Source organism: Schistocerca serialis, chromosome 3 (assembly GCF_023864345.2).
Source record: "Schistocerca serialis cubense isolate TAMUIC-IGC-003099 chromosome 3, iqSchSeri2.2, whole genome shotgun sequence".
In the NCBI taxonomy this organism is placed as follows: Eukaryota; Metazoa; Arthropoda; class Insecta; order Orthoptera; family Acrididae; genus Schistocerca; species Schistocerca serialis.
In genome coordinates, this window is record NC_064640.1 from 917,461,646 (window position 1) to 917,705,438 (window position 243,793).

A 243,793-nucleotide genomic window follows, 5' to 3' on the forward strand; every position below is an offset into this window, starting at 1 on the left:
ATCACCTGCGCAGCTGGTTGGCATACAAACTTGTACCACTGTGGTATGTGCTGGCTTCGTGTCCATCTTGGATACGATTATGCGTTTACTATGCTACTCGTGGCTGCTTACCCACATTCCTATTTTCTTATTCATTATTAGAAAATGCCTTGAGCACTATGGGACTTAACATCTAAGGTCATCAGTCCTCTAGAACTTAGAACTACTTAAACCTAACTAACCTAAGGACATCACACACATCCATGCCCGAGGCAGGATTCGAACCTGCGACCGTAGCGGTCGCGCCTAGAACCGCTACGGCACACCGGCCGGCTCATTATTGGACCTATTCCTGAATTATCCCTATATGTGTTTGTATTTGTAACCCCTACTCACCTGATAACAAGTCCTCTTCTTCATGCCACCTTACTTTAATAATTCCTACTACATCTAACTTCAACCTAACAGTTTCCTTTTTTTTAAATTCGCTAACCTTCTAACCCAATTAACAGATGTAACATTCCACACTCCGATTTGTAGAAGGCCACTTTTGTTTTTTATGACGACAGTATTAACGTTATAGGTATGATATCATTCTTCTTTCCCTCTTTTCGACACTTACATCACCTGTCATTCAGCAAGCTACTTTCTTCTTCTCAGAAAAGAAATGCCTTCAAAAAACTACGGTGACTTTGCATTTGGAATGAGACTGGAATATTTTCTGAGGTGGATTTAAATTTGTCAGCAGTCATAAATGTTATTTTTGCAAACAATTTAAAACTTGAGCTTTGAACTATGATTATTCTTCCACACAAAAATTATTGAAAGACATAGTCATGGGTTTGTGGATGCTATTTTTCGTTCCAATTTCAGTGCCATGTATGACACTCACAACGAAAGGAACTAGTTGTTTGTTCTGAGACACAATTAGGTTTCTTCAGTGCAGCAAACCTGCATTTCTTTCTTCTCGATATCCTTTACCGAGGTCTAATAATGGATGGTGTGCCGCACCTCCAACTGACAAGGTAACCTCCCCATCGCACCCCCCTCAGATTTAGTTATAAGTTGGCACAGTGGATAGGCCCTGAAAAACTGAACACAGATCAATCGAGAAAACAGGAAGAAGTTGTGTCGAACTATGAAAAAAATAAGCAAAATATACAAACTGTGTAGTCCATGGCAAGATAGGCAACATCAAGGATAGTGGGAGCTCAGGAGCATAAGATATTGTCAGATAATAATTGTCTGAAAATAAAAGATTAAACTATTCACTCGAGGGAAGACCTGAACCAAGCACCTCTCGCTCCGCAGCTGCTCACGCTAACCACGGGACCACGGCGCTCCTGAGCTCCCACTATCCTTGATGTTGCCTATCTTGCCATGGACTACTCAGTTTGTATATTTTGCTTATTTTTTTCGTAGTTCCACACAACTTCTTCCTGTTTTCTCGATTGATCTGTGTTTAGTTTTTCAAGGCCTATCCACTGTACCAACTTATAACTAAATCTGAGGGGGGGGGGGGGGTGCGGGGGTGCGATGGGGAGGTTCCCTTGAGAGAGTCGTGCATGATCGTGATAAGTTCTTGATGCAGAATAGTGTTTGTGTTCTTAGACACGAGCACGGAGTAAAAGAAAGGGGGAAGGCGAAGCTCTTCTCGAAATAAGCCGACTGCCCCCCCCCCCCCCCCCCCCCAGCTTGTAAGTCCTCACACGGCATGTGACGAGGCTCGCCCGCCCGCAACATTCTTCTTGTCGCCACAAACACTAACGGCAGAAGGTCGTACTCCGAACCTGCTTGAGAACGGTGCCAAGCCTTTTATACTTACAAATGTATTTTTCAACTATTTGTGAGTTCTGTTTCTCAAGCAGAAATGCATCACCTGCCAAGTGTTTGTTTACAATGAGAGCCCAGACCCAATTGCCAACCGATTTCGAGCTTCGACATATTATTAACTCATGTGAAAGGGTTTAGGTCGGTCCGCTTCTGTTTCAGAAATAATCGAAGTCAAATATCGTGGCGCAGGAACCTTTCGCAAACCACGTTGAATCGTTACCACACTCAAAATGAGGAAATTTTATTTTTACGAGTCAGGCCTGCATCCTGATAGTTTCCAAGAAATTGAAGAAGTAGAGATTTCTATCCGCTGCAGATATACTTGCTAACTGAGGCGGTGACTAAGTGGTATTGGGCTTGCGTTCTGGTCATAGTACAATAACATGCCCCCGGAGTCGAATCACACTTCTGGCAATATTTTTTACTACTTGACAACAGAATAAAAGTTATCACAAAATATATATGTTGCTATTTAGAACAAAATAAATTTATTGTGAACAAAATAAAAAAGTGATTAGTGTAAGTGCCTACCAACTTTGACAACATTTGTTTGATCCTCCGCGTGCATTGTATGATTTTCCGTGTTACATCAGAGTCTTTTTTCACAAATTATATTATTCTTTTATAGGGAAAATGAAAACGATCGTTAACTGTGATCAGAAGTATTGAACAATCGTTGCTTGAATCTCCCACCCGCTCTCTCCCCCTCCCCCTTCCCCTCCTCTCTCTCTCTCTCTCTCTCTCTCTCTCTCTCTCTCTCTCTCTCCCCTCTCTCTCTCTCTCCCCTCTTTCTCTGTTTCTGCTTCTCAGTATCCTCTTCACTCTTCACCACGCTTGCACGCTGAATGGAAACCAATTTTAGTTCGTACACGTATTTCCCTCCCAACATACGATGAAAAGCAAAGTTCAAAAATGGTTCAAATGGCTCTGAGCACTACGGGACTCAACTTCTGAGGTCATCAGTCCCCTAGAACGTAGAACTACTTAAACCTAACTAACCGAAGGACATCACACACATCCATGCCCGAGGCAGGATTCGAACCTGCGACCGTAGCGGTCGCGCTGTTCCAGACCGTAGCGCCTAGAACCGCTCGGCCACTCCGGCCGGCAGGCAAACTTCGTATTTGTTTATGAAGGCGGGTAGGTTCGATACGTGCCATCCACACTATAACAACGTGTGAAATATTGGGGCTGACAAGTGATTATGTACAAGATTACAGATATTTGTGCCGGCCGCTGTGATCGAGTGCTTCTAGACGCTTCAGTCCGGAAAAGCGCTGCTGCTACGGTGGCAGGTTCGAATCCTGCCTCGGGCATGGATGTGTGTGATATCCTTAGGTTGGTTAGGTTTAAGTAGTTCTAAGTTCTAGGGGACTGATGACCTCAGGTGTTAAGTCCCATAGTGCTTGGAACCATTTTTGAACAGATTTTTCTGCAAAAGCTATTGAAGAAAGTACGAGACGACCCACACGCAAGAATTTATTTGTGGTCCTGCTGTTTATCGTGGAGTCAAATTTGATTTTACCTTATTCCTTTACGTGTCCATAATTTAGGTAATTCAAAATAAGAAACATAATAACAAAATTCTACCAAGCACTACTGATTTTCTGGCTAGATGGTCCGTAATCTCCAGAATTCCGCTGTCTTGATGGCCCTATCACTTGCACATAGATCTTCTGTAGTACAATAATCGGGCAAGTTTCTGCAGACCAGAAGACGTTGTCCTGCTAGTCACCACTCTCATAGGACTCATCTTCAGTCATGAAACCCCACTTCCTGAGGTTGCGTCCTCTGTCGGTCCATGTCACACACGGCAGATGAAAGCCGCAGCAAGTTCATCTTTGGTGTGCTTCCCTACCTTTTCGGTTCATGAATTCCGCCACAGCTCTGTTCGGCGAGTTCCAGGTGCCGGTGGAACAGCTAATGTTGTACCTATGAAGCTCCTCCTTGACCTCAACCTAGATTTTTGTGGTTCATATCCAAACAAGGGGCGTCTGGGATCGATTTCCTGCTTCTTTTTCTCCATTTCTGCGACTGGTTCTTCTGCGGATGTCACGTGGCGCTAGACCCATAATCTGATACATTTTTAACTAACATTAATTTTCATATTAGAATTATATTAATACCTTCAGCTGCTGACGGGCGTTGATATATATCAACAGAGACCGGTGAAAATGTGTGCCCCGACCGGGACTCGAACCCGGGATCTTCTGCTTACATGGCAGACACTCCACCCATCTGAACCACCGAGGGTACTGAAGATAGTGCTACTGCAGGGACTATCTCGCGCACGCCTCCCGCGAGACGTACATTCTCACCTTGTATGCCCAAACACTACATTCGTAGTGTCCCACCCTAACACACTCATTACTCGTGGTAGACATTCTTACCAAGTCCCGTAAGAGTTCGGGTAATATGTGTGCATCCGCACAGAAGAAGAAGGTCATGGCCGGTATTGCCAGAACTATATACTTATATGGACATGGTGTCTGTTCTTTCGGATATGTCCGAAAGAACAACAACATCACGCGGAGGAAAGTTTTTCACAGCAGTAATTCCTTCAGTACTATTCTGATCTATTCGTACAATAGTTATGGTAACAAAATTTTGGCCACCATGAACATTAATATACTTATATCGATATGGTGTCTGTTCTTTCGGGCATATCCGAAAGAACAGACACCATGTCGATATAAGTATATCAATGTTCATGGTGGCCAAAATTTTGTGTCTGTTCTTTCGGGCATATCCGAAAGAACAGACACCATGTCGATATAAGTATATCAATGTTCATGGTGGCCAAAATTTTGTTACCATAACTATTGTACGAATAGATCAGAATAGTACTGAAGAAATTACTGCTGTGAAAAACTTTCCTCCGCGTAATGTTGTTTGAAGGACTTGATTGTTATCTGAGATTGTGTGGTCATATTCTGTTACTGCAAGTGCATCTGCTGCTGTTGATCAGCCACTGTGTGTTCGTACAAGACGTAGCTGCAAATCTGAGATCTGAATGCAAGCTTTTACCACTTGTTCATTGCCCCAGCTGGCATGCGCAAGCGTATCTACAGCAGATCGAAACCACTAATTCTTCCATTTCTCGGAAATTATTCCCATACGGGCCTGAAACGTAAAATTAAAATTTTCTTATTTTCGAGTATGCTAATGGTTCAGCATGGCCCAAAACAGATCTTATGTCATACAATTTGGCTCCCATTATTCCAGAAACGATAGTTGTTACCTGCACCCTTTCATTCGACTAGTATGCAGAAGGACGTCGAGATCGGTGGGTGACAGAGTCTGACCTGTCAATGTTAGGCAGGTATTCAGAACCCCTTAAAAAGGAACCACTTTCAGACTGGCCAAGCGCATTCCTTTCCAAAGAGCGTTAAGATATATGAGCACTTCTCCCCAAAAATAGAATTTGTACCCTGGAAACAAAGCTATTTTGTAAGACGCGACCGTCCGTAAGTGCAAGATTTTCTCGGAATACGGCTGCAGGCGCTGTAGTATATTTGCTGCAGGACACATTCCTAACGCCTACGAATACTTCTCGGAAGCTGAGACGTCCTATTACATGCGGCGCCCGGTGAACTGTGTCGCTCCTTTCTTAGAATCGGAGACACCGGCGGGATGCCTGTCTTCCCAGAAACTGGAGCGTGGCTGAGGCTATTTTCATTACTTCTCACGTTTCGTTCGACTGCTGAATTAGAAACTGTCCCGGCTGGAAATACTCATTTCATGTTGTTGTTATGTCTTCAGTGCGAAGACTGATTTGAAGTAACTCTCCACCGCTAGTTTATCCTGTACAATCCTCTTCATTTCTGCATAACTGCTGCAACCTCCAATCATTTTTATGAAGGAAACTTGCGTATTGTAGCCAAGCTTTCAACCCAATATTCACCCCTCCCTCCCCCCGCCCACACATACACGCTTCCCCCTCCATTAGCAAACCGACAAATCCTCAACGCCCCATGACGCGTCCTATCAACCAATCCCTTCTTTTAATCAAGTTGTATACCTACATAATTACTCTGCAGTTCACAGTCAAGTGAACCACTTTCCAGCTGTTTCTCTACCATTTCACTCTCGAACACTTAAATCTTTCCGTGCAAGCTCCCATTTCTCTTATTTTATTACGATGATCATTTCTCCGTATGTAGGTGAGCGCCAGTAAAATATTTTTGCATTCAGAGGAGAAAGTTGGTGATTGAAATTTGTGAGAACATCGTGCATCAACGACAAACACCTTTGTCTTAATGACTGCCACCCCACTTCGTGACACGCTTTCCCCTATTTCGCGGTAATACAAAATGCTGTTCTTTGAAGTTTTTCGATGTCCTCCGTCAACCCTATCCGATGCGGATTCCATACCATGTAGCAATACCGTGCATGGCAAAATGGTGCTATCCAAAACCGGCGACGAGGGAACTGTGGTGCACCACCGGCCATAGATGAAAGGGGTGGTATCATCAAGACAAGAAAACCTAAAATATGATTCACGAGGTGTGCGTGCTTTCAAGATGGATTGTGACATCTTTTATGAGAACGCGGTCGGGAGAGAGGCCGAAGTGCCATCACCTCTGCTCGCCAAACCACGCGGCTGCTACGGTCGCAGATTCGAATCCTGCCCCGGGCATGGATGTGTGTGATGTCCTTAGGTTAGTTAGGTTTAAGTAGTTCTAAGTCTAGGGGACTGATGACCTCAGATATTAAGTCCCATAGTGCTTAGAGCCATTAGAACTATTTGCTTGCCAAGGTGGTAAGTCCTGAGGCAGTTTCTTGTAGGCCCTTTCGACCTCACACACATTTCTTGATCAAGTTATTAAACTAGCCGCAAATACACAGTCCAGTCTAATTTAAGTAACCATCGCCAATATTCAACGTCAGCTTGCTGTAACCACTCGGAAATAGAAGGTGGCAGTACTATCAGTGGAGCGTATATGAAGCATGCCGGAAGGGGGGGGGGGGCGGTTCCGGACTGAAGTGCCTAGAACCGCTCGGCCACAGCGGCCGGCGAGCGTTATGGTCTGGGGAATTTTTCGGTGGCATTCCCTGGGTTATCTCGTCATATGAATCTATCCTTGGGGTCCATGACCACTCCTACATGCAGCTTGTTTTCCCTCGACACGATGGCATCTACCAGCAGGACAATGCAACAGGTCACACAGCTCGCAGTTCACGCGTGTGGCGCGAAGAGCACCAGGATGAATTTAACGTACGCCCCTGGCCACCAAAATCCCAGGATATAAACTCAGTTGAGAATCTGTGGGACCACCTCGGTCGAGCTGTTGGCGCCATTGACCCTCAACCGAGAAACCTAGTGTAGCTGGCCTCGGCCCTGGAGACGGCATGCTCCATATTCCTGTCAGTACTTTCCACACTGTCTTCCTGCACGTCTCGCAGGGGTCCGCGCTGCGAAAGGTGGCCTTTCATAGGTGATTACATTACTGTGTCTGAACAGTGTAATATGAATATACTATACAATTTACAGCTACCTGATGTTCATTTATTGGGTCTCTAATTTTTACACGATATTGCTGTGATGACAATGGATATTTTTGTATAGCTTAATGCGCTGCACGTTAGCTTACGGGACAGAGAGGTGAACTAGACCCCGATCGAATGCGCGCGACATATTAGCGGCCCGGTTCCGGTCACACGGAACGTGATTTTTAGGTGGTTTTCTTGGCATTGCGACTTCTCTGCACGGGTGGCTGCCGGGATATTCTCGTATAGCTTAATGCGCTGCACGTTAGCTTACGGGACAGAGAGGTGAACTAGGCCCGGATCGAATGCGCGCGACATATTAGCGGTCCGGTTCCGGTCACACGGAACGTGGTTTTTAGGTGGTTTTCTTGGCATTGCGACTTCTCTGTTACATCTGCACAGGTGGCTGCCGGGGTCCCCGGACTGAATCCAGCTTGTGATCTTCTTCATTCGGCTCACGGTACAAATTTCTGGGATAGACAGAGAGAGAGAGAGAGAGAGAGAGAGAGAGAGAGAGAGAGAGAGAGAGAGGGAGGGAGAAATATTCGCTCTGTGCTCCACTCGGCACATATTTTCGGATATTTCGATATTAACATCAGTATAGTAATTCTTCTCAGGTCTGAACGCTTTAGAGCACTGCAAGTGTTGAAATTCAAGGTGTTTAATAATGAATTAACTTGCAACCATTTATTTTTATAGGCGTTTGTTTTTATGATGACATTTGAAGAAGCCTCGCATCCCATCTCCAAATGTTTATATTTATTTGTCATGAACTCTGTTTCTTTATTAACAGCGTTGTAGAATTTTGCAACGGGTATTGTACGAGGGTGAGTCAAATGAAAACCTTAAATTTGTAATAACAAATCGAAATTTCGCGCCGTTATCCTGTAAGTTGGTAAGTGTGCTACAAACAGCGTGCAGAATGGCCTGTAGGTGGCAGCATAGTGCAGATGTACACATACCGTCGCAGTATCAGTATAAAGATGGCCGCCCCACTTGCGACTTGCACCACGGAAGAACAGCGTTCTGTTATTCGGTTTTTGCGTAGTGAAGGAGTGAAACCTATTGAAATTCATCGACGAATGAAGGTTCAGTACGGTGATGCATGTTTTTCACAGCAGCAAGTCTACGAATGGAGTAGGAAGTTCGCAAATGGTGTGACTTCAGTGGAAGATGCTCCTCGTCCAGGTCAGGCAAACCAATTGTGACTCCACAGAACATTGTAGCAGTTGAAGCCATAGTGAAGCAAAACCGTCTAGTGACATTGAATGACATTGCAGCACGTTTGCAGATTAGTCATGGGTCAGCACACCACATTGTGCATGATGTGCTCCAGTTTCACAAAGTGTCTGCAAGATGGGTGCCACGGCAGCTTTCTACTGAAATGAGAGAACGACGTGTTGATGCTTGTGAAGAACTTCTTGGGTGCTTTGGACGGGAAGGTGATGGCTTCCTTGCCTTTGTATTGACCCTCTATAGACTCCTTCCATCTTTCTGCTTTCCCTTCATTTTCCTGTAGACAGTATCTATCTTACCCCTAGTGAGATAAGCCTCTACGTTCTTACATTTGTCCTCTAGCCATGCCTGCTTAGCCATTTTGCACTTCCTGTCGATCTCATTTTCGAGACGTTTGTATTCCTTTTTGCCTGCTTCATTTACTGCATTTTTATATTTTCTCCTTTCATCAATTAAATTCAATATTTCTTCTGTAACCCAAGGATTTCTACTAGCCCTCGTCTTTTTACCTACTTGATCCTCTGCTGCCTTCACTACTTCATCCCTCAAAGCTACCCATTCTTCTTCTACTGATTTCTTTCCCCCATTCTTGTCAATTGTTCCCTTATGCTCTCCCTGAAACTCTGTACAACCTCTGGTTTAGTCAGTTTATCCACGTCCCATCTCCTTAGATTCCCACCTTTTTGCAGTTTCTTCAGTTTTAATCTGCAGTTCATAACCAATAGATTGTGGTCAGAGTCCACATCTGCCACTAGAAATATCTTACAATTTAAAACCTGGTTCCTAAATCTCTGTCTTACCATTATATAATCTATCTGAAACCTGTCAGTATCTCCAGGCTTCTTCCATGTATACAACCTTCTTTTATGATTCTTCAATCAAGTGTTAGCTATGTTTAAGTTGTGCTCTGTGCAAAATTGCACCAGGCGGCTTCCTCTTTCATTTCTTAACCCCAATCCATATTCACCTACTATGTTTCCTTCTCTTCCTTTTCCTACTCTCGAATTCCAGTCACCCATGACTGTTAAATTTTCGTCTCTCTTCACTATCTGAATAATTTCTTTTACCTCATCATACATTTCTTCAATTTCTTCGTCATCTGCAGAGCTAGTTGGCATATAAACTTGTACTACTGTGGTAGGCGTGGGCTTCGTATCTATCTTGGCCAAAATAATGCGTTCACTATGCTGTTTGTAGTAGCTTACCCACATTCCTATTTTCCTATTCATTATTAAACCTACTTCTGCATTACCCCTATTTGATTTTGTGTTTATAACCCTGTAGTCACCTGACCAGAAGTCTTGTTCCTCCTGCCACCGAACTTCACTAATTCCCACTATATCTAACTTTAACCTATCCATTTCCCTTTTTAAATTTTCTAACCTACCTGCCCGATTAAGGGATCTGACATTCCACGCTCCGATCCGTAGAACGCCAGTTTTCTTTCTCCTGATAACGACATCCTCTTGAGTAGTCCCCGCCCGGAGATCGAAATGGGGGTCTATTTTACCTCCGGAGTATTTTACCCAAGAGGACGCCATCATCATTTAACCATACAGTAATGCTGCATGTCCTCGGGAAAAAATTACGGCCGTAGTTTCCCCTTGCTTTCAGCCGTTCGCAGTACCAGCACAGCAAGGCCGTTTTGGTTAGTGTTACAAGGCCAGATCAGTCAATCATCCAGACTGTTGCCCTGCAACTACTGAAAAGGCTGCTGCTCTCTTCAGGAACCACACGTTTGTCTGGCCTCTCAACAGATACCCCTCCGTTGTCGTTGCACCTACGGTACCGCTATCTGTATTGCTGGGGCACGCAAGCCTCCCCACCAACGGCAAGGTCTATGGTTCATGGGGGGAGGGGAAGAAGGTGTAATGGACTGTAAAAAAAAAAAAAAAAAAAAAAAGCAAAATAAAAAGAGTGAACGGTCCAAGAACAAGAAATTCAATATAGACAGGCTGAAACAACTACAGTGTTGTGGTTACAAGATCACCGCGTTGGAGTACCAAGCGGGCCAGCCGTGTTTTTTTTTCAGCTGTTCGCTGTACTCAAATTTGTGTCTGTGTCGTGACGTAACTTCCGTGTGCAACAGCGAGGTGTGGGGTAGGGACCTGTAATGAGAGTTGACTCTGCACAACTACTCTGTTAGCAGCCGAAAGGAAGTAAGGAAGTGGCTTTCGAATGAGAACCGCAAACGTTTGATGACAAGGCGACAAGCCAACCGAATCCTCCACCGGGAAACACGTCCGGTGTGTCATACGCGGCATTAGTGACAGTACATGTGTCATATGATAAGAATCTCTTATCGACGCACCTAGTTTGTACGCCTGGTAAGTGAGTGAGATATGCCTCCCTGCCTGATTTAGGTGTTCGATTGAATGTGAATGTGATCACTCCGAAATGATGAAAACATAATAGTTTGTAACATAAGCTCCAACAAATGAACGCAACAGTTTCACAATCACACAGTTTCTCTGTGCTTCGTAAAAGCATATGTTTTTAAAGTTTTTCAGTTGCGTTCCGTTTTAGAAGATTTGACTCTTGGAAGCCTTTGTTGCAACATAGTTCACATTCGTTTATTCGTTGTTTTCATTTCTGTGAGACGTATTACGTGGTATCTCGCCTGCTCGCACTATTCATCAGAATTACTTGCGACGGTAACGTATTCTTACCGCATCACACATATTCTATAACCAACGTATAGTACGAAAACAGAAAGAGTACAATTTCAATGACTGGCCGGACAGTTCATAATGTTGTAAAAAAATAAGTAAAAATAAACAACACGAGGGAGTTTTGAACACAGCACATCCGGTTTAGAACCCAACACCGCGAACACTTACCTACGACGCCGCGACTGGTCTATTTTTCTTGATATTGCGCTTGTTTCTATTTCGCTTTTTTTCACAGCTCAGTATAGCTTGTTCCTGTTTTCATGCTTCATCTGTGTTCAGTTTGTGACGGGCTGTCCACTGGGTCATCTTAGCATTAAATCTGAGGGGGGTTCCAATGGGGCGTTTCCCTTGTAAGTTTGTGAATCAGTCCCGCGGGTCACAAAAAGGTGCCCCTGCCTATACAGCAGCATCACCTTCCTATACTAAAGAGCCAAAGAAACTGATACACCTGCCTATTATTGTCCATGGCCACCGCGAGCACCCGGAAGTGTCGCAACACGACGTCGCATGGACTCGACTAATCCTGTAGGGTTTTCCATAAATCCGTAAGAGTACGTCGGGGTGGAGATCTCTTCTGAACAGCACGTTGCAAGGCATCCCAGATATACTCAATAATGTTATGTATGGGGAGTTTGGTAGCCAGTGGAAGTGTTTAAACTCAGAAGAGTGTTCCTGGAGCCACTGTGTAGCAATTCTGGACAGGTGGGGTGTCGCATTGTCCTGCCGGAGTTGCCCAAGTCCGTAGGAATTCCACAATGGATATGAATGGATGTAGGTGATCAGACAGGATGCTTACGTACGTGTCGCCTGTCAGAATCGTATCTAGACGTATCACAGGTCCCATATCACTCCAATTGCACACGCCCCACACCATTACACAGCCTTCACCAGCTTGAACAGTCCACTGCTGACATATAAGGTCCATGGATTCATGAGATTGTCTCTATACCTGTACACGTCCATCCGCTCGATACAATTTGAAACGAGACTCGTCCGATCGGGCAACAGGTCTGCAGTCACCAACAGCCCAGTGTCGGCGTTGACAGGCCCAGGCGAGGCGCGCGGGGTAGCCGCGCTGTCTTAGGCGCCTTGTCACGGATCGAGCGGCTCTCCCCTTCGGAGGTTCGAGTCCCCCCTCGGGCATGGGTGTGTGTGATGTCCTCAGTGAAATTAGTTTAAGTTAGATTAAGTACTGTGTAAGCTTAGGGACCGATGGTCCCATAGGACTTCCACAAATTTCCATTTTCCCAGGCGAGGCGTCTTGCAGTCACCAAGGGTACACGAGTGGGCCTTCGGCTCCGAAAGCCCATATCGATGATGTTTCGTTGAATGGTTCGCACGCTGACACTTGTTGATGGCCCAGCATTGAAATCTACAGCAATTTGCGGAAGGATTGCACTTCTCTCACATTCAACGATTCTCTTCAGTCGTCGCTGGTCCCATTCCTGCAGGATCTTTTTCCGCCACAGCGATGTCGGAGATCTGATGTTTTACCGGATTCCTGATATTCGCGGTACACTCGTGAAATGGTCGTACGGGAAAATCCCCACTTCACCGCTACCTCGGAGATGCTGTGTCCCATCGCTCGTGCGCCGACTATAACACCACGTTCAAACGCGCTTAAATCTTTACAACCTGCCATTGCAGCAGCAGTAACCGATCTAACAACTGCGCCAGACACTTGTTGTCTTATATAGGCGTTGTCGACCCCAGCGCCGTATTGTACCTGTTTACATATCTCTGTATTTGAATATGCATGCCTATACCAGTTTCTTTGGCGCTTCAGTGTACAACCTCATCTCGCTTTAGATTACGATACCAACGATGTCTTCGTCGAGCCCACTTGGTGCGTCGCCGTCTCATCTGCACAAGAGAAACAAATACGAGGGGCGTTTGAAAAATCTGTGCAAAAATAAAAGCTACTAATGCGTTTGGGGTAAACCATTTTTATTTTTCGACATAGTCTCCTTTTAGCCTTACACAGTTCGTCCAACACTGTTCTAATTTGTTGATCCCTTCCGAATAATAGTAATTGTCCAAGTCTGCAAAATAGCTATTAGTTGCTGCAATCACCTCCTCGTTTGAATAAAATCTTTGTCCTGCCAGCCATTTCTTCAAATTGGGGAACAAATTGTAGTCCGAGGGAACCAAGTCTGAAGAATAGGAGGGATGTGAAACGAGTTGGCATGCTGTTTCCATTAATTATGCTACCACAACTACTGAGGTGTGTGCTGGTGCATTGTCGTGATGGAAAAGGACGTTTTTGGCGCCCAATCGCCGGCGTTTTTCTTGCAGCTCGGTTTTCAAACGGTCCAATAACGATGAATAATATTCACCTGCAATAGTTTTACCCTTTTCCAGATAGTCGATGAGGATTGTCCCTTGCAAATCCCAAAAGACAGTCGCCATAACCTTTCTGGCTGAAGGAATGGTCTTCGCTTTCTTTGGTGCTGATTCTCCCTTCGTAATCCATTGTTTAGATTGTTGTTTGGTCTCAGGAGTATAGAATGTATCCATGTTTCATGAACAGTGACGAAACGATGCTTGAAGTCCTGCGGATTCTTCCTGAACAGTTGCAAACCATTCTTGAACACTTTACACGATTCCGTTTTTGGTCAAGCGTGAGCAATCGTGGAAGCCATCTTGCCGATAGCTTTCTCATGTCCAAATGTTTATGCAAAATATTATGTACCTGTTCATTCGAGATGCCCACAGCACGAGCAATCTCATGCACATTAACTCTTCTGTCATCGATCACCATATCACGGATTTTATCAATGATTTCTGGAGTCGTAACCTACACAGGGCGTCCAGAACGTTCAGCATCACTTGTGCCCAAATGGCCACTTCGAAAATTTTGAAACCACTTATAAACCGTTCTAATCGAAGGTGCAGAGTCACCGTAATGTTTATCAAGCTTCTCTTTAGTCTCCTGAGGCGTTTTGCCTTTCATAAAGTAATGTTTAATCACCACACGAAATTCTTTTTCGTCCATATTTTGACAATCACTCGACTTCCTTGATTAACACGAATGCGAAGCACAAAGAAATAGACCAATATGGCTGAAACTTGGTGTGCATTCTTTCCAAAGATGCTACTAACTAAACATGATCTCGATACGCGCCGGTGGTGCCATCTCCTGGAATTTGCACGGACTTTTCAAACGCCCCTCGTATGTCGCCGTGAGTCGCTGCTAGAGAGGGCTCGCCAGACGCCTCCTTGTAGCGCTGCATACACCAGAGGACGCAAAATTCGCATCACCTCACTGCTTGCAATTGCGACTGATCCGCGTGTCTTTTTAGGCCGCCGTACTCTGAGCCCCGCTACAGACTGTCCTCAGATCACCTTCACATTTATCATCAGACTTCTCTCCTATCACACCGAGCGCTCGGACTACAGTGCAGTGAGATCTTAACAAACGTAGCACAAAGTCAGTGACAAGCTGATGATACTTAGACTGCTAGTGAATGCTGATAACCGGTACTACTGGAACAGAGAGGGAGAGAGAGAGAGAGAGAGAGAGAGAGAGAGAGAGAGAGAGAGAGAGACTACGGGATACAAAGTTATGTATGCTTTATGTTTATAACCCTGGGTTCGGTGTGTGGCGGCGGTGGGGTGGGTGGACTGCTGTAGCCTGTTGTGGGGTTGTGAATCACTGACGGCTACGGAGGAACGAAGCCTCTCTGTTGTTTCTAGGTCCCCAGTTTAATACACAATACACACGCAATGCTTTATGTCGAATATATTACAAATAAATACATTTATGTTTTAATCATTTTATAGTGTTTGATGAGTTCTAAATTGTTCATCCACCACGTTACGCCGAGGACAAAACAGACGTGTTACACGCTAGATCATGTACATTACGAACAACAGTGGTCCTAAAACACTCCCTCGGAATATGCTCAAAGCTACTTTTACATGTGATGATTTTCCCTCCTTAAGAACGACATGCTGTGTTTTCTTCAGTTAAATCACAGTCGTTCAGTGCATTGGCACCGAAACGGAAGATGTCAGAGAGATCCGAAACACTGAATTCGGTCTTGGAAACAATTTCACTGCGGAGGACCTTAATGCTTCCTCCTTTCAGTTGCCTCACTAACGCCGAAATGTCAGAAATTGGGATAAGTGATCACGGAATAGGAAAACAACTGTAATCGTTTAATAGTAGAAAGGCATCTGGACCTGATGAGATACCTGTGAGATTCTACAGAGATTATGAGAAAGACTTGTTCCTCTTTTAGAATCGGAAAGTGGACGTATCATTGGGGCACCCCGTTAACTGTAAGCCCAAACATACAGACCTGTATTTGCAGGAGTCTAACTGCCATCGGCAGCGGCCTTCGAACGTTGGTACACCGGTCACATACACAATGTGATCAAAAGTATCCGGACACTTGGCTGAAAATAACTTACAAGTTCGTGGCGCCCTCCATCGGTAATGCTCGAATTTAATATGGTGTTGGCCACCCTTAACCTTGATGACAGCTTCCACTCTCGCAGGCATACGTTCAATCAGGTGCTGGAACGTTTCTTTGGGAATGGCAGCCCATTCTTCACGGAGTGCTGCACTCAGGAGAGGTATCTATGTTGGTCGGTGAGGCCTGGCACGAAGTCGGCTTTCCAAAACGTTCCAAAGGTGTTCTATAGGATTCATACCAGGACTCTGTGCAGGTCAGTTCATTACAGGGATGTTACTGTCGTATAACCACTGCGCCACAGGCCGTGCATTATGAACAGGAGCTCGATCGTGTTGGAAGATCCAGTCGCCATCCCCGAATTGCTCTTCAACAGCAAGAAGATGTTTATAACATCTATATAGGCCTGTGCTGTGATAGCGCCTCGCAAAACAACAAAGGGTGCAAGCCCCCTCCATGAAAAACACGACCACACCATAACACCACCGCCTCCGAATTTTACTGTTGGCACTACACACGCTGGCGGATGACGTTCACCTGGCATTCGCCATACCCAGACCCTGCCATCGGATCGCCACCTTGTGTACCGTGACTCATCACTCCACACAACGTTTCTCCACTGTTCAATCGTCCAATGTTTACGTTCCGTACACCAAGCGAGGCGTCGTTTGGCTTTTACCGGCGTGATGCGTGGCTTATGAGCAGCCGCTCGACCATGAAATCCAAGTTTTATCACCTCCCGCCTAACTGTCATAGTATTTGCAGTGGATCCTGATGCAGTTTGGAATTCCTGTGTGAGGGTCTAGATAGATGTCTGCCTATTACACATTACGACCCTCTTCAACTGTCGGCGGTCTCTGTCAGTCAACAGACGAGGTCGGCCTATACGCTTTTGTGCTGTACTGTGTCCACATTTCCACTTCGCTATCACATCGGAAACAGTGGATTTAGGGATGTTTAGGAGTGTGGAAATCTCGCGTACAGACGTATGACACAAGTGACACCCAACCACCTGTCCACGCTCGAAGTCCGTGAGTTCTGCGGAACGCCCCATTCTGCTGCCCCACGATGTCTAATGTCTACTGAGGTCGCTGATATGGAGTACCTGGCAGTAGGTAGCAGCACAACGCACCTAATATGAAAAACTTAAGTGTTTTGGGGTGTCCGGATACTTTTGATCGCATAGTGATTGTGTCTGAAGAAGCAGGAACACCTGCAGTCTGTGTTCAAAGGTCATGGATATTTCTCACATCAGATCAGCACAGTCTTAAGAAAGAAGAAACGTCCCGGTCGTTCCTCCCATTCTCAGCAGAAATTAGGCAGAGTCTTTACCAGACGTTATGTCAAACTAATCTTTCTCCCACCTACAAAGACTTGTGCTCTTCTCTGTTCGGCAACGGACGATCTGGGATTGCAGAGAGCTTGAATTTACAGAATACCTTGCCAGTGTGGCAAAGCCCACATTGATGAGTCAACGCGCACAGTGCGTGAAAGGTGTGCTGAAAATGATCGCCAAACTCGCCTTTCGGAGCCTAGTAAGTGAGCCACAGCCGAGCATTATACCTCCACAGGACATTCCGTGGATTATTCTGCCACGGAACTCTTGGCCTCGACGAGATCCTTCTAGGATTCAATTATTAAGGAATCGCTGAAAATACGTTTGGCGGAAGACCTTATTAAACAAGATGGCGGCTTTCAACTGGATAAGACGTGGGTCTAGGTGATTTCTGTAACATATTCAGAAAGAAAACGTATTATGACTAATGACACGTCTAGCGACAGTTAATTTTATTAATTTGTCACGTAATTTTTATTCCGCGAGCCTGTACTCCGACAGACAGCGCGTATGTAAGATCACCACCACTCATACCCCTGCGCGCCATAGGTGGAGCAATATTCGAAGAGGGCGTGAAACCCTACAGAGGTCGCTCATGTAGCAACTGCCTTTGCGCATGCCAAGTTTTGGTATGAAATTAGCAACGTAACCTAGCAATCTGCAGTGTAAAACAGTTACCTGAAGGTGGCTGAATGGCTGTCAACCGAAACACAGTGGCAAGAAGTTGACGTAATCCGGCTGCAATCCCGAAGCTTCATGAAACACATTTTAGGCTGGTGAAATTTCAAGAATCGCAGTTACAAGACTTTTTTTACATTTGAATCTGCAGATAATCTGTTAAACAAATCCTAGGTCTCAGGCATTAATGTGTAATTTCTTCACTAGGACTTAGTAAATATGCTAATATATGAGCACTATCAACATAAAATGGAAAACTCGTTATTAGTTCACAATTTAGTCATATTTAATCATTATGAATAATGTAACATTTCAGATGATTTTTTTTACTTTCAGAATATTTCTTTTTAAAAAAACTGCAGAATAATCCGATGTAGCTGTTAACTGTAGAATTAGTATTTCGAAAGATCGTAGTACGACTTCCGGTCTCTCGAACTGAATCACTGTTATTAAAAGCAAAGACAGAGCACTATCGGATCTATTCTTGCTAAACTATGTTAATTTCTATAATATAAACACGTTATTTGAGTAACATTTAGGTAACGCATAGCATTAAAAAAGGACAAATGAAAACATCGATGATCCAGGTGTTGAAAACTGGAAACTTCTGGTAGGTGCCAAACAGTGAGTTTTACAGGGCTATTACAAATGATTGAAGCGATTTCGTAAATTCACTGTAGCTCCATTCATTGACATATGGTCACGACACGTTACAGATACGTAGAAAAACACATAAAGTTTTGTTCGGCTGAAGCCGCACTTCAGGTTTCTGCCGCCAGAGCGCTCGAGAGCGCAGTGAGACAAAATGGCGACAGGAGCCGAGAAAGCGTATGTCGTGCTTGAAATGCACTCACATCAGTCAGTCATAACAGTGCAACGACACTTCAGGACGAAGTTCAACAAAGATCCACCAACTGCTAACTCCATTCGGCGATGGTATGCGCAGTTTAAAGCTTCTGGATGCCTCTGTAAGGGGAAATCAACGGGTCGGCGTGCAGTGAGCGAAGAAACGGTTGAACGCGTGCGGGCAAGTTTCACGCATAGTGATGTGAAAGATTCAGTGTTTAAACCTCCTCTACCAAGAAACGTGCCAGAACTGCGAGCTCGCATCAACAATGCTTTCGAACTCATTGATGGGGACATGCTGCGCCGAGTGTGGGAGGAACTTGATTATCGGCTTGGTGTCTGCCGAATCACTAAAGGAGCACATATCGAACATTTGTGAATGCCTAAAAAAACTTTTTGAGTTTTTGTATGTGTGTGCAAAGCATTGTGAAAATATCTCAAATAATAAAGTTATTGTAGAGCTGTGAAATCGCTTCAATCATTTGTAATAACCCTGTACACTCGCCTCTTTTTCGTATAGGAAAGATGGCATGTAACAGTTGAGACTGTAGCCTTCATTTAATACTGTGAGCCCATTTGTACCCCATTCAGTTTCTACGATTAATTGTTGAATTTGGAACGTCTCGCCCCAGTGAATGGGCAGCTTTCACAGAGATTTGTGTCCCTTCATTGCGGGTGGTGGACCGGAGTCGAGTCGCTGCCGGTGGTTGTAGGTAGCGGGAGAAGATTCCCAGATTGTTGCCGCTATGTTTTGTGGCGTGTATCTTACAACGTGCGTATGCTGTAAGGAGGGAATAATTGTACAAATGTTGTCATGGCGCAGTGGTGACATAATGCACTCTTATTTGGGAGGACAGTGGTTCAAATCCTGGCCTGACCATCCAAAATTCAGTTTTGCCTGATGTCAATGAATCGCTAACGCCAAGTTTCAGGACGATTTCTTTGAAAATAACAAGGCCAATTTCCTTTCACATTCCGAGCTTGTAATTCGTCTCCAGTGGCATCCTCATGAATGGGGTCTTAAACTCTGATACTCCTTCCTTCCTTCCGAATGTGTATCTTTCGAAATGTTTCTAGTAGCATTTCTCAACATACATTTCATCTTCCTTGCATTATTTCTAGTGTAAAGTTAATCTCGTTCACCATAATCGGTGTTTTTAAAAAGCCTGCAATTGTGTCATTAATTGACGATTAAAATTCTTATGAGTGTGGTACCGCGTCATTATATAAAACACTTTAATTATAAACTGTGAAACCAACGTTTCGATCTATTACAACGGCCTTCTTCATGGAAAGACTGGATTTGGTGGAGGAAACGTGCCTCCTCCACCAAAACCAGTCTTTCCTAGAGGGCAGCCGTTGTAATGCGGTCGAAATGTTGGTTTTACGGTTGATGTCATTCAATCTGTATATTGAGCAAGCAGTAAAGGAAACAAAAGAAAAATTCGGAGTAGGTATTAAAATCCATGGAGAAGAAATAAAAACTTTAAGGTTCGCCGATGACATTGTAATTCTGTCAGAGACAGCAAAGGACTTGAAAAAACAGTTGAACGGAATGGACAGTATCTTGAAAGGAGGATATAAGATGAACATCAACAGAAGCAAACGAGGATAATGGAATGTAGTCGAATTAAGTCGGGTGATGCTGAGGGAATTAGATTAGGAAATGAGACACTTAAAGCAGTAAAGGAGTTTTGCTGTTTGGGGAGCAAAATAACTGATGGTGGTCGAACTAGAGAGCACATAAAATGTAGACTGGCAATGGCAAGGAAAGCGTTTCTGAAGAAGCGAAATTTGTTAACATCGAGTATAGATCTAAGTGGCAGGAAGTCGTTTCTGAAAATATGTGTATGGAGTGTAGCCATATATGGAAGTGAAACATGGACGATAACTAGTTTGGACAAGAAGAGAATAGAAGCTTTCGAAATGTGGTGCTACAGAAGAATGCTGAAGATAAGGTGGGTAGATCACATAACTAATGAGGACGTATTGAATAGGATTGGGGAGAAGAGAAGTTTGTGGCACAACTTGACTAGAAGAAGGGATCGGTTGGTAGGACATGTTTTGAGGCATCAAGGGATCACAAATTTAGCATTGGAGGGCACCGTGGAGGGTAAAAATCGTAGAGGGAGACCAAGAGATGAATACACTAAGCAGATTCAGAAGACTGTAGGCTGCAGTAGGTACTGGGAGATGAAGAAGCTTGCACAAGATAGAGTAGCATGGAGAGCTGCATCAAACCAGTCTCAGGACTGAAGACCACAACAACAACAACGCGTAGATTGTATTCAAGAATGTTTCGTAAGCGAGTTTTGTAAACACCGATTGAGTAGTGAGTTCGAACGTCCTCGTACGAGGATACGGAGGTAATTTCTCGGTTGGCCAGGGAAGTTTTTTTTTGTGATAAAACATGCTCATAGTCGACGACGAAGTCTCTTTCCAGGTTAATTCACTTTTCCCAAGATATTTCCTGTAAGGAGATTCCATCACAAGTTGTGATTTTGGAAAGTCTACGGAACACCACTTTTGGCTGCCGTGATCTCTTCGTTAGATACAAAACGTTTCCCAGTCGTAATTTGCTTAGATATGGTAGTAAGTGGAAGTTAAGCAGCGTCATAACTAGTGAACAATGCGGATTTTTCAACCATTCTTATTTCAAACTGAAATCCCACAGCTTTCCTTTTGCCAAAGGATCCTTTTGGGCAAGGGCATTATTATCATTAAATATGTTCATGTAGGCAATTAACTGCTTGAACAAGTTGATAAATTTACTTATCTGGGCAGTAATATTACCAGGGATGGAAGGAGCAAGGCAGAAGTGAGAAGTAGAATTGCTCAAGCAAAGGCTGCTTTTAACAAGAAGAAAAACATCTTAACATCTAAGAGCATCAGCCTTGAAATCAGGAAAAGATTTTTGAAATCATATGTGTGGAATGTGGAGTGCTATGGGTGTGAAACATGGACTCTCGGGACAGAGGAAGACCAGAAGCTAAATTCTTTTGAAATGTGGTGCTATAGACGCATGCTCAAAATAAAGTGTATCGACAAGGTCGCAAACGAAGTGGTTCTGGAAACAGCAGGTGAGAAGAGAAGCTTTTGGAGTTTCATCGTTAAAAGAAGAATGCAATTTACAGGCCATCTATTAAGCCATAAAGGACTCCTGAACACAATCATAGAGGGATATGTCGAAGGAAAAAGACCAAGAGGAAGACCACGACTGAGGTACATGGATCAAATCGTGAAAGATGTGGGATGTAACACCTATAAAGAAATGAAGAGAAAAGCTGAAAGACGCACAGAATGGAGACAAGCTGCCATTGTAGCTGTTGCAAACCAATCCTTGGATTGACCACTACATAAGAAGATTTTCACTTTCTTTCGCAATTCAGGTTCCCTCTCGCCTATTTTTTTAATCCAGTTGGCCTGAAAGACTTGTGTAGTTATGGCCAGTTTTTTGTCCTTGACAAGGCGATCAACGTTTTGTATCAGATGGAACACCGGTCGTAATATTTCCCGACAAATTAATTCGAATCAGCTATATCTTGTGCAGGGAACTGGCTTGCACACTTTAATTTGGTAGCTGTTTCACTTCTGTTGTGAAATGGCAGGCGGACCCACATTTCAACTTCAATAAACATAAAATCTGCGCAGAGCGTCAATTGGATGCTTGTTAATGGTGTCCGAACATTGGTGTGAAATTCGTTTACGTATTTGCTTTTGGTCAGAATTCAACAAATGCAGCACCCATCTAACACAAAAGTTTCTCGCAGTGTAAGTGTACCTCTCTTTCTTCTAAGCCGAGCGGTGTGCTGACCCCATCCACTGACCGCATCCACCTGACACCGTTGACAGAGGACGACACGGTTGTTGTCGGTCGCGATTGGCAAGTCTGTGCCGGAACACGGCGCTTTCTTTTTTGCTCTTTTTCTTCTGATATGCCTATAGAGGAAGCTGTTCCACGTACCTTTCATCGCCGAAGATTCTTTACTATATTGTTTTCATTCTTGGTTGCAGTTTTAAGGCATCATTCACGTGGCTCACTTTCAAAAAATTATCGCCACGTCTGAATGCAATCATCCATTTATTAGGCGTCGAAAATAAAAAGCGGGCTCTTTTGTGCCCTCACCAACGTTAGATGAATTTACGCTCACGAAAAAGTGACCAAACAAAGAATTTTAGGAGGGAGGGGAGTTCGAGATTATCGATTTGGACGAAACACTGACGACTACTCTAAGCAACCTTGTGGTAATCACTTCTCCGCAAGCCGGCCGCTGTGGTCGAGCGGTTCTAGGCGCTTCAGTGCGGAACCGCGCTGCTGCTACGGTCGCAAGTTCGAATCCTGCCTCGGGCATGGATGTGTGTGATGTCCTTAGGTTAGTTAGGTTTAAGTAGTTCTAAGTTCTAGGGGACTGATGACCTCAGAAGTTAAGTCCCATAGTGCTCAGAGCAATGTGTACCATTTGTACTACTCCGCAGGTGTAAACATTTTTCGTACTTTAATGCATAACATGTGCCAAACACAAATAAAAGATTTTTGATATCGACTTCATTGCTCTGCTCCGTGTTTTTGTAACGTATCAGAGAATCGCACTTTTAATTTTTGGAACTGCGTCGCCAAATTGTTTCCAGGACAGCGTGATGAAAGAAATAAAAATACGATTGTCTTAGAACCTCGCTGGCCAGGATATCGGATTTGCCTTGGCGCAGTTTGGTAGCCCGCGTTGGAAGTTGCAGACGGTAGCAAACGCTGTCCCTCTAGGGCGAATTGCCACCCAAATAAACGCCGTCGAGCGGCCAACTGAATCTTTTTGAAGTGGCTGCAGTTTGTGCATCAATGGCTGCCGCCACGGGCACAATATAAGGAGAGGAGAGCCACAAGATGGGACAAACAGTGTATCTCTTGATATGTCATGCAACCCTGTTAATTGACGAGGGTAAAATGTCGAGTTATTACATCGCAAAAACTTTCATCGGAACAACAAGCATTTTCTTTACTACTTGTTTGGAGCTGGTTTCATTGGCTGCCACCTCCACTTACTGGTGCATGAAAGTTCAAAAATGGCTCTAGGCACTATGGGACTTAACATCTCAGGTCATCAGTCCCCTAGAACTTGTTGTTGTTGTTGTGGTCTTCAGTCCTGAGACTGGTTTGATGCAGCTCTCCATGCTACCCTATCCTGTGCAAGCTCGTTCATCTCCCAGTATCTACTGCAACCTACATCCTTCTGAATCCACTCTCCGATCCGTAGAAAGCCAGTTTTCTTTCTCCTGATAACGACGTCCTCTTGAGTAGTCCCCGCCCGGCGATCCGAATGGGGGACTATTTTACCTCCTGAACTTAGAACTACTTAAACCTAACTAACCTAAGGACATCACACACATCCATGCCCGAGGCAGGATTCGAACCTGTGACCGTAGCTGTCGCACGGTTCCAGACTGAAGCGCCTAGAACCGCTCGGCCACCATCGGCCGGCTGCATGCAAGTGGTACAACATTAATGTTATATTGAAATATGTGTAACTGTAATATATCGCTGCTAGAATGACCGAGGGGGGCGACACAGAGGTTGGACACTGGACTTTCAATCGGGAGGAAGGTTCAAATGGGACTTAACATCTGAGGTCATCAGTCCCCTAGACTTAGAACTACTTAAACCTAACTAACCTAACGACATCACACACATCCATGCCCGAGGCAGGATTCGAACCTTCGACCGTAGCAGCAGCGCGGTTCCGGACTGACGTTCCTAGAACCGCTCGGCCACAGAGGCCGTCGAAGGTTCAAATACACGCCCCGCCGATCGGGTATGTGTTTCCCATGATTTCCCTAACTCGCCTACGAAACCTGGGATGGTTCCTCTAAAAGAACACAGCTAATGTCCTTCCCTGTCATGCCTAGACGTGTTAGCCCTCCGTCATTAACGATCTCGCCGTCGACGGAACGTTAAAAATTCCGAATCTTCCTTTGTGTTTCTTCTAGAATGATGATGATGATGATGACGTTTGGTTTGTGGGGCGCTGAACTGCGCGGTTATCAGTGCCCGGACACAATCCAATCTTGCCACTTTCACGAATGATGATGAAATGATGAGGACAACACAAACATCGAGTCCCCAGGCGGAGAAAATCCCCAACCCTTCCAGGAATCGAACTCGGGACGCAGTGATCTAATTCTAGAATGATGTTCTCAAATACTGCAACACGTTAGGGGCATTCAATAAAAAAAATGCAATTTACTTTTTCTCGGCCAATTTCGGTTGAAAAAATGTGTAATTTGTTGTAGGACATCGTGGAATATTTCCGCTTCAGCCACTATAGTGTCACAAAGTTCCGATAGGTGGCGGTGCTATACGCACCTTTCAAACTGGCGTCTGCCAACGGAGGTGCATTCGAAGCAGGGAGCTGTCATTAAGTTTCTTTTGGAGGAAAAGAAGAGCACTGCAGTTACTCATAGGCTCTTGCAGTAAGCCTACAGAGACCTTGCTGTGAACAAAAGCACAGTGAGTCGTTGGGCGAGGCGTCCGTCTGTCATAATCGTAACAAGGTCAATATGACGTTGCATCCGCTCTGGTCTGTATTCACACACTCATTCATTTGGGAAGTGTGTCAGAAAGGCGTTGCATCATCTCCTGAGGTAAGATGGCTCACTACTGTTGTATCCCGGACACTGGCACTGGGACAGAGTTGACATCTGATTTGATCCCATGGATGTTGTATAGCGGATAGGTTTGGGGATCTTGCTGGCCACGGGAGTACCTCAACATCACACACACACACACACACACACACACACACACACACACACACACACACACACACAATCCACAGACGCACATGCCGTGTGCAGATGAGCATTGTCATGATGAAAATGTCACCAAGATGCTGTTACATTAGGGATAATACGTGAGGACCAGGATGTCTGTGACGTACTGTTGTGCTGCCAGATTGCCTCAGTCACCACCAGCCGTTACCAGATGCTATTCCCGATGGCTTCCCACACCACGACGCCATTCATCAGCAGTCTGTGCTTTCCGGTCGTGGCACCACTCCACTCCAAACACAGCCATTTGTGTGTGGCGTTAATAGCAGCCTACACGTGGAACTGCAGTCCTCCCGTCCAGCTCTTCCTAGTCTCCGACCAATGGTAATGTATGACACAAAATGTTGCACAGCGTCCGTCACTTGTTCTCGATTGACAGTCGCAGATGTGAATCGATTACAATGTGCTTGCTTCACAATAAGGCGATCCTCCCTTGTGGTTGTCCGACGTGGTCGACCAGAACCAATGGAGTCCATGATAGGGCCACTGTCACATCTGAGTGCCTCACAAATCTGGATAGTGTATCACTCTACATCTGTAACTGTTCACAGCTCTTATATACCGGGTGATCAAAAAGTCAGTATAAATTTGAAAACTTAATAAACCACGGAATAATGTAGATAGAGATGTAAAAATTGACACACATGCTTGGAATGACATGGGGTTTTATTAGAACCACCCAATATTGCTAGACGCGTGAAAGATCTCTTGCGCACGTCGTTTGGTGATGATCGTGTGCTCAGCTGCCACTTTCGTCATGCTTGGCCTCCCAGGTCCCCAGACCTCAGTCCGTGCGATTATTGGCTTTGGGGTTACCTGAAGTCGCAAGTGTATCGTGATCGACCGACATCTCTAGGATTGCTGAAAGACAACATCCGACGCCAGTGCCTCACCATAACTCCGGACACGCTTTACAGTGCTGTTGACAACATTATTCCCTGACTACAGCTATTGTTGAGGAATGATGGTGAACATATTGAGCCTTCCCTGTAGAGAACATCGTCTTTGCTTTGTCTTACTTTGTTATGCTAATTATTGCTATTCTGATCAGATGAAGCACCATCTGTCGGAAATTTTTTGAACTTTTGTATTTTTTTGGTTCTAATAAAACCCCATGTCATTCCAAGCATGTGTGTCAATTTGTACCTCTCTATCTACATTATCCCGTGATTTATTCCGTTTTCAAATTTATACTGACTTTTTGATCACCTAGTATGTTACCAGGCCACTGACTTAGTTGGCTGGCTATTTCGATAGCATTATTAAGTTATTAAGGGTAATGAAAGAAAAAAAAACTTTTGTAAATGTTATGAAAAAACTAATTACGTTTACAGTTAGATCTAAACTTAACGCATACAAGCACAGTAGTTTCGTGCTGTTAAAATCCACAATATTTTTAAGGAAAATTTACACAAACGTCAATTTCACAGTTTGTAAGTGCAAGAGCCAGGAGTTTTCAAACGGTTCAAATGGCTCTAAACTCTATGGGACTTAACATCTGAGGTCATCAGTCCCCTAGACTTAGAACTACTTAAACCCAACTAAGGACATCACACACATCCATGTCCGAGGCAGCATTCGAACCTGCGACCATAGCAGCACGCGCTTCCGGACTGAAGCGCCTGGAACCGCTCGGCCACAGCGGCCGGCTCAGGAGTTTTCAGCATCCAGGACAATTTTAGACAAAATTTCGCTCGGCATGTATGCGCTGTACCATAGGCTGCTTTCGTACGCCTATCTAATGTTTGATAGGTCACAAACGTTTTTTATCAATTCGTTCATCTCGAGTTCACCTACATCAGTGTGGAACACTGTAAACAGTTACCATTTACACCATGTATTTATATTTGCTATCTCTCCTAAGAGTCGTCGTATGCATTTTCTCTGGTGTTTCGGCAAGTATGGTATTTGCAATTTTGTTTTGAAAGGGTCAGGGATTTTCTCTGCCTCGTGATGACTGGGTGTTGTGTGATGTCCTTAGGTTAGTTAGGTTTAATTAGTTCTAACAAGGGAACCTCCCCATCGCACCCCCCTCAGATTTAGTTATAAGTTGGCACAGTGGATAGACCTTGAAAAACTGAACACAGATCAATCGAGAAAACGGGAAGAAGTTGTGTGAAACAATGAAAAAAAATAGTAAAATATACAAACTGAGTAGTCCATGTGCAACATAAGCAACATCAAGGTAATTGTGATCTAAGGAGTGCCGTGGTCCCGTGGTTAGCGTGAGTAGCTGCGGATCTAGAGGTCCTACAAGTCTTCCCACGACTGAAAATTTTAATTTCTTTATTTTCGCAAAGTTATGATCTGTCCGTTCGTTCATTGACGTCTCTGTTTACTGTAATAAGTTTAGTGTCTGTGTTTTGCGACCGCACCGCAAAACCGTGCGATTAGTAGACGAAAGGACGTGCCTCTCCAATGGGAACCGAAAACATTTGATCGCAAAGTCATATGTCAACAGATTCCTCCACAGAAAAACACATCTGATATATTCTATACGACACTGGTGACGGCATGTGCGTCACATGACAGGAATATGTTGTCGACCCACCTAACTTGTACACTTAGCGAATGGGTAAAAAGATTCTTCTACCTTGCCCGATTTAGGTTTTCTTGTGGATGTGATAATCACTCCCAAAAAAGTGATGAAAACATAAGAGTTTGTCACATAAACTGAAAATAAAAAATTAAACTTTTCACTCGAGGAAGACTTGAACCTAGGACCTCTCGTTCCGTAGCTGCTCTCGCTAACCACGGGACCACGGCGCTCCTTGACCTCCATTGTCCTTGATGTTGCCTATCATCGCACGGGCTACTCAGTTTGTATATTTTACTAATTTTTTTCATAGTTCCACACAACTTCTTCCTGTTTTCTCGATTGATCTGTGTTCAGTTTTTCAAGGCCTATCCACTGTGCCAACTTATAACTAAATCTGAGTGGGGTGCGATGGGGAGGTTCCCTTGTAAGTTCCAGGGGACTGATGACCCTAGATGTTAAGTCCCATAGTGCTCAGAGCCATTTTTTTTTGTTTTGAAATGTATAGCTCAAATCAGCCGAAAACACTGTTCATCACACTTTTCATGCGACACCCAATGTCAACGGAAAACGTCGGTTTGTTTCTCGTTAGAAACAAAATCTTTAGGTCGTCTGACCATGCTGGGCTTCTTATTAGCACGGAAGGTACGGAATACAGTTAATTTTGGCCCGCTGCATACGATTGTGTTCATTGCACATGCTAGCAACTGTGGATGGCAGATTAGGTTTGGGGCCTCCAGATGACACTATTTGGTGTCGAATCTGTAGCATGTATAAAGAACAATAAACGGCGTTGGATTCAAATACAGCCACTGGTTTTGTTATCATTATTCAAGTACTTCATGACCAGATGCAGTCCCACTTTCCCTGTTGGATTACCAGAGATGGTGATTTAATTTGTTTTCGTGAAACACACACTGTGCCATCTACAAGCACGCGCCAACCCATTTGATTTCTCACGCCCTCTATATATTCATCTCATAGTGCTTAGTATTTTACTCAAGTTCAGAAAGCTTCTCACTAGAAGGCAGCACTAGACAAATATATGTTATAGACGTCCCATCGCTCAAAACTTCGTATACCTTTAGTGAGACTTACAGTTTCTGATGAAAAGTTCCCAGGCACCCTATGCAATAAAGTGATCACTAGATGTTACGAGAAGTGGATCCACTAGTGTAAAAGGAGGTGCGGAGTATTGTGTTGTCTGGGTTGTCTGCAGAGAGGCGGTAAGAGCAGAGGGGATCGGCCGGGAGATTCCTATATGGATTAGTCATTGGATGTCATATGAGTACCAAAGCCATTAGGGAAATATCAACCTGTCTAAAGCTGCCCAAGTCGACTGTTGGTGATCTGATTGTAAATTGGAAACGTGAATAAACACGACAGCTAACTCAAGACCAGGCAGCTGAAAGAATCATCTGTGAGTTCCAGAGTGCTACCAGCACAATGACTGTGCGTAGGGAGTTAAAAAGGAAGGGATACAGTGGTCAACACCTCTTCATAAGCCGCATATTTCTGTAGTCAACGCTAAGCGGTGCTTGCAGTGCTGTAAAGAGCGGCGCCACTGGCGGTGGATGATTGAAAACGTGTGGTTTGGACCGATGAATCACCCTACACCTTGTAGCAATCCTATGGAAGGGCTTCAGTTTGCCGAATGTTACCTGCCATCGTGTGTAATGTCATCAGTGAAGTACGGAGGACGTGGTGGTTTCGTGTTTAGGGTATGGTCCCCTTATTGCGCTTAAGAAAACGCTAAATTCGGAAGGATGTGACCATTTTACAGCGTTGCGTACTGCATACTTGGAGACGATCATTGTTTCATGTTTGTATCAGCATGACAAAGCACTATTTCATAGGGCGGCATCTGTGAGTCCATCGTTTGTGGACAAACAAATCCCTAGAATGGACTGGCCTGCCGAGAGTCCCAACCTGAACCCAATGGAATATCTTTGAGTTGGGACATCGACTTCACTCCAGATTACAGTGTTGAACATCTCTACCTTCTTTGGTATTGGCTCTTGACGAAGAATGGACTGCATTTCTCCACAAACATTCAGAAATCTCGTTGAAAGTGTCCCCAGCAGAGTTCGAGCCGTCATAAAGGCAAATGTGGGCACACTTCATATTTGTCCACTAATACGCTTCCAAACATTTCTGATCAGATATTGTATGTGTCCATCAATCAAAAGACAGTCAGCAATGATAAAACTGATGGGTATGCAGGACAAATTATTGGATGGTTCAAATGGTTCTAAGCACTATGGGACTTAACATCTGAGGTCATCAGTCCCCTAGACTTAGAACTACTTAAACCCAACTTACCTAAGGACAACACATACATCCATGCTCGAGGCAGGATTCGAACCCCTCTGCCGCAGCAGCAGCGCGGTTCCGGACTGAAGCGCCTAGAACCGCTCGGCCACAGCGGCCGACAATTATTGGAACATCCACCGTTTTCACCAGCTATGGCACCTTCTGATCGCCGATTAGTTGCGAATTTTGAGCAATTTGTCGCTGAAATATTTGGAGCGAGGGGGCACGTTGACTCGCACACTGACCCCCTATTAAAGAGGAGTGGTGTTCAAATCCCCGTCATATCATCCAGATTTAAATTTTTCGTAGCTTCTCTAGATCATTTTCAGTGTATGCCAGTATGGTATCTTTGAAAAGAACACCGCCAGTTTCGAACATATCCTTGTCCATCCAAAGCATTTGTTCTGTCCCTAACTTTCTCGCCGGCTTTGGGACTTTATAACTTAATCTTCATTGCGGCCTAAAAATGATTTGAAGCTAAGGACAGCTGTTGGCTGTAGTTTGGATAGTTTCTAGATCTTCCAGACGCCCACTTGAGGGATGGAATCTACTCACTGAAGGACGGTAGACAATATGTATTGGCCTAAAAGAGGATTATGTCGAAAAATAAATGCAATTTAGAAATAAATACACCTCTTTTCATTGCCAGGATGGGAAAGCATCAACTTGCTCTTTTACAGGTAATTATCTTTGGAATTTTAAACCGTTCCTTCCAGTTGCATATCACAACGATGAAATCGTAGCTTACAGGTGTTCCCGTACAATGTCCCCTACCTTTTTTTTTATTGAAATCGTTGTGGGTGAACTGTCGAGTCATTATACATACATAAAATATTAAAATAACGCACGTTTCGGTTGAGTTGCTGCAGTGTACCTCAGAACGTAAAATGATTTTTCTGGTGTTGGGTCCTTCAACAAACCGTGTTGCTACAGGTATCAGAAGAGCGATGACGTCATCATTATTGCCCCTAAAATACACACATCAAAAAAAGTTTTGCATCATCCCGATTCCCAGAACACCTGAAGATAGACGTTGACTATGGATATTGCATCATAGACACAGTCCCTTTGACTCTTCAGAGATGTCACTAAACCCGCCCAAAGATGTAAATAAACCATGCATGCGCTGCGCCTATTAGACGGAGGGGGTCCGACAGCCGATCACTTCCAGTCATTCCACCAGGAAGGAGGTGCACGGCTCGTGTTGTCTGTAGTTCAAACATGCCTAGACGGTCAATACCGTGGTTCGATCGCGTCCGCATTGTTACTTTGTGCCAGGAAGGGCTCATAACAAGAGAAGTGTCCAGGCGTCTCGGAGTGAACCAAAGCGATGTTGTTCGGACATGGAGGAGATACAGAGAGACAGGAACTGTCGCTGACATGCCTCGCTCTGGCCACCCAATGGCTACTACTGCAATGGATGACCGCTATCTACAGATTATGGCTCGGAGGGACCCTGACAGCAATGCCACCATGTTGAATAATGCTTTTCGTGCAGCCATAGGACGTCGTGTTACGACTCAAACTGTGCGCAATAGGCTGCATAATGCGCAACTTCACTCCCGACGTCCATGGTGAGTCCCATCTTTGAAACCACGACACCATGCACCGCGGTACAGATGGGCCCAAAAATATACCGAACGGACCGCTCAGGATTGGCATCACGTTCTCTTCACCAATGACTGTAGCATATGCCTTCAACCAGACAATCGTCGAAGACATGTTTGGAGCCAACCTGGTCAGGCTGAACTCCTTAGCCACACTGTCCAGCGCGTGCAGCAAGGTGGAGGTTCTCTGACGTTTTGGAGTGGCGTTATGTAGGGCCGACGTACGCCACTGGTGGTCATGGAAGGCGCCTAACGGCTGTACGGTACGTGAATTCCATCCTCCGACCGATAGTGCAACCATATCGGCAGCATATTTTCGAGGTATTCGTCTTCATAGACGACAATTCGCGCCCCCATCGTGCACATCTTGTGAGTGACTTCTTTCAGGATAACAACATCTCTCGACTAGAGTGGCCAGCATGTTCTCCACACATGAACCCTACGGAACATACCTGGGATAGATTGAAAAGGGCTGTTTATGGGCGATGTGATCCACGAACCATTCCGAGGGATCTACGCCGAACCGCCGTTGAGGAGACCAACAGTGTTTTGATGAACTTGTGAATAGTATGCCACAACGAATACAGGAATTCATCAGTGCAAGAGGACGTGCTACTGGGTATTAGAGGTACTGGTGTGTACAGCAATCTGGACCACCACCGCTGAAGGCCTCGCTGTATGGTGGTACAACATGCAATGTGTGGTTTTCATAAGCAATAAAAAGGGCTGAAATGATGTTTATGTTGATCTCTATTCTAATTGTCTGTACAGGTTCCGGAACTCTCGGAGCCGAGGTGATGCAAAACATTTGGTGTGTGTATAACTTGTCTGTCGTACAACAGAATATTATTTGTGGGAGACCAGTCATAGGTTTCAAAACTTGTTGATAACTGGTATCCTACTGTCAGAATCGTCATTGGAAAAAAGTAATAACACGTTGATTACATGTAACAAGTTTAAATTGTGTACCGCAATGGGACTCGAACCCAGACACCAGACTTCCGTGCAGTACTCTACTATTGCACTAGTCGAGATCGCCTCATGGCCGACATACAGCTACAATCTGCTTCTAGCTGCTCTTGATTCCTTCCAAATTCCTGCAGTTCTATAGCACTAGAGAACTGATATAACCGAGAGTTTTATAGCCTTTGGGCTGTAGCTGACATGGAATTCTTTTTCTCTTTGGGAGTACGTGGAATAGCCAGTTGAAGCTTCAGACGGTTCCTGATTCAACTCCACAAGATTCTATTATGGTACATAACGTGCAGTGAAACTAATCAAGTAACAATAAAGTGCGTCAGCCTTTCTCAGATTAAAACGGAAGAGAATGCAAGTGTAATGGAACTAGCCAATGCTTTACTCAGCTGTACTTTCAAGGTCAGTGCCCAAACACGTATCAGTATCAAAAAGGATACTAATTGGATATTAGCATTAGCACCCGCAGAAATTTATTTGTGTGTGTGTGTGGGGGGGGGGGGGGGGGGACTAGAATTGCCATTGTTAAAGAAATGATTTGCTCAATTTCAAGGCGTGTCTTGCTTCAAGAAATAAATTTTATTGGTGCAACAAAAAAACTTATTATCTTCCAGAGAATTGATGATCAGATTCCAGGGAGCGTTCAAGTGCCCCTCCCCCCTTGCTCCTCCGTACGGACCCCCATGGGTAGAAGTAGCAGTATGGTATTGGTATTAGTAGCATAATTATCAATAGTAGTTGTTAGTGATGTCATTAGTTCTGTGACCCACTAATATTAGTATCAGCTAGCGTAGCAGTAAAATCAAGGAAGTGGAAATGGTTATGGGACCTACTAATATATGTAGTAGTTGCTGCAGTATTGATGTAGGAGCCTAGTCGTTGGTTGATTTTTTTTTTTGGCGGTGGGGAGGGGGGGCGAGGGGGCCAAACAGCGAGGACATCGGTTCCCATCCGGTTAGAGAAGGATGGGGAAGGACGTCTGCCGTGCCCTTTCAAAGGAACCACAGCGGCATTTGCCTGAAGCGATTTAGGGAAATCACGAAAAACCTGAATCAGGATGGCCTGACGCGGATTTCAACCGTTGCCCTGCCGAAAGCAAGTGCAATGTGTTAACCACTGAGCCATCTCGCTCGGTGAGTCTAGTTGTCGTTGTGACAACTATTGAAAATAGTGGCTATTTCCCAAGTGGTCTCTATTTAAGACACATTATATTTATGACCTAGTCACCAAGCGTATTTATATTTCCCTAAGGAATGTATTCTTTCGATACTGATACACTGTATGTGCAGATGTATACGATGCCTGATTATTTTTTTCTAACCCTGTGTATAGCGAGCTCTAGGCTGTTAAGCTTTAACAGCAACTACAAATATACCAACAGCTCAGTATTCTGCTTCATCTTCTTCCTATTTCACATATTTTCAGCACTAGTACTAAGTTCATTCTGCACGCAAGGCAAAATCGCTCCGATCTCTGATGCTGCGACTCATGTGCGGCAGTGAAATCTGACGGCAGCGCGTGGAAACACTGCTGGTGCTAGTTGTGCAGGCGCGTGTACGTGTGGCGCCAACAGCGATCGTATATTGATAAGTGACTTTCGTTAAAACGAAAGTGTTGCTGATTACAGTTCACTGCATCACGTCTCTATATAGTTATTTTGCTAACAAAATGTCGTTTATACGTTAACTGGCTGCAGATACAAAATTATGGATGGTAAATCGCTACTAGATTTAAGTTTTACAATAGTTGCTTCAGGCTTTTGCCTGGCGTCAATTCACAAAAGATTGGTGTAGTAGCAGAGCCAACAGCACACATAATGACAACAGATACCCTCAGTCTAATATGTTATGCTGTGAGATTCCAATCCCGTGTGTGTGTCTGCAAAAAGAAGACAACAATGTGTCGCTCTCTGTCATTCAGCAGTGAAGTGATATCTCTGTACGCCATACTCTTTGCTTTGCAGACTAGGGAGCGAGAATTATTTCAACAGCTGTCCGTATTCGGTAGCAGTTGGGAGCGTGGTGCGGTTGTGGTTGCGGTTATGTGTTGTCAAAGTGTTAAGTGAATACAATGTGGATGCAGTTAGCAAATATATCTGTGAACGCTGTTGCTCGTATTGACGCCGTGCTATAAGTATGCAGTTCTAAAGAAAACAGGAAAACAGTAAGGAAGTTTAGCTGTATTGAATTACATACTAGTGATTGCTTGACCATTAGAAGAAATAAAGGACGGAGGGATGAAAAGTGATAGAATTTAAAATATTTCCGTGTACAATCGGCGCAGCATTCACACCAAAAAAATACGAGACTTGCATTGTGCACCAAATATAACGAAAACCACTGAGGTTGAACATGTGCTCGGGCAGCGAAACTTTTGTATTATGGCATTATTACAACTAGGAACACAGTCTGCTTCTGTTTGTGCTGATTGTTACCACCTTGCGACGTATACGTGTTGTACGGCAATTGAAAAATATAATTTTCCGACCAAATTCGGTAACCGTGGTGTACACTGTCGCATTCTTTTGTGTAATACCGCACGTCTGCTATATTCCTTGTAACGCATAGTTTAGTAAAAACCGTTGGTGTATCATTACCCGGTTCCATGTAGTGCCCCTAGGTGTTCTGTTAGAATCTTGTAATGTAAATATTTTCTGGGAAATACAGAATTCTATTTTTGTCGCGTGTACTCAGTGAAACATGCCGTTCCTTGTGCGAGAGTAATTTTGTATAATTTTTTTTTTTTCCCCACCATGATATTACCGGTGATGTGTAGAACATGCACAGATATGTGTAACTAATGCATGACAACACATGCTGTTGGAGTCTCTTTTTTCGTCCCTGGCTTTTTACTGTGTTGGTGATAGTATCTGTATATTCAGGTTTTCACTATTCGGCAATATAAGGCATGGAAATTGAGGAGGGATATCCGTTCTTTATTGTTTTGTAACATGAAGTTCCATATTCAGCTGGACAGCAAAAATTATCTGACCCATTTCTTGTTAATCTATAATTTCTGAAGACTAATCTGTTAGGCCTACTTAGAAATTGATTGAAATTTTATAATGTTACTGTTATTCTCACCACGTGTTACAAATGCACCTGCAACCAGATGTAATTCTTTCACTTTGTATGTTTGCTTCTGAATATTAGACTGATATAACTTTTCATTTAGTGGTGCTGTCTGTCAACTAAATCAGCACACTTTATGAGCTGGTATTCTATGTATTTTTGTCCATTTCATAACAGCTGACCATGATTACTATTACACCTGCATTTGTACCAAGACAAGGCTGAAATTTGTGTTCTTTCAGGGAAGTGTAATGCAAAAAATTCTTGCAGACAGATACTCAAAGAAATAAGTGTTTATATTAATAGAACATTTTCTCTATAACAAATTTATATTTGTATTACTACCAATCTTGTTTACAAATTGTGTTGTAATCCCACATCTTGAAATTCATGTCACTCATAATAGAAACAAATGACATAGCATGCTTAGAATGTTACAATTTTTAGTAGGCTAACATTTATGTTGAAAATCATTTACATTGTGTTTTCTTTTTTTCCAGAGTACTCGGAATGTGTCGGATTTCATACATCTGTCATTTTAATGGGATGATTTCCTACAGTGAAAAGAAAAACTTGTATATTGGATGGAGGAAATCTGATCCTGGAGACTGACACCGGCATCTCTGATGAACTTATGTGAACAGCTGAACGCTTTATTGATTCAGCGGATGTGATTTCAGTGATTTTACAGTGACAATTTTTTGACATAAAGTTTATTTCCTTAAGTTTTTTGCTTAAGGAGCTATATAATTTTTTTGTCGTGTGACAGTATTTTATATTGAGTGTATTGTTTATAAACTGTTAAAATGTCATCTGCTCCGAGCCACAAACATTTCTCACGGACCACTAACCATCGTGGCATTCGAGGAAGTGGTCTGCGTGAATTAAACACAGGGCTACTAGAAGGTTTGTTTTCTGTTCTTTGACATTAAACATTTGTGATATGCATGACTGCTGCAAAATAATGAAACCATTTTGATAAGTCACCTAATCATAACTATTGCATTTGAGTATAAAATTTGGGCCATCGTCAGAGAATCGTAATGAATTTCAGGAATTATTGTTAGAAAACATCCAGTAACCTAACACATGATCAAACTAAATAGTTCCTGCAAGACTGTTATTGTAACTGCTATTCAGTGTATGTGTGCATCTTTTGTATTACTTAACTGTGTATACAGGGTGTTTAACGATACACGTTATACACTTCTAGAGCTTTTAGAGGGGACTTAGTAGATCAAGTATTACGTAGGGACCCGTGCCGGGAAACATCATCCAACGACGCTGCAGGGTGTCAGTCATAGACACCGGCACATGTAAATGTATGTATATACAGGGTGATTCCTGATGACAAGACAAATTTTCTAGGATTATGGAGAAGGAGAAATGTATCAATGTGAGGCTGTACTTGTTTCAAGTGTTTCAAAATTATAAATGAAAAGGTTCTGATATCATACCACTGACAGTGGAATATGTGTAAAAGTAGTGTTGTTGCTAAGACTGTAGCGTAGACAACTTTCAGAGGTGGTAGTATGGACGACAAGTAGGAAAAAATGTCCAGCAAACATGCGCCCTAAAATGTGTAGCTGCAAATGCATAGCTGAGGAGCTATGAGAACTTGTTCATTTTCGCTACTGTGAAACACATCTCCTCTGTTGAACAAGTGCTCATAGCTCTTTAAGTATGCTTTTTAGAGCCCCTGTTTACTGGGCATTTCTTCTTGTTTTCGTCCATATTACCACCTCTAAAAATTGCCTGCCCTACAATCTTAGCAACAACAGTACCAGTGCAAGTGTTCCCTGTGAGAGGTAGCACAACGGTTTTCACTTATAACTTAAGACCTGTTCGTTTCAAGACAGGGTTTCCTATATAATACGTGATATGCTAAGCCACCTCTACAACCTCTAGAAGTGTTTCACGTGAAATGTGAAACGCACTGTATATACCCAGAATGAGATTTTCTTTTTGCAGCGGAGTGTGCGCTGATATGAAACTTCCTGGCAGATTAAAATTGTGTGCCGGACCGAGACTCGAACTCAGGACCTTTGCCTTTCGCGGGCAAGTGCTCTACCAACTGAGCTACCCAAGCACGACTCGTTCTCCGTCCTCACAGCTTTACTGGCAGAAGTAAAGCTGTGAGGACGGGGCGTGAGTTGTGCTTGGGTAGCTCAGTTGGTAGAGCACTTGGCTGCGAAAGGCAAAGGTCCCGAGTTCGAGTCTCAGTCCGGCACACAGTTTTAATCTGCCAGGAAGTTTCACACTGTATATACGTTCTTCCCTAGTTTTCTGTTGTTATGAACCAGGACTCCACCATCTATGCAGTGTTGTCAATCTGGATAGGAGCTATCTAGCATTATAAACTGAAGAGCCAAAGAAGTTTGTACACCTGCTTAATATCGTGTAGGGCCTCCGCCAGCATGCAGAAGTGCCCCAACACAACGTGGCATGGGCTCGTCTGATGTCTGAAGTAGTGCTGGAGAAAATTGACACCATGAATCCTGCAGGACTGTCCATAAATCCATAAGAGTACGAAGCCTGCAGGACTGCGTAAATCCGTATGAGGGGATGGAGATCTCCTGTGAACAGCACATTGTAAGGCATCCCAAATATGCCCAGTAATGTTCATTTCGTGGGAGTTTGGTGGCCAGCGGAAGTGTTTAAACTCAGAAGAGTGTTCTGGGAGTGGCTCTGTAACAATTATGTACATGTGTGGTGTTGCACTGTCGTGCTATAATTGGCGAAGTCCTTCAGATTGCGCAATGAACGTGCAAGGATGCAGCTGATCAGACAGTATGCTTATGTACGTGTCAACTATCAGTCATATGTAGACGTATCAGGGGTCCCATATCACTCCAACTGCATATGCGCCACACCATTACAGAACCTCCACCAGCTTGAACAGTCCCCTGCTGACATGCAGGGTGAAAGGATTTGTGAGGTTGTCTCCATACGCTCAATACAATTTGAAGCAAGACTTGTCCGACTAGGCAACATGTTTCTAGTCATCAATAGTCCGATGTTGGTGTTGATGGGCCCAGGCAAGCTGTAAAGCTTTGTGTCATGCAGTCATCAAGGGTACACGAGTGGACCTTCGGTTCTGAAAGCCCATATTGATGTTTAGTTGAATGGTTCACATGCTGAGACTTGTTGATAGCCCAGCATTTAAATCTGCAGCAATTTGTGGAAGGGTTGCACATCTGTCACACTGAACGTTTCTCTTCAGTCATTGGTGGTCCCAACATTGGCAGGTTCTTTTTCTGGCCACAGTGATGTTGGAGATATGATGCTTTACTGGATTCCTGATATTCACAGTACACTCATGAAATGGTCGTATGGGAAAATCCCCACTTAATCGCTACCTTGGCGATGCTGTGTCCCATCGTTTGTCCGCTGACTATAGCAATACATTCAAATTCACTTAACTCTTGATAACCTGCCATTGTAGCAGCAGTAACCAATGTAAAAATTGTGCCATACATTTGTTGTCTTATATAGGCGTTGCCGACCACAGTGCCGTATTCTTCCTGTTTGCATATCTTTGTATTTGAATACTCGTGCCTCTGTTTCAGCTGCTAGCAGTATTGTGAACCACAGTTGCCAAGAACTAATCAATGTCCTCCTCATGTAATAATCTAAAATATTTCCATTGCATTTGGGCTGCTCAAGTCAGTGTTTGGAAAAATGTGCAAAACTGCTTCACAAGACTGCCTTCCACCTGTATTATCTGCAATGAATCCACAGTCATTCTAGTCTATACTCAGTAGGTCAGTGTTGCCTCCAATTAATACTGCATAATCTAGGTAATTCCACACTACTATGTATAGACATGCTTTGAACGGTTCTAAAACTTACTCAGTTTTGACCTCAATTGACAAAATATTTTTGTCGATTGCAGTGAACTCTGCAGTTCGTACGGCATCAGATGTCTCTCCAATATACATTCCATGGCTCGTTAAATATTTTGGATCTTTCTACTTCGTTTCAGTCAGCTTTCAGTTCCGAAAGTAATTTGAGTGCGATATTTTTCATTGTGGGCAATAAATTCAGGAACTTTGGTATAAATACTTTGACAATTCACTTTTAAAATTTTGATAGTAAAAATGTCTTTACTTCCTATGATTTTGCTCTCTGCATACTGACTGGTAAAGTTCATCAGAGGACCTCAAACTACTGCCTAGCCTAAAAAGACCCCTCATGCTCCTCACATCTATCTGTTATACAAATAGCTGCTTTGTGTAGGGTATCCCTGAACACCGCAATGCAGGTCCAAAAGTCTGCAGCCAAGAGCATCACAGAGTCAACAGAGAGTTTGGTTGAGACCTCCCACTCAGTTCCAAACCATACCCCAATCAACACTGAGCATGGTACTGCAAATCACGAGCTATGACTGCACACCGTAGTCACCATTTCCACCCATCACCTGTAGGAACTGAAGATCGCCTCACAAGCCAAACGACATTGTCATTGGTGCTGACGTGAGCCACAACATGCAAGCAACTGAACCCTGCACTAGTCACAGGCAAGCCCACCTCCACACCTTGGATAAGGCCCTCCTGTGGACCTACTGAGCATATATTGGACATCTTTCCGCCGCTGGGTGCTGTTTCCATAAAAGGCTCAATAATGCACCTAACTTTGGAGCTCGTGATAATTGGCAATCCCTGTCCTTATGCGCCTGTTCTCACCCTGCTGAAGGAGCATCCACTGTGAATGGGTGAAGAGACAGGCAGCCTCCACATTGACTCTCCCCCTCAAGACATGCGAGCACCTTACAACCCATCATTCACCATGTGGTGAAGGCTGACCCCTACATTGGGCAGTGTGCCTCGGCAGCTGAGCCCTTGGACAAAATAAGTGACTCCAGAGGGGTCCCAATGTGTACAGCACGTTCTTCGCTGCCACTATGCTCTGAGGCAGCAGCCTGAAGATGGCTGACCATGGCCAGAAGTGTCTTCATCTGTTCATGAGCTGCCCCTGCATCCCCACACATCAATACCATCCTAGTATTACTAACTTAGAAATTGACTGTGAAAATGCATGGGAGAAGCTAAATATGTAATTTGCTACTCTACTGGTATGTCACCAAAAGGCAGCTGGAGCTTTGTGGTGCCAGGATTAATGTCTACATATGCATTTTGCAAGCCACCATAGAGTGTGGCAGAGGAGACATTGGTTGTCACGTGTTGTTTAGGCACTTCCATTGTTACATTTGTGTGCTCATTATGGGTGATGTACTATATTCTGTTTAAATTGTCTAATTGCATACCTGGCCAGATATTCCATGAACATATAATCATCGTGATGATGTAGCTCTTTTGTCTGTGTTTGCTTTAACAATAACATATGTTTTGAGTGGATCCACCTTTAGCAAACTTGTTATTTATCAATCGGTGATGCAGGGCCATACTAGCCGATGGGAACAGGGTGGTGTTTTGGTAGTGTTTTATAATTATATTAGAATTTTAAGAGTCTCTCACCAGGTCTTATAGTTCTTTCATTTATAGAGCAACTTAACTTAGTTTTCAGTTCTTTAGTCTCTTTTCCCCCTTTAATGTAATTTGTGTCTGTACAACACTTGAATGTGGAACTGCCATGTAATGTTCTTCAGCAAAGCTAGTTCAAGGAGATAATATGATATTTTAATCTTCGCTTTATGATCTCGCCTATTGGTGCCAGTGCAATGAAATGTCTGAATGGAGGATTTTGATTCACTGGTGCATTTTGCATAGCAACCAAACTGCTTGCTTGGTCACAAATCTTATATGTTCTGTAGTATTTACATTTAAACTGTTCTACATTTATGACACTGGACTCTTTCTTAATGAGGGTGGGGCTCAAATTTCATACTAACCCTCTTCATATTTGCACGAGGTGATTTGCCCAAATTATGTAGGGTAGAAACCACAGTGATTCCTGTAAGACATCTACAGATTCCCCCCCCCCCCCCCCCCCTCCATCCTTGTCCTATTTTAGCTAGTGCTGCTGGTTGTCAATAGCATGTTGAACATTCTTAACAAAGCCTCATCTTGGAAGAGTATGGTATTCCACTTATATACAGGAATTTTTATGTTGGCATGTCATCAGTAAGTACTTACTCTTATTCCGAATGGTGACCACGACATACATTACAGGTCAACGAGCATATCAAACTCTGCACATAGTACTTGCTGATAGCACATTTCCGAAGGTTGTGGCAAGTGCAAACAGTAATTGGAATTGCCTCATAGTCCTACCCCTTAGGGCACATAACCACAAGTTCTGTTCACCACATATCATATCCCTTGGCTGTCCTTAAGTATATTTCTGCTGCTTGCCAGACCTGCCATTAGAAATTGTTGACACAATCAATTCATAATAGAATAACTAATATTTGACCACATGGCCACACCTGCCTTCATTTGGCCAGCCACTGATCTGCCAATAGTTGTCCTGCTGCAGGTATTTGCAAGGCATTCGTGTGCCAACAACACTCAGCTAATTTATAGGAACCAGAGTAAATTCAGTTCATGAAGAGGTATTAAGCTTTTTTGCTAATAATTAATTTACAGATGTGTGTATTCTTTGTACCTAATACACATGGCACTACTATATCAGTTGCTAAATATCTCAATTTTATTATTTTCATGTAAGTACAGCTACAGTTCCACAGACAAAATTATAATTCATTTAAAGTGCTAGTGAAGTTTAATTTTCAGTTGTTTGTTTCAAATTCTGTTACCTCTCATTGCATTGCTATGAAAACAAAATTGCTGACTTGGTCTGACTGAGCACATCACCTTGACAATGAAAAACAACTTATTTCTACATCTAAATTTACTTTAATAAAGTCAATTGGACAAAATATGATAAACATTTAAAAGTTACTGAAAGTGGAAAAACTGGAAAACAGTGCTAGAAATGTGAAGTTATAACGCAAACGTGCCTTGAGGTTTCATAAACAGTAGTCCTTTCATTGGAAGCTACATGTAGACAATGGCTGTTGTGAGTAAAGGAAACATAAAACAAACAAATTACTAAAAAGTTAAATCAAAGTAGCTGCCGAGACAAAAGTGAGGTCCACTTGAAACATTCAGATTGTTTGGAGCTGAGAGGGAGAATCCAAATAAAGTGATGCAAGAAGTTATTATGCTGCCACTGTTTTCTTCAGCTGCAGTTACTTGTTACCATTGTAAATCTTATTGAACATTTAATTTTCACCAAATTTTTAGGGTGGTCATGTCATTATGAAACAGAAGTTGTATGGGCACTGTCAGACTGTGTGATTTATACATTGATGACTTTCACTTTACCAAGTGAGGTGGTGCAGTGGTTAGCACACAAGGCTTGCATTTGGGAGGATGACAGTTCAAACCTGTGTCCAGCCATCCTGATTCAGGTTTTCCGTGATTTCCGTAAATCACTTCAGGCACCTGCCGAGATGGTTCCTTTGAAAGGGCATGGCAGATTTCCTTCATCATCCTTCCCTAATCCAATGGGACTGATTACCTGGCTGTTTGGTCCCCTCCCCCAAACCAACCCTTGCTTAAAATGTTTGGTCATACAGTGATTTGATCCTTGCTCCTACCAAAAGATATTCCAGTGCCTTAGCTATATCTCTTGGTGGTGCATTCTTCAGTGTGAGGGATGGAGGGGAGGTTTTTTTTTTTTTTAGATATAAAGTATGTTGTAGAAGTGTTGTTTTATGAGTTTCGTAACTTCTGTGATAGTGTAGTGATGCTACAGTATTTGAGCAGGAGGACATTGAGGGGGCACATAGTTGCAACCAAAAAAATTCTGGCCAGTACACAACTTAGGATAATTACAGCCTTTTCCTTAGAAGTGCTCCAAAGGAGCTCACGGTTCTTATGTGAGTTAATGTTTGACGCCCACAGGGCCATGAGCTATTGCATCCCATTTTTCTTTCCTGGCTGGCATTTTCTTCCTCGTGTACCTCTCTCTACTTATTCACTCCTTTCTTGCTGCCCCCCCCCCCCCTCCTTCCCCTTTCTCAGTCTTCTTACTTATGTTGACCTGGCTATCCAACTGGTTTCCTATATTACTTGTAGTAGTGTTCCCTTTACCTTTTCTTTTTCATCCTTTATTTTTGGTCCCCCTTTGGGGTTGAACCACAACTTCTTAATTTTCTCTCTGTAGTGTGAGCCATTTGGGGAAGAACTCTCTCCCTAACATCTCCCCACTTCCTTCCCCGTCATAGATCTCCACCCCCCCCCCCCCCAATCTGCCCTGCTTGGCCACCAGCACATGTAGCCAGTCTATGTGGCAGGGCTGTTTATGTACCCATTTGGCTGAGCCCCCTGACAACTCAGGGATCATGCTTATGATACCTGAGCTGTTGCCTCCCCATGTAGGCCTAAGAGTGGTCACTTGTCATTCTGCAGCAATGAAACTCCCGGCAATGGCCACCATGCTAGATGGCTCGTTCTATATTTTGGCGGTGCCCATGGGGGCAGCCACTAATTGGCTCCAAAAATGAAACACTTTCTTTACTACATCATATGTAGTAGGATGGATGAGGGACACTTTCACTGCCACCAAGCCATTACTTTTTGCAAAAAATAGTGAAAACACATTTGACAAAGTGGAGTCTCTCTGCAAGATGCAGTCAGGTTCCATGTTGACCAGAACTACTCCTGCCACCCAATCTGCAGCCCTTCATGCTTTTCATCATCTTGGTAACATCCTGGTGTCCATTACACATCACCAGTCTTCGAATATTGTTCAGGGAGTAATTTTTCATGGGGGCCCCAGCCTTCAAACTGATGAACTCTAGAGCAATCTGGAAAGATGGGGCGTTCATTTTGTTTGGTATCTGCAGAAAGGTCATAAAGACAGTAGCACCAATACTGGCACTTTTATTATGGCTTTTTAGGGAGTCTGCCTCCTGGAGAAAATCACAGTTGTGTGTTATCAGTGTGATGTGAAGCCGTACACCTTGCCACCCTTGAGGTGCTTTCTTTGCTTGCGTTTCGGGCACGTCTTCGTGATGTATGGCTGACCCTCTACATCGTGAATGTAAGACACCCACTCCACGAGGGGAGCCCCTTTTTTTCCACCGCCAGTGTGTACTAATTGTCACGAGTGTCATTCTCGTTGCTCATTAGATTGTCCAGCTTTTAAGAAAGAAAATAAGATACAGGAGTATAAGTCTGTTGATTATTTAACTTACTCTGAGGCTCATCAACAATATGACTGACTTCACTCTGTGTTGATGACTTCCACTTTTTCCTCTGTTATGTCCTTTCCCCTTCTTCATTAGCCCAGTCCCATCTCCCTCTTCTCTACCCTCCCCTCCCCATACTGCTCACCTTCCCTGGCTGAAGAAGTGTCCCAATTATTCAGCACTCGCCAGTGATGAGGCTAGCTCCAGGGACCTGTCTTCCCTGTGTTTCTAAGGCCTGCTACCACAACACGGGCGTGGGACACACAGTCTGTGCACTGCAAAGTTGCCCTGTCTTTTGGTTCCAGATCTTGCAGAAGCTCGCTCCCCTTCTGTGCCCTGCCTGTCCCTTGATAGTTACCGGCCAAGCAGCCTGAGCAGTGTCCCCTGCAAATTGCTAGAACAGATGTTGGTTCATCAGCTCAATTGGGTCCTTGAATCTCGGGACCTTTCATCTCCTTATCAGTTTAGATTTCACGAGGAACAGTCTCCAGTCATGTACTTAGATTGGAAACTGCAGATAAACAGCCCTTTTCTCAGTGCTGCCATCTAGTTGCAGTTTTATTCAATCTTCGTAAGGCCCACAACACAGCTTGGTGCCATCACATCATCCTTACACTCCACGAGTGCGGTCTTCGGGACCCCTCCAGATTTTTTATTTGCCAGTTCCTGTCTCACCAGTCATTAAGAGTCCATTCACACTGTTCTCAGCTCTTTGCAGACCCAGGAGAATTGTGTTCCACAGGGCATCATATTAAGTGTCCTCTTTCTAATCACTATTAGTGGACCTATGGCCTCTGCCAGACCGTTGGTCACCCATACTCTATATGTGGATGAGTTCTGTATTTAGTCTATCTTCCATTCAGTGGCCTCTGCGGAATGACAGCAGCAGGGTGCCATCCAGTGTGCTTCCACAAGAACACACTTGCATGGTATTAAATTCTCTCCCTGTAAGCAGAGAGTGGTGCATTTCTGTTGCCTTACTACGATCAATCCTTATCCAGAGATCTACCTCGACATGCAACACCTGAAAGTGGTCCCCCAGTTTCGTTTCTAGGCTCTTCTTTTTGACAACAAGCTTACTTGGTTGCCCCATATCTGTCATCTGAAAAAAATTAGTTGTTTTCGTTAACTCAGTGTCCTTCACTTCCTTGCCACAGCTCTTGGGGTGCAGATCGTTCAACCTTTCTCTGCCTTTACTGGGCACTAGTTCTGCCTTGTCTGTACCAGGGTTATCAAGTTTATTAATTGGACCTGGTTCACCATCATGGTATTCGTTTAGCCACCAGTGCATTTCACACTAGCCTTGTTGATAGCAGTCTGGTTGACACTGGGACCCTCCCCTTTTGATTAAGCAGTCCCAGCTCATAGTTTCCTATGCAATCAATATCTGCTCTTCCCCTGTGAAAATGCAGATTTGGTCCATTGCCCACCCACTGTCTGCCCTCAGGTGGGTTTACCGGTTGGACTCCACATTGCTTCTCTCTGCCGTGACTGCCATCTCACCTTCTTGTCTTCTTCCCCACGTTCTCTCCTGCCCCCCCCCCCCCCCCCTCCATCCCCACCGAGCGAGGTGGCGCAGTGGTTAGCACACTGGACTCGCATTCGGGAGGATGGCGGTTCAATCCCGTCTCCGGCCATCCTGATTTAGGTTTTCCGTGATTTCCCTAAATCGTTTCAGGCAAATGCCGGGATGGTTCCTTTGAAAGTGCACGGCCGATTTCCTTCCCAATCCTTCCCTAACCCGAGCTTGCGCTCCGTCTCTAATGACCTCGTTGTCGACGGGACGTTAAACACTAACCACCCTCCATCCCCCACCACCCCCTTGGTTAGTTCCTTTGCCCGCGATTCAGATGGATCTCTTCCAGTGTCTGAAAGCCTTTGTAGACTCCAGTGGTGTGCCATTGTTTTTTATGCTGATGGCTCTAAATCTGCTAATCATGTGGAATATGCCTTCATGTCTTCTGTTGGCATGGAACACCATCTCATGGCTGTCATGTGTGGGGTATTTACTGTGAAACTGATGGCCATATATCAGGTCCTCTGCTTTCTTAAATGGTCCTCGCTCACCAGAGTTTTGTTACGTACAAACTTAACGAGTGCCCTTCAGGCTAGCACTCGGAGTCTTTCCCGCCATCCCTTGGTCTCTGCCATGTTTGGTTGATTTCCTGTGGGTTCCTGGTCATGTAGGTTGTCCCCTTTTGTAGTTGCGAGACTCCCCTCACAGTGATCCGTATTTTGCTGGACTGCTGCTGCCTTTTGGCCCTTCTCACTAAATATTCTCTCCCACCTTCCTTGGCTTGGGTATTAGCATGGTAAAGTCTGTCCTCGGTTTTCATCATGAAAGTGGTTTGTCGTATTAGGTTTAAGCTCTGGTATTTGAGTCCCTTAGTTAATGTAGGTGTTGGTTATGGAGGACTTGACCTTGCCTCCACACCGCCCAGGTTCTCCCTGCCTTTTCTGTACATTTTGTCTCGTCTGTTGTGCAGCTTTGTTTCCCTTTTCTTACCCTATTATTGTCCTCATAGTATCGTGATAATGGTATGTTGTGCATTTCAGGATGGATCAGTCGCAGTGCTGTTGACCCACTGCGTGTAGCATTTCTGGGACACTCCTCTTCTCACTGTTTTCACCCACTGGCGTACTATTCTTTCCTCTTTCTGCTGTCCTTATGCCCCTTTTCCTTCTTCGTTTGTCCTTTATCCCTTCCTCCAACTTGACTGTGCTGTTTGTGTTGCTCTTCCCTTGCTTTCTGCAATCTTTGATCATGGGCCGATTACCTCGCTGTTTGGTCCCCTATCCCCTGGCCCCCACTCCACCCCCCCCCCCCCCCCCCACACACACACACACACACACACACACACAAAAAGAAAAATCAACCAACCAGATTCACTTGGAAGTAATTTTAATGCAATAAAAAATTATATTGCATTGCAATAGATACTCATTGCTTTTAGGTGGCCAAACATTGTTGGAAATATAGTATATGCCCCTAGAGCTCTGAAAGGTGACTAGAAGTAGTGTTACGAAAATTCTTGCATATAATTCTCAGGTCACTAGTTTTGATAATCTAAGGACGGGTGCCTTTCCAGTGAACTACAGGAACCACTTAAAATGGGAGGTGTGGAAACTGATTAAATGAAGGCATATTGTTCACTGGTGTGTTTAATGTGAATAGTACTTCGTTAGAGATCACTAGAAGGGGCAATTACACCATCAACAAAATTGCACTTTACATGAATGAAATTGATTTATGACAAAACGAGATTGTTACAGAAAATTTGAATGCTGATTACCCCTGCTGTAATATTGTCCATTTGTGAGAGAAACAGAACGTGAATATCAAATGCTAATACACAGTTTAGTATAGTGTGTGTGTTGGGGGGGGGGGGGGGGGGGGGGGGATGATGAATGGAGATGGTGTAATGGTAAAGACCCTGGACATGTATCCAAGAGTCTTTGGGTTAATTCTGAAATGATTCTCTCAAAGAGCCAGTGTGCATACATAACCCTATCCACTTGAACCAGTACTTGGTTTTCAATTTGGCAACCAGTGGGCTGCTGCTGTTAGAGACCAGAACTTAGGTTTGTCCTGGTATTGGCTGCTGCACAAATGTTTGGATTTCTCACCTGGTTATATGAGAGGAGAAGATAAGAATAATACAGACATGGGCTGCTAGATTATGAACAGACCAACATCTTCAGTACTAGTGTTTTTGAACATGCAAAAGTGTCTTACATGGAAACATTTGGGATAAAGATGGTATTCATTGTGTAAATGATGTGGATAAAATTTAAAGCGCTAATATTTGAAATACTATAAAGTGAATTTGTGTCTGTTGTTGATGTTTACTAAGAATCATAAGAACAAGTAGCTTGTGCACGAGTGGTAAGTTATTCATTTTCCTCACACAGTGTGCAAGAGAAACCCAATGCGAAGGACAAACACTGGTACATAATACAATGTGTCTTGCTCTACATTGTGGATTGTGGACTGTTTATGCAGATTAGTGTTTCATACATCTTCAGCAACTGTATTCATATTTATTGAATCAGCAACCAGTGGAACTAAAGAAATTTTATTTCCTGTATTAGTTTCAGGCACTTAGTGTCCTTCATCAGAAGGTTATAACTAATGCAATTTTTGTATTTTGTGCCCTTTTTCAGAAAGTTATAGCTACTGCAATAGTTATAACCTTCTGAAGAAGTGGACCAAGTGATTGAAACTGATAAATGAAATGAAATTTCTTTTGTGCAACTGACTGCTGATAATTTGAATAAATTTATGCAGATGTAAGTACAGTAACCCTGATTCTTCGGGTTAATGCAGATGTGAGATGAATGAAACAAAAACATGCATTACACAGGTTAGAAAAGTCTTTTTTCAATTAGAATAACTATACACTGTATCTTAGAGATGACCTGCCCGTAAACCAGGTCTAATTTCAAAGCTTCTGTACCAAGTTATTTTCATGTAATACTTACAGTGGTGTATGCACTATATGTATCTGGCAAAATGACACCCTTGCAATGAGACTTCCAAAAGCAAACAGTAAAAAACATCTATCAGTACACAAAGGAATTAAAGAAATAAGTAACCCAAGAGAAGGAAGACTCATACCTATTGGTTGCATGCTGTACTTTGCCTCATGAGTATCTCTGCATAAGGACCAGCAGCACTCAGACAAAATTGAGTTATTCCATTTGCTTGATGACACTTTCCCATTTGAGAAATGTTCAGGTAGAACTGTTTTCAATGTTTATCAATAATGGTGCAAAGGCCAACTGGGAATCAGGCCAAATGATCATACAATAAGCATACAAGTAGTTTAAGTGTTATGTTACATCCCATAAGGTGGTATAATCTCAATAGTTTTTTCATAATATTGCAGTAGGTCTCTGACCTGTGGTTGCCTAAAAAGTTCTTGAAGACAGCCATACAGTTCTTTCAACATTAGTCAACAAATGTAGGAAATGTTCTTCAGGCATTAATTCCCTTATGTGTGCTTCACTAAGCCTTGAAAACTTCTCTAGCAAATTCAAGAATCCATGACCATGGCTTTCAGAGTTTTTGATTAGACCCTATTTAAGGCGCAGTAGAGGGAGGTACTCATTTTTGGGCTCAACAAGACAAGTGTTCACTGCATTCTTCTGTTTAGGCAATAGCTCATTCTGGGCAGGCAATTTTTACCACAGTTGTTTTTCAGTCTTCCAATTCCACTGACATAGACAGCAGCATTTTTTCGTGTACCCCAGCTGCATGGCGAGAACAAATGCAATTACCTTGAGATCTCCACATGTATATACCATTTGTATTCCTTAAAGCAGTGTAAAGATCTCTTATGTGTCCTTCATATAAACTGCACGAGAAATCTGAACAGAAGGAAGTTTGTTCCCATTGTGCAGGTGCACTGCTTTCATACGAACTTTGCTGGAGTTCTATGAACAAGCAGTAGTCCATAATGGACTCGATATTATTTCAGAAAAACCATGTCACCTTCCTTGAAGAAAAACTACATAGCGATCACGATAAACACTTTCGAATCACAAAGAAGATTCCATCCTTTTAGTACCGCAACTAGATCAATCTGTCGCTTCGACAAATTTAAATCGCGGACAAAGTCGTTGCAATCCCTTTGAGGTAGGAAATGTGGCTCCTTTGATTCTCAGTTATCTTGAAATGTTGTCAGCATTTGTATCTTCATCGCTTTCTTTTGAGCCTTCGTATTGTTTTCATGCTGATTCCATCTATTTTTGTAAGACAAAAATAAGTCGGGTGTTGTCGGTCGGTTGGTTCCTTCCAAATCATGGGAACAGTAAAGGGTATGTGACGCGATCCTTTTAACTAGCGTGTCAAGGCTATAGCTCATGTGAACAGCATGGAGGTGGGATCCAATTGTTGTCCTACTCCCCAATCTTACACCCAAAAACACGTATTTAGAAAAGGATTGTTTATGATTTTTGCAGCTTCAGAATTACCTCTCATTACATATAACAAGAAGAATTTGCCCCATTTACAAATGTACAAGGCATTTCTTCAAACCTTCACGAACATAAAACGACAAGCAGTCCACTTTCAACAGTTATCAGAACTCCTTATGCAAGTGGCGACAAACACAATGTTCTGCGTATTCAACAATGACTCGTTGGCAGTACTGCGAAGCCTTCTTTCCTAGAGGTAGATTTCTGAACTGAGGGCCGTGTGTAGTAATTCCCTTTACATATTTCGATCGTTTTGCAACAGCTAAATCTTCAGGATGTATTTAATTTAAATCAATATACAGTGTGTTGAAGGAATTCGAAAGATGCAGGGAAACAATGATTTCCTGATCGAATTCAGCACCCACGACTTACAAGGGGAGACCACGACGTACGAATGATATGGATTTACTGCAGACGTTGTACACTTTTAGTAGTCAATAAGCAGTGCAAGTAGTAAGGCATGTTACGTAGGAGGTTTCGAGTAAATTGCAAGAGTTTTACGCATCAGTGATGTAATGGTGCATTGCGACTCGGAGCACGAGCTAGTGGCGTTCATGTGGTTGGCGTTAGAGCTCCGTAATCGGTGGATCGCCGGATCGAGTCCCGTTCATTTTTTATTTTATATTTTTCAACGGTAGTCATATTATTTAACACACATTACATTCGAAAGGTAATATGATGAAAAGACAGTGTCTGCATGAACTTTTATTGCATTTCCAATGTTATTTTGCTGATTGTTTATTATTATTACGACACATATTATCCGACTTTTATTTCTCTAGGCAAGTTAAACACTTGATCGAGCACCTTCAAACTACTTAACATTTGATTGCTTCTCGTGAAGATGATGTTAAAATACATTCAATGCTACACGCCAATTTTCAGCGCCAGTATTAACAAAAAATGTTGCGTTGGACATGGTTTGCATCCAAATTTTCTGAAGAAAATAGGTTTTCAAAATGTCAACGAGCTCTGTTTTCCCTTAGACACTCTGAAGATGCCTTGTGCAGCCGGGAAAATTGCATTCATTCGCTGTGGTAGATGCCGTTTTGTTTTTTTCTGTGCCTGAATGGAAAAATCATCCTGCAGCTTGTAATGTCGAAAGCACATCGGGTGATTAATCGTACATAACCCTCACATTCTGGCATATTGTAACTCATTGTATTATTGAGTACAGCTATTTTCACCCTTATTTGACTCGGGCCTTCCAAGCCTGTACCTTGTCCTTGAAATCTGTGCCTGCAGATCGAAGTGAACAGGTACAAAGCAGTTCTCGATAACTTACCAGATTGCAGGTATAAGGGATTTCGGAACTCGCGACATACATACATTTACAGGAAAACTTCATGCGTTTGGTCGTTTACTTGTCGAGAATTAGAAATATACTAGGATAAGTCAATTATTATCCGCAATTTAGTTATATTTTTTATATAGTACTGTCGTTTTACGTTGATGACGCATGCTTTGTTTATTTGTTATATCTTTGTAATTTTCAAGCTGTTAGGTTAGTTTGGTTATCGCTGCCATGCTGTTAATCATGGCTGCTCCGCTATTTGCACAAAAGAAGAGCAACGCTCAGTGATCCGTTTCTTGTGGCCGGAAGGCGTATCAGGGGCCGAAATTCATCGAAGAATTTCGCTACAATTACGGGAACAGTGTTTTGCCACAACGGAGTGTCTACGAATGGATTGAAAAATTCCGAAATGGTCGCACAATGAAGGAGCCGGACGACGGTTTACCGCCACAAAAGCGAAACCATTTAGCGTTCACGTGAAATGATTCTCGTAGACGATTAACTATTGACGAAGTGGCACATCGTCTGCAAATTAGTCACTGTTCTGCCTACGAATTCATCCACAACAGATTTGGGTTTCATAAAGTTTGTGCAAGATGGGTCCCAAAACAACTCACACTGTTGCATAAACAAACGCGCTTGGATATCTGAAAAAAAGTTGCTATGGTAACGAAGGAGACAACTTCTTAGACAGGATCATTACTGGTGATGAAACATGGATGCATCATTACGAGCCGGAGAGTAAACGGCAGAGTATGGAATACAAACATCCAAATTCGCCGTGCAAGAAAAAGTTCAAGACCCAACCGTCCGCAAGAAAACTGATGCTTATGGTTTTTTGGGACGCACAAGGTCCAGTACTGGAACATTATTTGGAAAGGGGCTCAACAATAAACAGTGCACGTTACAGTGAGATGCTTACTGCCAGGCTAAAGCCTGTAATTCGAAGCAAACGTCGAGGATTGCTGTCCAACGATGTTTTGTTGCACGACAGTGCCCGTCCGCATACTGCTGCCCGCACTGCTGAAACGCTCCAGAAACTCAAATTTGAAGTACTGGATCAGCCTCCATATAGTCCCAATCTTGCCCCTTCTCACTATCACCCGTTTGGTCCACTCAAACAGTCTTAAAGGGGCCGCAGATTTGCCTCGGACGAAGCAGTGAAAGAAGCCGTGCATTTCTGCCCCGCAGCTCAACCGAGAACCTTCTTTTATGAGGGCGCCAGGAAGCTTGTACACCGATGGACCAAATGCGTTGAAACGCAAGGAGACTGTCGAAAAATGATGTTCTTGTAAGTTTCCTATTTGATTACAATAAAATTGTATAGCTACTTTGCGGGCAATAATTGACTTACCCTCGTATTTGTTGTAGTGATAAAAATTAGCAAACAGCCAGATAATATTGGAAATTCAATAAAAGGTCGTACAGATACGTCTTTTCATCATATTACCTTTCATACGTAATATTAACGAAGCTTGAACGCTAATAAAATGACTGCCGCCATCTCGTGCTCAGGGTCGCAACGATCCGGTACATTATCGACGCGTAAAGCTGTCGAAATCACCGAAGTAATACGCCTTACTACTCGCACATTGTATTGTCCTAATGGACTAAAAGAAGTGTACAAAATTGAAGTAAATCCGTGATCCGAACGTTGTGGCCTCCCCTTGTTAATAAAGAACACCATTCGTTCTTCTTAACACAGCGCTTGTTAATTGTAATCGAAAATAAATATTTTTCACCGAAAACTGCCATTTGCTGTATTTACGAAACACGCTAACTACCCGGATAGCCGCGCGCTTTGGCAGGCAGCTTGCTTCCGGGATTCCAGAAGTGCGCCGGCCGCGTATTGGTTTGCTGACTGACGAGAGCGCGGCTGTGCTGTGAGCCTGGGTATGATTTTTAGGCGGATTCTCACATCCAACTAGGTGAATATCGGGCTAGTACCCACGTCCCGCCTCAGTTACGCGATTTGCAAATATATAGAGACCTTTCGCACACTTTCACATGGAATAACACTATACGCTGACAGTTCGGGTACACATATTCCTCCCCAGTGGAGAGGGAGGGGAGAGAACGGGTGGCGGTATGAACAGAATCCAGCCACCTTCTACCACTGATATTGCTGTATCTAATAACTAGCATGCGGACCCCGTGAAGATACGAGGTAAAGGTTAGGAAGAAGAAGAAGAAACATGCTACATGTTACATTTGAAAGCCCACGCAGGGAATCGGCCGAGAACCTGTTAAAAGGGTAGAGTCCCCGCATTTACTTGAAGTGGAATACAATAGAAAAATATTTCCGATGTGATTAGCCCTGCATCATCTCCAGACGGAGAAATATACTCACATACGTAACACTTATTCTAAACGGAAATATTCGTTCTGATTGTGACAGAACACTGCAGGTTTAGTTTTTCATGTTTTCAAAAATCGCCAGATAACGAGGTGTGTGAGAAAAGTAATGAGACTGACAAAAATTCGAGCGATCTGGCAGCACTGTGTTGTCCAACGTGTGTAGACCGCAGTGTTCACCCCTTCCAGGTGTTCAGCCAGTTTGTCCCGTAAAGCCATCACGTGATTTTTTAGAGCGCCATCAGTGAGGTAGCGTTTTTGTTGTGGTTTACGAAAATGCAACAGCGGAATTTAGGGAAACGTTATGCCGTCAAGTGTTGTAAGAACTTTAGGGGAATCCGCGAATGTCATCTGCGCAAAGTAGAAGCATTCCTATGGAGAACATTTATTATCAAGAGCACAAGTTTTTCGCTGGCACAAATCATTATTGGAAGACCGAGGACACGTCGAAGCAGAGACCTTAAACTTCAAAAACCGATGAAAACGTCAAAAGTGTACGTGCTCTTGTGAGATTAGCCAACGTTTAACAATAAGGATGATCGGCGACCTTTTAAACACGTTCACCGTACATCAAATTTTTACTGAAGTTTTGCACATGCGAAAGATTTGTCCCAAAATGGTGCCAAAAAACCTCATAACTGAGCAAAACAACCATTGAAAAAACATGTGCGTTGGTCTTGAGAGGACTGCCAATGACTATAAATGGTTCATATACTTCATATGGATATGGTGTCTGTTATTTCGGACATTGATGACCTGCAGCCGCCTAGAATTGAAATTAGAGCTATATTAATACCTCCAGCTGCTCACGGGCGTTGATATATATCAACGGGGACAGGTGAAAATGTGTGCCTCGACCGGGACTCGAACCCGGGATCTCCTGCTTACATGGCAGACGCCCCATCCATCTTATTTTTCGGTATTGTTCGTTGCGTTTGGTCTGGGCGGACGTCATAAGACTTCCGTTCAAGTTGATCGTTGATTCCTTTACTCAGCTGAGCTAGCGTGCCGGCATCCATCTGAGCCACCGAGGGCACAGAGGACAGCGCGACTGCAGGGACTATCACGCGCACGCCTCCCGGGAGACCCACATTCTCACCTTGATGTCCACACACTACATTCGTAGTGTCCAACCCCAACGCACTCATTACTCGTGCAAGACATTCTTACAAAGTCCCGTAAGAGTTCGGGGAATGTGTGTGCATCCGCACAGGAGGAGGAGGTTATGGCCGGTATTGCCAGAACTATATACTTTATATGGATATGGTGTCTGTTCTTTCGGGCTTCCTTAGTGTTGGTTTGCTGCTTACAGGGTTGGCGTATGCTACGCTCAGTTCTGGGGTGACATTCAAAGCAGCTGTCATACTCTTCATTTTTCGTCACAATCCTCTTGAATGACCGGCCGTCACGATCATTCAGCACACAGTTTCGTCTGCGTTGTGACTGAGATGATGTTTCTCCACTTTCCCTGAATTCTGTATAAATCTTTGATGCGGTGCCTCCCGAAACACCAAACACTTCGGCCTCCTTGATTATTGAAGCAACCACCACACGTGCACCAACAAATTCACACATGCGCTGAACTTACGCGTTATGCACTCACAACTAGACAGAACACTGTTCTGACACTTGCAACGAACTGAGGACATAGCGTAGGTGACGTTCGTGGTCAAATGAAACAGTGCAACGTGCAGGCTTGGCTAGCTTCGGCATGTATGTTCAAGTATGCATTTCTCGTGGTATTGCCATATTTTTATCCGCCCCCTGTGTGTATTAAACATCGCTTGCAGAAGCCCAGCGTAGAGTATTCTCTTGTTAGTAAATTTTAAATCCATAATGCCACATGAGCCGTGAAAGGCGTCGCATCGTGCGTGAACTTTTCGTGTAACTTTCACTGTTCACTCTGATCGCTTGTGAACGACAGATAGCTTTCCTTCCTGTCAGGTCGCTGTGTTTCGTCATTCCACGAACTGCTGTTTGTAGTGATGTGTTTGTACAGCGGAACATGTTTGCTTGTACCATACCGCAGTTGGCTTGCAACATTCTCGTCCCAGGTTGTGTGTTTTATTGTCGCTCTCGGCCGTCAGAACCTATGTAAGAAGAGTGTAAAAATTTCAGCATAACATTTTGTGCTCGTAACAGAAACTTACGCGACACAGCCCTTCTGTGTTTGAGTTTACTGGATTTTTTAAAGATTATAAGCAATACTTGGTAAATATGAAACTTGTCGAAGTGTTAACTATAACTGAAAAGATGCTAATACAGCTGCGTTTAGTGGGTCTGAAACTTTCCAGCTCATCGTGACGTTTTGTGGTAAGACCTCAAGAATTAGTTACATTACAATATAAGTAGTAGCTTTCCTTCCATTCCATTTATTAACTCCTCGACTCTAACGCTATGCGGTAACACTGTTTGTATACAACCATAATCATTTGAAGTTACATGATTTGGTAATTGTTCCATAATAACAGAAAATTCTAAGCTATAATCGTATGTTCGTCTTTTGCTGGACAACATTGCTCTCCCCCCCAAACATTTTGTTATTAGAAAAAAAAAGCCGTAATTTAGATTGTACGTCAAATTACGGGTGTGTTATTCACAAACGTGCACACGTGATAGGACACTGACATGTTTAAACCAATATTTCGCTACTGAGTGCTTTACTTTGTCCGCATTTCTCACCTTTCTTTAATGTTTGATCAGCCAGACACGTGAACACTCTACTCAAAAGAGAAGAAAATGTGACAAGTGAAAGTATCTGGTACTAATAGTGGAAGACAGTTTTTTAATGTAAAAATGCACTTATTTATTAACGTAGTCCTCGTTTTAGGTTAATTTTCTTTGTACAACGTCTCTACAGTATGCAGATTACATCTCTGAAATACGAATGTGGTAGATCTGTAAAACACGCTACTAAGTCTCGCACATATTTTCACTGGACTCAAAAACATTTCAGGTCACAAATATCTCTAGATACAGGGCTGTGTGCAATTCTTAAGAATGTATATAATCAGGTGAATAGTATGGGTTTTCCAACCGTTCGTAACTCCAAATTCAGGTTACTCATTGCCAATGCGCATTGTGAGTAGGTTCATTGCCTTCTGAAAGCTTTTTCCTTTTCCCGTAGTATTTTCAGTTGGTGAGTACGTGACAAATGTGGTACAGATCTTGAACGAACGTTTCTCACAGTTTTCATATAAAATGTTCATTTTCTTCTAATATACGTCAGGCATACCCGTGTCTGCAGTTTTGGGATGTGCTTAAAGTGAATCATCTTAGATGGGTTCGCCACGACTGAATTTAGAAACCCATTTTTAACAATTAAAAATTTCCTTTGCTAACAAAATATAAAATTTTGAGATGGCGCGATATTCCAGCTTGTATATACGACTTCCTTAAAACGCCAAGAACCGAAACAATTTACGTAAGAAGTCGCGAACATGTATATGTGAGTGAGGTGGAACACTACCCTATTGTATTTTCACACTGCCGATTGCTAGCTGCAGGGTGAGCCACTTTCGCGGCATCTGTGTGTGTTATCTATAATAGTCTGTTCCGTAAAGACAAAGGGACCATAAAGTGTGAGATGGAACAGGAGACACTAACTTTTGGTGTGTCACGAACGTGCTGCACAGTAGAGAGGATTTTCTCTGCCCCAGATTCACACGCTCTTTTCCTCGGTACCATTCACAAAAAAATTCTTGCTTCACAATTAAAGGTAAGTTCTTCAAAGAAACCACCTTATTCTGTATGCAACAGAGCTTATGTGAAGTTTGGGATGCGGGAGTGGTATTGCCGGAAGTGAAGCTGTAAGAGCGGGTCGTGAGTGGCATAACGATAAGTCGCTGAAAGACAATGGTCTGGGCTCGAGTCCCAATCGGGCACACACTTTGACATATTAAAAGTTTCAAATGAGCGCTTACTGCGCTGCAGTGTGAGAATTCATTCTGGAATCAAAGCTGCTTTTTCCTCAGGTGTAGCTCGTAGCAGCTGCGAGCGGTTAAGTTTCTGCTTCAGTTGTTTTCACAAGAGCTCCCAAACGGTCGTTTGTAGAATGTTTGCTCTCTTGGCTGCTCATAACCGCTCACGGCTTGCGCATGGTGCTTTCCTGTGCGCGCTCAACTATTTCATAAGCCACTGGCACCTGAAAGGTGTATTACATAGTACAGACTTCCAGTGGCTGTAAACTGTGCATACAATCCCCGAATGGAGTTGGAAGTATGTGTGCCTTTGTGAATCCACGTCCTGAAGTGTCGCTACATTTGTGAAATATACGAATTAAAATCCCAACACTTTCTCAGCGCCTGTAACCATATGTACTTGATTCGCTGAGATGTAAGAAAGCGGAAGCTGTGGCAGACTTTCGCAGTATTATCAAGTAATTTTTAATGCAGCGACTATACGAACAGAAAAAATCAATCCGTACCTTTGTGTTAAAATTTTGTGCGCATGAAGTAAAACTTTAAAGCATTAATGGAGTTATTTTCTGGTAAGCGTTTTTCTCTGGTAAAAATGAGAATAACTGGTTTTGCGCATTGTTTTTGTCATTACGTAATCTTCATCGAACAACGTTAAGGGGGCTATCCGATTAACAAATTTTAGTATTTAACGCGTCAGTCATAAATCGATGCATGATAATGAACTACTTTCAGAGTTTTCCTCTCTCTCTTTGAAACTAAGTAACCCATCGTTCGTACCCCGAGGAGTTTGCAATGAAAATGTGGTAGGAACGTGATTTGCGATTGGTGTAGTTATTCTCGAATAAACTTCCAGTACCTATTACTGTTCACGAAGTGCAAACACAAATTTAAAAAAACGAACAAGTGAAGGTTTATTAAATAAACATCTTAACATGTACTGTTTAAGTTTTAATAAAGATACGGTCAAGTAACATTTCCTTTGTGTTATTACTATTGAAAGCCAGAAATGTGTAGAAATTTTGTTCTGTTATTGACGTCATTTACCCGAAAACAACATTCGACAGAATGACTGAATAGAAATTAGAGAGAACTGGAAACAAATGCACTATCGCATCTGACAAAAAATATATTCTGTCCTGGTGGCTTCATTCTCGCCGGTCTTACGTCGTATTGCCCGCAGCTGGTAGTCTGGTGCCTATTGTCTCTGCCTGTAGAATCCGTGGTCCTGGTTTCTATTCCCGGTTTTCTTCGCTCGGGGACTGGGTGTTTGCACTGTCATCTTCATCGAAGCACAAGTCGAAGGGTTTCGGTCAGTAATGCCATACTATCATTTCGTTTGATTAGTCGTATTTGTTGCGCACGTTTTAGAGTAAAACAAATTAATAAAATACGTATTTATTTTTATGCGAACTATGGATATCTTCGTAAGATTTTGACTTGCCCTTAGTTCTTGTTTACTAATATACTGGATTAGCTGATTCCTTCTGAAGTTTTGCTACTTGATTGCTCTATTTCTATGAATCTGTTGTTGTGGCAAAAAAAAGTAATATCTAATATGCGAACAATTGCGGGAATGTTGGCGTATTTATAAACGGCTGACGTTTCCCTGAATAAAAAGGCTTAAGTCGTCTATTGAAAGTAAGCCGCTAGGTTGTGTTGTAATTCCGTCAATATCGTGTAACGCACGCAATGTGCTATTGGTGATGCACAGACAAAAAGAGATCATTTACTAATACATTATCTTGCGGCACACGTTTTGTCAGTGAAAAATGTGAATAATTCACAAATAATATCGTACCATGCCCTATCTTCTGCATTCCTATCGTTCAGTACTTTGGTCCTTGCATTCCAGATACACCGTGAGTGTAAAATGAATTCGCACACAGGTATTTCGGCGCAGGTTCTTAAGCTAACAACTTACAGTACAGCTTATACACTGACGAGCCAAAACATTATGACGACCTTTTTAATATTTTTTTGGTCCACCTTTGGAACGCAGTTCAGCAGCGACACTGCGTGACATGGATTCGACATGTCTTTAGTAGGTTCCGGAGGTATGTCAATGCACAGGTCATGCAGTTCCCGTGAATTACGGGTTAGTGGTTTGTCGGTGCGGAGTTGACTCCCGATAGCATCCCAGATTTCTTCCTTTGGTTTCACATCAGGCGAATTTAATAGCCAAGACATCAGCCTGAGTTCACTGTCATGCTCCCCAAATCACTGTAGCATGATTCTGGCATTGTGACATTGACAGTTATTCTGCTGGAAGGCCGGCCGTAGTGGCCGAGCGGTTCTAGGCGCGCGGTCGCAAGTTCGAATCCTGCCTTGGGCATGTATGTGTGTGATGTCCTTAGGTTAGTACGTTTAAGTAGTTCTGAGTTCTAGGGGACTGATGACATCATAGGTTAAGTCCCATAGTGCTCAGAGCCATTTGAATCTGCTGGAAGATGCCATCGCCACCGTGGAAGATATCACCCGTTAAGGACGCAGGTAACTGCAGTAATGTTCGTGTAGTCCACAGCTGTCACGATGCCTTCGATTACTATCACAGGTCTCATGGAAGCCCATTGTAAGTGCCCTTCCTAGTGTTACTCTGCTCCCAAAGGCCTGCAACCGTGGCGCGGCACTTGTATCGAATATCCTTCCGCCTGGATGACGGCGTATCTGGACAGGATCATCGGCTTGGTGTTAACAAGAAATGTTACTTTTCTAACCAAGCGACACTTTTCATAGCTTAACGGTTCAGCCTCGATGATCCCTTGTGTACTGCAATCGTTATTGGCTTTATAGCTGTGTCAACATGACAAAAACATAGGTCGTCTGCTGCAGTCATCTGTTCAACAGTGTACCCTGAACGTTGTGCTCCAAAACACTTACGCCTGCACCGGAATTGTAAGATGTCAAAACTCCCATAGATCGCTGCCCGTCCTACTTTACAGAGCCGTACGTTCTGTGAAGAGGCGTGGAAGTCCGTCACCTTGTCGGCTCCTTGGCGTTTCACCGTCCTTCAAATACTTTTCATAGCTGCTAACGACAGTAGCGCGCGAATACCCGACCAGCTTCTCAGTTTTTGAGATATTCGTCCCCAGGCGCCGTGAACAATCTGAACTTTTTCAAATTCCTTTACATTAGCTGATTTCCCCTTCTGCGGCCCATACCATCGCTGGAATGATTCCCCACTTCTCCCTTCTCCGCTTATATATGCCACCAGGCGGTATTCAATCTTGCGGTGAGCAGTGGTCATAATGTTTTGGCTGATCAGTGTAGATACTGTAGTATATGTTATAGGTGTGAAGGATGACAAAATTAACCTTAGAATTCAGATTGCAAATGAAACGATTAAACAGTCGTCCATTTCGAAACGCAGCACGAATTCGGACACTTGGCAGAAAGTATTAGAAAGTTCTGACTTCAGTGGTTCTGGTAACCATTTATCGTGCTTGTGAGACATCAGGGTACCTGTGAGTGCCATGAAGACAGTTTGACGTTGAAGGCTGTGCGGGGGATCAGTACATCTTAATAACTAGTATAGATCCTATGAAGTAACAATACAAATTGTCGCAAGCTATCCCAAGAAGCAGATCGGTGCCAATGGGTCCATGGTATGCGAAAGTGATTTATTCCCCACGTGAGCAGGAGAACAGAAAATCAGGACTCCAAAAGTAGCCACTGAACCCAAAAGAGGAATAAATTTACCATTAGATAGATATCATGGGCGAGTATCTAGAAAGAAGGCAATAGTTATTGAAGTAAATCGGAAGAAGAGCCATCATTCACCACTAAACACCGAAACCACGTTGAGACTTGTTGAATAAGGGTTTTGTTTGCGAGGGAAGTAAGTATCAACATTTTTTGAATCTGCCGAGAAGCACAGTGTCTTGGCACAAGAATAAAACACAGCAATATAAGTTCGATTAGAGTCGGAAATCTTTCTGTCACTGAAGGAACAATGACCAACATGCATCTAAGTGGTAAAAAAATGTATTCAGAAAACAGTTCCCCCTGTAAGACAACGATCTTAAGCATATTGGCTCGAATACTAAGATGCTGTTCCCGTACAATGCTTCAAAACAACTGGAGACACTTTGATGTCCGACTGAAAATTCCTGAATTGTCATAGAATCCACACATTATAAGCTTCCATATGAACAATAAGAGAAGTATTTAACCTGATAGTCCGTAAATAGTTTTTACGAAGAGGATCTCATTTGCAGGAGGAATAGGAAACTGCATACGATGACGTTAAAATTGATAAGATGCAAGCCCTTTTTTTTATCTGCCAAGTTATTTGCCTAATTCTTACCTTACGTTGAATATTCAATTCCCCCCCCCCCCCCCCCCCCCCCCCCCCCCTGTTCTCTACGTTCTGACTTGGTAATTTATCCCGCCAACGCCCGAATGCTATAGTGACCTAACACTATTAAGTTCCCAGATTGTTTTGATTTGAGCACAATTTAGGTATACGAACTAGAAAAAGTCTAGATACCATAATCTCACACGTTTTATTGTATTAGACATATATTTCTTTTTTTTTCTGTTCTTCGCATAGAAAGTAAGTACTGCAGCGTGTATAATCTGCAGTTTAGATTCTTGTCAGCATAGTGAATTGAGTCTTGAACAAATTCCAGTCTGATTATCTGTCAACTTCCCTAAGACTGTAGTGTCAATAATGTCCCCAGATCCTGGAGTCCGTATTCTGGCCCTTAACCACCGAACCTAGCGAGAGAAGTTATTTTTTACAAGTATAAAGTTAAAATTCTACATTATGCGTAAAATTGTAGATAATTTCGGTGTCACATTGAACTGTACTGCTATTAAGCTGCAGTAATTTATTTTAAAAAGATTGAATAAGATGTCGAGGGAGGTAACTTTTACAGGCAATATTGCGGCGTACCAGGGAGATCATATCACACATCACATTTTTGCCCCTCATATTTGGGACTGTCGGAGATATGAGACAAACAGCGGCGACTATGGTACTCCAGGCACTTACTGCTTGATTGTAAACATCCCGGCAACTTGTTCCTTTTCAGCTACTTTTCGTATTTTTCTGGATGGTCTACAGACGGAGCTGCTGCACATGGCGCGATGAACACTGCTGTCACTCTTATAATAATAGCACATTCCAGCGCTATCTTCCTTTGGTTTTAAGCTAAGTAATTCATCTTTATTGACGCTGCCGTCCGCAAAACAGTAAATCTTCACGAGGAGACAAAGCCTCATGGCGTTTTTACAGTTCGTCTGTCACGTAACTTATAACGTAGCAAGTGGAAACTGTTGTCAGAATTGTAAACATCCTACAGAGCATTTCCAATGTGGTACAAGGCTTTTCAGGCGGAACAACTACACGATTTGTACTGTAATGTGTATATGTGAGCTTCTATTGACCAAGTATGCTGTACTTCATTCTGACAATTGTTTTTTAATATATGTATAATTTGGTGATAGAGTAATGTGAGCCACGAGTTCAGAAGAGTTCATAACACAATGCACATAATAATTTGACCTAGACTGCATTCATTTTCACAGCAACAGATATAGAAGAATTAATATTCTCTAGCCGGATGGAGTGAATTGTATAACTAAGGGAACGCGGCATGGCCTGTATCAGTTTGTGGCTGACCGCAACACATTGTTTTAAAATGATTGCATCTGTCATGGTCTTTGTGTACAGTCGGAAGGAAGACTCAGGATTCTGGTATAACGCCCCGTCAACGACGAGATGAGTAGAGATTGAGCACAAGCCTGCATTAAGGGAAGAAATTTATCCGTGTCCTTTTCGATGACACCTCCCCAACATTTGCTCCTTGCGAGGTAAAGAAATCGTAGGAGACTTTAATCTGGATATAGTATTGAACTGTCGTCCGTTCGAATTGGAGTCCAGTATTTTGATTACAGTCAATTATGAAGTGTTGTGACATTTACATTAAATATTATACTAGGAATCACTGAAGTTTCCCATCAGGAACAACCATAGATGCACACCACTGGTAAATGGAGCCGTACGAAGATGTACGGCATTCAGTTTTTGAAACATGAACGTAGAAACAAACATCTTGTGCTTAAGTTTGATAAAGAATTTTGTGCATACTGTGGGTGATTGCGAATAAGTAAAAAATTTGTATATTAAAAATTGCAGTCCAGCAAGAAAAAGAGATTTTTCCATAGCAACAACTTAAAGAAATTTTAGTTTCGAAAGCTGAAGTAAGCGACGCATTTGTAGAAGCTCGAACTAAAGTAAACCTCTCGAAAAAAGCATAGCTTGATTCTAGCTCATGTGCAGCTAGAGCAGATGGCAAAGCACAGCATACAAAAGGAAGATATCTAGAGTCCCGGACGAAAGGCACAACAGCGTTTTCACTTGAAACAAATGCTTCTAATCTATTCACATCTTCGAAGTATACCTAGACTGTAATGTAACACAAGTAATACAGTTAAAATAAATTTTACGCTCTCGTGAAGACTAGTAGTTGTTCTCGGTTAGCGTATAACGCGTACTGCGTTATTTGGATTCACTTTCAGGTTTTCCAGCGTATGTCAGCTATCACATTGAAAGCAGTAAGACTGTTTATGCATGTAACGATTTTTCTTAACGGTAGTGTTATTGATCTTCACTAGATATACGGAAATAAGGAACCATTTTTTCCGAAAATGCGTTACATTAAAACGAGGGGTGCAGTTTTTCCGCCGTACCTGGTTTTCTCGTTCAGCTGCACTGAAGACTAGGCGTAGTCACTTCTTGATCTACACTGCGACGGCCGCGCGGTCTCCCGCGCGCGCGCGAGCTTGTGTGTCCTTAGCGTAAGTGAAGTTAGTTTAAGTGCATAGGATCTTACCACAAATTTCCAAAAATTTTTACACTGCGACTGAGCTATGATGAAAGTTTCTAAACCTTCATTTAGATCAAACCACTGTTAACGTGAGAATTTTAATCATCTCAGACGTCCATACAAATTGATACGAACGTTGAACCAGTTGTATCGCTACTTTGATGTGCATGTTGATCACACCAGTCTTTTTTACAATACTTTTCGGAGTATCAAAGTAGAAAATTCATTCCAGTTATGGTCGGTTTTTCTCCCTGTGATTCAGTAACGTGGTTCTGTTGCATACTAAGATTATAATTTCACCAAAGAAAGACGCAGCAACTTGAGCACCGATGACCTTGTCGTTGACGGAATGTTTTTCCAGTACTAAGGAGCCGTAACTCAGAATCAGATTTCAGATCACTATCTACAGAACGAAATACAACTCTTCGCGTTAGTAGTAACCGAGAATTATAAATTTGGAATGCTCGATCATATCTTTGTTCTGCCTACATCCATTCGACTGCAATGTTAGTTTCTCAGCGATCATTCTCACGTCTTCAGTCAGTGAGACGTGGACTTAAAATGCAAAAATCGTTGTAAAAAGGCTGTCAGTTGCGTGACGATGAATGGCTATATAAGAAAACAACTGGATCAGAGAACATACTGGATTCGGAGAGGTAATAATTATTCCACCGGTAATGGAAATAAGGTGGAGGAAGGCGGAATACCAATGAATGGTAGATGGACCGAGAACGTCCTGTGCTATATACCTAGGGATAAGAAGACAGAAACGGCGATCAAAGGGAAGATGGGTGGGATGGCACTAGAAAACACACAGCAGCAGCTTGAATGTGTACCAATAGACCTAAAGATCCTATATATGGAAAGAGTAGGGGCGGCTTCTATCCAGTAGTGAATATCAAAAGGCTGGAATACGTCAGCGATTATGTACACTTCAGTGAATGAAATAATTAAAAAAAACAACGATCATACTTAACACGTTGACTGCCGCTACGCTGTGTGCGTAGCCTGACAGTAAAACATCCATCACTAAGCTCCTGGCAGTCAACGTGTTCGCACTAGAATGTTACCCGTGTACGAAAGGGTAGTATTCCCATCACAAGAGAAAGTGGTCCTCTTTGGTAAAATGTTTCAGTGGAGCGAAAAGAAGACTCCCTAGAAATTACACGCTTGATTTTTGTCCGAATTTTCTTACCCAAATGAAAGGTGGAAAACTGACAAATGTATAAAACTGACCATCGTGGGACCTAGTTTTGCAAAAAGGGCTGAACTGGTCGAAAGTCATCAACGTATTCAAGAAAAAAAACTCAGTAATTTGAGGGTAAAAAATTTTATCCGAATTTTCGTAGCTAAACGAAGAGAGGGAAATGGGGTATCGAACTGATCAGTGTGACGTTTAGTTTTGAGAAAAAGGTGGAGGGGGGGGGGGGGCGGGGGAGTGAAGCTAATTAACCCGTGTCCGCCTCCATAGCCGAGTGGTCAACCCCACAAACCCTCTTGCGGGTGACCCTGTTTCGATTCCAGGTACTGCAAGGGATTTTTCCTTGGTGTGAGGACTGGATTAGGGTGCACTCAGCTTCGTAAAGCCAAATGAGGAGCTACCTGATTGCCTGATTGAGAGGCAGTAGCTCCTAGGTCGGAACGTCGACAACGGCTGGGAGTGCGTTGTGCTGATCCCATGTTCCTCCATACCGTATCCGATGATGATTGGCTGGGGATGATACGGCGGTCTTCAGGGCCTGATCATGGGGGTTTCCATTTTTCCAAATAACGCATGACCGCCGCGAGGCCGCAGGCTGACACAGCAGAGATTCACGCCTGACACTGTGTGGTCCCCAGCGGCCACACGCTTCACTCTGTATCTTACGGTGGTGTGTACAACTGAGGAGCTACCTGATTGCCTGATTGAGAGGCAGTAGCTCCTAGGTCGGAACGTCGACAACGGCTGGGAGTCCGTTGTGCTGATCCCATGTTCCTCCATACCGTATCCGATGATGATTGGCTGGGGATGATACGGCGGTCTTCAGGGCCTGATCATGGGGTTTCCATTTTTCCAAATAACGCATGACCGCCGCGAGGCCGCAGGCTGACACAGCAGAGATTCACGCCTGACACTGTGTGGTCCCCAGCGGCCACACGCTTCACTCTGTATCTTACGGTGGTGTGTACAACTTGAAAAAAAAAAAAAAAAAACTAAGTTCACAATGTTGAAGAAGACGTTGTACCCGATCTCCTGTACGCCGACTTCAACTCAGTCAAGAAAAACAAAGTAATGCGTATTTCTGTATTAAACAGTGGAGAGTGTGGGCGCCGGCGGGCACACGGCGTGAGACACGAACACCCGCCAAGTCCGCCGGGGACCCCGTATTAAGAAAAACTTAGTGATTTGAGGAAAGTTTGAAATATTTCACGAACAGCTGCTGCTAGCTATGTAAATGAAGTGTCAAAAAAAGGGCTAGCAATTTTTCGCATAAAAAGATACATTGATGTGATATTTGACCGTCAAAAAACTTCAAATAAAAAAAGATAAGAGAAAACGTTCAAATATTTTGTGAAATGAATTGCCTCAAAGTAAGAAATAAAACAGATTAAAGAAACATTTGACGCGCCTTTGAATGATGTTCGAAATCATGTACAACAAAAAAAGTACGTATTGATAATTTAAAGTTCAATGTGTAACTTATAATTTTCAAGAGTGCTAGAGGATACCTGTCTGGGGGGATTATGTAGACCGTTCAGTCTTCTATTGTGTGACGTTGACATATTTCTGTAATCTACTCCCGAAGGTGTAAAAAAATTCCAAAATTTTTTAAAGTACGGAACACTTCAAATATCAGGAAAGAAAATGCATGTCTCCATTTGAAATACCGTCGACATCATTGTTCTCGTCCTCTCACTTTTCCCGATAAAAAATGTAAATTCAAAATAGGCATCTCATTTGCTGTAGATGATTTCGAGTATCATTCAAAGGCGCGTCATGTTTCTCGAATAGATTTTATTTCTTACGTTTAGACAAATCATTTCACAAAATATTTGACCGGTTTCTTTTTTTTTCAATTTTTTTGTGGTGCAAGTGCAATTAAATGGATAGGCAACTTTAAACCTTGAAGTATATGGTTCGACAGTTACACATATATTTTCTGCAAGAGCTGAATTAAAATCTACTTCGAACTTGTCGAATTAGCATGACACAGTAACACCAAAATTATACATGTGACATTTACATGTACATGAGTAATGTGCTGTTCACACTTAGGTGCCTGCCGGAGGGTTCGTCGAACCTTTTTCTATTTCTCTACTGTTCCACTCTCTTAACAGCGCGTGGAAAAAAATGAACACTTTAATGTTTCACTACGATTTCCGATTTCTCTTATTTTTTATCGATAATCATTTCTCTTTATGTTGGATGGCGACACTAAAATAATTTCACATTCAGAGGAGAAACTGGAGATTGAAATTTCACGAAAATATCTCGCCACAACGAAACACACCTTTGTTTAAATGATTTCCATCCGAACTCGCTCGTCATATCAGTGACCCCTTCTCCCCTTTTTCACGATAATATAAAACGAGCTGCCCTTCTTTGGACTTTTTCGATGCCCACCATCAATACTATCTGGTAAGGACCCCATACTGCACAGCAATACTCTAGGAGAGGAGGGATAGTTGTTCGTAATTGTAATTCCAAGGTATGCAGTTGAATTGACGACCTTCAAATTTTTGTGATTTATCGTGTAACTTAAGTTTAGCGGATTTCATTAATGCCTGTTGGTTAGGTGCGGCTACTCACAGAAGTCCAGAATGGGTTGCAAAAATCGTATGGTAGCGGAACTTGGTAGATATTCCAATGCGGAACCGGTTACACTGCAATAATAATGGTTCCAACTTTGACCACTAGATGCAGATCTGGCGCTGTGACTGCAAGGAACATGTCTAGAGATGTTTGTGTGTGATGAATTAGAAACTGGGCGTGGGCAGAAAATGTCAAACAAGTGACAAAGGCATAATGTTTATTTCATCATTAACTGCCACTTATACAATTTGTTCAGTGTGAGCACCGGAGACGTCGACGAGGTGCTGCATTTGTAAAACGACGTGATCAACAGTTGCTCGCAGCAGTTCTGATGGAATCTGAGCAACGTTTTCCTGTATACTGGCCTGCAGATAGGTAGAGACTGAACATGTCCCTGTTAAAAGCGTTCTTTTCGATATCTTTAGGGCCAAAGGTCACATGTATTCATATCAAGTGATCTAGCAGACGATGCATCCGGAAAACCTCTGGAGATAACATGTTTGTGGAAAGTTGCATTAAGCAGATCTTCCACTGGGCGAGCGGCATGAGGTAGGTGGTGTTGCCCCATCTTGCATGAAAACAGTGCTGTCCACACAGTTACGCCCTTCTAAAGCAGGTTTCATATGCTGTACAAGGAGGTCTCGATAACGTGCAGACGTCTCGCTATACCTGACGGACCCTCTGGGTATATTCTCTGCAAAAAAGAACGGACCTAGAATAAAGGTTCTTGTGAATCCACACCACACAATTACATACGGCGAGTGCAGTGGCTCTTCATACACAAAACAAAGTCTAACAGCACCCCAAATTTGGCTGTTCTGTGCATTCACTGCACCCTGTAGTTAAAATTTTCCTCGTCACTCAATAGAATATTGACTGTCCACGCCTCATCAACTTTGATCCGTGCCAGAAACCGAAGGGCAAATTCAGAACGTTGTTGCGGATCACGAAGTTTCAGTTGCTGCACCATCTGGATCCTGTACGGGTACTAGTGCGAAATAGACCGCAAAATTTCCGTACTGTTGACCATGGGATGGACAATTCTCGTGACATTGCACGGCACCCATACATTGGGGGGGGGGGGGGATGCTAAACATGGGTTATGGAGTGTTTTTAATATTTTCGAAGAGGAGAGGCAACTTGTAAGTAGCCATAAAAGTTACAGTTCCGACTATGTTATCAATTTTTTTGGAAAGAGAAGCTCCTGACTACACTGCATATTTTCCTTCCCCCGAGAGCTAGGGGAGGAGGGGGGAGGCAGCGGCCTTGCCGCAGTGGTAACACCGGTTCCCGTCAGATCACCGAAGTTAAGCGCTGTCAGGCTGGGCTAACACTTGGGTGGGTGACCATCTGGTCTGCCGAGCGGGGTGCGCTCAGCCCTTGTGAGGCAAACTGAGGAGCTACTTGATTGAGAAGTAGCGGCTCCGGTCTCGTAAACTGACATACGGCCGGGAGAGCGGTGTGCTGACCACATGCCCTGCATATCCGCATCCAGTGAAGCCTGTGGGCTGAGGATGACTTTTGGGAGCTTTGGGGGGGGGGGGGGGGCTGCGGCCTTTCCTCGCTTCCGGATATTCGCGCACTTGAGCAGTAGCACTAGCACTAGCCGGAGTTATAGCAACAGCAACTTCCACCAGGCTGGACGCCGCCTCTTCCAAGAGCAAGACCAAGCTCACACGTGTTTTCGAACTTCATTATAATCATCATTAAACAATTAAATGACTTCAGGCCTCTCCTCAGACCTTTCAGTTGGTGCAGCACTCTTCGCTAACAGTGCACGGACTCTCTTGTCGATAGCCATATTTTTCACTTATGTTATGGCTCGCTAAATGACACAACGTGGATGTCAACCGTCATACAGTGTACAGTGCCAGATTTGCACCTAATGGCCGAAACTGGAACTTTTTTTTTCAGCAAAAATCGGTTCTGCATTAACGCATTAGCATATCGACGAAGTTTCGCTGTCAAACGATAATTACAGCCCATACTGGACCTCCGTGAGTTGGTGCACTGTAATTATAACCAGCCAGTAAGTATGTGGATGACGTCACACTTTTCCTTATTTAGAGGCAGTTGCCCCTTGTCGCACAATATAGATATTGTGTCTAGATCAGTTTGCAATTTGTTTTAATCATCTGATGACTTTACTAGACGGTAAATGGCAACATCATTTGCAAATAATCTTATAGGACTTCTCAGATTATCCTCTAAAACCTTTTATATGCATTAGGAAATGCTGAGGACCTATAACATTTTTTTGTGGAATGCCAGATATCATTTCAGTTTTACTCGATGATTTGCCGTCGATTGCTACGTACTGTGATCTTCCTGACAGGAAACCACGAATCCAGTCGCACTCCATACGCACGCAATTTGATTAGAAGTCTCTTGTGAGGAACGGCATGGACTTTAGCTTTCCTATTAGAACCACGGATATCGGACATTGTCGTATTCAGGTTTCTATAGAGGAGGAAAATATCAGAGGAAAAATACGTTGATGGGTGGTATTAGAGATAGCAATGAAGAATACATTTACTAAAAAAATAAATTGAATTGTGTGTGTTCAAATGGTTCAAATGGCTCTGAGCACTATGGGACTCAACTGCTGTGGTCATCAGTCCCCTAGAACTTAGAACTACTTAAACCTAACTAACCTAAGGACATCACATACACCCATGCCCGAGGCAGGATTCGAACCTGCAACCGTAGCAACAGCGCGGCTCCGGACTGGAGCGCCTAGAACCGCACGGCCACCGCGGCCGGCTGTGTGTGTTAGTGAGCTCTTTTTGAATAGTGGATAGTGATATGAAGTGTATGACGTTTATGTTTCACAAAGCAGAGGCACTGTGTAGAGAATCGATACAACTGCCTCTGGGCGGTGTGGCTTCAATCAGATCGGTCTAAGCTTCTTCTACTTCTACATCAATACTCCGCAAGCCACCTGACGGTGTGTGGCGGAGGGTACCTTGAGTACCTCTATCGGTTCTCCCTTCTATTCCAGTCTCGTATTGTTCGTGGAAAGAAGGATTGTCGGTATGCTTCTGTGTGGGCTCTAATCTCTCTGATTTTATCTTCATGCTCTCTTCGCGAGATATACGTAGGAGGGAGCAATATATTGCTTGACTCTTCGGTGAAGGTATGTTCTCGAAACTTCAACAAAAGCCCGTACCAAGCTACTGAGCGTCTCTCCTGCACAGTCTTCCACTGGAGTTTATCTATCATCTCCATAACGCTTTCGCGATTACTAAATGATCCTGTAAGGAAGCGCGTTGCTCTCCGTTGGATCTTCTCTATCTCTTCTATCAACCCTAGCTCGTGTGTTGTATTCTCGCTGACTACAGATGATGTAACTTTGCTGCTCCCCTTGGGCCTTAATTTCCTCATTCGGCCCGCAAATCAACAAAAGCCCAAAGCAAGAGAAATGGGACGTAATCGAATTAAATCAGGCAATGCTGATAGAGTTAAATTAGGAAATAACACTTAAACTAGAAGAGTTTCGTTGTTTGGCAGTAAAATATCTGATACTGGGCGAAGTAGAGAGGATATAAAATGCAGAGTGACAACAGCGAAAAAAGTATTTCTGAAAGTAAATCTTTAAACATCGAATATGAATTTAAATGTTAGGAATTCTTTTCTGAAGGTATTTCTTTGGGGTGTATCATTTTACGGTAGTGAAAAGTGGACGACAAACAGTTCAGACAAGAAGATCATATAAGTTTTTGAAATGTGGTGCTACAGAAGACTGTCCAATGTTAAATAAATAGATCGGATAAATAATTAGGAAGTACCGACTCGAATTGGAGAGAAAAGAAACTGGTACTACAAAGTGACGAAAATAAAGAGTTCAATGGACAGGACACGTAGTTAATCTGCTAAGGGATAGAATTATGAGGGGTAAAAATTGTAGGAGGAGATCAAGACGTGTATTGCAAAACACAGCATTTGAAAACTGAATTTGTAGTTATGGATAATTTCTACCATTTAAATGGTATTTTTTGTTATTTGTGATTGTAATTTATAAATCGCTCGCTCCCATACTCGACTTGTTGTGTGTGTAGTATTTAAGTAAGTAATGGGTGAGCATAGACTAATAAATGATGATGATTAGTAAACAGGTTTAAATGTATGCAGATTTGAGCAGTTACGTCGAGATGAAGAGGCTTGGCAGGATATACTAGCATGGAGATCTGTATTAAACCAGTCTTTGGACTGATGATCACAACAACAATGTCTTCTTAGGGTTGTTGGATTCTGCTTGAGCTATTTTCCATTGCTTTTAGTGCATCACGTTTTTGTATCTGGGCTTCCTGTATATATTATTTTTACAGTTTTCATTCATTTGTTGCATACATCTTTCTTGATTATATACTTAGCTAACTTGTGACCACGCCATTTTTTCAGTCTGCTTAAGTTCTACATGTACGTGTAACGACCACTCATCTGAACTGTGACTGTTATGTGCTCGGCTGGAACGAGAATCGAGACCCCACTTGGAGGTTCGATGAAACAGCCGCGCAAGCTCAAATGGTTCAAATGGCTCTGAGCACTATGGGACTTAACATCTGTGGTCATCAGTCCCCTAGAACTTAGAACTACTTAAACCTAACTAACCTAAGGACATCACACACATCCATGCCCGAGGCAGGATTCGAACCTGCGACCGTAGCAGTCGTGCGGCCGCGCAAGCACGTGGGTTTTATGTCAAGAGAGGCGGCCGATGGTATATTATTAGAATATAAACGACACATCGCTTATAATACATAAGTTATAACGGACGCATAATTTTATCACATCTCATTTTTCGCTTCAGTGGAACACTTAAAGACTTTTCACGTCAGGTTGTCGTATGTCACGTAGTACAATGAATAGGATACCTGAGTACTGACATACTTTTCCAATCGCGCCTGATCCTTGGTAATTCCAAGTAATCGGAATTCGGCAGGTCCAAACCACCCCCGCCGACTTGTTCTTGTGACTCTTGCTGCGTTGAAGAATAACCACAGCCCTATCAAAAAGTTGGTGCTGTATTGTACGATCATAGAAACGCCTTGGTGATGCTGATCATTTCATTCACACGTTCCAGGATATTGACCGTAAACCTCTACACTATATGGCGGGAGGCAGTTGGTACACCGTGTAACAGAAACATTTCCCCCCCCCCCCCCCCCCCACTTCCCCACCGTCTCTTGCTCGTTCCTTTAATTTAGTGGATGGAGTGAGAAAAAGGTTCTCCAAATTCATCTACGAAGGAAGTCATAAGGTTTTAATTATCAGCACGCAAAAAATAAGTTACGTAATTCATATTTATTTGGCTGCAGATACAGTTAACGTCAGCTACGTTTATACTTTTCAAACCACTGTGAAGTGCATGGCAGAGGGTATGTCCTATTGTACCAGTTATTAGGGTTTTTTTGCCGTTCCATTCACGTACGGCGCACGAGAAGATTGGCTGTTTAAATGCCTCTGTGCGAGCTGTAATTAATGTAATCTTGTCCTCATGGTCCCTATGGGAGTGATACGTAGGGGTTGTATTATATTCCTATAGTCATCGTTTAAAGGCGGTTCTTCAAACTTTATAAGTAGATTTTCGCGGGATAGTTACGTCTATCCTCAAGTTTCTGCCAGTTCAGTTCTGTCAGCATCTCTGTGAAACTCTCCCGCAGGTCAAACAAACCTGTAGATCATTCCTGCTGCCCTTCTCTCCCCCCCCCCCCCCCCCCCCCCCCCCCCCAGCGGATCCGGGAGTAAGAATAGGCCGGAGGTATTCCTGCCTGTCGTAAGAGGCGACTAAAAGGAGTTTCACACGTTTTGGCCTTTATGTGATGGACCCCTGTCGCGTTTGACCTCCACTCTTCAAAACTTTTCCGAAGAGCGGGCCAATTGGGGAAGGGCGCCTTACATGGTGCATCGTGTCCATCGTACATTAAGATCTTTAGCCCACTTTCTCGTCGTCGCATTTCAATCCCGCTCATTCTCCATCTCTTGGGCGAGGACACCTTCTTGGGTGACCGCAGAGAGAACGCCTCGCGCCGTCCGCCCTCAGGAGCTCAGTTCGTCAGCGCACCTGACGATGGCGACATGTCTGATCGCCGAAATATTGTGCCCGTTGGACACTATGGACCGACAGTACACCCGTGGACTGTTCGAACTATTAATATCCGCGAGCTTATTAATATACAGCACGAACAGCTATGGGCCCAACACACATCTCCGTGGACATCCGAAATTACATCTACATAATACTCCACAAGCTACCATACGGTGTTTGGCGGAGGGTACGTTGTACCACTGCTAGTCATTTCCTTTCCTGTTACAGTTGCAAATTGAGCGATGGATAAACTACTGCCTGTATGCCTCCATGCGAGCCCTGCTTTCTCTTATCTTACGTTTGTGGTCCTTACCGCGAAATGTACGCTGGCGGTAGTTGGGTTGTTCCCGGTCAGCTTCAAATCCCGATCCTCTAAATTATCTCGACAGCCTTCCTCCAGGGATTCTCATTTAAGTTCCTGAAGCACGTACGTAATAAGTGCGTGTTGATCGAAACAACCTGTAACAAATCTAGCAGCCCGTCTCTGAATTGTGTCGGAGTCTTCCTTTAAACCGACTTGGTGAGGATTCCAAACACTCGAGAAGTACTCAAGAATTAGTCTCACTAGTGTTCTACAATATCACGGTCTCCTAAAACTCTCCCAATAAACCAAATTTGACCATTCGCCTTCTCCGCTATAACTCTTACTTGCTCGTTCCATTTTATATACCTTTGTAATGTTACGCCTCGATGTTTAATCGAAGAGACTGTGTCAAGCAGCACACCAAAAATGCTGTATTCGTACAAAACAGGATCTTTTCCCTACTCATCTGTACTAACTTCCCTTTTCCTACATTTACAGCAAGCTGCAATTCATCTCACCAAATGTAAATTGTAAGCCATCATGTATCCTTATACAGTCAATAAACGACGATACTTTCCTGCACGGTTCAGCATCATCAACAAACAGTTGTAGATTGCTGCTCACCCTATCCCTCAGGTCATTTATGCATATAGAGAACAGTAGTAGTCCTATCACACTTCTCTGGGGCATTCCTGACTATAGTGGTAGAACAAACTATGTATGAGCACAGTTTATTAGTGCGGGTTGCGTACATCAGGGGCAGGTATGCACTCAGGGGCAAACGTATTGTTCTCCTTTGATAGACAGGTACTTAACCTATTGTTCTGTTAAGTGCTTTTCCATGTCACCTCCATTTCCTTTTCATAGACAGGCACTTAACCTATTGTTCATGCCCGATACAGCCCTCGAAAAATTAAAACGGCCAAAATGTTAAAGATGCAAAAAAAAAAAAAAAGCACGAAAGTATATCCTTCTGACATTAAGTTCTATAATCCTAGGAAGTAACGTATCATAGTATTCTTTTGTCTGAAGAGAGTTCCAATACAAATTTCAGAAAAAATATAATTTCGTAAAAACTTACGTCTCCGATACTAACCGACCTTCCCCGGTACGAGTAATCAGTTCGTTTGTAGTGTTCTCCCATATAATAAATCCAGGAACGTTAAGCCATGTCATTACACTGGTCGTTAAGATCATCTGTTCGCACTATCCACTGTTCTGTGTAGGTGTTGTGGTACAGGGAATAGCCCAAGGGGAAAAAAACTGCACATGATTAAACATTCGAAATCTCTAAACTGATCGGAGTGACAGCGATGAGGCAGTGTTCGCACTGGAAAGAAAGAGGTGGACTGTTTCGTGTATTGAGCGCAAATGCAATATGAAATACTAAAGCATCAGCTTTCCGGTGAACTGGCAGAAAGCAATGAGAAACAAGTACTTCCTGTGCATACTGAACTAGGGTAGTTCCTGAATGCACTCGTCGGTTGGTCATGTTATGCATAAATGGCGGACTATCTTACTTAACTATTAATACAGACTAGAGCATCGAAACTCTCACGGTTGTGCTGTACCCACAGCGGCCGTGCCGCGTCACGCAAAACCAAGAAAAGAGGTTCGGCGCCGCCTGTGTGGATGACAAACTGCGCCGCTCTGCGCAACAACGAACAAGTTCCGCGCAGCGTCGGTGCATCAAAGGAAATGGTTCGTTCGTGCGCGCGGCTTTGTTTGGTCGGCGTTCCTCATTTCCATTGTTTCGAGGCTCACACACACACACACACACACACACTGGAACATTGCTGCCCTCCTACGAATACCTGCTTCATTCTGGACTGCCCGGCGCCGTTTGCGTGGCGCAGAGCTGCTAGGTGCGGCGCGGCTTTTGCGTCTCGGGGTACTGTTGCTGCGGTCTCGAGCTCGACTTCTGCTGACCACCTTAGATTTCTCTCTGTAGGGAATGCCGGACCACGATCTGCTCAGTCTGATGAGGCTACATGAGAAACTGCTCGAGTAAATAACCACCAACACGGAAGTCGCTATAATGGCATCATATCGAAAGTGTTGCATCAGTACGAAACTCGCAAGTCATTTATTTATTTTTATTGACAAAAAAGACTTGATTGACAGAAAATGATCCTTAGGAAAACCTTCTTTATGTACATTTGCCCTATACACTGCTTGACAATTGCTAAAGAACAACTGACACCTGTTAAGGAACAGCTGCCAGTTGCTACCGACCATCCGACCGATAATAGTAAAATAAAATGTAGAGGGCGGGTCGTGTTAACTGCAGCAAAGCCTGTGCAAGAACGTTCTGTATGCATTTGACAGTTCATGCGGTACGATGTTGGACGAAGGTTGTCGTGGAATCTTTTAGTGCGACATTCTGTGTGGTACCAGATCATGTTTGCAAGACATCATTGGAGTGCTCCAGATCGTGGAGGAGCAGTTGGACGGCGAAGCATCTCAGTGTCACCACTGTGGTCACAGTAATGGGTGTGTCCAAGTGTCGTCTCGCAACTGAAAAAGGCCACTGAAGGTGGAAATGTTATCCGAAAGTGTGCCGGTGGTCGTAGATAGAACACCATACTGCAGGAGGATAGATATGTAGCCCGAGCGGCGAAAAGGAACAGACAACTCACTCCTAGGCAGATCGCTGCAAACATTGTGTGTCTCTGCCAAAACCATTTTTCGGCGATTGTTTCAGCCAGGTTTGTATGCTTCAAGGGCTGTTAAATGTGTACCACTTCAACCACGCCATCATTGAGAAAGAGTTTGTTGTTCTAGGGAGCAAAGTTGTTGGGGTCGGCAACAGTGTGGTCCACAGTGAGCGGCGATGAATCCTGGTTCGGTGTGGCAAGTGGTTCTGGTCATCAGTTTGGAGAGAGACGGGTACACGTTACACACCATTGAATGTTCATGAACGTCATTGGTTTGGCCTAGGCATGATGGTGTGGGCAGGCCGTATGTACAGCCGCTGAATACTGCTGCATATTGGGTGAGGTACTGTTGCATTAAGGGGTGTGGAAGGGCCCGACTTTCTCTTATGGACGTCAATGTCCACCCACACGGGACCGTTGAGGTGTTGGACACACTGAAAAGTGAAGATGTTGAACATATGGAATGTCTTGTACTGCTCAGACCTATACCCTATAGAACATACCGGAGATGCTCTTCAGATGTGTTTGTCAACAAACACTTGCTCTGCGAACCGCACATAAACTGAAAACCTCCTCGAGAGAGGGACGGGAATATCCTCCAAGAGCTACTCGACAGTTGGGTAGCCACTGTGAGTAATAGGAGCAAAATGTGCATTTGTGCCCGAGGATGACATATTCCTCCCTGAGAGTGTTGGCAGTATGACCTGTTTCAAACATGAATGTTATTTATGTCTGTTAACTTGCTTTCCCATGCAGTGAAATCTACCATTTCTTGTGATAAATATACCACTCCACCTCTATTATGTATGTACTGTGTTTCATGTCGTCCATCATTGCCTGTGATTATTGCTGTCCAGCAATGTCTCTATTCCTTAACAACTGTCATGCAGTGTATTTTGTCCAAGTTCCATCTGTTTCTGCTGGTTGTCATTTAAAGGGTTTTGTCTTCCTCTAAAATCCCACTGTGCTGTAATTATTGAAAAAGTGCACTGTTGTACACCATCTTTTTCAGCAATCTTTTCCTGCAGGTGTTTCCACACAGCCTAAAATCATTTTCAGATCAACCATATATTCATACCAAGCATCAGTCACGAAATCATTGCATGAAAAACTTGAGCCTTCCTTTTTATTCCACTACTTCTTATCATAAAAACCCCATTACTTCCTTATTTGTAGGTGCACTGAAAGTTAAAGAATATTTTGGCATTATGATTTTTTTCCTTTGGAACTCAAATAGGGACAAAACAGTGTGCTAACAAATGCACAGACTGGAAACTCAGTCTATATAATAGCTATTTCATAAGTGAACAATAAAATAAAATATATGCATATTATAAACACCTCTAGCATTTGCACCATATATGGCATCAGATAAGTACACTGCACAAAAAAGTAGACTACCAGGAGACATACTGCGAATGCTGTGTAACACTGCCTCTAGCAGTCATAATGCTCTCAATTCAGCAAAGAAGAGAGCTCACCAGTTTCTTCAGGTAAGCCATTTCCAGCAGAAGCCCCTCATTGTTTAGATCCTGTAGAGCTACCAAATTGCCGTGATGTTGATTACAGTATTTCACCCGCTGTTCCAAATAGTCTCAAACATTTTGAGTGAAATTAAGATTGGGTAATTTTATGGGTCTGTCAGTGTGCTATGCGGTGCACGAGTTTTCATCAAACGAGGAGGGCATGCGTGTAGCTCCGTGAATACAGCTGGGAGTATGGGAGTGTCACAGGATACTCATTATGAATATATAGAAGAAAGGGCAACTTGGTCATTTAGGATGTTGAAATAAACATTGTAGTTAATGTCTGGGGTTACCTGAATGAGTGGGCACAAGTCACGATATGAAAACTGTATACGGAAATTGCATAGTCAAGCACATCTGACCTGAACTATACCAAATTTCAGTGGAGAGACCAACTCCAGCTGCAATCGAGCATTAAAATAATTTGATGCTGAAAGTTGAAAGTTTGTGCCAGTCTGGGACTCAAACCCAGATCTCCTGCTTAATGCAAGCAGTTGCCTTAATCATCTTGGCCAAGTCCCACAGAAGAGACACCACACACGTATATAGCTTATCTGTAGACACGGTTGCCTCGATAACTGTCGTACGGATGCAGAACAGCGTCTGAGTGTCTTGCAGGAATATAGGACTTGCTGCGAGCAGGTAGGTGAATGGACAGTGGACGCCACAAGCGTACGACACACTGCAGGTTAAATGTCTTGCATCTTTAAAAAGGTGCAACGTCTTGATTTGTGGGACTACACTACATGCCTCCAGTTAGCTACTGTTCACTTTCTGTGTTATTTGGTGCATTGAAGATTTACAGCTTTATGTGTCATTCTGAGCAATGACCTTTGCAGGGTACCTGTCATTGATCATCCTCCATAAAGACCCAACTTGACCCCATCTGATTTCCATCTGTTTCTGAAACTTGAAGAACATTTTCAATGACTTCACTTTGATAGTGATGAAGCGGTGTCTGTGGAGATGAGGTTGTTGCTCAGTGAAGAAACTCGTACATCCTATGGTGGTGATATCAACAAACAGCTCTCTCATTGGGAGAAATGTGTTTGTCACTTGTGTGACTATGTTGAGAAATAAATATGTAGACATGAAGAATAAAGATGTAGGATGTTAATAACTTGTTTATTTAAAAAGCTTTAAGAGTTTTCACAATAGATACAATGGACAGTGTACACTGCAGCACCAACAACTGGAGCAAAACACTATGACTCATTTCTGTCATACTTTCATGCCTCCACATCTTACTGTGATGGTTCCATATGCAGACTGGCACATACACATCACTTCATTGCCATGAGCTACGCCAGCAGTAGAAGGTCACGTGACCATCTGGTTCCATTTTTACACCATCTACAGCACTCCATAGTGAGCAGTGCAGTCTTAAAGGGTTTGGTTATGTTTTGACTGGTGAGCATATTTGCCATTTCTGTGCTATAAAAAGTTTATAGTATCCAGCTTCTGTGTGCATTTATACAGGGTGTTACAAAAAGGTGCGGCCAAACTTTCAGGAAACATTCCTCACACACAAAGAAAGAAAATATGTTATGTGGACATGTGTCCGGAAATGCTTACTTTCCATGTTAGAGGTCATTTTATTACTTCTCTTCAAATCACATTAATCATGGAATGGAAACACACGGCAACAGAATGTACCAGCATGACTTCAAACACTTTGTTACAGGAAATGTTCAAAATGTCCTCCGTTAGCGAGGATACGTGCATCCACCCTCTGTCGCATGGAATCCCTGGTGCCCTGATGCAGCCCTGGAGAATGGCGTATTGTATCACAGCTGTCGACAATACGAGCACGCAGAGTCTCTACATTTGGTACCGGGGTTGCGTAGACAAGAGCTTTCAAATGCCCCCATAAATGAAAGTCAAGAGGGCTGAGGTCAGGAGAGCGTGGAGGCCATGGAATTGGTCCGCCTCTACCAATCCATTGGTCACCGAATCTGTTGTTGAGAAGCATACAAACACTTCGACTGAAATGTGCAGGAGCTCCATTGTGCATGAACCACATGTTGTGTCGTACTTGTAAAGGCTCATGTTCTAGCAGCACAGGTAGAGTATCCCATATGAAATCATGATAACATGCTCCATTGAGCGTAGGTGGAAGAACGTGGGGCCCAATCAAGACATCACCAACAATGCCTGCCCAAACGTTCACAGAAAATCTGTGTTGATGACGTGATTGCACAATTGCGTGCGGATTCTCGTCAGCCCACACATGTTGATTGTGAAAATTTACAATTTGATCACGTTGGAATGAAGCCTCATCCATAAAGAGAACATTTGCACTGAAATGAGGATTGACACATTGTTGGATGAACCATTCGCAGAGGTGTACCCGTGGAGGCCAATCAGCTGCTGATAGTGCCTGCACACGCTGTACATGGTACGGAAACAACTGGTTCTCCCGTAGCACTCTCCATACAGTGACGTGGTCAATGTTACCTTGTACAGCAGCAACTTCTCTGACGCTGACATTAGGGTTATCGTCAACTGCACGAAGAATTGCCTCGTCCATTGCAGGTGTCCTCGTCGTTCTAGGTCTTCCCCAGTCGCAAGTCATAGGCTGGAATGTTCCATACTCCCTAAGACGCTGATCAATTGCTTTGAACATCTTCCTGTCGGAACACCTTCGTTCTGGAAATCTGCCTCGATACAAACGTACCGCACCACGGCTATTGCCCCTTGCTAATCCATACATCAAATGGGCATCTGCCAACTCCGCATTTGTAAACATTGCACTGACTCCAAAACCACGTTCGTGATGAACACTAACCTGTTGATGCTACGTACTGATGTGCTTGATGCTAGTACTGTAGAGCAATGAGTCGCATGTCAACACAAGCACCGAAGTCAACATTACCTTCCTTCAATTGGGCCAACTGGCAGTGAATCGAGGAAGTACAGTACATACTGACGAAACTAAAATGAGCTCTAACATGGAAATTAAGCATTTCCAGACACATGTCCACATAACATCTTTTCTTTATTTGTGTGTGAGGAATGTTTCCTGAAAGTTTGGCCATACCTATTTGTAACACCCTGTATATTCACAATGCTGTATGTCTTAAACTTAAGATGTGGATTAGTGCCCAGACAGACATTAATTCAGCAAAACAGCCAAATGCATTCTTTCTATTTTAACACAACAGTACATAACTTTGAACAATGTGTATGAGCTGATGTTGCATCTGTAAGGTGTAAGTTGTTTGTCAATAAGCAGATAAATATTGTTTTTGGACCATTAGTTCCTTGTCTCAACATACACTCTTTAGGAACTTCTACTAATATGTGTAATTTACCCATAAAGGTTTAGGATACACACACACACACACACACACACACACACACACACACACACACACACACACACACACACACAGTCCAGTCACATTAATGTGACTACCATCTATGTTCAACATCAACCACTCACAGACAGCAGGTGGCTAACACAAAAAGTGGACAGTATATAAAGTGTGTCAAGGGGACGTGGAAAACAGTGCAGTTGTTGTCATTATTTGGAAATGCAGCAATTTATGTGAAGTCCAAAAGGGCAAGATCATTGGCTTTCAGGCCAAAGGAGGAAGCATTTCCAAAATGGCTATGTTTTTAAACTGGTCATGTGCCACCATGGTTAAACTGTACTGTGCGTGGCACAATGGCACTATCCGAAACTGGCGCTGAGGCAACTGTGCTGCACCACAGGCACTAGATGACAGCGGTGAATGGCAGCTTTGGAGATGTGTTCAGTTGAATAGACATGCTACTGTTGAGCAACTGACTGCCCAGATGAATAAGGAGGCTCTCAACAGTGTCTCTTCAGTGACTGTACAGAAAATGGTGCTGCATATGGGCCTACGCAGCAGGCGCCTGGTTCATGCACCCGTGCTGACTGCTGTGCTGTGCAGCGACGAATGCTGGAATTTGCACACCAGTACCACAACTTGACGTCCACTGAGTGGAGACAAGCGGCCTTTCAGATGAATGATGTTTTATGCTCCATCAGACAGATGGCCCTTGGGGTTTATAGCCCTGCAACAATTGTCAGAAGTATCCAGGCAGGAGGAGGAGAGTTATATTCTCAGGAACATTTTTGTGGCTTTCTCTGTGTGATCTAATGATTCTGTAAGGCACAATAAATCAATGTAAATATGCATCTATCCTGGAGAGCATATCCACCCCTGCATGCAGTTTGTTTTTTCTTCGTTTGATAGCATCTACCACAGGACAATGCAACATGTCACATAGCTTGCAATGTATGTGCGTGGTTCGAAGAGCACCAGAATGAGTTTACCGTACTCCCCTGGCCACCAAACTCCCTGAATTTAAACTCAACCAAGAATCTGTGGACCACCTTCATTGGGCTGTTTGTACCATGAATACTCAACCAAGAGACCTGGCCATAGCACTGAAGGCAGTATGGCTCACATCCTTATCGGTACCTCCCAGAATCTCACTGACTCTCTCCCTGCATGTCTCACAGTGGTCTGTGCTGCAAAATGTGGTTATTCAAGCTTTTGACAGGTGGTCATATTAATGTGAGTGGACAGCATATACACACAACAAAAAAGTTTTGCATCATCCCGGTTCCCAGAACTGCTGAAGATAGATGTTGACTGTGGATATTGTATCACAGACACAGTCCCTTTGACTCTTCAGAGGTGTCACTAAACCCGCCCAAAGATGTAAACAACCATGCACGAGCAGCATCTATTAGACGGAGGGGTCCGACAACCGATCACTTCCAGTTATTCCACCAGGAAGGAGGTACACGGCTCGTGTTGTCTGTAGTTCAGCCATGCCTAGACAGCCAATACCGCAGTTCGATCGCATCCGCATTGGTTTCTTTGTGCCAGGAAGGGCTCTCAACAAGGGAAATGTCCAAGCATCTCGGCGTGAACCAAAGTGATGTTGTTCAGACATGGAGGAGAGACAGGAACTGTCAATGACATTCCTCATTCAGGCCGACCAGGGGCTACTACTGCACTGGATGACCGCTATCTGCGGATTATATGGCTCAGAGGAACCCTGACAGTAGCGCCACCATGTTGAATGATGATTTTCGTGCAGCCACAGGACGTCGTGTTACGACTCAAACTGTGCGGAATAGGCTGCATGATGCACAACTTCACTCCCGACATCCCTGGTGAGGTCCATCTTTGCAACCACGACACCATGCAGCGCAGCACAGGTGGGCCCAACAACATGCCCAATGGACCGCTCAGAATTGGCATCACGTTTGTTTCACTGATGAGAGTCACATATGCCTTCAACAAGACAATCGTCGGAGACGTGTTTGGAGGCTACCCGGTCAGGCTGGATGCCTTAAACACAAATCGTCGTCGAGGAGTGGGACAATCTGGATCAACAGCACCTTGATGATCTTGTGGATAGTATGCCACAACGAATACAGGCATGCATCAGTGCAAGAGGACGTGCTACTAGGTATTAGAGGTACCAGGGTGTGACCACCACTTCTGAAGGTCTCGCTGTATGGTAGTACAACATGCAATGTGTGGTTTTCGTGAGCAATAGAAAGGGCAGAAATGATGTTTATGTTGATCTTATTCCAATTTTCTGTGCAGGTTTAGGAACTCTCGGAACCGAGGTGATGCAAAACTTCTTTTGATGTGTGTATATAACATCTCATCCCTCCCCATTTCTGTATTTCTATCACCTCTCCCTCCCTCTTCTTTCTCTCCCTGTACTCTCCCTCCCTTTCTCTCACTCCCCTTCTGCTCTCACCATCCCTCTCTCCACTCTCTATTCCCCCATTCTCTCTTTCTCCGTGGTGACAATCTGTTATTTTCATCGCCTTTAGCCTTTACTGGTCCAGCCTCTACTCCCCTTATTCCCATGCTCTTGTGTTTTAGTTGCTGATGATAATATTTATGATGGAGATTGGTGAGGATATTGACATATTGTATGTCCCACCAGAATAGCCTGAAAGGGGAAGGGGGACTGACTTTAATGTTCTCATGTGACAGCTGATTCACTGTCACTAGTTTCATATACCTTCACTCCATGATATAATGTGGTGGGGTTTGGAAATTAACTCAGGGCATTTTTATGAAGACCTATAATCAGGAATCTGGTGTCACTATGTCCTCCACTTGCTGCCAAAATACTTTAGATTTAATTTTTCGCACCATCTAGATTCAAACTGGTTTAATCTAAGTCAAGTGCTATCTCACATCCATGCATTAAAGGCTTTGACATTTGAGGAAGGTGTGTCTCAGACTACGGCTCTTATAAACGAATCATTATATTGCCAGCATTAACCATAACAAGTATGGTGGAGTAGTGTTTAAGGCAATGGACTCGTATTTGGGGGAACCAACTTTCTAACTTTGTGTTTCTCATGGTTTTGATAGATCACTCCAGGTGAATGTTAGCATTAGTCCTATGGACTGGCCACCAGTAACTTCCTTTCACGTCCCTTGTCCAACTAAGCTAGTATAATTAATGTAATGTATAGTATAATATGTATTTAAGACTGATGTGACTTATGATTTTATGGCAGTGGTCGAATGTAACTGATGTGATTTATGATTTTATGGCAGTGGTCGAATGTAAAAAAAAAAAAAAAATAATAATAATAATTTTCACCTTCCCTACCACATGTTCGTAATTTGATGCTCTGGAAACCTTCACTTGATCCTATGAGTCTGTGGTTTACCCATATTTGGCTATTTTTTTTAACTTTTATCTCTGTTCCAGTGTAGTGTAGTTATATAATATAGCTTGTACCTGAATTTGAGTGGCAAAGTATTTTCTTTTTTCGTCTATCTTTATCTATGCCAATGAGTCATATAAACAATCTTAAGTTAGCGAAGAAAATAAAATGTTTAACATGTTTTGAGTTCACTTTTTAATGAATGGTGGTTTAATTCACAGGTACAGGGAACACAATGACACGTCCACCTCCTGGAGAATCAGATTTTGAATACATTAACTATGGGGAAGAAGATCAAATGGTATGTTCTAAAACATTATAACTTTTGTTGAACATTTTGTTTACTAATGGAACTTGTTAGTTCTTGTTTTAAATGAAAAGTTAGTGTGTAGACACGTTATTTGTATAAATTACAGATTACTATTTTGTTATTGGTTGTGTACTAGTGACTTTGTATTGTGTCTGTGCTTTAGTAGTGGATATACACGGAGATGACAGAAGTCATGGGATACCTCCTAATATAGTATTGGACCTCATTTTGGCCATTGTAGTGCAGCTACTCAACGTGGCATGGACTCAATAAGTCATTGTAAAAATATTGAGCTATGCTACCTCTATTGCTGTCCATAATTGCAAAAGTGTTGCCAGCGCAGGAGTTTGTGCACAAGCTGACCCCTTCATTATTTCCCATAAGTGTTCAATGGGATTCATTGCGGGCATTCTGGATGGCCAAGTCCATTGCTTGAATTGTCCAGAATGTTCTTCAAACCACTCACAAACAATTGTGCTGCGTCATGGTACACTGTCACCCATAAAAATTCACTCATTATGTGGGAACATGAAGTCCATGAATAGCGGCATATGCTCTCCAAGTAGCTGAGTATAACCTTTTTCAGTCAATGATCAGTTCAGTTGGGCCAGAGGACCCAGTTCATTCCATGTAAAAACAACCCACACCATTATGGAGCCACCACCAGTTCACGCAGTGCCTTGTGACAATTTGGGTCCACGGCTTTGTGGAGTTTGTGCTACACTTGAACCCTACCATCAGCTCTTACCAACTGAAATCATGTCTCATCTGATAAGGCCACAGTTTTCCAATCATCTAGGTTCCAGCTGATACAGTAACAACAGGCCCTATGGGCAATGTCGTGCTGTTTGCAAAGGCACCTGTGTCAGTCATCTGCTGCCGTAGCCCATTAATTCCAGATTTTCCCACACTGTCCTAATGGATATGTTCGTCGTTCATCCCACATTGATTTCTGCAAGTATTTCATGCAGTGTTGCTTGTCTGTTAACTCTAACAACGCTGTGCTTATGCCGCTGCTCTTAGTTGTTAAGTGAAGGCCGTCAGCCCCTGTATTGTCTATAGTGAGAGGTAATGCCTGAAATTTGATATTCTCGGCACACTCTTGACACTGTGGATCTCAGAATAATGAATTTCCTAACAAATTCCTAAAGGGACTGTCCCATGCGTCTAGCTCTAACCACTATTCTTTGTTCAGAGTCTGTGGTGGTTAATTCCTGTCATGTGGCCATAATCATGTCGGAAACCTTTTTACATGAATCACATGAGTACAAATGACAGCTCTGCCAGTCCACTACCATTTTATATCTTGAGTGAGTGATACTAGTGCCATTTGTATATGTGCGTATTGCTATCCCATGACTTTTGTCACCTCAGTGGAATTCTGTGGCCAGTGATCTTTCAGTTGCTATTCTCTTGAATGAAGCAGTAGTCTAGTGTAAACAGGCTCTCTCCTACACATGAAAAAAGTATATCTTTGTGTTTCAAACTGTAAAAAGTGCAATGTCACTGATGAGCTGATGAGAACAGTATATTGAGAAGAATATGGGAATAAATTGGAAAGCATGCCATTTTAAAACTTACGGTGGAAGTAATGAAAAGCAGAGTCCTGTTGGACATGTCCTAATAACTTAGAAGGAGTTATGTTCTAAGATTTACACTCAAACAGTCCATCGTTTATTCTTTGCCAATATTTAACTTCAGTGTGAAAGTTTGCACATAACTCAGTTGAAAGAAATGTTGTTGATGAAGTAAGTGCCATTTGAAATAATCACACAGTGGTAGTCACTTGTTGAGTATGGAATAGCTTCCTTGTGCAAGCTGTGTATTTATTGTACCATTATGTTCACTATTTGAGGTTTTCTGTGTACATTATGTATTAAACTTATTTTTTAGACTCTCTGACTCATAGTTTTTGGCATGTATAATGGAGTGTGATCGGCAATTTTTAAATACATATCCACAAACAGCACAGAAAAGCCACCATTGTTTTTAGGTGGGGGGCTAGTTTTTATCTATTTTGAGCCATATTGCCGTCTACTGAATCACTGTATGCTAAAGTTAAAAAAGTACATTTTGTTCTTTGACCAGAAGGAAAAAGCAGACCTAAGTTGTTCAAAATATTTTCATCCTATGGTACTACATTTTTAAAAAGGAAGGTTAGAAGTACAAAACAAAACTGAATCGTTGATAAAGTAGTTAGAACTATCAGAATGACAGTTCTTAAACAGCGGCTGTTATTCATTTTTCAGCTTCCAGCATTCACTTGTATCTACCAGAGTGGCTATTTTACCATCACCTCAGATTATTAGATGTCTTGCATTGTCATTTTGTGGATTGTGACAAAGTTCTTGTGAATATTTCCTGTAATCTAACAGATAAAAAGCTTGGTTTATGGATCTCTTTTCTGTCGATATAAATGAAATGCAAGAATTTCCTTCCTCAAAGCAGGTGAACTTGGTGGAATGGTCTGCAGAGTTTCAAAATAAGTGCTTTAGCAAAATATTGCAAATATTCACACTTCTTTTATCTAATAACGCTTATGAAACAATTTGTCACTAATTACTTTTGTGAAATAACATACTCTGCTTAGTTTACAGAAAAAATAGATACATTAATACAACTGTCAAGAATTCAACCTAGTACCAACAAACTTGTTAATGTGATGTAACATTAAAGTTTCCACCAATTTATTTTGCAATTATATTGTAATGTGTTGTGCTGCATGCAGTGTGGCGTACAAGTTAGCATCACAAGCTGGCTTGCTGTGGGTCACCCAGTCAAACACAACAACTTGTAATTGTTTATCATTTAATATTTATCAGTTTGTGATGGTTCTCAAAATACCCTTCATTTGTAATGTTTTATTTTATTCTGAAATATTCAGTGTTGTATAAATAGCTGCACTCTCCTCCAGGAGTTTAATTTTGTTCCGGCTGTATTGGTGTTCGTAATAAACATGCTTTCAGTGCCAAATACTGTACTTCATTGACGATCGTGCTTTCTGATTTGGACAATTATGATGACATTGTTTGATGGAGATTCCTGGTACTTCAAAACGTATACATCACTGTGGCTCCAATTAGGCAATGTAAAAGCTGTAGCTATACAGTAGCCAGAATATAAGCTGACCAATAATTCCAAAATAGCAATAAGTCAGGTGAACAGCAGTCACTCATCAGCATTTCCTGGACATGATGGTCAGAATCCACTGAATGACTGAAAGGAATCGACCGATTTGCCACATACAACAGGCGGGATCACATAATGTGTTTTGCAGAAGTATACTTTTACTTGGATGGCACAGCCCGACAGTGGTTTGAGGACACGTTACAGAAGTTCAGTGCATCGTCCGAACAGGCCTCAGAAGTCCTAATGGTACTGGCTAATGCCCTGTCATCGTCAGCTGACAGGCATCGCTGGATGCAGATACAGAGGGGCAGGTGGTCAGCACACCACTCTCCCGGTTGTTATCAGTTTTTTTGACTGGAGTTGCAACTTGTTAATCAAGTAGCCCTCAGTTGGCCTCATGAGGGCTGAGTGCACACTGCTTTCCAGCATCACTTGGCACACCTTGACAGTCACCCATCCAAGTGCTTGCCAAGCCCAACGGCGCTTAACTTTGATGATCTGACGTGAACAGGTATCACCACTGTGGCAAGGCCATTGTCAGATGTTGAACAGCTCTGATAAATTTTGGGCTGAACTGAAGAAAACATTTGGTTACAATCAGATGGAAGTCCACATAGCAGAAGAACGATTGGAGAACAGGGCCCAATGTCATGATGAAATGACACAATCCTGTATACAGAATACCTTGCCCCTATGCCACATTGTGAATCAATATATGAAAGAAGCTGATGAAATCTCATATTTAATGAAAGGAGTTGCAGAAGACATGTACCAAGCTCTTTTGGTAAAGGGTGTCACAGCAACAGAGGACTTCATCAAGTGGTGCCAGTGCATAGAGGCAATGCAACACAATAGAGTCAGACGAAAGAGGTACTACCGACTGCTGGATGTGTTCCCCATGGCAGTTCACCATGAAATACACCTTGTTGTAAGAGAACAAGTGCAGCATTGTATGGGCCCAAAACTTTTGCACCATGTAAGCAAGACATAGCAGAAATAAAAGTTGAACTCATATGTCAGGAGGTGATAGTGTTGAAGAAGAGCTATATCAATTTCCACCACCATTTGAACACACCAGGAAGAAGAGTCTCGGCCAGCTTGGACTTACATCACAGCTATCACATAACAATCCAGCACCAGATCAACACTGGAACAACTAATTCCTCCACCAAATACAACACCCTGCAGAAGAACAGACATTTGGAGGAGAGAGGACAACACACCAGTATGTTTCCACTGTAGATACCCTGGAGAAATACAATACTGCAGATGAAGAAAACATGTTTTCAATGACTACTACACCATCAGATGTCAATTATCCCAACAGTTCTTTTCACAGCAGTCGACTGCAGATGATTCTAGTCAACCTGCTGGACAAATCTTATCACTGTACCCTGGATGAGTTTCTTCCCCAACATTGCACAGCCATTCCCCATTGCCGTACAGATGTACCAGCCGCTCTCCTAGCCACTGAATTCAGGAAAACTAAGCAAAGCAACCATCTACGGAGGTGAGGCCACCACAGATGAAAGTCCATAATGGATGACAGTCACCAAGATGTCAGGAAATCTTATTGACGTCATCATCCACAGCCAACCTGTTCAGATGCTTGCCGATTCAGGAGCTTTCTTTCCTGTAATGTTGAATGCTTATTATCACCAGCTAAAGAAGACTGTATTCTATGATATGAAAGGGATTTTGATGAAAGTCACAAATGGGAAATATAGTCAGCTGACAGGGACTTGTATTGCAAGATATCAATGTCAGAACTCAGCTTTTTTAATTTGTTGTTTGCCATAATGTTATTCTTACATGTGATGTCTTGTAGGGATTACAAGGAGTCATAAACTGAGGAAGATCAGTGCTGCAGAGTAATAAAGCAATTTCAGCAAGCACACATAACAAAGATTGTGCTTGGCACTGTTTGCCAATGAAGATTTTGTTATCATGCTGTCATCAATGAGACAAATTCCAGTCATCAATTGAGATGCTCAGGTAAACTGTAAAGCTTTTGTCAATTGCCAAAAGCTACTCAGGCTCACAAAAGAAATCTACATGCCAGTGATGATCATAAGCTTTGTATGTGGTCAGGGAGAACTTTGGATCACTAATTGTTACAAGCAACAACAACTCATCCCTACAGATAGTGCTTAGGGACAGACACAGTAGTCCAGGAAGGGTAGCTTGGTGTCATTGATGAGGAATCATGCTCCACTACCACAACAGACAATGCTGGGGTGAAAGCTACTATAAAATTGCCCAAAGGATGTGACCTAGCTGAGAAGCAATGTCAGCGAATAATAGCCTTTCTGCATCAGTTTTTGGTTGCTTTCAAATCTAAAATGGAAAAAAGACAGGCCAAGTGATACATGGTAAAATACCACATTAATACTGGGGATCAGCCACTAATCAGTCAACACTCGTATAGATTGTCAGTGGCTGAATAATGAATAATTGGGATAATTGATGAGGGAGTCATGAAGATTCTGCAAGATAGCATCACTGAACCTACAAAGAACACTTGGTCCTCTCCTGTGATCCTTATAAAAAGAAGGACAGCATATGACATTTCTGTGTCAACTACTGACAATTGAACAAAATCATGAATAAATGTGTGTATCCATTGCCGTACAGTGATGACAGCCTAGACTGTGTGAAAGGAACAAAGTTTTCCTCAACTAGGTTTGTTGTGGCGTAGCAAGACAGCCACGCCACGGAAGTAGCCGAAAGGCACGCATTTAGTTCACGCAGGCAAGAGATAGGTCTGTAACAGGATACGTAATGAATGCTATAAAGAAAAGTACGTAGCTTCTGGAATACTTAACTTTAATCCATCCTTGTTGTATACATCGCTCTTGACGATACAAGTGAGACTCTTTAGATACAAGCTATGTAAGGCTAAAGGCGCCTTGCTAGGTCGTAGCCATTGACTTAGCTGAAGGCTATTCTAACTATTGGCTTGGCTAATGAGCAATGCTTTGCCCATGTAGTCGCTAGCAAAGTCGTCCGTACAACTGGGGTGAGTGCTCGTCAGTCTCTCGAGACCTGCCTTGTGGTGGCGCTCGGTCTGCGATCCCTGACAGTGGCGACACTCGGGTCCGACATGTACTAATGGACCGCGGCCGATTTAAAGCTACCACCTAGCAAGTGTGGTGTCTGGCAGTGACACCACATTCCTCCCCCGCAAATCGGCGAACGGTTGTGTTATAAGGCTTCCGCCCGCCGTGGGGAGGACCCCATGTTGACGTATGCGACGAGGTGGGGAGCCCAACAACAGGCGAGGCTGTGCCACCCGCACCCGGCCATTCGGTCCGAGGGGATCTAGGAAACGCCTGAAAACCTATTCCAGGGTGCACGTCAACATGCGGTGTATGCACCCGTAAAGAGACAGGAGGGGCCGAAGGGTTGACCTCCATTGCGTCAGGGTATCCGACACGCGATGACGTCATGTGGTCTGGAGCGGGCAAGAGGTCCATGGTGGAGGACAGCTGGTCACGGGAAGCGATCGGCGGCGCGTGACCCAGGGAGGCGCTTGGCGGCTGCAGCGAGGCGTCCACTGCGGGCGGCGCCGGCGGGAGAACAGGCGGCGGCGGCTGTGGCGGCGCGTCGCCATGGGGCAAAATGGAAGGCATCGTCGGTAACACCTGGGGATGAGGCGAGCCAGTAGATGGGTCCCCAGGGCGCTGACCGGATGGCACCGTCGCTGAAAGCAGACGGGGAGCGGCAGAACCCGTGCGACGACAGAGGCGCAGCTGATTGAGATGCCGACACACCTCACCAGAGGCCCCCAAAACCAAATACATCGCGTGGCTGAGGCAGCGAAGAATGCGCCCTGCGAGCCAACGCCGTGAACCTCGATAGTTGCGATAGAATACAACGTCGCCTGGAGCAAAAGCAGAAGTCTGCCGCTGCACAGGAACCTGATGCGGCGGGTGCAGCAAAGACATCAAGGTTCGATGAGGACGACCGTGGAGCAACTCAGCCGGCGAGCGACCATCTCGAGGCTGAGAGCGATACGATGACAAAAAGAGCAACAACGCGTCCTCCCGAGAATGCGACTCTTGCAACTTCAACATCTGTGACTTGAAAGTCCGGACCAATCGTTCAGCGGCACCGTTTCACTGAGACGAAAACGGCGCGGATGTCAGATGTTGAATACCATCGGCCTGGCAGAATGACTGAAATTCTGCGGACATGAATTGTGTGCCATTGTCGGAAACAATAGTCTGCGGAAGACCTTCAATGCAAAAGATAGCAGACAACGCTTGGATGGTGGCAGTTGACGTCGTGGAAGACATCCGGACAACAAAAGGAAAATTACTGAAGGCATCTACCAGAACCAACCATCGAGCATTCCAGAATGGACCAGCAAAATCGATGTGCAAGCGTTGCCAAGGGGAAGTGGCTTTTGGCCATGCAAAGACTTTCCGCGGCGGTGCGGATTGTTGTTCAGCACACGCCATGCAAGAAGAACACATATTCGTAATCGCAGCATCGATTCCGAACCAAGTACAGTGCTGACGAGCAAGTTGTTTCGTTCGCACTATACTCCAATGTCCTTGGTGAAGAAGCCGTAAAACAGAGGACTGTAACGAACGTGGGACCACGACTCTGGACTGATCATTATCAGAACGCAACAACAAAACACCACGTCGAACAAAAAGTCTCTCCTTGTGAGCAAAAAATTGGCGAACCAACGGATCCTCGATCCGAGACTTTGACAAAGGCCATTGCATAGCAACAAAACACAAAACGGTAGCAAGGACAGGGTCAGCAGCTGTGGCTGTAGCTACACGACGAAAATCAATCGGAAACGATTCGACCACTTCATCGGTTTCCGAATCAATGAACATGCAAGCAAGTTCGGAAGAATCGAATGCTCTATCCTCAGCAACAGGCAAACAGGACAATGCATCGGCGTTTCCGTGCTTAGCAGTGGACCGATACAAGATATCGTAGTGGTACTGCGAGAGGAAAATAGACCAACGAATGAATTTCTGCGCTGTACGCGGAGGTACAGGCTTGTTCGGATGAAAAAGCGACGTCAAAGGTTTGGGGTCTGTGATGATGGTAAAGTGACGACCATACAAGAAATCATGGAACTTAGTAACACCAAACACGAGAGCCAAAGCTTCTTTCTCTATCTGTGAATAATTTCTTTGCGCAGACGAGAGCAATTTGGACGCAAAGGCAATAGGGCGATCATGCGACCCATCTCTGTGCGCAAGCACAGCACCGATCCCGAAATCTGATGCATCTACCATCAACAAAAGGGGTTTCTGGGATCGAATGACGTAAGGCAAGTATTTGAAAGCAACGCCGATTTCAACTGGCGAAAAGCGCGTTCGCATTCCGTCGTCCAGATGAACGGAACACCTGTACGGCGTAAGCGATGAAGCGGAGCTGAAAGGGAAGAGGCATTGCGCACATTCACTCACACCTTGTAATTCGAAATCGTGTAATGTTCTTGCGACCTCATCACGCAATGTGTGGGGAACATTGCGCGCTCTGAAAAATTTCGGTTGCGCGTTGACTTTCAGTTCCAAATGTGCTTCATAGTTCTTAGTGGGACCAATGCCCGGTGCAAAAATGTCTGCAAATTCTTCACATAGCCGAGGAACACTGGCGGAAGGCACAGTCTGATTCTCTGATAGGACCTGATTTACAATAGACAAGTTAAACAATTGAAATAAATCTAAACCAAACAAGTTCACTGCAGAAGAAGAACGAAGAATGTAAAATGACACAAGTTTTGTTTGTCCCTTGTATGTTGCAAGAAGAGTGCACTGTCCTAACACAGGGATAAGCTGTCCTGAAGAACTACTGAGCTGAACATTTGCGGCACGCAAAGGAGGTTTGCCCAGTTGTTTGTACGTGTCGTGATTGATCAATGAAACTGCAGCTCCGGTATCGAGCTGGAATGATATGACCTTGCCATTAAAGTCCAAATCTACAAAAAGTTTATTGTCCTGCTGACAAGAGAGACTGTCTCGTGCAATTTGAACTGATACAGGGACATAAGCACTTGCGACCTGATGAGATTTCCGGCGACGTCGACGCACACTTTTTGTGGGACGCACACGGTCACTGTTAGAGAAAGTGGCACTGGGCGGAGTGGAATTAACTACATGAATGTCCACGGGCGAAGGTCCACGAGCCTGAGTGTCCTTGGTTCGATTCCGGCGCGAAGCAAAGAGCCTGGAATGATTAAGAGTGTCTGATCTGAGCTTTTTCTGGCAAACACTTTGAACATGTCCTTTCTTATTACAGAAAAAGCAAATAGCTTGGCGTGACGGGCAATTTTCACGCGAATGTCTAGTAGCACACCGCGGGCATGATTTCACTGCATTTGTGTGCTGGCGCGGCACACCTGGTTTAGAGCGTGGCGGCAGCTGCGTGGACGTGCGCAAGGGCAGTTTACCGGTCCGTGCAGCGCGCCCGGCGGGCCGGTTAATGTTACACACGACTGGCGAAGTTGCAAATGATTCCTGAGCAAAGTCAAGCGTGTCTTGTCTATCCAATATGTCTATCACTTGTTGAAGGGAGGGATTGACGAGTTTCGAAATCTGTTCCCGTATGCGAACATCAGAAACGTTCTGTGCAATTGCATCACGTACCATTGTATCTGAATAAGGGAGTCCACATTCACACTCAAAAGCACAATCCCGAGTAAGGCCTTTCAATGTTGCAACCCACTCCCTATTAGTCTGACCGGCCGTACGTTTTATACGAAAGAACGTATACCTTTTTGCAACGACATTGACTGTTTCTTTGAAATAGGCGTCCAATGCCGACAAAATTTCTTCGTAGGACAGAGTTGCTACGTTGCGTCGGGGAAACAATTTGACTATCACACGGTATGTTTCCACCCCTACACACGCCAATAAATGAGGCTGCCGCTCGTTACCTTGAATTCTGTAGGCGGCGAGATGAAATCCAAACTGGCGTGACCACTCCGTCCATGTTTCCACGTCTGCTTGAAAATTATGGAATGGGGGTGCAACTGCATGTTGTGGCTGCGGTAGCGATGAAGCGGCGGCGGCCGCATCGTTTTGCAGTGCACGTTGACCCTGGACGAGCTGTCCAAGGGCATCCAATAACGCCTGCGTCTGCTGATTCTGCAAGCGATAAAATTCGGACAGTACATCTGGCAAAGCCATGACACAAGTAAATGTAAGCAATTAGAAAGAACAAGACCCTTTTTTGACTCGTCGCCAACTGTTGTGGCGTAGCAAGACAGCCATGCCACGGAAGTAGCCGAAAGGCACGCGTTTAGTTCACGCAGGCAAGAGATAGGTCTGTAACAGGATATGTAATGAATGCTATAAAGAAAAGTACGTAGTGTGGTGTCACCGCCAGACACCACACTTGCTAGGTGGTAGCTTAAATTGGCCGCAGTCCATTTAGTACATGTCGGACCCGCGTGTCGCCACTGTGTGATCGCAGACCGAGCGCCAACACAAGGCAGGTCTCGAGATACGGAATAGCACTCGCCCCAGTTGTACGACGACTTTGCTAGCGACTACACTGACGAAGCCTTTCTCTCATTTGCCGAGAGATAGTTAGAATTAGCCTTCAGCTAAGTCCATGGCTACGACCTAGCAAGGCGCCATTAGCCTTACATAGTTTGATAGTTATCGTATGAAATGTCTCATCAAGAATGCTGTATTCACAACAAGGATAAATACAAGTTAAGTATTCGAGGAGCTGCATATTTTTCTTATTAGAATTCACTACTTATCCTGTTCCAGAATTCACGCCCGTCTGCGTTAGATAGCGTGCATTTCGGCCTCCTCTATCTACAAGGTGTTGGCACATTTGCCAACACATCACGTAGCTTCTGGAATACTTAACTTTAATCCATCCTTGTTGTATACATCGCTCTTGACGATACAAGTGAGACTCTTTAGATACAAGCTATGTAAGGCTAATGGCGCCTTGCTAGGTCGTAGCCATGGACTTAGCTGAAGGCTATTCTAACTATTGGCTCGGTTAATGAGCAATGCTTTGTCCATGTAGTCGCTAGCAAAGTCGTCCATACAACTGGGGCGAGTGCTTGTCAGTCTCTCGAGACCTGCCTTGTGGTGGCGCTCGGTCTGCGATCCCTGACAGTGGCGACACTCGGGTCCGACATGTACTAATGGACCGCGGCCGATTTAAAGCTACCACCTAGCAAGTGTGGTGTCTGGCGGTGACACCACAAGGTTCATAACTCCTGATCTGCTCTATGAGTTTAATGTTATGCCGTTTAGACTGTGTAATGCTCTGGCCTCCTTGGAACATATGGTAGACAACCTGCTTCAGCGCCTTAAATGGACAGTATGTCTTTGCTATCAGGATGACATTGTCATTGTTTTCTTTTCTTTTCTTTTCTTTCTTTCTTTCTTCCCCCCCCAAGATATTTGAAGAATGTCTAAGCCACTTGACAGCCATGTTGTACTGTGTTCAGACTGCAGTTCTCTGCCTGAACTGCCTGAATCCAAAAAAGTGTGTCTTCAACACACAAGAAATTAAAGATTTTGAGGCACCTATTGGTGATGGGGTCTGTTCCAACCCAGACAAAATAAGAGCAATCACAGATTTTGTGACTCATTGGCCTATTTGTGAGGTGAGAAGTTTTCACAGCATGTACTCATATTACCACTGACTCATAAAGGACTTCTGTGCCAATACACATCTCTTACAAGAACTATTGCAGGGAGATTCCAAATTTTCTTGGAATGAGAAATCTTGCCTCCTCATTAAGGAGGTGCTAACACATTCTCCAGTCCTAGAATTGTATGATTAGAATGCTGACACAGCACTTTACACCAATGTTACCAGGTATGGGGTGGTGCAGTTCTTGTACAAATCCAGGAAGTGCTGAAAAGATGATAGCTTGTTCTTCCAGAGTACTCTCCAAGTCTGAAAGGAACTGTTCTACAACCAAGAAAGAGTGCCTTGCTGTTGTTTGTGCCGTCAACAAGTTCTGGCTATACTTATTTGGCAAACCATTCACCATTGTGATGGACCACCATTCTCTGAGCTGGCAGAGTAGCCTGAATTATCCACTGGGTTGGCTGGTGAGATGGGCTCTGAGGCTTCAGGTATACGATATCACAGTGGTATACAAAAATCAATGCAAGCACTAGGACACCAACTGCCCTTCAAGGAACCCTTTGGCAGAACACAGCAGCTTGGAAGAAATCTCAGTCATTGTTGCTTTAAATGTCATTGCTGCTGAGCAGAGGAAACATCCATCATTTCAGTAAACCATAGAAGTCTTGAAGAAGGAGGAACCAACCAAAAGAGAATTCCAGTTAATGAACAGAACACCGTTTAACTATTATCCAATGGGGTGGAAATGGTTGCTTGTCATCCCATTTCGTATACACCTAGCTATCATGTAATATCTCCATGACACTCCAACATCACATTTGTGAAGATTCTAAAAAGTATGAGATGCAGGTGCCACTGGCCAGGTCTTCATCTGTCTGATAGACACTATGTGAGCCACTGTAAGGAATGCCAGCAACGGAACCACATGTTGCAATTACCTGTGGGGCATCTGCTACCAATTCTGCCAGCAGCAGTGCTTTCCACTGAATTGGAATCAATCTCTTGGGGAGATTGGTAAAGTCGACAAATGAGATTCGATGGATTATAGTCTTCATTGTGAGATGGTATGTTTCGAAAATGCCTATGAAAAGCTTTAGCAACAGATGCGGCCATGTGCGTGTGCCCTGTTGTAATGCTAGCAGCTAAATTGGCAAATGCTATGACAGCCAAGAGAGCAAAGTTTGACAGTTGAGGGATTCATGCCGACCCAGATGAGCTTTACGGCTCTGTCAATAGGTGGCAGGACCTTTGACACACCATGATTGACAGAGCTCAAAGTATGAGCAATCCTGACCGCAGGTCAACTAGCCGGAGACACAGGCCATGTAGTGGGTAATACTCGACCGTTCGAATGAGTTGTGGAGGGTATCTGCTATGGCCAAACCAAGTGAATAAAGAAAATATGAAATAGGGGAAACTGTAAATAAAAACTAAATCAAACCAGTGACAGAGAAACCACTCATATGGTTTTTAAAGACAAATATTAGATGAGTGCGTGAGTGAAGGTACACCCTCACTGTGAGATTTAGTTTACAAGTTTTGGATGTAATATGATCTTTAAATAGTAATAAATCACCAATGCCTTAAGCATTTCAGACCAACATAGCATTAATGGTTAGGGCTCAGTGAGCACTATTGAACTGTTCTAATAGATCATCTGTAAATATTACGTACTTCAAATTACAGGCCTGAATGTATATTCCACACATGAAAAAGTGAATTTTCCTGTAAATAAAACATGAAACAGTGAAGGTAGCAGCAACTTTAGTAAATAGAAGTATTAGAGATGTATGACTGGAGTTAGTTTAATTGTTTACTTTTTGTTAGTGATATAACAATGTAAAATGGCATCCATATGAGCAAAGACACTATTTGCGAGAAAACCGTTAAAGATACATGAATAATAAAAGCAGCATTAAAAAACTGATGAAATTTAATTCCAAATTCATGTTTGATATGTATATATAACAATAAATTTGCAATTTTAATAAACATTTTTGGAACAGCAATCAAAAAATTAAAAAAAAAAAAATTTCTTTTTAAGATTCAGTCTTGATCGCACCATGTATGCTACAAGAACATAGGTGACCGGTATTGGTCATATCACATGACCATCGTCAGACCCATGGCATCCTTCGAAGATGGTAGGTGGAGCACTCTTCTCAGCTGCTGTGATGTCAACCGGTCATCACAGCAGCTGAGAAGAGTGTTCCACCTACCAACTTCGAAGGATGCCATGGGTCTGACGATAGTCATGTGATATGACCAATACCGGTCACCTATGTTCTTGTAGCATACATGGTGCGATCAAGACTGAATTTTAAAAAGAAATTTTTTTAATAAATTTGCAGTTTAAAAGTTTTCAGAAGTTGGATATGCATGATTTTTTTGCATGGGACAACTTGGATTTCAGCATACAATTGGAGCAGAGGATGTACAGACAGCATGTATGTGCAGCTGAAAGTCCCCTTGTGTGTGTAACTGAAATATTTTCTAAGTCTTCGGTCATGGACTCGCAAAAGTACATGCGAGGAACTCTGAAATATTTTTAGCTTGTGTGCACATAGGAAAATTCATGTCATGTGAACTGGTTGGGTGAGACTTGTAAATATTTTGTAAGTGTCAGTCACAAAGAATTTGAAACATTTTTAGTGTGAAGACTATGAAAAACTTTGGGGTTACAGTACTTAGTTTTAAATCTGTGAACTGTTAGGCAGTTAACTTTGATGGTGATCTGCAGTTAAAAATGTTGTTATTTCATGATTACAGAACTTCTGTGTAGAAGTTTGCTGGAGCACTTTAAATATTTTCTGTGATTTTGTGTAGGTTCAGCGAACAAATGATGCTGGTTGGCTTATTAAGATTTTTGCATTGACAGATGTTATTTTGATAGTAAACTGTTGAGAATAGTGGAAAAGGACATTTCACTTAATTTTTCTGCAATAAATTCAGTTTGTTAAAAGTGAGAAGTGAACATTATTTCACTGCAAATTCCTGTCTGCATATAGATGTGGGTTAATGCAACGGATGCATTGGTTGGCCCCTGGACAGTGATGTAGCCAATGTTTTAAAATCCAGCCACACATTAGGAGGCCTTATGATCAGTCCCTTTTTTTTTTTTTTTTTTTTTTTTCAGTTTTTTGTTTGTGGAGATTCACTCGGGGGTTCAAGAGTCATTCTCTAATAGAAACAACTGTGGTTAACTTCACCATTAGCCATTTACTTTTGTGGTGGCAAACAGCAAGAAGAACAGTGTGAACATTGCATTAACATTTCATATTCCCAAAAAAATTCTGTACTGTCACAACTGGCTACCTTATCTGCTACACTGTCACCAAAGCTGTGCTGACTGCTGAAACTCCGGAAATTGCAAGGCCCGGTTTGATCCATATTGTCAGGGTGTGTAGGGCATGACTAGGACATCAACATATGAAAACAGGAAGCTGCAACTCTCAACCATTTTCATTAAAATTGAGTTGGAAACTTTTAGGTGTGCCTGTATACTTTGTATGGTTGCTAGTATTCAAGAGATCCTTAGCTGAGTGAGTAAGCATGTAGTTTATAAGTGTGACATCTATGGATCAGGTCTTGCTTCGTGTACCTTTCCTATCTGCAGGCTGCAGCAGAATAATTCCACAATGTGGAAGAGCAAGCTGTTGCTTGCACTGATTTTAACGGCCTCGCCAATACAGAATGCGCTTGGTGATAGCTATGCTGTTACCATGTGCCCACATGGTGTTGACCATTGCTCACACCTGGGTTACCTTGTGAACAAACTGTTTGGACATGACCTGACTTTCCACACTTTAAATGTTTTATGGTATGACAAAGACAAACTTTTTGCTCGTGATTTGAAAATCACTGAGGACAAGATTTCCTCACACATCATGAACCATGAGACTGAAACTTTTTACGTACATGTTTTCTGTTAGTCTGAGCCCTATTTTATTCACTTTAAGACTAGCGTTAACATTAGACTGACTTTGAAGTGCACTTTGAACAACAGATGTACATGAAGCCTCAAAATCTACTTCAGTTGTGTCCACAATAGTTTTTAGATTCCACAGTGGAAAGAACTTTTTTTTGGATCAGGACCTGGCAGTTTGAGAATAGCGGCATGAATACATGCATCTGACAACCCCAGGCCGCTAAGGCATGTGGATGTGCGCACATAAATCATTTGCAAGTAGGCGGGACAAAGTTATATAACGAACAACCTCATTACTATTTGTTGTGCCAGATGAAAATACACATGTGCCAGATGAAAATTCATTTGTGCCAGATAAAAATACGCTCACCGGTACACTGGTGAGCTCTTTGGTCTGCTTCAGGAGGAGACCAAGTGGATACTATAACACATAAATCATTATTTCATTTTATTACAAAGTAAATAAGAAGAATTACTTAATTTTGTACAATCCATATCCACAGGAATGTCATGAGCATTTACACCCATCTCTGAACATTAACTTGTAACTTGATATAGACAAAATTCAAGTTTCTCGCTCTGTCTACATTGATAATGTTCTACCTAATACATTGATCACACGTGCTTTGGCACCTCACTCTTCAGGAAACACCACACATGATTTCTGCAATTCGTGTATTGCAAAACAGACTTGGTTTACATTCATAAACAGTTCTTAGTCATCACATAATTTTGTGGTGTACCACGTGTATCAAAGCATATTGCCAAATATTGGTGCAGACCAGTGGTGGTGTACAAGTGATTGAATTTTTATGCAGTCTCCTCTAGAAGCTATTTCTATTCTGTTCAGTGATATACACAAAATTTTGTTGTCATTTTTCAAGGTTCTTCACATGCCTGTAAGAAATAAATGTCGCAAGGCTGCACCAGCAGATTACCTTTTAGAAAAATTAATTTAATAATGCATGTTGCAGAACCTCTCCGTCCTGAAAATTTTGTCTCAAACACCCAGGTTCATCTTCCCTCCCCATGAATCAAGGAGCAAAAGAAATTGTTCTTCTCTCTTGGATGGGTTCAAGATATTGGTTAAAAAATTCTTGTATAATGTCATTATGAGTTTGCCCGACTTTGAAGATGTTATCATAATATCTTTGTGTATGTACCCATCAACTGATTTTTTTCATCCTTGATCCAAATGAGCCAATGGTCTCTTGCAAGCAAGTGTGGACTGTGTGTAGTAATTTTCCAGAGAAGGTGACATATTGTGCAGTGTATGAATGTGTCACCTTACACATATTCTTGTGGTGCACAAGAACCACCTCTGATCCTCATTTGTCATGAGTCTGACCAAAACTGACTGACATTAGCACCCTAGAACAAACATCATTCACAAATTAGTATCAGATGGTCTGTAAAAATTGTGTTTCAGTGTATATGAATGAATGGGTTCTTTTCTCTGTAATACCTGTTTGATCAGTGTTAGTAACAAAATTCCTGTCATATTTTGGTATGAGAGCTTGTGTCTGTATTCAGAAATTTGCTGCTGTACGAAGGATTTCCTGCAGTGAAGCACTTTCATTCTTGGTTACAAATGTGGTGACTTTTCTCTGATGAATCCAGTGCCTTCACTTGAAGAGTATTACAGATGAGACAGAAGCTTGAAAATTCAAATCAGAAAATTGGCTATCAACAGCAAGACCCCATTGCTGCAAGTTTCTCACCTGCTGATTACATTTTCAGGCTTGTATGAAATGGTCATAGGTCCACAAATCAATTGTTTTAACTTCTTTGTTCTTTGCTCTACCTTGTTTTATATGTTCTTCTTGTCTTTACATATCTTTTGTGCTTTTCAGGCACCCCTCCCCCCCCCCCCTCCCTTTCTATTAAGAGAGGCCAAACTCCAACCTGTATGCTCTCTCACTAGATTGATGTTTTTTATTTTTAATTATTTATTTACATGTCTAGTTCTGTAGGATCAAATTGAGGAGCAAATCTCCAAGATCCTGGAATGTGTCAGTACTAGAAACCAGAACATAGAAGCAATAGCAGATAAAATAAAATGTTTATGAACCCAAAAAAGCCAAGCCATAAGTTTAAGTAAACCCAATCAAAAATGTAATATAAGAATCAGTTTAATTTTTCAAGGAACTCCTCAACAGAATAGAAAGAGTGACCCATGACAAAACTCTTCAGTTTCAGTTTGAAAGAGCAAGGGTTACTGCTAACATTTTTGAATTCTTGTGATAGCTTACTGAAAATAGATACAGCAGTATACTGCACACCATTCTGCACAAGAGTTAAATAAGTGTGATCCAAATACAGAGTGGATTTCTGCTGAGTATTAACTGAGTGAAAGCTGCTAATTCTTGGCAATAAGCTGTTACTGTTAACAAGAAACAACAGTTAATAATATATATATATTGGGAGGCCAATGTCGAGTTACACCAAAATATAATACCATACGGCATAAGCAAATGAAAATAATCAAAGTAGACTAATTTGTGTGTCGAACGATCACTTACTTCAGTTACCGTTCGAATAGTAAAAATGGCAGCATTAAGCTTCTGAACAAGATCCTGAATGTGGGCTCTCCATGAAGTTTACTGTCTATCTGAATACCTAGAAATTTGAACTGTTCAGTTTCACTAATCATATGCCCATTCTGTGAAATTAAAACGTTGGATTTTGTTGAATTGTGTGTTAGAAACTGAGTCTTACAGTGATTTACAAATCCTGTAATCCAGCAGAACATAATCGCTGTCCACTTTCATGTGCTTGTCTTTGTATTCGTAATCATCTGATGAAGTGACTTCTTTGGTTTCTCCAAAAAGACCTTCTTCGTCGATTTATTTGTGGGCAATTAGTTTATCTTGTATCATGAGTTATGTCTCAACTAGTATTTCAAAAGTGTTGTGAAATGTTTCTTGTCCAATTTCCATATGTTCTTTTGCCAGCCCATGTGGCTGAGCGGTTCTAGGCACTACAGTCTGGAACTGCGCAACTGCTACGGTCGCAGTTTCGAATACTGCCTCGTGCATGGATGTGTGTGATGTCCTTAGGTTAGTTAGGTTTAAATAGTTCTAAGTTCTAGGGGACTGATGACCTCAGCACTTAAGTCCCATAGTGGTCAGAGCCATTTGAACCATTTGAACCATTTGAACCACATGTTCTTTTGTTATTACTGCAGAAGGATTCAAAGTTGTGAGATTGTTTTGGAGAAAAAGCTGCTCTCAATACACAAGTTCAGTATTTAATTGCTTTTTTGAAACTACACTGTAAAGCTATTTGGCTTCACAACAGGTTCACTTCCTCTTGCTGTCAAAGTACATGGCAAATCACTACATTTCCTCACAAAAACAAACAACTTTGGGCATTGATGAGTACCTACCTTGGGGGCTAACATATGAATTTAGTATTCTCCAGATATTTGAATGCTGTTCCCTTTCTGCCTCCATCAACCGAAAGTCGTTTGTGTGCCTGCAGCTGTTTCTAGTGGGCCAAAACTACCTTCATAAATACCAGGAAAATCGATGAATTGGAGCATAATTGCAAGAAAAAAGTTTTAATGGGAAGTCACTGTCAAAATTTCAGAGTAAAATTCAATTTCCAGGGTAAAGATTATGAAAATAATAAACGATTCATTAGATATTGAAAATTTGCACTTTTGTAATAAATCGGTTGTTAGAATTACATGGAAATGAAGAAAAAAAATGTTCCCGCACTGAAATTTGATTGAGAGATCTTGTGCTTTTGAAATTAAGCACGTACTCATTTAGCTGCATATTCCTTGTATACTAGCAACCATAGAAAATGTATCAGTACCACTAACATTTTCAAACTCAATTTTCTTGAAAACAGTTGAGAGTTGTCTCTGGTTACATGTCCCATAGATCATGTGAACAATTTACTTTTAGTTGTGCCCTACTCACTCTGTCAATATGAATCAAATTGGTGAGGGGAAGTTTGTTCATACACGTGGTAAGTGTTGTACTTCATTGATGGCCCTGCTTTTGGATTTGGGCTTTGTTCTGGTTATCATGTGACAGCATCATTCCCAGTGTTACTCTGTTACTCATTATTTCAAGTATTTTTAAAACAAATAAATGTATAAGGACAAATCTCTTTTGCGTTTTTTTCATAAAAACCAGACTGGTCTTGAAGATGTTCTTACTGTCGCATCACACTCTCTTGCATGATTGCCCGTTTTTAATCTGTAATATTATTGTGGACTCTTTCAATGTCCATTATATTTAGACCATAGATGTAGTCATGAAAATTTTTGAAGAGTTTCTTGTTTTAATGGGTTTAGTGCTTTCAGTTTTAATTTTTAAAAAAAGGCTAAATGCTACTCTGTGCATATTGATAAGGATTTTGTCTATCATTTGTTGTTGGTGGCAGTTGGCGTATTTCCAAATGGGCCCCTTAACAATTTGTGTCAATAAACTGGAAGATTTTGTATAATTGTTGTATGATTTGTTTGTTTAAATCATTTAAAAAAATGTTTGGTCGGATCTAGATCTAACGACCTTCTTTAGGCTGGAGGAAGAAAGGAAAGTGCAAAATACAGAAAAGACACTGTGTTGAGAGATATATTGCATTATTTCATTGAAATTTTGGTATTTCAGAATTCAGTAACCTGATATTTGACTTGTTGAATCCAATAAATAGTATGTGTTCTGTGAGGAAGAGGAAAATAGATGTATGGAAATCTTGTGTATTTTGTACTTACAGAATTAAAGATGTATTTTCTTAGAGTGTGAAGAATAACTAACTATTATGTCTGTAACATGTATATAAAACTAGATCACTGCTTGCCACATAGAAGAGGATTGAACAGTGGACAAGCACATTTCTGCTCATCTGTCCACTGCTCAATGCCTTTTCTACTTGATGCATAATGATACAACCATATATACATATTACAGAAAAGCTAAAACTTAATATGAATGCAGTAACCATTTACAAGTTGTACAATTGTTGTTTTCTTAGTATTATTTATGTCTGTTGCATTGTACTCTTCCTCTTCTCTTTTCATACCGTAGTATTAATGTGCCTATAAATTGGGTAGTATTCGAAGAACAAAGTCTTTCTTCAGAGCTAGCTCTCTCTCTCTCTCTCTCTCTCTCTCTCTCTCTCTCTCTCTCGCTACCTCTGTCTCGCACACTTGCAAGTGCATGCCCACCAGATACACACACACAGAGCGAGAGAGAGAGAGAGAGAGAGAAAGTGGGGGAGGGGGGGGGGGGGGGGGAGACTAACTTTGATTTCTTGGCACTGCAGTCTGACTGGATGATGTAGTCATGGTGCAGTTGGGAGACAACTGTGTGTATGAAGAGAGGTGGGAGGGGTCAATTTTTAAATTGATTACATTATTTCAGCATATAAAAGATGGATTCATTCACCAAAATGTTAGACCATATGTATCTAACCTGGTGATATATGGTAACTTTGTACATGTGAACACAGCTTGATCAGTTCCAAATAACATGTGATAAATGTAAAAAAGTGCACATGGAAAGCAGCCTGTTTTTTCTACTCAAATATGTTTCACCTATTGAAGAATTCTTTTACTGTGGCACAGCAATTGTCTTGTTTAAGTTGAGATGAAAAAATTCAAAATTTTAAAGTAATGAAGAGATTTTCATAAAAAGAAATCTATAATAGGTCAACAAAGACACAGCCTCATGTTTTATCCCATAAGCATATCCCTTCTGGTGTATCTTCTGTGTGCTGCTAGTAAAATACTTGCCTCTGCTCTCAAGCCTTGAGTGAAAAAAGAAATTATGTAATGAAAATCCTCCTTTTATGTCATAGAAAGTGGACCTGGGACATGAATGTATCCCATGGAATATAAATTAATTAAAGAGTTAGTTGGAGAACTTAAAATTGCTCACACAGTGAAGATGATATTGCATCATTTCTACAGAAGGCTAATGACCCGCTGGAAGGAAAGGGTTCTCTCTTGAGAAGACCATAGAACATGTTATGAGTTTGACCAGTCTCTCACACCAATCTGTTCTTCAGTTATTTACAAACAATAGCTGCTATTATTCAGTTACCAGTAAGAATAATCATTTATTCAGTATATTTGCCACTATGGTTTACTCCATGAAAAGGTTGTTAGTAGTATAATTCAGTTGCTTCACCAGCATGTCTCTTCTTGAAAGAAACTTTTATAAAGTAAAAAGGTGGGAATGGTTGTAAAGTTAAAAAGAAATTAATCGAATCATATTTATTTAATATCCTGTCTGATCTTGGAGGCACATAGAAGTATTAAAAACTTGAATACACAGTATTAATGATCCACAATAATATTTGTTTAATAGTTCATTATGAATCTACTTTCAGCTTACAAGGCCATCGTCAGATGGCCTAGGAAGCCAAAAGCTGGTTCATAACAAACTATTAAATAGATATTGTGGAAAATTAATACTTTGCATACAAGTTTTTAATAATCAAATTCTGAGAACAAAGGCATTAAACTGATAGCTCGATGAACTGTGTGATAGTTTATTGTTGTTGGTTATATGTCTGTGTTAAAATATGTACTAGAGTTGGCCTCAGATTTTATCATCTTCCAAACTTTCTGGTCTTCTGGAAAACACTTGTACAACAGTATTCAAATTCCATCCACCCATTCATCCTATACATCTGTTTCGCTTACATCTTGCTGGGCATTTGTGACATATGTATTGTTTACACAAATGATTTCTTTATGAATTTTATTGAATACAGGGTGTATACATGAACAAGGAAAAAAAATTTACGGATTTTTCCCAGATTTCTCGGTTAAAAATACACTTTCTCCCAGGTGAAAATACGCTTTTTCCATGTTAAGTGACAGTATACTCTTATTCGGCACTGTAAAACTCATCAATCCTATGAATGTTAATGGTTTTATATACCGGAGTAGAATTTCCCGGCACTTTAGAAAACTCAGAGGGGAGAAACACGTTTTGAAAGACCTTTGATGTGCAGAAACATGTACGCTGCATATTTTCATATTATGAAGGTATAAATTAGAATTCCACCAAACACTACATGTCACTTTCCGAAGCATTGAAATCAAGATTGCGATGCGCTTTTGTAAGCCAGTCGTGGCTCATGTCATGTTATCTCACCAGCTGATGACAGCATAGGACACGTGATGTAGTCAGCCAATAGCAAGATCACTCTTAAGCACCGTGAACACACAAATAAGAAAAGTTAATGGTTTAAATTAATATACATAGCATTCACCTATAATATTGGTCTCGAAGATTAATAAGATGGAAGAGAAGCTAAGCTTCCACATATAATGTTGATCTTTTTTGCGCTTGTTACACTTTAAGATACATCACACAAATGTTCCAGTAAAATTTTTAATAACGACATAAATGTTTGATCTTGTGGGCTCAAAATTCTTCTCAATGGTCGTCCTCAAAGAGTTGTTTTTTAAATGAGAGTCAAGCGCTTTGTGATTTAAGAAATTCGTTGTACATTCTCGCACATAGCTCATCTTATGTAAAAGGAAATCTCCTTTAAATGTAATGCTTTTCAAACCACCATTCGCAATATTTTCCTGCAACCAGTTAGAAAGAGGTTCGTTTCAGCAGTTGCAAGAGAGCGCCAGATAACAAGTGTCACCGCGCTTGCCCAGCTACGATGTCACTGGAAGCCCATATGTTCATACGTGTAAAACATTAAAAGATCTTACATTATGTCATAAAAGAAACAAGATATTGACGGCCGGGCTGGCCGAGCAGTTCTAGCCGCTACAGTCTGGAACCACACTGTTGCTACGGTCGCATGTTCGAATCCTGCCTCGGGCATGGATGTGTGTGATGTCTTTAAGTTAGTTAGGTTTAAGTACTTCTGAATTCTAGGGGACTGATGACTTCAGAAGTTAAGTCCCATAGTGCTCAGAGCCCTTTGAACCATTTTGAAACAAGACATCAGAGGATACTTCAAGAGCGTCGGAATTTCGTGAACCATACTAAAACGCATAATTCGGCTTAAAATGCACATTTGTATACAAATTTTCTTGGAGTACCAGTACTGTATTATCTCATGTTTGGTTCTTTATTATGGTATAATGCCATAAGTGCACTTGAAATGCAGCGAACAGTTGAAACGAGCCAATAGTGTGAAATTAAACACTTCTTTTCAAATAAGTTGACTGCCTCAACAGAAAAGATTAATAAAAGCCAAATCTCTTTAGCAAACTGGCCAAAATAACTTCATTGTTCTGTAAGGCGATTAATGTTTGACTCTCAGAAAGGTGGAAATAAAGTCTAAAACTAATAACATATTTTAGCCCTCCATAATTACAGGAACGTATTTTAATTCATTTGATAGCTCCCAGCCACAAAAATCTGTTTTGTTATCATTTAACGTGAGAGCAATAAATGAAGAGGAAACAACAAAATGACTAAATGTAAACAGGCCATGTGGAGACGACCCACCACAACTCAGACTGCTCTGTGCATCAGCCCCAGATTTACTAATTTCAGAACTGGGGCAATATCAAGTAGTGGTGCCCAGCCACCTATCTGTAACGAGAAACAGGAGGAGGTACTACTCATTTGCGACTCAGCTGCGCGTGCACAAGAGCCCGCCCGCAACTGTTCAAACGAATCTAATTTTAACAGTTGTCACGCCACACTCATCGGAGGCAATTGCATAGTCTTCCTAAGGCCTTTGACACACTTTGCTGTTGGCAGACGCTTGTATGAGTACTGTTTTGTTGTTGTATACGGCACATTTCCTTTGCAACCTTTTATTTTCTTTCTTTTTTTTCTCCTGTTCATGTTTTGTTGCTCAGTATTATTCTGCGGTAGCAGGATACAATAATATCCTTTGTTAGAGTATTGGTTCTTACCAGTCAATATCACAAAAATTTAACTGAAAAGTAAAACAATGAAAAATTCCCGGAATTCCAAACAATCCCCGGGTTTTTCCCGGTTTTCTCCCGGATGAAAAAATTCTCGGGTTTTTCCCAGATCTCCTGGTTGTCCCGGGTCGTATACACCCTGTGAATAGCATTATAACAAAAGAATTGTAATTTGTCATTATGTCATTGGCATATAGTTAATAATTATGTATTTTCCTTAGGAAATATATGGATACAAGAAGTGTCCTTGGAAAACTGCTGGGACATGGACGCTGATACTGCTCACATGTGGACTAGCAAGATTACTTTTCCACTGGAAACCAACCTGGATGCTCAAGTCGACACACAAAAGATGCTCACTTCAGAGTGCTGAGAAAGTGTTGGTTGCTGTAAGTAGTCATTGATGGATATGTTTATGAAACTGTATGTAAACTTGAGGGAGGGAAGAATGCTTTTACATAAAGAAATGGTTGTACCTTGTTAGAGTAGTGTGTATTGACTGATTATCGTATGACATTGCTGACTAGGTTACCCTGAGAGATAGATTTAGTCACCTACCAGGAAAGATTTTCCATTCATTCTCGCCCACCAACACATTTCCTTCATGAAGTGTGAGGATTGTGCGTTAAGTATACCTGTTGATTGTAGGTGACCATAATTGGTGTGTGTAGTGAGACATCGTGTTTGTGTTGTATGATGATGATGAGATAAGGGGGAGGGGTAAGCCCAATGCTTTCACATGGCTTACTCCTCTCAAATGGCACCATAGGGCCTGCTGGGCTTAAATGTCCCCATCTGACAGACGAATCACCACCAACAGTGCCGTATGCCCTCATTTCATGAAATGTTGTAGAGATTTTTGGTATGTAATCCAGGTATTGGCACAAAGTGTAGTGATAAAGAATTTATGCCACCACGTCCCCTCCCATTGCCAGCTAAATACTGGTGGTGAAAATTTCTTCAATCTCCAAGATTTGAACCAGCCTACCGCACAGGCTTACATTACGATTTTGGCTATGCAGGTGGATAGTAGTGTGTATATAAAAAGGTGACTGAGCAATACATTCTGCACAGAAAGAGAGGAAATATATTGTGACATGTGTTTGCTCTCTCTCTCTCTCTCTCTCTCTCTCTCTCTCTCTCTCTCTCTCTCTCTCTCTCTCTCTCACACACACACACACACTCACTCGCTCTCTTGCTCTTGCTCCTGCTCCCTCTTAGTCCCACATTAGATGCTTATTAAAACTTTCTCTCCTGGCAACTGATGATGGAGGGGTATGTTCCACATTGGGGCACAGCTTCTGCTTTTGATATTCTCTTGAAAAGTTGAGCCAGAAATATGTGACAGTGTCCCATGTACAGCAGCAGACATGTCTCCTTACTGTCATCCATAGTGAACATTCTGATAACAAGACTGGCATCATCAAATGCATATCAACTCAAATATCAGTGCTAAATGTTGAAGCTACATTCCAAAATGCACATCACATACAGAACTCGCAGACTGAAATGATTAGCTAGGGCAAAAGTACTGAAGCTCACAAATTGTGGTGGCTAAAAATCATTTTACATTGAGAACTGAAATAATGACACTTTGACGCCTCAAAGACACATGGCCCCACATAATTGCAAGAAGTAGTAACACACTGTCTTTCACATAGTGTGATGTGTTTTTGATTTTGAACTTATTTTAACTAGAGTTTTTTTTTCATTTCTTTCTTTCTTTTGAGATTTTATTTTTAAATATAGAGGAAAGGAAGCTTTGTTGTAAAATATGCTTTTTTACGCTTCTTTAGTGAAGTGAGCAATTTTGATTATGACACAGGATATTGGTGAAATGATGTCATGTTTCTCAAGTTAGAATATCTAGTCAAGTGAGAGAGTTTATGTAAACTAATCAGATGAAGACTTTGGTGTGTTGCACAAAAATAGCTGCAGTACTTTAGTAGAGTGTTGGGGCATTTACAAAGGACGCAACAATGGATGAATAGAAAGAATCAACAGTAGTTGTGGCTGTTAATCAGCACCTCCAGGAAGGAAGAAAAATGTCTGTGTGTAGTGATAGCAGAAAATGTGTGAAGCTGTATTAAATGTCATGCCTTAAAGCTACACAACAACTGAGGATATGTTAAAGATTTCTGAAGTTTTATTGTTACAATATGGTGTCATCAAGTATTTGTTACTCCTGAATTAGAAACTACATAGCAGTGAGTAGCAGGACTGTAGCTTCTAAAATAAAAGTTTCCCACAGATTTGAAGAATAATCCATGGAAGATTGTTAGAAGGTATTAGTCTCACAATCCCAAACATCTCTGAAAAATTACAAGTTACAAAAGTAGGACTCATTATAGCGAACAGATGATTTAGATATCTACACTGAGAACAGCAAGCAATTAAGTGAAGGCAAAACTAGTATGAGCAAAACACAAGAGTTACTATACATGGAAGAAGGCCCATGACCAGTCAGATGACAGAGAAAGTCCATAGTGTATCTACGGTAGAAACGATCTTAAAACACTAGTATGTTCCACTTCCAACAAATCAAGAGGGAAGCCAAAGAAACTGTCAAAAGGGCAGAGCTAATAATCACCTAATTGAGTGATTTATTTGAGAGATTACTCAGCTTGTAAAATGAATAAGGAGTTCATTGTGATTCAGTGTTGAATGGCAAACTGACAAGAGATCACATAGGGTCATTATTGACATCTCTGAGGAATGTTAGAGGTGAGAGAGAAGAAAGTAGTTGTGTCATGTGATATTCTTATTACGTGAGAGAAGGTGAACTTCTTAGGCAAGATTGGTTGTAAACAACTATTATTGTTGATTACTGGTTTCAGTAAGCATGGTTACTGATGTGTCGACAGAAGTGCCGACACAGTGTGATTTGAGGGGACCGCAATGCACGCTATAAACACACGAAGGATGGCGTGAGGTCTGAAACAGGATACGTAATGAATGCTATAAAGAAAAGTACGTAGCTTTTGGAATACTTAACTTTAATCCATCCTTGTTGTATACATCGTTCTTGATGAGACATGCTTTATACGATAAGTATCAATTGCTATGTAAGGCTAATGGTGCCTTGCTAGGTCGTAGCCATGGACTTAGCTGAAGGCTATTCTAACTATCTGCTCGGCAAAGGAGCGAGGCTTCGTCAGTGTAGTCGCTAGCAAAGTCGTCCGTACAACTGGGGCGAGTGCTATTCCGTATCTCGAGACCTGCCTTGTGGTGGCGCTCCGTCTGCGATCACACAGTGCCGACACGCGGGTCCGACATGTACTAATGGACCGCGGCCGATTTAAAACTACCACCTAGCAAGTGTGGTGTCTGGCGGTGACACCACAGTTACCATCTTCAGATCTCAATAAATGGTTATTACATGTCTACTATACCAGCTGTACAAGTACTCTTTCTAAAACAATGCCAGGTATGTGTGGGACGAGATGAATGATGCAGCACCAAGTCAAGGCTAAAACCACAATATGCAGAATAATTTGCCAGATGCTCATAGCTCATAGCAAACACTAATGTGTACATCTTTGCAGCCAGGATGTAGGAGACATATAGTAACCTTTTATCAAGATCTGAAGATAGTAATCGTGCTTACTGAAACCGGTAATTGACAATAAATGTTGTTTACAAGTGATCTTATCTATGAAGTACACTTTCTTTCAAGCAGTTCAGATTCAGATTCTTTATTTGCCATTGATCACATGCATTGAAATAGGCTTTATAATGATGTCAAGATACAGAAGATTTACTGTATTGGTTAGTGTTTGCATTACAAGTACAAATTATTTATGCTACATTAATCAATTGTACAGTATTGCAGTCATTGGCTAATGCTCAATTTCTATGTTACAAGTATCAAGAATTCTCTAAGACTGTAGTATGGATTGTCTATTAACCATTTGTGCAGTTTACTTTGAAAATTATTGAAAGGTGTATTGAGTGCAGTATGTGGTATTTTTTTAAATAATTTCAAACAGTTCACTTTATGAGAGTTGCCTGTTTTTGTCAGCCTATGTCTAGGAATGTTAGTGCTCTCTTTATTTCTGGTGTCATGAAAGTGTATGTTCTCTCTGGTGTTAAATTTTGTTCTGATCTTTTTAGCATGTATCAGTGATGCATAAATGTAAAGATTTATCACTGTCATCATTTTCATTTTGATGAATAAGGGACGACAGTGTTCCTTTGGACCAACGTTGCACATTATTCATAGCACCTTTTTCTGCATTTGTAGTACACCCCTGACATGACATTAGTGGCCCCATAGTAACAGCCCATAAGATAGATCACCCCTTATCACTCAAGACAAGTAAACTAATGAGATTCTTATAGTAGAGGTGTGGAAGGCACTGCAAAAGGGACAGAGTTACCTGGGATCCATCAAGATGATTTGCAGATACGAAGAGGTGATAAATGAGCACAGAAGAGTAAATTTAGACTGTAATTGTGGTGATGTTAACATTTTCTGTCTTGAGAATTTAGCCAAAAATGCAAGGAGACAGAATGATGTACAGTTACTGATCAGTGAGTTGCACACCAGTGTCCTGGACGAGTTTCTTCATTGCTTTGCAGAATGAGAACTTAAGAAAGTTGCAATTGTTGTCATACTTGCTGCATGGGAATGTGAGACCTGGCAGTTTTTGTGAGAATTAAGCTATGTACTGGCATCAGGTTTGATTCTCTCCCTTTCCTTCATTCCATTACTTGTGTCTTTCAACATTAACTAGGACATATCTGCTACACTGATGTGACATGTATGTTATCAGTATTTAAAATGCCTCAACAGAGAATATTTAATTACTTTTAGTGATTTTCCAAACAGTAGATATGATACCTTAATAAGAATCTGTGGAAGTCTACAAACAATATAAGGGGTAAAGATAATCACTCATCGTATAACTGAGACATTGAGTGATTGATAGACACATAAACAAGACTAAAAATGCTGTTGAGCTTTTGAACAAGGTTTTTTTCCCCAGAAGGTGAATCTCAACAAATGTCTTCATTCTTGCCTACATGCCTATCAGCTGCACAGTGCCTCAAGAATATTGTGAGGGATTGATTATCTTTAATCATTACATTATTTGTATCCTACCCAAGGCCTTCCATTATCATAGTAATGTGTTTTGAAATCTATATAAAACAGCCCCACTAATTTAGGTTCTCTGTAGCTACCCTAAATCAGTTCAGCAAATTCTGGGACAGAGCAATAGCTGATGCTCTATTTCTAATCACTCAAATGTATGAAACTCTTATCAACTGTAACTCTTTTTTTTATATGTACAGATTAACAAAATTGTCATCATCATTATTATCTTTATTATTCATTAAAGGGAATGCCTTGTTGTTGTGTCCATTTATCTCTGTTTCCCATCACCCACTATATTTACTATATAAAACTAGATGTAAACACAAATCATATTATTTTTGGTTACATGTCTGTGTTAATTTGGAACGAGATAAATGAGTTTATCAACTAAGTTCCCCCTTTTTCATTTGCTAAATCCTGTGGTATTTTATTTTCTTGTATTTGTGCCAAAAACATCTTTTAAACAAGTTCACCCAGTATTCTAATTTTAATTTCCATGGTCATAGCTCATTAAATTTTAGGCCACATCAAATCTGTCAGAAGACTGATTACTTCACTAGTTGTGTTTTCTCTTGGAATTAATCACATCATTTGATGCAAACTATCTGTATTTGTTTTATATGTTTGTCATGGAAAATGAATAAATTGTTTATGATCCACTCTGCTTTCTTTGTGATATAAACAAGAAATTCCCCAGTATAAATACAGATAACAAAAAGTTAAGCCAGTAACCATTTACAAGTTGTACAGTTGCTGTTTTTTTAGTATTATTTACTTCTGTTGCATTGTCGTCTTCTTTTTCTTCTCTTCTTATACTGTAGTGTTAATATGCCTGAAATTGGGTAAAATTTGGACAAAGTCTTCCTTCAGAGCTCCCTCTCTTCCTTCCATACGTGTGTGTCCCCCCCCCCCCCCCCCCCCCACACACACACACACAAACAAAGAGAGAGAGAGAGAGTCATAAATTTACTCTCATACTTTTGGAAAACTGGTTTTCTTCTTATGGTGCTAATTTGGAGAAAATAATGATAGAGGTGGTTTGAAAACTCTCAACTTGGTTCATGTGTATAGTGTGTTATCAACTGCATCTCAGTTTTGGTGTTTCTGATAAGATGTTATTTTTATTTATTCCTTTTTAATACTAAAATCCATTGTGCTCTCACACTTTTTCTTTTCCTAATTATGTTGTGCACATTTTTCTCTTGTATCATGTCTAATAATTCCTATATTCAAAGACACAGAAAGGTGAGTATTTGTAATTGTAATTATTTTCTCAGTTGTATTCTCATGTTATATAATTCATGTATTCATAAGTTCACCATATATACTTAGTTGTTAGAGGTAAAAACATGAATATACTTTCACATCTCGCTCCCAAGTTTCATACTGTAAAAATGTAATAGTGTGTAATTTACAACTACTGCACTTGCAGAGTGAAGTTATGCAGTTTCCAGTGTGTAGTTGATTCACTTCTGTGTTATTGATTTCATTATAGGAGCAGTACCACAAAAGACATCGGCGGTACTACGTGAAGACAGTGAAAACAGTGAGAGCTGACAGTGCCTTGTGAGTTATAACGTCTAAGATTATTTATAATTGACTGAATACTAAAAAATGTAAAGTTCCACTTGTGCTCATTACTCTTTTCATCAGTTATTGATATTTAGATTGAATGCAGAGCTAATATAATTTTTTAAACGAATCCTACAATTCATTTGTGCTGTACCATGAGGGTACAATGACAGCAGCCATCATGAGAATGTAAAAGTAAAGCATCATTAATACATTTTTCTTGTGAATACTTAACCAGTGTCGACTGAATATATAGTAATTGAAATTGCTAAGGGATATAGGAAGAAAAGATGAGGATGTTCGTAATATTCTGAGAACTACATAAAGCTGGAGGTATTTCAAGAATAAAAGTGAAGCTATAAGAACAATTAAGATTAAAAGCATTAGTAATGTAAAATACTAGATGTACCATATTGAGAGCACATCAGAGAGGTCACAAGCAAGGTGTGGGTTAGGGTTTGTGGAGCATGGAGTTCATAAGCTGGGTGCTAGTTGACATCATGAGTGCTCCATTACCATCACATCTGGGTGGGCGTCTGCACCACCATTTGATTTGATGGTAAAGTGTTGTGTGTTACAGAGAATGGAAATATGACATCACTACCTTTACTACAAGGAAAAAATGTACCATATTGAGAGCACATCAGAGAGGTCACAAGCAAGGTGTGGGTTAGGGTTTGTGGAGCATGGAGTTCATAAGCTGGGTGCTAGTTGACATCATGAGTGCTCCATTACCATCACATCTGGGTGGGCGTCTGCACCACCATTTGATTTGATGGTAAAGTGTTGTGTGTTACAGAGAATGGAAATATGACATCACTACCTTTACTACAAGGAAAAAATCTGTCAGAAAATATACCAACTTTAGAGCCTTACAAACCAAAGGATCATTACTGCCTAACACCAACAGGGTAAAGTCTGTGGTGCACAGTCTGTGACCGGCAGAATTATAGGTAGAGTACAGGCTTTCTTCGCTGTGATGATATGAAGGGTAGGTTGGCAAGCCTGTTGCCCCAGCCATCATTTGCCCCCAGGACAGATGTTTGGTACTCATTTGATAGAGACTGAGTGGACTTGTGGGCATCCTGGAGAGACTGGGACAAGGAAAAACTCCACCCCTATCGAGGATCAAATCTGTGACCTCCAGGGCCAGAGTCTAGTGCTCTACCTGCTAAACCACTATGGCCACACTGCCTAATATACTTCTTTCACTGTAGTAACAAATGACATAACATAAATGATGAATTTAACAACCTTGCTAATTAAACAGGAAAAAATTGAGAGATATAGTGGTACCGCAAGTAGCCCCCACAACACATCAGTAAGTGTTTTGTGAAATATAGATGTAAATGTAGATAACATATTCTGGAACATACATGCTTCAGTTATTTTAATATCCATCTAAATAAATGGCCATAGACTGAAAAATAGAAGATAATATCCAATTTCTGCTATATATCATTTACTGTAAATTAAGGAAAAAATGTCACTATGAAGGCCTGTGATGTTGCACCTCGAATAATAATAGCCAAAACTAACATTTACTTAAATGCTATGTTTGAGATCTGTGTAATGTGCAAGTGAAAACAGTCAAATTTTTGTAGAGTGCTGTATCCAGCTAACGATGCATATAAGTCCAACGTGATTATTATCTTAATTTCAGATTACAGAAGTGGGTATTTTTGTTTGAGATGATCATATCCCCCATTAGAGCTTCATTTTAATGCTTTGTACTACTTTTTACTGACCTATTTAGGAGTATAATTCATGAAGTACTGTTTTCTTGGCTGGTTCGTTTTTAATAGTAATTCAGTCAACACCAATACATGTCCATGACCATAATGTGTGTGTGTGTGTGTTTTGTCTATTTTGTGAGTAATGAAGTATCCTCATATATATATGCAGGATTTTCCATCATTGGATTCTTGATGAAGCGTACTGATACTCAAAAACTACAGACAATCCCACAGTATTTATTTATTTAAACCAACATATTGGCTTACTGGGTTACCACATGTCATTGTCAGATTTTGATATCTACTGTGGTTGGTCTAAAGCCTGCTTGCAATTAAAAATAGTAGGAGAAAATGGGCACAGAGATTTTTTCCTTGCTGATTCCTTTATTTGGGACACAATTACTGGAATATTGGGTATGTTACTGACATAGTAAACTTACACAAAAACTTTCCATATTAAGCTATCACTGATGTTCACTATTTGTTTTGGAGTTATCTTCTTCATAACAATGCTTGTGTAAGCAGACATCTTCAGTGGTCAAAGGAAGTATTTTATCGTGCCAGATTGTTGCCTCAATCTTTTTCACAGTTGAAAGTTGAAAGATGTAATAGTTTGGGAAAACAAGAGAGTAACCAAAAATGAAGCTTCATTATTAAATGCTTCCTTCAGAGTATGATGGAGCTAGAAATGACTGTGGATGGAGTATTATCTTAATGATTTTACTTCTGTTACATGCAAAGTGTCTCCCAGAAGGCCAACCCCACGTCCAAGTTCGCGGGAGACGGGCAACGGCACAGAGTAGGGGAATGCCTGTAGGGATGAAATGCAGTAAAGATGCCCTGTGCTCTGCACTGCTGTAACAGCTGTAAAAACCCTACAGGAACCCTGAAGAGTGACGGCTGACGGGGCTCTGGTGAAGCTGCATTAGTCCCAGTGTGCCACCATTTGCCTGAATTGACAGTATCTTATTCAAAAACAGGCTTCAGAGTGGAGGAAGAAAAAACTAAGTATGACTTGTAAGAGTATCATTGTTTTAGAGGTACACTGCTAATAGAAAGTACATGTACTGGAAATACAGTGATTATTGATGGACCTGAAGACAAAGTTTGAGTCCAGTCTACTTGTTTATGATGGAAAAGAAATGTGAATGGATAAAGGGATGGTGGTGATGTGGAGAGAATTGAAGAAATATAATTTGGAACTGTTGTTTTTTCTGCCTGTAAGATTTTGATAACTGAGTTGTGAAATGTGTCTGTGATGCAGAACTGGAAGTAATAAATGCATTAGATATGTGGTAAATATTACTGAAAATATTTTGGACATTTGACTTTCAGTTTTAACCTTTGTTATTTATGTTGTAAACAACTTTTGAACCATATTTCCCAGATTTTTAATGCTTATTAATTTCACTATTTTTCAAAATTGTCTCATCTCAGATCTATTTCTAAATCTACAGTAGACTTCATTTGTTTCTCTAACAGCTAAACAAACATTTCATTGTTTACAACCTCACACCCCACTAGTTCATACACAAACATCTATTTTCTGTTTGTGTATAATTTTTCAATGTTGTCAGTCACCTTAGTGAACTATTCAGACTTATTATGTTTGTGGTTTTCAATCAGAATGTGACATTCATTCCTCTTTTGTTTATCATATTAGCCAATAAGTGAGGTACAATGAAAGGGTTTGACTCTTATTGCATTAAAAATGTGCCCTCTGTCTCTTCTTTCTTTTTTTATGCATAAATGGTTTTATGGTTTTGTGTGCATGTGGTAAGTCTGGAACTGGAATTTGGGGGAGGGGGGGGGGGTAATTGAGGGTATAGGATGTAGATGCAAGGATGTGATGGAAGATGGGACAATTGGAGTAGTGGCTGCATGGGCCATCATCAATTATTATGGTTTGTTTCTTTTTTTTACTCTGTTTATGTCCAACATTGTTAATCATTGCTTACTTGCTTGATTGTTTATCACTTCCTTTTAGTTCAAGGGCTTTATAGGTTTTGGAAAAAATGACACTTGTATACAGAGAAGAGTGAGTGACATATTATACACCTCCTCCTGCCCCCCTCCCCCCACACCAATCAAATTGCGAATTGAGTTGCTGTGGAATGGGTGTAAAAACCAGTTTCGTTTTCAGTGCCTAGATCTTGTTCATCTGCCATCTTTGGCATTCTTGTTGTAACTGCGACCAGGACGGTCGCGGGGTAGCACTGACGGAAGGCGCGGCGGGACCAGTGGAGAGGCCCGCGAACAACAACACAACAAAAAGGACAGACACGACCAACGTAGGCAGATCAAATATGACAAGACTGAACAACAGAGTCACAAGGAAACAAACTCGTACATGAACCAGGAAGAAAGCAGTCTAGCGCAAGCGAGGTGTAAACCAACGTAAGCGAGATCAGACTGACTGGATGAGTGAGTGGCCGGTGCTTAAGTACGCTCTCAGGGGCTCCGCTATTGGCTGCTGGGACCACGTGGTCCACTGTGGCACCCCCACACTAAAAGCAGGCCAGGAGGCGCGCGCCGCCACAACTTACAGTGCAGCGAGCTCTATGGGTCTTCGATGTCCGTGACGTCTGGCGTGGATTCAAATTCCGCGGCGCGTGGTACCAAAATTCTACTAGTATCACTTGAGTCTATGAACCAGCACTTTCTTAATTGCTTCTCTGTTAAAGGCTCTTTCCATCTTCTGGGATCTGATTGTACCATAAAACCTTGATAGCTTTTCATTATTATCCTTACAGCATCCCTGTAATTTATTTTTCCTGCAGCAATGTTCACCTCTCATAGATCTCTCTCACACTCTTGGAACCATTTTAACTTAGATAACTTCGGATTTAGAAAATTCCTGATTTTCTTTGTGAAATATATCCACATTGGGGATGTGCCTATAGGAAAGTAATCTTCTCTTTTTAATTGTTGTAGTTATTGGTTCCATCTTGCTGTACACTACTCTATTGTACCCCATTCAAACCTTCCATCAACGTATGTATTGCCTAAGAAATTCTATAGTATCTTGTGTTCCCTTTTACGCAACTGGTTGACTTGTCCTTTTTGATTCATGCACAGCTTCTCCATAACTTACAAATCTTCTCATCATACAACAGTGCTGCAATGTCTTACTTTGGCTCCTACACTCAGCATTTTCTTATATATGTTTTTAGTTGCTTGATACACCTACTCTAATTCTGGATCTGGATACTGGCCATTTCGTGCTCTAGCCCATTTTGTTGGATTACTTCATGTATGTACTTAAACATCTTGATTCTTCCAATTTTTCCTATGGTCAGTTACCACATATTCTGATTCATCACTGATGCTCTTCTTCTCAAGATGGTTTGTGTTCCTGAGCTCTTAACTGATGTTGTTGGCAAAAATGGCCATGTCATCTGCAAAAGCCATTCATTTAACATACATACACTGCTTTGAGTTAACTAAAACTTATCTTCATCTCCAACCTTTTTTGTTCAGCATTTTTCTTCATTCGTGAATAATCTTTTCTAAGAAACAACTGAAAACTGGCAGATAAAAATCGATCTCCTTGCCTGACCCCAGACTTTACCTCGAAGGTCTGTGAAATGTCATTCTTGAATTTCACATTTAGAATTGTAAAGGTGAGAGTCTCTTTAATCACGTTCCTGGACATATCATCCCCTCCAAATTATTTCATGATATCTAGTAATGACTCTCAGTTAATCACATATGCCTTTCTGAAGTCAACAAATACAACCACATAGTCAAGCCTCCCTGTAGTCTTATATCTGATGACGTTCTTCAGACTGAGAATTTGTTCTGGGTAGGAGCACTCCTTTCTGAAACCAGCCTGGTACTCACCAACCATTTATTACATTGAACTCCTATTGTGTTTAGGAATGCCTTAGAAAGAATCTCATAAGGAACAGGCATATTCATATACTCCCAAAATTGTTGACATTCTTATTGTCTCCTATGGGTAAGTACTGACAGCCATTTAGCTATTGTTGTACCCATTCGCCAGATCTCTTGAAAGAGAATCTTCATTAAATAGCTTCAGTAGTTCCATCATAACAGGATCTTTGTCAGCTACTTCATTTTCTTTCATGTTCTCTATGATCTGCTTAATTATTGTATTACAAGGTGGCTGAGAATTAGACAGACATTGAACAATAAGGAAGATGGGTAAGCTCTATGTTGTCTCATCATAGTTGAGTAGTTGGTTGAAATACTGAGCCAAAATGTTGCAATTTGCCATGTTGTTGATGACTAGATTTTCAGTGTCATCTGTAGAACACAGACTAGGGTCTTGATACCCTTTCACACTAAACCTGAAGGTTTGATAAAAGTCCCTGACATTGTACTTCAAGAAATCCTGATGAGTGATGTATCAGCTCTGTCTGTTGTTTCCAATATGATTACTTTACACATCAAAACACGTGAGCTACAACTTTCTTTGAATCAAAATGTTTCTGTTCCTTCGTCAATGTCAACTTTTTCCTGGAAATTGTTCCTTGATCCAGTGTATTGTCACAGATTTTGTTCCACGATTGGAGTTTTTCTTTAGGACTTGTCAGGAGTGTCACATTGTCTGCCTGCTGAATGCAATGTTAGTCCAAATCTCAGATTTAGAGGTCAAGTTCCAGTGGTGCTGCTCCTTAACTTCTTGCCCGATCGTAAGTTTCATCATATGATGTCTCTGAATTTTATTTCCAGTTTTTGGAGGAATCTTCTAGAGAGGAACAAATTCACATTGGCCTAGGAATGGCAACGATCAGATTCAAATGTGGCACGTTTCAGTAGTTTGATGTTCATAATATCCTTTATTGTTCAGCTAGAGATTGCACCATGGTCAATCTATTTCTTACCATTCATGTTAGCCGGTGACAGCCAAACTTCTGTTTGTCATCATTACCTGAAGATCAAATGTTTGCCACCATTCTACAAATCTAATTCAATTTTATTGATCACAGTTCCACAAGTATACAAGTCCTCCTGTGGGCAAGATCGTTCCCAACTGTTGATGTAACTTCTTTTTATTTAAAAAATAATCATGTGTAGAATATAATAACAACAATTTCAGTTTTGACCATACGTTGGGCATCTTCCTATTCAATACGTCATAGGTATTATGTAAAGACTCTGATGATGGCCAATTTATGGCCAAGACTGGTAATGACTGTTACCATGTTATAAGTGTATCTGTGTAGAATAAAAAGAAGTGTTAAGGCTTAATGAGTATAATAATGTTCTTGTATGTGCACAAGCTTCCTGGTGGAAATCTGTGAACTACAGTAACTGGGAAAAATGGAAAATGTGTGTCCAGAGTTGTTTATGATCTAAACAGGAGTTGTCATGTTAAATAAAATTCCTCATAGAACCCGTGTCTGTTAATAACTATGACTCTCAATACACAATTGAAAAATTCTTTTGGCTTTGGGGATTGAGTTAGTTTTATAGAAGTTCTCTGGGTTAGAAGAATACCATTTTTATATGGATTAATTGTTTTCAGATTATATACTGCAATTTCTCTCACACATATTCTCATACTTAATTTTCTTATAGTTAAGATAAACAGCAATATTTTAAGTTCCTGGATTCCACAAGGAGCAGGTGTGAACTTTTTTCCCCCCGGAGAATATGTATTATTACTGCATTTTCATCTATGTTAGAAAATAAAAAGACTGGCTGTGTTAGGTGACTGGGGATGAATTCTCCTTAGTTACCCAGTTTATGCACTAAGTCTGTTAAATTTTAGATTAGTTTTTTATGCTAATATTGTCATTTACAGAAATGGTGGCACAAGTGGCTTTGACTCAGAACCTTGTTGGAACGACCACATGCTTACAGATGTCAATTATATTGAAAAAGCACACTTGGCTGTACACTTCAGCGGAGGAAGTTTTAAATGTAAGTAATATTCTATCCATAACTATCAAAAACTATGAAAACATATTTTATTATTCCTATTAAAGCATTGCTTTGTTAAAAAATTCTGTTTGGTTTCTTGTATTTAAATAACATTGCCATTACTTGAACACTGCAGGGCAATGTAAAATACAAATGTTTTGGTGATAAAAGAATATCATAAACTCCATATTGTAAATTTTTATGTGTAAAGCCATATTTTCGTTATTTAGGTCATTGTTGTTTTTTCACTGTTGAGCAATGTGTTTTGCTGTGTACTAACAGTAAATTTGTGAAATCAAAGTAAGGGAAAATTTTTGAAAGTTACACATAAATTGTTAGTTTTTCTAGCATGATAATAGTAACAGATACATTCAGTTTTACTTTCTTCTAGCATACAATGTTTTGCGGCTTTTTCGGTGCAAGAAGCAAACTTATGTGTGGGATGAGGACAGTGGGGACTTCCATAAGTTGTGTGGCTTAGACAAGCGTGTGCTTGTAAGTGTACTACATCAGCACCAAGGATTAACACAGCAGGAACAACTGTCAAGGTATGGATATTTGTCAAAAAATAGCCTAATGGTACAATACAGCATTCAAGAAAAATTTTATATACTCAGTAGCTGAAGTAAAAAAGTCAAGGAGGAAGAAGTGGTAAACGAGTTGTAGTGGGAGCAATAGTGGTGATGGCAATGATGGTAATAATGTTTATAATCTGATATAGAGTGTGGAAATGTGAGAGTAAAACAAAGAAATGGACACAGTTGCAGAAAGTGTGGGAGAAAATGAAAGTGCAAGACAGGTGAAATAAATAAATCTAATTACAATGCTACTCACCATGTAGCTGATATGTTGAGTCACAGAGAGGCACAACAAAAAGACTGTAAAACAAGTAAGCTTTCAGCCAAAGGGCTTTACTCTGCCCTGGATCTTCCATTGTTTGATTAAATCCAGTCACATCTATTTCAGGGAAATTTTCCATCTGTAGACTTCCTGAATTCTGGTCTTAGATAATACGGTTACTATGAAGTGTAATGAGCATGAGTGAGTGGGTAATTCGTTCCAACCTGGAATGGGAAAATGTAAGAAAGCTGAGGTGACATCAGAAAACAATTTATGCAAAACCAGGAATGAGAGCATAAACCATTGAAAGCTTGCCAGCCATCATAAAAACAATTGCTGCTGCTCATTTTTGAATAGATACCTGAAAATGTGTAACATTGGCCCTCAGCAGCTCAACATCAAAGAATTTGGCTGTTAATTTGGAGAAGGAACCAGTTAACTTTATTTACAGAGAAGGGATGAGTTAACTTTATTTATGAGGAGGTATTCAGTAGCTTTCCGATCACTGTGAATGTGTATGACAAGCCTCTTTAGACTAAATTAGTGTTTAAAAACCAGTAAAAAATGTTGTAAGACATTGTTGGCTGAAAAATCTCCTTGGGGTTCAATTTCGAAGGTGTTCTGTATTCATACTCGTTAAGCACATTTATTCTGTTTATGGAAGTAGGCTATGAACATGTGCCTTGGCAAATCACCTGAAACAATTAACACAAAAATACCCATACTTGTTTTCATATCCATACTCGAATTTTATTTGTAAATATGTTCTCCCCAGGAGAAAAAAACTCTGTAATAAAGTGATGAAATTGGCTTAGGATTCATGTGGATGTTGGAGCAACTGACAATCTCATTGTTGTCTTCATTCTGGGTGTAGAGGGAATAAATTAGGACAAAACTTCTATGAAGCCTTATTTTTTAATAAATTTTATATTTATCTTTCACTTCCATGATGTAATTATTATTACTGGTTTTGTTTGTGTATATTATATAAAAATAATTCTTTTAACGTACAATGAATTAATCTGTTGCAGAATTTTGGCATTTGGTCCAAATGAAATAATCGTTCCAGTGCAGTCAGTGGTAACACTGCTGTTTCTAGAAGTCCTGAACCCATACTATGTGTTCCAGTTGCTGTCATTTATCCTGTGGTTTGCAGATGACTACATGTATTACGCTCTCACCATTTTGGCTATGTCAGCATTTGGTGTTATAATGTCTGTAATACAAGCCAGAAAGGTGAGTTATTTATTACTTGCTCTGTTTCATGTGCATAATTGTTACTTTGCAGATAACTTTAAGTTTGTTTTAAAGAATTAATTTACAGGGACAACACTGAAATGTTTTTGCAAATGATACATAATTATCATACTGTGTGTTGTCGTTGTGGTCTTCAGTCCAAAGACTGATTCAGTGCAGTGCTCCGTGCTAGCCTGTTCAGTGCAAACCTCTTCATCTCCAAATAACTACTGCAGCCTACATTCTTTTGAACTTGCATACTGTATTCATCTCTTGGTCTCTCTCTACAATCTGCACCATCCACCCATCCCCCCCCCCTCCCACTCTCTCTCTCTCTCTCTCTCTCTCTCTCTCTCTCTCTCTCTCTCTCTCTCTCTCTCCCCCCCCCCCCCTGCCCCCCTCCTCTCTCTCTTCTCTCTAATACTAAATTGGTGATTCCATGATGTCTCATAAAGTCAGAATGTGCCTTATCAACTGATCCCTTCTTTTAGTCAAGTTGTGCCACAAATTTTTTTTCTAGCCACTTGTGTCCAATATCTCCTCATTAGTTACACAATCTATCCATCTATCTTCAGCATTTTTTTTTGTATCACCACATTTCAGAAGCTTCTATTCTCTTCTTGTCTGCACTGTTTAATGTCCACATTTCACCTACATACAAGGTTACACTCCAGACAAATACCTTCAGGAAAGACTTCGTAGCGCTTAAATCTATATTTGATGCTAGCAAATTTCCCTTCTCCAGAAACAGTTTTCTTGCCATTGCCATTCTACATTATAAATCCTCTCTACTTTGGCCATATGAGCTATTTTGCTGCTCAAATAGCAACACTCATCACTACGGTTAATGTCTCATTTCCAAATCTAATCCATACAACATCTCCCACATTAATTTGACTTGTTTCACTTTTGTTGATGCTCATTTTATAACCTTTTTTAATTACACTCTCCATTCTGTTCAACTGCTCTTCCAATTCCTTTTCTGTCTCTGGTAGAATTCCAATGTCATCAGCAAATATCAAAGTTTTTATTTCTTTTCCTTGAACTTTAATCTCCAAATTTTTCTTTGGTTTTATTTACTTGCTCAATGTATAGATTGAATAACATCAAGGTTAGGTTGCAACCCTGTCTTACTCCCTGTCAACTACTGCATTCCTTTTGTGCCCCTCGACTCTGGTTTCTGTACAAGCTGTAAATAGCGTTTCACTCCCTGTATTTTAACCCTGCTACTTTCAGAATTTTGAAGAGTGTATTGTAGTAAACATTGTCAAAAGCTTTTTCTAAGTCTAAAAATGCTATAAACATAGATGTGACTTTCCTTAACCTATCTTCTAAGAGAAGTCGTAGGGTCAATATTGCCTTACTTGTTCCTTCATTTCTCCCAATCCAGACTGATCTCTGCGGTTAGCTTTTATCAGTTTTTCCATTCTTCTGTAAATAATTCATTTTACTATTTTGCAACCATGACTTATTAAGCTGATGGTTCAATAACATTCACATCTGTCAGCCATTCTTTTTTTGGAAGGAACAATTTTGTCATGGGCGGCTCTCCCAGGGATATTAGTAGTTCTGACAGACTATCATCTGCTCCAGTGACCTTGTTTCAACTTAGGTCTGTCAGTACTCTGTCAGATTGCTCTTGCGGTATCATATTACCTATCTCATTTTCATCCATGTCCTCTTGCCATTCTGTAATATTGCCTTTAAGTTCATTTACCTTGTGTAATCCCTGTGTATATGCCTTCCACCTTTCACCTTTCCTTTGTGCTGATTATCATCTGAGTTCTAGTTATTCATACAGCTGCTTCTCTTTCTCCAACAGCCTCTTGAATTTTCCTGTAGGCAGTATCTATCTTTCTCACAACGATATATTCTTCTGTATCCTTATATATGTCCTCTAGCCATTCCTGCTTAGCCAGTTTTGCAGATTTGTCCTCTAGTTATTCCTTTTTAGGAATTTTGCACTTCCATATATTGAAACAAAATAATAATTAAATAATGGCTTTGCTTATGGAATCACCAGGAAGCAGGTATAGTGGTGTAAACAATAGATCATAATGTGTAAAGTTTGTGATTCTATGGTTTCCTTATTGCAGTATAAAATTGAAAAGCAAAATATGTGGTAATGTTTCTAAGACTAGATATTAGTGTTTTTCAGGTCTTTAATGCAAGAGAGACTGCATAGTATAGTGTTGTAGAAATTAATAGTCAAGAGAGACAGGCTTAAAAATGTGAAAAGTTTGAACATACCTGTGAAAGAGAAAACAGTTTATATGTAATAAAAGGGAAGTTCAAAAATGAAGGTAACAGCTCACTTGTTTCCAAAGCTCAGGATACTGTACTACATCATTTGGTGCCATGTTTCATGTTGCCAGACAGAACCTTTGTCTTCAGTTTTTGAATCATTTATTTTTGGTGCAGTTTCCTGAAGAGACATTTTGTCTTTCTGTTGGTAATAAGATTCTTGTATATTGTAGCTATTGTTTGAAATTGCTGCAAGAGGTAATTAAACTCTAGTGAAAAAAAAAAAATTAATGAAGATTCTGGAAGAAGACTAAGGAAACAATGAGTCAGGAAACTTTTAATTCAAGATTAATGTTTAATTTATAGTGCCAATGCATAAAAACACGTGTAATTATAATTGTCTGTGCTATATGATCTTGGACATAGATTTAAAAACTTGATATGTGTGTCTTTTGTCATGTATGCTTGTGAGAGGGCATTGTGTTCATCTTAAGTTTATCAGTTATGATGCAAAATTAAGTTAATTGTAGAACTGAATATCTTGCACTTTCAAACTAATGAGGTTTTAATGTCTAATATTTACTAACTTTTCCTCTGTTTTAGACACAATACAAATTAAGAAGCACCATACATGCGTCTGATGTTGCAACAGTAATGCGGGGTCCAGCACAAACTGAAACAGTATCAACTGATCAATTAGTTCCTGGTGATGTTTTAGTGATTCCTCGCCATGGATATACAATGAACTGTGATGCTGTGTTGCTTACTGGCAACTGTATTGTTAATGAGAGCATGTTAACAGGTACAGGTTTTTCATGTTTAATGTCAGCATCATATGAAAATATATGACAAAGTTTTGTTTTATAGTTGAGGTAAAATAATAACTATCTTTGACATCAGCTTTCTGTAGATTATTCAGAAAGCTAGACATTAACTGCCATGAAGCATAAAAGATAAACAACCACACTAAACTTTTCAGTTTCTTTATTTAGCCTGAAATAACGTTCAAGACATGAAATATTAATAAGTGGGAGGCATAGGTTGAGGGTAACTTACTGAAAACCCTACAAATCTAGTCTCTCCTTCCCCCTCCCCTTCTCTTACCTCTCCCTCACTTCTTTCCTCAACCCTCCACCCTTCCCATAGCACTCCCTCTCTTACTACCTCTTACTCACCAACTTAGCTCTTTCTGTTCCTTAAGCCAAGATTCCACGTGCATCTAAAGTGAGGCTGTAGCAAGTGACATGACAGCTGATACGTGAGTGGCACCATGTGCTGCTGTTTTCACATACTCCTATCAAAATTCTAGTTGCACAGTTTTCAATATGGTGACAGATGGACATTGTTGTAATCATTCAGGCTGTGGCATTAGAATTGAGCCAAAAATTGGTTGTTGTCATCATTCAGGCCATGGCATTAGAATTGAGCCAAAAACCCATTAAGAAGAAGAGAAAGCATAGATATTGGATTTGGAAGTAGGTTTTGCACAGAAATAACACTGGAGCATCAGGAACGCTTTCATTGAAGTAACACTTGTAAACAAAAATCCATTCTTGGACCACTTTCAGATGACGAAAGTAAATTTCAAGTACTTGTTTAGTTGCATAGTGAGCTCTGTTAAAAAAATCTGATGCATTAGAGATGGAGTACTTGCCCGAGTGAAACTACAAGTTACTCTTTGATATTTGACATCTGGTTATTGCCTGTCATCTCTCCAATGTTTCTGTCACCTTAAAACTAAAAAGTGTTCTATTGTGGTGTGTTGCATGCTATTTACAATGCCCTGAAGGCTCATTTGAAAGCTAATATTTTCACTCACACTTCATGCAAGTGCATTAAAGACACTTCAATATAGTTTATTTCCTTTATTAAAAGTTACATCCAGTCTCAGATTATCCTGCCACCAGAAACCTTGTTACTCCCTTTCTCAGATCCATTGGGCAAGTCTTTATTGGTATTGAAGTTGCCAGTACTAGAATCTGAATATACTCCCAGTATTGCATTAATTTTCATCATTTGTAGAATTCAGTGAGCTGTTCTGAAACTCAAAATCACCTTTCACTAATTACTCAGTAATGCTTGCTTACTCACTCAACCATATACTTTCACCAAAGAGATTAACCATTATGAAGGTTTTATATGCTGAAGCCACACTTCCTACCAATGTAACACAAAAACTGTGCTAAAAACTATGCATTTTGAACAGATTTCTAATGCGGTGTATTGTTGAAGCAACATATTTTCATAATACATAAGTATAAATGTGAAACCCACCTATTACACGTATTAGCTTCGGAAGCACTGGAATCAAGATGGTGGCTGCACAGTTTGCTTCTGACACTAATCAGTGGAATTAATTGGGGAAAGAGAGCAGCATCACGAAGTTAAAGCAGCAGTCTTTCATGGCATGGCTGAAAGGGGTGTCACTTGAGTGGCACCACAAGAATTAAGGTGTTTCCACATGTAATGTCGGTGCAGCCACTCAAGGGGCAGCCAAGTGGCATCACTTATGTTGCATGTGTAAGCCTGACTTTATACCTCACACCTCCATCCCTCCCCACCTCCTTTCATCACCCTCTTTCCCTTGTTACTCTCTCCTTCCATCAACCTCCCCTATTTTCTCCACCGCACCATGCCATCTTCCCCTCCTTTCCTCTGCCATCCTTACCTTATCGTGCTGTTTGTCCCTTGTTCCTTCATTATCCCCAACCCTCCTTTTTTCTCTCCCTCTTTTTTCTTGTTCTCTTTTTCTCCCCTCCATCGCTCAATTTGCCCTCCATCCCTCACCTTTCCCTCTATTCCATACCTTCCACTCCCTCCCATGCCCTCCCATCCCAATGATGCCTTTGTCCATCAAAATCACCTCCTTCTTATTCATTCTTCCTCCAGCGATGCCTCATCTTTCAACTGCCTTTCATTCTCTCCATTCCCTGCAGCCCTCCATTGCCCCACCTTACATCCTTTCCTCCCTATCTCTCTTACTCCTTTTCTTGGCCAACAATTCCTTCCTCAGGCCTCTTGTCCTTCCTTTGAGCCTCATTCTCTCCATTATTCCTCATTGTTTCTCCCTTGCCTCTCACTCCATGCTCTGCCCTCTCTCTCTCATTCCTTTCCCCATCACTCCTTGATTGCTAATACCTCTCTCCTGTTCCTCCATCCTTTACCTCTCACCTCTCTCTTCATCCCTCAGCCCTTCATCTCTCAGCACATTCTATTATTGCCCCCTCCTCTCCCTCCACCATCCTCAACTTTTTCTTCCCCTCTGTAGCTCCTCCTTTCCCATGATATTCCTTGATGTTTCATGTTACTATTGGAAAGTTTTTGTCCCACTTGCATATATAAGTTATACAGTGATAGTGCTATCTCCTCACACATTGATATAATTTTACAACAGTTTTCTCAGTCCATTTTGGACCTACTTCACCATTGTAAATCTTCTCCTAATTGCGAGGGGAACTTAACATTGTGACTGAGCATGACACACTTTAAATGTCCATAGACATATCTCAATACCAAAGTTATTCTCCACAATGGAGCAACTTCTTCCATAATTTCTTATCATGCCTTGATATTGGTACTTAAAAGAAGCACTTTTAACACCAAAACATAATCTTGCCTTCTACCACTTCACTCATGTTGTCTAAATGTTTGTACTTGAAACTTTTATTGATTACAAGGTTGTCCTGCAGCAACTAACTGGTTCTCATTAACCACTTCCTGATGACCAATGCTGCTTTTGATTATTTTGCATCAGCATTGACTTTGCCGATATATACTTTTCTCCAATTCCTATCAACACCATCATCATCATCATAATTAATCCATTCAGACAATTTTATGAAGAAGAATAATGCCTCAGAAGGGAAAATTTTAAGCAGCAACGTGGTTACAGTAATCTTTAAGAGTTTTTATTCTCTGTAAGAAATTTAGTGTTTTCAATTATTGATTTTGTTACTACAGTATGAAAATAATATCAAAGTCTTGCCATTAATGTATGCAAATTTGCATACGTAACATTTTATCACAAGTATGTCTAACACAGGGTGTCCCATGGGGAATGGTCAATATTCAGGGGTAACATGGGAATGAATGTCTGATGCAAAAATTTCATATTACAAGTGGTTTCTGAGGTAGAACACACTTAATGTTTGTCTGGTTTACACATGTACAACAATTAGTAAACAATACAACATGCATTTTGCAAAGTATTGACTGAAAAATATGTATTTTTAACATTCGCCTCTTAAGTATTATCATATGTGTCACATTACAGCTGTTGTACGGTTCACAATAAATGTTTGAATATCCCGCCATCAACTTCAGTGCATGTATGCACTCTTTGGAGAACATGTAGTGTTGCTTGTCTGAGTGCCTCTGCACTTTCCCTAATGAGGGCTGAAGCGTCTGTCATATGTCCAAGCAGTTCATCTCCTGTGTCCACCTTTTGTTTGTACACCTCAGACTGCATCCAACCCCATAAACAAAAATCTAATGGCATAAGGGCTACTGATCTTGGTGGCCAGCTAATTGTACTACCATAACCAATTCAGCATTTAGGATAAGTACAGTTCAGGTGTTCCCTCACATGTCTGCTATAATGTAGAGGGGACTCCATTATACTGGAGGTACATTAAAGTCAGTGTGGCCAAAGGAACACCCTCAGGGTGTTCAACAAATGAGTTTTCCAAAGCAATTGCAAATAATTCTGTCCTGTCATTTGCTCTCTCCTAAAATGATTTTACTTTTCAACGTATTTCCAATCATGCCACACCAAACTGTTGATCGAAAAACAAACTTGGAAATTGGTTTGGAGTAGCATGCAGATTTTGCTGCAAAAATCAATGCTTATTACATGTTTTCTTGATCTTCAGCAGGGAATAGTATTAATGGAAGCAGATGACAATTTTCATTTAACCAGTGACAAAATTCAAGCTGTGTGGCATTGTCATCAATGCGAAGATTGTGGACACACACTATGTGAAATGGGTACAAGTTTTCTGCATGTAATATTCACCATACACATGTTTGTGGGACATTGATAGGTGCAGAAAGTTGCCATTTGCTGGTAGCAGGGCTATGGCACACCATTTCAACACTGTGTTTCTGTTCCTCCACAGGTTATTGAACTACACATTCAGAAGAAAAATAGGAACTTGGAAGAATGTCTGTTTCATGCAATGCTCTGAAAATTCTTGGAAACCTTCTACAGTCAGAAATTTGATAGGAAGGAAAACACTGACAGTGTCCTTATACAGCAGCAGGACCACTATGACAGCAGAAGCTATAAACATACACCATATGTGCATATTTTTCGTTAGCATAAACATGAGGCATTTTAGTCAGCACGTGTACACACACAGTTAACCAATGTTTCTCTCTGATATGCTGTCAGTCCCTCACACTACTTCGCTCTCAACACACCATGAAAAGCTACACATTCAGCAGACCAGTTTAATGGGAGAAAGACATCCCAAGTAGTTAGATTGAAAGCAAGGAGGTAGGTTGGACTAGAATAAAATGTCAGTGAGGTTGGTTAGGTAAGACAAATACGTGAGCACCACTGGCCCAAAAACAAATGTACATTAAATGTGCCCTATCTCAGAAACCATTCAGAATAGGGCATATAAACATATGAAGTTTTTTGCTTCCAATTGAACATCTCTGTAATATCCCAGAATATTGACCTTTCTTCTTGGGACACCCTGTATATTGGAAGTAAAAAGCTATATATACAAATGTTTTTACTACAGTAAAATTCAACAAGTTAATACCTCTTAATCAAGGAGGGTCCTCACTAGGGGTGGAGTTACTGGACATGGTGGACCACGAATAGCTTACAGCCTCTGTTCGGCATCGTCTGGCAGGACGGGAAAAAACCCACTCCACTGATGTGCTTGGTGGCAAAGTGGGCATGAGAACAGCTGGTGATGGAATAGTAATAAACCCATCTGGTACTCCTGGCATGCACTGCACTATTTACACAGCACTGCACACAATACTCCATTTACTGATACTGGGAGGATTAAACAAGCATGTGGCATCAGGCTTTGTACATCCGTAGTCAATAGAAGCACCTCAAGGGGATGCAGCTCGGGAAGGCAGCAGGGAAAAACATGGTAACACTCCTATTGCTAGAAGAACTGCGACAGAAAACTGACACTGAACCCGGAATAAGAATTCTACTGTTCACCCATACCCCGGCAAAATGTGGCAGACGATGACATGAGCCATGTGGCATTGTGCAGGCAAGCTGCCAAGAGCACAGCTGGGAGGTGTTGCCTTTTCAGAATGGAACAAGAGACCACTTGAGCAATGGTTTGGGATGCATGGCTATGGAAATCGTGAGTATCTAAACTCTACCTCTGGCCAAAGTGACCAGCGAGGGTGTTTGGGGGGGCTGGTTTCTGGTCTAAGCAGCTCATCATCTACTGCTGCAGTTGGAGGCGATGGAAGGAGTCACCATGCGGTTCCCCCTTTTTGAGTGGAAAACACCGGTGCCATCTGCACAGAGGGATGTTTGAAGCTGACTGAGGATGCTTGCTGGGAGGTATGCATGGGTTGTTGCTGCTGTGCTCATGCTCTTGCTGTGGTTTGTAATGAGAATGGGGGCATGCGCAGCTCCTGTGTACAGCGTTGTGTGTGAAGTAGTGTTGCTGCTCCAATGGTGCAGGTGCTAGCAGCGGTAGTGACGACACTCTGTTGGGAGTGCAGGCCATCTGTGGGGGTGGGGCACTGTCTCCATCAGATGGAGGCTGCATAAAGGGTAGTGCAGTGTGACATCAGGGTCCCAGGCACTGGAGGGTGTGTCAGTCATGTAGTCGTCTGGCGGTGGACCAGAGGCAGCATCAGCTGGTGGTGTGTCAGACACAGCATTGGGGGTGGTGTCAACTGGTGACACATTGAGAACAGTGGAGGGGATGGTGTTGGCCTGCGTCGTATTGGGTGCAGTGTTGATGGTGCTGTGACTAGGGTCAGTGGTAGGAGAGGAAAACTCCACCTCGATGGTGCTGTGTCCATTGGCTGGAGCGGGTCTAGAATGTAGCCCAGCTTGAGCCTGTCTATGAAAATGGTTGTCACGACCCCATTCAGACAAAAGGAGAATGTCTTGTCCCCATGTTGCAACACCAAGTACGGGCCCAAATATTGAGGGTGGAGAGGTGGCTGGTATGCATCCACCGGAGACATGACATGTGTGCATGCTGTGAGGTCATGGTGGATGAAGGTCGGGTGCTCACTGTGATGTTGCAGAGATCTTGGTCGCAGCTGGGCCATGAAGTCATGGAGCTTCTGCACGAAACCTGGGACATTGTTGTCAGGAGGGAGCAGGGTTGGTTCCAAAAATCACCAGGAGTGGTGAGTGGCTGTCTATATACGAGCTCAGCAACAGAAGTTCCCAGGTCTGTTTTGTGTGCAGAGCTAGAAGTACCAGGGGTAGGGCAGTGGACCATTCAGAAGAATAACATGTGAGGACAGCTTTAAGTGTGCTGTGGAACTGCTCCACCATGCCGTTAGCTGCAGGGTGGTAGCTGGTGGTATAATGGAAATTGGAGCTGCAGGTGCCTGTCAGAGGTTGGAAGAGAGCTGAGGTGAACTGGCACTTGTGATCTGTAATGATGTCATGTGGGCAACCAAAGCAGGATACCCAGGTCCAAACAAAGGGTGCAGCCACAGTTTCGGCTGAAATGTTGGGGATGGGGTAGCCTCTGGCCAGCGAGTAAATCTGTCAGTAATTGTCAGCAGATATCGATGTCCATTGCAGGAGGGTAGTGAACCGAAAATATCGAGGTGACACATGTGAACCAGTGTTGTGTGGGGGAAGAGGTGGCCACAGGGGAGTGAACATGTCATCTGACCTCGGCGTGCTGACACAGAACACCTGACGGGGCACAGTTGCTGCAGTCATGTTGGATGCCTAGCGAGACGAAGTATTGTTTCATGAGGTTGGCACAACTGTAGATGCCTGGGCGTGCGAGGCCATGAACATGGTCAAATTTTTCGAAGATCAGAGGGAAGAAGTGGCAGAGCAATTGTTGGAACCATCAGGTTGTGAAGAATCCATGAGGACGTCACACTAGATCTTACAGTCAGAGCCGGATATGGATTGTAGCTGGAGTTTGAAGCCAGATTGCATATTCTCAGGGGCATGAGCCAGGTCCGGGTCCCCTCTTGAGCAGCAGTGAGGACATCGTAGTCTAAGGGTTGGGTGATGGCACAGGAATGGCTAAGGCAATCTGCCACAATGTTATCGATGCTGCCAAAATGCTCGTCGTTGATAGTGAATTGTGCAATATACTCCTGCAGCCTGAACTGTCGAGGTGAGATCTGGTCTATGTCTTTCCCGCCATAACTAGAGGTTAGAGGGCGGTGGTCTGTGAAGATCGTAAAGATGCATCCATCGACTGAAGATCGGAAATAAAGAACAGCTTCATGCACTGCGAGCAGCTCACAGTCATATTTGCCTCAATGGCATTGTGCATCAGAGAGCTTGGACAAAAAGAAGGCGAGTGGATGCCAAATGTTGTCCGCATATTGTTGTAGGATGGCCCTGATAGACGCCTGGCTCGCATCTACCACTGTTGAGATGGTGGCATTAGGGTGGGGACGTATTTGCCCAAGGTCCCATGTTGGTTTTGGGTCCAAGGGAGCAGCGTGTTGCCTTTGTTTTTATCACTACAAAGTATTGTAGTAAGGGGCTCTTGGGGCATCATTAAGGTGGCAACAGAAAAAGTTGACCATGCCAATGAAACACTGAGGTCTTTGAAGGTAGTAGAGCATGGAAAGTCTGCTACTGCCTGTATTGTCTTGAGGAGGGGGTGGGAGCCGGCAGCAGAGACTAAGTGCTCAAGGAATTCAATCTTGCTCACCCCAGAAATGCATTTTGCCATCTTGGGGATCACCCCAGCTTTCTGCAGGTGGGAAAAAGTTTTCTGTAGGTGTTGGTGATGTTCAGTAGGGTCTCTGGAGTAGATGAGTATATCATCTAGGCAGGCGAAACACTATGGTGCAGCCAGGAGGATGTTGTCGAAAATTCGCTGCCATGTTTGTGCATCATTGCTGAGGCCAAATTTCATGAATTCACTCATAAACAGGCTGAAAGGTATGAGTATGGCTGTTTTCTCAACGTCCTCTGGGGTGACTGACATTTTTGTGTAGCCTTTAGTGCTGTGTATCTTACTGAAGATAGTAATTCCCAAGATGACATCATTGTATGTGCAGAGGAGTGGGACCGGATAGCATTCAGGGGTGATGTGGACATTGAGTTTACAGTAAATGCCGCAAGGTGTACCAGGAACCGTCCTTCTCGGGGGTGAGGTGAAGGACGGAAGCCCAGGGTTTTCTGGTAGGGCAAAGTACACCGACAGTGAGCAGCTCTTCAGACTCCTTTTGTGCGACTTTGCGCTTGTCAGTGGGTAGGGGCAGGCACAACAGAAAACCTGGGGGCCAGGGGTACTGGCGATGTAAATCTCAGTGTCATGCTGAACATTCAGGGAGGCGCTGGGTGGCTGGATGAGGAGGGGGATTTCTGCAAGGAGCTGAGCATATGGACCTGAAAGTGCCAGCTGTCTCATGGCAAAGCACATGGCAGGGCGGGAGCTGCAGCGGACAGTCCTACCGGAGTTGCCGTCAACTAAATGGCACTTCACTACATCGGCCAGTAGGCTGTAATGGCCGAGGAAGTCAGCACCCAGAATGGGGTCGGTAACATCTGCGACTGTGAAGATCCATGGGAGTTCGCACTGGAACCGTAGATCAATCAAGTGGATATGCACCCCTTAAGTAGAGATGGCTGAGTTGTCGGCTGTGGTGGCGAGGAGGGGAGAGGGGGGGGGGGGGGCAGATTTAGGAGTAGTTTGTGGGGGAATATGGATAAGTCAGAGCCAGTGTCGACAAGGTAGCGGACAGGGGGACTAGCATCATTCAAATCCCATATGAATAGGCACTGTGAAGTGGTACAGCAACAGGGCGCGCATACTGCCAGAGTTTGGGGACAAGGAACATGGAAGTCTGCAGTTGGTCATGTTCTTGCCAAACCTCTGGTGGTACCAGCAGGCTTTGCCTAGATCACGGTGGTTGTGGTAGTTGGGGGCACGGGAGGGGGGGGGGGGGGGTGATGTTTAGAACTATGCCAGGGGGCAGCTGTTTTTGCATGGTCCGACATTGTGTGTGTGTGGAGGCTATCAGTGGCTGGCGGCAGGTGCATGAGGTGGTGGAAGACACTGGCAGTAAGTGCTGCCATCTCAGAGCTCAAATGTCTCAGAATCTGGTAGAGGTCGGGGCTTGTGAGCTGAGCAGAGGGTCAATAGCATCAGTGATGTCACACACACAATGGCTTATGGTGGGGCGGAAGGGGTCGGTGAATAGCTGGCCAGAACTGCAGGGTGGTAGCCGGCATTCTGCACTGCCACCGCAGTGGGAAAGACGTTCAGGGTTTCAAACAGTTTATCTGCCAAGACTGTGGTGTCGCCTAACAATGAATGGGCGCGTGAGCCCAGGGCAGCCTGTATGGGGGCGAGAAGCTACATGAGCCAGCAATTCAGTAGCAGGCCTTTGGGGAGAGTGTGCAGTTCAGCAAGTTCTTGGATGATACCCAGCAACAGGGGTAGGTGCATGTTGTTGCACTGCTTGGATGATAAAAAAATTTCACACATGTTGCTGCTTCAAGGGCACGAAGCTGGATATCGTGCATTCTTTTAGTTTAATGTAGCTGCTGGAGGGGGGTGAGTATGAAATAACATCCCAGATTGGGTGGCGGTGGTCGGGTCAAGATGCTGACAACCATTCCGAATTTTGTTGCATTGCTCGTGGTAGCACAACCTCCGAAAACTTCTTCAATGGAAGCAAACTACAGGCCTGTGTTTCGTGGGTTGAAGGGGAGCAAGCGAGCAGCAGCACGACTGCCACATTGCAGCACAAGCACACTGCCAGTGGTGTCTGCAGGGTCAGCTTGCACTGGGCGCACAGCCCCGTTGGTCAGCTGAGTCAAGGGCAGTTCTGTAGTGTTGACAGATGCGCGCAGAGTTCCACACCTCTGAAGTGCTCATATGTGTTGGGGTAAGAGGGGTAACAGGAGGCTGCTGGTTAGAGAGCCCGTCAAGTGTGACCGCTGTAGGGGTGGGAACGTATGGCAGCGATATTGTAACTTAACAGTGTGGACAGTGTGTTGTGGTATGCAGGGTGGTGCTGGCAAGCAGTACTGCGGAGAAGAAGTTAGATGGGACACACATTGTCTATCTTACTATCTTACCAACCAAAATATGTCTATCTTAGCATTTATGAGTCTTTAGAATGTAGACTGTGAAAGTGTTAAGTGATGGTGTTGCGTTTATTGCTGAGCTGTGTGCGTCAGGCAAACAATTTTCCAGCAAAAATGTAAGTAAAGTGTTGTAACTCACAACATAAATAAGACCCAAGATGGCACCTCCAGAACAACTATATTTAACAGTCTCACAGGACAGTAGTTCACAACAGATTCAATGTTTGACATACCCATGTGGCAAGACGTGTACAGCACAGGTCTACGAGGGTTGTACCAAAAGTAAGGTTCCCCATGAGCTACAGCCTCGAGGGAAGGTACTAGGCTAAATCAGACAACAGTGCCATGGGCGGTGGTTTCCCCACTCTTGGCCCGCCTGTCCGTGATTTGCTACATCGCTCAGTGTTGGCTTGGCATTTGTCAAAGATGAAAGTGTTGATCACCGCTCCCGCCAAGTGCGAGGTTCGAGCAGTAAACCAGTTTCTCCATGCAAGAAAGCTACTGCCTGTGGAGATTCATCGGCAACTCACTGAGGTTTATGGTGAAGAGTGCATGTCCATTCAGCATGTCCGCAAATGGTGCGGGACTTTTGCTGAGGGTCACATGGAAATTCACAATGAAGAACAGAGTGGACGACCGCCGGTTTCGGATGCGATTGTCCTGAAGATCAGCAGTGAGCTGCTCAACGATTGGAGGCTTACTGTCTGTGAACTTGTTGAATGCATTCCTGAAGGTTCCCACCACAGAACTGAAATAAATTTAACTGAAATGTTGGGTTATCGGAAAGTGTGTGCTCACTGGGTCCCCCAGATGCTGACTGATGGACACAAGGAGCAACGCCTTGACTGTGCTCGTAAATTTCTTCAACAATGCGAGGGGGGAGGCAACAATGAGGAGTTGTTGGACTCTATTGTCATGGGAGGTGAAATGTGGGTGTTTCATTACACCCCCGAAACAAAACATTAATCTCATCAGTGGCATCACTCCGGTTCACAGCCACCAAAGAAATTCAAACAAACGCGGTCGGCGGGAAAGGTTTTGGTGACTGTGTTTTGGGATCAGAAAGGGGTACTCCTCATTGATATCATGCAACCTGGCACAACAATAAACTGAGACAGATATTGTGAAACATTGACCAAACTCTGGTGAGCAATCCAGAATCACCGGAGAGGACAAATGACAGAGGGAGTAGTGTTTCTTCACAACAACACTCGACCCCATGTCGCTCATCAAACACAGGAGCTTTTGAAGAAATTTGGGTGGACTGTTATACCCCATCCCCCGTACAGCCCGGACGTAGCTCCCAGCGATTATCAACTCTTCCCCAAGCTAAAGGAACACTTAGTTGGCAAGCGCTTCAAGAGCAATGATGAAGTGTGAGCAGAGGTCACATGCTTCCTCAACGGGTTGGCGGGAGACTTTGACTTAGGAATACAAAAGCTGGAGCACCATCTTCAAAAGTGTGTCAAAAAAATGGAGACCCTGTTGAAAAATAGACAAAAGTGAAAGCTTTTCAACGATGTATAAATTAATAACAATAAACAATGTTTTCTGTTTGTAAAAAATATGGGGACCTTTCTTTTGGTACAACCCTCATAGCTAGTGTAGTAAAAAGCATGGTGAGTGAGAGCAGACTGAGGGCAATCATATGTGTAGATAGTGTGTCACAGGTGGTGCCGGAAGGTGCCTGTGCAGCTGTTGTGTGTGGTCGCTCTCAGCTGCAGTGTCTCCCCTGGTGGCCGTGCTTTGGTAGTAGTGAATGTGGAGTGACTGTCATGTCATATATGCTGCTTGTGTGATGATGGCCAATGTCAGACGCATCAGACTGTGCCTGATGTCTAGGTGGTAGCCCATTGGTTATCACATCCCTTCTTCCATGGGGAAGCAGCAAGCTACATTTTGGTGTGTTGAACCCATCTGGCCGGGCACCCGGGCAGTGCTCCAAACCAGGCCAATGTCTTTGGGAACATTATAGATCCCCTCAGGTTTTACCCATTCCCATTCAGTGCAGACAGGAGTGTACGGCCAAAAGGTCCCCGCCTGGTGGTGCAGTTGGATTCTTGGTGACTCTGATACTGGTAGCAAAGGCCCCTGCATACCTATGTTGGCTCCTGGTATGGAAGGGAGCTGTAGTGGTGGAGATGGCGCAATTGGGGCTGTTACTGGGGTCGTGATCTTCTTTCAACATCCAATCCATCTTGTTTGGCTTACAAACAGAGGGAGATAGTGTGGCCAGGGGGAGATAGTGGAGGGTCTGGCAGAAGAGAGCCAAAAGATAGTGTCACCGTGATGTGTGTTCACCGAAGGGTCCAGAGGCGGTGACAGCTGGATGCCCCACTGCAGGTGGAGCTGATTTTGATGGCATATCGTCATCCAATCCCTCTTGGCAGAGTGAACATGCGGCATCCCCACAATGCTGCTGGACAACTTATCCCTCTTGGTAGAGTGAACATGCGGCATCCCCACAATGCTGCTGGACAACTTCCAGAATCCCCTTGCCCTGGCTGGGAGTGAGGTGACAGCACTGCAGTCTTCCCCACAGACATTGGCTGTATGAGATAGGGGAGCATGTGGGGCTGATGGCCATGGAGGAGTTCTACCGCATTCTTCTCCCCTATCAGCATCGAGCTGTAGGAATTCAAAAAAAGTGTTAGTGCATCATTCATAGTAGCATCAGTCACATATTTCTTTATCTGTGTTTAAAAAGTTTGCACGAGTCTTTCTGCCTCACCATTTGAATGAGGGTGGAAGGGCAGAGACAGCAGATGCTGAGTGTCATTTTGGTGGCAGAACTCACCAAAAACTTGGGAGCAAAATTCTGGTTCACTGGCTAACACCAGTGTAAGAGGAAGTACTTCAATAGCGAAAATTCTGCTGAGCACTGCGACTGTAGCCTCCACACTCGTTGAGTGACAGTTGACCATGTACAGAAAGTTGGTGTTCACATTGAGGGCAACCAGCCAGGTAGTATCCAGGAAGAAGACCTTTAAGTCGACATGAATGCACACCCACCGGCATGAGGGCATCGTCCAGGTGGGAGAACATTTGGCAGAGAACTACATACTGTTGTTCACACCGATGACGGTTGCAGACAGTATGTTCGATCTGCCAGTCTATGTCCAGCCAGTATACATGGTGCCAGGAGGGCAGTTTAGTTTGCGAGATGCCCCAGTGACCTTGGTTCCATATCTGTAAGACTGTCATGCATGGAGGTTTAAGTGGAGCTACCTAGGGAGACCATTGACCCGTGGTTAGTAGAATAATTCTGTCCACCAGGAATAGTTGGTAGTGGAGGTGGGAGAATTGCCACAGCGCGTTGAAGTCCTAATGAGAATGTGGTCTGGCCAACCCTTTTGCATTTACTGCCATACCTGTTGTAAGATGGTGTCCTTGGCCATGGACGCAGCTACATGCCGCCCCCCCACTCCCCCCCCCTGATGGGAAGTGTGCCAACTGCCTGTTGAGCCTCTACATCAAACTTTAAGCATGAGATCTTGTATGGTTGAATTCCATGTCAGGGTCCATTGGGAGATGGGACAGGGTGTCCATGTTGGCATGGTGATTGTTATTGCGGAAGTGAATCTTATACTTTTACCTGCTGGGTAACGCTGCTGCAGGATGGAAGTGGGAGATCAATGGTTTATGATCTGTAATTAGGTGAAGCTTTGTTCTGTATAAGAATATATGGAATTTCTTCAGTGCAAAGATGATCACAAAGGCATTTTTTTTTTATTTGCAAATACTCTTCTGCATGACATTGAACATCTTCAATGCAACTGTGAATGGATGTTCAGAGCCACCCATGTCTCTGTGTTCCAGGATGGCTCCTAGGCCCCATTCAGAGATGCCTGTCACCACCACCACCACTAGCTGTGGTGAGACATAGTGCCACTAGGAGGGCTTCAGGATCCTGAACAACTGTTCACATGCCTCCAACCATACAAAAGGCTCACCCTCTTTCTGCAGCTTGTTGAGTGGGTTCGAAATTGATGCCAGGCCTGGGATAAATTTTCAGTAATACATTTTTTTCCCAAGAATGACTTGAATTCCTTTAAATTTATGGGGTGAGGAAGCCCGATGACAGCTTCGACCAGCTTCTGTGTTGGCTATGTACCTTTGCGAGAGATGATGATGTCCTAGGCATTCCACTAAGGGTTCAAAAATTAGAGATTTTTTGAGACAGTATTTGAGGCCTGTGGACTGGAGGGTGTGGAACAGCTGCCGGCAAGCTTGTGGCCTTCATCACCACAATGTTGTCTATATAATTTATGTGGCCCAGGACATCCTACAGCAGTTGCTTGAGGAACCTTTGAAAGATTTCTTGGCACTGTCCACCCAGAAAACTAAGCATTTAAAACAATATAATTCATGTGGTGTGTTTACTACCAGGACTTTTTGTGATTCCTCATTCAGGGGTAGCTGTAAACAAGCTTCAAAGAGATCTACGTGTCCTCCCTCGAGTGCAGAGAAAAACTCGTCTGGTTTCAGAATAGGAAACATATCGATCTCTGAATGGGAACTGACCATAACCTTGAAGTCTCTACACAGATGCAGTTTCCCCAATAATTTTTTCACAATAACCAAAAGTGTTGTCCACTCTCTTTTAGCCACGAGTTCAGTGTCATCCAAGGCTGTCAATCTCTTGAGCTCATTTCTTGATGGCAACCCACAGTGTGAGGGGCCTGGGTTGTGCACAGAAGACATAAAGGTGCACCAATTTCTTCAATGTAAAGTGCACTGTAAAGTTCTTAATTTTTTCCTAAACCTGTAGAGATTGTGTCAGAGTACTCCTTACTGAATGTTTCAAATTCCCAAAATGGTTCTTGTTCCAAGACCAGATGGACTTAGTCGTGGATGACAAATCTGAAAGCAGAAAAAATGTCAAGGCTGAATAGACTCTGCTGTGAACCACAAGAAAGGTGAGGTGCCTTACGACATTTTTGTGCATCACTGTGATTGTGTATTATCCTTTGAGTGGAATGTGTTTTTTGTTAAATGTCACCAGGTGGCGAGCTGTGGCTTGAAGTGACAGTCCTCTCAGCTTTAGATACATGTGTGTGTTTAACAGGGACACCGAGGAACCATAGTTGAACTTGTCTGTGCAAAGTGAGTCTGATGAACAGTTTCTTAGATGGCACCATTGTGGTGTGAGACTTCGAGAAAATCATGTTAATGCCCATTGGGTCCTGTCAAGGCTAGTGTTTTTTTTCCAGAGCACGGCAGACAGATGCAAAATGTCCTTTCTTCTAGCATGTCTCACACTGTGCCCAGCAATCAGGGCAATTTTCTCTGACATATGACAAAACAGCATTTCCTACTGAGTCCTTCCAAGTCAGCTGCCAATGCATGGTAGGACTGATTTGGCTGTTTACAACACTAATTAAATTCCACACAGGATGCAATGACATGGCAGTGTCAATGAAAATAAGTAGTTAATAGAGCACAAATTTTGTGAAAGGTCAGATGTGGCAGTTCCGTGAGAGGGCCCGGTTTGCATATAAGCTGGTACATTCTATGTGTGATCCATGACAGGAAAAGTGATTTTACTACGGCTAGATCTGTTACCTGGAATGCAGCAAAGTGCTGCTGGAGGAACTTCGTGTATGCTTCCCACTCTTTCAGAGTCTTGTTGTAAGGCAAGAATGGTGGCAGATTTCTAGCTAATGACTGGAAGAGCAATGCAGACCCAAACTTCCTGACATTTCTGTCCCTATAACTGCTGTTGCAGAAATTGATGTAGAATGACACAACTGGTAAGGTATTCTGTCACACAGGGCCTGTGTTTACATAACAAACACAAAAAAAATCCCATCATCTTTGCCTATCATGTTGTAACACACAACATAAAAAAAATGATATTGCACTGACAGTACAAAAAAAAAAAAAAAAAAAAAAAAAAAAAAAAAAAAAAAAAAAAAAAAAAAACCATGAAAGAATTATCTGAATGGGATGAAAATTGGTAGATGTGATGTACATGTACAGACAGACAAATGATTACTGTTTTGGAAAAAAATGGATGATTTATTCAAGAGAAAGAGCTTCACAAATTGAGCAAGTCAGTAATACATATGTCCACCTTTGGCCCTACGCAAGCAATTATTTGGCTTCGTATTGATTGATGGAGCCATTAGATGTCCTCCTGAGGGATACTGTATCAAATTCTGTCCAGTTGGCATGTTAGACCATCAAAACCCGAAGCTGGTTGAAGACCTTGCCCCTAATGCTCCCAACATTGTCAATTTGGGAGAGATCCAGTGACCTTGTTGGCCAAGGAAGGGTTTGGCATGCATGAAGACAAGCAGTAGAAACTCTCGCTTTGTGTTGGTGGGCATTATCTGGCTGCAGTTTGAGCCCAGAGTGACTTGCCATTAAAGGCAGCAAAATGAGGCACAGAATATCGTTGACACACCGCTATGCTGTAAAGGTGCTGTTGATGACAGCATAAGGGGCCTACTATGAAAAGAAATGGCACTCCTAAACATCACTTGATGTTGTCAGGCCATATGGTGAGTGACAGTCAGCTCCAGGGAGTCTTTAGACATGTCTTCACCTTGGAATGGAATCTAATTGACTGGAGTAGAATTGTCTTCAGTGATGAGTCACACTTCGAATTAATTTCCAATGACCAGCAAAGACATTTCTGGAGGTTCCCCAGACAGCAGTGGGGTACCAAACTCTCTGTTGCCTGCCATATGGTCTGACAACCACAAGTGATGGTCTGGATGTCAGTTCTTTTCATAGCACAACCCCTTTACAGGGTGTTTGAAAAAGAACTCCATAGTTTTAAGTATAAATTTAACAGGGGAAAATTAATGAAATTAATGAAAAATTACACCTATGAGTACATATCATGAAAGAGAATTCCTTCAGAGTTTTTTTTTTTTTTTTTTAAATGTTAGGAGACACTTCAGCATGGGATCCATTTGTTGCCCTGCACACGTTGAGATGATATTCCACTTCTCACCACGTATTCACCAACATTTTAAATGTAACTGTCCCAACTGCTGTGACAATTCTTTCCCGTAAATGATTGGTGTCTCTGATCTTTTCACTGTGCACAACATTTTTTATGTGGCCCCAAAAGAAAACATCCAGTAGACTAAAGTCTGGGCTTCATGGTGGCCAAGGTATTGGACCAGTCCTGCTTATCCACCATCCTTCAAAGCAAGTGTCAAGAGCCGCACGCACATAGTTACTGTAATGAGGTGGGATGCTATATAGTTGGTAAAACACAAGCCTCTTTTCCACCTCAATATCGTTCATTTGGGGAAAGACATACTCTGTCAACATGCCACAGTAAGCATCCCCGTGTATTGTTTTTTCTACAAAAATGAAAGGTCCAATCACACGATCTTCCATCAAACCACACCAGACATTAACTTTGGAAGATTCACGTTGATGCTGAATAACTTAATGTGGATACTCTGTCCCCAAATTTTGCAGTTAAGATGATTAACTGTTCCACTGACATGAAATGCAGTCTCATGAGAAAAGGGAGTTGCCTGCACTGCATTGCACGCACGTCTTGACTGAACTGAGGGAACAGAGGAAAAAAATGGCACTGGTGCCGTCTCAAGGTGAAGCAGACCTGTAGCTGCAGGAGAGCCAAACTCAGAGAGTTGATGAATCAAACACCACAAACTAGAATACTGTGTGTCACTTTGTACAGACTCTAGGAAATATTAAAACTAGGGAGTTCTTTTCCAAACACACTGCATTTGTCATCCACAGCACAGTGGTTCATCGATGGTGTTCTATGCCCTGTTTTGTTGCCCTTCATGGAGAGCCATCCTGGGCTTACATTTCAGCAAGATAATGCCCTCCCGAACATGGCGAGAGTTTCTAGTATTTGAAACATCCTGGCAGATTAAAACTTTGTGCTGGACCGAGACTCGAACTTGGGACCTTTGCCTTTCACGGGCAAGTGCTCTACCATATGGGCTACCCAAGAACAACTCGCCCCGTCCTCACAGCTTTACTTCTGCCAGTACCTCATCTCCTACTTTCCAAACTTCACAGAACTCTCTCTACTACTTGTCTCCATGCTTGCCAAATGCTACCTTGGCCAGCAAGTTTGCCAGATCTCTCCCCAATGGAAAACATTTAGAGCATTATGGCTAGGGCCCTCCAACCAGCTCAGGATTTTGATGATCTAACATACCAATTGGACCAAATTTGGCATGATATCCCTCAGGGCAGTCTTGCTGAAATGTAAGTCCAGGATGGCTTGCCATGAAGGGCAACAAAATGGGGTGCAGAATATTGCCGACATACTGCTGTGCTGTCAGGTTGCCAACAACTCTTATCAATCAACACGAAGCCAAATAAATGCTTGCAGAAGAGTTTGAGGTGCCCAATGTGTTATGAACTTTCTCAATTTGTGAAGCTCTTTCTCTTGAATAAATCATCCAATTTTTCTGGAATTGTAATCATTTGTTTGTCTATACATATACATCACATGTACCAATATCCATCCCATTCAGAGTATTCTTTCATGATGCATCATGTTTCTTGTCTTAAAGCTTATATTTAATGACCTCACAGGACAATAGTTTAAAATGGATACAATCTATGGTGTAGCCACATGGCAAGACATTTACAGAACAGGTATGGCTAGCATAATAAATAGCATGATGAGTGAGAGTAGACTGAGGGCGATCGCCAGCCGGCGATCACATATGTAGATGGTGTGTCACAGGTGGTGCTGGGAGATACCTGTGCAGCCATCATGCACGGTCGCTCATCCTTGGTGTCCCACCCTGGTGGCCAAGCTTTGCAGTAGTGGACACAAAACAACTGTCATGCCATATGTGCCAGTTGTGTGGTGATGGCCAGTATCAGAGGCATCACCTGGTGCCCAACATCTAAGTGGTAGTCCAGTGGCTTATTACATAAGGACGCCAGTGAAGAGATTTAAACATACAACTCACTTAAGAGGTCTACATTGAAATAAATGAATCTCTATGTACTGATTTAAATTTCTGTACATAACCTCACTGGCATACCTAGCAAATAATCCTCATCAAACTTCAGACTAATGTACGTGTAACTGTAATGCAGCTGATGGCACAGAAAAAAGTTCTCAACTACTGCAAGTAACTCCTTTGTGCAATAGGAATGTGTTGCAAGGATCCTTTCAAGGATTTGAATAGTTAGGGCTTATCACTCTTTTTTTTTTCAGTTGTGCTGGAAGCCTGTTGAAAATGAAACCTACTAAATAATGCACACTTCTATGTACAAGCTTAAGAAAGTACTATCCAAGTGTATGTTGTATTTCTATCTCATGTTCACTGAATGACTCTGCAGTTTCCTCTGAAAGCGTCACTATTGTTGATAACATAACCCATAGTGGAATACATGTACAGGAATGGTAGAATTAGAACTCTTGAGACACCTGAACAACATGCTACAGAAAGTTCATGAACTGAACATTCTGTTCTGGACTGAGAATATGTTTTATGAGTGGACAGATTGCCCCAAAATATAACACCTTACAAAACACTACAGTGAAAATGAGCAAAGAAGACCAGTTTTCATGTTTCATTGTGAGATAGAGTGAACATTCTTACAAGAAGATAGCAGCACTCAGTTTCTACACAAAATCTTGAATGTGATACTGTCAAGAAAGCCTTCCATCTACCTTTAGTCCTAAGAATTGAAAATTGTTGACTACACTGACTCTGTTTAACCACCATTGGACAATAAAATTTCACTTTTGCGAGAATTGTGTGTCAGAAACAGTATGTACTGCATCTTGTTACAGTTAAGCATAAATCTGTTCTCTGAGAGCCACGTGCAGATATTCCTGACTACTCTATTAGTTAAGTCATTTATATTATGTTCCATGTCTTTTACAACATTTGTGTCAGCTGCAAAGAAACCATTTGTTCTGCAATCTTTTATGTTTAGTGGTAGATCATTAACATATGTCAAGAAACGCAATGAGTCCAGACCAGAACCCTGCTGAACCCTTTCACATTACATGATCCCAGTCAGATTAAAAACTCTTTACCATTTATGGACAGTGGAGGACAACTTTATGCTTTCTGCATATGAAGTAAACCATTGTCGGTTTTTTTCCTAATTCTATAATGTTCCAACTTATGCAGAAGTACTGTATGGTCCACTTATCAACTGCTTTTGTTAAATAAAAGAAAATATGTACTTTCATCAACCTATTATTTAGCCCTGCTAGTGCCTCAGGCACAAAAGAATAACTTTCATTTTCTGTGAGTACTTCCTTCTTAAATCCAAACTGAGAGTCTAAACACTGATGGCAAATAAATTGTCCAGAAATGCGGTATGTTACCTCTTTAACCCTTTTTATAAAGGAATTTCACTAACAAATACTTCAATATGCCGAGAAATTGACCACATCTAAAAGATTCATTGCACACATGACTAAATACATATCTAATGTATGGTGCATTGGACTTCATGAATGTATCTGAAATTTCATCATTCCTTGGGAGTCTTTACATTTTTATGATATTGTAGTTGATTCAGTTTCATATTTGCTTGTTTCCTGTTATTGCACATGATTTAGTTGTCTCTGAACATTAGCTTTCAAGAGTTCTACATATTTACCTTTACCAATAAAATTTTGATTTAACTTGTCAACTGCTGACAAGAAATAATCATGAAATATTTTGTGCAAATCTGATGGATCACCATCAGTTTCATTTGCACACTAACAAAAATTTTATTTACCTTGCCAGTTATGGACAAGAAGCATTTATTAAATAGTTTGCACAGTTTTAGTGGCTCAATAACGGTCTCCTTCTCATACAAGAGAGGTGTAATATGTTGAGCACCCATATTATGTGCTGATATCTGTTTCACAATTGACCACGTAGTTTTAATTTTGTTCTGAGAGCTTTCTGTTCTGTTGGTGTAATACCAGTGGTGGCTTGTGCAAAATTTTACCATCGTGCTACAATGTGGTGGCCTATCGCCTTCTGACTTACGAGGGTAGTAATCGTAACTAACTTGAATACATTAATTTTATGAAATTGAACTGTTTAAATATATTTAAATTTTATAATTGATTGTTTAACATTGTGAGGAGTAAAAAAAAATTAACAAAATGAAAGAGCCAGCAGGAATCGAAACCAAGCTGCCAATTTAAGAGTCTGTGCATTTAACCACTTGGTTGCCATGCCCTCTGTAGAATAGCTGCTCAAAAAACCCTGATGCTCTACACATAAATATTTAGTGAGAATTTTACCTTTCCCTGTGGCCTATTCAGGCGAAATATTCTAGGAACGTGAAAGGAGCATCTACCTGCTTCAATTTACATAGATTTGCATTTGGAGAAGACCTACCTAACTCTTTAAAACTCACTTTCTCTTCCAAAGATCTACTGGAAAGGGCTTCTTTAGCAGATCATATCAGAAAAAAACATTTATACTAAAAGAAGGTGGCATTTTCCACTTTTGACGTATTAATTTTATTTGTTTATGACTAGCTTTAACCTTATAAGCCGTTCTCAAATGATGTTGTTTTTCTGCAGCAGGGAATATGTTTCTGCAATAGAAAACTATGCTTTACATATTGAAATGTTGGCATCTTTAAATTTGTGTTCTGTATTCATTTTGGTTCACCAACAAGACAGCATCTGTGAACCAAAACGAATAGCATTAATACAGCAAAGGTGGACAATGCCACCTCCTTTTAATAAATTCATTTCTGTGGTACCCTCTATGGAAAAAAAAAAGAAAAAAAATGTCTTTCATACTAGACTTGCTTGTGTACTTGTCTTTTTACTGCCATTTATAGTCTTTTGACTTACAAGGGTAGTAATCATAACTAAACTGAACTGAACTGTTTAAATATATTTAAATTTTACAATTAATTGTTTAACATTGCAAGGAATAAAATAAAATGAAAAAAAAGTCAGTAACACCAGGAACCGAACCTGAGTTCACAAATTGCCAACAGTGGGCTTCACTGTTTGCTCACAGAGCCATTAAAACAGCTGCTCCTCATACGCTATGCTTGCACAATATATTACATGCCAATTCAAAGAAACGTACTGATTTGGTGCTGTGAACAATGTATCATATATAGTGCCAGAAGGGATGGCATCACTTCAGAGCATGCACAGTTGAAAACAGACAGCTGCATCCCTTCTCTGATTTGATCTTAGCATGATTGACCCTCATTTCAGCACTCGACACTGGTTTCTGCACTGGTGTCCAAAATTAAAGCAACAAATGACTGTTTCCCTATTCTGTGTCTAATTCACAATGCAATAATACAAACTATCAACAGATGTCCATACAATTGTGTTCTGCACGGAAGGTAGCATTCTGGTCAATGGACAACCATGCCAATGATGACATCAGGGGACCTATCAAATGGGGTAGTGTTTGCCATGTAGTCCCTCATCAACAATTGCTGTGTTCACAGTCACAGACAGTGCAGTATGGAACAGAGAAGATGCCTGCCAGACTTTGTGGTGGAGGGCCATAGAAAGAATGGAAGCAGTAACTGGTGTGGCCTCATAGTTTAATGTGAATTGTTCTGTTGTTTCTTGGATGTGGTGACAGTTTATAGAGACCGAAAATGTAGCCCAAAGACTAGGGCAGGGCCGACCATTTGTGACATCAGAAAGAGAGGATCATTATTTGGCTGTAGGGCCATATCAGTACCACCTTAGTACTGCGTGGCAACTGGCGTATCACCCCACAGTATCCACTAAATGTGTTGTATCAAGGTAAACTGTGTACAGGAGGCTTTGGCAGAGCGGCCTTTCTTGTTGGAGGCCTGTACCTTTGATGCTTCTTCACAGAAGGGAATGTCTAGAGTGGAGTTGTCAGCGTGCCACATGGGCAGTCGAACAGTGGGCCAATGTCCTTTACACAGATGAGTACCAGTTTGGTCTGGAGAGAGATTCTCATTGGATTAGCATCTGGAGGGAACATGGGACTAGATTTCGGGGCCCAAATACTATGGAAAGAGACCGATATAAAGGAGGATCCCTAGTGGTGTGGCATGGATTATGTTAACCACACAAACACACCTTCACGAAATTGTATAGGTGAATCAGAAGGATTTAACTGCTGTCAAATATCATGACAAGATCTTGGGATCTGATGTGTGGTTGTCGCATGGTGCTGGGGGCCCAGACATCTCATTAATGGACGATAAAGCCCAACCTCATAGAGCACGGGTGGTTGATGTTCTCTTGGAAACACAAGCTATTGCACCCATGGTGTGGCCTTCTCACTCTCCCGATTTGAAACCCATAACGCATGTCTGGCATGCAAGGGGAGACATGTAGCATGTCATCTTCCACCAACCACTCTCCAAGACTTGCGAGCAGCTCTGCAGGAGGAATGAGCATTATTGCCTCAACATGACACTGATCATATCATTCACAGCATACCCCATAATGAGCACATTAACCAGTTGTCAGAATGTGTGTGAAAATCTGTTATGTTGGAAAAAATGAAGAACATTTTTGTCTACCATTATGCTTGTTGTAGTTGTTTACATTCCATATTTTTTACATTGTTTGTACTTTACTATCACATGTTTGTACTGTTTTATGCCAAAAAAATCCAACCTTGCAAAATTTCCATTTGTTGCTCTAATTTTGGACACCAGTGTAGTTATCTTTGAGAGAGTACTACAAAACATATTTCATCTATTTTATTTGCATAGCAGCATGCATTTGAAGAGAATTGCATAATTTTAGTGTGATTTCCAGTTCACATTCAAAGAGAAATGGGATAATTTTAGTGTAGTTTGGCTGGTTGGTTTGTTGGGTTGAAGGGACCAGACTGCAAAGGTCATCTGTCCCTTTAGTGTGGTTTCTGACTCACCTTTGAAGAGAAGTAGCATAATTTTAGTGCAATGTTTATAGGTGCTGTAGCACATTAGCACCTGGTGGCATGCTGCCACTGTGTAATACATTGTCTTAGCCTTTCTGTGACATTCCTCGGCACTTTGCAATATTGTCTGTAGTAAAATTCTGTTACTGCTTTCTGATTGTCCATGATACAGCTCTTGTTTCCTTCTACACAATATTCTAATGCCATTAGGTATCCAAATAAGTTGCTTGTGAGTACTGTATATGTGTCTGCATTTATTAAATGGAAAGATTTATTATAGAAAATGATAAAGTTTTGAAGAAATGTATTACACAGAGTGTTTCACAACTCCTATTATAGGCTCCTGGGATTGTAGAGAGGACTTAGTAGATAAAGTTTCAATAAGGGTCCCGTGTCTGTAAATCTGCCATTTGGATATGAAATAAGTTTGGAGACTGGATCACTTTCAAACCTCCCACATCATCGTATGCAGACAAATTGGGAAGAGGCCAAAGTATTCATTCGCTGTTGTAATTATGACATCATATACCATTTTCATCCTACTATAACAACAGCTGCTAGAAAATGGTACGTCCACAACCATGGTGATTGACTGTGGTGTTCCGCAGATGCACTGTGCTCTAGATTTTGAAGGGAACATCATTCATTACATAGAAGAAAACCTGATGATGAGTACTTGAAAATGTGGGATCCTGTAGAGTACACAGGTCAGAGCTCATTGCCCACACTGCATGTGAACCATAAAGCAGACAAATGGTTCATTTCCAGACATAAGTTCCTTATCAAGACTTTATCTGCTAAGTCCCCTCTCCAGTCTCTAGAAGTCTGTAATAGGAATTGTGAAACACCCTATATTTGTCATGTGTAGACTTCGTGCCAAGCTAGGCCTTTAAGGTTGGCTTCAAATGTCTGCATTGCAAGTGGATTCACATTTCAGAATCTTCTGTATGCTACTGTGGACTGTGACACTGCCTTGATTTCTTTCAGTATTACTATATGTGCATTGTGATCTGACAGTCTGTTACTAATCTTTTTCACATTATGCCCATCAACTGAAGAACAATCCGTGAAGCAGTTGTTTATGAATGTGCTGTTGTTTGCCTGAACTCTAATTGGAAAGTACACTGTCTTTACCATGTTGTAAGATTCAAGTAAATCCATTAAGATTGTTTTCTTTGGAGACTCTGTCAGAAAGTTTATATTGAAATCCTCACCCACCCAAAACAATTTCATGTCTTTCTTAATAATTGAGCATCGCACATTGACAAATCTGGAGAGGAAAACCCTGTGCTCTGAATTAGGGAATCTGTAGAGGCCTGTAATGAAAAGTTTTTTTCCCTGAAAATTCAAATTGTCCTGCACAATTTTCAAATATTTGGGCTTTTAAAACAGCAAAATCTTAATTATTTATTATAACTGTTTACTAATTTATAGGATTTCTGTTTCAGGTGAAAGTGTGCCAGTGACTAAAACACCATTGCCAAATCATCCTGACTTGCTTTATGACAAGAAAGAGCATGCAAAACACACTTTATTTTGTGGAACTCAGATAATCCAAGCTCGCTACTTCGGACACGAGAGTGTGTTAGCTGTTGTAATTAGATCTGGCTTTTCAACTTCAAAGGGAGAGCTTGTGAGAGCTATTTTGTATCCACCACCAGTCGACTTCAAATTTGAACGTGATTCATATAGGTTTATTGGATTAATGGCAGCAGTAGCCATGATAGGTTTTGTGTACACTGTAGTTACAAAGGTTAGTTCTTGACATTATTTTAGTGCTATTTATTTTTAAATTTAAGCTATAGAATGAGTAATGATATATACTATATAGTTGAGATGTGAAGTGACATTAAAGCACACAAATAGAAGTCCATGGAGATACCTACAGTAATAATTACTTTGCAGGTAAAACCTACATGAGCATTGATACCCGCAGTTATATCTATTGTCACTCCATAGGAACAATTTCTTTGTAATAGAGTTAAACATTTTCAGTAGTATGAGGGAGCTTTCATTCAATTATTTTATATATGGTCAATGTACAGGATTGCATGAAGCGACTCTGCAGATTAGTTGTAAGGATAGCTAAATAGTTGCAAGGCTTAAGTTCACTGAAAGTATGCTTCTGTCCGTACATTCTAGATATAACCACTTTATCTAAATCTGTTGACTTTATATTGCAAAGACCATAGTGTTTGTGCAGTCTTTGAAATATGTTCCTGAAAACATCTCTAACCCCTAGAAGTGGTTCACCTGCAGTGAATAATGACAATCCTGGATTTTCCATTGATTGTACGTGTAATGAATGATCTGTGAACTTTATGTTGCCTTCAGTTATCCTTTTGTAGTGCTTGAATTACCAGCTAAAGGTGGATCAGGTTTAACTTCATTGAAAGTGTGTCAGTGACATTAACAAAACGTACAAAATCTCGTGCGAGGTGTGAAAAGAACTGACTGTCCTTTACAGTGAGAAATAAAACTAAAACTGATAATTTGACAAGAATTTGGTTTACTGTCAAAGCCAGCTGTATGGACTTAAGCAGGTGAAAGTAACTGAAGCCAAGTTGAAGCTTATTATGAACTGTCCAGCATGCCAAACAGTTTAAAGTTGTGTAGAAAATCATAGCTTTCACTGGTGGTAGTGGCTGGATGAAGGGGGAAGAATATACTGTAAATAGTGAGGAGGAACACTAAGTGAATGATTTAGGTTAATGTTCATTCACATGTAGATGTATGGATTGAACTGAAGTTAAGAGATCAGAATGAACATGATATATCTTTGACAGAATTGGCAGGGGATGTGCTGCATTATCACTCCTCCTCTTTCTGTCCCTCTTCCTTCAGCTTCTTATTCCTTACTACTTTATTCCGATCCCTCACTTTTTAGTTTGATTCATAGTTTTATGAATCTATGAATATTCACCCACAGAGATCTTTCAGCAGTCTTCCATCTGATTATCCCTGCCTACACAAAGATGATTTCTCTCTGGTGACATATTCCTATCTGTTTCCCATGCTGACCCTTCCTCTCGTAGCCCTCCCCCCTCCCTTCTCTTCGCTTTTCCCTTCCCTTCCCTTCCCTTCCTTTTTCCATTGTTCATCAGACATTTCATAAATATAAAAACTCTCACTTGTGCCAGACCTCAGTGTCAAGACAGTTTAGTTGTATTCCACCCAAAATTTCCCAATATTGTATTAATATTTAATTTTGATGTGTTAATATTCTGACATGTGCACAAATTGAATCTCATGGTGTGTACTAGACTGTTCTGTACTTTCCAATATGCAAATCATTCTCATTTTTATTTTCCTGAGATGAGATTCAAATATATGGATTTTTTTGTTCTGCAGGTATTGAGAGGACTGAGTGTCAGTGCCTTAATCTTGGAAGCATGTGATCTTGTTACTGTTGTAGTACCACCAGCATTACCTGCTGCCATGACAGTTGGTAGCTTTTATGCGCAAAAGCGCTTAGAAAAAAAAGCTATCTATTGTATCAGCTCACGAAACATTAATATTGCAGGAGCAATAGACTGTGTATGTTTTGATAAGGTAAAATGACAATTTTATTTGCATTGTTTAATTTTTCTGTTACATGTTTTTTTTTTGTTTCAAATTGTAGTCATAAACTGATTATTAAATTAAAATAATTACAACAAAAACCCTAACACAAGGTACTTAATGTGGTTTCAAATATTTATAGAGGTTGTGAATCAATTTTATTGATATCTACATCTACTGTCTCCAAATAGCAAGTTGTAGTTCTCGTAGAATTCATAGGGTGAACAGGACATATCAGGCAGCTCCCAAGTGCTACAGAGATGTAAGATCCTGGGGCCTTGGAGGACACTCCATTGTTTGGATATGGTTATTCTCCAGATATTGGCTCTTTAGGCGTGCTCTGCGTGGATATAAGTTATTGTCTTGTAGAATTAATTCTCCCCTTGTTTTTGTGCAAACAATTTAACACAACTCATTTCCTGTACCTCTGATCAGTCATCTTACTACGCACAAACTTTTTTTTCAAATTTGGTATCATACCTAGCACTGTCTGCTTGTAAGACCAAACTTTGACACCCACTCCCCATCTGCCCATAGAGTTACTGTAGACAGTGGAAGCTTATTCCATAACTGGACAACCTCTTGGTGTTATTGAGGGCTAGGCTTGTGACTCAGGTACAAGTACTGTAGGTATTACATGTAACACTATGTGGAAACCACACTATTTCAGTAGTATTTTGATAAAAGTGGCCATCTATTTTATCAGGGGTGATAATAACTTAAGTATAACTTGGAAATATGAAAAGATCTTGATTTCATAATTCTTTATTAAGCATTACACATTTCAAAATTTCATCACCAAACAAAAGCTGTGATACAAAGAAATTAATGATAACAAATATATACTTAAGTATCCACATTAGTGATCCATATACAGAATTTTCAATTTTTGCAATCAACATCATACTTAAATTTAAATAAAACTTTAGTAAAAGGTTTGTAAAAGTGAGCACATAGACAGGATATAATACAGATCTCATTTCATATGGGATTATCTGACTGTGCCATTATCTGTTCGAAGAGAACTATTGTCACACTGACTGTGGCGAATAAGCTACCTGAGAAGTAAATGAAGGCCGGTAGATGACACTAGCATTGACCATAGAAATGAAATGAAAGAGTAATTTTACAAAGAAACCATTATGTGTGATGTCCCTATACTAACAACTCCTTCAGCATGATGTACTATATTAAAAGACATATATGTTATTTACAAAAAGGAAAACTTTTGTTGACAATGGATATATATATATATATATATATATATATATATATATATATATATATATATATATATATAATGAGGAACTACATGTCGTAACATAACATCGTGGACAACGTGACAGATATACGTTCATGCTATTTTTGTAGAGAAGAAACTCATATGTTGCATTAGATGAATTTCCATAGCCAGAAATGTGCATTGTAGGGTAACATCACAAATAATATTTTACATTGTAGTGAAGAAGTTGTTGGTATAGTGACATCATACAGAATGGTTTGTTTGGGTTACTCTTTTATTTTGTTTCTATGATCAATGCTAGCATCATCTACTGGCATTTGTTTGCTTTTCAAATTTAAATGTAAATATGATATTAATTGTAAAAACTGAAAATTCTGTATATGGATCTCTACTGTACATACTTGTGTGTTTATTTGTGATCATTAATTTTTTTGTACCACAGCTTCTTTCTGTTGGTGAAATTTTGAAACATATATTGCTTAATAAATAATTGTGTGATCAAGACCTTTCTATATTTCCAAGTTGTGCTGAATCTGAATGGTCAACTGCCCCTACCATGGATATATTTCTCCATTAAGTAATGGGATAATAACTTCATTCGGTAACATAAATCATAACCCATACAATACCAACTCAAGACCACCAACAAGAAAGAAAACTAGAGTCCTGAGTCTCTATATAAACTGCACACTAATCAAGTTATGAGTGATCCACAATGTAAGAACAGTGACAGCACATAACAAAAACACTATGCACACTGCTGAAGGCTGTAGCAGCTGTCTATTTATCACAGCCTGTGCCGATGGGGTGGCCCTTGAGACTTGGGTCTAGTGGTGCTACAGTGATCTGTCTGATAGAGGCAGTTGCTGATTCTTTGACTGACGTCATCACAGTGTCAGGTTGGCATATAAGTCCCCTCTCATGTTCAACTGGCCAACCAATCTTATGGCATGACCAATGAGTTAAGTGAGAAGCTACCAATGGAATAACTGCTAATGGTTCTATGTGATGGGTGGCATGTCCTCTACTGTGGGCTATACTGATGGTGATGTGGTCTCTGTAGATGGTGTAGGAACCTACGTGAATGAAACAGTTGTTCTGCCTCTGTGGGATCCCAAATTGTGCCCCATGTCATATCTGGGTGCAGTTTTACTCTAGCTGATACCTGTGCAGGCAGAAAGTGTATGTGACAGCACATAACAAAGACACTATGCACACTGCTGAAGGCTGTAGCAGCTATCCATTTATCACAGCCTGTGCCGATGGGGTGGCCCTTGAGACTTGGGTCTAGTGGTGCTACAGTGATCTGTCTGATAGAGGCAGCATGCTGGAGCCTGGAAGCTGATTCCTGGCTTGGCTGTATGTATTTACTGAGCCATCATGACCACAGTTGGTTCTGGTTGCATTTGATGTATAGCAGCTTCTGGCCTTAGAGACCCCCGATGCTGGCAGGTATCCATTCTGGTGAGTGCTGATAGGTGCAGTCATAAACTGCTCAGCCAGCTTGGAAGTAGGGTCATTACCAGTGTTTCAGGGCCACTGGTGTGGGCCAGAAAGGGCCCAATACCTCCATCCATGCAGATCAGTTGGGTTGCTGCTTTCGTTCGTATGGATCTATATATGCTCAAAAAGCTGGTGAGAGTATCTCCTCTGGAAATGTTATTCAAAGCTTCCCTTATATGTGTTTTAAATGTTTTCATTATTAATACAGCTTCATCATCAGAAGCTCGGTTCTGCAGTGAGTTGAGAATGTGCTTGATTCAAGTTCTTTTGCAAAATACTGCAAATCTTGTAACTGTGAAGTGAGGCAATTTTTTCTAAGATTATGGTCATAGATGCCTCCTCTACTGCATATATTTTTGCCAAGGCTTTGGTCATTACTGCTAATGTGGTGGATGTCATCTGTACTAAGTACAGAAAATTTTATAACGCGTCCACCATGATAAACCAGGTAGCTCCCAAGAAATGGTCTGCTAAATCCATGAATTCTTTGTCCCAAAGGCCAAGCTGATAAGCTCTGCCTCAACATTCTGCTGTAACACCACATTTCAAAACTTCTATTCTCCTCTTGTCTATGTTGCTTATCATCAATGTTTCACCTCAACATAAGGCTACACTACAGACAATTAGTTTCAGAAAATATTCCCTAAAACTTAAATTTATGTTAGATTATAAAATATTTTTTTGTTTTTCAAGAACAACTGTCTTGCTCTTGTGTGTCTGCATTTTATATCCCGTCTGTTTTGGCCATCTGCAGCTATCTTGCTTTCCAAATAGCAAAACTCATCTACTATTTTTATGTCTCATTTCATAATCTAATTTCATCAGTATCACCTGGTTTATTTTTACTACAACCATTACACGTGTTTTATTTTTGTTGCTGTTCACCTTATAATCTCTTTTCAGGACACTGTCCAGTTGATCTTACAAGTCCTTAGCTGCCTCTGAAAGAATGACAATGTCACAACTTCCTGGCAGATTAAAATTGTGTGCAGGACTGGGTCTCAAACCTGGCACCTATGCCATTTGTGGGCAATTCAGCAGACAATAAAGTTTTAACTTATTCTCCCTTTTCCAAATTTCTTATTAATTCCCTTTAATGTTTGCTCGGTGTACAGATTGAGTAACATTGGGGGAGGCTACAACCCCATCTCAACTTCTGGCCCCTTTTCATGTTCTTCAAGTCTTATAACTGCGATCTGGTTTCTGTACAAGTTGTAGATAACTTTTTGCTTCCAATATTTTACCCCGGCTGCCTTCAGAATTACAAAAAGTGTTTTCCTGTTGACTTGTTGAAAGTCTTAACTAAATTTGTAAATGCTTCAGTCAGTCTTCTAACGTAAGTCATAGGATCAGTATTGCCTCTTGTGTTGCCTCATTTTACCAGAACCCAAACTGATCTTCCCTGATGTCAGCTTCTACCAGTCTTTCCATTCTTTTGTAAATAAATTGTGTCAGTATTTTGTAACCATAACTTACTGAACAGATAGTTCTGTAATATTCATACCTGTCAGCAACTACCTCTTTTGGAACTGGAATTATTACATTTGCCATGTACCTGGCCATACTCTGGTCACTTCAGCTTCCAGCACAATGCCTGCAGACCGATGACCACCCTTTAAAAATCAAACCAACCAAACCAAACAATGCCCGCAACCAGCAGGTAGCCTGCTACAGTACTGTAGGCTCTCCTCCACTGGAGACAATCGTGCACCAGGCATCACTAGTACACTGCGTGTCATGGAAATGTTACTGCAGACAATCTGTAATACACCTGTTGATGTGCCGACCTCTGCTAGGTGCCACCAAGGGTGCCAGTCTCACTATCAAGTAGCGTGCACATTGGTGACAGCAGTTCTGACGTCACAGGGACTATGTTGCATCCTCCACGGTGTGCTCATTGAGCACTGCACAATATCCTTCTGCCCACTGCCTATAAAGATGCCCTCGACTGCAAGCAGGCAGCAGTACACCAGCTCATGCTCCAGTCTTGATGCCTGTGTCACGGCCCATCATTTGGAGCTCACATCAGCTGTGATGCATTGATTTGCCAGTTGTAATTTTTGGGGTCTTAACCTATCCAGCACTGACCTACCGCCATCCCACACTGACTTTCCTCAGACTCAGTACCTATCGCAGTTACCCTCATGACCCACATAACAGTCGACTAGCATCAAAACCTGTGTCGTGACCCAGGCCACAATGGACCCTCGGCTGTGCCATATTATCAGATCAGGAGGATCCGTTTCATTGTACCCTTCAGAAACTATGTTATGTTGAACTTTGTCCTTTCCACACTGTGTTAATAAAGTGTTACTTTCATGCTATTTGGGAAATAGTCATTATTTGCATGCAGCCTAACAATCAGGACACTAAAATTGACAGTGAGGATGAAGTTGGATAATTGCAGTGTGTGATCTTATCCGCCACCCAGTCGCGACCTCCCCTTCAGCTGTGTCCAGCGCTGCTTTCACTGCTCCGCACATTAGAGCCGTGACCAGACCTCATCTCGAGGGTAGCATTGCTCCAATCCGAAAGTTGTTGATGAGGATAAGTTTCTAAAAAGTTTTCAGCACCAGGGGTCGTTTGCCATCATTGTCCTACCTGGCTAACCCCCCCCCCCCCCCCCCCCTCCTCCTCTCTCCACCCCCACTCCCGGTCCTCTCCCTTTCCCTCAGCTTTGCCCGATATTGTGTTGCTGCTTCGCACCATCACCGAGAAGATGCAGCCGTGGACAGCTTTCCTCACAAAGGTGGTACAGCCCTAGACATATCACTTAGCAGTGTGGATGCCACTCCAGTGGACCTCATCTACTAGCTGACTGCTGCCCTCCTGTGGCCACGAGCCCGATGGTGCACCTGGTGCTTCACGCCTTCGGTAAGAAGATGGAGCTACGGTCGATTCTCGTCACGAGAGTGGCACACCACACTAGTCGGCACCAAAGTTCACATCTGCATTCCTCCTCCCCCTCCCTCAGCAGCACTTGACGCTGCTCCTGCACTTTGTGCCTGTGGGATGCAGCTGTAGTCAACCTTCTTCACACAGCATCAGGGCTCATCCATCACCTGACTACTGTTCTCACCTGAGGTGCACCTGAAGCTGCTCCTGTGATGATGCAGCCATGGTCAGCCTTCTGTACAAGTGTGGTGCAGCACATCGAATGACAATGAGCATACAGTCAACATTCCCAATCCCAGCATCTGAACTTTTGCGCTGCCATGTCCTGCACTGATGCCATCCTCCTCCGGCCTCATCCGATGCTGCCACCGTGCATTGTGCCTTTGCCACGAAGGTACTGCCATAGCCGGCCTTCCTCGTGAGGGTGGTTTAGCACTTTGTGCCATTTCGTGTCTGGGTTCCATGTGACATTGTGCTGGCTCCATCACTTTCTCTAGTGGTATGACCACTCCCTTCTTCCATGCAGGCAATATCAACACACAATGGATGGCTCGTTTACCACCATCATAGTCGCATCGTCCAGATGCGACCCCACTTTGACTGAACCCGTCAAGCCGTCCCCCGTGTGCTTCACATCTTCACCTTGAAGGTGTAGCAATGGCTGGCCTCCCTTATGAGGGTGTTGTAACATTCCGTACCTCCTGTCTTCTGGCTGACTTACGACTATGTGCTGGTTTCTGTGCTTCCTCCGGTGCTCCCGTGCATACCGTGGCAATGACCTTCTGGCCACTCTGGGCTTCCCTACTGGCCCTCCTTTCATTGTCCAACATACATCACATCCCAGCTTTTCTACCTCCAAACAGCCCTCCCTCTCATAATGCTCCTCACTCACTGCTTTGAGAGCCACAGGAAGTCCGCCACCACAGGCCCACTGTTGTGTTCCTCATCTTGGTGTTTTGCTCTTCCTGCAAGTCTTCAGTGCCTACAGTGTCTCCGCCATCCCAGGTCCCATCTCTGCTCTTTGGGCACGAGCCTTTTTCATCACCTGTGGCAATGTGATGCACCAGTCTCCATCCTCCAGGTGCATTCTCCTCCCTTTCCCGGCTCCTCACCTCTCCTGCCACCCTTCCCAGTGATGCCTGATGCTACCCCCATGCCTTGCACCTTTGCCAGGGAGATTAAGCCATGGCCGGCCTCCCTTATGATGGCAGCACAACATTTTGTACCCTCATCACCCCCACTACAGTCTTGCGCTTTTGTTCTCATTTTCAGGCCGTGCCCTCTTCATCCATTCCCTCTCCACAAACCACTTCACAACCTTGAGGCCCACATTCCAGGGGCAGTGTACGTCGCCCAGGGGAATCACCACTTCTCTGTGGATGTCAGTTAACACTGCTCTTCCTCATTGCAGGATCTGCAGCATTACCAGATCAGAAGGATCCCATTCGGTTGTACCATTCAGAAGGTTACCATTCAGAAACTACCTTACGTTGAATGTAATTCTTTCTGTGCTGTGTTAATAAAGTATGACTTTCAAGCTACTTCAGAACTTATCAATATTTGCTAGCAGCCTACCATTCAAAACACTAAAACATGCTTCTTGAAGTCTGAGGATGTATTTCCTGTCTCATTAATTAGCATACCAAGTGGAACAGTTTTGTTATACTCCAAAGGACCTCAATAACCCTAAGGGAATCTCGTCTACTTCACAGGCCTTGTATCAACTGTGCTCTGTCAAATTCAGCACTGTGTCAAATTCATCTTGCAGTTTCGTATGTTGCATCTGATCTTCAACTGTTTTTTCAAGTTTGTTTGCATTTAACAGACCTTTTCTATATTTTGGGAGGTGGTACTATGGATCAAAACAATAAAAATTTGTCAAGTAAACATGGGCTGTAAAATGGATATCATAAGAACTATGAGAACTTTTTCATCAGAAGCGATGTGTTTCACAGTAGCAAATATGAACAAGTGCTCATAGCTCTTAAGGTATGCACTTTAAAGCCCATTTTTACTGGACATCCATCAGTGGCATCTGGATGCAGTATGGAGGGTTGTGGGGTCAGCACACTGCTCTCCTGGCCATTATCAGTCTTTGTGACCTGGAGCTGCTACTACTCAGTCAAGTAGCTGTTCAGTTGGCATCACAGGACTGAGTGCACCCTGTTCCAGTCCTTCCACCTAATAAAACTCCTGTCAGTACCAGGAATTGAACCAGGGTCCTCTGTGTGGTAGTCAGCTATGGTGACCACTTATCTTTGTAATGAAAAATCACTGGAAACAGTTGTTGTTGTTGTTGTCTTCCGTCCTGAGACTGGTTTGATGCAGCTCTCCATGCTACCCTATCTTGTGCAAGCTTCTTCATCTCCCAGTATTTACTGCAGCCTACAGTCTTCTGAATCTGCTAAGTGTATTCATCTCTTGGTCTCCCTCTACGATTTTTACCCTCCACACTGCCCTCCAATACTAAATTGATGATCCCTCGATGTCTCAGAACATGTCCTACCAACCGATCCCTTCATCTAGTCAAGTTGTGCCACAAGCTCTCTTCTCCCCAATTCTGTTCAATACCTCCTCAGTAGTTATATGATCTACCCATCTAATCTTCAGCATTATTCTGTAGCAATACATTTCGAAAGCTTCTATTCTCTTCTTGTCTAAGCTATTTCTCGTCCACGTTTCACTTCCACATATGGCTACACTCCATTAAATACTTTCAGAAACGACTTCCTGACATTTAAATCTATACTCGATGTTAACAAATTTTTCTTCTTCAGAAACGCTTTCCTTGCTATTGCCAGTCTACATTTTATATCCTCTCTACTTCGACCATCATCTGTTATTTTGCTGCCCAAACAGCAAAACTCCTTTACTACTTTAAGTGTCTCATTTCCTAATCTAATTCCCTCAGCATCACCCAACTTAATTCGACTACATTCCATTATCATCGTTTTGCTTTTGTTGATGTTCATCTTATACCCTCCTTTCAAGACACTGTCCATTCCGTTCAACTGCTCTTCCAAGTCCTTTGCTGTCTCTGACAGAATTACAATGTCATCGGCGAACCTCAAAGTTTTTATTTCTTCTCCATGGATTTTAATACCGACTCCGAACTTTTCTTTTGTTTCCTTTATTGCTTGCTCAATATACAGATTGAATAACATCGGGGATAGGCTACAACCCTGTCTCACTGCCTTCCAAACCACTGCTTCCCTTTCATGACCCTCGACTCTTATAACTGCCATCTGGTTTCTGTACAAATTGTAAATAGCCTTTCGCTCCCTGTATTTCACCCCTGCCACCTTCAGAATTTGAAAGAGAGTATTCCAGTCAACATTGTCAAAAGCTTTCTCTATGTCTACAAATGCTAGAAACGTAGGTTTGCCTTTCCTTAATCTTTCTTGTAAGATAAATCGTAAGGTCAGTATTGCCTCACGTGTTCCAACATTTCTATGAAATCCAAACTGATCCTCCCCGAGGTCAGCTTATATCAGTTTTTCCATTTGTCTGTAAAGAATTCGCGTTAGTATTTTGCAGCTGTGACTTATTAAACTGATAGTTCGGTAATTTTCACATCTGTCAACACCTGCTTTCTTTGGGATTGGAATTATTATATTCTTCTTGAAGTCTGAGGGTATTTCGCCTTTCTCATACATCTCCAGATGGTAGAGTTTTGTCTGGACTGGCTCTCCCAAGGCTGTCAGTAGTTCTAATGGAATGTTGTCTACTCCGGGGGCCTTGTTTCGACTCAGGTCTTTCAGTGCTCTGTCAAACCCTTTACGCAATATCATATCTCCCATTTCATCTTCATCCTCTTCCATTTCCATAATATTGTCCTCAAGTACATCACCCTTGTATAGACCCTCTACATACTCCTTCCACCTTTCTGCTTTTCCTTCTTTGCTTAGAACTGGGTTTCCATCAAAGCTCTTGATATTCATGCAAGTGGTTCTCCTTTCTCCAAAGGTCTCTTTAATTTTGCTGTAGGCAGTATCTATCTTACCCCTAGTGAGATAAGCCTCTACATCTTTACATTTGTCCTCTAGCCATCCCTGCTTAGCCATTTTGCACTTCCTGTCGATATAATTTTTGAGACGTTTGTATTCCTTTTTGCCTACTTCATTTACTGCATTTTTATATTTTCTTCTTTCGTCAATTAAATTCAATATTTCTTCTGTTACCCAAGGGTTTCTACTAGCCCTGGTCTTTTTACCTATTTGATCCTCTGCTGCCTTCACTATTTCAACCCTCAAAGCTACCCATTCTTCTTCTACTGTATTTCTTTCCCGCATTCCTGTCAATTGTTCCCTTATGCTCTCCCTGAAACACTGTACAACCTCTGGTTCTTTCAGTTTATCCAGGTCCCATCTCCTTAAATTCCCACCTTTTTGCAGTTTCTTCAGTTTTAATCTACAGGTCATAACCAATAGATTGTGGCCAGAGTCGACATCTGCCCCTGGAAATGTCTTACAAGTTAATACCTGGATCCTTAATCTCTGTCTTACCATTATATAATCTATCTGATACCTTCTAGTATCTCCAGGATTCTTCCATGTATACAACCTTCTTTTATGATTCTTGAACCAAGTGTTAGCTATGATTAAGTTATGCTCTATGCAAAATTCTACCAGACGGCTTCCTCTTTCATTTCTTAGCCCCAATCCATATTCACCTACTATGTTTCCTTCTCTCCCTTTTCCTACTCTTGCATTCCAGTCACCCATGACTATTAAATTTTCGTCTCCCTTCACTACCTGAATAATTTCTTTTATCTCATCATACATTTCATCAATTTCTTTGTCATCTGCAGAGCTAGTTGGCATATAAACTTGTACTACTGTAGTAGACGTGGGCTTCGTGTCTATCTTGGCCACAATAATGCATTCACTATGTTGTTTGTAGTAGCTTACCCGCACTCCTATTTTTTTACTCATTATTAAACCTACTCCTGCATTACCTCTATTTGATTTTGTATTTATAACCCTGTTTTCACCTGTCCAAAAGTCTTGTTCCTCCTACCACTGAACTTTACTAATTCCCACTATATCTAACTTTATCCTATCCATTTTCCTTTTTAAATTTTCTAACCTACCTGCCCAATTAAGGGATCTGACATTCCACACTCCGATCTGTAGAACGCCAGTTTTCTTTCTCCTGACGTCCTCTTGAGTAGTCCCCGCCCGGAGATCTGAATGGGGGACTATTTTACCTCCGGAATATTTTACCCAAGAGGACGCCATCATCATTTAATCATACAGTAAAGCTGGATGCCTTCGGGAAAAATTACGGCTGTAGTTTTCCCTTGCTTTCAGCTGTTCACAGTACCAGAACAGCAAGGCCATTTTGGTTAGTGTTACAAGGCCAGATCAGTCAATCATCCAGTCTGTTGCCCCTGCAACTACTGAAAAGACTGCTGCCCCTCTTCAGGAACCACACGTTTGTCTGGCCTCTCAACAGATACCCCTCCATTGTGGTTGCACCTACGGTATGGCTATCTGTATCGTTGATACACCAACGGCAAGGTCCATTGTCCATGGGGGAGGGGGGGGGGGGCTGGAAACAGTAACAACCATTAAATACCTAAGAGTAACTATCCAGAATGATCTGAAGTGGAGTGGTCTCATGAAGTTAATTGTAGGAAAGGCAGATGCTAAAAGGTGAGAAACAGGCAGATCAGCTGTTGTGGAACATGATTTGCAGCCAGGAGACAACTAGATATGATATGATCAGACTCAGGTACTGGCAGCCACAAGTGGTATTATGAAATATTTGTTTTGTAAATAAAAACAATGCCTTCTCTTGCCACACTGTATTTTATTCTCCCAGGTGCATTTCACCTTTTTTCTCTTTAAGGCCTCATTGGTGGGATCTAAAATGATACAGTTATGATACACTTTTCTTTTGGTATGTGTTATTCATAGATTATAAAACAGTTCACTTCTCACTTTTTAAGTAAGTAAGTGATTACTTACAGTTCTTAACATTTTTAGTTGGTACCTGCATTTCCTCTCATCTGGCCTATTTACGAAACATAAGCACATAATGCTTATGTTTCATAAAATGAGCAGCAGTGTGACCTCCAGCATGTGACCAGATGAGAGGAAATGCAGATGCCAACTAAAAACATGAAGAACTATAAGTAATCACTTATTTACATAAAAAGCGAGATGTGAATTGTTTTATAATCCACAAATAATACATATCAAAATTAAAATGTATCATAACTGTATAGATTCTACTGATGGTGCCTTAGAGTTAGAAAAGGTGAAATGCGTCTGGGAGAATAAAATACAGTGCAGCAAGAGAAGGCACTTTTTATTTACAAAACAAATATTTCTGTGCTTGCTGTGGAGGATGGCCATGCAAACAAACTCGGTATTATGAGAGACTGTACAGAGAGGCAATAGAGAATATTAAACACCCTAATAATTTTAATTGGAAGGAGAAGGGTGTGAAACTGGATAATATCTGGATTGCAGAGCTGCAAAAGATGTGTACCCATCTTCCACCATACGGTGACAGCAGTAGTTGATGACAGGAGCTGACAATGACCAATTGTGCTAGGGTTTTTGAAACATGTAACTTCATGCTTCTGTGTGGGAGTGTGCTTTACTGTATTCAATAGTGAGCCAGTGTGTGTGTCAGACATTTGAAAAGCTAAAAACCCCTTGTAGGTGCCTCCTGTAGATGGGGACGAAATGTTTGGTTCCAACATGAATGTCATCTGACTTTGGAATAATAGCTTGGAATATTTTAATAAGTGTGTCATTGTTATCTGGACACATGGAGAAGAAGAGGTAGAACTTCCAACACCTCAATCAGCAGCACAGCAAAATCCAGTTTACTATGGGGACAGAAAAGATTGAGGTGCTGCCCTTCCTTGACATCGAAGTCTATCGAAAGCCTAATGGTAAACTTATCCACAGTGTAGATAGAAAAACCACCAGCATGGACAGGTACCTATATGCCTCCTTCCCTATGCAAAAAAAAACACCCTGTACACATTAACCGAGAGGCCCCATAGAATCAGCAATGGAGAACATCTGAAGGCAGAACTAGGAAATCTTGGGTTGATCTTTGGAGCCAATGGTTATGGGATGAAGATGTTAGGCAAAATTATGGCAACAAATGATGAAGACAAAAGGAGAAGGAGAGAGCAATAGGAAGCACAAAACAGTGCCCTATTATCATACATACGAGGGGTTGCCGAACATGTGGGCAAAACTCTCTGCCGAGTAGGTATCAAGCCAATTTTCCAAAGAGCAACAAAGTAAAAGATGTCTTGTTTCAACAAAAGATGCAGTTGACATGCTACATACTGCTGGAGTCTATGAAATTGACTGCAAATGTGATCTAGTGTATGTATGCAAGGCAGGGTGACCAATTAGCCCACAGGTGTCTTAACATGAAAGATACATTTGTCTTAAGATAACACTCCAAGTCAGTGATGGTTGAACACCAGGACAAGTGCGGCATAAAAGTAATATTTGAAGAAGCCCACATTCTAGGAAAACAGCCACGCACCTTGTGCGGAAGGTTAGAGAGGCAGTAGAAATAGCCAGGTGACGCTTTAACCTGAATAGAGAAGACAGGACAGATTTTCAGCGTCTTGGTTGCCAGAAGTAACAATGCTATGGGACAACAGCTCAAACAAAGGAGCTCACACAGGTAATTGGGAGATCACAGCAGCCATAGGTACACAGAATACTGGCACGCCTCAGCCGCCATGAGGCAGCAAGAAACAGCACTATGTCACAACTGCCAACCATTTCCCATTCACTTATTTGCGCCAATGGCAAGAAATAAAGCAAACAGCAATCAAGTAAGTCCATTTCTACCGATAACTAGAAATAAAGTAAACACCAATAAATGATGTCCAACAGTCCCCCCCCCCCCCCCCCCCCCCTCCTCATCCTCAATACCCTATCAAGTCATTAAAATAGCTTCTTCCACTAGTATACAAGAAGTAAAATTTTTCTCATTCAGCAGTAAGCAAAACACCCGGAGTAAGGCCATCTGCAACAGTGTCCAAAATGTTGGATAATTTTAAATATTGATCATGTGATCACATGACCTAAATAATTTCACTGACAGTGACAACAGCTGTGGAAGCCTACACATACAAGCGTGAAATCACCACTCAACATCCTATTCAAGCAGAAGAATGTTAACAAAACCCCAGTGTAGTGGGGCAGCCTGTTTTTTGTTTTTTTTGTTTTTGTCTTTTTTTCTTTCCTTTTTTTAAACCCAAATATTAGTATCAAGAGCAGTTAAACAGTAATTTTCATGACTGATTGAGTGAGGCAATGTGTGGTGCTTGTTGCCTTTCACAAGTATGTATAACCCCTTTTCGTGGCCATCCTTCCATTAGTCTAATAATAACAGTGCACACTTCCGGACACATTAGTACAACTAAAATTACAGGAGCTAGTCACACCAGTGTGACCACCACCTATGTTGGACATCCATGTGCAATAACCACACACAAATGTCAGGTGGCAGCACTAGCAGTGGAGGGTATATAAAGTGTGTCCGGGATGCAGGAAACAGTGCAACTGTTGTCGTAATGTGAAAAATGGAGCCATTAATCTGACATACAAAAGGGCATGATCATTTGCTTTTGGGCCAATGGCTGAAGCATTTCTGAAGTGGCTAAGTTTTTAATCTGTTCATATGCCGTCTTGGTTTAAGTATACTGTGCATGACAAAATGGCACTATCCAAAACAGGCACTGAAGCACCTATGGTGAATCAAGAACCATAGATGACAGGTGTAAATTACGATTGTGGAGATGTATACAGGTGAATGGACATGCAACTGTTGAGCAACTGACCACCCAGGTGAACCAAGGGGCTACCTACAGTGTCTCCACAATGACCGTTCAGCAGACATTGCTGTCTATGGGGCTCTGCAGCAGATATCTGGTTCATGCACCATGCTGACTGCTGTTCATCAGCGATGAAGACCAGAATTTGCATGCCAGAACCACAAGTGTATGTCCACTGAGTGGTGACAGGTTGCCTTTTTCAGATGAATCACATTTTGTGCTTCATCAGACAGATGGCCTTTGGTGTAGTGCAACAATCATCAGAATTGTCCAGGCTGGAAGAAGGAGTGTTATGGTCTGGAGAATGTATTCATGACATTTCCTGGGTGATCTCATCATTCTGAAGGGCATAGTGGGTCAACACAAGTTTGCATCTATCCTTGGAGGCCATGTCCACCACTGCACACAGTTTGTTTTTCCTGAGCACAACAGCATCTACCAACAGGACAGTGCAACGTGTCGCACAGCTCACAGTGTGTGTTAGTGGTTCAAAGAGCATCAGGATGAGTGTACCATACTCCCATGGCCACATTAAAACCCAGTCAAGAATCTGTGGGACCACCTCTGCGGGGCTGCATGTGCCACGGATCCTCAGCTGTGAATCCCAGTGCAACTGGCCATGGCACTTGAGTTGGCATGGCTCCACATCTTTGTCAGTACCTTCTAGAACCTCACTGACCCTCTTCCTGCATGTTCGTGCTGCAAAAGGTGGTTATTCACATTAATGTGACTGGACTGTGTATGTTCTTCATTACCTAAGCCATTCAACATCTGTTTTGCAGCAAGTAATTTGATGATGGCTAGGTCAAATAGGGGAGAGTGTTGTACATTGGTACTCATTTCAGATTTTCACCTCTAGCCAGCTCTGTAGTAGAAGTTTAATATAGATTCTTATTCCATTTTTAAATGATTGCATTCACTTTTTATATGCTTCAATCTTTTTCTGAAATTACAAAAATTACTCCAGTAATTAAGGTTGTTCCAAATGTAAAAACATATTCCAAGATACAACATGGTCATGTACCTAGGAACAAATATTATATTGAAATTGACAAGTGTTGCAGTCGAGAAAATCGTGTCAGTGCTGTATTAAGTGATCTTGCTATTACATTTACACTCAATTACACACCAGTAATCAGTAAGTGAAATCAGATTAAGCAGAAGTATTATCAGACTTTAGTTACAGGTTAAAAATGCTTAAAAACTGAAGCTATTGGAAATTGAAACAAATTCCCATTTTCATGACAGGTAAAAATGTTAAAACATTAATGAAACTCAGGTAATTTGCAAATGTCCCATGTTCCATTGTAAAATACCTCCTTCTGTTTCAAGGTACAGAATGGTGCTCCTATACCTAGTTTTAAAAATATGTAGAATTTTACTTAACATAAAATTCTGTAACTAAAGAATTAATAATATATTCCAAATTGCTGTAATATATTATACAGCACTTATACGTATGAAACTCAAAAAATTTGCAAGTGCTGCACGAAACACAACTTCATGTCTAGCAACAATAAAAACTGTAGAAAATGGCAGAAACTGCTTAAGGTGATCTCTAGTGCGCATTGCTGCATATGATTCTAAAATCAATCACAAGACTGAAATACCAACCAGAAAATGTTGTGTGTTCCTAGGTACATTATGCTCTAGGTATAGCATTCTCCCCTAACCCTTGATGTGCCATTACTACGATAAGCTACAACCAACCATGACTGACGACTCAAAATTAAATCTAAAGAAAACTTTGTTTTGAACCATCAGCAGTACAGAGTACCTTCTCATGCAGTCTATGGTCACCAATTATAACTAAAATTGGAAGTATATTGTCACAATTTTTAGTGTGGCAAAGTAGCCCAGAAATAAGTCTTGCATTGAACTTACTCTTTGTTATGCACTAGTTTCGTATAATACAGACTGCATTTAACACAGTAAGAGGATGTTGCACTCATTCCTCAGTATGTAACTGATATTATTCCACTGCATTTATATGGAACTCACTCAACATAATGGGACTGTGGTGTAACCTGACTCCAGCCAAACACTGTGAGACAATTATTTGTCACTTCTCACCAAGCAGGTTATCTGGTGTTAAGACATTGGATTCAAATTTGGAAGGATTGTGGTCCAGAGCCTTGTTTGGCTATCCAGGTTTAGGTTTTCTGTGATTACCCTAAAATCTTTCATGGAGATTGCTGGGATGGGCACAGCTGACTTCCTTTCCCATCCTTCCCCAAACTGAACTTATTATCTCATCTCTAATCACCTTATCATTGACAGGATGCTAACTCTTAATATTCCTTCTTTCTTCCTGCCCACGTTTAAAATATCACAATGTATATATGATACAATGAATTACATTAGTAAATTACATTTTGGAAGTCACATATGGGAGCAGTTTGAACACATTCTTCTTTGAAATATATTTTTGTTGATCAAGCCACAGATTGAAATGTATGGTTGTATCCAATACAGACATTTGCATGTAAGACATAAATTTGTCTCTCTTCATTATGTAATGAATTGTTATTATTACTTACAATTCCTTACTTCATGTTAAAAAATTGCAGGAAATATGGATTATTGCAGGTCCAGAGGTGTTTTGTTTCTTGATGTTTATTATTATTTTTCAGACAGGCACATTGACAGAAGATGGTCTGGATATGTGGGGTGTTGTACCAGTACAAAACAGTACATTCTTGACACCTCAGAGAGCTGTCTCATGTTTGAATAATGATGAATTTGTGTTTGGAATGGCTACATGTCACTCTCTGACAATAATTGATGGTGAACTTTCTGGTGAACCCTTAGATCTCAAGGTATGGCTTATTATAATTTAATCATGCATTACCTTATACTTGTCACACTTTGACATTATTATTAGCTGTTAAGTGACAAAAGAGATCCGACCTCTCCAGTTTTCATTCAACTATTTGATTTATATCTATAATTGTGTGTAACAGTGTTGATGTGGTAAATTGTAATAGTGATGTACTGTTCATAAACCTTAGCAACTTCAAACACTCTGTTCTAACCTATAGCTTGTGTTCATTTTCCCTTTGTGTTTACAGACCAGTCTTTTCTTTAACCTCTCAGAAAACTTCCGAAAAGTCTGTAATGAACATTAACATTAATTTATTGTAAAGGAAGCGACAGTGATAGAGATAGGAATGTCACTGTAACAGTGCCACTGAAGCTGTTTTGCCTCTGTATATGGTGTTGTATTTCCAGTGGTTGTTCCATTTCTGCTATTAAAACTGTGCTATTTACATATCTTTCTGCAATCGCAGATATTAGCATTTGTAGCACACTGACTGCAAAAAGCAAGGATGCAGGCTTGAGTCCCAATCCAGCCCACAGTTTTAGCATGTGCTCTGCTCTTGAGTTAGAGGATCCATTCTGTCTTACGTGAACAACTGAGAATTTCAACTGTACAAAATTTGAAAGCAGCTGTCAGTATTATTTTGACAGTTTAGGAACCCCTAGACTCGGAGGAACTAATAAATATGCCACAGAAACTGCCATTAGATGGTTACAAATTCAATTAATGGTTGCCTCATATGAGCTTAAAAGCTTCTTGTTCATGAATAACCACATTATTAAAGGTTTTTCAGCTATCATTTTTAGTATAAAATCAGAATCTACCACCAAATTTCACACAAATTTAATAATCACACACAAAGCTCACGACTTGTAAAATGTTTGCCGACAATGGGTGTATAGCAAAAAATCAATTTTCTATCTGCGGTAAACAACATTCACAGATTAGCCCTGTCATACATAGACAGTGCATATTTATGCAAGCTCAGTTATGCAAAACTATATGCATTAGAAATTTTCAACCTAACTACTTTCCTTTTTTCCATATCCATAAAAATTCATGTAACTATTTTTCATTTGTCCCTTTGTAACATATGAAATTGCTACCAATACATGCTAATATTACATATTATGTCTGAACAGCCATTTCATATTCTTAAGGTTAAAATGAAATTTAATGTTGCTATTATTATTTATTTCCTTATGAAAGTGGCACAGAGGACAATCTTTCTCGTACACAACCACCTCGCTTTTTGGAACTTGCCGTATCATCAGGTCTATAAACCATTTCTTTCTAAAATAAATTTAATGTTAATTCTATGCTTAATAAAATTATTTTACTTCATTGAGTAATCCTTTTGTAATTAACAACAAGTGCACCAAGAAATTTTTATTTGTGTCTCATCCAGACAAAGAAATAAAATAAAAAAAGAATCGTGTTTTCAAGCTCATCATTTATCTTATATTCATAGTAGAGTTGAAGCCAACTGTGCATTCAATTAAGGCAGTACACAGATGGGGGTTAGTGCCTTGGTTACACCATCACTACAAGTAAAATATCGAGTAGCTTTTACAGCCATTCCTCTTTATTTATTAAACAGTGAGTTCATCTTGCAGATTCAGCTTCATCCAGGTTGTACTATTGCTATCTGGCACAAATGTGTACTGTAACACAAATTGGTTAATATACAATTTTTTCAAAACTTCTGTAAGTCTTGTTTTTCAAATCACATGTTTTCCATTTTAGAGGGGAAAAAAATCATTTTTAATATAATGTACTGTGTGTTTCTAAAAGAATGCAAGTTTTTGCTCAATGCCAATACTATTACTAATGACATTTTGAGTGGATACTTTTTATGTAATGAGAAAGATACCATGCAACAACCCTCCCTAATTTATTTGGCCATTTCCAGCCTGTGTTGTGCTGAGGAATAGTATGAACAAAGAGCTTATTTGTTTTACTATTGAATTGAATTGAATTGAACTTACATGGGAAGGTGCCACATAGTGGTGAACATGCAAAAAGAAACGGGCACTGAGGTCAACGACCACAACATACAGCACCTGGCTTTATACTTTGTCTAAGGCCATGAGATAACATAAGCTCAGTGGAATTGTACATGTTTAAAGTCAAATGGTAAATTGTTTGATGTAAACAGAATTCATGGTATAAAAACTAGCTTGCTAGGGCCACTTCCTGTCAAAATTTCTGCTTCTGTGATGATGGAGAGAAGTAACTTTAAGCCACTGTGAACGAAGGGTTCTGAGAAACAAGATAATGAATGATGCTCTTGATCAGAGTTACGTCATGCCTCACCTTTGGAAGGAGTTTCCAAAGAGCGCATTAAAGCCTGATGTTCTCAGGCTGCAGCAAGTCTTGCCTCATGTGATCTTCAGTTGAAGCCTTAGACTGCATACACTCAGTCATTTAGCTGTTCTGGTGTATTCAGAAAAACTCAATCATTTTCTAGGCATCTTTATTTGTAAACAAAATGCTTTTTCTAGCAAAGAATATAAGTGAAACCTATTAAAAAAAGGAAATCTGTGTCATTATGTTTTTTTTTAATATAGAAATTGAAAGCAGTAACTCTATATATACTAGTCAAGTAAATTCGCTGTTAGTTTGTATTCATAAAGATAAGATTGTTGTGCTTAATTCTGTACTGACATACAGTTCAGAAAACATACCTGTCACTGAGTTAAAAAAACTGAAAGCACCATCTATTGGTTCTTCGCTGTATTATTTTGTGATGGTTAAACATCTGAACTACTAAGCTGAGCAGATGATTTTAGATAAAACTTTAAATTAAGATATCTTCTTATTTCCTGTTCCAATTATGATTAAATAAAACCTATATCTTGCCGCCAATCTGTGCTAAAGTTACTTGTGAAAATCCCATGAAAATTCGTGTAGTAGTTTTGGAGATTGGTTTTATTAGAGAGGAGGGAGGGAGAGAGAGAGAGAGAGAGGAGATTGGTTTTATTAGAGAGGAGAGAGGGAGAGAGAGAGAGAGAGAGAGAGAGAGAGAGAGAGAGAGAGAGAGAGGGAGGGGGGGGGGGAGGAAGGGAGGGAGAGAGAGAGAGTTTATAATGTAGCTTATGTTCATCTAAAGATTATTAGAGTATTGTGTAAAAATTTTAAGTAAATAGGTCAAGGAAATTTGAGATTTTTGCTAATATATCTTTATATTCCATATGTATTAGAAAATATGTAGCCTGTGTCTGTCTGAATGTTTATTAGAGTATCATGTAAAAATGTGAAGCAGATTGGTTAAGTACTTTTCAAGGTTCTTGGTAATAATGTTTAACAATGACTTGTCTTCATAAAGGATTATAGATTTCTCCTTCAAGTGTTATATGAATGTTACCATTGTTTTCAAATGGTGGTGGATTGTTGCTAACAAACTTATATGTTGGGATATTATTTTGTAGCAGAGGTTTAAAAGCTTAGAAAAACAGAGCTTCATGCTCAAGTCAGAGTAGGATAAAACTGACTGGCAATTGTATACAATACAAAATAAATACCAATGGAAATGATGGTTGGAAGATAATAAGCGAGTTCTCTCTCTGCTTACAACATGATTCTTCAAATTTCTATCTTTGTTACTAGTGTTTATTTTGTGAGGAGTACCATCATTTTTTTATCTCACATTTAGTTTCAGTAAAGATTTCATTCTTGGAAAAAATATTAAAGATCGATATAAATGTATTGTGGTAAAGTGCCAGACTGTGGATCCAAGGTCATGTGTGTGCTCCCCAGTCAGTCCAAAAATTTCATCTGTCATTCTTCACTTCTTTCACCGCTGGTAGTGTTTGTTAATGTGAAAAATGCCAAGGTGCACCATGGCTTGTAATTCACATTAAACTTTAGGTCTACCAATTACTGGCTGAGTAAGTCAGTTCGAGCTTCAAAGGTCCTAGGAAGGAAATGGCATACCACCTGTAATAGGCCCATGCCTAGTAAAACACAATGATGTTAAAACTCTTGGGTTGATGACAGATTAACTTTTTATGGATTTATTATTTTCATTATTGGAATGAAAATACTGCTTTACCCTTACTGATAATATTCTAATCTAACTTTTATTGAAGACTGTTGAATATATTGCACTTTTATCATTTCCAGATGTTTGAGTCAACAGGATGGCAGCTGGAAGAGCATGACATTGAAGACACTTCAAAGTTTGATATGTTATTTCCAACAGTAGTTAAGCCACCCAAAGGAAGATACACCTCTGCTGGAAAGGACTCTGACATAGATGTGAGTTTTGTTTGGTTAAGTTTTCTTTCTTGTTTCTTTCTATGAGAATATTTGCTCTCAAAGTGGCTATTAATTTTAGTGTGTCATCAGACAGTCTGCTAGTCACTCCTTAAGCTGTAAACCCTCTTTGTTACATGCAACTGATCTGTTCATAAGTGCAAATTGATACCTTCTGCAAGGTCATAGTTATAGATTAGCCAATTTTAGGTACAGAAGCTGGCATTTCTAATTATATGAACATCACTTTTCATAAGCATCTGTTTTACAAACAATTTTACATGCAGGGCATCTGCAGCAGCTGAAGGTCATGATGAATGAAAACCCTGCTGACAGCTGGTATAACTTGGTTTTAATTGAGCACACTACTGGTTTCATGGCTTACAGCCACAAATTCAGGTGAAATGTACATATTTAAGAAATGAAATAGTATTATAAACTGTATTGCAGATTTGTGCTACTATATAAATATTATATGCAGACTTAACTCACAAAATTACATTAATCCATAACACGGACATAGAGAAACTATTTCCTGCAACAAATGTAATTCAGTGGGTATTTACTGTAACTAATGCAATGATTGCCCAAAAAAATACATAGGACAAACCGGTAGGTGCTTCAGTTAAAGGGTTCCAGGAACATCTTAATTTAACAAATTCCAAATCTGCATTAACCTCACATGCACGGGAAGTGGGGCATAGTCTTGCTGAAAATTTTATAATCCTTCATAGAAAAGAATAGGGCCAGGATTTGAGTATACTGGAGATAGTGGAAATACAAAAAAGATAGTATACAGCACATGTTGAATGGTCTGTTGGGTTTAAAGCATCATAACATTTTGACAAAGTTTCATTGCTACTTTGGTTAATTATTTCGTATGGGAGTGACCCAGCACTCTTAGTCATGTGTACATTGTGACACAGCTTCTGTGTGATTGTATTGTATTGTATTGTCCATCCTCTGCTGGAATATTGCTGCGCGGCGTGGGATCCTTACCAGGTAGGATTGACGGAGGACATCAAAAAAGTGCAAAGAAGGGTAGCTCGTTTTGTGTTATCGTGCAATAGGGGTAAGAGTGTTACTGATATGATGCATGAGTTGGGGTGGCAGTCACTGAAACAAAGGCAGTTTTCTTTGTGGTCAGATCTATTTATCAAATTTCAATCACTTTCTCTTCCAAATTCGAAAATATTTTGTTGACACCCACCTATGTGGGGAGAAATGATCATCATAATAAAATAAGAGAAATCAGAGCTCAAATGGAAAGACTTAGGTTTTCCTTTTTCCCATGCACCATTCAAGAGTGGAATGGTAGAGAAGTAGTATGAAAATGGTTCGATGAACCCTCTGCCAGGCACTTAAGTGTGAATTGCAGAGTAACCATGTAGATGTAGATGAACTGGGGGCCTAGAAACGATGGCGAGGCTCCGTCCCTACCGCAGCCGCAGTGGTCCACAACCCCACGACGACCACCGCAGTCAACTTCACCCTTCCGCCGCCCCACTCTGAACCACTCTTTCAGGGTGTTGTGCAGTTCGGCTCCCGGTGGACAACCCCCCCCTCCAGGGAATGTCCCACACCAGACGAGTGTGACCCCTATGTTTGCATGGTAGAGTAGTGCTGGTGTACGCATAAGTGGAGAACTTGTTTGTGCAGCAATTGCCGACATAGTGTAGCTGAGGCGGAATAAGGGGAACCAGCCTACATTCGTCGAGGCAGATGGAAAGCTGCCTAAAAACCATCCACAGACTGGCCGGCTCACCAGACCTCGACACGAGTCTGCCGAGCGGATTAGTGCTGGGGATCAGGTGCCCCTAACCAGGCAGGCTTCTATGTGATAGTTACTGTTTACCTGGACAGTCAGTGTTTCCTGGTGGCCGGCAAAGTCAGGGCCTGCTCTTGTAAGCTGTGCCTTCTGTGTCTGGTTTGACATGGTAAGAATGCAACATGGCTACTTTATTCTACTTTCTTCCCACGGTCTTGCACTATTTGCACTGTGAACTACATTATGAGTGATTATCTTTGGAATCAGTTTTAGCCTTCAACACTGTTTCTCTTTCTTATAGACACTTACATATGCAATGAAAAGCTGTTATATGGGTTCAAGCTACCTGGCAACATTAGTATAGGATATTACAGGGATTGGCTTCCAAAGTAGTCTTCATTCATCTAGACTTCTGAAATATTGAAAGTATTCTCAGAATGCTAATACCTTTGACTAAGGATATTGCAGTCACCAATTATGGATTTATGTAATTTGGTGAGCATAAGTCTGCAAATAATCTTTATATAATAATGCAAAATAGCAATACATTTTATGATGACACTTCCATTCTTAACCCTTGAATGGGTGCACCTGTATATAAAGTGTACCAAACATAAACAACATTGTCTTGTACTGTTCCATTGTTATTTTGCAGTTGTGAGACCATACTTATTCCTTCATTATTGCTTCATCTAACACAGTGATAAACTGTCTTGTCATACATCAAAGTGAGCAGCAGTAAAATAAAATAAACAGAGAGCTAGGTGAGAAAAAAATTTACGGTCAGTGCAAGAAAATGCCCCAGATTCTGAGCTAGTAGTACAATCTTACAATGAGGCAGTTGTCTGTGAGATAATTTGTAATTGAATAAGTGTTTTGCCTTGATCTGATGTGACTGCGCCGTATAATGCTTTGAGTGGATCGTTACTGTGGGGTAGCACTTTTGTGTGGCAACAGTGTGACATAATGAAAGTTTATTTTATTATTGTTTAATTAATCTAAAATTAAACTGTGGTTTTACCCATACATGTTTACCTTAGTAACATAAAAACAACTACTCCTTACATTGTACAAAGTACACCATGTGCCAGTTGTTGTTACGATAATGGGCGCGACCACTCGAGGGTTTAATATGTATGTTGCACCTGAAGATGTGGCTGTAAACCATGAAACCAGTAGTGTGGTCAACAAAAATCAAGTTGTATCAGCTGGCAGCAATGTTTTCATTTCTCATTCATTAATGTTGTTACAGTTCATGCTAAGATTCTGGCTGAAAGTTTCTCTTGGTGTACAATTTTGGGTGTTACTCTAATACTTTCTATTAGTGATATTGCCTTTGATGCATTGTCTGCTATCAAAAGTAATTATTTGTTGTATTTATATGAATATATACTGTCTACAGTCAGACAAAGAAACTGTGGGAAACAGTGTCCACCTTACTCCTTATACATGCATAAATGTTCATCCCTGTGCTTGATTTTTATTGATTTTTTTCTCGTTACTTCCAATCCCAAATTGCAGCTAGGTATAAATACATACTATTTGTTTTCTGTGATATAATCTTCTAACACTTTTGGGGATTGTTTCTGCTTCTTTCTCCAGTTTACCTCAAGTTTTCACTATTCCTCTCCCTTACTTCCATTTTTACTCTGCAGATATTTAAAAATATAACTTTCAAACAAAGAAAGAAAGAAGAAGAAAATATCTACCATTATGCAGCAATTCTGTGGTGGAGCTCTCTTTCTTTTTCACTGCTATTTTAGTCTTTATTATATATATTTATATTTCATTTAATCACAAATTTTTCCACACTTCTTTGACATGTGACTGGTTACTTCTGAACTTCATATGCCTACTCGAAAAATAATTATGGCACTGAGAGAGACCATTATATTTACAGCTTCTTCTTTCCCTTTTTTCTTGACATTTCTCAGCAGCTCATGCATTACGATAATAGAAATAGTGGAGAGAGTGGACTGCCTTTCTTTAAAAATTTATTTTCTTCAACAAACATGTACTTTCTTTTGCTACTCTAACACAGATTACACTACCAGTTACATTTTCATCCACCTGCAAATTATACCACACATCATTTATTTATCATAAGACCATCTAATATGCACTTGAAGGTTTTTGTGGCATGTCAATGCAATAAAATCTTCTCACATGTTTTGCTGCGTCAATTTGCAGTGAGTCCGCAATGGAGGATATGTACTTTCTTTCATATTCTGATGAAGTGTCAGTGTCTCACAGTCCGTCCCCCTATATAGTCATTGACCATAGCTGACATTTAAATCCTGGCACTGACCACTCTACAACAATTTAAGCACCATGTAGTCCCATGCTTGTATGTCTGGCAGCTCAGGCTCGCTGTCCATTGCTCTCCCACAAAATGCAGTCTGTCACTCTGGTCTTATTGCTTCCAGAACAGGTTGCCAAGTTGCACTGAGGGTAAAACCCCTTTCACTATCCTCTACAAAACTGACTTTATGGGGAAGATGGTAGCAGTTCTAAATTATCCAGTCTACAAGAAAATTGATTGGGATGTAGCATCTATAATCACAAGGAATATGACTACAATCCTGGACTCCTCTGGGCTAGTGAAAAAGATTATGAAACATTTAAACCAACCGGCAGCAGTGCCCCTACATCTGTGATGTTAGGAACTACTGTGAGCAAGTTGATGGGGTTCGAATTGACTCACTTGCAGTGGCAAAATTCTGCATGAAGAAATCTGGAGAGATTACGAGGCCACACCCATTCATGGTGTGTCAACAAGGAAGGGAGTCACTAGATAAATTTGTCAACCCCCAAATGAAATTAATATAAATGACGAATTCAACATGGAGGTTTGAGATCAACAAGCTCCTGTTTCTGGATGTCTATGTGCAGAATCCTGATGGTCATTTGCACAAAATTGTAACTACTAGTGACAACCTGCCATTAACAGTGAGCTTCATGCCTGATGACACTGATGCAAAGGTGAGAACTACATGTGATGAGGAGAATGTACTGATGAAACTGGAATGTCTAGAATAGACTTTAGCTTCTAATAGCTGTAGGAAGGAAGGTATTCAGAAGGTGCTGTATGTACAGAGATGTATAAACAAGAACAGAGAAAGAAACTAGAGAATTGCCTACCTAGCGGGAAGGTGTGCCAGCACCCAGCATGAAACCGTCCAGCAGATTTGTGTCAAGATCCAGTGTGTTGGCCAGCCTGTGGGTGGTTTTTAAGGCAGTTTTCCATCTGCCTCAGCAACTGTGGGCTGGTTCCCCTTATTCCACCTCAGTTACACTGTGTCGCCAATTGATGCGCAAATACTGTCTCCATGTACCTGGTATGAGACATTCCTTGGGAGGAGGGGGGGGGGGGGGGGGAGGTGTCCACTGGGGGCCAAACTGCACAATAACCCTGGGTTATGTGTGGGGCGGCGGTGAGGTGGGTGGACTGCTGTAGCCTGTTATGGGCTTGTGAACCACAGAGGGCTATGGCGGGACAAAGCCTCTTCATTGTTTCTAGGCCCTCGGTTCAATACACAATTGCCTACCTACCATATGCTGATGCAGCCTCTGCAAAAATCTGCAAAGCTCTAAACAACAAAGGAATTGAGTCCATTTTCCAGCCAAGTGCAAACACAAAAAATGAAAAAATTGCGGCATGAAAGATACCATTGTGCTTCATATATCTGGGGCTTGTTTCATTCATTGTGAATGTAGGAAATTTTACAATAGACAAGCATTTTGTAACTCTGTGTATGTTGCATTGATCATATAAATGCTGTAAGGCTCCACCAGGATAGTAAAGTGACATGGACTGAGTGCAGCTTCATGGAGTAGCACAAGTTCATTTTCGAGAATACGTCTGATATCTGTCCAGTGAGTGGTTTCCTCCTTAAGGAGGCAGTCACCAGATCTGATGTGTTAGGGGCTTTGCCCTCAATGCATCTTGGAAACCTCCATTGGAAGCAATAAAGTGGAAGGGACATCTGCATTTCATGGGATGGTGAAAACAGTGAGGCCCGAGCTTCTGACATCATAAACACTGGGACTGGTGGTGGTTAACTTGATGAGGTGCAACCATTGCAGGCATTTAAATGTCAAAAGTTGCCAGCTATTATATAAGGAGATGGTCTGTGAGACACCAGCACTCAGCCAGAAGATGGAAGGAGAATATATGTCATCTGAAACATCAAAGACTCACTGTAAATTGACATGACAAGAAACCCAAGAAAATTTTGCTACAAGACCATTAAAATTTGAGAATACATTCAATGTGTTTCCCTTGCAAGTCTGTGGCTTCCTCCCCCTCCCCCTCCCCCTCCTCCCCCCCCCCCCCCACTCTCTCTCTCTCTCTCTCTCTCTCTCTCTCTCTCTCTCTCTCTCTCTCTCTCATGTTTACAGAAACTGTTTCTAAATCTGAAAAAGAGTGCAGTAACTGTATGTCTGATGCACTGATGCAAGTGTAACTTGTTACTACATTTAAAGAAATTAGACAGAAGTACACTCGTCAGTGTAATACATGTTTGTTTGCCTGATTGACCAGGCATGGGTGATGTGAAACATGAACTAAAGAAACTAAAAATAGTTATAGTTTTTAGAGTCATCTTTCAGTTTGTTTCAACAGCAAATTGGATCTCATTCCTTGGGTAGCCTACCATTATTCAGGAAAATGGTTCGATGACTGTCTGAACTACAATTTCATGGTAATCATTTGATATTCTGTTGGTTTTAAACCATAAATTTTTGTGTTGTGCGATTTATTTGTTGCCAGACAAACACCCTCATATCACTTATTAAACTAAGTGTTACACTACATTATATATGACACAAAATTGATCTTGAAACAATAAATAAGATGTGGGCATTCATTCCACTATGAATCATAGTGGTGTGGGTGGCTATAATGATCCAGTACAGTATTAATCTTATTTGACTGTTATAATATGAGGTGGCTCTTACAATTAGCTACTGGTCATGATTTGTTAAATGTTTTTATGTGCTTTGTCATAAAGCCAACCCATCTAATGCTGTCGTGATGACACAATGTGTGTATCAGTCCTCAAATTAAAGTGAAGAGACACGTATTTTAAAAAAAAAAAAAAATAAATCTAATCATATGGCAAGTTCTGTTAATGGCTGTTGGACTCACAAAAGTACTAAAAGAAATATTTTCCTGCAGGACAAGACAGACTACAATAGTGACACATTTCTGAACAATGCTGATAGTACACCAATGTGGATAACACTTAGACGCGTGAAGCTGAAATGAAATGATAGTATTCCCCCTTTTTTTAACCTTGACTGCCAAATCATGTCAGCATAAACATACATTGTTGTTGTTGTTGTGGTCTTCAGTCCTGAGACTGGTTTGATGCAGCTCTCCATGCTACTCTATCCTGTGCAAGCTTTTTCATCTCCCAGTACCTACTGCAACCTACATCCTTCTGAATCTGCTTAGTGTATTCATCTCTTGGTCTCCCCCTACGATTTTTACCCTCCACGCTGCCCTCCAATACTAAGTTGGTGATCCCTTGATGCCTCAGAACATGTCCTACCAACCGATCCCTTCTTCTGGTCAAGTTGTGCCACAAACTTCTCTTCTCCCCAATCCTATTCAATACTTCCTCATTAGTTATGTGATCTACCCATCTAATCTTCAGCATTCTTCTGTAGCACCACATTTCGAAAGCTTCTATTCTCTTCTTGTCCAAACTATTTATCGTCCATGTTTCACTTCCATACATGGCTACACTCCATACGAATACTTTCAGAAATGACTTCCTGACACTTCAATCAATACTGGATGTTAACAAATTTTTCTTCTTCAGAAACGCTTTCCTTGCCATTGCCAGCCTACATTTTATATCCTCTCTACTTCGACCATCATCAGTTATTTTGCTCCCCAAATAGCAAAACTCCTTTACTACTTTAAGTGTCTCATTTCCTAATCTAATTCCCTCAGCATCACCCGACTTAATTAGACTACATTCCATTATCCTTGTTTTGCTTTTGTTGATGTTCATCTTATATCCTCCTTTCAAGACACTGTCCATTCCATTCAACTGCTCTTCCAAGTCCTTTGCTGTCTCTGACAGAATTACAATGTCATCGGCGAACCTCAATGTTTTTATTACTTCTCCATGAATTTTAATACCTACTCCGAATTTTTCTTTTGTTTCCTTTACTGCTTGCTCAATATACAGATTGAACAACATCGGGGAGAAACATACATACGTTCTTATTATTCATTCATGCAGACCATATGCGTTTGTCACAGGAACACATTTGATAAATATTTGTTAATTATTATTTCACTGTAGTACAATCAGGAAAGCTTTTGATTTAATATGCAAGGCATTTGCCTTCAGCAAAGCATTAGCTGGTACTTTTTTAAGCATAATTAAGGACAAGCTGGAATTATTTCATTTTACTACAGTGGAGACTCAATTATCTGGACCTCAATAATACGGATTCATACATATCTTGCTTGTCAACCATGAGCAAATATCTTTGTAGTTTAGACTGAGCATGCATGGACATGTTGCAATCTCTGCCCTGTGCATTTCATTATGTTTGAGTTAAACAGTTACTAATCACTGTGCCATATCATATCTCTGCTTAAAAATGTCATGGCGCAAAAGCATCGTTTTACTGCTTAAAGATAAAATAAACATTATTGATTCATTAAAACAAGGAGAAATTAGTCATAAGTTAGCCGATAAGTATAGTGTAGATAGTTATATGTTAAGCGATATTAAGAAGAATACCAATTCAGTTTTGAATTACACATCAAAAAGTAAGGAAGAAACCAAAAAATGAACATTGGAAAGGAGCTTTGTATTGTTGGCTTTTATAAAAATGATCAGCTGATAGCTGCTCCCTTGCTCTGTGAAGAGGCATTACAGTTAAATAAAAGAAAATGTGGTGATGAATCATTCGTGGCAAGTAACAAATGGTTGTTCAGATTTAAATCTCATCATGGAATTTGCAAATTGGAAGAACAAGTGAAAAAATGTCAGCTACTGTAGATGCAGCAAATTCTTTTACAGATTGTTTTATAGAAGAATTGGACAGAAATGACTGTGACTTGTACTTTGTTCACAATGCTGATGAATCCAGATTAAATTGAAAATCATTACCAACAAAACCATTAGCTTCTTGGCAAGAGTGTACAGCTCCAGAACATAAAACTAGTAAAGAGTGAGCAACAATATTAGTTTGCACAAATGCTACCAGGACTATAAAATGCATTTGCCTCTCATTGGATAATCCAAAACCTCCAGGTTCTTAAAAAAATCAGGTTTCTCTTAATTTATAAAAACCAAAAAAGTTCATGAATGGACACTGAGATATTCATTAACTGGTATAACATACATTTATCTGTGAAGTAAAAAAATATTAAAACAAAATTGATAAACAAGGAAAAGTCACACTTTTAATGGTTAATGCACCAGCCCATCCTTCATCAGAACTGTTAGAGATAGAAAATGGAATGTTTACAGTAAAATTTTTGCCTTCTAATGTGACATTCTTGGTACAACAAATGGATCAAAGTGTTACTGAAACACTAAAATGACTTTATAGAATACTAATTTTATGTAGATTATTATTTGTTGATGAAGATAACGTAGAGATGGTTTTCTCATTTTTCAAGCAAATGAATTTATAGTAGTGTTGTTACGTGGTTGTAGATGCTTGGGATTTGATTGAAAGAAAGACTCTCAAAAAACCTTGAAACAGAATACTAAAATTGGAGCATGAAAATTCAACACCAGTGTGGATGATTCTGTTTTTGATGATAATAATGAGATAATGACAAATGTACACATATGCCATGAATGTGATGCCATCCATATGGAGTTGGCTTACTTGTGACAGTAATTATCAAGATTTTCATATCACACCTGATGATGAAACTGTTGAAAACATATTGCAGGCAAGCGAACAGCAGGAAATGCAAGATGAAACAGAAGAAAATGTTGATGCAGAAAATGATGCAGGACCATTTCATGCAGAAACATTTCAAGCCCAGCAAACAGATTTAAAATAGTTTGAAAAATAAACAAAGCATCATACTGTGAATTTATTACAAGTAAAATGAATTCTTGATATATCAACAATGAAGAGAAAAAATTGTTTACATCAAATCACAATTATCAAATATTTTAAACAAAATTAAACTACAGTGACTGTCCCATGTGACTTTCGTCAGGTCTATCATGATTGAAGTTGCAATATTTTAGTAATTTTGAGAAAATATGTACATAAATACAAAACATGTCTCTAATCTCTTAATAAACATTGATTTTTGTTGATTTTAATAAGTTTAATTTGTTTTTGTTGTTTTGAAGAAACACCTAACACTATGTATTAACCTTAGGAAGATAACCGTATGACAACGTAGCTAGAAGAGAACTGTACATGTACGTTATCTTTTTAGAATTATAATACAAAAGTTACTTTTCTTTATAAACACATCAAAAAAGTTTTGCATCACCCCGGTTCCCAGAACTCCTGAAGATAGACGTTGACTGTGGATATTGCATCACAGACACAGTGCCTTTAACTGTTCAGAGATATCACTAAACCCTCCCAAAGATGTAAACAAACATGCATGAGCAGCACCTATTGGGTGGAGGGGGTCCAACAGCCAACCATGTCCAGTCATTCCACCAGGAAGGAGGTTCATGGCTCATGTTGTCTGTAGTTCATCCATGCCTAGATGGTCAATACCACGGTTTGATCATGTCCACGTTGTTATATTGTGCCAAGGAGGGCTCTCAACGAGGGAAGTGTCCAGGCATCTCGGAGGCAACCAAACAATGTTGTCCAGACGTGGAGGACATACAGAGAGACAGGAATTGTCGATGACATGCCTCGTTTAGGCTGCCCAAGGACCACTACTGTAGTCGATGACTGCTATCTACAGGTTATGGCTCGGAGGAACCCTGACAGCAATGCCACCAAGTTGAATAATGCTTTTTGTGCAGCCACAGGACATCGTGTTATGGCTCAAAATGGAAAAGTAGGCTGCATGATGTGCAACATCACTCCCGACGTCCATGGCAATGTCCATCTTTGCAACCACGACACCATGCAATGCGGTACAGATCGGCCCAACAACATGCCAAATGGACCACTCAGGATTGACTTCACGTTCTCTTCACCGATGAGTGTCGCATATGCCTTCAACCAGACAATTGTCGGAGATGTGTTTGGAGGCAACCTGGTCAAGCTGAATGCCTTAGACACACTGTCCAGCAAGTGCAGCAAGGTGGAGGCTTCCTGATGTTTTTGGGTGGCATTATGTGGAGCTGACATAAGCCGCTGGTGGTCATGGAGGGCACTGTAATGGTTGTACGATACGTGAATGCCATCCTCTGACCAATAGTGCAACCATATCAGCAGCATATTGGCAAGGCATTCGTCTTCATGGATGACAATTCACGCCCCCATTGTGCACATCTTGTGAATGACTTTCTTCAGGATAACAGCATCGCTCAACTAGAATGGCAGCATGTTCTCCAGACATGAACCCTATTAAACATGCCTGGGATAGACTGAAAAGGGCTGTTTATGGACGATGTGACTCACTAAACACTCTGAGGGATCTACGTCCAAATGCCTTTGAGGAGTGGAACATTCTGGACCAACAGTGCCTTGATGAACTTGTGGATGGTATGCCATGACAAATACAGGCATGGATCAGTGCAAGAGGACATGCTACTGGTTATTAAGAGGTACCAGTGTGTACAGCAATCTGAACCACCACCTCTGAAGGTCTCGCTCTATGGTGGTACAAGATGCAATGTGCGGTTTTCATGAGCAATAAAATTGGTGGAAATGATGTTTATGTTGATCTCTGTTCCAATTTTCTGTACGGGTTCCGGAACTCTCGAAACCTAGGTGATGCAAATTTTTTTTTTATGTGTGTTCAATTACCTTGCTTTTCAACTATCCAAATGATTTACAAGAGCAATTAGTCTGGTTAATGAGTGTCCACTGTACTACAATTACTGTCTCCAGTAGTAAGCAGAAATGAGAGAGTGAATACATGCATGAATTTCTTATATGTATATTGTATAAAATAAAAAAAGACCAAGTGAGTGGTTCAGATTTAAATTGCAAATTGCCTTTTACTTGGTTAGAACAGTACTGGTGTGATTACTCTCATGTTGCTTGAGTGCAGGGTACAGCAACTAATCTTCTAGATCAAACTCCCAAGCAGTTTTCAGAAATGGTTACTGTGCAGACTGACCATCCTGTTGACCAACAGATGTCACATGGTTATATGTTCAATCCACACTGTGGACTGTTACCGTACTCAGACTAAAAACACTGGTACCACACTCCTAAACCTGTACACAATTATAAAGTTTTACATCATATACAATTTCACAATGTTCCCAAATCATAATATGGACTAAAGTTTTTATTGCTTTTGCTACCCAAACAATTACATATTGATCCCATTTGGGAAAATGTAACATCCAATCAGTTTACAATTTCTTCTACAGCTGATAGCTCTTACTACACATCAAAAACATTGATTCTACACAGCATTAACAGAGACTGCTACTAGTACAGGTCAAAGATTGCATTATGCATCGGATGGTACAAAAAGAATCTGAAGTGGAATCACATTCTGTACAACGTGTTTCCATTAATTTGATAATCGTCAGTGTAAACCATATTTTATTTTGGAAGTTTTTCAAACTGTGATACTTTTTGCAAATACTTGTTGGTTTCTGAGTTTATTTCCTGTTACATTTATCCAAACTGGATGGATATTTACTTAATCTAAAAGACCCATATCTACAAACTCCATATATTTCAGTACTCTATTCACTGTCTGCAGGACAAAATACTCCAAATCCACTGAGAGAGTTTCTTTAACTCTTTGCCTTATGGAACCAGTACAGAAAGCCACAGCTTGAATGACCCTAAAATCATTGAAAACTGTAGTTAGAAACTTCCACTTGACTCAAAATATATTTGAGATACAGTGCTTTAAAGTTGAATTATACCAGTGTTCTGCAATTTCTGTTGTGTTGTTGGATGATGTTTCTGAACATGCACTTGTATCCTCAATTCATTCATGAAGACACTGTCTACAACCCTGTGCAGTTTATCAGCAGTATTTCCTTACACCCTGTGTACCAAAATTACAGCTTCAGTTTAACTTCAGCAGAATGGTGGGGTATCATTTAAGAACTGAACAAGGATCCAAGCAAAGTAATACCATTTCTAACTTCTGTATTTTGCTGACGACTTTGTACTGTTCGTCTCTAATGCAGATATACTTCAGCAACAAACTGAAGAACTTATTGCAGCACATTTAAAAATAGGTCTGGAAAGCAATTACAGTAAGGTTAAAATAATCTGATATTAACACATCAGAAAGGAAATTTTACAAATTAACAATGGAATCATGCAGTCAGTTAATGAGCTTTTAGATTTATGGGTACTGAGGACAATGAATTGCTGAGCAGCAAAAGAAATAAAAAGAGAGTAAGAAAGGTCAGGACTGCAACTGTTAAATTAAATAGAGTTTTCAAAATTATGCATCCAACACATCTGAAACATAAAATTTATAATTTATGTGTTTTATCAGCTTTGAGTTGTGGCAGTGACATATGAAGGGCTTATTTCAATAGTGGTACAAGTCCATTTTTGTTCATTCTGAGATACAGAGTCCTAAAGTTAAATGAGTGCTGAAAAATCTGCAGTTGAGATACCAGAAATATTCAAGTACATATACCTGAATATTTCTGGTATCTCAACTGCAAAGCTCATTTAACTTTAGGACTCTGTATCTCAGAATGAACAAAAATGGACTTGTACCACTATTGAAATAAGCCCTTCATATGAACTTTCAATGGCAAAACCACACAAAAACTTAAGCTCAGTCTGTGAGCAATGGAGAGGTGCATTTTGTGAACTGCTAGAAGAGGTGACAAAATAAACAAGTGAATCAGTTGACACGCTGGAATGGAACTGAAGTAAAAATGAAATGGTGTCAATGAAGAAGAAGAAGATGATGATGATGTGGTGATATACAAGGCTAGTCCTCTGGGATACTGTCATCAGCTTATTGCTTGCATCAGAGTACTAACAGTTATGGAACTGTAGTATTTTTATGTTTCTGTGTTCTGTGTATCAGGAGCAAAATTACAAAATGTGTTACCAGGAAAGAAATTAATCACCTCTACACCAAAACCAACACAAATTTTAACATAATGAGGCACAGGCTGAGAATAAACTGAAACTCACACTAGCTGAATATCCTCAAAAATGGCAATAAACTATCTATTTCTGCTTGGTTCATACCATGTAAAAATTTTTTGTCAGGCTGCTTATGTTCTCTATTAACATGTACATATCATGAAGCCTGTTTTGTTGTAATTACATACAGAAAATAAAGATTCGTGGTTATTGTGCCACAAAAGTCTGCAGCAGTAGAACTTGGCAATTCCTGGGTAATTGTATAATCTTCAGCTGATCTAGGTGCTTCTGCAATAAAATGTACAAGTCTCATCAACATGTCTCTGGTAGTAGCACTAGCTTGAACACAATTCTTAGTATGAAAAAAAAAAAAAAAAAAAATATTTGTGTGTGTGTGTTTGTGTGTGTGCATGCGTGCGTGCGTGCGCGCCCGTGCATGTGTGCATGCATGGGTGTGTGTTTCTCACCCTTCATATTTCATAATTATTGAAATATTATACAGTGTCAGTGTTTTTGAAGTAGTGATATGTTCTTGTCTTGTGTTTATAGGATATAACACTGGGCATTGTTCGTCAGTTCCCATTTTCATCTAACTTACAACGAATGAGTGTCATTATGAGAAAGCTTGGTGATGCCCATTACACTGCTTACTGCAAGGGATCTCCAGAAATGATTGCATCCCTGTGCCATAATAACACAGGTATGCTCATAATATATCATTGCAGTTGTAACCACTGCAATTAATATTACATATCTGTTCTATAACTATTGTGACACCCCTGCACTCACTATTTCTATGTATGTTATGATCCAGTTTCATTGAAAGAGATATCCTTACTTATTGTTATTGGAAGATTATTTTTTAACAGTGTTCTTGGACAAAAGTTTAGTAGTTTTCTTGCTGTGTCTGGTTGATTTTTCTCACAAACATGACATGGCAAGAAAAATTCAGAAAATTTTATCTATGATTTATTGGTAGTTGATCCTTGGAAAACATCTCCAGTTATACAATACTGTGTGATCTTTCAAGAATATCTGATTCCTCAAGAAAAGTCTAAATGCCATATTTATAAAATGTAGGCACTAATTCTTTATTTCAGATTAGTTAAATTTACTGAAATGAAATGAAGGGAATCATTGAGGATGAAATCAATGAAGTGTAATAACAGGAAAGGGTATCAGTGAAATCTGTTCAGAAATATGGAATGAATGTGTCTTGATAAAATTCCCATTGATTTCATTCATTCATTTCATTTCAGTGACCTTCGTTAAATTTGCATAGATACCCTCGTATACATGTCTCTGTGACAGTGAGAGCCACGGTGTGCCACAAAATTTATTCCTACAGTGGCACTGTCCCCACTTACCCCATGGGAGAACCTCTTTTATTATTCAAAAGTAATTGGAGGGAAACATCAGTCGCATTGAAAATTTGACATGCTCTCGAAGGCATGTTTTTATGGTTTTGAATGGCTAGGGTGACTGCTTACTATAAGAAGAAGGTTTAGGTTTGGATGCCAAGTTGGCAAAATTTTCCATTTTTCATGACATGGTCATTATTTTCTTCTGTGCAAGACTTTTAGGAGAACAAATCACAAGTACATGGTAGTGGAAATATTCATGTACAGTGTTAATGTAGTTTTGTTATATTTCACCACATTTTACATAGCTGATACAGCAGGATGAGTTTTAGAACATCTCTTATTTATAGCTCACTGGACACAGTTGTTGAAGTAAAATATGTCACAATGTTTAACCCTATTCATTTTCCTGAATAGAATGCCACTGATTGGTGCAAGATGTGAGAGGTATGAGCACGAGGCAGCATAGTATATACAACAGGTGTTGAGTCAGCCATAATGCTGCTTTGATCATTACTGCAGGGGCAGTTTTTGTGCATAGGTTATTGCCTGTATTTGTCACACTTATGGTACAGATGGTTTGAAAATGTAATCAGGTGTCCAAAACTAGTCACCATCAAGATATAAAAAAAGATACTTCTCAATGCAACTGGTGACAGAGCTACAACCATTTATTTCAGTAGTATGTATATCTCGTAGCTCCCATCACACTGGAAACTAGAAGCAGCTGTGAAATATTTTGTTACTCATTTTCTTTGACTCATCTGTGATTACTCTTTTTATTTATGTGCTATCACATGTGAAGCAGCTACAGCTTCAGCTTCAGGCACTGTATGAGGTGCTATCCAAAATTTTTGGGACTGGTGCTGCCATCTGTTGAAAACCTTACCTTTGGACTAATGGTCACCGTCACCCTCGAAGTAGTTCCCATCCGCATGTATACACCAGTCCCAGTGCTTCTGCTGCTGGTCATTTTTACAATGATTACCAGGTTTCTTCATAAGTTACTTTTGGATGCTTTGTACAGCACATGAAACTAACTGGCTTCTCTGCAACTGAAGATGTTCAGTAAAGAAAAGGAATCCATGTAAAAACAAGTGTGACAATAATCTACATTAAAAAGCATTATAAAATTCAGTTGTCACAACATTTTTCCACTTGACTATATCTTAAGCTTTCACAGGATTTTTAAAGATGGAGCAGATGTAAACGATTAAAGATCATAAGTTCAAGAGGGAAGAACATACCACACAATTTGCTGATATACCTAACCATATCTCAATTTGCAATGTAAATGTTGTTAGTCATAGGTGACGCAAAAGAGAAGATAACTGCCTAATTTCCTTGCTTTCCTCTCATAGTGACAAAAAGTATAATATTCTTGGTTAGCTTGTAAAGGCAAACCAAAGTTGTCCTAGTTATTAAATATGTAACATGAATTATTTGAAGTATAAATTCAGGCACACCCTGCAAAAAACCTGTTCAGAGGATAAGGATACACTAACCACTGTTTTTCAGTGCATTTATTTCCAAATGAAATTTACTATAAATAATATACCTGTATTTCAGGCCAACACCTCAGTTCATGTAATCAATACTAGGAGTAAGAACAGTTAACAGGAGGAGTCATTAACTGTTATCCAGAACCTCCTACCCTTTGCCACCAGGGTCATATTGCTTCAGAAGGCCCATATGCAAGACCTGTCCTATGGTCCCACCCAGCACATACTGTTCCAGTCCTGTCACAGGCATATACTACCCTAATAGAGGCATGGCCATTTGTGAAAGCAGTCATGCCATATACCAACTCCACTCAAATTTCTTCACAGGCTTTTGTAGGTATGACCATTAACCAGCTATTTGAATGAATGGCCATTGCCAAATCGTGGACGAGAGCAAAGTTAATTATCCAATGGCAAAGCATACAGCTGAGTGAGACATACCCAGCTACAGTGGTTGTTTCTGAATCCTCCCTCCCTGTACCAGCTTTTCTAAATTACATCAATGGGAATTGTCCTTACAGCACATCCTTTCCATCCCACAATCCTATTAGCCGCAATTACCATTTACCCTTGACCATACATACCGTCGCCCCTGTCACCGTGCTTCTCAATTCACTTCATTAATCTACACCCATATTGTGTCTCTATGCAGTCTCCCTTTTTTGCTGTTCTGTTTCTCTTTGTTCCAGCCCACTCCATCACTCTATGTGCTGTACACAACTTACTCTGCCTGTGCCAGGTAGGGCCCGTCGATGCCCTGTCCAAAACTAGTCACCATCAATATATAAAAAAGATACTTCTCAATGCAACTGGTGACAGAGCTACAACCATTTATTTCAGTAGTATATATATATCTTGTAGCTCCCATCACGCTGGAAACTAGAGGCAGCTGTGAAATATTTTGTTACTCATTTTCTTTGACTCATCTGCGATTAGTGTTTTTATTTATGTGCTATCACATGTGAAGCAGCTACAGCTTCAGCTTCAGGCACTATATGAGGTGCTATCCAAAATTTTCGGGACTGGTGCTGCCATCTGTTGAAAACCTTACCTTTGGACTAATGGTCACCATCACCCTCGAAGTAGTTCCCATCCACACGTATACACCAGTCCCAGTGCTTCTGCTGCTGGTCATTTTACCCTTCCATTCCTTCTACTTCGCCCAAATTCTCCTGACCTCCTTCTTGTTCCTCTTACCCACTCCATCTAATATAAACCCTCATCCCAGTCAGCCTGCATCACTCTTACAAGGCACAATGCATGTATGTGTGTGTTTTTGTTACTCTCTTATTTTTGAGAAAGGGCATAGATTGAAAGGTTAGTGATGATTTCAGTCTTGATTGTGGTCACATGGGCTGATCAATGTCTAAAATTTGTGGACGGTTATTTGATTTGGGGGAGGAGACCAAACAGCTAGGTCATTGGTCCCATCAGATTAGGGAATGATAGGGAAGGAAGTCGGCCGTGCCCTTTCAAAGGAATCATCCTGGCATTTGCCTGAAGTGATTTAGGGCAATCACAGAAAACCTAAATTAGGATGGCTGGATGCAGATTTGAACCATTGTCCTCCTGAATGCGAGTCCTGTGTGCTAACCAATGCACCACCTCACACGGTCCAACTTTGTGGTGAGTGGTTACCTTTTCTCCTCCGATTATTTGTTTTTCACCTGGAAAACAATGAATTGTAGAGAAATACTCATCTTCAGTGACTTGCCAATAACCATAAAATGTTTAGTTGGCAATAAAGCACAGTTTAAGGATTTATTTGTGGTCATCTATTTCTACATGAGTGCTGGGTTTCTTAATAGACTCATTTGATGCACAAACCGTTAAAAATATCTCATAATGTGTGTAGTATCTAATACCTGACTTATCCACATTTTCTGTGCCATATAGCTAGCAATTTATGTAAGTTAGCATTGTGTGTTTTCTTTTGACAATACTGGCTACACACTTTAGTGTGTTTAAAAATTTAAATTATGTTTCAACTCTGAGAAAAGTTTACTTAGTATTTGTTGAAAGAAGATCAGCTTTTCATTTTTTTGTAAACATGCATTACATGTTTTTAAGATGTACCATATCCTCAAGGACCTCCTCACTTTATACCTGCAGACTGAACTGTGTATCTGATCTAATCTGCACATTTTTCTTCCAGTTCCTGCTGATTTTGACACTGTGTTACAAGGATATGCTCAGGAAGGTTACAGAGTGCTTGCCCTGGCATACAAAGGGCTCCCAAAAATCAATTATGTTAAAACACAGAGAATTCAAAGAGAAGAAATAGAATCAAACCTGATATTTCTTGGGCTCATTGTTATGGAGAACAGACTGAAACCTGAGACAACTGGAATAATAAAACAACTGAAATCAGCTAACATCAGGACAGTTATGATAACAGGTATGTAAACTATTATTTCAGCAGTTTTTCTTCCAGGAAAATTTCCATCGTCTGATTTGTAAACACAATCACATCAAACAAAAAATGAACTTTTATAATTTGTTTCAAGAGACATCTTTTAGATATTACACGTAGTGTACATACTGAGATGTACATAATGTAAAACTGGTTTTAGGTGTTAAATGCATCCTGTTCATTGGGGAAACATATATTAAAGAAAAGTTACATATGTTTAAGAAAATCTAATGGTGTGTCATCCTTTTGCAAGTAATATAAATGCTCATTGTTAAATTAAGAAATGATACAATTCCAATATGAGGATTCCTGCAACATTCGTATGCAGGAGTCACCTGTAACAGCGTGTTCATTGAAAAATGATCAAATAATCTGTGTAAGAGATTATCTTATCTTATAAAGGACATCTGGAAATTCACACTCAAGCTCTTCATCATACAGTGCAGCATTGAAATTTAAAACAAAATTACTCTTTGCCAAGATGTTGTGTGGTACAACATTTATGAGAAAAACTCTTATTAGTTATATCATGTGACAGCTCTGCAGGATGGGGAGAGTGGTTTGAGTTTATCTCATGACTGAGTAACATTTTCAAATAATTATGACATAGGTCAGTGGTGTAAAGTTGTAGTTCAAACTACCTCAGATTTCCAATTTCAATCTTCTCAGCTTCATTGGGTGTATTTTTTAATGTTCTGCATTGTAGGTTTGTTCAGTGCTAAACATGAATTGATACTGGCATCTAATTGTAGTTTACTATCCATCAATCTTTGTTTGAGATAACAAAGACTGATGGATAGTAAACTACAGTCAGATGCCAATATCAATTTGATATTTGGGATAACAAAGATTGATGGATAGTAAACTACAATTAGATGCCAATATCAATTCATGTTTAGCACTGAACAAACCTACAATGGTATGACCAAGTGTAACATGTAAAGATATAATGAGTGATGTAGTATTAGGACACTGGATTTGAATTTGGGAAGAAAGTAGTTCAAATTCGTTTCCAAACATTTAGATTTTGGTTTTCTTTGGTTTTCCCAAATCACTTAATGCATATGCCAGAATAGTTTCTTCGAAAGGGTACAGCCATTTTCCTTTCTCACAGACAGGATGTTAAATCCTGATCTTCTCCTTTTGTAAGATATGGTACATACAAAGCTCAATAAAATTAAACCACACCGATAAGCATAACTGTACAATGAAACCACTGTCAATGTTTGCAGTAATTTACAGTCACTATTCAAAATTGTTTCTGAATGCTTAAGAACGTGAGTGGGAACATTCTACAACACGTCACCATTGATGCTTTCAGTTCTAACTCAATGTTTGATTGGTTCCTGTTATAGATTTAACAGCATTGTTAATGTTAAGCATGGATGTCTTAAGTTAACAGAAAAAGATTTATTGTGTGACTTATGGTTTTTCGGTATAATTTCTCTTCACTATATGTGGATCTCCATTTTCTAGTGTTACCACACCACATACTGTAGATAGTTTTCCCTCACAAGCGGTGGAGGATGGGACATTTTGACAAAGACTATTTTTATTTTAAAACCTAGTCCTGCAGTGACTGATAAAGAGCTTCTGCATCTACATACAGATTCCACAAGCCACCATGTTGTGCATGACGGAGGGTCTTTGTACCACTGCCAGTCATTTCCTTTCCTGTTCCACCCACAAATAGAGCAAGGGAAAAATGATTGGCTCCACATGAGCACTAATTTCTCTTGTCTTATTTTCGCGGTGCTTATATGAAATGTACAAAAATCATTCTGCAGTCAGCTTCATATATATGCCTGTTTTCTAAATTTTCTCAATAGTGTTCCTTGAAAAGAACGTCTTCTTCCTTCCAGGGATTCCCATTTGAGTTCCTGTAGAATCTGCATAATACTTGTGTGTTGATTGAACCTACCAGTAACAGATCTAGCAGCCACCTCTTGAGTTGTTTCGATGTCTTCCTCCAATCCAATCTGGTGGGATTCCCAAACACTCGAACAGCACTGAAGAATGCTTGGGCATGAATTTCCAAACAGCCTGGATGTATACCAGGTTGATAATTTCCATTCTACAATAATGTTTCTTCCTTCAAGGACTGATGCATAGAGAGCAATGTGGATTCACAGTACAAAAAGCTTAAAAGTTCCACCATTAAACCAAAGAACCAAAAATTTGAAGCCATTACATTTGTGTAAGCAGCTTTCATGAACCTCAGCTCAATGGTTGCTGGTGTTCCTTACTAATGGCATGTAGAATTTTCAGAATAACATCCATCAAAAAACGCTTCCCTTATTATCAGTCTGATAAGCTATGTTCATACTCTCAGTACTCAGATGTCTTGAGGCCTAATAGTCATCAAACACTCATCTTCTCTCTCTGCAGCATACTCTGTGTCCAAGGTGCCAACATACCAGCATATTGTTGTCTGTCTTCCAAATGCCTGTTTTTCTGTAGTGCATTTACTTGGTGAAGGAGTTGTTTGGCACTATGTCACATCATAAATCCAAGTATGACAGAAGCTATCTCACACCTGATGAAAGGAGTCATAGAAGACATATATCAAGTTCTGGTGAAGGATGTCACATCATTTTAGGGCACCTTCATATGTCAAATTGGTTTATGGGCTACTGAGAGAAAACTTTCCTAGCAATCTGAGATCCTAAACCTTGTTGGTTTATGTTCAGTGATGATACCAGGAGCCAAGATACTCTATCCTCATTCAGCTACATGCATAACACATTTTCTCCTATCCATTTTACCCGCTCCTCTTCAGTTCATCATGGTTCGTCCTGAACAATGACTTCCAATCACTCCATAGAAATCTGTTGATTTGAAATTCACTAACCAACAAAAGTGCCTCAACTGTAACAGCCGCCATCCTATGCACATTAAAAAGTCTCTCCTAACAGTCTAGCCACCTGCCATGGTGAGTAATTCCTTGTCCAGTATGCTGAATGTCCTATTAAAGCAAAATCTTGTTGGGGGAGTTTAATGAACCAGCATTAGAAAAAGACTGCAAATGATTCTATGGCTTCCAACACCAATGTTGCAAATGAACCATCAAGACAAATAAGTGAGATAAGAGCTCACATACACACATGCAAACTATAATTTCTCCTCACTCCATTTGAATGTGGAACTGAAAAGGGAATGACTAACATTGGTTCAAAGCACCAGCTGCCATTTACTGTACAGAGGCTTGTGGGGTATGCATGTAGATTTATATGTAGAAGGCCTTCACAGAAAGGTGCTATCCTGCAAACCTAGTTCAAAAACAGATCTCGAAGAGGATATATCCACACATCTGTAATTTTCCAACCACCCCTACTAACCAGCTGCAAAGGAATACGTCCTGCCCCTCTCTCCTTTCCAAGTGCTGGGTGTATCACTATGGCTCCATGAAAAAGGAGCAAAGCCAGCAGCGGAAATATGGATTCACCACCAGTGAAAAAGATGAAGTCCCAAACATCATCGAACATGATGCAGAGTGTTTTTTGGGACTGCCACTATGTGGCGCTAATAGATTATCCTTGTAAGAAGCAAACTGCTACAAGAGCACATTACAGAAATCTTGTGATAAAGTTTTATGGGAAGCTTTCAAAATGAAGTATTCTGTGAAGCTGTCCAAAAGCTGTTTTTTCTCCATAACAATGCCCCAGCTCATTCTATACAGGCCAGCCACATATGCTTCTGTGGATTATCAAATTTTGCCTTAATGTTCATATTCTCCTGGCATGATCTCCACTGACTTCTTTCTCTTTCCTCAGATAAAGAAACAAGGGCATGACAGGCATTTCCAGAATAATAACAAGGTGATTTTTGAGGTGTAATATTTCCTGGATAGCTAAAATGAAGATATCTACAGTCAAGATGTCCATAAAGTCACCGATCAAGAAGTTTCATGGTTGTAGCTAGATTTTTTTGGGGGGGGGGAGGGGAGGGGGGGGGGTTGAGAATTAAGACTTTATGACTACCTCTCCTACAATCCTACAAACATTATTAATACAGCTGTGAGCTATGGCATATGCGAAGTGGCATAGTGGTTAATATTGCTGATTGGCATTTGGCATGCTGCTGGCCGCCAGTTCAAACCCGACCACCAGCAGTTATATGTTACTTAGTATTTATCATTTCCTGAATGCCTTATGTTTTTAATGTTTGTATATTATGGAATATTCAATGTCTGTATAAATACCAGCATTATGGAATATTTGATGTTTGTATAAACAGCCGCACACTTCATCCAGGAGTGGAGTTTTGTTCTGGCTGTATGTTAGAGCCAGTAACAAACATGTTTTCAGTTCTAAGTGTTGTACTTCACTGATAGCCCTGCCTTCAGGCGTGGATTTGATTGTCGTTTTGACATGACACTATTTGATGGAGACACAGGGTACTTCAAAACATTCACATCACTGTGGCTCCAACTAGGCAACATAAAAATCATTGACTACGTGGACAAGAACCAAAGTACAAGCAGTACATCTTTCCCAAGATCTGTATATTCAGGAGACAAGTAGAGTCCAAAACAGCAGTAAGTCAGCTACAAAGCAGGCATCCATCAATGTTTTCCAGAAACGCTGATCGGGAGCCAACACAATGGCTGAAACATTTAGACTGAGTTGCCAGATTCAAAGGTAGGATGACATGATGTGTTTGACAAATTTATACTTCTACTTTGATGGCACAGCCAAGCAGTGGTTTGAGAGCAATGAAGAGAAGCACAGTACTAGGGAAAGATTCTCTGCTTAACCAAAAATAAGTTCAGTGACAATCAGCAGGGAGTCTGATTAATGGAAGAACAATTGAGGAACAGGGCCCAATATCATGAGGAAAAGACGTAGTCATACATGCAGAATGTTTTGGCACTGTGCCACATCGTAAATCCAAATATGACAGAAGATATCTCACACCTGATTAAAGGAGTCATAGAGTTCTTCTGGTGATGGATGTTACGTCAGAGGTATTCATTAATTGGTGCCACCGGATGAAGAGAGAGAGAACGAGAGAGTCGAACAAAAGTTGTACAACTGACTGCCAAATGTGGTCCCTATGGCAGTTGTGAAAGACAACCACGGCTCACCTCTCTCATTTGCCAAATAGTAAGGGAAAAGACACAGCAGAGTATGGCAGCCAGAAATGTCAGACTGAGTACACAAGAGATAGCAACCGTGAATGTCGACCCCATATGTTAGGAGGTACTGATCTTTGACACCAATCTCTGCCACTATGCAAACTTACCAGTAAGAATGGACTCGGCAACTTGAACTTATGCCGCAACCATCAAACAACAACCCAGCATCTGACCAGTACACCTCTTCCAGAATGGTAGTTTACTGCCCACACAATCTACAAAATGTCCTGGTTGGTCTTGATGTCATGTATAGCCCTACCCTTTGCCACATGGGTCATATTCTTGCGAAAGATACAAGGTACAAGACTTGTCCTATATACCCATACAGGACATCCTATTCCAGACCCATCACAGGCACATGCTATGGAAATAGGGCCACCAGCAAAAGCAGCCATGTCATATACTAACTCTGCTTGTAACTTTTGCACAACATTTTATCGAACATGACCACCAAAATGAGTGCCCGCTGCCAAACTGTGCCCAAGAGTAAAGTGGACCACCCAGTGGCAGATCATTCATTTGAACACAATGTTTGTCATTTGCACAAGAGTCTGTCCCTGCTCTGGGAGTAAGATAAATGGTACAAAATTTAATGGCTTTAACTTTGAAGGTTCTTCTACACTTTTGTCACCCTTATAAATAAAAGATTGTGTCAAAGGCCACTAATAATTGTTTTATTTTCTTTGTGATTACAGTTCTGCGTATTTGTGTTTAGTATACCTTACATGTTGTTAAAGGCATCTGCATTTCAAAGATGTGAGACAATTAATACTAATAATGAGGAAAAGGTCACTATTGTAATGTTACACAAACACAATATCAGGATTCCAATCAACTTACTTTTATTCCATTTCCACATGCAGGGATATACTCAGACACAGAATGAAGCAGTAGCTAGTACAAACACACATAACCAAGAAGTGCATTAACACACAGTCTAACATTGAGCGTACATGTGTCACATAAACATTGGTCTGCAAAGGGCTCAGGTGTGCCAGCTTATATACAGCTGCTTTGGCACATGGCAAAGCACTTGCTGCACAGTCTGTACCCATGTCTGGTGGCTTCTTTAGGCTGGCTGTGGAACCACACTCTGTTTAATTATATGGGCTCACAGTATAACGTTACAGCTGTCACTTTCAGATACTTTCAAATAAAGTAGTGCATGATAAACAGTGTGAACAGAATATACAGATGATTTGACGTTCTGTTCTGGTTTATTTTTGTTTCGTTTTCATCTGAAGGTTGGAGCTAACATTCTTATAAAACCATCAGTAGTATAAATATTTTTTTCTGAAATATTGCTTTCATTTAATAGGGACCTCAGTAGTTAACTTATTCTTGCATGCATTTCATTCTGCACTGTCATTTCATTTGATACTTTAAAAATTAAAAATATTTTCTGGATCATCCACTGAAAGCAGTCATGCACTAATGCACCATGACAAATTAAATGAACTATTTTATTTGGGTTAATGATGACTAGTTTCAAATGTGTCCATTCATTATAGAACCATTACCTGTGTGGTTCTGGAATGATTAGTGAAGTAATGTTGTACATTTGTACATTTGGAGCTCTTCACAACTGCTCAGCGTTGAACATTCTGTGTCCATAATGTAAGTGCCTACTATATCCTGAGTCATCTGTTAGTGGAATGTGGTAAAAGTCATCATTAACTGAAACTGTCAATGCAACCTGATACAGGAAATTTTCAAAGCAGTGTTGGGATTCCACAAGGAACTCTTGGCCTAATGTACTAGTGCATGACTGTATTTCAACCTTGAACTCTGTCCTTTCACGGTGATCTATTTCATCAAAATAGATCAGTGTAGCAGCAGTAGACAAGCAGTTTCTACGGGCATGTTGTTGTGTTCTGCCAGAAAATGTCGCACCTGAGATCTGATGCAAAAGAAATGTGACTGAAGTTGCAAAATTGTTTAGTTATCAGAGATGCTCAGTTAATGGTGCTTGCTGTCTTGTAAGACATATTTGAGTATACACATATCTCATTCATTCCTTGTTCCTGTATGAAAAAAAATTTGCATGTCATTTTCCATGGGCTGTGAAGGAGCTCCACCATTACTGTCTCCTGGCAGAGTGCAAGAACAAATCTGTCCTAAATTGTTTGTCAGCTGCCATTGAGTTGATCAGATTTGATACTACGTATCAAAGCAGTCACACACTAATATGCAATGACAAATTGTTCCTTAGTTATACGAACAGTCTCATTTCTTCTGTCAGAGTAGAATAAATGTGTATAATTTGACATCTTTTTTCATTTATTTGATGTAATTTAATTTATTCTTTAATTAGAAACATTTATCAAGTACACAGGAGGGGCTGTAAGTGTATTAAGGTCTATGTACTCATATTGCAGGAGACAACTTGCTCACTGCTGTAAGTGTAGCGCGTGAATGTGGAATAGTGAATTCATCCCAGAGAATTATTATTGTACATGGGAAGCCACCTCAGCTTTCAGGCCCTCCAAGACTTTTCTACACAAATGCTTCTTCTCGTCTCATCCAACGAGATGCAGTAAGTATTTTCTACAGTTTTATGTGTACCAGTGAACCCAGCAATGCATCCCAATTTGCTATGTATGTATGAGAATTGAATAAAAGTCCTAAGCGCCTTCTTCCCCTCTCCCTGTCCATCAACTCTTCCCCCCCCCCCCCCCCCCTCTCCATCCATCTCATTCTCTGCCTCTCTCTGTCAATCTCCTCCTTCCCTCTCAACATGTTCATTTCCTCACCCCACCTCTCTCTAACTTCAAGCCTTGTTTATTCTTATTTCAAATTCAGATTCTGTAGTGGTATTCCAACAACAAGCTATAAATACAACATTCCTGTATTCTGTGAACACCGAGTGTGAGAAATAAACCAAAACAGTACATTATTGCGTATACAACTTTTGTGTATAAAAATATATAATGACAAAGAGCATCTATGGGGACACAATTTCTCTAACATTTAAATGCCCTGCTATCATAGTTAAAACTGAGTGTGAGAAAGGAAAAAAAAATCCACACATGTTTTTCTTACCGTCAATTTTAACACAAAACCTGTATATTGTTGTTTAAACAACATATAGCCTATATCCATCTGAATGTTTATTAGAGTACTGAGTAAAAATCTGAAGTAAATCAGTCAAGAAGTTTTCAAGATTTTTGGCCATAATGTTTCCCCTTTTTACATTACATATACATTCGTATATTATACACATTTAATAAATATATAGCCTGTGTCCCTGTGAATGTTCATTAGAGAATAGTGTAAAACTTTGAAGTGAATCAGTCAAGAATTTTTTGACATTTTTGGAAACAATGTTTCCACTTTATATATTATGTATATATTTGTTAATATATATATTTAAAATAAGTGTAGCCTATGTCAGTCCCACTGTTCATTAGAGCAGCATTTAAAAATTTGACACTTATGGTAACAAAGATAAAAGAATGACTTTTATAGTATAGAATAGATTTTGAAGATATATGAAAAATAGCCATTCTTGAAAAACTCCATGGACTTACATAAGATGATTGGGTGGAAGTACCACAATAGAGTTATTAAAGGCAGGATGTTAACAGCCCTCTTTCTGAGAAAGAATCAATGTAGATGTGCAGCATTAAAAAAACAGTTACTGAAAATTTGAGTCTGATCAGGACTTGAATTCATATTTCCTGCTTTTTGTGAGCAGTCACACTAACCATTAGGCAGTCTGAGCATACATCCAGATCTTATTCAAATTTCCATTGTCAACAGTCATGATGTGTGTGGGAATAGTGCCACTGGGGAAATGGATATGGTGGAAAACCAAGACTTACTCTGTCATAAGGGTATATGGGGCTAACTTCACCTGTTGGGAAATCTGCTGTGTCCTGTGCCATGATGAGGCAAACACAAAAGGATAGGGGTCTATTAACCATTGGGAGTTCAAATTTATGGCAAATAATGGTACCCCTTAGGAAAATGGCAATCTGAGCGTACATCCAGGTCTGATTCAAATTTCCATTGTCGACAGTCATGATGTGTGTGGGAATAGTGCCACTGGGGAAATGGATATGGTGGAAAACCAAGGCTTACTCTGTCATAAGGGGTATATAGGGCTAACTTCACCTGTTGGGAAATCTGTTGTGTCCTGTGTCAAGAGAAGGCAAACACAAAAGGATGGGGGTCTATTAACCATTGGGAGTTCAAATGTATGGCAAATAATGGTACCCCTTAGGAAAATGGCAGCAAGGAACACCATATGTACTCAATGTGTATGCGCAGGAGCCTCATTCAACATGTTCATGAGGCTATTCAAGCAGCCGTTGAGGGAGCATGGTGCAGCATCTGCAAATCGTTGCATATGTTGGATCAAACAATACCTTTCATCTGGTCTCCAAGGTCATACTTGGATCATTCCAAAGATGGACAGAGAAGGTTGAGAAGAGTGGTGTAGTGTACAGAATTTCAACGAAGCTCACAGTTTGCAGGATTGTCCCTGGAACTGATCATGGACCTCTGATTCTGACACAAGTGGAAGGACTGAAGCAGTGACTTCAAAAGTTCTGTGACAAGCTTGGCTACAACTTCCTAAACTTGCACCATGTGGTTGAGAAACACACGGTCCCCGTAAATGGGTCAAGTGTGCACTACACATCAGCCAAGTAGCTGACTCTGTGGGGGGAATTCTCCATCCAGTCCAGAAAACAGCAGCTGTTGGAGAGCCGGAAATATTAGCCAAAGATACAAAGGCCTACAGGCCAGAGTATTAAAATCCTAGTAATAAACAGCTATGGCATTCACAACATGATACTAGAGCATGAAGTGCTCCAGAAAATGTGTGAGTTCAGATAATACTTGGTATATGGTTAAAACATGGAAGTTAATAGCAGTGAGGTTCTTGGGGAAAATTTAAGTGTATATCAGAAGAATAGGCTAATGGTAAATGGAGGTGGTGTATTTGTCACAGTAGACAAGAAACTCAACTCCACTGAGATAGAAATTTAAACCACATTCGAGATTGTTTGGGCACAACTCATTCCTTTTTGGTGAAGCACTAGGAGACTAGCAAGTCATATATTTAGCTTTTCTGTTTGTGTTCATAATTTAATTCCTAAATTCTTCGTATATTTATGTGTACTTGCAAAGTTTAATTGTAAAAGTCATTACATATTTTTATATTTGACAAGTATAGTATTGCATTTTGGTTCCTCAAATTATTCACGAGTAAGTAACCAATGTAATAGTTATATTATTTTATATTTGTTTTGATACATCATACATGGCACACAATAGCTTTTTTTATCCCACCTTCTACTATCAACACGTTTACTAAACAGACACCTCAGTTATTTCCTTTTTCTATCTCTTAACCATCCTTACATTCTTACAACAGGCAAGAATAAGATTTCGTTACCCCTTGGGAATTACTGTGCTGAACATATTTCAGATACTTTATATTTTTTGCTTCTTTTTACATGAACTCTCTTACATCAATAGGGCATTGTCTCAATTTATCTCTCCATTAATGCTGAAATATATGCACCGCAGGGAAAAAAGCAACACTCTCAAGGACTGTGGTCAGTGGCACCAAGGCAAAATATGTGCATACTGAGGAGTTTTTGTGTTAGTGATTCATTTGCCTCAGTCATTGATGATCAGATGGTACTCAGGAGGCCTGTCTTTGCACCTTCAGTTTTGACTTTGCATGCAGAAAATGTGCTGAACGTAAAAGTGAACAGTGTTTGCAACATTCATTCTAGGGTACAACCGTGCCCCATCAGTGAGTACATACTCGTATTGAACAGATTCAGCCATTTGAAAGGGCTCGCATTGTGAGCCTGCTGGAAGCTGGTTGAACATATCAATGGATTTCTGAACATGTTGAACACAATATACTGGCGTCACTGCTTTCAACAGTGGTCTGCGGAACATCCTCACACTTGTAGACCAGGTTCTGAATGTCTGCATAGTACAGATGCACATCAGAATTGACACTTTGTATAAACAGCAATGGCTGACTGAATATCATTTAGGGATGAAATCTGGGCACATCTTGCACCTGCTGTGTCATCAGGGATCATTGGGAACCATCTGCTTGCAGCAGATTTAAGATCACATGAGCGTTTGGCCAGTCTACCACTGACACAATGACATTGCAGAGCATGGCTACTCTGGTGTTGTGAAAGACATGACTGGTGAGTGAAATAGCACTGTGTTGTCTTCAGTGATGAGAGTAGGTTCTGTCTGTATATGAGTGATGGGTGGTGCATTGTGTAGGCGTGGTGAGCTGTCTATTCCAGAGTGTATTTGCCCGTGATACAGAAGTCCCATCCCAGGCTTCACTGTGTGAGGGGTCATCAGTTACAACTCCCAGTCCAATTTGGTGTTTCTGCCGAGGAAGTAATCCGTGACCACTACATTGCACAAACTCTTATCCCTGTGCTTTTACTTTTCATCGGCGGGAAGGTGGTGTGCTTTTTCAGCTGGACGGTGCACATCCACATACAACAGTTGCAATGCAGTGTGCTCTTCATGGTGTACAACTGCACTGGCCAGCAAGAACACTGGATCTCTCACCAATTGCACATGTATGGGACATGATGAAGTGGGAACTTACTCGTTCTACATGGCCTGCAAGAAATACTGTGAAATTGCAACAAATGGTGCAAGATGCTTGGGACAAGCTTTTCAGGAGTCATTTGGCACCTTTATGATTGTTTGCCTGCATTGCCGCCAGAGGATGGTACACTGTGTATTGATGGAACAGTTTGGGCACATTTTACTGCGACACGTGTTTCATTTGGTCTGAATTTATTGTCGCATATTTCTATAATGACTGACTACATGTCATCACACTTGTCAATAAAATGACCTTTTTCTTGAGGGTGTTGCATTTTTTCAACAGCCTATTTTAAAAAATGCATATTTGCAAATCTTCCATTACTAGCTGTGTTACATAACATCACTCACAACTCAGTCATCAAAAATATCCTTTAAAAACAACAACCTTTTCTATTCCTTCACATTTATAAATCTGTCTACAAAAATTTTAATTGTAAAATTGACCTACTGTGTTATTAATAACATTTCTACTGCACCAATGTACTAACTTTATTCATTCTCATATCAAACTTCAGTTTTTATGTAAGGACCCTCATTTGCTGGTTTCTTTTGTACCTGACATCACACTGAAGTAATTTCCACATGTTGTTTACACTGTTATAGCAGTATGTGAAAGTTAATTAATTGTAATGTAATATTGTGGTGTGCTTACTGTAAGACCTTCAGTACACACACCATCAGATTATTTGACTTGTCGCTCTAACGAAGTAGGTGAGTGTCAGCAATATGTCTCGTGGTCTTATCGTGGCATGTTTATCTTCTGCCGTTAGGTCAGATGATAGAAATGGCACTTGCATGCTTAGAGTAGCAGATTGATGGTGGCCAAATTTAAACAGAACTTGATTAATTTTCACACACATTTATTAAAATAATAACAAGCATAAAAATTACTTAACTTGGTTCTGGATGCTATGTACAATTGACAATCTGAAGTTCCTTTGGTATTGGTACGTTAATCTTATTCTCACATATATCTCTGATACTTGACAAAAGTGTCTATACATTTATCTTCATGGCTACGTACAGGAATATGGTAATCTTATTAGGCGCAGACTGAAACTTGACTATAGACTGGTACAGACAAATGTAGAACTCGCACAGACTGGTACAGACTAATGCAGACTTGTACAGACTGATGCAGACAAATATAGACTGACTGATCGGAGGTTTGTCCACTCGTTATAATACCTCGCGCATTCATGTATCACTGCGTGAGTGTGATCCGTGAGGAGAAAAGGTTCTACATTAGCAGCAATTTCATTGGCTGCATTACATATTAATACGCGGATCGACGGAAGCAGAATTTGATCCATCTGTATGGCAGCGCCATCTCGTAGTGCAGAGACGGATGAGCGCTGCGCTTGCGCTGTCTGCTTAGCGGGGCGCGCTCTAGTGGGAAAGTTGTGTACGTGCTGACTACGCGGAACTATGTACACAACAAATATACAAAAGAATTCAGCAAAATTCGCAGATGAACATTTCTGGTGTTTTGACATCACAGTGGAGGTCCTTGCATAATAACTGAAGCTATGACTTTAGAATTTACATGGGTGAACTAAAAACAGTACACAGAGTGCATCCCATAAGTAATGCAACCAATTTTTTTCTGATGCAACGGTACACCACAGGGGGGGTGTTAGCTTCAAAACGCTCTTTGTCTCATTCGGCTGTGAGCTGCCAGAGAGTCAGGATGTGGGTTTCTGTCAACCCCATTTTGAGTTTATGTAACACGGCACAATGGATCATTCTGTAGAGCAACGGTACACTATCAAATTTTGCGTTAAACTTGGGAAGTCTGCCAATGAAACGTTTCCATTACTTCAGCATGCTTTTGGGAATGATTGCTTGTCCAGATCACAAGTTTTCTGATGGCACAGGTCAATCATGGAGGGCCGAGAGGAGATCACCAATGAACCTCGCAGTGGACAGTCATCAACCGCACGAGTCGACGAAAATGTGACACGTGTGCACGATTGTTTGAACTCTGACAGATGGTTGAGCCTTAAATTGACAGCAAAAACTCCAAACATGTCAAAAACAACCGTTTTCCACATTTTGACCAAAGATTTCAACATGAGAAAGGTGTGTGCCAAACTCGTCCCAAAAGTGTTGACCGATGAACACAAGCACATGCAAGTGCTTCGGTGCTGAGAAATGTTGGAAATGTGTGAAAATGATGCTCATTTTTTAAACTTAGTTATCACTGCTGATGAGTTGTGGATTTTTTAGTACAACCCTGAGACAAAAAGGCAGGGTTCAGAGTGGCACACCCCATCATCGCCCCGTCCCAAGATGGCAGGCATGAGCAAGTCCAGGATCAAAACCATGCTCATTGTCTTCTTTGACGCCAGAGGTATTGTCCGTTGTGAATTTGTACCTACCGGGACTACAGTGAACTCAGCTTTCTACTTGGAAGTGCTCAAAAGACTGAAAAGGAGGGTCTTGCACTGCCAAAGCGACATCAAGGACATGTGGAAAGTTCACCACGACAACGCGCCGAGTCACAGCGCCTTCATTGTCAACGACCTCCTGGCCAGGACCAAGACCCCATTGGTTCCCCAGCCTCCCTACAGTCCTGACCTGGCTCCTGCTGACTTTTTTTTGTTTCCTCAGTTAAAAGGAGTCATGAAAGGAAAACATTGGGACACGATTGAAAGCATCCAGGCGCATGTTACATCAGCTCTAAGGGACATTCTGGAAAAGGTATTCCAGGATGCCTTCCAGGCATGGAAACACTGCCTCCAGAAGTGTATTGATGCAAGAGTATGCTATTTTGAAAATTTTTGATTGTTTGTATGAATATATTCAATAAATTATTTTTTATGAATTTGGTCACATTACTTATGGAACACACTTTGTAGATAAGATTGTAGCTAGATTTTATTAAAAGTTTTCCATCCATTTTGCTCTCTTGATTTTGCCAAGAGTAGCCATCATGTCTACTATGAAACATAAATCCGTCATTTCCACCTCCAAATTCTGTCCCTAACCATTTAAACAGTTGAAGGTCCTCCTTTTGTGGTACATTTACCCATTGTATTTCCTCTGTCACACTGCTCATAAATATGAACACCATTTTCTCTTGGAAACAAACTTCACCTTTATATAACATATCACCAGAAACCATCTTCATTCTTTCTCATATCCCAATCAAAACCTAAATTTCTGGTTATTTCCAATGCATTTCTTATAATCTTCTGTTAGCCCATGGCTGCTTCTTAAAAAAATATTACTAACTTCAAATGAGCAGCACACCTGCTTTTTTCCATGCATTGGTTTGTGTGAAATGTACTTTTATTTATGAATTACCTGCCCTGAAACCAGGCATACTTTATACAATCATTAATTACTCTCCGATGGTAATTGCAAGTAACTTTTATGTAGAGGGTGTCCATCGCTAACTAAACAGCTGACCTCTGATTTTCCATTATTGAACAGCTAATAAAACTCTTCACTCTTTATTTATTTCTCTTTTTTTCTTTTTAACTAGCCATTTTAATGGATCATAACTTCAACCTTGCATTTACTGATGGTAAGCGGGATTTTCTAGTCCTCTCTGCCCCCTCCCCCCCCCCCCCCCCTCACGCCCTTATCAACATGACATGAGTAACAAGAAAGATGGTATGACATATGACATCTACCTTAAATTGTAGATTATTTCTTCTATAGTTGACTTCTTACTACTACGTTACTAATTTATTGTTATATATTAGTCCAACTTCATTCTGTTTCCCATTAAAGACAAAAATGTTAATGATAAAGAAATGTTGAATGCCTTTTTATAGAAAAAATTATTATTGCAAGCAAAACACTGCCTGAGAGGCTTGTAGAAGAAGAATTTCGAGTCAGTGCATTAACTGTGGGATATCATGGAAACGAGTTTTGAACTTTATTGGTAAAGAAAAGGGTTCATGCTGTAGAACATATGAAGCGGGAAGGAGTGAAGTAAGGGAAGTAAGAAAAGAAAATAAAGATCAATGATCTTGAGATTGAAGAAAGAAGAGATAGACCCAAAAGACAGACACCCGTCTCATCCACAAAACCACTAACCGCTCTGTCATGAGGTGTGATTGATGAGCTGGAGAATGTGATGTTCCCCAATCCTACAGAAGCTTTACCTCCAGCCTCTTCTCCAGCAACCCTGAAAAGTGATACCTACACCCTGGTGTCTTAAACTTAATGTGAATTGCACATTTCCCTTATTAACTGCTTCATAACACCTAGCTGTGTCTACTGGATGCACCCAGCTAATTATCTGTTTAATGTAGCCAATTTCTAAGAACACACACATGATAAAACTAAGTAAAGGTTCATCTACTTAACCATCCCTGAATAGGCATTTAAACCTAGTAATATTATTTTATTAAAGAAAAAAAATTTAAAAAATCTCTTTTCACAGGTTTATCAGTCATATCTGCATTATAAAGGGCTTTTGCTCTTACATTATTTCCCTAACTTGGGGCCTACAGTTCTTCCAGTACATTCTCAGGCATTCAATGCTTTTTATCATTTGTCCCACAAGGTCACATTCTATTTTACTGTGTGCACATTTAGCCACTCCAGTGCCCAAACTGACTGATTTATCCCAATACAAAGAAGTGCACAAATATAAGAAACAGTGAATTCCCTTGTTAATACAAGTTGATACAATAATTCTTTGAGGGCGTCACATTGACCATTGTTTGGCAGTAAAAGAATGTGAGAGATGCATACATTTATGTGACATCCATACCCTGCAAATCACTGTGAATTGTATGGCAGAGGGTACTTCCCACTGTACTAGTAATTAGGGCTGATTCTTGGAGTGCACTATGAAGTGCAGAAAGAGTATTCTTGCTGTAATTAATTTAATCTTATCCTCAAATCCCTATGGAAGCAATATTTAGGGGATTGTAGTATATTTGTAGAGTCATCATTTAAAGCGAATACTTGAAACATTGTGAGTAAGCTTTCTTGGGGTTGTTTGCATCTGTCTTAAAGTGCCTGCCAGTTCAATTTCTTCAGCTTCTATGTGACACATTATGATGGGTCAAACAAACATGTGACCATTTGTGCTCCCATTCTTTGTATACATTCAGTGTCCCTTGTTAGGTCTATTTGGTATGCATCCCACACACTTGAGCAATATTCTACGATGAGTTCGGCAAGTGATTTGTAAGAAATCTCCTTTGTAGACTGTCTGCATTTCCCTAGTTTTTTACCAACAAACTGAAGTCAGCCACCTGCCTTACCCCAATCTGAGCCTGTGTGATTATTTCATTTTATATACCTACAAAGTGCTACACCCAGGTATCTGTAGGAGTTTACCAAGTCCAGTTGTGGCTTGCTGATAGAGTAATCATAGGATACTACATTTTTTCATTTTGTGAAGTGAACAAATTTACATTTTTAAATATGTAAAGCAAGTTGACAATATTTGCACCACTTTGAAATCTTGCCAAGATCTGGCTGAATATTTGTGCATAATTTTTTTTTGACAGCACTTCATAATAAATAACTGAATCATCTGCAAAAACTCTGAAGTATTTATATTACATGCAAGACCATTAATATACAACATGAACAGCAATTGTCCTAACACACATACCGGTGGTGTGTGTGAAGTTACTTCTACTTATGTCGGTAACTCTCCATCTGAGATAACATCCATTGTAAGGAAGAGATAGAGTGCTATGTACGGTAAAGATGACATTAAGCTGCAGATAGGCACAAGTAAAGGGCAGTTACATGTTAGCCTTTGACCACAGCCTTCATCAGAAAAAGAAAGACAGAAACACACACATTCATTCACACAAGCAAGTACACCTCATGCACACGTGACTGCCATCTCCAGCAGCTCGGACTAGCATGTAACTGTCACATGGAATGGAAGCAGCAATCTGGAGGGACAAGGAAGGGGAAAGGATTGCAGCGTATGGGTAGGGAGAGAGAAGAGTGCTATAAGGTAGAGTGTGTTGGGACTAGACTGCCAACAGGCACAGCATTGGGAGGCTGAGGAGTGCAGAGAGTGGGTGGTGGGTGTAGGGGGGGGGGGGGGGGGTGGGGGGCAAGGAAGGAGAGGAGTGGGGAAGGATGGGCAGGTGCATTGTCAGAGGGTGGCACAAAAAGAAGGTGGGAGATGAGAATATGGAGGAGGTGATAGGACAGGGAGGTGGAAACTGTTGGGTTGAGGGTGTGAGGACAGTATGTCACCATAGTTTGAGGCTGGTATGATTTCAGGAGCAGAGAATGTGTTGTAATGATAACTTCCATCTGCACAGTTTAGAAAAGCTGGTGGTGGAGAGGAGGATCCAGACAGCTCGGGTAGTGAAGCAGGCATTGAAATCAAGCATGTTATATTCAGCTACCTGTTGCGCCACAGTCTGATCTGATTTACTCTCAGACACAGTTTGGCAGTGACAGTTCATATTGTACATAAATGATCTACTCAGTGTGTGCAATAGCAAGGGACACTGTCTGATCAAAAGGATCTAGACACGTATTAGTGTACATAAATATGGGGTGTGCCCATCCTTTTTTGCCTTTATGATGACTTGAACTCTGCTGGGGACACTTTCAGTGCTGTCCCAGGCCAGCCATCAGTCTAAACTGATTTTCTATGGTCCTTGTAAATTACCAAAGTAAATATCAGACAGTTGCTTCAGTTAGAAGTTATCGAATTTGTCCACTAAATTAGTTAAGTATCCAACTTCAGAGCTGAATAGTCAGCATACACTACCTTATCTTAGGTATCTGGACACCTGTTGGTGACATTAATATGATGTGTGTTCACTGCATTTATGATGGCTTGAACTCTGATGGGGACTCTTTCACTAATGTGAATGTATGTGGAGGAATGGCAGCTAATTCTTCCTCACGGACTGAAAGCAGAGAAGGTAATGATGTTGGAGGCTGGGGTCTGGAACAAATTTGGCATTCTGACTCATTGCATAGGTGTTCTATTTGGTTCAGGTTGGGTCTCTGGGCAGGCTGGTTCATTTTAAAAACATTATTGTTCACAAACTGTCTACCTACATAGTTGAGGGGTCAGCACGGCTGACTGCCATGCAGCATACCTGGGTTCGGTTCTCGCTGCTGCCAGGGATTTTTCCTTGGTGGGAGGACTGGAACAAGGTGCACTCAGTCTCATGATGCCAGTTGAGTAGCTATTTGCCCAAGTAGTATCAGCTCCAGGTCACAAAAACTGACAACTGTTGGGAGAGTGGTGCGCTGACCACAGACCCGTCCATACCACATCCAGTGACACCATTGGCAGAGGATGACGTGGTGGTCAGTCAGTACCGATGGGCCCTCCAGGGCCTGTGGACAGAGTTTCTATTTATTGTCCATATACCATTGCCTCACAGTTGGTGCTTCATGACAGGGTACACTGCCATGTTGATACAAACAGTAATCATTTCTGAACTATTCCTCTACTGTACACAGTACACAGTGCCGTAAAATGTGTTCGTGTTCTTTCACATTTAGTGTTTCCTTAAGTGCAATAAAAGGACCACACATAACCACAAAAGCCGGCTGGGGTGGCCGAGCGGTTCTAGGCGCTACAGTCTGGAACCGTGCGACCACTACGGTCGCAGGTTCGAATCCTGCCTCGGCATGGATGTGTGTGATGTCCTTAGGTTAGTTAGGTTTAAGTAGTTCTAAGTTCTAGGGGACTGATGACCTCAGAAGTTAAGTACCATAGTGCTCAGAGCCATTTGAACCATAACCACAAAAAACACAGCCTTACTGAAACACCATCTCCCATGTATTTAACTATTGGCATTATACATAATGGCAGATAATATTCTCCAGACATGCACCAAACCCAAACCCCTTTCATTGGATTGTTTATAACACTAAGATAAATTGTATCACCAGGAAAGGCATAACACAAAAGGTGCAGACACCAACTGCTATAACATGGGGATCTAATTGTATAACAAAGTTCCAAGGTATTTAAAAAGCTTAAGGGCGCTGCTTTGAAGTGGTATTGACACAGTTTCGTACTAATAAGAGTTTTTATAGTATTAAAAAATTTCTGTAAAAGGGATAGATTATCTTCTTAGTTGTACCATATTATTTATAAGTAATTGAGATAAATTGCATTTTTGTAATTGTATCTGCAAAGTTGTGATCAGAATTTTAACATGTGTCCACAATCCAAAACAAATCTTACATTTGTCTATGAAGCATACATAACAAAAATATCAGGAATTTGTGAACCATGATAATCTGAAGTTCGTGGGACTTAATATTATGTTGCTCCACCTATTAATTTTAGAACTTTTACAGCTTTTGCATTTGACGTAGTAGTCAGTACTATATATGATAGTTGTAAATTGTTGATTACATAACTTCACATTGTGGCTGTATGATTATCATGTCACTTTGGTTATTTATTCCAGCCAACAACTGAACTGGTTGGTGGTGATATTGGTAACAGCAATAGTATTACAAGTGGTCTCAGTCTGGACTCCACGTACACAAGTGGCACACAGTCTCTCACAAGTATTCATGGAGAAGCAATTTCAGCTAAGGATGACAACAACATTGATGCAGCAGACTATTTGTTTGCTTTGGATGGTCAGTCTTGGGGAATATTGAGAGATTATTTCCAAGACACAGTTCCCAAAATTCTTGCAAGAGGTGCAGTATTTGCAAGAACAAGTCCTGAACAGAAGCAGCAGATTGTTCAGGGGCTCCAAGATATTGGATACTATGTCGGTATGTCACTGAAATAATACTCTAAATATTATTCTTTTTCAAATTAGTTGCTTCTCTTTTCCTCTCAATTATATTTGTGTGTTTGGTAAAATGAGGAAAGAAAATTTTATCAACAAGTTGCTGAATCTATGCACGAATAAGCTTTGAAATATGCCACTCTCTTAGTTTATGACATAAACTGAAGCTACTGCTACTTACATGTAGACAGACTCTGCAATCATCAATGAATGCTACTGTATACTTTCTATTCTCACCATCACACAACACAGATGGACATAGGTACAATAGCACTATGGTGTGAATAGAAGTCATTTTAGAGGTGCTTGTGGCCTTAGTCCTCCAGCTAGCAACGAATTCTTAGTGCACTGTATCGCCACTTCAACACCATATTATAGAGGACGCAACGTGTGCTGTGCTGTGTGGCCTCCCAGAAATTGTGTACATGTATAAGGATGTTCTTCTGGCCATATTACATCCAGTCAATACAGCAATCCTCAGAAACAATCATCCTGTCTGTGAAAGAATTACAACATGACCCATCTAAACACCATTAATTTAGCTGCAGGAAACATGAGTACATTCCCTCAGCATGCCCAACACCACTTCAGTAGATTGGAACTATTCACATTTCAAAGCTCAGGTACAGAAAATGCACTGCCATATAACTGCACTATGTCACGAGATGGTTGAATTCTGTGAAATTTTCATCGCATTATTCTAAGAAAACACATACAGTTAGTTGGCAGATCAGAATGGTTCAAGATGTTACAGTTCTCTTAACACTCTCATGGTATCTTGATGTACGTGAGTGAGCAGTCAAAACGCTGATGTATTTGTAGTTAAAAACCAGAGGTGCAGTTGGAACACTGTGTTACAAGTGAGTCCTGGTTTACAATTTCTTCGTTTTCTTAAGGTGAAAGTTTGAACATTTTGATTCTCAATTATGGTGATTTTGCTGTAGGTAGTTAATGTTTGCCATATCCGCACCATAACACTGTCATGATTCACACCACTCGTTTTCAGTTTACCTGCTTACTACCATAATAATTATTTGTTTTAACTCATTACTGAATGTATTTTAAAAGGTAACTATTATCAGACAAGGAAAATAAAAAATTCCAACATAATTTTGTGATTTTTACCGAGTGTAATATAACTAGTAATTTTCTTAAATTATTGGGGGAGCTGTCCTGCCCCCCCCCCCCCCCTCCCCAACCAAATTTTTGAGATGATGTGTCTCAGACAGGCACAACAAAATGACAACTTAAACACGTAAGCTTACGTGTTTAGTAGTCTTTTTGTTGTGCCTGTCTGCAGCTCAGCATTTCTGCTATATGGTGAATAGCAATCTATTCTTTTCATAATATTGTCAGTATTCCATCCTGAATTTTCCACTGATTAATTTTGTATCTGTGCTTTGAAATACCTCATCTTCACCCATTCTCTGAATGCTCCATGAGCTGTACAACCTATGTACTCAACAGACAAACAAGGCCAGAGCATCAGGGACACTTTTCTCTGCCTACAAAGTCTGGGGAACAATGTGTCCATTTACTGGACACAGGGGACTTCAAACAAATAAATTAGCAATGTGAAAGCCAATGAAGCAAGCACTGATAATCAGTTGGTAGATGTGCTGCCCCATTTTGTGCTTTTTTTCATTCTGTTGAAGTAGAGTGAGCTGGAGGGCTACTGGAAGTGGCAGACAATAAGCTGCAGCCAGTGCACTGAATTGTGTCTTATATTCAGACAAGAGGGTAGAGACTAATTGATATGGAGAAGTTTGTAATGTGTTATCAGGATAGACTGCTTATCCAATCTGTTTTTTTATAACAGTTAGCTAGCCAGACTTGTTGAACTACAACTGCTTTTCACTTTGTGTAGTGTGACTGATATTGTGAAGGTTCAGATGTATGGGAGTGAAAAATGAGAAAGAGTGAGTTTGATTTTACTTGAGTTTATATATTATACTTTTTTAAACTTTTCCCATTTTAGCGACATACTCCTTAGACTATTTTAGTTAGAGCAAAAATAACCTCACCATTGAATGCCACACCCAAACGATTTTGGTGTTATGGAGGCACTGAACACAAACAAAAAGTGTGTGTGTCTTTAAATAGCAGAGTAAGTGTGACATTGAGAAATTTACTTCAGTTCAGTACATATTTATGTTTCACAAGGATTCTGTGAAATTTAATTAAGAGAACTGTTAGTGTGGTGTTTATGAGTAGTTTAAAAATAGTTTTAAATTTTTGTTAAATTTATTAGCAGAGCATATTTTATTTCTTTCTTTTTTTATGTGTATGTGCAGCCATGTGTGGAGATGGTGCCAATGACTGTGGAGCCCTGAAAGCAGCTCATGCAGGCATATCACTTTCTGAGGCAGAATCATCAGTTGCGTCACCATTCACATCAAAAGAAGCAAACATTTCCTGCGTACCTAACTTGATAAGAGAAGGACGTGCTGCATTGGTTACTTCCTTCGGTATCTTTAAGTACATGGCTGCATATAGCTTAACTCAGTTTGTGTCTGTTATGATACTGTATTCAATTGATAGTAACTTGACAGATATTGAGTATTTGTATATTGATCTTTTCATTATAACAACTTTTGCATTCTTCTTTGGGAGATCAGAAGCTTATGAAGGTCCATTATTTAAACAACCCCCAGTTCTTTCTCTGGTTTCCTTTTCTTGTGTACTTTCACTTGTAACACAAGCAATCACTGTTACAGCTTTCCAGAGTGCATCATTTTTTATTATTCAGCAAGCACCATGGTTTGAGCCATTCAATTCAAGTGTGAGAGAAGACGAGGATGGCAGTGTTGAGTGTTATGAAAACTATGCTCTCTTTGCTGTTTCAAGCTTTCAGTACATAATACTAGCTCTTATTTTCTCAAAAGGTGCCCCGTACAGAAAATTTATTTTTTGTAATGTAGGCTTTTTGTTGACATTTGTTGTTTTGACTGGGTTCACAGTTTATCTGATTTTATGGCCGTTTGAATGGCTGAGAGACTCATTTGAGCTAATGCTCCCCCCTGACATGAAATATAGGGTGTTGATGCTGATACTGGCTCTTACAAATTTTGTTGTGTCTGCATTCCTTGAATATTTCATTGTTGATCACATATTTATACAGAAACTGAGGTATGAATTACCACGAAAGAACAAATCTTCCAAATTGTACCTTTTAGTTGAGGAGCATTTAAAACACGATTTTCTGTGGCCACCTATAACAAAGGAAGTTGTCTGTGATTCTTCTGTGTCAGATGAAAACAGAAGGACTAGAAGGCCTATTGTGTCAAAGATCTACAGTGTTGATGACAGAAAAAACAATATTAGCAGTCTAATAAGTGCAGGCTCTTCTCATAATAATGAAGTTACATTAAGTCCAGCTACTTTCTTGGAACAGAAAAAAACAAACATCTCATCTCTAAATAATGTTGAACACTTATCAACTCATGCCAGTAATTCAGTGGCTAACTCCAGCTCTAGTGTTCCAGAGATAGGCACAAATAAACTGTCTGGTGTGAACAGTAGGAATATTGTATATACTGTTATTAATCCTGTTGCGGACATTCATGCAACTGACAGTGATCACAAAAGTGAGGAAACATTGACTGTGTCACCAAAGACTCTTGTAAATGGAACAAATGTAGCATCATCTGTATGTACAGTTGAGAAACTGAGCTAGTCTTTCAATGCCAAAACAGAAGTGTATGTGTTTCTGTTTTTGATAAATGTAAAATCTATGTAAATAAAGTTTCCATATTTGGAAGTATTTTCAGCATCACTGAAGTTTCATGTATGGAAATTTTAGTGTATGGTCCAGTTAATCTTCTGAGGTTTAGGTTGTGTGTGTACTGCAGTTTGACGTTGCCATTGGTGAGACTGTCGTTCCAAACAAACATGTTCATCTTCAGTTAAAGAGGTGTGTAAATCATTATTCCAGTTCTGTGGCAACACTTTTACAAATGATAGAGTTAATTGTTGTGAGTATTTCATGACCAAGGACAGTCATCATATTAAACCTTATGTTTTGCTGTGTTAAGACAGAAACTACATAATGACACACAGTGTTGTGCAGACACAAATTTTTGAACTATAATAGAAGTAAGAGTTCTGTCTGTCTGTCTGTGTGTCTGTCTGCGTGTGTGTGTGTGTTTTGTAAATTTCCAATTGCTACTCACATATGGATTTTTAACAGTATTGTGTTTTTATCGTGTGTAATAAATGTATTATAACTTATGGCTGTGTAGCTATGGACTGTAATGCAGATAAGGGATGCACATATGTTTTTCACTTAATTGTTACAGCTGTACTGAAAGACTGTGAGTTAATATGTTATCCACACCATAAATTTCCGTATTTTTTAGGCTGGTATGTGTGCTTTTTATTGCTGGTGAGCTATCGTAATTGTTAAAGTACATTAACGTTAGCGGTTGCTGCAGATTGGTATTTTATTAGCATACATGTGCAATGTTATCCTTTATTATGCTTCAATTTATTTATGTCCCAAAAGAAATGAAATTTTATCTAGTGGATAACAGATTCTTTAACAGTCATGAAAGCATAAATAAACTTACTGTGTTTTAATCAAAGTGCTTAAGTGTGTGTACCTAATTGTCACTTAAGTGAGACATGATCAAGACTGAACAGTTAAGTGAATTTCTGAGATATCCTATTACTGCATAGTTTAGTCTGCTCCTAAAATTGAGAAAATGGGTCCATTTTTAATAGCTATTAACTGAAAAGGAAAATAAATAAATTTGCATGTGTGTATATAAGTTTGTTCTGAATATGTAGTATGGCAAAGTCAAAGCCAAGATGAGCCAGTAATGGTAAATGTGATGGAGAAAAAATTAAGTAGATAAGTTTAAACAACCTGTACATGAAATAAGTCTGTGCAAAATCAATTTAATGTGAGAAGTTGGTGACCTATGGTGTAAATGCTTTTGGAAAAAAGGGAATGAGAGAGAATAATGCAGAAAGAATGCAAAGAAAATCACATGAAATATGTGGTTCTCAAATGTTTCGTGCCACACGTATAAACACACAAATCATCATAATCCCATAGTGACTTACATTGTATACTCATATCTGTAATGTGTGCATTCCTTTTTAATCTGCTGTTCTTTCCCATTCCCTCAGTCTACATTTATCTTCATTGTCTGCGTCACAGTTTGCAGCAGATTTGACACCCTGTGCTGAACCACTCTTGATAATTAGTTATGCCTGTGCATTCCAGAGTTCCCTTAACTCAGTTAAGCTGATCTCACTTCTTACTCACCCACCACAGAAAAGTGCAATGCGGTCAATAAGACTGGAACCATCCTTATAAATGACAAATGGGCACATAAATTTAAATTTAAAGTCAATTTGTGTGAAATGGGAAAGGACAAAAACCTGCAAGGTTATGTTACCAACATGGTGCCATTTTGGAAGCCGCCATCTTGGGTACAACTTGTAATTTTCGAATGGAAAGAGGGCATGTGATATGTCAAACTGATCGGTAATTACATCAAAAAAATAGTGGTGTCTTTCATTTGAACATAGCTTAATTCATTCTCAAGTTTTGCCACATTTTGTATAGAAGAAGGCAAATACTGGTGATAATGCAAGAAGGCCACGCGATGTACACAAAGTGTTGTCAGCACATTATAAGGTGGTTGTAATCTGCTTCACCCAACAGAAGTACTAGAATGTGAAAACAAGTATCAACAATACATTCAAGTTTTCTGATCCTTACCACATACACAATTGCATTCACATGTCCCAAAGAGAGAAATCTGACGTACTTAAATTTAGGAAGCATGGTGGACACGCCATAGATCTCTATGTCATATCCTTCCCTTGAAAACTTTATATCTGGGTATGCCTGGACAGCTAGACTGTAGCGAGATGAGGCATCAGCGTGCTATAAGAAAGTTGGAAATGTCCCATCTTCAGACAGCAACAATGGCAACACATCCTCAGGTAACAACTGCAAATAATGGGGTACTGTTAGTGTACCCTGAATGAAGAAGAAATCAATAATATGAGAACCCCATATTTCATACCAAAGAATCACTTTCAATGCACCATTTACCTTCAATGGATCCCTCCAGTGAGGGTTGACACCTAACCAGCATCAGAAATAGCTGAATGGAAATAGCTACATCTGTAAACAATATGTCATAGGAGAAATGGCAGTTTTCATCCAGCTCACATGTCACCCATTCTGCAAACCAATTCCTATGATGTGGTTTGTCCTCAATGAGATGTTGTAACACATGCATTTTGTAAGGGTGCTATTTACAGCTGACCCCAGTTTCTTGCAAGATATGGTGAGCTCTATGCTTTGAATTCTTACTGAAAGATGCCAGAACAGTGTTTGATGTTGCTTCATCCAGAGCCACTTTTGACTGTCTAGTTTTTGGTTCAGCTGTGACAGAGCCATTTAATGGAATTTCGCGAGACATGTCACCACCATACTGCAGGTAATTGGTGGTCTGTCTGAGTGACATTGAGTGAAATCTGCTGGAAGAACACGGATGCTCCTTTCTCCTGATATCAGGACAATCTCAATGCATTAGGCTTTTGTTAACCTCATCAGCTGTAAGAAAGAAACATCAGTCATAACTCAAGAATAAATAAAGCTATACTCAAATGAAAGGCACCATTGTTTTTGTCATGTGTCTTTTTTTGTGTCACATATCCTCTTTTCCATTTGAAAATTATGTGTTGCATCCAATAAGGTACCATCCTGAATATTATCTATCATTAATCAAACATGAGAGGTCTATGTCAGTCACAGTTACTAACTGCGATATTGTCTTGTTTATCTTCTACATCGGTATTGAATATGAAATAAATATTTGGCTGTGAGAAGCTTCTCAGTATATGCACTACTGATTATGCAGAACCATTCATGCTGCTGTCTCATCTATGAAAATCATAAAAATGTTTAATTGATAATGAATTAATGCTCATTTGCTTAAAGTTTTTATAGTGTCTGTAGATACTGATGGTGGTCATGCACATTTGAGTCACTTGCTTCGCTCAAAAACTTTCTTGTTATGTTTTGAAACAGTCTCAGTTTTACTGTCTCAGTATGTATGCCATCACTCATATAAAAATAAATAAATAAATTAGAAGGTGTGAGATATTCCCAAACTGAAAAGAATTCTAACAAAGAAATTGTAGACAGCCATTAATAGGACATTATTCTTTGCTTCTCAAAATTGTTTCTTCCCATACATAGAACCTACATATGAGGAAAACATGTTAGCAAAAGTAACTTTCCATGCCTTTGTTTTTAATGGTGGGTAGGAAAAACAGAAATGTAGTGCCACCATTTTTGTTAATGGGCAGGAAAATGAAAACCAAACACTTGTCAGAACATAACCACAGAATGTTTCCATTCAAAACAGGTAGATGAGACAATCAATTCCTGTTTCATAGACCATGATTGGCCATTGACAGATCTACAGTTGCATCCACTCTTGTGCTTCCTCATCAGACTGAAACCAATGTCCTTACATGTCTGTCTTCAGGTTGCCAAAAACGTGAAAATAACATGGTGAAAGGTCCAGGCTGTATGGAGCCTGTTGCAGTCTTTCTCAGTCAAATCACTGAAGCTTAGCCATCATCCGATTGTGGTTCCCCACCCAAGGAATGTGATCGCTGGATTCCATGGAGTGAGTGATGAAGTATGCAGGCCATGTTTGCTACACAGCAGTCTGAAGGATAGTCAGATCTTAGGCACTAGCCATACGATACTACAACAGCTGGACAAAAAGCTAGACCAGTGTGCCAGCATCAAAGGTCGTAACTCAACAACTACATGCATCTGTGATGTGGCACTATGCCGTTCACCTACCACAGTGGTGACAGTATCAAAACCTAACAGCAGTGGGCCACCTGCATGTTTTGGCAGGTGTTCAGTTTTCATTTGACTGCTGCTTATATAATGGATGGTCTAAGTGAGATCAAAATATGGCCAACAACTCTTTACACTGGTCAGCCAAGATACTATTCCTAGATTTGGTGAATACTGCCCTTTTAAACCTTCCTTTATTGTAGTTTAAGAAGTTGATATCCAAAGTGGTAGTTTTGATCCTGATTTTAATGTAGAGTCTGTAATGAAAATTGATATATGAATCATTAAAGTCAACACGATTCTAAGATTGCAATTTGTTTAGTAACAGGTTGTGACTCATCCCATGACCAACTACTGCAAAACAGAGGAGGGTTTTTTTTAAATGCTATAAAAATATTTTCTATTAAATGAAATACAAAAGCTACCAGATTAAAAGTTTGTTGTGATGTCATATAGTTTCTGTCTTCGTCTGCTTAATTGGGTGATGTTGTTTTAACATTTTCATGAAATGTTGTGAATTTTGAGTGAAAGTGATTTTCAAAAGTATTTGTTCAGTTAGTATTACTACCAGTCATGAAATGAATCAAATTTCTGAGTATGTGATAGTAACTATGACAGTAATTTTTACTATGTGAATGGTTGAAATGCTGTTGAGATGATGTTCTTTTTTGTACCTGTGAAAGTAATAATAGTCTATTTAATTTTTAATAATTTTTATTTTGTTTCTCAATACTTTTGTGGCTTGTACTTCAATGACTAAGTCAGGAAGCTTTAATTACATGGCAGATTTTGTTCAGTTAATGGTTTAGATTTATCCTAATCTCATTTGAGAATTCCATTACTTTGCTTTTATTTTTTTAAAAAAGGTACATAATCTCATTTAGTGTTTTGTTACAGTATGTGACATACTTTGTGAACAGTATTATGTTTCTAGTATTTTGTATGTATTATTTAAATATTTCTAATTTAAAAATTGTGTGACATACAACTTTCTTTTTTACTTGTGCAATTGTTTGAAATTATGAAGTAGTAAAAAGATTGGTTTGCTGATGATAGAAAAAAAATGCAGTCTTGTGAAAAAAATTAAAACCATTCTACACACCATATGGAGTACTTCAAGCACACATTCCATATAGCATTTTGGATATTTATTTGTAAAGACTCCTGAATTGCGTTGTCATGCTAACAGCAATCAATATGCTGTATTTTACTGATCCATGATCTCTCCACTATATCTGAATATGAGCACTTGGGAAGTCATTAACAATATATTGTGCATACAAAAGAGCGTCAAAAATTTTATAGAAAGCATGATCTCTGATAATGGAGTGTGATTCAGGAAAACCATTCATCATCTTCATACATTGTGGGTGATATTTTAGAAATATTTAGAAAATAACCAGACAATATTTGTATGTAAACAGTATGTGCCCTATTCAGAGTATGTGCGAGTGTGTGTGTATGTGTGTGTGAGAGAGAGTGCATGCGTGTGCGCGCGCATGCATGCGTATGTTAGGCAATGGATAATGGTTTTACAGTTTGATATTTCTTCACTTTCCTCCTTCTGCTCCTCATTCTCATCCCCATCCTCCTCCTCCTCATCATCATCATCTGATGCAAACCAATATAATAATTCCTGCAGGTGAAATAGAAAACCTTGGTGTTAGCATTTTTTTTTTATTTATTTTTTTTTTACATCAATTTTGTTTGTGGTAAGATATGTAATGTCTCTTTGTGAGTGATAATGGTTGCTTAATGGTGTGGAAGTGTTAGAGCTATTACATGGTGAATAGTCCTGATGAAGATGGAACTAGGAAAGAAGCAATACTGCCAAGTTAAACACCAAGATTTTGTTTGTATAGTGTTTTAATAAGCATATCATTTTGAACATTACTAAGACTGAGACCAAAATGTTGACCAACGGTGGGTGTTAAGTATGCCAAACTGTTTCAAACATGGTCTATTTTATCACCGTTGATTGTGAAAGTCAATGTTTGATCGTACTTACGATAAATGCTGGATATGAAAGCCAAACTTTCATTTTGTGATTATTACTCTAATTATTTCCTTTTCCTTGAAATAATGGCATAGTTTGTGTGGGAATAATAAATCTCACATGTTTATCAGTGCAATGCCTTGATATAGATGTGGGTAACATAAGTCATTTAAAGCATGGACTGATGTAATTTAAGGTGAACTGTGTGTATGTTAAGATGGATTAAGATTGGGACATATCTGGTAAAGCTGCTGCAGCACATCTTTTATAAAAATTACAAAGACTTTGTGAAACATTGAATTGGGTAATGTTGTTGTAAGAAAAGCTAATGTTAAATTGTGAGAGCTCGAAATGATTTTACATGCTTTGAGAACTACCATGTTTATCAGTACTAAAGGAAGATGATGGTTTGTGCCCTTATCAACTCATAAACAGTAACTTAAACCACTGCCACAGTCACAATTAAATTAAATTATATTTTTGTCACATTTGCTGTTACAAAAGAACAAATATTGAAATTTTGCATTATGTGATTTCACCCTGTTCAACAAGAAAAATGTGTAACTTGGTGCTGAGTAAATACTCATTGTTACCCATTATTATCTGACATTTTATTTCCTAAATCACCTCTGTTTTGTGCAAAACCATAGAAACAAGAGCCAAAGACTCATGACACTGTTTTCCAAGTCATACTAAGTACTTGCTGCAAAATGTACACTAGCACACATTTCACTGTGTACGTGAACAAAAATGCGTGGTTCTTCATTTAATTAATTTTTTAATGTGGGTTACTGCATTGTCATTCATGTGTCAAGATAAAAGTATCACAGTTAAATAAGAATTTTGGTTTTCTAAATATGTCAGTGATACGAATTACAGCGTGGAACCTGTAAATATTATTTGTTAAGCAGAGAAGAAGAGACAGTAGGCACAACGTCTGGTCTTGACAACAAGGATTAGAATTTCATGCATTCCTTAATTGTGGCTGCTATACATAAAATAAATATTTATTATAGTGATTTTATGCTCTCTAATGGTTTTGGAAGTCGCAAACATCTTGTTAATCAGTATTTAATGAAACTCATTTCCTGTGAAGTGATTATATAATTGCCAAGTCATAATAAGGATAAAATAGTTCTATTAATAAATTTCTTGATAGCCGCTGCAAAAAAAGTAGCAAATCCTCGTCACTGCAGTGCTGTGAATGGTTTCTTAGCTTCACACTAGGAAATATTTATTGGTACCTTAAGCTCCTGAATTTTCTGTTCCTCAGCAGAAACAGGACAACACCTGCTTCACTTGATGACTGCCTGTGCAAGTCACACATATTTAGAGAATTTTGCAATATCTGTCTGTTCATATGCCATTGATACACATTTATTGCAGTGTTACCGTACAAGCAACGGTAGTATGTGCGAATCCCTGAATTTACCAAGTATCTCTATAATAGTGAAGGCAGTCAAATAACTTCTGAATGAAACTTTACTCAATGAGATGCCTACAGCACAAGTGCCCCAGTTTTTATTTTCGAAAACATTAGAAGACTTCCCAATAGCTGAAATGCCCAACACACATAATTTTATCAAAGTGATTGCATTGTTTCAACCTGTAGCTTGCCAAACCAAATGGATTGCAAATGTACGTCATGAGATGAATAAAACACAATTCGTAATACCATCTGAGTACATCACAGTATGGTATATTCATCTCAGGGTCAGGCCTTATGCAGCAAAGTCTATTGACTGAGATGGATATACTGTACAGTCATGTACTCAGATGGTACAGGCAAGTTACAGGTTAAACCAGTGCAATCACCTTGATAATATTACATGTGTTGTGCATTTCAGCTATCTAATGTTTTGAAAATAAAAACTGGGCCACTTGTCATGTAGGTATCTCACTGAGTAGAGTTTCATTCAGAAGTCATTTGACTGCCTTCACTATTATAGATTAGATTAGATTAATACTAGTTCCATAGATCGTGAATACGACACTTCGTAATGATGTGGAATGTGTCAGGTTAATAAGAGATGTCTGTGCAAGATATTACATTACACAAAATATTGCATGACACTAATGTTTAAGTTGTTTCTTTTTTTCCCCTTAATTTATATCTAAAAATTCAGCCAATGTGTAGAAGGCGTTGTCATCTAGAAATTATTTTAATTTATTTTTAAATGTTAGTTGGCTATCTGTCAGGCTTTTGATGCTGTTTGGTAGGTGACCAAAGACTTTTATGGCAGCATAGTATACCCCTTTCTGTGCCAAAGTCAGATTTAACCCTGCATAGTGAAGATCATCCTTTCTCCTGGTGTTACAGCTATGCATACTGCTATTACTTTTGAACTGGGTTGGATTATTAACAACAAATTTCATAAGTGAATATATATACTGTGAGGTTACTGTGAGGATCCCTAGATCCTTAAATAGATGTCTGCAGGATGACCGTGGGTGGGCTCCAGCAATTATTCTGATTACACGTTTTTGAGCTATGAATACTTTTCCACTCAATGATGAATTACTCCAGAATATGATGCCGTACGAAAGCAGTGAATGAAAGTAGGCATAGTAAGCTAATTTACTGAGATTCTTATCACCAAAATTTGCAATAACCCTAATAGCATACGTAGCTGAACTCAGACGTTTCAGCAGACCATCAATGTGTTGCTTCCAGTTTAACCTCTCATCAATGGACACACCTAAAAATTTGGAAAATTCTATCTTAGCTACAGACTTCTGTTCAAAGTCTATATGTATTACTGGAGTTGTGCCATTTACTGTATATACTGTGTTTTATCAAAATTTAAAGAGAGCCCATTTACTGAGAACCACTTAATAATTTTGTGAAAAACATCATGTATAATTACATCACTTAGTTCTTGGTTTTTGAATGTTATTACTATACTTGTATCATCAGCAAAAAGAACTAACTTTGCATCTTCATCAATGTGGAATGGTAAGTCATTAATGTATATCAAGAACAGTAAAGGACCTAAGACCAAACCCTGTGGGACCCCATACTTGTTAGCCCCCCAGTTTGAGGAATCAGCTGTTGTTTTAACATTAGATGAACCACTTATTTCAACTTTCTGCATTCTTCCAGTTAAGTATGAATTAAACCATTTGTGCACTGCCCCCTCAAACCATAATGATTTAGCTTATCTAAAAGAATTCCATGATTTACACAATCAAAGGCCATTGAGAGATCACAAAAAATACCAATGGGTGATGTCCGGTTATTCAGAGCATTTAATATTTGATCAGTGAAAGCATATATAGCATTTTCTGTTGAAAAGCCTTTCTGAAAACTAAACTGACATTTTGTTAGTACTTTATTTTTACAAATATGGGAGGCTACTCTTGAATACATTACTTTCTCAAAAATTTTTGATAGAGCTGTCAGAAGAGAGATTGGGCAGTAGTTGTTGACATCCAACGTATCCCCCTTTTTATGCAATGGTTTTACAATGGCATATTTCAGTCTATCGGGGAAAACACCCTGCTCCAAAGAGCTATTACATACATGGCTGAGAATCCTACTTATCTGTGGGGAACAAGCTTTAAGTACCTTGCTGGAAATGCCATCAATTCCGTAAGAGCTTTTATTTTTCAGTGAGTTTATTATTTTACCAATTTCAGAGGGAGAGGTTGGTGGAATTACAGTTGTTTCAAACTGCACAGGTATGCCCTATTCTATTAGTAGCCTTGCCTCTTCTAGTGAAGATCTAGATCCTATTTTCTCCACAACATTTAAAAAATGATTATTGAAAATATTTTCAATTTCTGATTGTTTGTTAGTACACTTGTCATTCAGTTTTATGGCACTAAAGTCTTCCTGTGCTCTTGGTTGCCCTGTTTCCCTTTCAATAATATTCCAAATTGCTTTAATTTTATTATCAGAGTTACTGATCTCAGACATGATACACATGCTTCTGGACTTTTTAATAACTTTTCTTAGTACCGCACAATAGCTTTTATAATATTAAACAATTTCGGGGTCAGTACTCCCTCTAGCTGTTAGATACAGTTCTCTTTTACGGTTGCAAGATATTCTTATTCCTGTAGTTAGCCAAGGTTTTTTATATGTTTTCTTGGAATTATGTTTAACTATTTTCTTGGGAAAACAATTTTCAAATACCCTTAAAAATGTATCGTGAAATAAGTTATATTTCAAGCTTGCATCGGGTTCCTTATACACTTCATCCCAGTCTAGCTGCTGTAGGCTTTCCCTAAAGTTTGCAATATTTATATTGTTAACTGGACGCACTGCTTTGAAAGTCTGATTTGATATACTGCATGGAGCTATGTCATGTACTGTAACTAGCTGTGCACCATGATCTGAAAGACCATTCTCAACAGGATAAGCATTTATGTCCTTAAACTTATCTTGGTCTATAAAAAAGTTATCTATCAATGTACTGCTGTTCTTTGTTATCCGAGTAGGAAAATCAGTGACGGAGCTCAAATTGAAAGAACTGAGTAACACTACAAGGTCATTCTTCCTATTACACTCTTTCAGAGAATCAACATTGAAATCCCCACAAATGATAATTTGCTTCCCCCTGTGTGACAGATAGCACAACAAAGCATCCAAGTTTTCTAGAAATAGCTGGAAATTCCCTGAGGGGGACCTATACACTGTTGCAATTATGAAAGTGCCATAATTTAGTTTAAGTTCAGTGGCACATGCTTCCATATGTTGCTCTACACAAAATTTTTTTGTTTCTAAATTTTTTACACTGTGGAAGCTTTTGACATATATGGAAACTCCTCCTCTCATCATATTATCTCTACTTACGTGTGCAGCTAATTTGTACCCATTGATGCTAACTTTTTGTATATCAGTGACAATGTGATGCTCAGACAGGCATAGTACATCTATTACATTCTCAGTTTCTATATCTTCTAAACAAAGCAGAAGCTCATCAATTTTATTCTTCAATCCCCCAATATTTTGATGAAATATACTAACATTATTTTTCACTTTACTTGTGTGAGTATCTTGAACATTTTTAACATCTTTAGTACTTGCCAGGCTGAGTTTCCCACTGGACACTGATCTTACACTAAAAAAGAGTTTACACCATGAGATGTAGTTCCTCCCCCCTTTAAATTTCCTGCTATCAGCTCAGCCAGTTTACCCTTCCCTTTCTTGTTGAGGTGTAGGCCATGTCTAGTATAGTCCCACCTACAGAGTGAATCAACAGAAACCACACCAATGTGTGACCCTGCACCAGATCCAAGTAGCCGTTCCAACTCCAAATTAACTCTCCTGACAGAAGAGCTCAAATGAGGTCAGTCGTGGCGCTCCAGATCCGACACAAACCCAACACCGGTATGACTCGATGTTGATGCAATCTTTTCCAGGTCACACTCTATGCTGTACCCCACATCTCTGCCAGTACTGTTGCCCGGCCCACCCACAATAACCACAGTATCTTCCTTAGTAAAGCCTCTACATAGTGAACCTAAATCCTCTGTAACCTGCCCCAGTCCAGCACTAGGTTTGAAAAAACTTGTGACCTGGTAGTCTGACCCTAATTCATCCTGCAGAAGTTGGCCCACACCCCTAGCATGCGAACTACCTAGCAACAAGACTTTCTTTCTCTTTGCAGACTTCCCTACATTCTTATTCAATTTGCTGCTGAATGCTTGTTGAGACCTGTCTACATCTACTTCTGTGAGAGGCTCATCAGTTTCTGACTGAGGCAACAGGTCAAACCTATTTTGTACATTAATAACAAAGCTGTCAGAAGAATTTCTTGTCCTGTTCCTTATGCCTGTTGCTACTTCCCACCCCTGTTTACCCTTCTCCCCCATTAACCTTCCCAGTTCTCGCCTAGACTCATCTAACTCAGCCTAAAGGGCAGCAATTTTCCCCTCCTGTTCCACAATCTTTCTATCTCTACTGCATAGCCTACAGAACCACTGATGAGTCTCGCTCAGTTTCCCAATTCCCACGCCACTACAATCGCCCCAATGAAAAAAGTTACTACATCCATCACACCAGACCTCGAAGCTAACGATTCTATGGCACGTCAGGCACTTTACACTCAGGGTACAAATCGATTTTAGTGACAGAAAGACAATTAAGTTACTGGAAAACAATGAAAATACGTGTACGAAAAAAATATATTGACAGAATTCTTCTTTCGTTCAGTAACAACAAATGCATTAAGGCAAGCTTGTACCCTGCTGTATTATTTTAGCAGTATTTTCTTGGAGGGCCTAAGTGCTATTTATTGGTCATGGTTAGTAAAGGAGAGTGTTGAATCTTGGAACACTTTTCAGAGTTTCACCTCTAGCCAGATCTGAAATAGAAGTTCAATATATTTTAATATACCCTTTTGAAACGATAGCATTCACTTTACTTGTATTTGAAATTACAAAAAATACTCCAGAAAAGTAATTTTTTTCCAAATGTGAAAAACTGTTCTAAGGTACAACATAATTCTGCATCTAACAACGAATATTGTATTCAAATTAAAAGTATTGCAGTTGAGAAAATATTGTTAGTATTGTATTTAACTGTCTGTGTATGAGAATGTTACTCTACTACACACCAATAATCAGTAAGTGAAATCAAATTAAAAGGAAGTATTATTAACCCTTTAACTGCTCTGGATGTGTTAATGCACACACCTTTGTACCTGTCCCTGTGTGTTTACGTGTGGCACCAGTCCTGGTGGTGCGCATAAACACGTTCAGAGCACACAGGGACAGGTACAAAGGTGCGCGCGTTAACACATCCAGAGCAGTTAAAGGGTTAAAAACTAATTACAAGTTATAAAATCTTGAAATAGAAGCTATCAGCATCCAATGCAAATTTCCATTTTCAAGACAGAAAAAGTTTTAAGACATTAAAGAAATCTTTTGGTGATATATTACTTTGGTCACTTCACATGAAATATGGCCCAAGAGACAGTTTGTAAAGGCCTTGGAACCAACAAACAAAGGATCTGCCTATTTTACTGACAAATTGCCTTGTCTTTCATCTGCAAAGATATGTGAAGGTGAATCTCTGAGACGGCAGATTAAGAATTTTTTGAATAATGAACATTTTGAATCATGCCAAAGAAAAAAAGAGACTGAGTATTTCTCTATAGTGCAACATGAAACCACCTCAGAAGAAGAGCTCCCAAGTACAAAGTGGTCATGAATGACATGATTGAAGAGGATTGAGATCTGGATGCAACATGTCTCTGTTACTTAGAGTACAGAGTTGTATTCATGAATTGGAGGAACATGGTGAAATATTACAGAAGCAAATTTCTGCTATGGAAAGGCAATAGGTCTACAAATGGTAGTAGATACCTTGTATTTTTGCAGATTACTGTTGGAGTATGATTCAAGAGAAGAAATAAAGTCAGTGCAAGAAACTTAGTGTGGAAGTTTTCAGTATTTGGAAATAAATTGATGTAATTTGTCTGTCTGAACACCATATATACACTGGGATAGAAAATCTTACAGTAAGTGGTTACAAATTAGCTGGATATTCATGTAGAACCCATGTGGAGCAGTTCCCAGTTTCATAAAAAAAATAAACGTAAATACAAAAATTTAGAAAATGTAAATATTGTATAGACTTGGAGATAGAAACACATGTTTGTGAGATAATATTGGACAACATAACATTTGTTATTGTTCAAGCATACAGGTCTGCACTGGGTGATTGGAAAATTTTCAAGAAAAACTTCGGTGAGTCATTGTGCTGCCCATTAGAAAGAAAGAAGGGATTATTGTGTTTAGAGATTTTAATGCAAGTTTCTTAAAGGAATCTGGCAGGGAAAAATGATCTAGAGATGTTATTAGCTGCATACGCTTTAATGTTGTTTATAAATTTCCCTAGTCAAGTAGCTGAAGGTAGTATTACACTGATTGCTAATGTATTCATACAACAAGAAAGGTGAGCTCATGATTCACAGTTAATCACATTACATAACTTAGCCAAATATTCAGTCGAGAAACACTAAACAAAAACAATGAAGCTAATTAATAACAAAACAATAGAAAGTTTTAAGGAAAGCTTAAAAAATGTTGACTGGAGTGAAGTTTACAATGAGCCTAATGGTATTTCAATATTCTTATTATTTCCTAATAAATTTGTAACTGTTTCTGAAAGCAGTTTTCCTAAAAAAAAATTATTAAATACAATAATAGGAAATCTTCAAATACACCTTGGCTCACTAAAAGTATTAAAGTATTTTCAGCACAAAAATGGGAAATATCCAAAATAGCAAGAACAAGTAAGGACTCTGAATTACTTTCATACTATAGAACAGAACGGAAATGTTTTAGAAAAAGTTATAAAATAATCTGGCAGTATACACTTCTTATCACAAATTGACAGATCATACAATAAAATCAAATCAATATAGAATGTTTTTAAAAAAGAGACAGGGAAAGAAGACTCAGTAGGTGACTACTGTAACATTGCACAAACACAATATTAGAATTCTCACCATCCAACTTTTATTCCACTTCCATATGAAGAAATATACTAACTCTTTGAATGACGTAGTAATTAGTACAAACACACGCAACCAAGGAGTACATTAAGGCATGTCTAACAGTGAAGTTTACATTTGTCACATAAACATTAGAGTGACTGAGGGTCTATCATGCCGGCTTATATAAGACTGTTTTGCACACAGTGCTGTGCTCACTGCACTGTCTCTGTCAGTGAGAGGCAGCCTCTTCAGGCCAGCCATGGAGGCATGCGCTGTTTAATTATGCACGCTCACTGTATAGGGTTACAACACTCCTTCCCCCTTGAGGAAAGATGTTCACTGTGGAGAAACCCATGTCTTCATCAGAAGGGGACAACTGCTGGAGCAGGTGTCATGCCATCACAAGAGAATACAGACTGAAGTAGCACAGGCATGGACAGGTGCAGTGCCAACTCTCCTGCAAAAGACTGTAACAGAGCACCAGTGATGGAGGAGCCATATCCGTACCACTTCTGTCTGTGGCCAAAACAAGATGTTGGCCTGGTTGGAAGGTAACCAAGCAAGGTGACGAGTGTAATTTTGACTTCAGCAGGGTAAAAGCACACTTGCAGGTGGCTGACCAGTAGAAAGGAACACCTTTACATCAGAGAGCATGAAGGGGTTGAGCAACTGTGTCTGCATCAGGAAAAAAATTATAGTAGTACGCAATCTTTCTGAGAAAGGCCCGCAACTCTCTGACATCAGCAGGACATGGCAAAATTGCAATGGCACTGACATGCTGACATTAAGACATGACACCAGCACATGAGACTTCAGAACTGAGACAGACAATAGACAGCTGAAAAAATTGTGATTTATCAAAGTTACATTTCTACCAGGTGTCCTGCAACACCATGAACAATGCAAGCAGGTTTCGCAAGTGTTCCTCTGTTAAGGAAGCAGAGACCACAATATCATCCTGGTCATTAATGCACACTGGCATAGAGAGGCCATGAGTTGCTCCAAAAATAGTTGGAAAATAGGAGGGCAGACAGTGGTATTGATATAACCTGATGCGGTTACTCACTATGTGGATACGTTTTGAATCATCATCCAGAGGCAGTTGCAAGTAGGTTTCTAACAAAACTATTTCAGAAAAATATTGGCCTCCAGAAATCTGTGTATCGAGTTCATCCTGACGGGGATAATGGATTGACATCAATAATAGCATGTGAATTTAGAGACTTCTAAAACAAGCAAAGCTGAATGTTGCCATTACGTTTTGTGATAATTACAAATGGAGTAGACCGTTCACTAGAGGAAACAGGTGTGACAACACCCAATGATGTAAGTTGATCGAGTTTTGATTTGACTTGCTTCCCTAAAGCTACGGGGATTGTCCTGAAAAAAAGAGGGTTACACCATCAGTTGCATTGTGATGTGAGCCTTGAAATCAGTGGCACACAATGCACTTTGTCAGAATTAAAGAAGAATCAAAAAATTATGAAGAAGTCTAATCCAAACAAGTTTTCAGTGTTGGCATCATCCACCACTCAAAAGGTCAAAGGCCAAACAACTGCTTTATACACTATGGGAGTAGAAAACTGTCCCAATATGGGTATTTGTTGTAACTCACCAACCGATGAGAGGCAGTGGACAATGCCGGTGACCACAGATCAACACACGCTATGTGATCAAAAGTATCCGGACACCCCGAGAAACACACGTTTTTCACATTAGGTGCATTGTGCTACCACATACTGCTAGGTACTCCATATCAGCAACCTCAGTAGTCATCAGACATCGTGAGAGAGTAGGATGGGGCGCTCCGCGGAACTCATGGACTTCGAATGTGGTCAGGTGATTGTGTATCACTTGTGTCATGCATCTGTACATGAGATTTCCACACTCCCAAACATCCCTCAGTCCACTGTTTCTGATGTGATAAGTGAAGTGTAAACATGAAGGGACACCTACAGCCCAAAAGCATACAGGCCGACCTCGTCTGTTGACTGACAGAGACCGCCGACACTTGAAGAAGGTCATAATGTGTAATAGGCAGACATCCATCCAGACCATCACACAGAAATTCCAAACTGCATCAGGATCCACTGCAAGTACTATGACAGTTAGGTGGGAGGTGAGAAAACTTGGATTTCATGGTCGAGCGACTGTTGATAAACCACACATCATGCTGGAAAATGCCAAATGACACCTCGCTGGGTGTAAGGAGCATAAACATTGGATGATTGAACAGTGGAAAAATGTTGTGTGGAGTGACGAATCACAGTACACAATGTGGCAATCCGATGGCAAGGTGTTGGTATGACGAATGCACGGTGAATGTCACCTGCCAGCATGTGTAGTGCCCACCAGTAAGATTCGGAGGCAGTGGTGTTACGGTGTGGTCGTGTTTTTCATGAAAAGGCTGGCACCCCTTGTTGTTCTGCATGGCACTATCACAGCACAGGCCTACATTGATGTTTTAAGCACTTTCTTGCTTCCCACTGTTGAGGAGCAATTTGGGGATGGTGACTGCATCTTTCAACCCGACTGAGCACCTGTTTATAATGCACGGCTTGTGGTGGTGTTGTTACATGACAATAACATCCCTGTAATGGACTGGCCTGCACAGAGTCCTGGCCTTAATCCTACAGAAAACCTTTGGGATGTTTTGGAATCCTGATTTCATGCCAGGCCTCACCAACTGACATTGATACCTCTCCACAGTGCAGCACTCTGTGAAGAATGGGCTGCCATTCCCCAAGAAACCTTCCAGCACCTGACTGAACATATGCCTGTGAGAGTGGAAGCATCAACAAGGCTAAGGGTGGGCCAACACCATAATGAATTCCAGAATTGCCGATGGAGGGTGCCACAAACTTGTAAGTCATTTTCAGCCAGGTGTGCAGATACTTTTGATCATATAGTGTAGGTTAGAGAATTTATCAAAGTCACAGTGACTACTGGCATTTTTAACATCTTGTCCATAACACATACTTCAATATAAAGTTTGCTTGCCACAACTGTCACGTGGGAAACACTATTCACATTTATGTTCATTCTGATGGAGGAGGTTGAGAGGTGCACACAGATGCAATACGTCCCTTGTTTTTACGATATTTACACCTCACCCAATGCTTTGGGCTCACAGATCACTCATTGAACAAAACAAAAAGAGCACAAATGGAGAGGAGAACACGGCCACTGTTGTGACACTGCGTGCCGGTTTAGCACGGCACAGCCCCACGCATCCTGGAGAACATGACTGCACGGCTGCGATGTTATCTTCCCCCCATGAGCTGACCGACGGTGGTTGAGCAGGAGAAGCAATGGTGGCTACTTGGAACCGAGTTTCTGTCTGATTTTCTGCATCCCTTAATATTTCAAAAGACTAGGCAATGTTCAAAACTTCTGTGGGGGAGTGGTTTTTACATTGTAAAGTGCATTCATGAACTTCCCTATTAGGGGCCAAGCATATTACAGCATCATGAACCATTAAATTGTCATATGAGTGCTGGTGAGTTTCAGTAAAAAACTGGCAATGAGACTAAGTCTGTGATGTTTGACTGCTCGAGCTGTCTATGACTGTTGCAGCTGCTTTTGACAACGGTAGAACTCAATATGACCACCAATCCACATGAGTACATTTGCAGTGAAAGCAGAATGCAGCTGACACACCTCATCAAAAGAGAGACTGGCAGGTTCCTGAAGAGGAGCTAGCTAAGCCTTACACACATTGGGTTCAGCAACACCACAAGCTTGGAAATGTTGCTGAAGGTGTTTTTCAAATGTGTCTCAATTTTACATTGAATCATCATAACTAGAAAATGGTGGGAGTCACGTCAACGGTGATGCCAAATTGTTTAGTGCAACAGAGGGAACCTGCAGCTGGTTGGTGAGAGCTCACTGCTGTTCAACAAGGGATTGAAGAGTTTCTTCCACTGACATATTTGCCACAGTGAACCATGAAACAAAATATGTGGAGAGAATATCGCACTTGTCGCCAAAAGTATTCTAATATTGCACAAATGCAATATCAGAATTGCCACCAATTCTCTTTCATTCTGCTTCCATATGACAGAATATACTAAGACACTGAATGATGTAGTAAGCAGTACAAACACTTGTAAGGAAGGAGTACATTAAGGTACAGTCTAACAGTGGAGTATACATTTGTCACACGAACGTTAGAGTGGCTGAGGGCCTGGCCTTATATAAGGCTGTTTTGACACGGCCCTGTCCTTGCTGCATTATCTGTGCCGATGTGAGGCAGCTTCTTTAGGCAGGCCATGGACACGCATGCTGTTTAATTATGCATGCTCACTGTATAGAGTTGCAACCATGACACTATTCCTATTAAAAAGAATGGGAGTATTATAAAAGACAGTTCATGTGTAGCAGATATTTTTAACAATTTCTTTTTAAAAATAGGAGAGAAAATTAGTTCAAGAAGTACCTGCCAGTCAGAATCATTTCTTATGTCGTTTTCTAAAATTTTTGGGCATATAATGTACTCAAGCCACCTGAATAGTAATGGGATACTTACAAGCGGAAGGCCTCAGACAAGGCCAATCAGTTCGGCTCACATTTGACAGGATGCTTGTGTAAAACCTAAAATGAAATACTAAGATATTTTGGCTCAACTGGCCCATTTTTGAGAAACACTCCGCTAAAGTTCATGATGCACTATAACTCGGAATTGATGAGATCCATAGATAATCGAAAACTGATCATTTTTCATCATCATATATGGGAACTGCAAACACACGTGATCCTAGAAATCTGGGAAAGAATCTTTTTTGACTGCTATTTATACATCCATAAGGTAAACTCTGTGCAATGAAAATGCTATTGGCATGGTGACCAACTCATTTGGATGGAGAGCAGAGAACCTGTGTTCAGTTCCCAAATGTTTCCTTTTTTTATCTGTATTTTTTTTTTTTTTTTTTTTTTTGTTTATTAATTGGTAGGAATATGAGGGTTAATAAGGTAAGTAAATCAATAAGGAATAATAACAAAGTAGGCAAATAAATCTATCAAATGACTTGGATTAGCAAAGAATTAAAATTTAAGCCTAATTGTATGAAAACAATTACAAGTAAGAGTGCTGTGAAGATGGGCATTTGACACACATTTATCCTATAAGGGAGAAAAACTAACTGTTGTCACAGTTCGTAGTATACATAAAATAATATACTCATACATGGTGCAATATACCATCACAGCATTTGAAAAACTGCTGCCCGAAGTTTTTCTGTGCTTATAAGAAGTTAATGATTAATTTGGTCCTCGGGATACAGAAGAGTTCAGTCGTGTAACTGACTCCTTAAAAAATATTTACATCACTTGCTCCTAATCTGGTAAACTGACAAATTAAATTTGCAAAATGTATATTGAAAACATTTTAAAACTATAAGTTGTTGATAAGAAAATTTGGTGCTGGAAGCTGTTACAGATGCTGTGTATGTGGTTGTACAATTCCTGCCGGGTCTGTTGAAGAAGATTCCAATTTTGAAGCCTCTATAAAAATAAACATCACATAGCTGGCACACAGATGTGCAGTTTGGCAGTATATGATTTCCTATCACTATATTTTTTTCTCCTTTAACAAAATAAACAATTTCTTTTATCTCATTGGACATTCTTTCAATCTCTTCATCATCCGTAGAGCTAATAGATTTGTAAACGTGCACTACTGAGGAGGCAGTTGGCTTTGTGTCTGTC

At 40.9% G+C, this 243,793-nt stretch overlaps 1 protein-coding gene across 1 annotated transcript; it reads left to right on the forward strand.

Moving 5' to 3' along the window:
- Positions 1–34,709: 34,709 nt before the first annotated feature.
- LOC126471176 (polyamine-transporting ATPase 13A3) lies at positions 34,710–230,236 on the forward strand. The gene is made up of 18 exons (XM_050099282.1): positions 34,710–34,901; positions 36,310–36,715; positions 86,625–86,704; positions 111,462–111,629; positions 117,834–117,904; positions 125,420–125,538; positions 125,930–126,086; positions 127,410–127,614; positions 130,462–130,660; positions 156,399–156,703; positions 158,302–158,502; positions 175,613–175,798; positions 179,926–180,060; positions 194,600–194,750; positions 199,069–199,311; positions 206,842–206,999; positions 219,463–219,781; positions 222,093–230,236. Exons 2-18 carry the CDS (start codon positions 36,616–36,618, stop codon positions 223,472–223,474), a joined length of 4,179 nt encoding a protein of 1,392 aa, XP_049955239.1. The 5' UTR covers positions 34,710–34,901; positions 36,310–36,615; the 3' UTR covers positions 223,475–230,236.
- The last annotated feature ends 13,557 nt before the right edge of the window (positions 230,237–243,793 follow it).

Bases quoted from the DNA above. Each gene is read 5' to 3' on its own strand.
- LOC126471176 (XM_050099282.1), top strand. From the start codon at position 36,616: ATGTCATCTGCTCCGAGCCACAAACATTTCTCACGGACCACTAACCAT. The intron at 86,705-111,461 runs GTATGTTCTAAA...TATTTTCCTTAG, and splicing joins ATGGGGAAGAAGATCAAATG to GAAATATATGGATACAAGAA. The intron at 156,704-158,301 runs GTTAGTTCTTGA...TTTGTTCTGCAG, and splicing joins TGTACACTGTAGTTACAAAG to GTATTGAGAGGACTGAGTGT.